This window comes from Salvia splendens, chromosome 22 (genome assembly GCF_004379255.2).
Source record: "Salvia splendens isolate huo1 chromosome 22, SspV2, whole genome shotgun sequence".
Taxonomy (NCBI): Eukaryota; Viridiplantae; Streptophyta; class Magnoliopsida; order Lamiales; family Lamiaceae; genus Salvia; species Salvia splendens.
The window spans coordinates 435369-682230 of NC_056053.1; the positions used below are offsets into that span (position 1 = coordinate 435369).

A 246862-nucleotide genomic window follows, 5' to 3' on the forward strand; every position below is an offset into this window, starting at 1 on the left:
GATGAACAGAGGGAGTATATCTATATTCTTTGTATTATTAGTAAAAAATCAATTTGCGTTCAAGAATTTGAATAGTAAATAAAAGGTTTTTAATCAATACTTTATGAACAAACATTGTTTCATCCGAATCCGAGTAATTAGTAAATGTCAACACACAACTTATTTGCTCACGAGCTTTTAGAACATGATTTAGTAACAATGGAGGCGAAAAGGTGGGGCATTACATAAGGGAAAAAGTAAAAGAGGAGTAGAGTATTGTCTTTTTACGATAAAAGAAATGCATCAAGTTAGTTGATTGCCCAAAGTGGAATAAGCCTCCATCCATTACCGTTCGACGGAGAGAGGTTTAACACAATGGACTAATGTAATGTCTAAGATATTGATAAGCTAAATGTTTTACAGTAATAACATTAAAAATAAAATTTTGTGATTTTTAAAAATTATTATTACCAAATTATTTGAATACAAACGTATTCAAATACTAGCCTATTAGTTTTAAAAATTAGATAAAAATCTCAGCATATTTATTCATTTTCTCTATAACTTCAAGTAGAAAAAAAATAAATCAATCTTGGATTTTTTTATGTAATTTTAAAAATTTATAAGATATAAGAATTATATTAACCTTATAAAAGAAAATTAATAATGCTGATATAATTAAATGAAATTCATGTAGAATAATGATAATATGCTAATATACATTCAATATATAGATGGTGGATATGTTAAATTTGTGATCCTTATCCACTCGTCAAGGTGTCAAGGAGCCACATTATCGATATTATTATGTTAGTTCTTGGAGTTCATTAAGTTATGTACTACTATTAGTCTCTTAGGTTAGCCGTCATAATTTGGGTTATGGGCCTAACTATGGGCTGAGAGAAGCAGGCCCATGTAGAGAGCACGGGTTAAGATGGATTACCAGCTAACAACGCGGGCCCAGATGAAGAGTAGTTGCGATTGTGCACTTACCAATTTACCATATATTCTTTTTTTAATAAAAAACGCCCCTTGTGGGCGGGAGGTTTAGGCAGACCTCCACACGTTGAGTCGTTGTCGGATTTACGCCATTAGAGTAAACACTATTTAATAAATGCCAATTACGCAATTAGAGTAAAACAGTATACGCAATTCACCATTAATCCTCCGCATGCTTTAGTTAACCTTGACGGCTTGACGTCGACTTTGGCCAATAAAGGCTAGCCGAGGTGGTAGGTTGGGTCACTTAGATTGACTAACCAATACTTAGTAGAGAAAAAAAAGAAACCTTATTTACTTGAATTCAAAATTCATTATTAACAATAAAAAAGTAGTACTAGCATCAATGGAACCTGATTTGCAAATCCTATGAACATAAAAAGAAATAAAATCACAAAAAATAACTACAAAGATTTCATCCCTTTCCGCCATACGATGTTTTCAATTTTTTTAATTAGAATAATTTTTTTTATTTGTACATACCTTTATTCTTCATATCATATGTTTCATTTTTTTCTCCCATATATAGTTTTAAATTTTAGTCCTATGTATTTATTCTATTTGTGGTTAGTTCACCCAATATACCCAGCGGAATTTCTCGACCTACTTTAAGATGAAAATACTGCAGCCAATAAGCAGTCACTGTCATATTTGGCTTCGTTCAAGGTTGGTAGGGTAATACCACCGAATTCGGGCTGACATTAGACACAAAAATTCGTAATAAACAATTATCTTTTTGTTCAATACTGCGTACTACAAATATTTATTATTCATAAACAATTTATTTAGTTTGAAGTTATAAAAAAGAAATAACTTATATATCGGTCAAATAGGTAAATAGGATAATGTTACTTCTAGTAGTAATAGATAGCGTGAAAGAACACGTGTGCGTGAAAAAAAAAACATGTGCTAATGTTACTTGTAGTAATATATAGCGTGAAAGAAGCTCAACCATTACTCTATGAATTGCATTATAATGTTAACTCTTCTTAAATTGCTAACATGCTAATTCATCAACATAATATATTAAAAATATCAACAAGATCACATTAAAATGTCAACATAAATTTGTGTTAACATTTTAATACACTGTGTTGATATTTTAAATATCAATATCAAACATAGTATTAAAATATGAATTAAGTTTATGTTGATATTTCAATGTCACCGTGTTAACATTTGTAATACACTACCTTGATGAGTTAACAGAGTTAAAAAAGTTAACAATAGATCACATCTCTACTCATCATGTCTATAAATTGGAGTCCCTTGAAATGAAACAATAGTCCACCATCCCAACTTACAAAATAGAGAAATTAAATGGCATCTCTACTACTGATTTTATCTTTCATCTTCCTTGTCCTTTTCTTGCTCAAGAAAAGCTCCACCCATTCCTCCGCCTCAACAAAGAGGCTGCCACCGTCTCCACTAAAGCTTCCGATAATCGGAAATATCCACCTCGCCGGAAGCCTTCCCCACCGCTCCTTCCACTCTTTATCTAAGCGTTACGGCGAGCTGATGCTACTCCAATTCGGCAGCAAGCCCGTCGTTGTCGCCTCATCTGCCAACGCAGCCAGGGAGATTATGAAAAACCAAGACCAAATCTTCGCAAGCAGGCCGCGGTTGAGCATCCCCTACAGGCTATGCTACAGCGGTAGAGACGTCGCTTTCTGTGCCTACGGCGACCAATGGCGGCAGAACCGGAGCATGTGCGTGCTGCAGATGCTCAACCACAAGAGGGTTCAGTCATTTCGTCCCATTCGAGAAGAAGAGACGTCGCTGATGATTGAGAAGATGAAGCGATCTTCGCCGGCAGTTGTGAACTTGAGCAAGATGTTCATGGATCTGGCGAACGATGTGGTCTGCAGGGCAGTGCTAGGGAGGAAGTACGACGGCGATGATGATGGAGAGAAACATTTCAATCAGATTTTGAAGAAGATTGTTGTGATTTTGCAAAGTTATAATGTGGGAGACTTCGTGCCGTGGTTGGGTTGGATTAACCGTGTGAATGGTGTTGAAGCAGAAGTTGAAAATGTTTTTAAAATGTTGGATGAATTTTTGGAGTGTGTGCTTCGAGAATATAGAATGAAGAAATTGAGTGATGATGCAGTCGTGAATTTTGTAGATGCATTGCTTCAGTTTCAAAGGGAGAGCAAGGATAGTGATCCCGTTGACGATGATCAAATCAAAGCCCTAATCCTAGTAAGTACCTCGTCTTTATTATATCTAGTAGGAGTATTCTGGTCATTTGCATGTAGATTTCTATATTTTCGTAGTATTGCTTGATAACTTAGTTACGTAGCGCTATTAGGGTATCAACTGAAATGATGAAACGATATCATATTATAGTATATTAAATAATTTCGTTTGTTGATTTGGTCTCTATATTAAAATTAAATGAATGAAATGGAAGGAAGAAACCGAGAAATAGATATAAGGAAATACAACAAGTGATATTATTAGAAGTTATGATATTGTTTTGACTGGAAAAAATATTAATTGCAAAGTCAAAATTTAGAATATGATGAACAAATGATGGTGACACAGGACATGCTTGCAGCCGGAATAGACACAACATTCACAGTATTAGAGTGGACGATGGCAGAGCTCATAAGAAATCCAAGAACTATGAAGCTTCTTCAAACGGAAGTGAGAAACAAGAATGAGATTAATATTAATGAGGATGACGTGGACAATATGCCATATTTGAAAGCCGTATCCAAAGAGAGTCTAAGGCTACACCCACCTTTACCATTAGCCGTCCCCCGAGAATTAACTCAAGACACTAATTTACTGGGCTACGACATCCCACGTGGCACAGTTGTGTTGGTCAATTGTTGGGCCATATCGAGGGATCCCTTGTTGTGGGAGAATCCCAATGAGTTTCTTCCTGAAAGGTTCTTTGACACAAGCATAGACTATAAAGGTTTGCATTTCGAGATGATTCCCTTTGGAGCTGGCCGAAGAGGTTGCCCGGGTATCGGGTTCGCAATGTCTCTATACGAGCTTGCAATATCAAGATTGGTGAACGAATTCAACTTTGAATTGCCTAATGGAGTTAGAGAGGAGGATTTGGACATGACTGAAGCCCCTGGATTTGCTGTTCATAGGAAACATCCTCTACTTGTGGTTACTACACCACGTGCCACTTAATAATTTCCATTTAAATTTGGACAAAATGTAGGAAATAATTATTGAATAAAGTTCTTCGACACAATAAAATGATTTCATAAGTATATTATGTGTAAAAGAGGGTTCACATTAGCCTCATTGTTAATTTTTGACCCCACGTGATGCGGGGCATGCGTGGGATCGGCGATATTAACGTCGAACCCCACCAGCCCACATCTTCGGCACCAGCCAATGTGGCCCGAAGAGAGATACTGATACAAATCCGATAGAATAGGATCTCCCAATATTTGTTTATATATTTGTTTTTTGTTCGGTGAATTAAGGGTACTAGTATTCTAGTATTATAAATAGGAGAGCTTATATCATTTTAATCAATCAATGAATAAATATTTTTTCTAAACCTAGCTTGAGCAACAAGCATAATTTTAGTTCTCTCTTTAGATGTCATTGGAACACGTCCGTGAAACAGCAAATTGTGACCTTTCCTTCAAGCTTGTCGAATGTTCGATCACCTTATCACTCCGAGAAGTTAGTTAACCGGCAAATTGTGACCTTTCCTTCAAGCTTGTCGAATGTTCGATCACCTTATCACTCCGAGAAGTTAGTTAACCGGCCTCGTTACGAGAACGTCCGTAACAGATACAGACCGAGTTCTAGACTACCACGTCTGAGATCCAAGCCAGCTGAGTTTGACGAAAGATTTGAGCTGTTTAATATAGCCCATCATGAATCCTTCGTATGTTTTGGGCTATACCTTACGTATTTACTTTCCTTATATAAACTCTAATCCCAAATCATTAATATTGTCATGGGTTAATCATTCTTGAAAATGCAATAAAAATGACATGCTATATGGCAATAGAGGATCCGGATTGCGTGTATAATTTATCGGAGAATATTGTTTGATACCATGGAGTTGCGTGTTTGAATTTGAAATCGGAGTCTTTAATTTCAAATTTACTGTTTGTTATCACAGAAAGTACGGATTGTAATTGAATCCAAATTTAAAACCCTCCCACCTATATAATTTTAGTTTTTTTTAACTAAAGTAAATATTTAAAATTTCAAATAGTTATAAATTTAGATAACTCAAAACATCTCACACCGCACCAAGCGTTTGAATTTATAATATAGACTAATCAACTAATTAATACGTTATTTAAAACAAATGGGGCATGGACAAATTGAGAAAGAAAGATAGACAAGTTGAATGCGGAGGAGAAGCAACAATGTTACTGACAGGGACTCAACATTACAATGGTACTGTTACGATACAACAACAACAACAGCCAGCTAGTCAAGAAGCCGAAGTGCAAGATGCAGCCGAGGAACAGCCGGAAGTCGATCGTGGGTCGCCGCTGGTTCAGCCATCCATCGCAACCACGAAGCCGAAGAGGAACGCCCTCCCGCCCGCCCGATAGGCTTGGCGATTACGTTCCCAAGTAGTAGCATATTTTGTAATCTTTTTATTGTGTTTATTATTTCTTTTTAGATATTAGTATTTTATTATTTATTTTGCTTTAAGTGTCTAGAGTAATTATAAGCTCCGTTTGGGTTTTCTTTGTTGGTTCTTTCCCGAGATGAATTAGGAGTTGAACCAACCCTAGGGTCCTTAGTCTTATAAATAGGGCGCTTGTTCACAAACTCAAGACATGAATAAGAATTATCTTTTGCCCAAATATCTTGATTCTCAAGTTACAAACCCAAGGAACCAACTGCTCGACGGGAAACTGCCCGCGCACAGTTCGAGCCTACTTTCCGTCGACCCTATGTTGGGCGCGGGAGTTGATCTAGGCCGCCGAGCACCGCCGCCGGCCTCGTTCCCCCTTAATATCTGGTGCTTTCATCATTGTGTACTCATCCCGCGCTACAACAACAACGGTAAAGGGGTTTGGGGTGCTTCCCGCCCTAATACTTTTCCGAATGGATCGTCGCGTTGCAACCACACCATGGGACGCCGCGAGAATATAATTCTCCAACGACCGCACACGGACAAAGGAGACTTGGAGGATACGACTCACGTTGATCCCGTTATTGACAAATTGGATCGTTTTGATAAGTTTGATTCTTGGCGTGAAGAAACGGACAACAGATTCGAAAATCTTGATCCGCTGGTCTCGAGAGGGACCGATGAATTTTATGACGACGACGAGGTTGATGAACCGGAATATGACGATCAGCGTCGTCGAAGGTCTGGGGAGAGAGATTACCGGGGTAGGAACCTGATACGAGTAGTCCTTTAGTTTAGATATATTTTATCTTCCATATCTTTTGTTTAGTTATCTTTTGATTCCTAGTATCTTTTCGTATCTTGTGTTCTTGTTCCCTAAGCTAGTATTCTAGTATTATAAATAGGGCTAGGTTGTTATCATTTTAATCATTCAATGAATATATTATTTTCCACAAACTTGTCTTGAGTAACAAGAATATCATATTTCGTTTCCCAATTGTTGTTCGTCGGAGAACGTCCGAAAATCAGCAATTCGTGGTCTATCTTTCGAGAACGTCGAAGGTTCGATCACCTTATCTCTCCGAGAAGTTAGCCATCCGGCCTCGTTACGGAGGACGTCCGTAACAACTGGTGCTTTCATCTCGTGCTCATCCTCCGTCTTCATTCATCCGTATCCCCCAAATTATTTCCCACCCCCCGTCGAAAAAAAAAGAGAAAGAAAAAAAATCAGCCGCAGCTCCACCACCACGGTCACGCCTAATCCTCCACCTTCTTCATCCATAACCCATATTTCACCAGCCAAAAAAAAAAAAAAAAAACCACCGAACCCTCCACTCCAACTTCATTTTTTTCCCTTATTAGTTATGGCTACTTACCACCAATATCAGCCCCCTCCTTCTAGCGCCAGCGGCGACGATCAGCCGCGATATCCGCAACGCAATTTCCAGGCGGCCGCCGAGGCGCCGCACGATGTGGCAGGAACAGCCGCGATTTTCTCCACCGGGTTGGAGAAGATCTTGGCGCGATTTGACAGAATGGAACTCAGGCTGGAGAAGTTGGAAGCGCCGCCCGATCCCGAAACTGATCCCCCCTATTTCTCGGACGAACTTGATGACGAGGCGTATCACTCCCCGCGCGACGCTTGGGCGGCAGAGGACGATGTCAACCGGCCTTTCATCCACGGTCGCCGAGATCTTGGTGGGGATATCCGTCGTCAACGTGGAGCTGCCCGCGATATACGCAGCCGAGGGGGCCGTTTTCTGCAGTTCGGCACGACGGCTGCCCCCTATTGCTCGCGCCAGGACACTCTGCAGTGTTCTAGTTGGGATAGGCAACCTGATCGGTACACTCAGGAGTTTGATAGGGGCTTTCGGGGGTACCGACAACCTACATCGTGGGACCTCCCCATCAACCGCCCCTCCTGTTGGGATCCTCCCAGTAACCAATCAGTGCCGAGCTTCCAGCCCTACGACCCACCACGGTCATGGCAGCCCTCTTGTTGGGAACCACCACCTCACCGTGCATCGCAAGGATACTCGGATTATGATCAGCCATCACCGTGTCTGCCATATATTTTATCTTCCATATCTTTTGTTTAGTTATCTTTTGATTCCTAGTATCTTTTCGTATCTTGTGTTCTTGTTCCCTAAGCTAGTATTCTAGTATTATAAATAGGGCTAGGTTGTTATCATTTTAATCATTCAATGAATATATTATTTTCCACAAACTTGTCTTGAGTAACAAGAATATCATATTTCGTTTCCCAATTGTTGTTCGTCGGAGAACGTCCGAAAATCAACAATTCGTGGTCTATCTTTCGAGAACGTCGAAGGTTCGATCACCTTATCTCTCCGAGAAGTTAGCCATCCGGCCTCGTTACGGAGGACGTCCGTAACAGAACCCTAATTCCGGTGCCCGAAACAACGCCCACGATGACAGGGGTCGCCGGGAGCCTGCCAATCTCGTCACCATACGGGTGGTTTTGATAATCAGCAGTTTAACCGCCCCGCTTCGTGTTGGGACCCTCCCCAACGTTTTCAACCGCAGGGATCCGGGTATGATGAGCCCCAGCATGTGAAGATGCACCCGCTGTTTCGATGGCTCGGATGCCACCAATTGGATTTCCATGGTTGAATATTATTTCAATCACCTCATGATGATGGGTCTGTATTAGTCTGTTATGTGGATGAAGAGGATGAGTTCGAAGAGGGGAGTTTGGAGGATGAGAATATGGTGACTGAGATTTCCCACATTCACTCCATGGATGGAGGTCATCCTTAAAGTTGTGGGATTAATTCAGAATCTGGAAGTTTGCATTCTTATTGACACCGGTAGTGATAGGGATTTCTTGCACGCAGCTGTGGCCGAGAAATTGCACCTACCATTATCGCCGATTCGTCCATTCTGTAGGAAATGGCGAGACGCTGCTTTGCATGCACATTTCGAAGCAAACCATGCTGGAGGTTCAGGGGACGACATTTTTGGTTTACCTTTTCCATATGTCGCGGTAGAACTATTATGATTGAATTGATACATTTATCATTTTCATCATGTTTCTTTTAATAATACGCAATTCATTTTATTTTTTCTTTCCATATCTTTTTGGATTAGTATAAGCTTATTTATTTTATTTTGGACGATACTGCTTTTATTAATTAATTTCAGTCTCTTTCCATATCTTTATGGATTAGGATAAGCCAAACCCGACCCCGTTACACGATACTGTTTCTAAATGACAGTCACTTATATAAATTACTAGCTTTTTGTAGTAATTGTTACTTTTATCTGAATTTCTAAAACACTTTTATTAAATGATTATAATTAACTAGTTAAAACCAACTGTCACGCCAATTATCTTTGGCGAATTTTCTATTCTTAATTAGAAATTCCTACTTAACTGTTGGGCCCATGTTCGCTTTTCCAAAGTTAATGTGTGATATTATCCCAATTTGTATATAGTACGTATCTGAACTTTAAATACTAAATGGAGTATTTTTTGGCCAACAAATTTTCTATTTAAGTTCAACATTTAATTGATTATCATTTATCGACGACCTTTTCTAGGGGTGGGAATATGGGTATCCGTGCATACCCGACCCGAAAAAATCGGGTACCCAAACTCGAAAATCATCTAAATGTCTATTCAAAACCCGACCCGATATATTTTCGGGTACTCCAATACCCACCCCAGGTATCCATACCCGACGTATCGGGTACCCAATTACACGACTCTTTACATGTGTTAATAAGTAATAAAAAAAAATCAAATTTCATATATTAATATAAATATAGATATATTTAAATTGCCTAATATCTTTAATGTTGCATTTATTTTGTAGAATAAAACTATAAAAAAAATGGGTCACTTTTATTTTCAAGTATATGATTATATTTATGGGGATTGGTTATGCAATATGTAAGTAAAATAATAAAAGTTACGCATTTATTTAAACTGTAGAAGCAACCAATAATACAATTCAAAAGTCGAAATAATTAACTAAAATATAAAAACCACATGAGTTGGTAATGCAATACGTAAAACTTGAGAGTTTGGAGAAGCCGTGACCTAGAGTAAGAGAGAGTGATTTATTTATATAAGTTTAGATAAAGTTAATCTAGTAAGTTGTAATTAGTAAATAAATTAGCCCAACTCTAGAAGCCTAAAATGGCTAAACCTAATTTAAAAAATACTTTAAATAATAAATTGGATATTCGGGGTTACCCAATACCCAATTAATCTTAAATTTCAATACCCAATCCCATAAAATTGGATACTGGATATACAATACCCAACGAATATCGGGTCAGGTACGGGTAAACCCAATACCCGATATCCCACCCCTAACCTTTTCCATTAGTTTGGAGTTGGAACCCAAGCCTGGCCACATCGTCTACAACACTAGCCAGTAGCCACATCCAAAAGCAGCCCAGTCGTGTCCTCATCAAGGCCAGACGACCCATCAACGACATATGTGCTCCAGCACGAGTCAAAAAGAACAAAATTGAAAATTGAACTATTGGTAGTGTTGAGATATTATTAATGGAAAATAAGGCTCACTTCATTAAATAGATATTACTAAAAATAAAAATGAACTATATATTTTTATGGAACGGATCAAAATAAAAAAAATATCTATTTTTATGGGACAAACAAAATGTAACTTTTTGAAACTCAAATCGGCATATAGCAAGCGCGCTGTAATGATTCTTTTGTACTCCATATATTTCTTATCTTGATTTGAATTCATTTTATTGTTTAAGTTATCCTTTTAATTTAAAAAATCATTATATTAGCCGTTGTAGATTAATTATTTCAATTTAAAAATCCGCATACAGTCGTTTGGACAACCTTTCTTAATTTTCAAAAAACACATCTTTTACTACGTAATTTTTAGATTTAATGAAAATAGTATTCTTAATTAATTAAAATATAAAATTTAGATTATATAAAATAAAATGAAATTAAAATTTATAAAATAAAATTGGTGTATGCATTAAGTATGAAAATGTCCTATCCCTACGCATCGATAATAACGAAATTTCCTAGGATTTGAGGAATCACCCTATAGATGCACAATTTAATTCAAGGGTTTCTCTATCATGTACTATTAGTAAGAGAATTTAATTTGGGGATTTCATATCTGAAATTTAAAAATAGTCACGAGTACATACAAAAATATTCAAATGATAGAAAACTTCCTCCGTATATAAATAAAAAAGGTTTAGGGATCAATCCTACTGTTGCTCTTCCCCAAGTCAAAAATAAAAGTTACTCCTATGAAAAATATATTTATTTGTGTTATTCAATAATTTCTAGCTCGTCTCTCCGGGACGGGACGCGAGACGCCGGCGAGACCCGTAGTGGATGGTCTTAAATTGCCGGCTACTAGCTGTACTACAGATAAAGCTACGATTTTCAGAATTAATGAGAAGTGAAATTATTATTAGGAACAAATATAAATTGACTTTGTTAATCACGTCATATGTTTGTTGGAATGAATTTTTTTTATTTTCGTTGGAATTAATGGAACGAGTAATTATGATACACTCACCCTTATAGAAAAAATATGAGAGAAAAATATATGAAAAATGTTTTGGAATAGAAAATTTAAAACAAATAACTAAAGGACAAAATGTTACAACTGGATTTTAAATAATAAAAGTGGTCCAACAAATTAGGTTCTTTGTACGGAAGTAGTCAATTTAATACACTCATAATTGCCTTTACAGAAAAATGCTGCGATTAAGAGCACCAGGTGCCTATGCCGTTCCGGAGAAACGGTTCCGCGGCGGCACGCGTTGCAGCCTCCGTGTCGTCGCGGTTCCGTGCCTATGCCGTTCCGGGTGTCGTTGCGTCGGCACGCGGCACGACACGTTCCGCCACGCCGCCTCGACGCGGCACGACACGTTCCGCCACGCGCCGAGGCGACGTGGCGGGCTCTCAGCGCACGCGTGACGCCCACTCGCTGCCCCGTGAGTGGGCTTCGTCACGGTGACGCAATAATTCATTTTTTAAAAAAAAAATTCGAATTTAATAAAAAAAAATTGCAACGGTAATATGACCGTTTATTTTTATCCGTTTTGTAATTTTTTTTAAAATTTATTTACTCTATAAATACTCCTATTTCATATTAATTTCACTCACAAACACACATCTATTCCTCTCAAATCTTCTCTATTTCCACCCTAATTTTCATCTCATATCAACTCTGTTTTTCTTCTCTCAAATTTAATCAAACTAATGGATCCTTTTGAACAAATGCGTCAAATATTGGAACAATCACTTGAAGAAGATCGACGACGGGAGGCGGAAGAAGTCGCGCCGCCCCAACGACGCTCCCGTACGTACATCCATCGTAACCGGGAGGAAGCCGCCGCAAGGTTAGTACGCGACTACTTCTGCGATAACCCGGTTTGGGGAGATACAAACTTCCGTCGCCATTTCCGCATGGGGAAACCGTTATTTCTCCACATCGCGAACACTTTGGCAGCCCGGGAAGAGTTCTTCCAGGAAGGGTTCGACGCGGTCGGCCGTCCCAGCCACACGACGCTGCAGAAATGTACTGCAGCAATCCGCCAGCTTGCGACTGGACAAACGGTCGACATGTTCGACGAATACCACCACATCGGAGACAGCACTGGGCGAATGTGCTTGCTCAAATTCTGCAAATGCGTCCGGGCAGCCTTCACCGACGAATTTCTCCAGCTGCCAAGCACGACCGATTGTCAGTTCCTGCTTGACCTTCACGAAACAGTGCACGGATTCCCCGGGATGCTCGGCAGCGTCGATTGCATGCACTGGCAATGGAAGAATTGCCCGGTGGCGTGGAAGGGGTCCTACACGAGTGGCCACAAAGGCACCCACCCAACCGTTATACTCGAAGCCGTTGCCGACTACCGCCTTTGGATCTGGCACGCGTACTTGGGGGTCCCCGGGTCGAACAACGACGTAAACGTGCTCCACCAGTCCGACCTCTTGACCGAAGTTTTGGATGGTAAAGCGCCGGCCATCAACTTCGTCGCCAACAACCGGCTTTATAAAATGGGGTACTATCTCGCCGATGGCATCTACCCGAAGTGGCCTACCTTCGTGAAGACGTGCAATGGGTCTGCGAACCCAAAGCATGCTCTTTTTGCGCAGAAGCAGGAGGCTGCTCGCAAGGATGTGGAGAGGGCGTTCGAGGTTCTCCAAGCGCGCTTCAACATCATCAAAGCCCCGGCTCGTACGTGGTTCATGGAGAATATGGTCGACATCATGTATACGTGCATAATCTTGCACAACATGATTGTCCAAGACGAAGGACCCGAGGCGGGAAATTGGTTCGACCCCGAATCCCCCGGAAGCTCAACCGCAAGTAGTCCGCCTCGAAGTGGAGCGCATCCGTCTATACAAGAACGGTTATCTATTCGTGCAAGGACACGCGACTCTAGCGCCCACACCCAATTCCAACATGATCTAATTGAGCACATTTGGGCAAACTTTGGCGGATGAAATTATTAAAATTGTGTACTTTTATTTTTTTAGGATTTTAAGTGTGTGCTTTTTATTTTTTTAAGTTTAAGTTGTAACTTTGTTTTAATGTTGTGTGTTTTTTAATAAAGTGTGTTTGTTTTTTTATTAAAGTGTGTTTTTTAATTGAATTGAGTTGGAAATAAAAAAAATGAAATTGAATGAATAGTAATTTATGGAACGGTTAAGGAACGGAGGGTTGCAGGTTCCGTTCCTTAGTCAAGGAATGGAGTAAAAAAGTACAATGAGGCCCGCAAATAGTAGTTTAAAGAACGGTTTAGGAACGGTATAGGAACAGCGTTGTGGATGGCCTAAGAATGATCGCAATTTAAAAAAAATTACAAAAAATGGGGAAGTTAGGGGCGAATTTTGGTTCGTTCTGCAGTTTTAAAAATCAGCTAGAAATCATGAACTTTTAATTTGCTCACAAAAAGTTTAGAAATACGTTGACGTCAGTGTCGATGAGTTAAATGATATTGTCAATCCATAAAGAAAATGATATTGTTTCATTAGAAAACATCGATATTATATGCGTTACATGTAATGTAACCAATCTGTTTTTTTTACAAAGTGTTATAATTGAAAACAAATCTAAACTTCATAATTTTCCACCTAAATATTATAACTAAAAGAAAAATCAGAATTTGACTAAAGTTAAAAATATTTCCACCATTAAGCCTATAAAAAATTTATAAATAGAGTATCTTACAAACAATATCTATCTTAAAAGTTGAAACCCTCTCACAAAAGCTCTAAGATAAAATGGAGGATTTCAATTTCTACACAATCTCCCTCTCCCTTCTTGCTCTAATCTACGCATGGTTCTTCATCAGAAGGCTTTGCTCAAGCAACTCCCCATCGCCGCCGTCTCCGTCCTCGCTCCCGATCATCGGAAACATCCACCAGCTCGGCAAGCTCCCTCACCGCTCCCTCTGGAAACTATCCCAAAAACACGGCCCGCTCATGCTTCTCCGCTTCGGCCCGAAGCCCGTGCTCGTGGTCTCGTCGGCCGACGTGGCGAGGCAGATCATCAAAACCCACGATCTCGCATTCGCCGACAAGCCCGTGATGGAATATCTCAACAGAATCTTCTACGATGGGAACGACGTCATCAGCTTGCCGTACGGCGACAGGTGGCGGAAGCTGAGAAACATCATACTCCACGAGCTGCTCAACAGCTCGAGAGTGAGGTCGTTCGGGTCCATCAGAGAAGAAGAGACGTCGCTTTTGATGGCAAGGATCGAAGAGCTAAGTGCTGCTTCTGAGCCTGTGAACCTGACGAGGATGTTGGCGGCGGCGTCGAATGCTTTGATCACTCGCGCCGCCTTTGGGAAGAAGTACAGTGAGACTGAGCATGGGAAGATGTTTCTGGAATTTGTGGAGGAAGCTTCTGGAATGTTCGAATTCTCGCTACGGGATTCTTTTCCGTGGCTTGGATGGATTGATCGGTTGAATGGCCGTGACGCTGCCGTTGATAGGCTTGTGGAGAAAAGGGATGCGAGTCTTGATTCAATTATTCAAGATCACTTGCAAAGTTCGGATGCAAGTAGAGATAATATTATGGGGATTTTGCTTGGGAATTACAAGGGTGACATTCCTGGTGTGTCGATTGACCTCATGTCCATCAAAGGTGTGATTTTGGTGAGTCAACTTCAATTTTATTTATTTCAAATTAAATACAGGCAGTACTAGTACTATAATTTTACCAATAAAAATGAAGTAGACAGAAATAAGATCCCAGCAAAGTCACTCAATAAATCTTGAAATGAGATTTTGACTAGCTGTGGAAGGTAAGATATACCGTGCTGAAAATGTCAAACTGTTTATCGTATCAAACACATCGGTACACCAAATTACGGTATACCGAGATTTCGGTATAGAGTATTTCCAATACAGATAAAGTACCAAAATTTTGGTAAACCGTACTTTACGATATACCAAAATTCAGTACATAGACCGAATAGCGTCATATGGTTCCATTTTAGTTATCTATATGCCGAAGAATACCATCTATACCATATTTATATGTATATTGGAAATACCACCGTGTAAAATTTCATTTGAAGTATTAATCAGCATATAATGTATGTACGGTATATACCACGGTATAACAAAAGTTTTTATGTGTGTATACTATATGTTTGGAATATGTACATTCATACCGTTACTCTACATACATTTTATGGTAAGGTGTATTGTAAATTCAATATTTTTTATAATTTTTTCGATATGATAAGTAAGAAATATCGGTATATGTTCCCACTCACAATTGGGACATAAAAAAGTCCCTTATTTCATTTCATTGTAACATGAAAGTCAGACAATCTGATATCTATTGTTTCGTCTTGTACTGACGTATTTCATGACTTTTTTAGATACATTGTTGTAAATTAACAGGATATATTCACTGGTGGAACTGAAACTACAACAACTGCAGTAATATGGCTAATGACGGAGCTGATTAGGCACCCAACGGTGATGAAGAAGCTGCAAGATGAGATACGAGGTACGATGAAAGGAAAACATCATGTAACTGATGACGACTTGCAAGAAATGCCCTATATGAAAGCCGTCATCAAGGAATTGATACGTTTGCACCCTCCACTTCCAATTTTCTCACGTGTTGCAAGGGACCACGTAAATCTAATGGGGTATGAAGTCGCTCCCTCGACGTTGGTTTTGATCAACGCGTGGGCTATTGGGCAGGACCCTGCCTATTGGGAAGAGCCGGAGAAGTTTATGCCCGAGAGATTCTTGGATTCATCCATTGACTTCAAGGGACATGATTTCCATTTGATTCCATTTGGTTCCGGGCGAAGAATCTGCCCAGGCTATGGATTTGCGACCGCTGCCATTGGACATATGGTCGCAAATCTCATGCTTAGGTTTGATTGGGCATTGCCCAATGGAGCCCAAGGAGAGGACTTGGATGTGACCGAGCGGCCAGGATTTGCAATTGGGAAGGATAGTGCACTCATAGTTGTTGCAACAATTAATCCCAACATCTAGCTAGTGCAAGTTGCATGCAACTTTTGTACTAAATAATTAAAATAAAATACAAAGACAATGAACCATATCTTCATATTAGCTTGAAATGAATAGTGTTTGCTTAATCAATTTCTTCACTTATAAAAGTTTTATGTAATACATGCAATACGTGTGCATGTCTATTGTAATACTTATGGAACTCATAAAATTCATTAATGTATATTGCATATTAACGTATGTTGCATACAATTGCAGCAAAAAAGGCGATTCCGCTGCCTCGGCAGCCCCCACACTCCGGCCCGACATCTTGTGAGAGGGTTCAATCAGGGTCGCAGTAGCCCATTAAGGGGGAGGTCTAACCCACTGGTTGCCAGAAGCCCATCTCCCAAGGCTTCATACTTGTGCCTAAGAGATGGAAGCAACTACACGACAATATGTTGCATACAATTAATCCCAACAACTAACCAGTGCAAGTTACATGCAACCAGTAATGACATAGGATTTTAGGAGATATTGTTTTGTACGTTACAGGTAGAAAATAATATATTTATGGGAAAGAGATAGTACTAAATAATGAAGTCAAGTATGAGACGATTAAATAAAATACAAAGATAATGAACTATATCTTCATATTAGCTTTAAAGGAACATTATATAGTATTTGCTTAAATCTGACTGCAAAAGCCACAATATTCAATTGATATGATTATGAGAGTTCTGATATTTTTGTGGACAATGCCTTAAATAATACCCGTGTTGAGAAGAGTAGTCAACTTTCGCTACACAAATTAATGAAGTTGGTGCCATGGACTGATCACTGATTCCACCGTCTTGATCTTTCTGGCCATGAAGCAACCAATCTTAATTCATAATTCTATCGTTATTTTTCTTAATTTTTGAAGTAGTATAATAAAATCAACAAGCCACCCATCATCTCCACATTACCTTCTCAACAATTCACACCTCTCAAATATTTATTTTGTATGCACATAATCAAAATAGCTAACATTAACCCTCTCAAGAGCACCATCAAAATGGAGGATTTCAACTTCTACACTCGCTCACTCTATAATAATCTCTCTATTTATTCTACACTTGTTCCTTCATCAAAACAGTCTTTTCATAAAGAAAAGCAACAACGACAATTTCTCCTAATCAAAACACCTCATATAAACAGTCCAGAGCCTTTGTCCTAGCGGCAACGGGTTTAGACATTATTGCATGAGGTGCCGAGTTAGAATACAGTCTGTCAAGTTTACAATTAAAATTTAAATATTAAAATAATAACCAATATATTTTTATCAAAATATTGTAAATATAATAATAAATGTTCACAGAGTTGTTAAGGCACCCAACAGTAATATAGAAACTGCAAGATGAAATATCAAATAAGAGATAGTACTATAAATGGAAAACATCATATAACAGAGGATGAATTGCTAAGAATGCTATGTTTGAGAGGCGTCATCAAGGAAGCGTTTCGTTTGCACCCTCCACTCCCTGTTTTTGCCATCTTCTTTGGAACTCAGTGCATCTGATTCAAGGATTATTACCTCTTACCCAACAAAGAAGGAAGATAAAAAGTGGATGAAACACATTATTTTTTTCCCTATTGGAATTACAATCTCACAAAAACTCACATCAAATTGAAAACTTATTCCACACATAGTAATAATATAGACGATTCAAGTCACACTAGGGTTTACACGAGCATAATTACGAATCAGATCATTTTTCTCAAACCCTGCAACGTATTTTTGATCAAGAACAGCCAACGCTTCAATTCCTCCGTCTCTACCATCCATCAACATCACAACATTACCGATAACCACAGTTTCCGAGTGTTGCACAAAATAGCTAGACAGCCACACAGGTTTCCCCCACCCAAAGTCAACCTCATAAAGACCCATATTAACCCAACTACTAAAACATAGCCAATTAGCTTGTTGAGGCATCTCATTCCTCAACTCCTCCAAATATTCATTCAAACCATCATCCCCCAAACGTCTCACAAACTCACCATCGATATTTGCTATCCCTCTTTTCACCTCCCACGCCAAATCTTCCAACCCCTTTTCTTCAGGGCTGCTGCAAACAATCTTTGGCACCCACACCATATTACCAAAATTATCATCAGGAAACTGGGGCGCAGCCCGTTTCCGGAGGTTGACTGCTTGAGTCATCAAAAAGGGCTTCCCATCCTTCCCGGAGGTCTCTTCCACCACAGCTGCCATGAAGCATTTCCATACCAAGGCCGTCACCACGTTCACACGCGATGCGGCCGAGCTACTCAGTTGGGTCTTAAGAAAGGACAGAGCAGAGGCATCAAATACGTATCTTCTCGTCACAAACTTCCCACCTATCGAGTATTTAAGAAAATTGTTGAAAGGGATTAAGTTGCTTGGGAGTGTGGGATTCTGTGGAAAGGAAGATTGTGCAGTACAAAGTAACGGTGAAACATGAGAACTAAGCCCTAATCCCCGTGCATTGGTAGCCCAACATCGGAGAAATGTGGAGACTGAAGCTATGTCTGCAATTAAATGAGCAAAGGTAATAGACATGGCAATGCCTCCGCAGTCGAAACAGTTCAACTGAATCAGCATTACGTTGTCACCGGGACCTGTCTGTTTCTCTTGGTTGTACTCACGAGGGAAGAACTTGTTGATGAATTCAAAATTAGGGTTTTGTAGAAAATCTTTCATTTGGGATTTCACCTTAGTGACGTAGAATGGAAGGCCTTGATCGCTGCAATCGACAGAGAGGGCATCTCTAATAACTCCAGCAAAGGGATAGAATGAGGCCAGAGTTTGAGAAAGTGATTCCTTTAAATGTTGTATTTTGTCATCATCGTTGTTGTTGCTGCTGCCGGCGCCGCGAAAGTATAAAACTAAGGGGATGTAGACAAAAGGAATCATCTGATCTAGCAGAGAAATGTTGTAAATTCGAAGGTGATGGGGTGTTGGTGAAGATGGCTTTATTTTCTCAACGCTAATTTCCATTTTGAGTTTTGGTTTTTTCTACTTTGTTTTTACAGATCAACTTGATTTTTGATGCCCCTTTTTATAGAGTAATGTATAATAGGGAAATTGATTAAGTATTCATAGATAGAGTATGTATGTAAGAATAGGGCAATTAATTAATTATTCATATTTGCATGCGCTATTCATGAAGATAAGTCACGGCTATGTACGTACTTGAGTCGGCTGATAATGTGCTTATTAGGTTCATTACAAATCATGTAGAGTTTTAATTAGATCTTTTTCCAACGCCGAAAAAAAAATAATAGTGAGGCATGAATTTAAATAAAAAGTTAACTATATATATATATATATATGGGCTAATAAAAGCGTGAAAAAACACTACTTAGTAAATGGTACTACCAATTACTTCAACCGAGCTACTTGCACTTCACATATAGCTGCCGATTACGCACGTACCATTTCCACCTTGACGGCTTATGCAGTTAGAAAAAACACTAACTGATAAATGTCAATTACGCAATTAAACATTAATTAATAAATGCTAATAACGTTATTCACAACTAATCCTCCTCCTCCACAAGCTTTAGCCAAGCTTGACGGCATGATAGGGCCCTCGACTTTCAGCCCAACGAGCCCATTCTCATCTGGTCTAGACTGCAATCGGCTCATCACAAGTCACAGCCCAAGCCTTGGAAAAATAGATATCATGAAGATGCAGCATATATTTTATTTTATTTCCATATCTTTATGTAATCTTTATATTTATTTAGTCACTAGTTAGCATTCATATAAATAGGAATACTACACACGTCATTATTCAATTGAGAAATAAAGTATAAACTTATTCTCATTCCCGATTCTGGCAGAAATCGCCCCCTAGCACTTCAAATAGGGTTTATCTTGTTGTTCTATTTGTTCGTTCAATCCGTGGTGCTCAGCTCGATAGGTCAATATCCTATCAACTGGTGCTTTCATTGAGATACTCTTCCTCCATTACCTCAAAATCTCTCACAAAGCCTCATGCTCCACAATCCACATCAGCCAGGTCTAGCCGTCTTGATAGGGACCTGGTATTCTATTTTATTCCGAAAGGGAGCTGATATTCTCTTCGTATATTTATTTAGTTTATTTATGTTTTATTATTATTTAGTTATTATGATTTTATTTACTCTCCCTAATAGTTAGGATTTGATTTGATTTGCTTTCGATTATAGGAGATCTTTTTGTACCACACATATTATAAATATGTGTGGAGTCTTTCATTATTATTAAGAAGAATGAACTAAATTTGTTGGGTTCCCGGTGGTGCACACCCGAACTCCACATTAGTATGATATTGTCCTCTTTGGGAAAAACGGACAATATCATACTAATGTGGAGTTCGGGTGTGCACCACCGATACCCAACAGTGGTATCAGAGCCCTGGTTCAGTGGCTTGGCCTGTGTGGCTCAAGGTTAGGTGGGTTGCGCTTGCAAGTTCTCCGATGTCTCTGCGTGAGCTCGACCAAGACCTGTGGTGACCTGTAACATGGGGGCACAGACATGTGGTCTTGGTTTGAGGGGAGGATTGTGGTGAATTGTGGTGAAGCAAACCATATCCCACATCGGAGAATGAACAAGAGTTGCAAGCATATAAATGAGCTACCCCAACTCCATTAGTATGAGGCCTTTTGGGGAGTACTCCAAGAACAAAACCGTGAGGGTTTTGCCCAAAGCGGACAATATCATACTAATGTGGAGTTCGGGTGTGCACCACCGGGAACCCAACACTTACAAATGTCAAAAAGTCTTATGTTTGGATTTTCCCACAAGTATTCGAACTACCCTAAACTTTGATTGTTTGCCTATTCTATTTTCTAATATCAAAATTTTATTGTTGTTTACTTTGTCATTGGTCCAACTTTCATTTTATAACTTAATTTTTAGATTTAAATGTGAAATTTGAGTTTGCTATTGAAAATATATCAACATTACATTTTTAATGATATGGAGTATAATACTTAATACAAATTCAAATTCTAACTAAAACATCTGTGAGTTTTGTGATGGCGATCGAAATGAACACGAACAAGAAAACAAGAACAATATCAACACGGCGATTTTACGTGGTTCGGCCTTAGCTTACATCCACGAGACCTTTTTATTCACAGTGATGAGGATGGAGATTACAAACAAAACACTCAAATGGAATGAAGAGCAATATACACTCTCTATCTAATCGTCAAGATATGAGTAACTTCTACTTCTCTCTTCTTCTCTCTTTGAATTCGCATTTTTCTTCTCTCTTTCTTCTGCCCTTTTATACTCTACATGAACCGCTCCAGCTCTCTCTCCTTCATGCTGTTATACAACGGTTAAATCATAACAACCTCCTTTAACTGCATGCACGAGCAAGCTACGTTCGGTTTCATCCGAGCCTTCAGCTTCAGCTATGAGATAATGCACCGAGTCATTGTTGATCCATTTCACATGGACAAAATCCTACCAATCTCCACCTTGGACATGTGAAAACTTCACTCATACTACGTTTCCAATCTGAAACTCCACCTTAACGAGCAACCACGTTCACCAGCTTCAAGCAGTGCATCAGTTTCGAAACTGGTAACGCCTTAGTCAGAGCATCCGCCGCATTATCCTCTGTGCCCACTTTTGACACCTCCACTTCACCCTTTTCAATTCGATCTCTGATGAAGTGCAATCGGATATCTATATGTTTACACCTTTCATGAAATACTTGGTGCCTCGCTAAGCATATCGCCCCATTATTATCGCAGTACACTCTGACTCTCTCTTGTGTTATACCAAAATCAGCCAAGATTCCTACCAGCCATATCCCTTCTTTCACTGCCTCCGTAAGTGCAACATACTCAGCTTCTGTGGTTGACAACGCAACAACCGATTGAAGTGAAGACTTCCAACTAATGGCTGCACCATGAAGCTTGAAAATGTACCCGGTCTGAGACTTTATACTGTCTAGGTTCGCAGCATAATCCGAGTCGCAATATCCAACTAATGGATCATCTTCACCATAATCACTCTTCTGAAAAAGTATCCCAAGATTCTTGCTTCCCACTAAATACCTGAGAATCCATTTCAAAGCACACCAATGCTCCCTTCCATGCTCTTTCATGTATCTGCTGGTAACACTGATGCTGTGCGCCAGATCGGGTCTGGTACATATCATGCAATACATGATGCTTCCTATGATGTTCGCATAAGGGATCAATGACATCTCTTGTTTTTCCTTGTCATTACTTGGGATCTGCTGTAATGACAGCTTGAAGTGTTGTGCCAGAGGAACTGAAACACTCTTTGAACTCTGCATCTGGAACCTCTTCAAGACTTTCTCTATGTAGTCTGTCTGCACCAGAAAAATCTCCCCTTTTGCTCTATCTCTTCTGATGTCCATGCCAAGGATTCTTCTTGCCTCTCCCAGATCTTTCATCCGAAATTCTCTACTCAATTCAGCTTTCACAGCCTTTATCTGCTCCATAGTAGCTGCTGCCACTAACATGTCATCGACATACAACACAAGATAGGCTATAATTCTTTCTCCATCAGTCTTCACATGCACACAATTATCATAAGCTGACTTTGAAAAACCAATCTTACTCAGATGGGAATCAAACCTCAGATACCATTGCCTACTACTTTGCTTTAACCCGTACAAACTCTTCTTTAGTAGACAAACCTTATCTTCTTGTCCTTTAACAACAAATCCTTTTGGTTGCTCCATATATATGGTCTCAACCAAATTTCCATGTAGAAAAGTTGTCTTGACATCTAATTGGTGTAGTTCCCAATCCTTTTGTGTAACCACTGACATGAGAATTCTTATTGATGAATGCTTCACAACTGGTGAAAATACCTCGTTGAAATCCACTCCCTCTTGCTGCAAGTATCCTTTGGCTACCAATCTAGCCTTATACCTGATCTTATTCCCCTCAGAGACCTCCACCTTCTTTTTGAAAATCCATTTGCACCCCACTGGTTTCTGAGATGTTGGTCTGTCTGTGAGTATCCAAGTCTGATTCTGCATCAGATAGTCAAATTCTTCCTTCATGGCTTCAAACCATTCTTTCCACTCATTTCCATTCATTGCATCCTCATAGGTAGCAGGCTCATCAAACTCTATACACTCACCCACACTTAATGCAAAGTAGGCCATCTCATAATCTGAAAATCTAGCTGGTAACCTTGGTGCTCTCTTTGGTCTATTCCTTGCTAATCCTGGACCTTCTGGAGTGATGTTCGTGGCTTCATCTTGTCCTGTATCCTCTGAGTTTCCTGGAGAATCTCCAATGTCTTCATTCTGACTACTACTGACAGGCTCCACCTCAACTAGAGCTGTCCCTTTGTCCTTAGCAAGATAAGGCATCACATCCTCATTGAATGTGACATCTCTGCTCACAATGAGCTTCCCTTGCTTAGGTTCTGTACACCAAAGTCTGTAGGCCTTCGAGCCACTCTGATATCCAAGGAATATGCATCTAACTGCCCTTGACTCCAGCTTACTCTGTCTTATGTGAGCATAGGATCTGCAGCCAAATGATCTCAGTTTGTTGAAGTTAGGCATCTCACCATACCACCTTGCATCAGGGATGTCAAAATTAATGGCTGATGAAGGTGACTTGTTTATCACCACTGCTGCAGTGGCTACAGCTTCACCCCAAAACCTTTTATCAACACCTGAAGACAGCATCATACACCTTACCCTCTCCATAATGGTTTGGTTCATCCTCTCAGCCACCCCATTTTGCTGCGGATTCCTTGGTGCTGTTCTGTGTCTCTGTATTCCTTTGTCCTTGCAATACTGACTGAACTCTGAAGATAGATACTCTAATCCGTTATCCGTCCTTAAGCACTTGAGGCTGAGACCTTTGTCCCTCTCCACCATCACATGCCATTCCTTAAAGAATTTAATGGCATCTGCTTTCTCCTTAAGGACTTGCACCCAGAGCTTTCTTGAATAATCATCAATAATAGTCATGAAGTATCTTCCTCCACTCATGGTTGCAGGTTGTGCAGGACCCCATATGTCACTGTGGGCATACTCAAGGATGGATGTTGATGTGTGCTTGCCTTTAGGGAATGGTAATTTTTTGCTCTTCCCCATCATACATTCTTCACACTTCTTGAGATCCTGATTCTTCTCCATTCTGAATACTCCATCCTTGGCCAGCTTAAGCATTCCTTTTGTGCCTAGGTGGCTCATTCTAACATGCCAAGTCCTCAGACTGATCTCACTTTGTGCAGAGTAGGCCTTCCCAGTGACAACATCTGCATCAAGGTAGTACAGAGTCTGTTTCTTCACTGCAGTCATTGCGATCTTGGATCCCTTGCAGATCAATAACTTGCCATTTTCTGATCTGAAATTATACCCTCTAGATTCAAGAAGTCCCAGGGAGATGAGATTCCTCTTGATCTCTGGTATAAACCTGACATCAGTTAGCAAAATCACAGAACCATCGACCATCTTCAGCCTAATGTTGCCAACTCCTCTTATCATACAAGTTTGGTTGTTTCCTAGGATTACTGAGCCACTTGATGCCACAAAGTCTTCAAACCATTGTTTGTGTGAGCTTACATGAAAGCTACACCCAGAATCTATTATCCAGGATTCCCCCATTTCCTCAGCTACTACATTCATGATCTGATGCACATCCTCTTCCTGAACCACATCTGTAGTCCCCTGATCAATGCCTTCTGCTGCTAGTCTCCTCTTCCATGAGAAGCAATTTTTCTTAATGTGTCCGGGTTTGTTGCAGTAGTAGCAACTCCTGGTCTCTTTCTTATCTCCTTTCTTCTTATCTGGGAAGTTCTTGGTGAAGGATGCCTTCTGTTTTCCCTTGAACTTCTGTTTCTTGACATTCAGAATCTCAGCAGGTGCATCACCTTTGTTGCTCTCTGATCTCTGCAGTATCTTGGACTTCAATGCGGTTTGAACTTCTATGAGAGTGATGGATTTTTCTCTCCCATACAGCATAGTATCTTTAAAATGCTCAAAGGACTTTGGAAGAGCATTTAACAACGCGATCGCCTTGTCTTCTTCTTCCATCTAGGCATCAACGCTCTCCAAATCGTCTAGGATCTTACTGAACTGATCCAATTGGTCTCCTATCTCCTTATCATCACAGAATCTGAAAGAGTACAATCTTTGCTTGAGGAATAACCTGTTTGCGAGGGACTTTGTCATGTATAGATCTTCCAGCTTTTTCCAGATTGCAGCCGCAGATTGTTCTCGAGCAACTTCTCTCAAGACCTTATCATCCAAACTTAGGATGATCACGCTTTTGGCTTTCTTCAAGATCTCAATCTTCTTCTCTTCAGATTTCCCATCATCCTTGCTGGGCTCCAAAGCTTCATCCAAACCCTGATGAGTCAGCAGAGCTCTCATCTTGAGTTGCCATAATCCGAAGTCATTCAAGCCGTTGAACTTCTCGGTATCGAATCTTGCTACCGCCATCTTCGAGCAGCCTTCCCACAGACGGCGCCAATTGTGAGTTTTGTGATGGTGATCGAAATGAACACGAACAAGAAAACAAGAACAATATCAACACGGCGATTTTACGTGGTTCGGCCTTAGCTTACATCCACGAGAAACTATATGAGACCTTTTTATTCACAGTGATGAGGATGGAGATTACAAACAAAACACTCAAATGGAATGAAGAGCAATATACACTCTCTATCTAATCGTCAAGATATGAGTAACTTCTACTTCTCTCTTCTTCTCTCTTTGAATTCGCATTTTTCTTCTCTCTTTCTTCTGCCCTTTTATACTCTACATGAACCGCTCCAGCTCTCTCTCCTTCATGCTGTTATACAACGGTTAAATCATAACAACCTCCTTTAACTGCATGCACGAGCAAGCTACGTTCGGTTTCATCCGAGCCTTCAGCTTCAGCTATGAGATAATGCACCGAGTCATTGTTGATCCATTTCACATGGACAAAATCCTAACAACATCCATGGAATTGCAGAACAAATTTTTTAAACTTTTTTAACTATATTCACCAACTAACATTATGGATGATATTAAAAAAATTACTCAATCCGTTCCATAAAAATAGCATATATTGAAATGACACAGATTTTAATACATAATTGATAAATTAGAAGAAAAAATAATTAAATTATTGTTAGTAGATAATGAAGACCACCTTAATAAAAAAACAAAAAAAATACTTCCTGCTAAAAGTATTAGTGTCTATTTTATTAGATGGACCAAAAATCTTGAGACGAGATTATAATATTACTCATATTTTATACTGGGCAATGCCCAGACCCCTACATGTATAGAAACTAGGGTGGCCACTACTATCCCCAAGATAAGACAATAGCCCAGGCGGTAACGGTGGTAGTTATCTAGATCAAATTAAAAATTAAATTAGTCTATAAAATTTACATTTATTGCATATGGTCCAATCAAATAAAATAGAGATGTTAATGAAATTTGAATTTTTTATATATACAGAGTACCCCGATTTTGGGGCTCTCGCAGCTCTATATTTATTTACCTCTTTAAGAGCATTTATACTGCTTGACTCATAGACTTGTTTGAACCAAGGGTTAACGTAGAGCAATAACTTGTAGTATATTAAGTTAAACTAACGATGTAATTAAATTAATTAACATGCTAGCTATGTACACAGGAGAAAATACATATCCAAATTAACACTATAAAAAGGGCCACAGACGCAATTAAAGACTGTAATTACCATGTGCTTTAAATTTTTTTATCATTATTAGTGTTTTAACTGAAATTAGGGAATATATACCAATAGAAATGTCTTATAAAAATAAAATATTAAGATAACTCGTCCTCTCAACTTAGATATACTCTCTTTTGATTCTAAGTTGCAGTAGTAGTTATTGTTCAAAATAAGCATTTTCATCTAGATTTTTGTGTATAAAATTTGATAGGCTATATAGAGAGATCTTTAGGTATCTGAATTTTTCCGTATAAGCTATGCCCCATTGGCTAATTGCTTGTTATTTATTACGATAATCATTTACAATTAACAATTTTTTATATTTATTTTATTTTCATAAAATCTTGCACGTATCAATTTGGTTTTTCTTGTTTTACTTAATATCGATTTTGGTTACATCTTTATCTATTAGTAATAGAGACATATGAGAACTGAATTGTTCTAGAGAAATGAAAATTAAACACCGTATAAAAGTGCATGCATGCATAGAGATTAGATATAAATTTATAAAAAGAATGAAAGTCATCGATTTATTTCCAACGTTATTTATGTGCCAAAATTGAAAAGAAATTTTTTACTAAGTTTTGGACTTTTGGTCATTTTTGGGAGAAAATTATGATATTCATTGGATCAGAATAGAAGTTTAACCACCACAAAATAAACAGTTTTACCGAGCACTACCAAAGTGCTCGGTATAAGGCCAAAAGTGCTCGGAAAATTGGGAAATACTGAGCACTTTCCGAGCAATTCAATTGCTCGGTATTTGCCTAGTCAGAATATTTATCCGAGCAACGATAGTGCTCGCCAAACAGGTCAACACAACCTTGTGCGATCATTCCAAGCACCTTGTTGTGCTCAGAACTCTTGTTTCGTGTGGTCGGAAATTTGCGAATACCTCCATGTGCTCGGAAATTTGCGAGTACATGCGTTTGCTCAGAATTTTCGAGATGATAGTTCTTAAATTTTTCCAAGCACATTTAAGTGCCCGGAACAAGTTAATTTTGTTTTTTTAAAATTTATTATTTATTAATATTATTTTAAAATTAATAAAAAATCAAAATTATTTAATGAATAAATAAAGAAAACAAATTTCAAATAACATTAAATTAAATAAAATAGTTTTACAATTGCTTTATTATACTAATCCTCACCATTACAATTGCTTTATTATAATTACTAATAAAAAATGGGACAGTGGTAGTAGCCAGTACGAATGACCAAGATCCAAGAATATTATAATGTTTATGTTAAGCATTCAAATGATGTGCTTGAAACTTGAAAGTGCTATAAATATCAAATTTGTTTTGGCACATGAGGTTTGGCCATTTAAATTCTAATGGTCTAAAAACAACGAGCAAAAGAAGAATTAATGGTGAATGACTTGCCTATCATAAATTATCCAAATCAAGTACAATAGAGTTCCGTAAAGAGGTCTTTGACAAGAACTCATCATCCGTCAGAGTTGATCCATTCAGATGTGTGTGCGTGGACCAATTGAATCACCATCCACGTCTCGGAGAAATAAATGGCATCCTCATCAAAATTATGATAAACAGCATCTAGAAATTCTTGCCATGAGCAATCAGGATTCGAGCGTCGATACTCGTAGAGCCATACAAATGTTGGATGGTCAAAAAATAACCTCACAAAAAACAGACGGTCAGCATCAGAGAACAAGTGATAATCAAAATATTGCTGAATATCCAAAATCCATCTCACAAGGTTAACACCATAAAACCGAGGAGGAGTGTCTAAAGGAGAGTTTGACAGCAAGACGGACATAGTGGTAGAAAGTGAATCAACAGGAGGATGAGAACCTAATGAAAGCACCAATTTGATAGGCTTTAATTACCTATCTTGAAGAAAAGTGGTGATTGGAGTGTAATTAGAGAGAGATTAGGAGAAATATCGGTTTCTCCGCATATCTGGCAAGTTTATCTTCTGTTTTCATTTCAATATAGTAATTTTTTTCGATAAAGCTATTAAATGTCTTTTTTTGTACTCGGGCCTAAAATATTTGGAATCATATGCTCCTATATCAACACATTCAACGTTGCTCTTCTTCCTAGCTAACAAGATAAGATAATGGTGCCTCTCTCACACTTATTCATAGCGCTTCTCACCACACCTCTCTTCCTCTTCTTCCTCCGCATATGGCGCCGCCGTCACGCTCCAACATCCCGGAGAAATCCGCCGCCATCACCGCCAAAGCTACCGGTGCTCGGAAACCTCCACCAAATGGGCTCATTCCCACACAGAGCACTCCACTCATTCTCCCACCGCTACGGCCCGCTCATGCTCCTCCGCTTGGGGCAGGTGCCCGTCCTCGTAGCCTCCTCAGCCGAGGCAGCGCGCGAGATCATGAAAACACAGGACCTGACCTTCTCGAACCGGCCCAGGTTAAGCATCCCGGGAAGGCTCCTCTACAACTATAAAGACGTGGTGTTTTCGCCCTACAGCAACTACTGGCGGCGGATTCGCAGCATCTGCGTGCTTCATCTGCTCAGCACCAGAAGGGTTCAGTCCTACCGCCGCCTCAGAAAGGAGGAGATGTCGATAATGGTCGAGAAGATCACGCGGCTCGGATCTTCATCGGCGGTTGTCAACTTGAGCGACGCGTTGATGTCAATGACTAATGATATAATTTGCATGCATGCAGGGCCGATGCAGAAGTTAAATATAGTATTAGTAGGGGCTATGTCTTCTAAACATTTTTTCCAAATAACATAATTTTATACATATTTCTTTCCTTCTAAGGACTTAAGCTCTATTGATTAACACATGTTTTGCTCCATAGAAATAGATCATTTTTTTTCGTCCGTCCATAGAAATAGATTCTTTTATAGCAATTTTTTCCTCTTTTACTTTTACTTTTTCATTTATGGGCTCCATAATTTCAACTATTTTTTCTCATTTTTTCTTACTTTACCAATTATGCATTAAAACTCGTGCTAACCCTAAATGGCCTATTTCTATGAGACGGAGGGACTATATTTCTATTTTAAAACTTGTATAAATGGTTGAGCCGCTAGTAATATTTTTTTTCTGCGTTTGTCACTATTTACAGGGCAGCGTTGGGGAAGAAGCACGGCGGAGGAAGAAATTTTAGTGAACTTTTAATGGAGTTTGAGGAATTGTTAGGTGTGTTTCCTCTGTGGGAGTACATACCATGGTTGAATTGGACTAGACGGTTCGCTAGTTTGGATCGCAGAATCGACAGAGTTGCTAAAGTGTTTGATGAGTTTATGGAGATTGTGATTCAAGAACACAGAGATAGAGAGGAGAGAGAAGACATCGATGATGGAGGGTTTGATTTTGTGGACATATTGCTGCAATTTCAAAGAGACAATCGAAATAGCTCTCCTGTTGAAGATGATACTATCAAAGCTATTATTATGGTAGGAATTTTCCACCTTTCTATTTATGTGTATATATTTGGAACCAAGCTTATTGTGAGTTATACACTTTTTTTGCTTTTCATTCTTAATTGTCGCACAACATGTTTGTTGCGGGAACCGATACATCAGCAACAACTATAGAGTGGACAATGGTGGACCTCATTCGGAATCCAAGAACCATGAAAACTCTGCAAAACGAAGTAAGAAAGGTTGTTGGAAGCAAGGGCATAATAGAAGAGGATGACAGAGAAAAAATGTCCTATCTAAAAGCAGTGATCAAGGAGAGTTTAAGGCTGCATTCACCCGTCCCATTACTAGTCCCTCGAGAATCAACTCACGACACAAAAGTGCTAGGTTACGACGTTGCATCTGGCACACGCGTCCTGATCAAAGCTTAGGCAATTGCTAGGGATCCGTGTCTATGGGAAAAACCTGAAGAATTTTATCCAGAGAGGTTCCTTGATACGAGCATAGACTACAAAGGTCTGCATTTCGAGTAGATCCCATTTGGAGCTGGCCGGAGGGGCTGCCCCGGGCTTACATTTGCAGTAGCCATTGTGGAGCCTACTATTGCCAAGTTGGTGCACAAGTTTGACTTTGGATTGCCCCATGGATTGAATGAAAAGTTGTTGGATATGAATGAAACTACTGGGTTCACAATCCGTAAAAAAAAATCCTTTGCTCGTAATTGCCTCTCCAGCGTGCTAGTTAGTAATGTGGCGGACGCATTATTTCAATTCTGGGGGGTTCAATTTACTATTACCAGTTATAGTTATAGAGTATTTTTCGATATTTATCTTTATTATAAGTAGTTGTATACGAGAGGCATGAAGTTACAACATATATAGATGAATAATGAGTACGAATAATAAAGGGTTGGTGACAATAACTCCCTCTGTGCTACTATATGTGAAACACTTGTTTTTCTGCACGAAAATTTATATGATGTTATTGGAGTATTTTTTTAGCTAATTAAAAAAATTATAAAGAGAGAAAAAAATATGGAGATGATTATACTTCCATTTTAATGGGGAGTAATAACTAAGTAGATTTTTTTATTACAAATTAGGTGCGAAATAAAAAATATATATAAAGTGAGCGTAAGTTATTACTAAAAGCTTGTGTATATTTGAAAAATGAGAATTATATTCATAAAACTAATAACATTTGTATAGTAATGGTTACGATTTACGAAAGTTGGGGGTTCCATGGGACCCCAGGCCCCATTGTAGGTCCGCCACTAGTTAGTATCATCAACAAGTTGAGCTGATAACGAGAAGGTGTACAATTAATGTTTCACAATTTTTATTTAGCATAATATAATTATTATGTATTTATTGTATATCTAATTATGTACTTACAAAACTAATAAAACAGAGCTCAATTTGTTAAAAAATTTATTTTGGTATTGGGAGTTTTAACATTTCAAGCTAATTAAGTCAATAACTAATTAACCATATGAAACTCGAAAAAAATAAGAGAGAGCTCTTAATTGAGAACATAACAAAATAGAAGAAAAGAAAAAATAAAATCGATAGTTTAGACTGTATTTCCTACTTTTTCCTACCAGCAACTGCTCGAATTCGAGTATTTTTTAAGTCATTGTATTTCTCTGTCAAGATAACCAAACCAAACCCACCATACACTAGTTATTATAGTTTCTATTTTTGATTAATTGTGTCGCCAATTGTAGCGAATTAATGTAGATGTAACTATTGACTCAAATCATCAATTTCATTCAACCAAATTACATTTGTAAGAGTTTAGCTAAACAGGCTCAATCGTATAATTTACCCAAACTTTCAATTTATATCATACGGTGAATCGAAAATAAGTATATAGGTGTATAGTACTTACTTGGCTACTAGTATTTCATTTCATCGAAAAAATATATACCTAATAAATTAAATTCAAGGGAAAAGACCGAAAGTATTAAAAAAAAGTGTTTATTTATTTGTTTTGACAATATTATTGTAACAATCAAGTCATATTATTTTGACAATATTATTGTACGTAATCGACTCAAAATAGAAGACCCTAGCAAGCATGTGGAGTAGCTATTACAAGTAAAGGAAACTTTTTATGCATTGTGAGTCCACTAGTTTCACTTATATCCAGCTCCTCCATTTTTTCCCCATTAGGCAATTTGAAGTCTGAACTTGTGCACCAACTTAGCCAAAGCCAGCTCCTAGACCGCCAACCCAAATGTAACACCAGGGCACCCCCTCCGACCAACCTGCCCCAAACGGAGAGTACTCAAAATCCGGTCCTCTATAATCTATGGTCGTGTTAAGGAACCTTTCTGGATAAAATTCTTCTGGTTTTTCCCATAACAATGGATCCCTTGCTATAGCCCAAACGTTGACCAAAAGGCGTGTGCCAGATGCGACGTCGTATTCTAGTACTTTTGTGTCTTGAGTTAATTCACGAGGGACTAGGAATGGGATTGGTGAGTGAAGCCTCAAACTCTCTGAAGTCACTCCTTTTAAATAGGTCATTTTCTCTAAGTCTTTCTCTTCTATTTCACCCTTGCTTCCTACTACTTCTCTGATTTCATTTTGTAGTGTTTTCATGATAGTTGGATTTCTTATAAGCTCTGCCATCGCCCACTCAAGTGCCGTGGATGTAGTATCGGTTCCACCAGCATACATGTCCTGTCGTAAAAATTCATCATCATATATATATATATACACATAAGTATAAGAGAATATGTATAGCCAAAAGAAAGGAATATGTTGTTACCAAGATGATAGCTTTGATAGTGTCATCATCAACAGGAGTGCCATTCTCATTCTCCCTCTGGAAATCAAGCAATATGTCAACAAAATCCAACTCATCACCGTCACACTCTCTCCTTTCTCGAACCCTATGTCCTTCAATCACATCCTCCAAAAACTGATCTAATGCTTTAGCCACTATCTCAATTCTCCCATCCACGCCATCAAACCTTCTCATCCAACTCAGCCATGGAATGTAATCCCACAAAGGTACAACCCCCAACAGCACCCCGAACTCCGCTATAATTTTAAGGAAATTCTTCTCTCCGGCGCCGGACTTCTTCCCCAACGCCGCCCTGCTGATCACATCATTCGTCAGCGACATGACGAATTCGGTCAAGTTCGCGGGCTTCGAAGAAGCACCCAACCGCTTGATCTCCTCGACCATAAGGGAGGTCTCTTCATCCCTCACGCGGCGGTAGGACTGAACCCTTTTGCTGCTCAGAAGATGAAGCACGCATATGCTGCGGATCTGCCACGTCTCTGTTGTTGTAGAGGAGTCGGGTGGGGATGCTCATTTTGGGCCTGCTTGAGAAGATTTGGTCCTGGTTTTTCAGGACCTCGCGCGCCGCCTCGGCTGAGGAGGCGACGAGGACGGGGACGCTGCCGAAGTGGAGGAGCATGAGGGGGCCGTGGCGGCGGGAGAGTGACTGGATGGACCTGTGGTGAGGTGAGCCCAGCTGGTGGAGGTTCCCCACCCAGGGGAGCTTTGGAGGAGACGGCGGTGGCCTTTTCTGGGATTTGGGAGCGTGGCTGCGGCGCCATTTGTGGAGGAAGAGAGGAGCAAAAACATGAAATGTGAGAGGAGAACCATTTTTGGTTTGTGGAGAAAGATGCATTTAAAAGTAGAAATCAGATCGGATTTATAATTGGGTTAGTTAGACATAGTAATAAATGCTGAATCGTGATGGATTTCATCTGAGCACCCAAATTAATAAAATGACACGCTACAATATTTATTAAATTAAGTGAAAAAAAATAAAATAAATAACATAAATTGTTTTATTTTAATCTTATTTTATTGTAATAGTATATTGTTTCTCAATTTCTCACTTTAATCTTATTCTATCGTAATATTATATTGTTTCGTTGCCTACAATAGAGTCATGTAAGCAAACATCATATCATGTGAGCAAGATATCATAATCCTGATTGATTCTAAAATAAAAAAACAAATCAGCAATTTAGTAATTTAAATACAACTTTTAAAATTTGTACGTAACACTAGAATTTTATCAATGGTAATTTGCATTTTGAAATACTACTAATTGAGTTAGTTAATGAGTTTACAGAGCTGCCCGACAATAGCTAACTCTAATCTAAGAGCCAATAATTAATTACTCCTACTTGTTTTATTTTTGGCGATTAGCACACGCTTTTGACCTCGATACATTTTTGGGTGGCTAAACGCCTATTAACACTGAGAAAAATTAATGTTATCGTATTTTTGTATATTTTAAATTCTGTACAATGAAATTTTATACTCACTATCTTAAATTATTACAATTTTACGAAAATAATATGAATAAATAGTACTCCGTAGTATTTTAATATTAACTAGAACTATTAATTTATGTGCATTTACTAAAATAGATTTATGTGGTTAGTCACAATGTGGTTGTATATGAATTGAATTATTATATGTATAGCACCCATCTTCCACTATATATTTATTTAAAGAAATATAATTATTAAAGTGTAGTCTATTTCACTCTATAGCCTAGTCTTAAATTTTTAATAAGACATTATATGAAAGTTAAAAAAATAAGTGAAATAGAGTGTAAAATATTGATTAATTCGTGTGTATTTAATTCAAGTTAAATCTATAGAATGACAGACTCTTGGAGTCACCTTCCCTCTCTTTTTTATTGAATTTTGATTTCTTGAATCATGACTCTCGACTAACTAAAACTAGCCAAATCTTTAGAAAATTTTAAATGATTTGTTAGCCGACCTAATATAATGAGGACTTTAAGTTGCCCCATCATAAGACTTTCTAGTTTCTATCTTTGTGCCACACTCAATGTATCATCTTTATGTTTTAACATATTTTTAGTTTTTTAATTTCAATTTTATATACTAAAGTAAAAAATAGAACGATAAATTAAGTTGTATCCATATATTCTTTTTATGGAATGGCCGATATATTTTGGATATACTGTAAAGGATATATGCATTAATCTAAGTGCATATATATATATGTAATACATGCAACATTCAAAAGAAGCATGTTTACATAGTATAGTTCTGCATTATACACAAAATGCATGGATATTATGGTATAATTTCATACGCAATATAACTGCAATTCCACTTTTTTCGGAACAAGATGGTACAATTATTAGGCAGTCTTTATATCTAAATCAGACGGGGCAACACATCAATTCATAGTTGAACCGATTGATCTAGTCTAACTTTTAAAATACTAGCACTGCATTACCTAACAAACATGAGGAGTAGCTACAACAAGTAAAGGAGACTTTTTATGGACTATGATTGCATTAGATTCACTCATATCTAACTCCTCCATTTTTGCTCCATTAGGCAATGTGAAGTCAAACTTGTGTACCAACTTGGCTAATGCAAGCTCAATCACCGCCACTGCGAACGTAGTACCAGGGCAGCCCCTCCTGCCTGCCCCAAACGGAATAAACTCAAAATGCAGACCTCTGAAGTCTCTGCTTGTCTCAAGGAACCTCTCCGGACGAAATTCCTCAGGATTTTCCCACAGTGACGGGTCCTTTAAAATTGCCCCAACATTAATCATCACACGCGTACCAGATGCAACGTCATAGCCCAATACTTTGGTGTCTTTAATTAATTCACGAGGGCTAAGCACTGGAACAGGTGGATGCATCCTTAGATTCTCCTTCAACACTGCTTTTAGATAAGGCATTTTATCCAAGTCTTGCTCATTAATTTCTTCCTTGCTTCCCGCTACTTCTCTCACTTCGTTTTGCAAGGTGTTCATAGTTTTTGGATTTCGTATCAGCTCCGACATCGCCCACTCAAGAGTTGTGAATGAAGTATCAGTTCCAGCAGCAAACATATCCTTCAATAGAAAAATTAATCTCATATATATATAAGAAAGTAAGAAAATCATTTTTATAAAGATTAAACATATCCTCACATTCCACCAACTTCTTCCATCCACTTTCCATAAAATTTTTATAACTCAGTGTTAATAAGCAAGTAAGAAAACTAAAAATTAGTGAAACTCGTAACGTTATTTTGTTCATGCGTTCGCCACTTATCAACACAACAAAGTATTTATGTCTCTATAAGAAAGCATAGAAATGTAAAAGAAAAGTACTCATACCAAGACGATGCCTTTGATAGAGTCATCTTCAATGGGGCTGCGGGTTGCATTCTCCCTCTGAAAATCCAGTAATATGTCCACAAAATCCAGATCACCACCATCACCATCTCTCCTCTCTCTAACCCTATGTTCCTGAAGTACAGATTCCAGAAACTTATCCATCTCCTTAGCCACTCTCTCTACTCTCTTATCCAAACCATCAAACCTTCTAGTCCAACTCAAGCATGGAATGTACTCCCACAAAGGTACAATCGACAACAGCAGCCCAAACTCGGCATAAATCTCCCTGGTATCGCTCCCCAAACCATACTTCTTCCCCATCGCCACCCTACTAATCACATCATTCGTCAGAGACTGAATGAGGGCGTTCATGTTCACGGGCTTTGAAGAAGCACCCAATTCTCTGATCTTCTCCACCATGAGGGAAGTCTCTTCCTCCCTCACGTGGCGATAGGATTGAACCCTTTTGCTGCTCAGCAGATGAAGCACGCATATGCTGCGGTTCTGCCGCCAATACTCTCCATACGGCGCGAACGCCACGTCCCGGTTGTTGTAGAACAGCCGGCTCGCGATGCTGAGCTGGGGTCTGTTTGAGAAGATCAGGTCCTGGTGTTTCATGATCTCTCTCGCCGCATCAGCCGAGGAGGCGATGAGGACGGGAACCTTGCCGAAGTGGAGCAGCATGAGGGGGCCGTAGCGGAGGGAGAGTGACTGGATGGATTTGTGGAACGCTGAGCCCAGCTGGTGGAGGTTTCCGAGGAGCGGGAGCGTTGGGGGAGAAGGCGGAAGCTTTCCCCGGGGCATCGGGGAGTTGCTGCGGCGCCATTTGTGGAGGAAGAAGAGGAAGATGGAAGCGGAGAGTAGCACAGCCAAGAAATGTGAGAAAGAAACCATTTTTGGTTTTTAGAGACTGATTTGTAAGGAGAAAGGGTTTCCGAAATGGTTTAAATAATAATTTGATGAGAGAGAATAATAATTTCGTTAGAAAGTCCACTGTAAATATCGTGTCATTTTTAGAAAGAGTTTTGATTGGCCTTGTAATTAACATGTGGATAGGCTTAAAATGATGATTAGATGGGAAAGACAAATCATTTGATTAGGAAGTCCACTGTATTTTGCTAATTTTAGAAATAGCATTATTCTTGTAATCAATGCTCCCTTCGTCCGCATTGGTTGACATCGAATTTTAGAAGACAAGTAATGCTAAACAATCATAATACGGCTGTAAACATAAAATATTAATAAAAACTTAGGACATTTATTAGTGATTCACTTTATTTATTTTATCTTAAAATTTTCAATTTTTTTTGGACTATACTCCCTACCTCTCTTAAAAATAAAAATATTTGAAACTATACCAGTTTTAATATAAATTAGTAAAGTAAAAAAGAGATGCAAAGAAAATTGTGTTAATGTAAAATGGATCTAAGCTCATTAGAGATAAAGAAAATTTTCTAAAAAGGAAAGTATCTATTTCTAGAGGGCGGGGAAAAAAGAATTTCTATTTTTAGAGGACATAGAGAATATTATCCTTGAGCATTGATATTAACTAATGAATAAAATTAGATATATATTTGGAAATTGGAAAATGTGACAACTTTTAAATTATTTTTATTTTAAAAAAAGGATTAAAAATGGTTCCCCATCTACCCGTAATGACTCCAACCGCAGACATTGTTTCCCTGCTTTCACTTTCTTTTTTAATATTGTAATTAAATTTTTTGATAGGTAAAATTAATTTTAAAGTTATTATATAAATATCTTGATGATATTAAAATTCTACTATTGCTAATTAATTGTACTCATTAAATTTGACTTATTTAAAATAAGTAAAATTGTAGTCTATATTAAATAATCCCTCCGTTTGCTAAAGATATTAACTTTAGAAACGATATGAGTTGTAATAGAAAAAAGTAAGAAATAGAAAAAGTGGGTAAAATAAAAGAGAGAATGAGAAAAAGTAGTGGAATTAGTATTAGAGGATTATGGTATCCATTTTTTAAAATGAAAAAAAAATTTAGGAAACGGATAAAAAAGGAAAATAAATTTTATTTTTGGAAACGAAGGGAGTATTTGTTGTTTAATGTAGTCATGTGGTTCGTATAATTGCGTCGATTTTCTTTTCAAACGGTCACAACAGTTTGAATTTGTAAATTTATATAAATAATAACAAAAATATATTTAGTCAATTCAATAAATGTGTCTTTTTAGATTCTCACAATTATCTATATGGGCCAGACTTATACTATTGAATAGCTGAGAAAAGGGTTGTCTTCTGTCAAACTCGATTATCTGATACAAAATGAAAATTTTCATATGGGCTCGTGAAAAGGAGTGTGGCCCGACTATGTGTATGTGTATATTCATGTGTACACCAATTAACTTTTCAGGCCCATCACCCCTAGAATCTCTTTTCAGCATTGCAAAAAATAAATGCATCTAATAGTTCAACATTGGAAAGGGGGGAGAGTAAGAAGAATCATTTTCTCAAGCAAGCTAATAGTTCAAATATTCAAGTTCAACTCTTCTCAACATCAAGCTTGGAACACGTCTGTTCATGGTTGAACCGATTGATCCAGTCCGATTTTTAAAATATCAACATTGCGTTATCTAAAAAACATGTGAAGTAGCTACAACAAACAAAGGAAACTTTTTATGGATTATGACTCCACTAGATTCACTCACATCTAACTCCTTCATTTTCGCTCCATTAGGCAATCCAAAATCGAACTTCTGTACCAACTTGGCTAATGTGAGCTCATCCACCGCCATCGCGAAGGTAATACCAGGGCAACCCCTCCTGCCTGCCCCAAACGGAGTCAACTCAAAATGCAGACCTCTAAAGTCTATGCTCATTTCAAGGAATCTCTCTGGACGAAATTCCTCAGGATTTTTCCACAATGACGGGTCCCTAGAAATCGCCCAAACATTAATCATCACACGCGTACCAGATGCGACCTCATAGCCCAATACTCTTGTGTCTTGAGTTAATTCACGAGGGAGCAACAATGGTCCCGGCGAATGCAACCTTAGACTCTCCTTTATCACTGCTTTCAGATAAGGCATTTTATCCAAGTCTTGCTCATCAATTTCATCCTTATTTCCAGCTACTCTTACTTCATTCTGCAAAGTTTTCATTGTTTCTGGATTTCGTATCAGCTCTGTCATCGCCCACTCAAGAGTTGTATATGTAGTATCAGTTCCCGCAGCAAACATATCCTGCAAAAGAAAAATATATATCGGTGAAACTCCTAATAAATTTTTTTCGCATTTGCCACTGTACAACAGATCAAATTATTTCTATAAGAAAATAAAAAACATACATATGGTAAAAGAAAAGTATCCATACCAAAACGATAGCTTTGATAGTGTCATCTTCAATAGGGCTGCGACTTGCATTCTCTCTCTGAAAATCAAGCAATAGGTCCACAAAATCCAGCTCACCCTCATCTCCCTCTCTCCTCTCCCTAACCCTATGTTCTTGAATCACAACCTCCAAAAACCTATCCATCTTCTTAGCAGCTCTGTCTACTCTCTTATCCAAACCATCAAACCTTCTCATCCATCTCAGCCATGGAATGTACTCCCACAAAGGTAAAATCCCCACTAGCTCCCCAAACTCACCAAAAATCTCCTTGAAATCACTCTCCAAGCTATACTTCTTCCCAAGCGCCACCCTACAAATCACATCGATCGTCAAAGACTGAATGACGTCGCTCAAGTTCACGGGCTTTGAAGAAGCACCCAACCTTCTGATCTTCTCCACCATGAGGGAAGTTTCTTCCTCCCTCACGCCGCGGTAGGACTGAACCCTTTTGTTGCTCAGAAGATGAAGCACGCATATGCTGCGGATCTGCCGCCAGTGTTCTCCATACGGTGCGAACGCCATATCTCGGTTGTTGTAGAACAGCCGGCTCGCAATGCTGAGTTGGGGCCTGTTTGAGAAGATCAGGTCCTGGTTTTTCATGATCTCACGTGCCGCCTCAGCCGAGGAGGCGATGAGAACGGGAACTTTGCCGAAGTGGAGCAGCATGAGAGGGCCGTAGCGGCGGGAGAGTGACTGAAAGGATCTGTGGGGGGCTGAGCTCAGCTGGTGGAGGTTTCCGATGACAGGGAGCTTTGGTGGAGAAGGTGGCAGCCTTTCTCGGGGCTTCGGAGGGTTGCTGCGGCGCCATTTTAGGAGGAAGAAGAGGAAGATGGATGCGGAGAGTAGCAAAGCCAAGAAATGTGAGAGACAAACCATTTTTGGTTTGGAGAAACTAATGGGTAAAGAGAAAGGGTTTCCTAGATACTTTTAAATAATAATTTGATGAGAAGTCAACTGTGAATAATAATTTCTTTAGAGATATCTTGTTATTTTCAGAAATAGGATTGGCCTTGTAATTAATTTCTTTCTAGATATATTGTTATTTTTAGAAGAGTAAATGTCAAAATTGGTCCTGAATATATGTCCATTTTACGATTTTTGTGCTAAACTTTATCTTTTGAATTTCTGCATCCTGAATATTTCAAATCGGATCACAATTGGTCATGGACTAACTGTTCCGTTAGTTTTTAAAGGTCAACGGGTCTAATCCCGATTTTGACCAGATTAGACTGTTAATTATGATTTTTACTCCTTAATTATTTTCTTAATTATTTTAATAAATATTCATTTATTAAAAGATGAGAGTAATTATTTGACTAATATTCATTTAATAGGAAGGACAAATCCATGAAGCAACTGTACCTTCAGCAGTGGAACGAAGCAGCATTCTCCATTCCTTTTTCTGCAACATTCAAATTGTAATTCTGCGATCCGATATTGTTGTTGTTGAATTCCGGCAGGTTTTGTTGAATCGGATCGTTATTCCTCACCGTCTCGCCGCTTTTCCACATGCTCAGATCGTCTCAAATTCGAGAAATTCATTTGTGGGGTGTTAATGCCGTGGTGTTGGTAGGGCTGGAAATTGTTCGGATTGTCGTTCGATGTGGACGCGGTGTTGTTGTTGTTTGCGATCGTCGTCGGAACTATGGCGTCGATCATTGTGGAGTTCAGGAACTGCGGCGGTGGCGTGGAGGAGGTGGAGGAGGAAAACTTATTTATTAAAATATGTATTGTAATTGAATGGGTAGCCCACAAACATTCAAAAGATAAAATTTATGACCAAAATCATAAAATGAGCATATATTCAGGACCAATTTTGGCCTTTATTCTTTTTAGAAATAGGATTGGCTTTGTAATTAATGAGAGATTTCAGGAAAATTGATTAAATTTGCTGATTTTTTAAAATTTTGGATTAAATTTGTTGTCTCTTTAGAATATGGGATCAAAATATGCTAATTTTTCATAATAAGAGACTTTTTGAATTTTTTTCTATTTATTTTTTTTTTCTCCTACAATTATGAATTAACCCAACTATATATCCCTAATATTTTCACCGTATTTTAATATTTTTCACCCTATCTTTTTTTCATTTTCACCCCAATACTGATACATTGTATATCTCAAGTCACCGCCTTCACCCTTCTCTTATCTGAAAGATCCCATTTCGTAATATTGTTGTCTTCGTCCTTGCATTCCAAAGGGGCGTGGAACTGTGGCAACTGAACATATGGAACCGGCTAATAAAGAGGGTGTAAGGATATGATTAAGCATTGGAAGAGAGATCATGATTATATCTATTTCTTATTTTGTGTGATTATGAAAATAAAAAAAAATTAAAATTCGGTCTAGTTCCTCCTCTAATTTACCTTAGTTTATTTAGGCAGCAATATATTTGGTTTTATTTAAGCACCAATTTTCATTTTGTTAAATAAAAATCATTGTATTACATGAATATATTTTCAATCCAAAGCAGAATTTTAGTGGCGAAAAACTGAGTAATAAATTTAAACTTTTCCTACTTGAGTTAAGTCACTAATACAGCGTCATCAATGGGATAGCACCCGATGCTCTGATTTTGGGATAGTAGTATTAGTAGAGGATCTTATCTCATTATTAAATGATATTCCATTTCTTATTTTGTGAGTTTATTAGTTTAGGAATATATAAATATTGATTCATCTATCTTTAAAAATGTTTAAGGAACTAAATACTATTTCAAAATTTATTATTTTAATTTGTATGATAATATATTGTATAAATAAAATTATTTATTAATTTTTTGTCCGAATTATTCGTCTCATAATTTACTTTTGATATGTCTGCAAATACATATTCATCTACCTTATACTAATTTGATAAATACACCCCACATTCCACTTATATTTTATTTAAAAATTAATATTCCATATAAATGACGTACATTCCACTAACTATTTTCAATACATTTTTAATATTCAAAACGAGACAAAGTGGGACAAGTAATCGCGCATTGATGAAATACGATATTTATATTAAATTAATATTTTAGTAGTTAAATTTGCGGACTCTTATATTTTCTTCGGATTCTCAAATCGAAAATCCTAGATACATCGACCACTTGTACTACTAGAGAAGACTATTTGCTACCAGAGATCCTAGGGGCATCGTGCGTCCTACCGTATTTATTGTTAAATTTCAGTACCGGCTTATACCAATTTCTAGTTGTGTCCCTGATCACACCTAAGGAAGAAGTTGAAATTTAAAGTCTGTTGTAGGTGAGTATTCAGATTTGTTTGGAAGCTCTCTTTCTCTATATAATAATTAGTTCCACTATTTTTTATCACCCATATTTCTTGTTCACAAAGTCAAATAATTTCTTAAACTCACAAACTCACCTGGATCAGTAATTTTAAATTAAAATGTTGAATAATTAAAACAATAATTTGGATTGAGAGAAAAAAGTTTTCCTAAATTCCTTTAAATAATAATTTGATGAGAAAGTCAACTGAAAATAATAATTTTGGAGAACCCACATCAAATATGTTGTTATTTTTATGCATAGGATTGGCCTCGTAATTAGTATACGGATGAGTTTAAAATAATGATTTGATGCACGAGTCAATTAAATACAGGATTATTCCTTCTCTCGCCTCTCGCCGTCAGCATTACTCCATCGTTACTCCATAAAAATATTCTCATTTTGTAATTTTGTGATATCTAAAAAAATTGTCTCATTTCTAAAAATATAAAGTTACTCTGTCATATTTTATCCACTCTTTTCCTATTTCTCATACTTTATCTACTTTTTCTGAGATAATTACGTCTTTCATACAAAATGTTTTACCTTTGTTTCAATTTAGTACAAAAAGTATTAAGATTACATATTTCATACAAAAAATTTACTTAGTGTTCCAAAATAATACATTCCGTTAAATATTTTAAACACCGTTAGTTAATTTATAATTTATCCAACTTATCATCACAATAAAAGAATAATTAGAGATTTAATACAATTAATCACTCTAAAAAAATAACAATTAATATCAGTTCTTCCGACAATTGATCTTGATTTTAAAAAATTCTATTTTTTTATTGTATGCTTTATAGAACACGTTATAAAATAAGTCCATATTTCATCTTTACAAAATGGCTAATTTAAGCTTCAAACAGCCAATAAGTCAATATTTAATTTTTGCAAAAAGATTCAATATGTTTTTAGTTGTATTCTCCATTGTTACATGAGAAAGCTTCGACAATAAAATGTAATTCGCTAATTTGATGGTGAAGCGTGGTGATTTTTTTTCTCTGTGTTTTTCATTTTTGTGAGGAATAAAAATAATTGTATTTGAAATAATTAATGGAAAGTTTTAATTTAAAACTTTTTGTACAAATTTGAATCATTGATGAAACTTTTTGTATGTATGATGTAATTGGAAGTAACGGTGTTAGTGGAGACTTAACGGAATGTGTTATTATGGAACACTAAGTAAACTTTTTGTATGAAATATGTAAACTTAGTACTTTTTGTACTAAATTGAAATAAAGGTAAAACATTTTGTATGAAATATGTAATTACCCCACTTTTTCTCCATATTTATCTTACTTGCCTACTTTCTCATTCTTTGTCCCTCCCTCCGTCCCAAGGAAGATGGGAAGATGGTCCGTTCCTTGGGCGGCACGAGATTTTATGCAACTTTATTTTGTGTGTTAAGTGGAGAGACTAAAGTAAGAGAGAGAGAATAAAATAGAGATAAATATATTTCCATTTTTAGTAATGAGTCATCTTAATTGGTACAAATCAAAAAGGAAAGTGAGTCATCTTCAATATGATGGAGGGAGTACTTTACTAATTTATTATTAAAACTCGTGTCTTCTACAAAAAGAGATTTTTAGACGAAAGGAGTAATTGAAATCGGAATTTTAAAAAAAAATAATGCAAAACAAATATAATATGAATATTATTTTGGGGTGAACAATGGAATTTCGGACGGGCTTAGACAGGTTTGTAAATAAAGCGGGCTTTGAGTTAAATCTTCGTTGGTATCAAACATTAGATAAGCCAGAAAATATTAACTTGGACATTTAATAGAGATTCACTTTAATATTAACAAAAACTTGACATTTATTAGTGATTCACTTCAATTAATTTTATATTAAAAATATCAATTTTGATTAGACTATTTTTCCTCAGTTCTTTAAAAAATTGAAACATTTAAAGATATATGGATTTTAATATAAATTATTAATGTAAAAGAGAGATAGAAAGAAGTGTGTTAGTGAAAAATGGGTCTTACCTCATTAGAGAGAAATAAATTTTGTAAAAAAAGTTTATATTTTAAAGGACGACCAAATAAAAAAGAATCTCTATTGTTATTTAAATTTTAATAGATTAAATTAATTTAAAAGTTATTATACAAATATCTTGATGATATTAAAATTCTATTATTGCTAATTAATTGTATTAAATTTCACTTATCTACAATAAGTAAAGTTATAGTACTATATTAAATAATCCCTCTTTTTTCTAAAAATATTAACTTTGGAAACAATACGAGTTTTAATACAAAATTTGTAAAGTACGAGAGAGAGGAAAAAAAAAGGATAAAGTAAAAGAGAACAGGAGAAAAAGTAATGGAATTAGTGTTAGTGGCCATTTCCTAAAATGCAAAAGTTTCTAATTTTAGAAAACGGGGAAAGTATTTTAGTATTTAAATAATTTATAAACAAATATACTCCCTCCGTACCATAAAATATGTGCACTTTCCATTTTTGTCCGTCCCGTAAAAATATATGCATTCCATTTTTTGGAAAGTTATATCAATTTAATAATGTAGGTTCTAGTATCCACTAACTCTACTTTAACTATCATTCCCCTACTCTCTCTTACGTTACCATACCATTCTCCCATCTATCTTACTTTACCAATTTTGTCTTAATTCACGTGTCATCTCATCCGCCCATATTTTTATGGGACGGAGGGAGTATGTAATTATCGTAGAATACAATACTGTATATAAAAGTAATTTAATTTTTAGAGGAACAATTGTTTCAATTTAAAAAATATACATAGAAAATATTAATTTTTTTTAAGGAAGCATAAATCAGAAAATTGGAAATTAGTTTAAATTCATTAGATAAATTAAAATCCTAGATAATTTATAAAACTAAGTTATGACATAAGACTTCCTTCCTATATGGAGCTGTTTATAATCAGTTATAATATTGTATATATTCCGATTGTTATATTATAATTGCTACTATTAATCATACATTTATAACCGTATAGTAAATGAAATCATAGTTCAATTTGAATTTAGATCACTGATTAACTAAGTATATCAATAATTATCTTATAAGTTGTTTATTAATATACAATTTCAATTTAATTATAAACATCACCATTTATTTTATTAAAAAGTAGATTACACGGTATTTTAATTTAGTATCACATCACACACACGAGGTACTTTAAATTATTGCAGGTCAATTATAAAGTGTTGGAGAATAAAGTATGAGGGAGAATAAAATAAAAATAAAAATATTTTCATTTTTATACTGGGTCATTGGTTGAACAAATTAAAAAAAAGAGAAAATTGAGTTATCTTCAATGAAACGAGGGAATATTTAATATTTAATATATTGAGTAAACTCTTGAGTTCAATTGTGTCATTTAATTTATCCTTGTAATTAAACGTGGAACAGACCTCCAAGTATAGGGAACCAATGTTTAATACGTAATATTACTGCATTGCATATATACATAAAAATGCATGGATATTATTGAATATTGCATATGCAATATAATTGTAATACCAGTTATTCTGGTATATAAGCTGTTGAAATTATTTATTAGGCAGTCTTCACGTCTAAATCGGACTGAGCACACATCAGTTCACAGTTGATCTAGTCCGATTTTTAAAAATACTGATATTCGTTACTTATAAAACATGTGAAGTAGCTACAACAAGCAAAGGACACTTTTTAATGGATCGAGAGTCAAGTGGATTCACTCACATCTAACTCCTTCACTTATCGCTCCATCAGGCAATCTAAAATCGAACTTGTGTACCAACTTGGCTAATCAATCTCATCCACCGCCAACGCGAACATATTACCAGGCAACCCCTCCTGCCTGCCCAAATGGAGTCAACTCAAAATGCAGACCTCTAATGTCTATGTTCATTTCAAGGAATCTCTCTGGACAAAATTCCTCTCGGGATTTTCCACAATGAACGGATCCCTAGAAATCGCCCAAACATTTATCATCACACGCGTACCAGATGCGACGTCATAACCAAGTACTCTTGTGTCTTGAGATAATTCACGAGGGACCAACAATGGGATCGGCGAATGCAACCATTAACTCTCCTTTAGTACTCGGCTTTCAGATAAGGCATTTTCTCTCCAAGTCTTGCTCATCAATTTCATCCTTACTTCCAGCTACTTTCTCATCACTTCATTTTGTAAAGTTTTTCATGGTTTCTGGATTTCGTATCAGCTCCGTCATCGTCCACTCAAGAACTGTATATGTAGTATCAGTTCCAGCACCTATCATATCCTGGAAAAGAAATATTCAATCAAAATGGGGGCAGGCATAATATGAAGATAACGGGGTTTGTCATTGTACAACAGTAAAGACTGTAGACTTTGTGGATAGACAAAACAACCGAGAGTGCATGAGAACAATGGAATGTAGCAGCTGCAGCGGATCAAGAGATCAAGAAGTAAAAGTTAGTTAGGAACTAGCTGCTAGAGGCTGAGTTCTTGAAACGGTTAAAGCTAGTGTGAACTACTCATTCATTTAGCATTTGATGAGTATAAATAGTGTAATAGTTCTTTGCTTTGTATGCGAGTTAGTTGTAGCTTTCGATCATCTTCAATAAGATTCATCTTTTTACTTTCGGTAAACAAGAGTGTTAATCTTTCTCCTCAAAAACTCTCAATACTCAACTTGATTCTTGATAGCTAGTTCAAGCCGTATCTTCAACAAAAACACATGAATATTTCTATTGAAACAAAAACATGCATATGTAAATTAAAGAAAAGTATTCTACCAAGACTATAGCTTTGATGGTGTCATCTTCAATTGGGGTACGACTTGCAATTCTCCTCTCTGAAAATCAGCAATATGTCCACAAAATCCAGCTCACCACCATCTCCTTCTCTCCTCTCCCTAACCCTATGTTCTTGAATCACACAGCCTCCAAAAACCTATCCATCTTCTTAACAGCTCTGTCTACTCTCTTATCCAAACCATCAAACCTTCTCATCCATCTCAGCCATGGAATGTATTCCCACAAAGGTAAAATCGCCAGCAGAACCCCAAACTCAGCAAACGTCTCCTTGAAAATCACTCCTCCAATCATACTTCTTTCCCATCGCCACCCTGGAAATCACGTCGTTCGTCATAGTCTGAATGACGTCGCTCAAGTTCACTGGCTCTGAGGAAGCACCCAACCTTCTGATCTGGTCGACCATGAGGGAAGTCTCTTCCTCCCTCACAGCCGCGATAGGGACTGAACCCCTTTTGTTGCTTAGGCAGATGAAGCACGCATATGCTGCGGATCTGCCGCCAGTACTCTCCATACGGTGCGAAAACGCCACGTCCCGGTTGTTGTACACCAGCCGGCCCGCGATGCTGAGTTGGGGCCTGTTTGAGAAGATCAGGGTCCTGGTTTTCATGATCTCACGCGCCGCCTCGGCCGAGGAGGCGATGAGAACGGGAACCTTGCCGAAGTGGAGCAGCATGAGGGGGGCCGTAGCGGCGGGAGAATGACTGGAGGGATCTGTGGGTGGCCTGAGCCCAGCTGGTGGAGGTTTCCGATTAGCGGGAGCTTTTGGTGGAGACGGAGGCAGGCGTTTCCGGGACTCTGGAGAATGACTTCGGCGCCATTTGTGGAGGAAGAAGAGAAGAGATATGTGGAGAGTAGCACAACAAAGAAATGCGAGAGAGAAACCATTTTTGGTTTGGAGAAACTGATGTGTATGATGAAATGGTTTCCTAGATGCCTTTAAATAATAATTTTATGAAAAAGTCAACTGAGATAATAATTACGTTAGAGATATCTTGTTATTTTCAGAAATAGGATTGGCCTTGTAATTATTGTGAGATTTCATAAAGAACGGACTAAATTCGCTGGTTATTTAAAATCTGAGATTAAATTCGTTGACTTTCATAATATAAATCAGGATATGCAAATTTTTTAAAATAATAAAATTTTCAGTTTTTCTCTCTTTTTTTATTTCTCCTACAATATTTATAAATTGGCCAAACTATAGCTAATATTAGGGGTAGTTTGGTTAATTTTTAATTGTTGTAGGAGAAACAATAAGAAAAAAAATATGGAAAAGGAAGAGAATAATTAAAAAATTTCCTTGTTCTACAAAATTTTGCATGCCTCAATCCTATGATTGCATTAGATTCACTCATATCTAACTCCTCCATTTTTGCTCCATTAGGCAATGTGAAGTCAAACTTGTGTACCAACTTGGCTAATGCAAGCTCAATCACCGCCACTGCGAACGTAGTACCAGGGCAGCCCCTCCTGCCTGCCCCAAACGGAATAAACTCAAAATGCAGACCTCTGAAGTCTCTGCTTGTCTCAAGGAACCTCTCCGGACGAAATTCCTCAGGATTTTCCCACAGTGACGGGTCCTTTAAAATTGCCCCAACATTAATCATCACACGCGTACCAGATGCAACGTCATAGCCCAATACTTTGGTGTCTTTAATTAATTCACGAGGGCTAAGCACTGGAACAGGTGGATGCATCCTTAGATTCTCCTTCAACACTGCTTTTAGATAAGGCATTTTATCCAAGTCTTGCTCATTAATTTCTTCCTTGCTTCCCGCTACTTCTCTCACTTCGTTTTGCAAGGTGTTCATAGTTTTTGGATTTCGTATCAGCTCCGACATCGCCCACTCAAGAGTTGTGAATGAAGTATCAGTTCCAGCAGCAAACATATCCTTCAATAGAAAAATTAATCTCATATATATATAAGAAAGTAAGAAAATCATTTTTATAAAGATTAAACATATCCTCACATTCCACCAACTTCTTCCATCCACTTTCCATAAAATTTTTATAACTCAGTGTTAATAAGCAAGTAAGAAAACTAAAAATTAGTGAAACTCGTAACGTTATTTTGTTCATGCGTTCGCCACTTATCAACACAACAAAGTATTTATGTCTCTATAAGAAAGCATAGAAATGTAAAAGAAAAGTACTCATACCAAGACGATGCCTTTGATAGAGTCATCTTCAATGGGGCTGCGGGTTGCATTCTCCCTCTGAAAATCCAGTAATATGTCCACAAAATCCAGATCACCACCATCACCATCTCTCCTCTCTCTAACCCTATGTTCCTGAAGTACAGATTCCAGAAACTTATCCATCTCCTTAGCCACTCTCTCTACTCTCTTATCCAAACCATCAAACCTTCTAGTCCAACTCAAGCATGGAATGTACTCCCACAAAGGTACAATCGACAACAGCAGCCCAAACTCGGCATAAATCTCCCTGGTATCGCTCCCCAAACCATACTTCTTCCCCATCGCCACCCTACTAATCACATCATTCGTCAGAGACTGAATGAGGGCGTTCATGTTCACGGGCTTTGAAGAAGCACCCAATTCTCTGATCTTCTCCACCATGAGGGAAGTCTCTTCCTCCCTCACGTGGCGATAGGATTGAACCCTTTTGCTGCTCAGCAGATGAAGCACGCATATGCTGCGGTTCTGCCGCCAATACTCTCCATACGGCGCGAACGCCACGTCCCGGTTGTTGTAGAACAGCCGGCTCGCGATGCTGAGCTGGGGTCTGTTTGAGAAGATCAGGTCCTGGTGTTTCATGATCTCTCTCGCCGCATCAGCCGAGGAGGCGATGAGGACGGGAACCTTGCCGAAGTGGAGCAGCATGAGGGGGCCGTAGCGGAGGGAGAGTGACTGGATGGATTTGTGGAACGCTGAGCCCAGCTGGTGGAGGTTTCCGAGGAGCGGGAGCGTTGGGGGAGAAGGCGGAAGCTTTCCCGGGGCATCGGGGAGTTGCTGCGGCGCCATTTGTGGAGGAATAAGAGGGAAGATGGAAGCGGAGAGTAGCACAGCCAAGAATGTGAGAAAGAAACCATTTTTGGTGTTTTAGAGGACTGATTTGGTAAGGAGAAAGGGTTTCCGAAATGGTTTAAATAATAATTTGATGAGAGAGAATAATAATTCGTTAGAAGTTCCACTGTAATATCGTTGGTCATTTTTAGAAAGAAGTTTTGATTGCCTTGTAATATAACATGTGGATAGGCTTAAAATGATGATTAGATGGGAAAGACAAATCATTGATTAGGAAGTCCACTGTATTTTGCTAATTTTAGAAATAGCATTATTCTTGTAATCAATGCTCCTTCGTCCGCATTGGTTGACATCGAATTTAGAAGACAAGTAATGCTAAACACTCATAATACGGCTGTAAACATAAATATTAATAAAAAACTTAGGACAGTTATTAGTGATTCACTTATTATTTTATCTTAAAATTTCCAATTTTTTTTGGACTATACTCCCTACCTCTCTTAAAATAAAAATATTTTGATGAAACTATACCAGTTTAATATAAATTAGTAAAGTAAAAAAGAGATGCAAAGAAAATTGTGTTAATGTAAAATGGATCTAAGCTCATTAGAGATAAAGAAAATTTTCAAAAAGGAAAGTATCTATTTCTAGAGGGCGGGGAAAAAAGAATTTCTATTTTTAGAGGACATAGAATATTATCCTTGAGCATTGATATTAACTAATGAATAAAATTAGATATATATTTGGAATTGGAAAATGTGACAACTTTTAAATTATTTTTATTTTAAAAAAAAGGATTAAAAATGGTTCCCCATCTACCCGTAATGACTCCAACCGCAGACATTGTTTCCCCTGCTTTCACTTTCTTTTTAATATTGTAATTAAATTTTTTGATAGGTAAAATTAATTTTAAAGTTATTATATAAATATCTTGATGATATTAAAATTCTACTATGCTAATTAATTGTACTCATTAAATTTGACTTATTTAAAATAAGTAAAATTGTAGTCTATATTAAATAATCCCTCGTTTGCTAAAGATATTAACTTTAGAAACGATATGAGTTGTAATAGAAAAAAGTAAGAAATAGAAAAAGTGGGTAAAATAAAAGAGAGAATGAGAAAAAGTAGTGGAATTAGTATTAGAGGATTATGGTATCCATTTTTTAAAATGAAAAAAAAATTTAGGAACGGATAAAAAGGAAAATAAATTTTATTTTTGGAAACGAAGGGAGTATTTGTTGTTTAATGTAGTCATGTGGTTCGTATAATTGCGTCGATTTTCTTTTCAACGGTCACAAAACAGTTTGAATTTGTAAATTTATATAAATAATAACAAAAAATATATTTAGTCAATTCAATAAATTGGTCTTTTTAGATTCTCACAATTATCTATATGGGCCAGACTTATACTATTGAATAGCTGAGAAAAGGGTTGTCTTCTGTCAAACTCGATTATCTGATACAAAATGAAAATTTTCATATGGGCTCGTGAAAAGGAGTGTGGCCCGACTATGTGTATGTGTATATTCCATGTGTACACCAATTAACTTTTCAGGCCCCATCACCCCTAGAATCTCTTTTCAGCATTGCAAAAAATAAATGCATCTAATAGTTCAAACAATTGGAAAGGGGGGAGAGTAAGAAGAATCATTTTCTCAAGCAAGCTAATAGTTCAATATTCAAGTTCAACTCTTCTCAACATCAAGCTTGGAACACGTCTGTTCATGGTTGAACCGATTGATCCAGTCCGATTTTTAAAATATCAACATTGCGTTATCTAAAAACATGTGAAGTAGCTACAAACAAACAAAGGAAACTTTTTATGATTATGACTCCACTAGATTCACTCACATCTAACTCCTTCATTTTCGCTCCATTAGGCAATCCAAAATCGAACTTCTGTACCAACTTGGCTAATGTGAGCTCATCCACCGCCATCGCGAAGGTAATACCAGGGCAACCCCTCCTGCCTGCCCCAAACGGAGTCAACTCAAAATGCAGACCTCTAAAGTCTATGCTCATTTCAAGGAATCTCTCTGGACGAAAATTCCTCAGGATTTTTCCACAATGACGGGTCCCTAGAAATCGCCCAAACATTAATCATCACACGCGTACCAGATGCGACCTCATAGCCCAATACTCTTGTGTCTTGAGTTAATTCACGAGGGAGCAACAATGGTCCCGGCGAATGCAACCTTAGACTCTCCTTTATCACTGCTTTCAGATAAGGCATTTTATCCAAGTCTTGCTCATCAATTTCATCCTTATTTCCAGCTACTCTTACTTCATTCTGCAAAGTTTTCATTGTTTCTGGATTTCGTATCAGCTCTGTCATCGCCCACTCAAGAGTTGTATATGTAGTATCAGTTCCCGCAGCAAACATATCCTGCAAAAGAAAAATATATATCGGTGAAACTCCTAATAAATTTTTTTCGCATTTGCCACTGTACAACAGATCAAATTATTTCTATAAGAAAATAAAAACATACATATGGTAAAAGAAAAGTATCCATACCAAAACGATAGCTTTGATAGTGTCATCTTCAATAGGGCTGCGACTTGCATTCTCTCTCTGAAAAATCAAGCAATAGGTCCACAAAATCCAGCTCACCCTCATCTCCCTCTCTCCTCTCCCTAACCCTATGTTCTTGAATCACAACCTCCCAAAAACCTATCCATCTTCTTAGCAGCTCTGTCTACTCTCTTATCCAAACCATCAAACCTTCTCATCCATCTCAGCCATGGAATGTACTCCCACAAAGGTAAAATCCCCACTAGCTCCCCAAACTCACCAAAAATCTCCTTGAAATCACTCTCCAAGCTATACTTCTTCCCAAGCGCCACCCTACAAATCACATCGATCGTCAAAGACTGAATGACGTCGCTCAAGTTCACGGGCTTGAAGAAGCACCCAACCTTCTGATCTTCTCCACCATGAGGGAAGTTTCTTCCTCCCTCACGCCGCGGTAGGACTGAACCCTTTTGTTGCTCAGAAGATGAAGCACGCATATGCTGCGGATCTGCCGCCAGTGTTCTCCATACGGTGCGAACGCCATATCTCGGTTGTTGTAGAACAGCCGGCCTCGCAATGCTGAGTTGGGGCCTGTTTGAGAAGATCAGGTCCTGGTTTTTCATGATCTCACGTGCCGCCTCAGCCGAGGAGGCGATGAGAACGGGAACTTTGGCCGAAGTGGAGCAGCATGAGAGGGCCGTAGCGGCGGGAGAGTGACTGAAAGGATCTGTGGGGGGCTGAGCTCAGCTGGTGGAGGTTTCCGATGACAGGGAGCTTTGGTGGAGAAGGTGGCAGCCTTTCTCGGGGCTTCGGAGGGTTGCTGCGGCGCCATTTTAGGAGGAAGAAGAGGAAGATGGATGCGGAGAGTAGCAAAGCCAAGAAATGTGAGAGACAAACCATTTTTGGTTTGGAGAAACTAATGGGTAAAGAGAAAGGGTTTCCTAGATACTTTTAAATAATAATTTGATGAGAAGTCAACTGTGAATAATAATTTCTTTAGAGATATCTTGTTATTTTCAGAAATAGGATTGGCCTTGTAATTAATTTCTTTCTAGATATATTGTTATTTTTAGAAGAGTAAATGTCAAAATTGGTCCTGAATATATGTCCATTTTACGATTTTTGTGCTAAACTTATCTTTTGAATTTTCTGCATCCTGAATATTTCAAATCGGATCACAATTGGTCATGGACTAACTGTTCCGTTAGTTTTTAAAGGTCAACGGGTCTAATCCCGATTTTGACCAGATTAGACTGTTAATTATGATTTTTACTCCTTAATTATTTTCTTAATTATTTAATAAATATTCATTTATTAAAAGATGAGAGTAATTATTTGACTAATATTCATTTAATAGGAAGGACAAATCCATGAAGCAACTGTACCTTCAGCAGTGGAACGAAGCAGCATTCTCCATTCCTTTTCTGCAACATTCAAATTGTAATTCTGCGATCCGATATTGTTGTTGTTGAATTCCGGCAGGTTTTGTTGAATCGGATCGTTATTCCTCACCGTCTCGCCGCTTTTCCACATGCTCAGATCGTCTCAAATTCGAGAAATTCATTTGTGGGGTGTTAATGCCGTGGTGTTGGTAGGGCTGGAAATTGTTCGGATTGTCGTTCGATGTGGACGCGGTGTTGTTGTTGTTTGCGATCGTCGTCGGAACTATGGCGTCGATCATTGTGGAGTTCAGGAACTGCGGCGGTGGCGTGGAGGAGGTGGAGGAGGAAAACTTATTTATTAAAATATGTATTGTAATTGAATGGGTAGCCCACAAACATTCAAAAGATAAAATTTATGACCAAAATCATAAAATGAGCATATATTCAGGACCAATTTTGGCCTTTATTCTTTTTAGAAATAGGATTGGCTTTGTAATTAATGAGAGATTTCAGGAAAATTGATTAAATTTGCTGATTTTTTAAAATTTTGGATTAAATTTGTTGTCTCTTTAGAATATGGGATCAAAATATGCTAATTTTTCATAATAAGAGACTTTTTGAATTTTTTTCTATTTATTTTTTTTTTCTCCTACAATTATGAATTAACCCAACTATATATCCCTAATATTTTCACCGTATTTTAATATTTTTCACCCTATCTTTTTTTCATTTTCACCCCAATACTGATACATTGTATATCTCAAGTCACCGCCTTCACCCTTCTCTTATCTGAAAGATCCCATTTCGTAATATTGTTGTCTTCGTCCTTGCATTCCAAAGGGGCGTGGAACTGTGGCAACTGAACATATGGAACCGGCTAATAAAGAGGGTGTAAGGATATGATTAAGCATTGGAAGAGAGATCATGATTATATCTATTTCTTATTTTGTGTGATTATGAAAATAAAAAAAAATTAAAATTCGGTCTAGTTCCTCCTCTAATTTACCTTAGTTTATTTAGGCAGCAATATATTTGGTTTTATTTAAGCACCAATTTTCATTTTGTTAAATAAAAATCATTGTATTACATGAATATATTTTCAATCCAAAGCAGAATTTTAGTGGCGAAAAACTGAGTAATAAATTTAAACTTTTCCTACTTGAGTTAAGTCACTAATACAGCGTCATCAATGGGATAGCACCCGATGCTCTGATTTTGGGATAGTAATATTAGTAGAGGATCTTACCTCATTATTAAATGATATTCCATTTCTTATTTTGTGAGTTTATTAGTTTAGGAATATATAAATATTGATTCATCTATCTTTAAAAATGTTTAAGGAACTAAATACTATTTCAAAATTTATTATTTTTAATTTGTATGATAATATATTGTATAAATAAAATTATTTATTAATTTTTTGTCCGAATTATTCGTCTCATAATTTACTTTTGATATGTCTGCAAATACATATTCATCTACCTTATACTAATTTGATAAATACACCCCACATTCCACTTATATTTTATTTAAAAATTAATATTCCATATAAATGACGTACATTCCACTAACTATTTTCAATACATTTTTAATATTCAAAACGAGACAAAGTGGGACAAGTAATCGCTCATTGATGAAGTACGATATTTATATTAAATTAATATTTTAGTAGCTCAATTTGCGGACTCTTATATTTTCTTCGGATTCTCAAATCGAAAATCCTAGATACATCGACCACTTGTACTACTAGAGAAGACTATTTGCTACCAGAGATCCTAGGGGCATCGTGCGTCCTACCGTATTTATTGTTAAATTTCAGTACCGGCTTATACCAATTTCTAGTTGTGTCCCTGATCACACCTAAGGAAGAAGTTGAAATTTAAAGTCTGTTGTAGGTGAGTATTCAGATTTGTTTGGAAGCTCTCTTTCTCTATATAATAATTAGTTCCACTATTTTTTATCACCCATATTTCTTGTTCACAAAGTCAAATAATTTCTTAAACTCACAAACTCACCTGGATCAGTAATTTTAAATTAAAATGTTGAATAATTAAAACAATAATTTGGATTGAGAGAAAAAGTTTTCCTAAATTCCTTTAAATAATAATTTGATGAGAAAGTCAACTGAAAATAATAATTTTGGAGAACCCACATCAAATATGTTGTTATTTTTATGCATAGGATTGGCCTCGTAATTAGTATACGGATGAGTTTAAAATAATGATTTGATGCACGAGTCAATTAAATACAGGATTATTCCTTCTCTCGCCTCTCGCCGTCAGCATTACTCCATCGTTACTCCATAAAAATATTCTCATTTTGTAATTTTGTGATATCTAAAAAAATTGTCTCATTTCTAAAAATATAAAGTTACTCTGTCATATTTTATCCACTCTTTTCCTATTTCTCATACTTTATCTACTTTTTCTGAGATAATTACGTCTTTCATACAAAATGTTTTACCTTTGTTTCAATTTAGTACAAAAAGTATTAAGATTACATATTTCATACAAAAAATTTACTTAGTGTTCCAAAATAATACATTCCGTTAAATATTTTAAACACCGTTAGTTAATTTATAATTTATCCAACTTATCATCACAATAAAAGAATAATTAGAGATTTAATACAATTAATCACTCTAAAAAAATAACAATTAATATCAGTTCTTCCGACAATTGATCTTGATTTTAAAAAATTCTATTTTTTTATTGTATGCTTTATAGAACACGTTATAAAATAAGTCCATATTTCATCTTTACAAAATGGCTAATTTAAGCTTCAAACAGCCAATAAGTCAATATTTAATTTTTGCAAAAAGATTCAATATGTTTTTAGTTGTATTCTCCATTGTTACATGAGAAAGCTTCGACAATAAAATGTAATTCGCTAATTTGATGGTGAAGCGTGGTGATTTTTTTTCTCTGTGTTTTTCATTTTTGTGAGGAATAAAAATAATTGTATTTGAAATAATTAATGGAAAGTTTTAATTTAAAACTTTTTGTACAAATTTGAATCATTGATGAAACTTTTTGTATGTATGATGTAATTGGAAGTAACGGTGTTAGTGGAGACTTAACGGAATGTGTTATTATGGAACACTAAGTAAACTTTTTGTATGAAATATGTAAACTTAGTACTTTTTGTACTAAATTGAAATAAAGGTAAAACATTTTGTATGAAATATGTAATTACCCCCACTTTTTCTCCATATTTATCTTACTTGCCTACTTTCTCATTCTTTGTCCCTCCCTCCGTCCCAAGGAAGATGGGAAGATGGTCCGTTCCTTGGGCGGCACGAGATTTTATGCAACTTTATTTGTGTGTTAAGTGGAGAGACTAAAGTAAGAGAGAGAGAATAAAATAGAGATAAATATATTTCCATTTTTAGTAATGAGTCATCTTAATTGGTACAAATCAAAAAGGAAAGTGAGTCATCTTCAATATGATGGAGGGAGTACTTTACTAATTTATTATTAAAACTCGTGTCTTCTACAAAAAGAGATTTTTAGACGAAAGGAGTAATTGAAATCGGAATTTTAAAAAAAAATAATGCAAAACAAATATAATATGAATATTATTTTGGGGTGAACAATGGAATTTCGGACGGGCTTAGACAGGTTTGTAAATAAAGCGGGCTTTGAGTTAAATCTTCGTTGGTATCAAACATTAGATAAGCCAGAAAATATTAACTTGGACATTTAATAGAGATTCACTTTAATATTAACAAAAACTTTGACATTTATTAGTGATTCACTTCAATTAATTTTATATTAAAAATATCAATTTTGATTAGACTATTTTTCCTCAGTTCTTTAAAAATTGAAACATTTAAAGATATATGGATTTTAATATAAATTATTAATGTAAAAGAGAGATAGAAAGAAGTGTGTTAGTGAAAAATGGGTCTTACCTCATTAGAGAGAAATAAATTTTGTAAAAAAAGTTTATATTTTTAAAGGACGACCAAATAAAAAAGAATCTCTATTGTTATTTAAATTTTTAATAGATTAAATTAATTTAAAAGTTATTATACAAATATCTTGATGATATTAAATTCTATTATTGCTAATTAATTGTATTAAATTTCACTTATCTACAATAAGTAAAGTTATAGTACTATATTAAATAATCCCTCTTTTTTCTAAAAATATTAACTTTGGAAACAATACGAGTTTTAATACAAAATTTGTAAAGTACGAGAGAGAGGAAAAAAAAAGGATAAAGTAAAAGAGAACAGGAGAAAAAGTAATGGAATTAGTGTTAGTGGCCATTTCCTAAAATGCAAAAGTTTCTAATTTTAGAAAACGGGGAAAGTATTTTAGTATTTAAATAATTTATAAACAAAATATACTCCCTCCGTACCATAAAAATATGTGCACTTTCCATTTTTGTCCGTCCCGTAAAAATATATGCATTCCATTTTTGGAAAGTTATATCAATTTAATAATGTAGGTTCTAGTATCCACTAACTCTACTTTAACTATCATTCCCCTACTCTCTCTTACGTTACCATACCATTCTCCCATCTATCTTACTTTACCAATTTTGTCTTAATTCACGTGTCATCTCATCCGCCCATATTTTTATGGGACGGAGGGAGTATGTAATTATCGTAGAATACAATACTTGTATATAAAAGTAATTTAATTTTTAGAGGAACAATGTTTCAATTTAAAAAATATACATAGAAAATATATAATTTTTTTAAGGAAGCATAAATCAGAAAATTGGAAATTAGTTTAAATTCATTAGATAAATTAAAATCCTAGATAATTTATAAAACTAAGTTATGACATAAGACTCCTTCCTATATGGAGCTGTTTATAATCAGTTATAATATTGTATATATTCCGATTGTTAATATTATAATTGCTACTATTAATCATACATTTATAACCGTATAAGTAAATGAATCATAGTTCAATTTGAATTTAGATCACTGATTAACTAAGTATATCAATAATTATCTTATAAGTTGTTTATTAATATACAATTTCAATTTAATTATAAACATCACCATTTATATTTATAAAAAGTAGATTAACGGTATTTTAATTTAGTATCACACGAGGTACTTTAAATTAGCAGGTCAATTATAAAGTGTGGAGAATAAAGTATGAGGGAGAATAAAATAAAAATAAAAATATTTTCATTTTTATACGGGGTCATCTTGGTTGGAACAAATTAAAAAAGGAAAAATGAGTTATCTTCAATGAAACGAGGGAATATTTAATATTTATATATTGATTAAACTCTTGAGTTCATGTGTCATTTAATTTATCCTTTGTAATTAAACGTGGAACAGACCTCCAAGTATAGGGAACCAATGTTTAATACGTAATATTACTGCATTGCATATATACATAAAAATGCATGGATATTATTGAATAATTGCATATGCAATATAATTGTAATACCAGTTATTCTGGTATATAAGCTGTTGAAATTATTTATTAGGCAGTCTTCACGTCTAAATCGGACTGAGCAACACATCAGTTCACAGTTGATCTAGTCCGATTTTTAAAATACTGATATTGCGTTACTTATAAAACATGTGAAGTAGCTACAACAAGCAAAGGACACTTTTTATGGATCGAGAGTCCACTGGATTCACTCACATCTAACTCCTTCACTTTCGCTCCATCAGGCAATCTAAAATCGAACTTGTGTACCAACTTGGCTAATGCAATCTCATCCACCGCCAACGCGAACATATTACCAGGGCAACCCCTCCTGCCTGCCCCAAATGGAGTCAACTCAAAATGCAGACCTCTAATGTCTATGTTCATTTCAAGGAATCTCTCTGGACAAAATTCCTCGGGATTTTTCCACAATGACGGATCCCTAGAAATCGCCCAAACATTTATCATCACACGCGTACCAGATGCGACGTCATAACCAAGTACTCTTGTGTCTTGAGATAATTCACGAGGGACCAACAATGGGATCGGCGAATGCAACCTTAAACTCTCCTTTAGTACTGCTTTCAGATAAGGCATTTTCTCCAAGTCTTGCTCATCAATTTCATCCTTACTTCCAGCTACTTCTCTCACTTCATTTTGTAAAGTTTTCATGGTTTCTGGATTTCGTATCAGCTCCGTCATCGTCCACTCAAGAACTGTATATGTAGTATCAGTTCCAGCACCTATCATATCCTGGAAAAGAAATATTCAATCAAAATGGGGCAGGCATAATATGAAGATAACGGGGTTTGTCATTGTACAACAGTAGAAGACTGTAGACTTTGTGGATGAACAAAACAACCGAGAGTGCATGAGAACAATGGAATGTAGCAGCTGCAGCGGATCAAGATCAAGAAGTAAAAGTTAGTTAGGAACTAGCTGCTAGAGGCTGAGTTCTTGAAACGGTTAAAGCTAGTGTGAACTACTCATTCATTTAGCATTTGATGAGTATAAATAGTGTAATATAGTTCTTTGCTTTGTATGCGAGTTAGTTGTAGCTTTCGATCATCTTCAATAAGATTCATCTTTTACTTTCGGTAAACAAGAGTGTTAATCTTTCTCCTCAAAAACTCTCAATACTCAACTTGATTCTTGATAGCTAGTTCAAGCCTTATCTTCAACAAAAACACATGAATATTTCTATTGGAAAACAAAAACATGCATATGGTAAATTAAAGAAAAGTATTCATACCAAGACTATAGCTTTGATGGTGTCATCTTCAATTGGGGTACGACTTGCATTCTCTCTCTGAAAATCAAGCAATATGTCCACAAAATCCAGCTCACCACCATCTCCTTCTCTCCTCTCCCTAACCCTATGTTCTTGAATCACAGCCTCCAAAAACCTATCCATCTTCTTAACAGCTCTGTCTACTCTCTTATCCAAACCATCAAACCTTCTCATCCATCTCAGCCATGGAATGTATTCCCACAAAGGTAAAATCGCCAGCAGAACCCCAAACTCAGCAAACGTCTCCTTGAAATCACTCTCCAATCCATACTTCTTTCCCATCGCCACCCTGGAAATCACGTCGTTCGTCATAGTCTGAATGACGTCGCTCAAGTTCACTGGCTCTGAAGAAGCACCCAACCTTCTGATCTGGTCGACCATGAGGGAAGTCTCTTCCTCCCTCACGCCGCGATAGGACTGAACCCTTTTGTTGCTTAGCAGATGAAGCACGCATATGCTGCGGATCTGCCGCCAGTACTCTCCATACGGTGCGAACGCCACGTCCCGGTTGTTGTACACCAGCCGGCCCGCGATGCTGAGTTGGGGCCTGTTTGAGAAGATCAGGTCCTGGTTTTTCATGATCTCACGCGCCGCCTCGGCCGAGGAGGCGATGAGAACGGGAACCTTGCCGAAGTGGAGCAGCATGAGGGGGCCGTAGCGGCGGGAGAATGACTGGAGGGATCTGTGGGTGGCTGAGCCCAGCTGGTGGAGGTTTCCGATTAGCGGGAGCTTTGGTGGAGACGGAGGCAGGCGTTTCCGGGACTCTGGAGAATGACTTCGGCGCCATTTGTGGAGGAAGAAGAGAAAGAGATATGTGGAGAGTAGCACAACAAAGAAATGCGAGAGAGAAACCATTTTTGGTTTGGAGAAACTGATGTGTATGATGAAATGGTTTCCTAGATGCCTTTAAATAATAATTTTATGAAAAAGTCAACTGAGATAATAATTACGTTAGAGATATCTTGTTATTTTCAGAAATAGGATTGGCCTTGTAATTATTGTGAGATTTCATAAAGAACGGACTAAATTCGCTGGTTATTTAAAATCTGAGATTAAATTCGTTGACTTTCATAATATAAATCAGGATATGCAAATTTTTTAAAATAATAAAATTTTCAGTTTTTCTCTCTTTTTTTATTTCTCCTACAATATTTATAAATTGGCCAAACTATAGCTAATATTAGGGGTAGTTTGGTTAATTTTTAATTGTTGTAGGAGAAACAATAAGAAAAAAAATATGGAAAAGGAAGAGAATAATTAAAAAATTTCCTTGTTCTACAAAATTTTGCATGCCTCAATCCTATGATTGCATTAGATTCACTCATATCTAACTCCTCCATTTTTGCTCCATTAGGCAATGTGAAGTCAAACTTGTGTACCAACTTGGCTAATGCAAGCTCAATCACCGCCACTGCGAACGTAGTACCAGGGCAGCCCCTCCTGCCTGCCCCAAACGGAATAAACTCAAAATGCAGACCTCTGAAGTCTCTGCTTGTCTCAAGGAACCTCTCCGGACGAAATTCCTCAGGATTTTCCCACAGTGACGGGTCCTTTAAAATTGCCCCAACATTAATCATCACACGCGTACCAGATGCAACGTCATAGCCCAATACTTTGGTGTCTTTAATTAATTCACGAGGGCTAAGCACTGGAACAGGTGGATGCATCCTTAGATTCTCCTTCAACACTGCTTTTAGATAAGGCATTTTATCCAAGTCTTGCTCATTAATTTCTTCCTTGCTTCCCGCTACTTCTCTCACTTCGTTTTGCAAGGTGTTCATAGTTTTTGGATTTCGTATCAGCTCCGACATCGCCCACTCAAGAGTTGTGAATGAAGTATCAGTTCCAGCAGCAAACATATCCTTCAATAGAAAAATTAATCTCATATATATATAAGAAAGTAAGAAAATCATTTTTATAAAGATTAAACATATCCTCACATTCCACCAACTTCTTCCATCCACTTTCCATAAAATTTTTATAACTCAGTGTTAATAAGCAAGTAAGAAAACTAAAAATTAGTGAAACTCGTAACGTTATTTTGTTCATGCGTTCGCCACTTATCAACACAACAAAGTATTTATGTCTCTATAAGAAAGCATAGAAATGTAAAAGAAAAGTACTCATACCAAGACGATGCCTTTGATAGAGTCATCTTCAATGGGGCTGCGGGTTGCATTCTCCCTCTGAAAATCCAGTAATATGTCCACAAAATCCAGATCACCACCATCACCATCTCTCCTCTCTCTAACCCTATGTTCCTGAAGTACAGATTCCAGAAACTTATCCATCTCCTTAGCCACTCTCTCTACTCTCTTATCCAAACCATCAAACCTTCTAGTCCAACTCAAGCATGGAATGTACTCCCACAAAGGTACAATCGACAACAGCAGCCCAAACTCGGCATAAATCTCCCTGGTATCGCTCCCCAAACCATACTTCTTCCCCATCGCCACCCTACTAATCACATCATTCGTCAGAGACTGAATGAGGGCGTTCATGTTCACGGGCTTTGAAGAAGCACCCAATTCTCTGATCTTCTCCACCATGAGGGAAGTCTCTTCCTCCCTCACGTGGCGATAGGATTGAACCCTTTTGCTGCTCAGCAGATGAAGCACGCATATGCTGCGGTTCTGCCGCCAATACTCTCCATACGGCGCGAACGCCACGTCCCGGTTGTTGTAGAACAGCCGGCTCGCGATGCTGAGCTGGGGTCTGTTTGAGAAGATCAGGTCCTGGTGTTTCATGATCTCTCTCGCCGCATCAGCCGAGGAGGCGATGAGGACGGGAACCTTGCCGAAGTGGAGCAGCATGAGGGGGCCGTAGCGGAGGGAGAGTGACTGGATGGATTTGTGGAACGCTGAGCCCAGCTGGTGGAGGTTTCCGAGGAGCGGGAGCGTTGGGGGAGAAGGCGGAAGCTTTCCCCGGGGCATCGGGGAGTTGCTGCGGCGCCATTTGTGGAGGAAGAAGAGGAAGATGGAAGCGGAGAGTAGCACAGCCAAGAAATGTGAGAAAGAAACCATTTTTGGTTTTTAGAGACTGATTTGTAAGGAGAAAGGGTTTCCGAAATGGTTTAAATAATAATTTGATGAGAGAGAATAATAATTTCGTTAGAAAGTCCACTGTAAATATCGTGTCATTTTTAGAAAGAGTTTTGATTGGCCTTGTAATTAACATGTGGATAGGCTTAAAATGATGATTAGATGGGAAAGACAAATCATTTGATTAGGAAGTCCACTGTATTTTGCTAATTTTAGAAATAGCATTATTCTTGTAATCAATGCTCCCTTCGTCCGCATTGGTTGACATCGAATTTTAGAAGACAAGTAATGCTAAACAATCATAATACGGCTGTAAACATAAAATATTAATAAAAACTTAGGACATTTATTAGTGATTCACTTTATTTATTTTATCTTAAAATTTTCAATTTTTTTTGGACTATACTCCCTACCTCTCTTAAAAATAAAAATATTTGAAACTATACCAGTTTTAATATAAATTAGTAAAGTAAAAAAGAGATGCAAAGAAAATTGTGTTAATGTAAAATGGATCTAAGCTCATTAGAGATAAAGAAAATTTTCTAAAAAGGAAAGTATCTATTTCTAGAGGGCGGGGAAAAAAGAATTTCTATTTTTAGAGGACATAGAGAATATTATCCTTGAGCATTGATATTAACTAATGAATAAAATTAGATATATATTTGGAAATTGGAAAATGTGACAACTTTTAAATTATTTTTATTTTAAAAAAAGGATTAAAAATGGTTCCCCATCTACCCGTAATGACTCCAACCGCAGACATTGTTTCCCTGCTTTCACTTTCTTTTTTAATATTGTAATTAAATTTTTTGATAGGTAAAATTAATTTTAAAGTTATTATATAAATATCTTGATGATATTAAAATTCTACTATTGCTAATTAATTGTACTCATTAAATTTGACTTATTTAAAATAAGTAAAATTGTAGTCTATATTAAATAATCCCTCCGTTTGCTAAAGATATTAACTTTAGAAACGATATGAGTTGTAATAGAAAAAAGTAAGAAATAGAAAAAGTGGGTAAAATAAAAGAGAGAATGAGAAAAAGTAGTGGAATTAGTATTAGAGGATTATGGTATCCATTTTTTAAAATGAAAAAAAAATTTAGGAAACGGATAAAAAAGGAAAATAAATTTTATTTTTGGAAACGAAGGGAGTATTTGTTGTTTAATGTAGTCATGTGGTTCGTATAATTGCGTCGATTTTCTTTTCAAACGGTCACAACAGTTTGAATTTGTAAATTTATATAAATAATAACAAAAATATATTTAGTCAATTCAATAAATGTGTCTTTTTAGATTCTCACAATTATCTATATGGGCCAGACTTATACTATTGAATAGCTGAGAAAAGGGTTGTCTTCTGTCAAACTCGATTATCTGATACAAAATGAAAATTTTCATATGGGCTCGTGAAAAGGAGTGTGGCCCGACTATGTGTATGTGTATATTCATGTGTACACCAATTAACTTTTCAGGCCCATCACCCCTAGAATCTCTTTTCAGCATTGCAAAAAATAAATGCATCTAATAGTTCAACATTGGAAAGGGGGGAGAGTAAGAAGAATCATTTTCTCAAGCAAGCTAATAGTTCAAATATTCAAGTTCAACTCTTCTCAACATCAAGCTTGGAACACGTCTGTTCATGGTTGAACCGATTGATCCAGTCCGATTTTTAAAATATCAACATTGCGTTATCTAAAAAACATGTGAAGTAGCTACAACAAACAAAGGAAACTTTTTATGGATTATGACTCCACTAGATTCACTCACATCTAACTCCTTCATTTTCGCTCCATTAGGCAATCCAAAATCGAACTTCTGTACCAACTTGGCTAATGTGAGCTCATCCACCGCCATCGCGAAGGTAATACCAGGGCAACCCCTCCTGCCTGCCCCAAACGGAGTCAACTCAAAATGCAGACCTCTAAAGTCTATGCTCATTTCAAGGAATCTCTCTGGACGAAATTCCTCAGGATTTTTCCACAATGACGGGTCCCTAGAAATCGCCCAAACATTAATCATCACACGCGTACCAGATGCGACCTCATAGCCCAATACTCTTGTGTCTTGAGTTAATTCACGAGGGAGCAACAATGGTCCCGGCGAATGCAACCTTAGACTCTCCTTTATCACTGCTTTCAGATAAGGCATTTTATCCAAGTCTTGCTCATCAATTTCATCCTTATTTCCAGCTACTCTTACTTCATTCTGCAAAGTTTTCATTGTTTCTGGATTTCGTATCAGCTCTGTCATCGCCCACTCAAGAGTTGTATATGTAGTATCAGTTCCCGCAGCAAACATATCCTGCAAAAGAAAAATATATATCGGTGAAACTCCTAATAAATTTTTTTCGCATTTGCCACTGTACAACAGATCAAATTATTTCTATAAGAAAATAAAAAACATACATATGGTAAAAGAAAAGTATCCATACCAAAACGATAGCTTTGATAGTGTCATCTTCAATAGGGCTGCGACTTGCATTCTCTCTCTGAAAATCAAGCAATAGGTCCACAAAATCCAGCTCACCCTCATCTCCCTCTCTCCTCTCCCTAACCCTATGTTCTTGAATCACAACCTCCAAAAACCTATCCATCTTCTTAGCAGCTCTGTCTACTCTCTTATCCAAACCATCAAACCTTCTCATCCATCTCAGCCATGGAATGTACTCCCACAAAGGTAAAATCCCCACTAGCTCCCCAAACTCACCAAAAATCTCCTTGAAATCACTCTCCAAGCTATACTTCTTCCCAAGCGCCACCCTACAAATCACATCGATCGTCAAAGACTGAATGACGTCGCTCAAGTTCACGGGCTTTGAAGAAGCACCCAACCTTCTGATCTTCTCCACCATGAGGGAAGTTTCTTCCTCCCTCACGCCGCGGTAGGACTGAACCCTTTTGTTGCTCAGAAGATGAAGCACGCATATGCTGCGGATCTGCCGCCAGTGTTCTCCATACGGTGCGAACGCCATATCTCGGTTGTTGTAGAACAGCCGGCTCGCAATGCTGAGTTGGGGCCTGTTTGAGAAGATCAGGTCCTGGTTTTTCATGATCTCACGTGCCGCCTCAGCCGAGGAGGCGATGAGAACGGGAACTTTGCCGAAGTGGAGCAGCATGAGAGGGCCGTAGCGGCGGGAGAGTGACTGAAAGGATCTGTGGGGGGCTGAGCTCAGCTGGTGGAGGTTTCCGATGACAGGGAGCTTTGGTGGAGAAGGTGGCAGCCTTTCTCGGGGCTTCGGAGGGTTGCTGCGGCGCCATTTTAGGAGGAAGAAGAGGAAGATGGATGCGGAGAGTAGCAAAGCCAAGAAATGTGAGAGACAAACCATTTTTGGTTTGGAGAAACTAATGGGTAAAGAGAAAGGGTTTCCTAGATACTTTTAAATAATAATTTGATGAGAAGTCAACTGTGAATAATAATTTCTTTAGAGATATCTTGTTATTTTCAGAAATAGGATTGGCCTTGTAATTAATTTCTTTCTAGATATATTGTTATTTTTAGAAGAGTAAATGTCAAAATTGGTCCTGAATATATGTCCATTTTACGATTTTTGTGCTAAACTTTATCTTTTGAATTTCTGCATCCTGAATATTTCAAATCGGATCACAATTGGTCATGGACTAACTGTTCCGTTAGTTTTTAAAGGTCAACGGGTCTAATCCCGATTTTGACCAGATTAGACTGTTAATTATGATTTTTACTCCTTAATTATTTTCTTAATTATTTTAATAAATATTCATTTATTAAAAGATGAGAGTAATTATTTGACTAATATTCATTTAATAGGAAGGACAAATCCATGAAGCAACTGTACCTTCAGCAGTGGAACGAAGCAGCATTCTCCATTCCTTTTTCTGCAACATTCAAATTGTAATTCTGCGATCCGATATTGTTGTTGTTGAATTCCGGCAGGTTTTGTTGAATCGGATCGTTATTCCTCACCGTCTCGCCGCTTTTCCACATGCTCAGATCGTCTCAAATTCGAGAAATTCATTTGTGGGGTGTTAATGCCGTGGTGTTGGTAGGGCTGGAAATTGTTCGGATTGTCGTTCGATGTGGACGCGGTGTTGTTGTTGTTTGCGATCGTCGTCGGAACTATGGCGTCGATCATTGTGGAGTTCAGGAACTGCGGCGGTGGCGTGGAGGAGGTGGAGGAGGAAAACTTATTTATTAAAATATGTATTGTAATTGAATGGGTAGCCCACAAACATTCAAAAGATAAAATTTATGACCAAAATCATAAAATGAGCATATATTCAGGACCAATTTTGGCCTTTATTCTTTTTAGAAATAGGATTGGCTTTGTAATTAATGAGAGATTTCAGGAAAATTGATTAAATTTGCTGATTTTTTAAAATTTTGGATTAAATTTGTTGTCTCTTTAGAATATGGGATCAAAATATGCTAATTTTTCATAATAAGAGACTTTTTGAATTTTTTTCTATTTATTTTTTTTTTCTCCTACAATTATGAATTAACCCAACTATATATCCCTAATATTTTCACCGTATTTTAATATTTTTCACCCTATCTTTTTTTCATTTTCACCCCAATACTGATACATTGTATATCTCAAGTCACCGCCTTCACCCTTCTCTTATCTGAAAGATCCCATTTCGTAATATTGTTGTCTTCGTCCTTGCATTCCAAAGGGGCGTGGAACTGTGGCAACTGAACATATGGAACCGGCTAATAAAGAGGGTGTAAGGATATGATTAAGCATTGGAAGAGAGATCATGATTATATCTATTTCTTATTTTGTGTGATTATGAAAATAAAAAAAAATTAAAATTCGGTCTAGTTCCTCCTCTAATTTACCTTAGTTTATTTAGGCAGCAATATATTTGGTTTTATTTAAGCACCAATTTTCATTTTGTTAAATAAAAATCATTGTATTACATGAATATATTTTCAATCCAAAGCAGAATTTTAGTGGCGAAAAACTGAGTAATAAATTTAAACTTTTCCTACTTGAGTTAAGTCACTAATACAGCGTCATCAATGGGATAGCACCCGATGCTCTGATTTTGGGATAGTAATATTAGTAGAGGATCTTACCTCATTATTAAATGATATTCCATTTCTTATTTTGTGAGTTTATTAGTTTAGGAATATATAAATATTGATTCATCTATCTTTAAAAATGTTTAAGGAACTAAATACTATTTCAAAATTTATTATTTTTAATTTGTATGATAATATATTGTATAAATAAAATTATTTATTAATTTTTTGTCCGAATTATTCGTCTCATAATTTACTTTTGATATGTCTGCAAATACATATTCATCTACCTTATACTAATTTGATAAATACACCCCACATTCCACTTATATTTTATTTAAAAATTAATATTCCATATAAATGACGTACATTCCACTAACTATTTTCAATACATTTTTAATATTCAAAACGAGACAAAGTGGGACAAGTAATCGCTCATTGATGAAGTACGATATTTATATTAAATTAATATTTTAGTAGCTCAATTTGCGGACTCTTATATTTTCTTCGGATTCTCAAATCGAAAATCCTAGATACATCGACCACTTGTACTACTAGAGAAGACTATTTGCTACCAGAGATCCTAGGGGCATCGTGCGTCCTACCGTATTTATTGTTAAATTTCAGTACCGGCTTATACCAATTTCTAGTTGTGTCCCTGATCACACCTAAGGAAGAAGTTGAAATTTAAAGTCTGTTGTAGGTGAGTATTCAGATTTGTTTGGAAGCTCTCTTTCTCTATATAATAATTAGTTCCACTATTTTTTATCACCCATATTTCTTGTTCACAAAGTCAAATAATTTCTTAAACTCACAAACTCACCTGGATCAGTAATTTTAAATTAAAATGTTGAATAATTAAAACAATAATTTGGATTGAGAGAAAAAAGTTTTCCTAAATTCCTTTAAATAATAATTTGATGAGAAAGTCAACTGAAAATAATAATTTTGGAGAACCCACATCAAATATGTTGTTATTTTTATGCATAGGATTGGCCTCGTAATTAGTATACGGATGAGTTTAAAATAATGATTTGATGCACGAGTCAATTAAATACAGGATTATTCCTTCTCTCGCCTCTCGCCGTCAGCATTACTCCATCGTTACTCCATAAAAATATTCTCATTTTGTAATTTTGTGATATCTAAAAAAATTGTCTCATTTCTAAAAATATAAAGTTACTCTGTCATATTTTATCCACTCTTTTCCTATTTCTCATACTTTATCTACTTTTTCTGAGATAATTACGTCTTTCATACAAAATGTTTTACCTTTGTTTCAATTTAGTACAAAAAGTATTAAGATTACATATTTCATACAAAAAATTTACTTAGTGTTCCAAAATAATACATTCCGTTAAATATTTTAAACACCGTTAGTTAATTTATAATTTATCCAACTTATCATCACAATAAAAGAATAATTAGAGATTTAATACAATTAATCACTCTAAAAAAATAACAATTAATATCAGTTCTTCCGACAATTGATCGTGATTTTAAAAAATTCTATTTTTTTATTGTATGCTTTATAGAACACGTTATAAAATAAGTCCATATTTCATCTTTACAAAATGGCTAATTTAAGCTTCAAACAGCCAATAAGTCAATATTTAATTTTTGCAAAAAAGATTCAATATGTTTTTAGTTGTATTCTCCATTGTTACATGAGAAAGCTTCGACAATAAAATGTAATTCGCTAATTTGATGGTGAAGCGTGGTGATTTTTTTTCTCTGTGTTTTTCATTTTTGTGAGGAATAAAAATAATTGTATTTGAAATAATTAATGGAAAGTTTTAATTTAAAACTTTTTGTACAAATTTGAATCATTGATGAAACTTTTTGTATGTATGATGTAATTGGAAGTAACGGTGTTAGTGGAGACTTAACGGAATGTGTTATTATGGAACACTAAGTAAACTTTTTGTATGAAATATGTAAACTTAGTACTTTTTGTACTAAATTGAAATAAAGGTAAAACATTTTGTATGAAATATGTAATTACCCCACTTTTTCTCCATATTTATCTTACTTGCCTACTTTCTCATTCTTTGTCCCTCCCTCCGTCCCAAGGAAGATGGGAAGATGGTCCGTTCCTTGGGCGGCACGAGATTTTATGCAACTTTATTTTGTGTGTTAAGTGGAGAGACTAAAGTAAGAGAGAGAGAATAAAATAGAGATAAATATATTTCCATTTTTAGTAATGAGTCATCTTAATTGGTACAAATCAAAAAGGAAAGTGAGTCATCTTCAATATGATGGAGGGAGTACTTTACTAATTTATTATTAAAACTCGTGTCTTCTACAAAAAGAGATTTTTAGACGAAAGGAGTAATTGAAATCGGAATTTTAAAAAAAAATAATGCAAAACAAATATAATATGAATATTATTTTGGGGTGAACAATGGAATTTCGGACGGGCTTAGACAGGTTTGTAAATAAAGCGGGCTTTGAGTTAAATCTTCGTTGGTATCAAACATTAGATAAGCCAGAAAATATTAACTTGGACATTTAATAGAGATTCACTTTAATATTAACAAAAACTTTGACATTTATTAGTGATTCACTTCAATTAATTTTATATTAAAAATATCAATTTTGATTAGACTATTTTTCCTCAGTTCTTTAAAAATTGAAACATTTAAAGATATATGGATTTTAATATAAATTATTAATGTAAAAGAGAGATAGAAAGAAGTGTGTTAGTGAAAAATGGGTCTTACCTCATTAGAGAGAAATAAATTTTGTAAAAAAAGTTTATATTTTTAAAGGACGACCAAATAAAAAAGAATCTCTATTGTTATTTAAATTTTTAATAGATTAAATTAATTTAAAAGTTATTATACAAATATCTTGATGATATTAAAATTCTATTATTGCTAATTAATTGTATTAAATTTCACTTATCTACAATAAGTAAAGTTATAGTACTATATTAAATAATCCCTCTTTTTTCTAAAAATATTAACTTTGGAAACAATACGAGTTTTAATACAAAATTTGTAAAGTACGAGAGAGAGGAAAAAAAAAGGATAAAGTAAAAGAGAACAGGAGAAAAAGTAATGGAATTAGTGTTAGTGGCCATTTCCTAAAATGCAAAAGTTTCTAATTTTAGAAAACGGGGAAAGTATTTTAGTATTTAAATAATTTATAAACAAAATATACTCCCTCCGTACCATAAAAATATGTGCACTTTCCATTTTTGTCCGTCCCGTAAAAATATATGCATTCCATTTTTGGAAAGTTATATCAATTTAATAATGTAGGTTCTAGTATCCACTAACTCTACTTTAACTATCATTCCCCTACTCTCTCTTACGTTACCATACCATTCTCCCATCTATCTTACTTTACCAATTTTGTCTTAATTCACGTGTCATCTCATCCGCCCATATTTTTATGGGACGGAGGGAGTATGTAATTATCGTAGAATACAATACTTGTATATAAAAGTAATTTAATTTTTAGAGGAACAATGTTTCAATTTAAAAAATATACATAGAAAATATATAATTTTTTTTAAGGAAGCATAAATCAGAAAATTGGAAATTAGTTTAAATTCATTAGATAAATTAAAATCCTAGATAATTTATAAAACTAAGTTATGACATAAGACTCCTTCCTATATGGAGCTGTTTATAATCAGTTATAATATTGTATATATTCCGATTGTTAATATTATAATTGCTACTATTAATCATACATTTATAACCGTATAAGTAAATGAATCATAGTTCAATTTGAATTTAGATCACTGACTAACTAAGTATATCAATAATTATCTTATAAGTTGTTTATTAATATACAATTTCAATTTAATTATAAACATCACCATTTATATTTATAAAAAGTAGATTAACGGTATTTTAATTTAGTATCACACGAGGTACTTTAAATTAGCAGGTCAATTATAAAGTGTGGAGAATAAAGTATGAGGGAGAATAAAATAAAAATAAAAATATTTTCATTTTTATACGGGGTCATCTTGGTTGGAACAAATTAAAAAAGGAAAAATGAGTTATCTTCAATGAAACGAGGGAATATTTAATATTTATATATTGATTAAACTCTTGAGTTCATGTGTCATTTAATTTATCCTTTGTAATTAAACGTGGAACAGACCTCCAAGTATAGGGAACCAATGTTTAATACGTAATATTACTGCATTGCATATATACATAAAAATGCATGGATATTATTGAATAATTGCATATGCAATATAATTGTAATACCAGTTATTCTGGTATATAAGCTGTTGAAATTATTTATTAGGCAGTCTTCACGTCTAAATCGGACTGAGCAACACATCAGTTCACAGTTGATCTAGTCCGATTTTTAAAATACTGATATTGCGTTACTTATAAAACATGTGAAGTAGCTACAACAAGCAAAGGACACTTTTTATGGATCGAGAGTCCACTGGATTCACTCACATCTAACTCCTTCACTTTCGCTCCATCAGGCAATCTAAAATCGAACTTGTGTACCAACTTGGCTAATGCAATCTCATCCACCGCCAACGCGAACATATTACCAGGGCAACCCCTCCTGCCTGCCCCAAATGGAGTCAACTCAAAATGCAGACCTCTAATGTCTATGTTCATTTCAAGGAATCTCTCTGGACAAAATTCCTCGGGATTTTTCCACAATGACGGATCCCTAGAAATCGCCCAAACATTTATCATCACACGCGTACCAGATGCGACGTCATAACCAAGTACTCTTGTGTCTTGAGATAATTCACGAGGGACCAACAATGGGATCGGCGAATGCAACCTTAAACTCTCCTTTAGTACTGCTTTCAGATAAGGCATTTTCTCCAAGTCTTGCTCATCAATTTCATCCTTACTTCCAGCTACTTCTCTCACTTCATTTTGTAAAGTTTTCATGGTTTCTGGATTTCGTATCAGCTCCGTCATCGTCCACTCAAGAACTGTATATGTAGTATCAGTTCCAGCACCTATCATATCCTGGAAAAGAAATATTCAATCAAAATGGGGCAGGCATAATATGAAGATAACGGGGTTTGTCATTGTACAACAGTAGAAGACTGTAGACTTTGTGGATGAACAAAACAACCGAGAGTGCATGAGAACAATGGAATGTAGCAGCTGCAGCGGATCAAGATCAAGAAGTAAAAGTTAGTTAGGAACTAGCTGCTAGAGGCTGAGTTCTTGAAACGGTTAAAGCTAGTGTGAACTACTCATTCATTTAGCATTTGATGAGTATAAATAGTGTAATATAGTTCTTTGCTTTGTATGCGAGTTAGTTGTAGCTTTCGATCATCTTCAATAAGATTCATCTTTTACTTTCGGTAAACAAGAGTGTTAATCTTTCTCCTCAAAAACTCTCAATACTCAACTTGATTCTTGATAGCTAGTTCAAGCCTTATCTTCAACAAAAACACATGAATATTTCTATTGGAAAACAAAAACATGCATATGGTAAATTAAAGAAAAGTATTCATACCAAGACTATAGCTTTGATGGTGTCATCTTCAATTGGGGTACGACTTGCATTCTCTCTCTGAAAATCAAGCAATATGTCCACAAAATCCAGCTCACCACCATCTCCTTCTCTCCTCTCCCTAACCCTATGTTCTTGAATCACAGCCTCCAAAAACCTATCCATCTTCTTAACAGCTCTGTCTACTCTCTTATCCAAACCATCAAACCTTCTCATCCATCTCAGCCATGGAATGTATTCCCACAAAGGTAAAATCGCCAGCAGAACCCCAAACTCAGCAAACGTCTCCTTGAAATCACTCTCCAATCCATACTTCTTTCCCATCGCCACCCTGGAAATCACGTCGTTCGTCATAGTCTGAATGACGTCGCTCAAGTTCACTGGCTCTGAAGAAGCACCCAACCTTCTGATCTGGTCGACCATGAGGGAAGTCTCTTCCTCCCTCACGCCGCGATAGGACTGAACCCTTTTGTTGCTTAGCAGATGAAGCACGCATATGCTGCGGATCTGCCGCCAGTACTCTCCATACGGTGCGAACGCCACGTCCCGGTTGTTGTACACCAGCCGGCCCGCGATGCTGAGTTGGGGCCTGTTTGAGAAGATCAGGTCCTGGTTTTTCATGATCTCACGCGCCGCCTCGGCCGAGGAGGCGATGAGAACGGGAACCTTGCCGAAGTGGAGCAGCATGAGGGGGCCGTAGCGGCGGGAGAATGACTGGAGGGATCTGTGGGTGGCTGAGCCCAGCTGGTGGAGGTTTCCGATTAGCGGGAGCTTTGGTGGAGACGGAGGCAGGCGTTTCCGGGACTCTGGAGAATGACTTCGGCGCCATTTGTGGAGGAAGAAGAGAAAGAGATATGTGGAGAGTAGCACAACAAAGAAATGCGAGAGAGAAACCATTTTTGGTTTGGAGAAACTGATGTGTATGATGAAATGGTTTCCTAGATGCCTTTAAATAATAATTTTATGAAAAAGTCAACTGAGATAATAATTACGTTAGAGATATCTTGTTATTTTCAGAAATAGGATTGGCCTTGTAATTATTGTGAGATTTCATAAAGAACGGACTAAATTCGCTGGTTATTTAAAATCTGAGATTAAATTCGTTGACTTTCATAATATAAATCAGGATATGCAAATTTTTTAAAATAATAAAATTTTCAGTTTTTCTCTCTTTTTTTATTTCTCCTACAATATTTATAAATTGGCCAAACTATAGCTAATATTAGGGGTAGTTTGGTTAATTTTTAATTGTTGTAGGAGAAACAATAAGAAAAAAAATATGGAAAAGGAAGAGAATAATTAAAAAATTTCCTTGTTCTACAAAATTTTGCATGCCTCAATCCTATATTTTGAAAGGTAAGTAAATTTAATCTCAAATTTCAAAAGATAAATGAATTTAACCTTTTTTAAAATCTCTCATAATTAATATACTGATGGTTTTAGATAATGATTTCATGAAAAAGTCAATTGAGAATACTATTAATTTGATTATAAAGTCCACTCATAATTAATATACTGATGGTTTTAGATAATGATTTCATGAGAAAGTCAACTGAGAATACTATTAATTTGATTATAAAGTCTACTGTATTTTGCTATTTCAAATAGGAATGTTCTTGCAATCAATACTCTCTCTATTTGTCACTGATTGACATATTTTGACTTGATACAAATTTTAAGAAATGTAATAAAAAATGAGTTGAAATAGTTAATAAAATGCGAAACATACTTTTATATATTCTCCCCGTCCCTGAAATTTTGTCATATTTATCCATTTCCGTCCATCCCGCAAAATTTGTCACATTTCATTTTTTACCACTTTTGGTAATGGACCTCACATTCCACTAATATATTCCAACTCACATTTTATTATAAAACTAATACTTTAAAAATAGGACCCACATCCTATCAATTTTTTCAACTCACTTTCCATTATATTTCTTAAAACTCGTGCTCAGTCAAACTGTGACAAAATTTGGGTGATGGAGGGAGTATTTCCACCATTTAAAGAACCCTTTTGTCATTTTGGTTTGTCTACGATTTATAGAACCATTTACTTTATTCCACTTTTAGTATGTGGATCTCACACCCCACCAGCTTTTTATACTTACAATCTAATATAAAACTAATACTTTAAATGAGTCACACATTCCACTCACTTTCTCCCTTTACTTTTCTTCATAAATTAAAACAATTTCTTAAAACTCGTGCCGAGTCAAAATGGCTCTTTAAATGATGGACGGAGTGAGTATTAAAATATGAGTGAAAAAAAAGTGAGCGGAAAGTATGGACATTATCAAAACTAGTAAAAAATCAAAGTGACACGTTATGGCGAACAGACCAAACAGGACACTAGTAACAAGTTATGGTGGACATATGGAGTATATGGATGAGATTATGTGTTCAATAATATATGTTTCATTTACCATGCCCCAATAGAAATTAATCCTCCCCTTGATCCTCATTAAATGTGTCATATTTTCTTATTTAGATGTTACAAATATATGGATCTCATATTGTTTTAGTTAGTGGATCCCATATTCTTCTTTCTTATTCTATTCTATTCACGGATACTTTAAAATTATAATAAGTGGAACTCAAATTTTTTTCCATCCGCTTTTGTTCACAAGGTCAAACAATTTCTTATAACTCGCACCGATAAAATATGAGACATTTAGCAAGGACCGGGAGAAATAATTTTAAATTAAAATATTAAATCATTCAAATTAAAAACTATGTAACAGAAAACTACTATTACAAATATACAATACGCAGCATTAAAATTGAAAAAGAAAAAGTATGCACGAATTTCTTTCGATGAGACATGTTGGAGTTAGCAGTAAACTCAGTATGTTATGAGTATAACAGTGATTTTTTGATATTCAAGGAATTCATAATATATGTCAACAACGATTTTTTTTATGAACATAAAAAAACAATAATTACACTTGAAGCTAAAAAGATATAAGGTCATTATTAATTAATTTTAGATTATTTTATGAAATTCAGATTTAAGGTTTTAAATCATTTTAGGTCAATCTTAATTAAAATGACCTAAAAATAAACTAACAATGATATTTGATTTGTATATTCGGTTCCGTGTTTTTTTATTAAGATTGAATTTTGCATACAACAAAAACCTTGCAAGGATATTATGTTATAATTGCATATGCAATATAATTGCAATACCTTCCTAGTACAAGCTGGTTATTAGACAATCTTCAAATCGATCTAGGCAACATGTCAGTTCACGGTTGAACCGATTGGTCCAGTCCGATTTTTTAAATATAAAAATTGCATACCTAAAATACATATGAAGTAGCTTCAAGTCCAAATCGATCTAAGCAATGGACATTTTTTTTGGATTGTAATTCCACTAGATTAACTCAAGTCTAAATCCTTCATTTTCGCTCCATTTGGCAATCTAAAATCAAACTTGTGTACCAACTTGCCTAAGGCAAGCTCATCCACCGCCACCGCAAATGTAATACCAGGGCAACCCCTCCTGTCTGCCCCAAACGAAGTCAACTCAAGATGCAGACCTCTAAAGTCTATGTCCATTCCAAGGAATCTCTCTGAGCGAAATTCCTCAGGGTATTTCCACAATGAATTATCCCTAGAAATCGCCCAAACATTATTCATCGCACGTGTACCAGATGTGACGTCATAGCCCAATACTCTTGTGTCTTGAGTTAATTAAAGAGGGACCAACAATGGGACCGGAGGATGCAACCTTAGACTCTCCTTCATCGCTGCTTTCAAATAAGGCATTTTCTCCAAGTCATGCTCATCAATTTCATCCTTACTTCCAGCTACTTCTCTCACTTCATTTTGCAAAGTTATCATGGTGTCTGGATTTGGTACGAGCTCTGTCATTGCCCACTCAAGAGCTGTGAATGTAGTATCAGTTCCAGCACCAAATATATTCTGCAAGAGAAATATTCAATCAGACAGGGGCAGCCATAATAAGAACATGCCGAGGTTTAGGAAACTATATAAGACAACAGATCAATGTATTTTTATAAGAAAACACGCGAGTATTTCTATAGGAAAACAAAAAAATATACATATTGTAAAAGAAAAGTATTCATACCAAGACTATAGCTTTGATAGTGTCATCTTCAATAGGGGTGCGACTTGCATTCTCTCTCTGAAAATCCAGGAATATGTCCACAAAATCCAGCTCAACACCATCTCCCTCTCTCCTCTCCCTAACCCTATGTTCTTGGATCGCAGCTTCCAAAAACCTGTCCATCTTCTTAGCAGCTCTGTCTACTCTCTAATCCAAACCATCAAACCTTCTCATCCATCTCAGCCATGGAATGTATTCCCAGAAAGGTACAACCCCCAACAGCTCCACAATCTCAGCAAACGTCTCCTTGAAATCACTCCCTGAACCATACTTCTTCCCCAGCGCCACTCTGCAAATCACGTCGTTCGTCAGCGACGCCATGACATTGCTCAAGTTCACGGGATTTGAAGAAGCACCCAACTCTCTGATCTTCTCCACCATGAGGGAAGTCTCTTCCTCCCTCACGCCGCGATAGGACTGAACCCTTTTGCTGCTCAGCAGATGAAGCACGCATATGCTGCGGTTCTGCCGCCAGTGCTCTCCATACGGCGCAAGCGCCACATCCCGTTTGTTGTAGAACAGCCGGCTCGCGATGCTGAGTTGGGGCCTGTTTGAGAAGATCAGGTCCTGGTTTTTCATGATCTCACGCGCAGCCTCGGCCGAGGAGGCGATGAGAACGGGAATTTGCCGAAGTGGAGCAGCATGAGGGGGCCGTAGCGGCGGGAGAGTGACTGAAGGGATCTGTGGGGGGCTGAGCTCAGCTGGTGGAGGTTTCCGATGATAGGGAGCTTTGGTGGAGAAGGAGGCAGCCTTCCCCGGGCCTTGGGAGAGTTTCTGTGGCTCCATTTGTAATACCCCGACTTTTTCTACCGTTTTATTTATTTTTGAAAGGACGTCGTTTGTACACCTGAAAATTTTTCGTCTTTGTTTCCTTATTGAAAAAAAAAATACATATTTGGATCTATAAAATTTATTCTTTTACAAGTCCAATTGATTTTCTTGAGGAAGCCCATTTATTCTTTTGAGCCCTAATTCAACTTCATTATTTCCTGCAAATCAACCCAATTAATTCCCTATTTTTTTTATGTGTTTGTTTCACAAATCTGTTCCACAAAATCCGGAAGAAGAGAACAAATCGGTCTTACTCCCCCAATCCATGAAATCGGTTCCCATGATCCCACGTTCATCACTCCCAACAATCTTGCTATCACATACTCTACTCCTTTCACTCTTCTTAATTTCATCAATGGCGGCCGATTCATCATCTTCCGAAGCCAAAGTCCACATAATTTACACCGAGAGACCCGAAGGCGTGGAGCCGGAGCAGTATCACATCAGAACCCTCACTTCTGTTCTTGGAAGTGAGCATGTTGCGAGTGGTTTTTCAGCCAAGCTTACTCCTCAGCAGGTTGCTGAGCTCTCAAACGGAAAAGATGGAGATTAACGGCGGTTTAGAACTGCGACTTCTCTGCGGCGGTGAACACCGAACAACAATGAAAAAAAAAGATACAGAGACGACGATGCATCTACCGGACAGCCGCGGCAGCGCTGGATGATCAGCGACTTCGGTGGATGGCGATGGCGGCGTGGTTTCGAGCGGATCAGAGCAGCGACGGAGATGCAGAGGCATCGTGCTGATTTTGGGAAAGATAGAGGGATAGAGAGAAAGAAATTTGGAATTCGCAATTTGGATTTTTTTCTGATTCTGAGATGAGAGGGAGACATTGTTGTTCCATAACTTGAGAAGAAAGAGACATGAAGATGGAAGATTCAGAAAGGGACGAGAGCGTTGGTGGAGGAGAAAAGAAGAATGCCTTTTGCTGTTTTGATCTTTTAAAATGAGTTACTCTCATTTTTCAATGAGTTTAGTTATTTGAAGGAGCTGCTCGACGACGAGCTCACTGGCGAGCAACCTGGGGTTGACGGATCGAACAGGGACGGAGAGCGAGGGCCGGGCTGGATAGCTACGAGCATGAACCGATGGGAGAGATGCGAACTGAGGAAGAGCAGAGAGGGAGTTTGTTGCCAAAATTGGGAGAGAATTAGATGGCGAGGCAAATCGCGTGAGAGAAACGAGGGGGAATTGGAGTTCTCTATTGATTTTGAGGATTTTCAGCTTCTGGGAGTATAGAGGGAGACGACTTGTTGTTGTGCTTGTGAATTGAGAGAAGATGGGGATTGGACTCTGAATTGGAAATTTCAAATGGGCAGAAATTGAGGGGAGAGAGATGAGCGTGAGTTTTGGAGAAGAAAGCATTTGGGAATTTTAGCTCCTTTTATTTCTTGTTGGGCCAACTTTAAAATATTAGGAATTAGGCCAAAGAAATAAATGAGATAGAGTATGGAATTTGGGCCAGTAGCTAGGAGCTTCACAGATTGAATTAAAGAATCACATTGTGGTGATCGAGTCGGCTGACCTTATGAATTAACGTACGAGGATTTCAGAAATTTCTAAGTAATGTCGAAGGGTAAGATTTAATATCACAAGGATACATGCATTATTTTTAATTAAATGTTTTGTTCTCTAAAGTCTAATTTTTGCATATTATGCTCTTCCATAAAAAGGGTGAATTCTTTGGCAAGCTATTTGAAAACAAAACGGCAGAAAGACGAGTTGAGGATTTAAGAGAACGAGGTGAGCTTTCTTTTTAAATAAGGACTATGTCCTAAGTATATTTATTTTTGTGAAATATGTTTCTCATGCCATATTTTTGTGTTGCTATGGGACCTATCTGAAGTGGCTTTTGTCATGTATGGTTAATCGAATTCGGGTCTGACTAGGGAGTGAGTCCCTACTCAGGCTAGTGTACACCCCGTAGATCGTGCGCTATCTCTCTGAGTTGGCCGGTCTAGTGGCTTGGAATGTGGCCACATTCCTTGTCATGTATGTTCAGATATGGTATAGTGATGTTGATGATGTTGAGGTTGATGTTGATGATGATGTTGGTGAAATGTTTTAGTGACTCGGGCCCTTTCAAAGTTAAAACCCCGAGGTCACTCGTTAATGGCATGATAAATATTTTTATTGAAAATGTTTTCGGCATTAGTCCACTGAGTGCATCAAGTACTCAGCCCTGCATGCGTTTTCCCTATATGCAGGTTGAGCGGTGACGAGCGCGGTGGGTGTTGAGCATAAAAGTGAAGAATGTCTATCAAATGTCTAGAATATGTTGTGTCTTCATACATAACATTATTCTACTCTCGAAATGCTTCAGCTAAATGTTGTTCTTTTGAGTTCGTGTATTGTTGAGATTTTTTTTCATTTGGTGTTGTTGATTGTTGAAATGATACTCTGATTTTATTCGAGCTATTCCCATTTGTTTCAAGCTATTGTCGATTTGTGTTGATTTTCCCCTTTCTTCCCCGCTTCTTTAATCCCCCTAGTCGCGATCAACCGTGTTTTCTATCCTTAGAAAATGCGGGCGTGACACCATTCGTGGAGGTAGAAGATGAAGAAGATGGATGCGGAGAGTAGCAAAGCCAATAAATGTGAGAGGGAAACCATCTTTGGTTTGGAGAGATTAATGTGTAAGGAGAAACAAATGGTAAAGGGTGTTTTGTAGACACCTTTGATCAGAAAGTCAACTGAAATTAATAATTTGATTAGAAAGTCCACTGAAAATATCTTGATATTTTTATTAGCCCTGTAATTATATATGGATGAGATTCAGTGTTCCATAATGGACGTTTCATTTTCCATGCTACGAAACTAATAATTTCTAATTAATATGTTAAATAATTCAGATAAAAATATAAAATTAGAAGAGAAAGAAGTGTGCCCTAATTTCTTCAATGAGACCTTGGAGATAGCCGTAAACTCATTCTTCAATTCTCGGAATTAATCCAGTCATGTTACTAACGACTCTTTTAGAAATAATAGAAATATTAAATCCAAAAGTATAAAAATCACAAAGTAAAAACGAAACAATTTAAAATTAATTGGATGTAAGTCCCACATGGCATGACCGGATTGGCTTTCATCGTGCGGTCAAGATCACTTTGCAGTCTACACAAGTGGTCGATGATCAGGTATGCACCTCATGCCCTTTGATGGCATTGTGAGTGAGTGATCTTAATTATCTTAGATTTCATTTTTCAGTTTCAAATTTCAATGTCAAATAAGATGGTGTAAACTATTTCTTATCTATCATCCACACTAAATAAAGTGCTATATTTATTGTTTAATTTTCATGACCCACATATGTACATGGAAAGGTAAGTCATGACATTCTAATGCATGGACTATAAGGCCATCCACAACGCTGTTCCTATACCGTTCCTTAAACCACTATTTGAGGGCCCCACTGTACTTTTTTACTCCATTCCTTAACTAAGGAACGGAACCTGCAACCCTCCGTTCCTTAACCGTTCCTTAACCGTTCCTTAAATTACTATTCATTCTATTTCAATTTTTATTTTTATTTCCAACTAAATTAAATTAAATAAACACACTTTATTAAAAAACAAACATACTTTATTAAAAAACAAACATACTTTATTAAAAAACACACAATATTAAAAAAAATTACAACTTAAACTTAAAAAAATTAAAAAAAACACACAATTCAAATCCTAAAAAAATAAAAAACACACAATAAAAAACACACAATTAAACGTGGGAAAATAAAAAAACTACTCCGCCGGCGAATCATCCTCCGGAGGCGGTCGAGGTTTAGGGGGAGGGGGAAGACCAAGTAGTCCTGCCATATGCACAATTCCGTTCCACCAGGCCGTGTATTGGGCGTACGAGAAGCGGGAAGTGTCCGCCATTGTGGCGGTTATGTACGCCACCATAAGTGTGTTCGAGCCTCCTTGTGAGCCCGATCCCGAGGCCGACTGGCTTGATTCTCCTCGGCCCTTCCTCGCTCTAGCCGCTTTCGCCGCCTTCGTCCCTTGCGGACGACGGCGCCCACGGCTAGATCCCTCGTACTCGGCGGCCGTAACCCCAACCTCCTGCGTGCCACGATCACTGGGCGCATCGGTGTCACCAGACGAGTACTGGCCGCTCGTCGTGTGCTTCGTCCGCTTTGAGGTTGATCCCGAGCTGGAGCGGACACCACCGGCCCACCTTTCCTCGTCCTTGACGAGCTGCCAAATATCAACATATTTGAACTGTACACCGGTGTCCTGGTGGAAGGCGCGCATAGCCGCCCTCAGTATGTCGGCGCCCGAAGCTCCGCTTTGGTAGTGCGCCGCTTCGGTGGAGTAGATCCCGCAGAATTTTTTGACCTGTAAATCGACTCGGCCAAAGTGAGCACGAAGCATTGTATATTTGCGCTTCCGGGCCCCTTTCGGCTTAGTCTCGTGGTAGACATCACGGACCTTTTCCCAGAAGCACTTGGCGGCTTGTTGGTTGCCGACGATGGGATCATATGAGACGGTGAGCCAGGCGGTGTACACCGCCTTTGTTTCTTCGTTGGTGTAGGGATGCCGGCCCAGATCCTCCGGCTCCTCCTCCTCATCCTCCTCGGGTGCCTCAGACGCAGCCCTGTAGCTTCCACCGCCTCGGCCTCCTCCCTGAGTGGGTTCAACGGGGATATCCTCCCGAATCTGGGACAAACCCTGGGAAAGCCGCGAGCCGGAGCCTCGAGCGTAGGCATCCACATCGAAAGTGGGTGGTTGGTACCCACCCGGCGTCGCCGACCCCTGCGTGCCCGGCGTCGATGACCCAGAACCACCAAGTGTGTTGTACATGGTCTCCCAATCGCCGAACGCGTTGAGATCCCACCCTCCGGCGCCGCCACCACCGTAATTGCCGTCGCCGGACATTTTTTGAAGAGATAGAATATGAAAATTGGAGAGAAATTGATGTTGATGTAGGAAGAATAGATGTGTAGTTGTGTATAAAATGAATGAATTAGGTGTATTTATAGAATAAGAAAATAAAAATAAAAATTAAAAAAATTAAGAAAAAGTTAAAAAAAACGGTAATGTTACCGTTTAAAAAAAAAAATTTTTTTTTAAAAATTCGATTTTTATAAAAAAAAATAATTATTGCGTCATTGCTGACGTGTCCCACTCGCGGGCCGGCGAGTGGGAAGCACGCACGCACGGGGATCGGCCACGTCGCCCAGGCGCGTGGCGGCTTGTTCCGTGCCGCGTTACGTGCCGTCGGCACCCGGCACGGAATGGGAACGGGACGGGAGCGGAATGCAGCGCCGCAACGCGTTCCGCGGCGAAACCGTTCCGGCGGAACGGCACGCGGAACGGTTTCGGCACGCGTTGCGGGTGCTCTAAGGTGCACTAGCCCGATTCGTTCATACAATTGAACCTGATTTTCTTTTCCTACATTCACAACCATTTAAATTTGTGAATTTACCATAAATAAATAAATGAATAAGAAAAAAAAATGTCTATTCACTAAATGTCCCTTTTAGATTCTCACAATTTTTCTATATGGAGTGTATTTTCTTCCAAGATAATTTTCGAGCTCGGCAACTTATTCGTGAGGTGATTGAAGCCGTCACTTCAGGTCCTTTAAATAATTGAGACCCCAAATATATATCCTACGTATTTATATAAACGAGCTATAAGTCATATAGTATCCAAGCCTTAAGATAAATATATTTACAATTGCAAGTGTTAAACACACAGTTACATAATATTGAATACAAACAACATTTGAATTCAAAACTTCATTAATACATTAATCTTACTGATGGCTCAATTATTAGATGGTTTTCATTTTTAAATTGGATCATACATGTTGATCCGTAGTTGAACTCCATTCTGATTTTTAAGACATTAGTACTGCATAATCCTATACTTTGCTATTCAGTTTGTTAGATAAAATAATAATAAAATATAGTCTAAAACTGAGTTGGAGATTATTTTAGTTAGAAGGGGTGACTATGATTATCACATGATTATCCGTCTAGGATTAAGTTGTGAGATTTAATCTCATAAACCAAATAAATGGAATGTATATTCAAGGAATTCATCATGTGTCAACAACGAATCTTTTGTGAAACACAAAAAAATAATAGTTTCACTTGGAACTAAAAAAATCATACAAAGGTGATTATTTATCGATTTTAGATCATTGTATAAAATTCAGATTTGAGATTATGTTTAAATCATTTTAGGTCATCCTAACTAAAATGACCTAAAAATAAATTAATAATTACATTTGTATTTTTGGTTCTGCGTTGTTTATTAAAATTGAATTTTGCATATATCAAAACCCTTACAGTTTATACATAAATATACAAGGAATTGCAATACCAGTTTTTTTGGTACAAGATGGTTATTAAGCAATCTCCATGTCCAAATCGGACTAGGCAACATGTTAGTTCTCGGGTGAACCGAATGATCCAGTCTGATTTTTAAAATATACACATCGTGTTACCTAAAATACATGTGAAGTAGCTACAACAAGCAAAGGACACTTTTTATGGATTGTGATTCCATTAGATTCACTCACATTTAACTCCTCCATTTTCGCTCCATTAGGCAATCTAAAATTGAACTTGTGTACCAACTTGGCTAAGGCAAGCTCATCCACCGCCACCGCAAATGTAATACCGGGGCAACCCCTCCTGCCTGCCCCAAAGGGAGTCAACTCAAAATGCAAACCTCTAAAGTCTATGTCCATTCCAAGGAATCTCTCTGGGCGAAATTCCTCAGGATATTTCCACAATGAAGGATCCCTAGAAATCGCCCAAACATTAGTCATCACACGCGTACGTGATGCGATATCATAGCCCAATACTGTTGTGTCTTGAGTTAATTCACGAGGGACCAACAATGGGACCGGCGGATGCAACCTTAGACTCTCCTTCATCACTGCTTTCAGATAAGACATTTTCTCCAAGTCTTGCTCATCAATTTCGTCCTTATTTCCAGCGACTTCTCTCACTTCATTTTGCAAAGTTTTCATTATTTCTGGATTTCGTATCAGCTCCGTCATCGCCCACTCAAGAGCTGTATATGTAGTATCAGTTCCTGCAGCAAACATATCCTGCAAAAGAAATATTCAATCAAATAGGGGCAGCCATAATAAGAACATACCGGGGTTTAAGAAACTATATAAGACAACAGATCAATGTATTTTTATAAGAAAACACATATCATATTGTAAAAGAAAAGTATTCATACCAAGACTATAGCTTTGATAGTTTCATCTTCAACAGGGGTGCGACTTCCATTCTCTCTCTGAAAATCAAGCAATATGTCCACAAAATCCAGCTCGCCACCATCTCCTTCTCTCCTCTCCCTAACCCTATGTTCTTGAATCACAGTCTCCAAAAACCCATCCATCTTCGTAGCAGCTCTGTCTGCTCTCTTATCCAAACCATCAAACCTTCTCATCCATCTCAGCCATGGAATGTACTCCCACAAAGGTAAAATCCCCAACAGCACCCCAAACTCAGCAAACGCCTCCTTGAAATCACTCCCCAAACCATACTTCTTCCCCAGCGCCACTCTGCAAATCACGTCGTTTGTCAGCGATGTCATGACGTCGCTCAAGTTCACAGTCTTTGAAGAAGCACACAACCTTCTGATCTTGTCGACCATGAGGGAAGTCTCTTCCTCCCTCACGCCGCGATAGGACTGAACCCTTTTGTTGCTCAGAAGATGAAGCACGCATATGCTGCGGATCTGCCGCCAGTACTCTCCATATGGCGCAAACGACACGTCCCGGTTGTTGTAGAACAGCCGGCTCGCGATGCTGAGTTGTGGCCTGTTTGAGAAGATCAGGTCCTGGTTTTTCATGATTTCACGCGCAGCCTCGGCCGAGGAGGCGATGAGGACGGGGACCTCGCCGAAGTGGAGCAGCATGAGGGGGCCGTAGCGGAGGGAGAGTGACTGGAGGGATCTGTGGGGGACTGAGCTCAGCTGGTGGAGGTTTCCGATTAGCGGAAACTTTGGTGGAGACGGAGGCAGGCGTGTCCGGGGCTTTGGAGAATGACTGCGGCGCCATTTGTGGAGGAAGAAGAGGAAGAAACATGTGGAGATTAGCATAACCAAGAAATGCGAGAGGGAAACCATTTTTGGTTTGGAGAGACTAATGTGTGAGGAGAAGCAAATGGCAAAGGGTTTTTTGTAGATGCCATCGATTACAAAGTCAACTGAAATTAATAATTTGATTAGTAAGTCCACTGAAAATATGTTATATTTTTCGAAATCGAATTAGCCTTGTAATATATATGGTTGAGATTCAGATGTTTCACTTTCCACGCTATGAAATTAATAATTTCAAATGAATATCTTAAATAATTCAAATAAAAAATATTAAATAATAAAATTCGAAAATTTCTTTGATGAAACCTTGGAGTTATCCGCAAACTCATTTTTTAGTGTCTCCTTTAATATTCTCAGAATTAATCCGGTCATGTTACTAACGACTCTTTTAGAAATAATAGAAAATATTAAATCCAAAACTCTAAAAATCACAAAGAAAAAATGAAACAATTCAAAATTAAGTGGATGTAAGTCTAGACAAATGGTCGATGACCAGGTATGCACCTCAGGCCCTTTGATGGCGTTGTGAGTGATCTTAATTATCTTAGATTTCATTATCAATTTCAAATTTCAATGTCAAATAAGATGGTGTAAACTATTTCTTATCTATCATCCACACTAAATAAAGTGCTATATTTATTGCTTAATTTTCATGACCCATGTACATGGAAAGGTAAGTCATAACATTCTAATGCATGGACTATATAAGGCGCACTAGCCCGATTCGCTCGTACAATCAGTGGCGGACGCAGAATTTTTATAGTGGGGTTCCAAATTCAGATTCGAACCTGACCTCCAACTTGCTAGTCACGTTGGAAAACCAAATCCACTAAATTCTATGTTGACATTTCTTCTGTTTATATTTTATACATAGTAATAACGAAAAATGTTTGGGGTTACCAAGGGCCCCATGTCTCCACTTAGGTCCGCCACTGCATACATTCACAACCATTTAAATTTTTAAATTTACCATAAATAAATAAATGAATAAGAAAAAAAATTAGTATGTTCACTAAATGTCCCTTTTAGATTCTCACAATTTTTCTATATGGAGTGTATTTTCTTCAAAGATAATTTTCGAGCTCGGCAACTCACTTCTTAACTAAGGGCACAACTTATTCGTGAGGTGATTGAAGCCGTTACTTCAGGTCCTTTAAATAATTGAGACCCCAAATATATATCCTACGTATTTATATAAACGAGCTATAAGTCATATAGTATCTAAGCCTTAAGATAAATATATTTACAATTGCAAGTGTTAAACACACAGTTACATAATATTGAACTCAAAACAACATTTGAATTCAAAACTTCATTAATACATTAATTTTACTGATGGCTCAATTATTAGATGGTTTTCGTGTTCAAGTTGGATCATACATGTTGATTCGTAGTTGAACTCCAATCTAATTTTTTAGACATTAGTACTACATAATCCTATACTTGGCTATTCAGTTTGTTGTTTGGTTGTGCGTTGTTTATTAAAATTGAATTTTGCATATATCAAAACCCTTGTAGTTTATGCATAAATATACAAGAATACGGGCGCACTATGGTCAATAAATGAAATTCTGTCAAAAATCAAAGCAAATCTCAGCCATTGGATCCTTAGATTGGATGGTTGTGATAAGTTGCATTTTTACATTATTAGATAAGCTACATTATTAGACTAAAATGCTACATTATTAGACTAAAATAGTATATTATTAGCTAAGTTACAATATTAGACTAATAATCTATATTATTAGATGACACGTGACATTAATATGACCATTAGATCACAATATCCAATGGACTACAAGTGTTTTGATTTTGAACACCATTTAACTTATGAATCTGAATACATCCCTACAAGGATATTATGGTAGAGTTGCAATACCATTTTTTTGGTACAAGATGGTTATTTGGCAACCTTCATGTCTAAATCGGACTAGGCAACTTGTTAGTTCACAGTTGAACAGAATGATCCAGTCCGATTTTTAAAATATTCACATTGTGTTACCTAAAATACATGTGAAGTAACTACAACAAGCAAGTGACACTTTTTATGGATTGTGATTCTACTAGATTCACTCACATTTATTTAACTCCATTTTCGCTCCATTAGGCAATCTAAAATCGAAATTGTGTACCAGCTTGGCTAAGGCAAGCTCATCCACCACCACCGTGAATGTAATACCAGGGCAACCCCTCCTGCCTGCCCCAAACGAAGTCAAGTCAAAATGCTGACCTCTGAAGTCTATTCTCATTCTCAGGAATCTTTCTGGACGAAATTCCTCAGGATATTTCCACAATGAAAGATCCCTAGAAATCGCCCAAACATTAATCATCACACGCGTACCAGATGCGACGTCATATCCCAATACTCTTGTGTCTTGAATTAATTCACGACGGACCAACAATGGGACCGGCGAATGCAACCTTAGACTCTCCTTCAACACTGCTTTTAACTAAGGCATTTTCTCTAAGTCTTGCTCTTCAATTTCATCCTTACATCCAGCTATTTCCCTCACTTCATTTTGTAAAGTTTTCATTGTTTTTGGATTTCGTATCAGCTCCGTCATCGCCCACTCAAGAGCTGTATATGTAGTATTAGTTCCTGCAGCAAACGATATCCTGTAAAAGAAATATTCAATCAAAATGGGGCAGTCATAGTAAGAAGATATCAGGGTTTAAGACACTATATAAAAATATTTGTGTGAGAAAAATATAAATCGTTGAAACTCCTAATTAAAGTATTTCTATAAGAAAAACAAAAACATTCATATGGTAAAAGAAAAGTATTCATACCAAAACGACAGCTTTGATAGTGTCATCTTCAATAGGGCTGCGACTTGCATTCTCTCTCTGAAAATCAAGCAATATGTCCACAAAATCCAGCTCAACACCATCTCCCTCTCTCCTTTCCCTAACCCTATGTTCTTCAATCACAACCTCCAAAAACCTATCCATCTTCTTAGCAGCTCTTTCTACTCTCTCATCCAAACCATCAAACCTTCTCATTCATCTCAGCCATGGAATGTACTCCCACAAAGGTAAAATCCACAGCAGCACCCCAAACTCAGCAAACGTCTCCTTGAAATCACTCCCTGAACCATACTTCTTCCCCAGCACCACTCTGTGAATCACGTCGTTCGTCAGCGATGCCATGACGTCGCTCAAGTTCACGGGCTTTGAAGATGCACCCAATTTTCTGATCTTGTCGACCATGAGGGAAGTCTCTTCCTCCCTCACGCGGCAATAGGACTGAACCCTTTTGCTGCTCAGCAGATGAAGCATGCATATGCTGCGGATCTGCCGTCAGTACTCTCCATACGGCGCAAACGCCACGTCCTGGTGTTGTAGAACAGCCGGCTCGCGATGCTGAGTTGGGGCCTGTTTGAGAAGATCAGGTCATGGTTTTTCATGATCTCACGCGCCGCCTCAGCCGAGGAGGCGATGAGAACGAGAACCTTGCCAAAGTGGAGAAGCATGAGGGGGCCGTAGCGGTGGGAGAGTGACTGGAGGGATCTGTGTTGGGCTGAGCTCAGCTGGTGGAGGTTTCCAATTAGCGGGAGCTTTGGTGGAGACAGAGGCAGCCTTCTCCGGGGCTCTGGAGAATTACTGCGGCGCCATTTGTGGAGGAAGAAGAGGAAGAGAGATGTGGAGAGTAGCACAGCCCACAAATGTGAGAGGGAAACCATTTTTGGTTTGGAGAGACTAATGTGTAAGGAGAAGCAAATGGCAATAGGTGTTTTGTAGATGCCTTCGATTAGAAAGTCAACTAAAATTACTAATTTGAATAGAAAGTCCACTGAACAGTGTTCCATAATTGATGTTTAATTTTCTATGTTATGAAATTAATAATTATAAATTAATACATTAAATAATTCAAATAACAAAAATTTAAATAATAAAATTGTAACATTTCTTTGATGAGACCTTGGAGTTAACAGTAAACTAATTTTTTACATAGTATAAAACTGAATTGTGAGATTATTTTAGTTAGAGGGGTGGCTATGATTATCACGTGATTATCCGTGTAGGACTAAGCTATGAGATTCAATCTCAAACCAAACATAATGCATATTTAATTATGAAATATAATCTTACAAACCGAGCAGTCACTGTATGTATATTAGATCATGTTTGCAATAAACGGAATGACCTAACAAGCACTTGGAGTAGCTACAACAAGCAAAGGACTCTTTCTATGGATTGTGAGTCCATTAGATTCATTCACATCTAACTCCTCCATTTTCGTTCCATTTGGCAATCCAAAATCGAATTTGTGGACTAGCTTGGCTAGTGCTAGCTCATCCACTGCCATCGCGAACGTAACACCGGGGCATCCCCTTCGGCCAGCCCCAAACGGGATCAACTCAAAATGCATACCTCTAAAGTCTATGCTCGTCTCAAGGAACCTCTCTGGAAGAAATTCCTCGGGTTTTTCCCACATTGATGGGTCCTGAGAAATCGCCCAAACGTTGATCATCACACGCGTACCAGATGCGACATCGTAGCCCAATACTTTTGTGTCTTGAGTTAATTCACGAGGGACTAGCAATGGGATTGGTGTATGCAATCTTAGACTCTCCTTCAACACAGCCTTTAGATAAGGCATTTTCACCAAGTCTTGCTCTTCAATTTCGTCTTTGCTTCCAACTACTTCTCTCACTTCATTTTGCAAAGTTTTTATGGTTGATGGATTTCTTATCAGCTCTGTGACAGCCCATTCAAGAGCAGTAAATGTAGTATCAGTTCCAGCCGCAAACATATCCTGTAAATATAGTATCAGTTTCTCGCGTCAAAAATAGTTCAGGAAAATGAAGAAGTAGATCTGCAAAGCCAAAAAAATTAGTACTCCACTAATAATATATTGATATATTACTTTTTACTCCAATATATAAACCATAAAAATGTTCCATTATCGCCACAAATGAATGCTAACAATACACTGTCGTTTTCACTATTTTTGACATTAGTTAATTCAACTTGTAACTTGTTGGTTTTCTAGAATACAAGAGATAAACACTAGCCGGGCGTAATACAACCCAATGAAGAATGGAGAAATTAAACGGAAATAAATTGAATTGAAATTACAAAACATAATTCGAAACAATAAACCGTAAAGATGTAAGCCGAGTCGAGGAGTCCTCTTTCCGCAAGACGAGATACGCCCCGGTAGTGCTCTCGGATTGGCGTGTCGTCCCCAAAGATAAAACGGCTTCGTCTTGTTCGTTGCAGCACCGCAAACAGAACAAGCTCCGGCGAACGGGATGATGGCGAGGGCAGAGCTTCGACGGAAGACTATGCAAAGAGAGAGGGAGAGCTATGCAACAATATGCTTGTGTTGTGTCTAATGTATAGAATGCAAATGATGCATGCCTATTTATAGGCCAAGTCCAATGCATATGGAGGTGGAATCAATGCAGGCATTAAGCATGCAATTATGGGTTGACTGTAACCGTCGGGGGTTACAACCCGTTACGGGAGCTGGAGAGACTGATGCATTTGGACACGTTACTCGACGGGGTTCATCGTGAACCTTTTGGCACATGATGCGTCGGGGTCCATCGGGGACCTTTTGTCACCCGCTATGCGTCGGGGTCCATCGTGGACCGTTTGGGACCCGCTGTACGTCGGGGTCCGTCGTGGACCTTTTGGCACCCGCTATGCGTCGGGTCCATCGTGAACCTTTTGACACATGGCACCCGGCAGACGGGGCACGGGTCACGGTGCACTGAGCACGGCTCGCGGCTCGCGACGGGGCAGCGTGCACGCATGGGCTCTACTGCCCATCTTAGTCCACTATAATTATTGCACGTAATAATTCATCTTATTGAACACATGTTTAATAAGGTTCTCTCCACCAATATGGGATAACTGGCTCTTTTAATTAATCCATTGGTTTTATCTCATAGCTCATTTATAGCTCACAAGTGTGACAAACTTTAATTCATAATTTCTCACTCACCGGGAATCGGTTTAGAGAAAATGAATATACCACGATCATCTACTCCGAAAGTAGATCGTCGCTATTGCATTTAATTTTACAAAATTAAATGTCTTGTCACATTTATTATTGGTCAAAGTCCATCGACCAAACACGATTCCAACAATCCCCCACATGAGTGGAAATTGCCAAATGCATATGTATGCAGACACAAGCTCAACCCTCAAGAGGTATGTAAGCATAAGGATTGGTAGTTTTTTGCTTTGAACCATCCATAGTCAACACCATCGGATACACAGGCGGCTTAGTAGCGCGATGCTTTGAACTATTCCCCCACAGCGTGCACCGAGACAATGGTGTCAACACTTAAACACCTCAACCTCATCCGTTCTCACGTTTTGTGTCCATTGCGGTCTTGGACACCACTTTGGATTCATAAGTGTGTTTTATGAAGCGACCACACTTCGCACTTACATAGGTGATTCTTAGTCAAGTACCTTGCCATACTTGGTCTCTTTGAGAACTCCATCTCTTTGAGATCCTTAAGAACCATTAAAAGTCATAGACTTAGCCTTTACCACTAGGCAAGTTCTCCAACACTCTATTGCTCTCTAGGGAATAGATATAGTTGAGTGTTTCTCATGAACTCTCATAGCTTAGTTGTCCATTTGAACCAAGTTCTTGGGATCTCCAGTCATCATGGTTGGGTTACCACTATGATAATTCTTTAGTTTGTGGATTTCAAACCCATTCCCTCTAGCAACTTATTCATTTGATCACGGTTTAACCCTTTGGTTAGCGGATCCGCTAGATTATCTATTGACTTCACATAGTCAATTGTAATCACCCCTGTTGTGATCAAATGTCTCACGGTGTTATGTCGTCGACGTATATGTCGTCGACGTATATGTCGAGACTTACCATTATAGAAGCCATTGTTTGCCCTTCCAATAGCCGTTTGGCTATCGCAGTGGATCAACACTGGTGGCACTGGCTTAGACCAACATGGAATGTCTTCAAGGAAGTTCTTAAGCCACTCGGCTTCCTCACCCGCCTTATCTAAGGCAATGAACTCCGATTTCATTGTTGATCGGGCTATACATGTTTGTTTTGTGGATTTCCACGATACAGCACCACCCCCAATAGTAAAGACGTATCCACTTGTTGAAAGTGAGTCTCTATTATCGGATATCCAGTTCGCATCACAGTACCCTTCAAGTACCGGGGGGTATCTCGAGAAGTGTAGCCCAAGATTTTGAGTATGTTTTAAATATCTCAAAACCCTCACAAGAGCTCTCCAATGCTCTTGCTTGGATTGCTCGTGTAACGACTCAACTTGTTCACGGCACAAGCAATGTCAGGTCGAGTGCAATTAGTCAAGTACATAATGCACCCGATGACCCATGCATACTCTTCTTGTGCAACGGGCTCGCCTTTGTTTTTGCTCAAGTGAACGTCGAGTTCAATTGGAGTCTTAACCTGCGCGCCATCATAGGCTTTGAATTTATTCAATATCTTCTCAACATAATGTGATTGTGTTAAGATGATTCCATCAGAAGTTCTTAGAATCTTCATTCCAAGAATTACATCGGCTAGACCCATGTCTTTCATGTCAACATTTCTCTTTAACATGGCCTTTGTATCGTTAATTACTTGAGTGTTGCTACCCAAGATTAACATATCGTCAACGTATAGACACACTATAACATGGCCGTTATTAGTGCTCTTGATGTAGACACATTTGTCGCACTCGTTGATTTTAAACCCATTTGATAACATCACATTATCAAACTTCAAGTGCCATTGCAATGGCGCTTGTTTTAATCCATATAAGGACTTTACGAGCTTGCATACCTTTTTCTCTTGTCCAGGTACTACAAACCCTTCGAGTTGTTCCATATATATTTCATCTTCTAGTTCACCATTTAGAAACGCGGCCTTTACATCCATTTGATGAATCTCAAGATTGTGCAATGCAGCAATAGCGAGAAGCACTCGGATTGATGTAATCCTTGTTACAGGTGAATAGGTATCGAAGAAGTCATGTCCTTCCTTTTGTTTAAAACCCTTTACTACTAATCGGGCTTTATACTTATCCACTGTTCCATCGGCCTTAAATTTCCTTTTAAGTACCCATTTGCAACCTAGAGGTTTCGCACCTTCAGGTAGATCTACCAACACCCAAGTGTGGTTTAGCAAAATTGAATCAATTTCGCTTAGAACAGCTTCTCTCCAATGCAGCCCGTCTGGGCCAGCAAAGGCTACTTTTATCGATGTTGGTTCTTCATCCAACATGAAAGCAATGTAGTCAGGACCAAATGTTTTTGGTTCTGACTCTATTACCACGTCTTAGTACTGTATCTTTTGGATCGGGCCTTGCACGCTTGCGCGATTCAGGTTCCGCATCTGCTGATTTAGAACTTGTGGCTTCTTCTTCCACTTGTTTAGAACTAGTGGTTTTTTCAATTCTTGTCTCAGAATTGGTTGAGACTTTTTCCTTGTCTTTGCAAGGAAATGTATTTTCGAGAAATACAGCATTCCTCGACTCAATTGTTGTTCCTACTGTGATAGTCGATATTTCAGACTTGTGAACAACAAATCGATATGCACTACTGTTAAGTGCATATCCAATGAAGATGCAATCAACCGTCTTAGGTCCGATTGTAACTTCTTTGGGCGGAGGAACCATCACCTTTGCCAAACACCCCCACACTTTGAGATATTTGTAGGATGGCTTCCTTTCCTTCCACAACTCATAAGGAGTGACATCTTTTCCTTTGAGAGGGATCTTATTCAAGATATAGTTGGCTGTCAAAACAGCTTCCCCCCACATGTTATGTGGTAATCCTGAAGTTAGAAGCAGTGCATTCATCATCTCTTTTAGAGTTCGATTTTTGCGTTCTGCAACACCATTAGATTGTGGTGAATATGGAGCAGTTGTTTGATGAATTATACCACTTGCGTTGCATAACTCCTCAAACGGGGCTACATATTCGCCTCCTCTATCGCTTCGAATCATTTTGATTTTACAACCAAGTTGATTCTCAACCTCGTTCTTATAATTTTTGAACGCTTCTATTGCTTCATCTTTACTTCTTAAAAGATAAATGTAGCAATACCTTGTGCAATCATCTATGAAAGTGATAAAGTACTTTTTACCACCTCTTGTTTGCACCATCTTTAAATCACATACGTCCGTGTGAATTAATTCAAGGGGTTTTGTGTTTCGTTCAACCGAATGAAACGGCAACTTAGTCATTTTTGCTTCAAGACAAATTTCACATTTATCTTGATTATCTACTTCATTAGCCTTTAGTAAATCTAAATTTACTAATCTTTTAATGGCTTTTGAATTTACATGTCCCAATCTACAATGCCACAAATTTGAAGACTCGGTCAAATAAGAGGAAGTAGATGCTTTATTATTATTAGCCAATGGCTTTGCAACACTGCGAGTTGCTACACTAAGCTTGAAAAGCCCATCGGTTACATAACCTTTTCCGAGGGATTTTCCAAACTTATACAAGACAAACCTATCAGACTCAAATACAAGTTTAAACCCCTTATTAACTAGTATTGATCCTGACACTAGGTTCTTGCGGATGTCCGGACATGTAGCACTTCCTTCGGAGTGATTGTCATTTCGGACGTCATCTTGAGGACCATACCTCCAACGCCGACATCTTCCGACGAGGCTTGGTACCCAGGTTGAGCTTCCTCTCCTCAACAGTCTTGTAAGTATAAAACTTACTTCTACCGGCACACACGTGGGCAGTGACGCCCGTGTCGATATACCAACCACATTTTTTTTTTCTCGACGTGGTTGACTTCCTCGACTACCACGGCGGCTATGTCGCCGTCGTCATGTTTGATGAAGTTAGCTCCACCAAACTTCTTGGTTGGTAGCTTCATTCTTGGAGTCATCTTTCTCCCGACATTTGGACGGGTGCCAAATGTCTCCCGGCATTTCCTAAGAACAGACGGGTGCAAAACGTCTTCCGATATTTGCTAAGGGACGTACGGGAGCCAAATGTCTCCCAATGTCTCCCGACGAACGGGAGACCGACGGGTGCAAAGTTTTCTCCCGACATTTCCCAAGGCACCGACGGGAGACCGTTTCTCCCGACGAACGGGAGACCAACGGGTGAAAAATTTTCTCCTGACATATACCAGGGCACCGACGGGAGCCCATGTCTCCCGACGAACGGGAGACCGACGGGTGCAAAATTTGCTCCCGACATTTCCCACGACACTAATGTGTGTCATACGTCTCCCGACATTTTCTCAGGGACTAGCGTGTGACAAATGTCTCCTGACACATTCTAAGGCACTAACGGGAGCAAAATGTCTCCCCATGTCTCCCGGCGATGGACGGGTGAGAAATGTCTCCCGACGTTTCCCATGCCACGGACGGGAGTTGAATGTCACTCATGTCTCCCGAAGAACGGGAGACGTCCCTTGGGACCAACGTGTGCCAAATATCTTCCAATATTTTCTAAGGCACGAACGGGAGTAAACTGTCACCCATGTCTCCCGACGAACGGGAGACGTCCCTTGAGACCAATGGGACACGCCCAACGACCCCATCCGTGGGGACGACGGGAGACGTCCCATAGGACTTCCCTATCATTGACCATTCACGAGGTCTCTCCCCCACATTGGAGTCAGTCGTGTTGATCCCAAAGGCATCAACTCTCGTGTTGGACCGACGGTCCCAACACTCAATCCATTAAAGGATTCTATGGAGCCACTTAACGTGGAACCACTAGTTCTCGTGTTGGCCCCTAAGGCCCCAACACACGTGTTGACCCCGAAGGCCTCAACACTTGATCCGTTGGAGGATCTCATGGTACCACTAACAGTGGAACCGTCATTTACGTGTTGGCCCCGGAGGCTCCAACACCGTGTTGACCCCGAAGGGCCCAACACCCGATCCAATCAAGGATCCTCGGAACCACATAGGTGGAACCATCGGTGCCACTCAAGGTGGACGCACCAGTCGACCCAAATGGGTTAGTAAGCGCTCAAGGCGCTTGGGTAATCAAGGGTAATGATGTGGACTCGACGGGAGTCTTGGTCATGGCGGGGACCCGACGGGAGTCGCTGTCACAGCGGGGACCCAGCGGAGGAACAATGGGCATGGAGGGGAACGCAGCGACGGGATCCATCTCCACGCTAAGGTATTAGTTTCGAAAGTTTTAGATTCAATTTAAAGTCCAATCTCCTTCTTCAACGGCAAGTATATCTCGTCTTGCGATTGTTGGTTTTCTAGAATACAAGAGATAAACACTAGCCGGGCGTAATACAACCCAATGAAGAATGGAGAAATTAAACGGAAATAAATTGAATTGAAATTACAAAACATAATTCGAAACAATAAACCGTAAAGATGTAAGCCGAGTCGAGGAGTCCTCTTTCCGCAAGACGAGATACGCCCCGGTAGTGCTCTCGGATTGGCGTGTCGTCCCCAAAGATAAAACGGCTTCGTCTTGTTCGTTGCAGCACCGCAAACAGAACAAGCTCCGGCGAACGGGATGATGGCGAGGGCAGAGCTTCGACGGAAGACTATGCAAAGAGAGAGGGAGAGCTATGCAACAATATGCTTGTGTTGTGTCTAATGTATAGAATGCAAATGATGCATGCCTATTTATAGGCCAAGTCCAATGCATATGGAGGTGGAATCAATGCAGGCATTAAGCATGCAATTATGGGTTGACTGTAACCGTCGGGGGTTACAACCCGTTACGGGAGCTGGAGAGACTGATGCATTTGGACACGTTACTCGACGGGGTTCATCGTGAACCTTTTGGCACATGATGCGTCGGGGTCCATCGGGGACCTTTTGTCACCCGCTATGCGTCGGGGTCCATCGTGGACCGTTTGGGACCCGCTGTACGTCGGGGTCCGTCGTGGACCTTTTGGCACCCGCTATGCGTCGGGTCCATCGTGAACCTTTTGACACATGGCACCCGGCAGACGGGGCACGGGTCACGGTGCACTGAGCACGGCTCGCGGCTCGCGACGGGGCAGCGTGCACGCATGGGCTCTACTGCCCATCTTAGTCCACTATAATTATTACACGTAATAATTCATCTTATTGAACACATGTTTAATAAGGTTCTCTCCACCAATATGGGATAACTGGCTCTTTTAATTAATCCATTGGTTTTATCTCATAGCTCATTTATAGCTCACAAGTGTGACAAACTTTAATTCATAATTTCTCACTCACCGGGAATCGGTTTAGAGAAAATGAATATACCACGATCATCTACTCCGAAAGTAGATCGTCGCTATTGCATTTAATTTTACAAAATTAAATGTCTCGTCACATTTATTATTGGTCAAAGTCCATCGACCAAACACGATTCCAACATAACTTGTAAATTTACTTTAACTCTAAACTCATACTAATTGATTTACATATATCACGTCAAATATTTTTTCTCTTTATCAAGTTATAAGAGAAGTATTTTTACCAGGACAATAGCTTTGATAGTGTCATCTTCAACAGGGGAGCGACTGGCATTGTCTCTCTGGAAATCAAGCAATATATCAACAAAATCCAAGTCACCACCATCACCCTCTCTCCTCTCTCTAACCCTATGCTCTTTAATCACAGCCTCTAGAAACTCATCAAAGGCTTTAGCCACCCTCGCAATGCTCTCATCCACACCATCAAACTTTCTAGTCCAACTCAGCCATGGAATGTACTCCCACAGAGGTACAACCCCCAACAGCACCCCAAACTCAGCAAACGTCTCCTTGAATGCACTCCCCAAACCAAACTTCTTCCCCAACGCTACCCTACAAATCACATCATTCGTCATAGACGTCAGCACGTCCGTCAAGTTCACGGCCTTTGAAGAAGCACCCAATTTTCTGATCTTCTCCACCATGAGGGAAGTCTCTTCCTCCCTCACGCGGCGATAGGACTGAACCCTTTTGTTGCTCAGCAGATGAAGCACGCATACGCTGCGGATCTGCCGCCAGTACTCTCCATACTGCGCGAACGCCACGTCCCGGTTGTTGTAAAATAGCCGGCCAGGGATGCTGAGTTGGGGTCGGTTTGCGAAGATCAGGTCCTGGTTTTTCATGATCTCGCACGCAGCCTCGGTCGAGGAGGCGATGAGGGCAGGGACCTTGCCGAAGTGGAGAAGCATGAGGGGGCCGTAGCGGCGGGAGAGTGACTGGAGGGATCTGTGGGGGCTTGAGCCCAGCTGGTGGAGGTTTCCGATTAACGGGAGCTTTGGTGGAGACGGAGGCAGGCGTTTCCGGGATGGTGGAGAATGGCTGCGGCGCCATTTGTGGAGGAAGAAGAGGAAGAGGGATGTGGAGATTAGCACAACCAACAAATGTGAGATGGAAACCATACTTTTTTGCTTGTGTGGATGCTATGGACGCCCTGCAATAATAATATGATTACAAAGTGCATGAAAATATTTATTTCATGAAATAGGGGTAGGCTTGTATTATATGGATGAAATTCAGTGTTCCATAATTGATATTTAATTTACCATGGCCCAATCTAAAATTAATAATTTTGAATTAAAATAAAATACTACATAATTGGAAAAAAAACCATCATATAAATGTGTTTTTCTAATATTCTCGGAATTCATTTTTTGCCACTAACAATTAAATAGGAAAACATTAAAAATCACAAAGTACAAGGAAACAAATTAAAATTCAGCAACCATAAGTGCCACATGGCACGACTAGATTGGCCTTCATCATATGGTCAGGTAAGGATGGAGCCAAAAATTTATACCGAGACAAACAAAAATATTACTACATGGGACATTCTGTAAAAAATAAATTAAATTTTATAATAAATGATTTATTCATATGTGAGGATATTGAATGACCGCTACATCCTAGATCCGTCCATGCAGTTAGGATCGCTCTATAGTTTGCATAGGTGGGCGATTGCCTCACTCTTCTACAACGGCATTGTTTGGTGCCGTTGTAATTACTCTCATCTTAGATATCATTATCTTGTGCAAATATGATGATTGATGACCCATATGTTTGGCTGGCTCTAAATTTTTGGGTATATGAACATAGGTAGTCAAATTCGTTAGTAGAATTAAGCTAATTTTATTTTCCAACTTTCACACCATTTAAATTGAAATATTTCAATTTTTGAGATACTAAAATATTTTAAAGATGTATTTGCAAATTATCATAAAATATAAACCGATAAGGAAATATATTTAGTCTATTCAATAAATGTCCCTATTTAAAATATAATAATTTTCTATGTCTTTTAATTTTTGTCCAAGATAATTTTTTTCTGTGTTTTTCTTGTCCACAATAATATTCTAGCTCGGCATCTGCTTCATATTCCGGTGCTACAAATCACTCCTTAATTGAGACCCCAAAAATATATTCTACGACTTCATGAACTATTTATATAAAAGAGTTCGAAGTCATAGTATCCAAGCCTTATATAATATCGTAATATATTTACAATTGCAAATTTTAAGCTAAAAATTACAGTAATATGAACACTAAACAACACATTATTTCAAAACTACATCAATGCAGCATATTGATGGCTCAATTATTAAACGGTTTTTATGTTCAAATTAGATCAGACATGTTGGTTCGTAGTCGAAATCCAGTCTTATTTTTAAATACCGGTACCATATAATCTTATATATATAGGGGGTGTTCGGTTGGCAAGATTAAATCCCATGATTAAATATGTATCATGTTTAGTTCATAAGATTGAACCCTTCAACTTAATCTTAGATGGATAGTCTCATGATAATTAGTCATATTCTCCCCCTCCAACTAAAATAATCTCACAACTTAATCCTAGATGGATAGTCTTATGATATTAGTCATGGCAACCAAACGACATCATAGTACATAAAAGGTTATACTCCCTCACATTCTCTAAGTCAATTTATTAAAAAAAAACATGTCAAAATTAATAAATTTATAGATGAAGTGGGACACCAAATCTGGACCACTGTAACCTCGGGTCGCATGGCTATAAGAACTAATGCCAATCCGTCCAAAAAAATTACCACGAATTTCTTTTTGGCCTATTTATAAAAGAAAAAAAATGTCGAATTTATTATTGGAATTCGTGAAAGCAAAGCAGGCGGATATTAAAATTTATTTCGTAGACATTATATATTCTAAATTTTGAATTTGAAATTTTGAGAAAATAATTTGCATATGTATTTTTTTGATGGCGTACATTTTTGCACAAAATAATCTCTTAAAATCTAAAAAAACTTGATAATTTGTATAAATAATAAAAGAAAAGTTTAGAATTTTGTTTTTTGCTGTGGTATAATGTGATAGAGAGATTAAGGTTTGTTTTTCCTTTTTTGCCTTAATGGTTGTTTTCTAGTAAAATAACCTCCATTAGTGGGAGAGTGTATTTACTATATTTGGGCTTAGTAATTTTTATTTCTGCCATAAAAAAATTGACATCATGAAGTAATTACATCTCTATTTAGTTGTGCATACAATATACTTCATTCGTTCCTTGTTAATTGAAGCGTTTCTTTTGGGCACGGAGGTTAAAAATAGTGTGTTAAGGTGATGGTGAATAAAGTCAAAGAGAATAAAATAAGAGAGATGAAGAGAGAATAAAGTAAGAGTGATGGTTACATTTTGCCAAAAATAGAAATGAATCAATTAACTTGAAAATTTTATAAATTAGAAAACGACTCAAGTAACATGGAACGTGGCAAAATAGAAATAACTCAATTAACTTGAAAATTTCATAAATTAGAAAATGACTCAAGTAACTTGGAACGAAGGGATTACTTTACATTGCTTATAGGCAGTTAAATAGCCCATATAAATGTCAACATAGGCCGGTCTCATTTGGACCAGACCTACATTACAGAAGTTAGCAGTCAAGGATGGAAATGAATTTCTTGAATGTTAGGATCTTTGTGAATATTGAAGAACAATTGAGAAACCGAGAAAACTCTTATTGAAATTTTAAGAATACACTTTGAGCTTCATAACAAACTCAACAACTAAAACTGACTTCTTATACTAACTTTGAACACAACGGCTAGTTAAGATCAATGGCTCAGATTTGATCTTCTTTAACTAACTCTAATCCTACGGCTCCTGAACGTTCCTATGCTCATGAGCTTGATTAAGCTCTCGGGCCGCAGCTAAGCTATCCATGCTCTTTACCACAGATGATCCATCAACTCCTCACAAACTCCACCTTGATGGTTCAACTGTCATGCAGGCTTGAGTCCTCTTTGCAGATTCACCAGCTTCATGCAAATGTCTAAGTTCGATCTTGGCAAATGTTTTGTTAACATATCTGTTGTATTCTCAGCAGTAGCAACCTTAAAAACTTTCACCTCCTCTTCCTCAATCTTCTCCCTTATGAAGTGTAGCCGCACATCAATGTGCTTACTCCTTTCATGGTATACTTAGTGCTTTGCCAAACATAATGCACTGTTGTTGTCACAACCAATGCTTATAGTCTTCTGATTTATGCCGAAGTCCTTGAGAATTCCCTTGAGCCAACATCATTCTTTCACAACAGCTGTCAAAGACATGAACTCAGCTTCTGTGGTTGACAAGGCAACTACTCCTTGAAGGCTGCTTTTCCAGCTTATCACAGAACCGAATAGAGTGAACAAATATCCTGATTGAGATCTCCTAGTATCCAGGTTCCTGCAAAATCAGAGTCACTCCAGCCTACTAGTGCATCATTCTCAGTCACCCTTTCTCCATCAAACAGAATTCCAACATTAGTAGCCCCTTTAAGATATCTGATCAGCCATTTCAGAGCAGACCAGTGCTCCTTCCCATAATTGGACATGTATCTGCTGGTTAAAGAAATTGCTTGTGCTATATCTGGTCGAGTACTGATCATTGCATACATTGCACTTCCAATAATATTTGCATATGGGATATTCTGCATTTCTCTCTTCTCTTCTTCAGACTTTGGCACTTGCTCCACTGTCAACTTATAATGTTGTCCCATTGGCACTGAAACTTCCTTCACATTATTCATCTTAAACTTGCTGATCAATTTTGATACATAGTCAGCTTGTGTCAGCTAGATCTTCTTGCTCTCCCTCTTTCTTATTATGGACATGCCAAGAATTCTTCTTGCTGGTCCTAGATCCTTCATTTCGAATGCAGATTGAAGATCAACTTTCACTTTCTGAATTTCTTGTAAGTCAGCCCCAGCCAACAACATATCATCTACATATAAGAGTAGATAAGCAACCATAGCTCCACCTGCTTCCTTTATGTAGACACAGTCATCATATGCTGATCTGAAGAAACCACTCTTGACCATGTGATCATTGAATTTCATATGCCACTGACGGCTAGCTTGCTTCAAACCATATATGCTTCTTCTCAATAGGCAAACCTTCTTCTCATCTCCAGATTTCACAAATCCCTTAGGTTGAGCCATGTATATGGTTTCCTTTAAATCACCATGTAGAAAGGCTGTCTTGACATCAAGTTGTTCAAGCTCCTAATCCTTTTTAGCTACAATGGCCAACAATATCCTTATAGATGTATGCTTCACCATCGGAGAAAACACTTTATCATAGTCAATACCATGCTCTTGTGTGAAGCCTCTAGCAACAAGCCTGGCCTTGTATCTGATCCTTTCACCATCAGCAGCCTCTATCTTATTCTTGAAGACCAATTTACAGCGTATTACTCTCCTTCTATCTGGTCTCCCCACCAGCACCCAAGTACCATTCTTAAGTAGTGAATCAATCTCATCCACCATTGCTTGCATCCAACTCTCCCAGTCCTTACTCTGTACAGCCTCCTCATATGTGCTAGGCTCAGAATACTCTATGTCCTCTGCCACTATCAGACAAAAGAACAAGAACTCAGCATCAGAGTATCTAGTTGAAGGTTTGTAATTCCTCTTGACTCTGTCTCTGGCTAGTCTCCAACTGCCTGGTGCAATTGGACTGGAAGTTTGTGTCTGTTGTGAAGATTGCTCAGCATCAGTAACTTCAGATTCCTTACTCTGCTGAATTCCCCCATGCTCCATTTCAACCTCAGAAACTCTTTCATGTTCAATCTCAGAAACAACAATCTTTTTCTTGAAAGGCAGCTCATGCTCCCAGAAAATGACATCTCTACTTATAACAATTCTGCCATTTCCAGGTTCCACACACCATAGCCGTAACTCCTGGCTGATATCCCACCATGATGCACTTGAGAGCCCGATCCTCTAGCTTGCCTTGCTTAATATGTGCAAAGACCAAGCAACCAAAAGTTCTCAGATTTTCATAATTCCCAAGTCTCCCAAACCATCTATTATCTGGATTATCTCCACCTATGCTTGATGAGGGACACATATTGATGAGTTTTACTGCAGTAGAAGCTGCCTCAGCCCAGAACCTCTTCTCCAATCCGGCTGCAAGCAACATACATCTAACCCTTTCAAGAATGGTTCGGTTGACTCTCTCAGCCACACCATTTTGTTGGGGATTCATGGGGACTGTCCTGTGCCTTTTGATGCCCTTGGCTTTACAGAATTCATCAAACTCCCTTGATAAGTATTCCAAGCCATTATCAGTCCTTAGACATCCAAGCTTCAGCCCCTTCTCAGCCTCTACTCTAATACACCAATCTTTGAATCTGGAGAAGGCCTCTGATTTCTTCTTTAATATGTAGATCCAGATTTTCTTGGAGAAATCATCAATGATACTCATATAATACCTGCCTCCACCAATGGATTTTTCTTGAGTCGGCCCCCACAAGTCACTGTGGGCATAATCCAAGATCCTTGATGAAGTATGCACTGCCTTTGGATAAGGCAATTTCTTATCCTTTCCTAAAACACATTCCTCACAGTCTGCTGGATCAATATCAGAATCCTTGCATTTCACCACACCCTTCTTGATCAACTCCTTCACTGTACCCATGGCAGGATGACCAAGTCTTGTATGCCAGAGATTCAAATTATTTGATATTGCCACATGAGATTCATCCAGGCTATTCATCAAAATTGTAGCTGACATGTAGTACAAGCTTCCTTTTCTCTTTGCCTTCATGAGCATCTTCCCATCCTTGCTCACAATCATCTCTCCATTCTGAGACACTACTCTGCATCCTCTACTCTCAAGAGATCCCAGAGACACCAAATTCCTCTTGACCTCATGAATATATCTGACAGAATTTAGGATGATCAAGCGGCCATTGTCAGCCTTTAGCTTTATTGTTCCTATCCCCTTTACTTCACAGATCTGATTGTTTCCTAGAACCACAGATCCAGAAATCTCCTTCAAATCATCAAACCAATGCAGATTGGGGCTCATGTAGAAGATGCACCCGGAATCCATGATCCAAGAACCATTCTCCACATGCTCCATAACATTCAGAGCCACTGGAGCTTCATCATCTTCCACTGCCTGAGTGGTATTCACAGCTTTTCCACCCAATTTTGCCTGTTTCTTTTTCCAACCGTAGCAATCTTTCTTCAAGTGACCCGGTTTCTTGCACCAATGGCAAGAACGAGTCTCCTTTTGATCAGTTGGTGGTGCTTGCTTGTAGGCCTCATTGAATTTCTTGAATGGCTTCTTCCCCTTGAACCCTTTGACATTTAGGCTCTCCGAGATAGAATCAGTAGATCTTCCTTCTCCTTTCTGTAATTCTTTAGACCTCAAGGTCGATTGCACTTCAAGAAGTGTGATGGTCTTCTCTCGGCCATAAAGAATTGTATCGCGTAGCTGATCATAACTCTGAGGAAGTGCATTCAATAATAATATGGCCTTGTCTTCATCACCAATAGAAACATCAATATTTTCAAGATCGTCTACAGTCTTATTGAAATCCTCTAACTGCTACAAAATCGATTTTCCATCCACAAACTTGTATGAATATAGGCGCTGCTTCATAAGCATTCTATTGGCTAGAGATTTGGTAAGATATAGGCTTTCAAGTTTATCCATATACCCACGGTTGTAGTTTCTCTCGATATCTCCCTCAGAACCTTGTCTCTGAGGCGTAGAACAATCGTGATGAACGCTTTCACTTCAATCTCCTCATCTTTCTGAGTAGACTTCTCATCCGAGGCCTCTGCCTCCTTTTCATCCGTCGTCTCCTTCGCCCCTTTCGTCAGAGCCGAAGATAGACCCTGCTGAGTAAGCATAGCACGCACTTTCATCCTCCACAAGCAAAATCATTCTTGCCTGTGAACTTTTCGGCTTCAAATGTTGATGCCATCTCTGCGTCGCGGATTCGATTCCAACCGGAATAGTATCTGAGAAAATTTCAGCTTCCTTTCTTCCCACCGGACGGCGCCAATTGTTAGGATCTTTGTGAAAATATTGAAGAACAATTGAGAAACCGAGAAAACTCTTATTGAAATTTTAAGAATACACTTTGAGCTTCATAACAAACTCAACAACTAAAACTGACTTCTTATACTAACTTTGAACACAACGGCTAGTTAAGATCAATGGCTCATATTTGATCTTCTTTAACTAACTCTAATCCTACGGCTCCTGAACTTTCCTATGCTAATGAGCTTGATTAAGCTCTCTGGCCGCAGCTAAGCTATCCATGCTCTTTACCACAGATGATCCATCAACTCCTCACATTGAATAGCTCCATTCAAGAATAAAAGCTCCATAATTTTTCTCTAATTAGTGAATGTGAAGTTAGAAATCGTGCTGCAGATGGTGTGTTTTGCTCATTGGAAGCAAATTCGTCCTCATGAATAAATTTATCCATATTTTTCGATCTGGATGGGCCTAGTTTTGTAAACCCAATAAAATTTTTGGGTTGTCCCGTTTTTTTTATCTTGATGGACTTCATTTTGTAAGACCAATATAATTTCGGATAGGCCCAGTTTGATTGTCTGTATTTGGTTTGTGGTCTCTGACTAGAAAATATTAATACAAGCATGAGCTAACTGGTAAGTCTAAATCATTCCAATAAAAGAAAATGAATGGCTACTGCAAGTATTATTTGGATAGCAAAAAGGAAAAACATTAAATCACTCAACGAACATAGCAAAAAGATGAAAAAAGAGATATTGCTCGAGCACAATTTAAAGTGATTATTAGGATAATGTCCGTAGAGAATGTTGCAGCGAAAGAAAACTTCGAGAACAATGAAAGATAATACTTAAGAGAATTAGAAAGTCCATGTCAAACAAACGGGTCCTAAATGCTTGTATGGATGCTATGGCGGCCTCTAAGAGGACTTAATTCAAAAAATCATCAATAGAAGTAATAATTTGATTACAAAGTCCATGAAACTATATTGACATTTTAAGAAATAGGGTTAGGCTTGTATTTTATATGGATGGGATTCAATGTTCCATTATTAATGTTTAATTCACCATGGCCTAATCTGAAATAAATTATTTTAAATTAAAATGAAAAACTACATAATGAAAAAAAATCACATAATTAAAATTACTCCATCCATCTCACCGAACTCACTTTCCTTTTTGGTTTATCCCAACCAAGATGACACATTACTAAAAATAGAAAACTTCTTTATTTTTACTTTATTCTCTTTCTCTTATATTTTATGCTCTCCACTTAACCCACAAATAAAATTATATAAATCCCGTGTCGTTCAGAGAAATGGGTAATTTTCTGACATGGGGGGTACAAAAGAGGAGAAGTACGCTAAATTTTTTCAAGAGACCTGATGGAGTTAGCCTTAAACTCAATTATGTATAAGGATAAATGTGTTTCCTTTGATATTCTCAGAATTCATTTTTTACCACTAACGACTCTTATGGAAGGGCCTAACAATCATGTGGAGTAGCTATAACAAGCAAAAGGACACTTTTTATGGGTTGTCATTCCACGAGATTCATTCATATCTAACTCCTCCATGTTTACTCCATTAGGTAATCCAAAATCGAATTTGTGCACCAACTTGGCTAACGCTAGCTCGTCCACTGCGACCGCAAACGTAACACCGGGGCAGCCCCTTCGGCCTGCCCCAAACGGAGTAAACTCAAAATGCACACCTCTAAAGTCTACGCCCGTCTCAAGAAACCTATCCGGACGAAATTCTTCTGGATTTTCCCACAGTAACGGATCCCTAGAAATCGCCCAAGCATTGACGATCACACGTGTACCAGATGCGATGTCGTAACCTAATACATTTGTGTCTTGAGTTGATTCACGAGGGAGTAGCAATGGGACCGGTGTATGCAGCCTTAGACTCTCTTTCAGAACTGCTTTCAGATAAGGCATTTTGTCCAAGTCTTGCTCGCCGATTTCGTCCTTGCTTCCGGCCACTTCTCTCACTTCATCTTGCAATGTTTTCATGGTTGTCGGGTTTCTTATCAGCTCTGACATTGCCCACTCAAGAGCTTTAAGTGTTGTATTAGTTCCAGCACCAAACATATCCTATCATACATAAAGTGTTAAAATATATACTCCTCCATATAAGTACACATACACATTTTGTGAAAGAGAGATCTAAGTCATACCATGATTATAGCTTTGATAGTGTCATCTTCAATGGGTGAGTGACTTGCATTCTCTCTCTGAAAATCCAGCAATATGTCCATAAAATCCAACCCACCAGCATCGCTCTCTCTCCTCTCCCTAACCCTATGTTCTTGAATCACAACCTCAAAAAACTCATTAATCTTCTTAACCACTCTCATAATCCTCTCATCCACACCATCGAACCTTCTAGTCCAACTCAGCCATGGAATGTACTCCCACAGAGGTACAACCCCCATCAGCACCGCCATCTCCGTAAGCCACTCCTTGAAATCACTCCCCACGCCATACTTCTTCCCCAACGCCACCCTACAAATCACATCATTCGTCATAGACGTTATGAGGTCGCTCAAGTTCACGGGCATTGAAGAAGCACCCAATTATTTGATCTTCTCCACCATGAGGGAAGTCTCTTCCTCCCTCACGCTGCAATAGGACTGAACCCTTTTGTTGCTCAGCAGATGAAGCACGCATACGCTGCGGATCTGCCGCCAGTACTCTCCATACGGCGCAAACGCCACGTTCCGGTTGTTGTAGAACAGCCTTCCTGGGATGCTCAATTGGGGTCTGTTTGAGAAGATTAGGTCCTTGGTTTTCATGATCTCACGCGCCGCCTCAGCTGAGGAGGCGATGAGGATGGGGACCTTGCCGAAGTGGAGCAGCATGAGAGGGCCGTAGCGGCGGGAGAGTGACTGGAGGGATCTGTGGGGGTGTGAGCCTAGCTGGTGGAGGTTTCCGATGATAGGGAGCTTTGGTGGAGAAGGTGGCAGCTTTCCCCAGGGCTTCTGGCGCCATTTGTTGAGGAAGAAGAAGATGATGGAATGTGGAGAGTAGCACGGCCAACAAATGCGAGAGGGAAACCATATTTTTGTTTGTGGATACCAATAATTGCGAGGGTGTTCTTTTATACTACTCCCTCCGTTCCATAAGATGTCACATTTTTCTTTTTTGTTTGTCCCATAAAAATATCAAACTTCTTTTATTTTTTTTTAAAGTTCTCTCTCACATTAAAATAAATATACTATTTTCTCTCTCTACTTAACACACAAAATAACATCTCCTAAAATCTTGTGTCAATACCCCCAAGTGTGTCATTTGTTATGGGACGGAGAGAGTACTACTCTTTCCCATTCATAAAAAATAGGCTCATTTGTCGACGGCATGAATTTTAATTAAAAATGGCAAAATGGGACTATTTTTCGTGAACGAAGGGAGTAGTAAAGTACTATCTTCGTTCTAAGGAAGATGACATCTTCCTTGGGTGGCACAGGATTTTATATAGCTTTATTTTATATGTTAAGTGGAGAGAATAAAGTAAGAAAGATGGATAACGTAGAGATAAAAGTATTTTTATTTTAATAATGAGTCATCTTAATTGAGACAAATAAAAAAGAAAATATTATGTTGGGACGGAGGAAGTAACATAAGAGCATCTGCAATGGCGGACGTCCGGTCGGACATCCGGTCGGACGTCGCGACGGGCGACCCGGACGTCCGCCACTGTGGCGTTTAGGGTCGGATACGGACGTCCCGTGAGGACGTCGGGTGTCCTCGGACGTCCCTGCGACGGGCGGGCGGACGTCCGCCACTGTGGCAAGGGTCGGACGTCCCGCTCGGACGTCCGAATTTTTTTTATTTTTTTTAAACCCTATATATACGGCTCGTTGAACTTCATTTCATTTGCACCACTTGTTGTTAACAAGTTTCTCTCTTCTTTTACTACAAATTTCATTTCTACTTTTAATGGAGAACGATAGGAACTCCCCGGCCACGAGCGAGTCACAGACTCCGGCGTTTCCCATCGACCTGGAGGGAAACGTAAGCGAAAATGCGACAACGGTACCGGGAATGGGACAGATGGGGGCCATGGGTGGGATGATGTCCCCTTATATGTACAATTGGATGGGACAGATGGGTGGTATGGGTGGTATGATGCCCAGGGCAGCCGGGATGGGGGGCATGACCCCAAATATGATGATGTCGGGGATGGGGATGGGGGGCATGACCCCAAATATGATGGGGGGCATGACCCCAAATATGATGATGCCGGGGATGATGCATGTGGGAGGGGGTGGCAGGGGTCCTGAACCACTAGCGGACGATGTCTATCGACCGATTGTGGATATGCAGTCTACTGATACCCCTTCCACTTATGTTCCGGATACTCAGTTCACCGGCATAGACACTTTCTCTTTTGAGGAGTTGGGGATATCTCCAGTCAGGCAGACGCCCGATGATATGAGCGGGGGCAGGGGGAAGGGACGTGGCAAGGGCAAGGGGAAAGCCCCAGGGTCTTCCTCACGAACGGTGGCAGATGAGGAGACGGGAAAGAGGACGATCTGGAGCCAGTGGAAAAACGTCGCGCTTGCGAAGGCTTGGATTGCAATTGTCTAGGATCCCTATGTCGGTGCCAACCAGCATATTGACAGACTGTGGCATCGGATCGCTGAAGCCTACCACACACACAAATCGGCTGGGGCGAAGCGTCGCCTTTCCGAACAGTGCCGGAAACAGTGGGAGCGGTTGAGGCCTAAGCTTAGTCGATTTGCTGGCCTCTACCAAAACAACCTCCGCCAGGCAAGCAGCGGTATGTCCGAGGAGGATGTCCGGAACCGTGCCTTTGCTCAGTACCCTGACAAAGCCTTGAAATTCAAACAATTCGACCAGTGGGAGGCCTTTCTCGTGGTGAAGGATTCCCCAAAGTTTTGTGGGGGAGTCGAATCGGGCTGGGCGAAGCGGACGAAGATCAACGCTTCCGGTGAATACAGCAGCAGTTCTGGTTCCCACGAGCTCCCGGAAGCCGACGAAGTGTCCCCGCTACCGCAATCAGACTCTCGCCGTCGTCGTCGCCCGGTTGGGCAAAAGGCTGCGCAGCGGAGGGCTAGGGGAACCAGCGGCGGTAGCGGGTCGTTCGAGGTCGAATCGGAGGCCCCTGCTCCCCAAGAAGATATCGACCGCCTCGCCCGCGCGCAGTTAATGACAAGCTTGGTCCGAACCATGCATAGCACGACCGATCCGCTGTACAAGAGGATGCTGAAGGATGTCATCGATGGATGTCGGCGCGATTTGGGGATGCCCCCCATTGGAGATGATGGCGCCGAGATTAGCGGAGGGGACGATGGGGGCGGCACGGGCGACGGGGGCAGCACGGGCGACGAGGACAGCGCGGAGTGAGCCGGGGATGTTGGATTATGTATTTTTCTTTTTTTTGAATGACTATGTATTTTGCTTTTTTCTAACTATGTGTTTTTTATGTTTTATGAATATGTATTTTTGCCCGTATTTTACTTTCCCGTATTCCGTGTCCAATTATATTTCCGTTTTTACGTAATTAAATTATTGTGATTTTTTTTATTGCGGGATGTCCTAGTGGGAAGGGCGGACATAGGAGGGGATGTCCTAGTGACGTGGCAGTGGGATGGGAAGTCCTAGTGACGTGGCAGGAGGTGTTTTTGGGATGTCCTAGTGGGATGTCCGCCCACTGGAGATGCTCTAATAAGAATGATTTGCTAGAGATTGCACAAAGTCATTAAATGGCCTATTACAACATCGTAGTAATGACACGTTGAAAACAATGTCATTATACATAGTCAGTCAATGCACTATCCTTTCACCGCATTTATATCACTGCATTTTAGTATAAATGCTAATATAGTAGTCTTTGGAATTGAGTTAGACTGATTGAGAGGATGAGATTGAGTGTCCCATAATTATGTATAATTCATGTTCATGCACCATGTCTCAATCCAAATTAGTACATTCAATACCATTTATTGTAAAAAATATTTTATCATCATAAGTATTAATTTCAAAATTTTAAATTTTAAATTTTAAATTTTAATCAACTTTAATAATCAAATTTATCAAATAAAAGTTATAAAAAAATGTGAAAAATAATCATATATCATAATTCGGTGCAAACGTAAAAAAACTCAACTAATGTAGGTATACAAAATTTAAATTAAAAGAAAAAATCAGAACTAATTAATAAATTTGGCCACCTTATAAATTAACTGGATCACTGTACCTAGGCTCGGGGCCCTAAGCTATAAGCCTACAAGAACTAATGCCAATCCCTCCAAAAAAAACTTGCCACCATTTTCCTTTTAGCCTATTTATAAAAAAAAATAAAAATTTGTCGCTCTCTATTTATTATTGGAATTCAAAAAAGCAAAGCAGGCGGATGATGAAAATTAATTTGTAGAAATTAGATTATATTTTATATTATGAATTTAAAATTCGAGAAAATAATTTGCATTTTTTTTGTGATGGCGGACATTTTTGTATAAAATAATCACTTAAATTCTAAAAATGGAAAAAGATACCACGCATTCTCAAATACATTTCCCCTGGGAAAATGATTTTTCATGAAAAAAAGGTAAATAAGGTACTTATAAGATTTTACCTCTCAATTTACCTCTTCTCTGGGAGACGCTCTAGCTATTAAAATATTTACACTGCCTTCTTTCCACTATAAACGATTTGTATTCTTTTATAGGATATCCCACCTAAACTGTCGTTTCATTTTTAGATAAATATAACAAAATTATTTTATCTTACTTTATTTTATCTTATAATAGTTATTCTCTATTTATTTATCTATTTTATTCTCTCTATTTAAACATTTTTTTTAAATCATACTCCCTCCGTCCCGGACTACTTGCACTTATTTCCTTTCTGGGCGTCCCAAGTTATTTGCACTATTTCTATTTTTAGTAAAAAATTTCACCTATAGCCGTAATATTTGACTTTGCTATACACTATTGCCTTAATCTCCGTGCCGAAAATGAAACGTGCGGGACGGAGGGAGTATGTCCCAAAGAAAATGCATTGCATTAATTATAATGAGACAGAGGGAGAATGTAATCTGGCTGAAAGTAGGCCTTCTTAGCCGTCAAATAGCCCATATACATGTCAACATAGGCCCATCTCACTTGGACCCAGACCTATATTACAGAATTTAGCAGTCAGTGGAAAATGAATTTTGACATACATTCTTGTAGAAAAAGGTTGAAACCCCGACCCTAAAGGCCCCTGCATCATTGGCGGACACACGTGTAATTAGGGAGGGGCTTAAGCCCTTCCCAAACTAAATTTTTTTATTATTTTAGTTGTATTATATTATTATTTTGTTAGTATTCTGTGTAAAATAATGTGCAAAAGCCCCTATCAAAACAATAAAATATAAGAAATTTATTATTTCATCTAAAAGTTAGAATATATAGTCCCTACTATATCAATTTTCTGCATCCGCCACTGCCCCACATTGCAGCCCGACAGTATTGTGAGGGGTGTTCAATTAGGGTACGCAGTGGCCTGTTAAGGGGGAGGCCGTAACCCACTGTCCTACCAGAAGCCCACCTCACAAGGCCTCACACTTGTGCCTGAGAGGTGTTGCAACTACACGGCAGTAGTGGGATTCGATCTTTGGCCATTCTTGCAAATCTGCCCCTCCGAAACCAACTGCGTGAGAGGTATTGCAACTGCACGGCAGTAGTGGGATTCGATCCTTGGCCATTGTTCCAAATCTGCCCCTACGGAACCAACTGCGCTGCCCCTGTGGCAAGAATTTCAGACATACATAGATCCTAGTTTTATTGCTTTATGAAAGGGTCTTGTTAATATTTCTTGTTTTGTTTGCGTCCATTACAACTGTTAATTAAATTAGTGTTTTGATTGTTCTTGTTGTATTTTGTAACTCTACATTGTTAGAATTGTTGTGATACAAGGAACGAGTTGCTAGGTTATGATGGTGGAAAGTACAGCTCCATTGAAGAATAAAGCTCCATTATTTTTCTGTGAAGTTAGAAATCTGGCTGCAGATGTTGCATTTAGGTCATTGGAATCAAATTCGTTCTTCATGACTAAATTTGTCAATATTGGGCTGGCCCATTTTTGATCTAGATGAGCCTTATTTTGTAAACCCAGTAAAAGTTTTGGGTTGACCCGGTTTAGACGCTCACAATCGCGCATATTTTTTAATCCATCATGTTTAACTAATTAATTAATAAGTATTTGATTTTCAAATAAAAGTAAATAATTAATTTGAAGTATTTGAGATTATCTGTAATTCGATTACATAGTTCACCATCTAAATATAAAAAGTTAAGTTAATGTTCAATAAAATTTAGAATACTGTTAAAATACAACAAATTTAAATTTATAGAAGTTTGAGTATATATACTTTATATGTGTAAAATCAATTAACTCTTGAAATAAACTTTCTCTATAGTTCCAAAAAATAGGAAAAGAATACGCAAGTAATGTTAAAATGAATATATTTATTATTACAATCAAAGAATAATTTTTTTATTCATATGAACAAGGTCCCATGAGAAATAGGACTTAACAAGTACGAGGAGAAACTACTACAAGTAAAGGAAACTTTTTATGCATTGTGAGTCCACTAGATTCACTCACATCCAACTCCTCTATCTTTACTCCATTAGGCAATTCGAAATCGAAGTTATACACTAACTTTGCTAAAGCAAGCTCATAGACTGTTGTAGCGAATGTAACACCAGGACAACCCCTCCTACCTGACCCAAACGGGGTCAGCTCGAAATGCAAGCCTTTGTAGTCTATGTTCGTCTCAAGGAATCTCTCCGGATAAAATTGTTCGGGTTTTTCCCATAACAATGAATCCCTAGCAATTGCCCAAGCATTGATCAAAACGCGTGTGCCTGATACGATGTCGTAGCCTAGTACTTTTGTGTCTTGAGTTAATTCACGAGGAACTAGTAATGGGAGCGGTGGATGCAACCTCAAACTCTCCTTTGTCACTGCTTTTAAATAGAGCATTTTCTCCAAGTCCCTCTCTTCTATTTTGATCTTGCTTCCCACTACTTCTCTCACTTCATTTTGGAGTATTTTCATGGTTGTCGGATTTCTTACAAGCTCTGTCATCGTCCATTCAAGAGTTGTGGATGTAGTATCGGTTCCACCAGCATACATATCCTTATGTAAAGATTCATTATACATACTCCATTATTTATGACACATTCAAAATAAATGAAAGATATAGAGAAAAAAGGGTGATACCAGGATGATAGCTTTGATAGTGTCATCATCAACGGAAGAGCCGCTCCCATTCTCATTCTCCCTCTGGAAATCAAGTAATATGTCAACAAAATCCAACTCATCACCATCACACTCACTCCTTTCTCTAACCCTATGCTCTTCAATCACACTCTCCAAAAACTGATCTAATGCTTTAGCCACTCTCTCAATTCTCCCATCCACACCATCAAACCTTCTCATCCAACTCAGCCATGGAATGTACTCCCACAAAGGTACAACCCCCAACAGCTCCTCCAACTCCGCTATAATTCGATGAAAATTCCTCTCTCCGCCACCGGACTTCTTCCCCAGCGACACCAAGCTGATCACATCATTCGTCATCGACGCCACCGCGTCCCTCAAGTTAATCACACCCGTCGATGAAGACCTGATCTTCTCCACCATGAGGGACGTCTCTTCCTCCATGACGCGGCGGAAGGATTGGACCCTTTTGCTGCTCAGCAGGTGAAGCACGCATACGCTGCGGATCCGGCGCCAGTACTCTCCGTAGGGCGCGAACGCCACGTCTCTGCAGTTGTAGAGGAGTCTCGCGGGGATGCTCATTTTGGGCCTGCTTGCGAAGATCAGGTCCTGGTTTTTCATGATCTCTCGCGCCGCCTCGGATGAGGAGGCCACGAGGACGGGGACCTTGCCGAAGTGGAGAAGCATGAGGGGGCCGTGGCGGCGGGAGAGTGACTGGATGGATCTGTGGGGGAGTTGCCCCATCTGGTGGAGGTTCCCCAACCCCGGGAGCTTTGGAGGAGACGGCGGTGGCCTTTTTCGGGATGGTGAAGAGTGGCTGCGGCGCCATTTGTGGAGGAAGAAGAGGATGAGAGGAGTGGAGAGGAGCAGAATCAAGAAATGTGAGAGAGAACCCATTTGCATTGTAGGAGTAGTATTTTGTAGAAAGAGATGGAATAACATCCGATTTAAATAGAGAGTTTAGTTCAAAATATCTTCATATATGTGGTTAAAAAATATACACGTTTATTATATGGATGAATGGAGCTTAAGTCGTTGAATTGACGGTACGTGAAGTGGCAAGCAATTAAACATGGCTTTCATCCCAGCATTAGTGATATGGGAATGATGTTATGCCATTAAGAACTCAACGTCCCACATCAGTCGTAAGAGCAACTGGTGTAGGGTGTACAGACTAAATGAGTTTTCTCTGCCAACTGACTGGTCTTCCGGTTATATAGACTAAATGAGTTTTCTATGCTAACAGGCTAGGCTGGTCTTTTAAAATGGGTTCTCCTAGTATGTAAAAAATGACCCACTAGATAGTCTTTTGAAGTTGTTGAGGGACAGTTTCAAATAGTGAAACCATACACCCCAATTTTTGATGGATTCTTCGCCTCTTATGTACTGCTTCAATGTATAATTTCAGCTGCATAACTTTCGATATATATGGAGTATCTTTTTCTGTTTCATTGTTCTGGAATTTAGGATGTTAGAATTAGTGTCGATATATATGGAGTATCTTTTTCTGTTTCATTGTTCTGGAATTTAGGATGTTAGAATTAGTGGAGTATCTTGATTGATCTAGTTTTATCTTTGTAACTCTAATCTATAGAATTGTTTTATGTAGAGGAATGTGTTGTTAGGTGAAAATTTTGTCTTGCCCAATCTAGCTAACTGTATGCATTTGTTTGTGGGCTCAAATAATAATGCAAGCTAAACTTAAATTAATTGCGAAGGTATAGTAATAAAACGGTTAATACCTAAAGCAAAAGGTATCAAGTTCAAGTCTACCGTATTATAGCCTTTAAAATTTTTTATTTGTTACCAATAAAAAAGGAATCGACGAAGAAATTTTATGTTACCTTTGGTAATCCAGTTAGTATTTAAATGAAATTTGAAACTATCTTCTTATTTAAGAAAAAGACAGGGGGTGAAAACGTTTTGTCCATATTCGGTGGGAACGTTAAGAATGAACATTAAACTATTGTGGAAATTATTGAAAGTAAAACTTAAATGTAAAGTAAAATTTTTATTGCGGGTTGCGTGCATAAGTTTTGATCTTATTTGTTTTAATTAAATTTTATAATCCACGCGAGTCCCCGTGATTACAATTAATCAAGTCATTATTTATATGTTCACGGGATTCAATAAATTAAAGCTCTAGCTTGGTTGGTGGCCGTTCAAATCTTGCATTATTTTATGTTAACGCGATTCATGAAAGAAGGTTTAATAATACAAAAAAATATACTCTAGTAGTAACTACTCCAGATAAATATGTATTGAGATACATATATAATAATAATAATAATAATAATATTTCATATTTAAACTTTTATATTTTTTATTAAAATTTAGTACTGTGTACTGTTTATTTTGGCAAGTGTTCTAGGTGCAAAAGGGTCCGTTGTACTTAGCTAAGATTTTTTTATCAACAGCTAAAACCCAAGCTACCAATAAAATATTATCTGTATATAAAAGGTTAAATTCAAATGAGAACACTTCTTATATTGTGAAATGAACTTGAGAATCATTTTTTACCTTTGAGCATAGATCTACACGTACACACATCTAATATCTAAACTGATTTGAATCATTTATTTATGAGTACCAAACAGTACCATAGCGTATATCAATGTAAGGGACATATAGGTGGTAAAATAGTTGTTAGATGCTCACATATTTTTTAACTTAGCTAGATTTTATAATTATGAAGTATGGCTGAGACCATCGGTAACGCCGTCTCTTATCCATCTCTTAACCATCTCATCTCTTAACTATTCATGGGTCCCACTGTATTTTTCATCTCATCTCTTAACTAAGAGACAGCACCTGCAACCCTCCATCTCTTAACCGTCTTTTAACCATCTCATCCCTTAACTATTCATTCAATTTCATTTTTTTATTTTATTTCCAACAAATTCAATTAATAAAAACACACTTCATTAAATAAAATAAAATTACAACTTAAAATTCTAAAAAAATTTAAAAAAACATAATTAAAAATCCTTTAAAAATGAAAAATACATAATTTAATTTCTTCCGCTCACTCTCTCTAAATTCAAAATCTCAAAGCTCAAAGAAGCAGAAGAAAGATCATGTGCGTCTACCGGTTGCCAAATTTTGCTCAAATGTGCTCCATTAGATCCTCTTGGATTTGGGCGTGGGCGTTAGAATCACGTGACCTTGCCCGAACAGACAACTGCTCTTGCAAAGACGGATGCACTCCACTGCGAGGTGGACTACTAGCGGTAGAGCTTCCCGGGGTTTCAGGGTCGAACCAATTTCCCGCCTCAGGTCCTTCGTCGGCGACAATCATGTTGTGCAAGATTATGCACATATACATGATGTCGACCATATTCTCCATAAACCACGTACGAGACAGGGCTTTGATAATGTTGAAGTGCGCTTGGAGAACCCCGAACGCCCTCTCCACATCCTTGCGAGCAGCCTCTTGCTTTTGCCCAAAAAGAGCATGTTTTTCGTTCACCGACCTGTTGAACGTCTTCACGAAGGTTGGCCACTTCGGGTAGATGTCGTCGGCAAGATAGTACCCCATTTTATACCGCCGGTTGTTAGCGATGAAGTTGATGGCCGGCACTTTACCATCCAAAACTTCGGCGAAGAGGTCGGATTGGTTGAGCACGTTGACATAGTTGTTCGATCCGGGGACTCCGAAGTACGCATGTCAAATCCATAGCCAGTAGTCGGCAACGACCTCGAGTATAACGGTGGGGTGGGTGCCTTTGTGGCCGCTCGTGTATGACCCCCTCCACGCCACAGGACAATTCTTCCATTGCCAATGCATGCAATCGACGCTGCCAAGCATCTCGGGGAATCTGTGTACTTCTTCGTGAAGGTGGAGCAGAAACTGACAATCTGCCGTGCTTGGCTTCCGGAGAAATTCGTCTGTGAAGGCTGCCCGGACGCCTTTGCAGAAGTTCATCAAGCACATTCTCCCAGTGCTTTCTCTAATATGGAGGTATTCGTCGAACAAATCCACCGTTTGTCCAGTAGCAAGCTGACGAATTGCTGCAGTACATTTCTGCAGCGTCGTGTGGCTGGGACGGCCAACGGCGTCGAGCCCTTCTTGGAAAAACTCTTCCCGGGATGCCAATGTATTTGCGATGTGCAGAAATAGCCGTTTCCGCATGTGGAAACGGCGACGGAAGTAGTCGCGTACTAACCTTGCGGCGGCTTCCTCCCGGTTACGATGGATGTAAGTCCGAGATCATCTTTGGGGCGACGCGGCTTCCTCCGCCTCTCTACGTCAATCTTCTTCAAGCGATTCTTCCATTATTCGACGCATTTGCTCAAATGGATCCATGAATGGATTAAATTGGGGAGAAGAATAAAAGAGATGATTTGAGATGAAAATTGGAGAAGAAAGAGAGATGATTTGAGAAGAATAGATGGGTGTTTGTGTGTGTGAAAGAAGAGTATTTATAGAATAAAAAAAAGAAAATTAAAATTAAAAAAATAACCGTTGAACGGTCATATTACCGTTTTCTAATTTTTTATTATTTTTTTATTAAATTCGATTTTTTTTAAAAAAATGATTTATTGCGTCAGCGTGACGAAGCCCACTCGCGGGCCAGCGAGTGGGCGTCACGCCTAGCGCCAGCCCGAGCCACGTCGCGTGGGTGCGTGGCGAGCTGGCGCGCCAGACGTCTCGGTGAGACGGGCGTCTCGGGCCAAACAAGGATGAGACTGGACGCTGCAACGCGTCTCGCGTCCGTCTCGTCTCGGAGGGACGAGATAAGAGACACCCGCGGGATGCGTTGTGGGTGCACGTTGCACGTTCTGTCTTTCGAGACGAGATAAGAGACACTCGCGGGATGCGTTGCGGGTGCTTTGATGATTATATATCTGGTTATCCTGCTGGTGTCTATATCAAAAAAATGTATATTTATAAACAACATGCATCTTTCATCATGTCGTGTCCAAATTAATTCACAAACTATTATTAAGGGTGGTGATCAATTGAGATTTGTTAGCCTAATTGAGAATTGAGATACATTATCAGTCAATTATTTTTATAATATAAGTGGTCTAGAATTTGTCACATGGAAAATATTTTTAGATTAATTAATTATGAAAGGGAAGAATGGTAATTTCATGGTACATTTTATTCAATAAATATTTTTTTTATTTTTTTTATTTTTTTCAACTACATATACAGTTTATGTCAACTACACAACTACATATACAATTCATGTCAACTATGTGTACAATCCATGTAAACTACATATACAATTCATGTCAACTATACACATATAATGTCAACTATGTATAAAATCCATGTCAATTACATATATAATACATGTCTACTACATAGATATAATAATGTCAACTACATATATCTATATATATTATATGTAGAATGTTGTTGTTGATATAAATAATATAGGTCGTTGACATGAAAATATTTATTATTGACATTAATTATTTGTAAAATGTAGTTGTTGACATAATAGTTGATATAAATAACGTTTGATGTTGACATTGTAGTTGACATAATGTCTCTGTAGTTGATATCGCGAAAATGACAATTATGCCACCTAGTTGACATAATATCTCCGTAATTGACATCGCGCAAAAATTGTGAATGAGTGACTGAAAATACATATTAATTCTTAATTAGATCCAAAAATTTCCACCTAACAAAATCCTATTAGAAATTTGTAAATGTTCGAAAAAACAAGACAGCCCATGTGGACCAATGACTATATTAATATCACATGACCCTATTAGAAATTTGTAAATGTTCGAAAAAAACAAGACTGCCCATGTGGACCAATGACTATATTAATATCATGGGATCTGTTGACCAACGATAACTCATGCTCTACTACACTTTCTTTTCATAATTGGTAGTATACTTTATGTTGTAAATAATATGCATACATAGGACTAAATCAAAAATTAATAATAGTAACAATCAATCCTTAGAACTACACAAAATAAAATTAATCCAGGTATAAATTGGTGTTCCTAAAATAAGTTTTTTTTTTATCTCTATAAATTGGGATACCATGTCTGACTAAATAGTCCATCAAAAAGAGAGAAAATGACAGCTCTACTACTTTTCTCTTTCTTCATCCTAGTCTTCTTCCTCAAAAAAAACTCCACCCATTCATTCGCCTTAAAAAAGAAGCCACCACCGTCACCACTAAAGCTTCCGGTAATCGGAAATTTCTACCCCGCCGGAAGCCTACCCCACCGCTCCTTCCAGGGTTTTTTCTTTTTTTGTTCTAGGATGCAATTATCATTCCTCGGTTGTACTGAACTTTTTTTTTATTCCGCGTTCGGGAGAGACACATGACCATCATGCTTCTCCTTTTAATGAAACGCATGACAATTATGCGTCTTTAAGGGAGGCGCATGAGGGACATGCGTCTCTCAATTTTTTCGAATTTTTTTTAACGACGCATAAGCTTCATGCGTCGTATAAAGTGACGCATCTCCCTCATGCGTCTTTTATTTTTTAAAATTTCACGGACGACGCATGAGCGTCATGCGTCGTAAAAGGAGACTAATTTGCTTAAATCAGTACCGAGAAAGGCAGAATAGGCAGAATACGCGAGAGAAAGAGAGGCAAACAAAACTCGGCGATTTCCTTGGAGATTTCTTGGCGATATTCCGTCATATTCCGTTAAGTTTCCTTCAATCTTTCAACATTTCTCCATTATTTGTAGTTTATTTGCATATTATTAGGGTTTTTGATAAATTTATTTTAAACTTACTAAATTAGGGTTTATAGAAAAAAATTGTCTCTAATTGTTGTTGGTTTATATATATATTTGCAGAAATCATGCTAGTATTCGTGAGTTTATATTGGGGTGGTAGAATAGTTCAACTTCCTCAAGTGGGCATTGGTTATGATCCACCTCGTGCGAGAGCCTCCGTCGTATTGAATTCGTGTATTTCATTTTCTGAATTAGTTGCAATGATATATGATAAGATAAAGATAGATTCAAATCTACACTCCATCGATATGTCATGGAGGCATTGTTTCTTGGGTACCGCGAGTTATATATGCACTAGGGTTGACAGTGTGATGTTTATGTTCAATGAGACTTTAAATTCTACTCGTCATATTGAATTATTTGTTGAGTATGTGTCTGTTGGAAATGCCTTAATCCCACCGGTTGTTGATTATGGTGTTGGATCATCTACGAGGGTTGAACCTATGAGCATTGATTGCGGTATGAATGAGCAAACAGATGTTGCAGATGCTGTTGATGTTGGATTGAATACTGAAGAGAATGTTCAAGAGCATATTGATGTTCATGTGATGTTCAAGAGCATATTGGGGTTGACAGTGATGACAGTGTGATGTTTCTGCAAATATATATATATATAAACCAACAACAATTAGAGACAATTTTTTTCTATAAACCCTAATTTAGTAAGTTTAAAATAAATTTATCAAAAACCCTAATAATATGCAAATAAACTACAAATAATGAAGGAATGTTGAAAGATTGAAGGAAACTTACCGGAATATGACAGAATATCGCCAAGAAATCGCCAAGGAAATCGCCGAGTTTTGTCTGCCTCTCTTTCTCTCGCGTATTCTGCTTATTCTGCCTTTCTCGGTACTGATTTAAGCAAATTAGAGACGCATGATGCTCATGCGTCTCCTTTTACGACGCATGACGCTCATGCGTCGTCCGTGAAATTTAAAAAAAATAAAAGACGCATAAGGGAGATGCGTCACTTTATACGACGCATGACGCTTATGCGTCGTTAAAAAAAATTCGAAAAAATTAAGAGACACATGTCCCTCATGCGTCTCCCTTAAAGACGCATAATTGTCATGTGTTTTATTAAAAGGAGACGCATGATGGTCATGTGTCTCTCCCAAACGCGGAATAGAAAAAAGTCCAGTACAACCGAGGAATGATAATTGCATCCTATAACAAAAAAAGAAAGAAAAAACCCCTCCTTCCACTCTTTATCTAAGCGTTACGGCGAGGTGATGCTACTCCAATTCGGCAGCAAGCCCGTCGTTGTCGCCTCCTCGGCCAGGGCAGCCCGAGAGATAATGAAAAACCAAGACCTAATCTTTGCAAGCAGGCCCAAGTTTAGCATCGCCGACAGGCTATTGTACGGCGGCAGAGACGTCGCTTTCTCTGCCTACGGCGACCACTGGCGGCAGGTCATGAGGATATCTATTTCATCTCCATAAATCTAGAATATACTATTATTTAATCTTTGTCATTAATTTAGCATAAGATATCTCTTTGTATACACACGTATTTTATCATAGGGCAAATAACCAAAAAATAACATGAAATTTGATCAAATTATGGTTCATCTTGCATCTTTACAAATTAGCGAGAAAATCTGAAATTTGGATTTGTTATCATAATGAAAAATTTTAATTGCCTAAGTGTAATATATTGCTCAACCAAATAATGTCGTTTTCTTTATTAATAGACAACATTATTTAATTCATCGATGACTATGGCTACATATGATTTCTTGACTGTCACATTGGATAAATCCAAATTTTCCGATTTTAAAATTTTGGATTAACCAAAACCTGATCAAACTTTATAGTTTTTCTGACAATTTGCCCTTATAAATATTTGATAAGAATTAATAAATAAAAACTACTCCCTCCGTCCCACAAAAATATGCACTCTTTCATTTTTAGTCCGTCCCACAAGAATATGCACTTTTCAATTTTAGAAACTCTTTTATCTCTTATGAGGTGGGACCCATTTCCAAGTAACAATACTTTAATTATTGTTTCTCTCTACCTCTCTCTTATTTTACTAATTTTGCATTAAAACTTGTGTCGTCCCCAAAGTGTATATTCTTTGTGGACGAAGGGAGTATTAACTATTAAATGACAATTCTTCCTTCTCTCATGCTATTTCTCCGTTTCTTCTCTATTTATATTTTATTTGATTTATTAGGCTCGGAGCATGTGCGTGCTACAGCTCCTCAGCAACAAGAGGGTTCAATCCTTCGGCGAAATTCCATGAAAGTACCTCATGGGAGCTCTTATCCGCCATTTGTACCCGCAAAAGAAAAATTTCCAATGAAGGGAAAGACGCGAGCGCCTCTCGCGTGTTTAACAAATAAAACACGCGTCTCTCTCTCGCGTGTATAAAGAAAGACGCATCACCGTGTCGCGTCTTTTAGGAACACGCATGAGTCTCATGCGTGTTTTATTATCTAACCATCTTACTGCTCATATATATATATCAATGATCACACAAGTTAGTTTCGCTGAAAATAGAAACGAAGAAAAGAAAAAATCTCTTCCTCTGTAACCTTCTCTTGTGTTTCTATATTTGAGATCACATACATATATGCAAGTGTCTGCATATCATGTCGTGGGCACACTCATAACCAATTCAGATCTAACAAATGCAAAAACGATATAGCAGAATAACAAGGCTGCCACCACTTAGCTCCCTTCTCAAATCTTATTAACATCTTCATCAAGACAATCACCACCATCGATCCTTCAATAGCTGCATTCATTTAATCAAGTATCTAAACACGCATGAGACTCATGCGTGTTTCCTAAAAGACGCGAAACCGTGATGCGTCTTTCTTTATACACGCTCCCTTCATTGGAAATTTTTTTTTTGCGGGTACAAATGGCGGATAAGAGCTCCCATGACGTACATTCGTGGAATTTACCCTCAATCCTTCCGACGCATTCGAGAAGAAGAGACGTCGCTGATGATTGAGAAGATCAAGCGATCTTCACCGGGGGTTGTGAACTTGAGCAAGGTGTTCATGGATCTGACAAACGATGTCGTATGCAGGGCAGTTCTAGGGAGGACGTACAGCGGCAAGGATGGAGAGAGGGATTTTAATAAGATATTGGGGAAGTTCATTGAGATGTTGGGGAAATATGATGTGGGAGACTTCGTGCCATGGTTAGGTTGGATTAACCGTGTGAATGGTGTTGAAGCACAAGTTGAAAATGTTTTTAAAATGTTGGATGAAATTCTGGAGGGTGTGCTTCGAGAATATAGGATGAAGAAATTAAGTGATGATGCAGTCATGAATTTTGTAGATGTATTGCTTGAGTTTCAAAGAGAGAGTAAGGATAGTGATCCTGTTGACGATGATCAAATCAAAGCCCTTATCCTAGTAAGTACCTCGTCTTTATTATATCTAGTAATTTAGTCATTTGCATATCAACTTAAAAATTTGTCTGCCTGTAAACTGTCGAACTCAAATCATTAACATTTTGCGACAATAGCAATGTATACGTACCGACTATTAAATCAAGAACATTTATTATCTCAAAATTTCATACTCGAATTATGATGAACGAATGTTGGTTGCAGGACATGTTTGCGGCCGGAACTGACACGATGTTCATAGCATTAGAGTGGACCATGGCCGAGCTTATAAGAAATCCAAGATCCATGAAGCTACTTCAAAACGAAGTGAGACATGTAGCTAGAAATAAGAATGGGATTGATATTAATGAGGATAACTTAGACAAAATGCCGTATCTAAAAGCAGTATCCAAAGAGAGTCTAAGGATTCATCCACCATTTCCATTAGCCCTCCCTCGTGAATTAACTCAAGACACTAATTTACTTGGCTACGACATCCCACATGGCGCACTCGTGTTGGTCAATTGTTGGGGCATCTCAAGGGACCCGTCGTTGTAGGAGAATCCAAATGAATTTTGCCCTGAAAGGTTCCTTGATACGAGCATTGACTATAAAGGTTTAGACTTTGAGATGATTCCCTTTGGTTCTGGAAGAAGAGGTTGTCCCGGCATCGCATTTGCAATGTCGGTATACGAGCTTGCACTATCGCGACTGGTTAACGAATTCGACTTTGGATTGCCTAATGGAGGTAGAGGGGAGGATTTGGACATGACTGAAGCCCCTGGCGAGGTAGAGGGGAGGATCTGAACATGACTGAAGCCCCGGGCATTATTGTCCATAAGAAATCTCCTTTAGTTGTGGTTCCTACTTCTTGTTGTTAATTCGTCATGTCTAGGTTGCTGAATCTCCTATGTAAAATTGCATCCGGTGTGTAATTTATTGAAATAAAAATAAGGATTTATTCGGTACAGGAATTAGAATTAGAATTGAAATTTGAAATTAAAATAAAATTGGAATTAGCAGTAGCACGACTTGCTGCAATGAAAAGACAAGCATGTGACTGAGAGTCAACAGAGGGAAATGAAATGGCTCCATTCTAGATAGAGAAAATCTAGAGCGAGAGAGGGTGAGTGATATCCAAATCAACAGTAGAGTTCCTGCTGAGCAACCTGAACGAAGGGCCAAGTGGTGGAGCTGGAGAAGGACCTCAGCATCTTCCGCGCCTTTCTCAAGAGCGAGGGCATCCAGTCGCTCGTCCGCAGCATCCGCGACGTCGTTTACGTGGTCGAAGACATCATCGACGCCTTCGTCACTCAGGCCACCTATGACAAGTCTCGCAATTACTTCTTTCAAGTCCACCATCAGCCTCCACGCCATCGGCAAACAGGTCGAGAGCGTGCGCCAGAAGGGCAGATCCGAATTCGCCCTCCTCATCGTCTCCGACGAAGACCGATACGGGAAACCTGAGGTCAACTCGACTCTTTATATTAAATTTTTCCTTTTGCAGAAAAAATAATCTCAAAATATGACTAAAACTAGCCTAATTTAGCTTGAAATCTTTTGAAACAGGTTCGGCCTCCAAGGCTGAAGGATGTGGTTGGTTTCGTAGATGTGAGCACAGAACTGATACAATGTGGTTCGGCCTCAACATTACCAGTTGCCTGCTACTCTCAGGAGCCTCACGCTGTTGGAGTTACATGTCTACCCTCGGGTTGCTGGAGAATCTCGAGGCGCTTAAGCTGAAAGATAAGGCGTTTGTGGGGAGGGGGTTGGAGAGCGTTTCCATCGCCTCGAGTTCTTGCACCATTTCCCGCGTCTTAAAGGCCTTGTGAGCATCTTCTTGAGATCCCATCTGAGTTGGCTGAGATACCGAGCTTCCAAAAACTGGAGTTGCATATTTGTCGAAGTGCTGCTGCTTCTGCCAAGCTCATCAAAGATAAAAAGGCAGTGTTCAATTCAACCTCTCTATATTTCCAGCTACTGATGATCTTCCTTGACAGGTAACTGATAGAAGTCCTAAGCTTAGTATTTCAACTTAAAATTAATTGGTGATAAGATTTATGTATACTGATTGATGTATGTGAAACTTGGTAGTGCAGAACGTGATTCTAGTTTGTTTGTTTGTGTTTCATTTGCTAATGCTCTCCTTCAAACCTTTTAAGGTGAACATTGGATGGATTTGACTTGATTCAGTCTATAGTCCACAAATCCGCTCTAATAATAACATGATAGAAGTTAATGTGTTTTCAACTTCAAACTTGTTAAACTAGTGTATTAACACTCACTCCATATGATTGCACTTTGCTGTCAAGAAATTCAAGATGTTTGCATAGGTCTTGCTATCTTGATCGTGTGGAATAAAGAAGATGTATTCCCCAATTATTTACTATTAATATGAGCCCAACAATTTTCAATACCGATCCTCCTAACTAATTAGCATCATAATTGTCCTTTATAAGTTGTAAAAATATTTCAAAGATATACTCCTATATAAGTATAATATTTCTAAATACATCTACGAAGCTATACATTAGCCAACTTTCATGTCTTTGAAGAGTAAAATTCTGTTACGTTTTATACTTTATACTAAGTATTACAGTTATTTGTGTGTTGAATGGTGATAGAGTATAAACTTCAATCTTTTTTCTAGAAAAAGGAGAAACTATGGTGAGTTTTCTCATCGAATAAGTCCTAATTTCCTACGCTATGAAGAAAATACATGAGTTTGTACGAGTTAAATTTGATCCAACGACTCCATGAAACTCAACAAAATGAACTAAGTAATCCTCATTTATAAATATCCAATTTAGTAAACAATTGTAATTAAAATGCCAATAGCTCCACAAGAGTTGGTGCACACACTAAAAGACAATCCTCAAGGCCGGCATTTATAACAATATATAGTCATGTTCATCAACTTTCAACAATAACACAAATATGCCAAATTTTCCTTGAAATCTCAGCCCCTCTCCATATGATCAAAATGGAAGCCACAGATCGGATGTTCAACCGCCGCCCTATGCACGAAGGCCGGCCACTGATCGGGCTTCAGAAAAAATCAACAGAAACGAAGCATGCTACGAATCAAATACCCGATTTAACCAATTTAATGAACGACATGTTCTTTGGTACAACAAACGGCAAAGATGAGAAGAAAGTAGGATTAGCGGTCCGCGACCGCTGTGGCGATGATTTTGATTCGAGCACAAGGAGCGTGAGCAGCAGGCAGACTCAGGAGTGGTTGGAGGAGGCCAAGAGGATGGTGGCCTCCTCCCCCTCCAGAGGAGGTGATTCTCCCTCGCGACTCGTCTCCTCACCGAGATTTGCCTCGTCGCAAGGCCGGCTTTCCTCGTCATCTATTATTGATAGAAGAGATCCTTTCTCCAGATCCGCTAGAAGGTAATCAAATAAATTTTAATTCAAAATTTTTAATCGAATACATTGAAATGCTGCAAGATAGTTCAGTTTACATTTTCTAGGTTATATCATTGAACGCATAGTATTTTGACCAATAATTCAAAATATTTCCCAGATGACATTTGTAATATTGTGAATATTGATTGTATTTTTAATCTGAATAATATCTCATTTTTACGACCGAATCAAACCTAATTAATTAATGCTTTAAAATTGTGTCACACGTAGGAATTGAATTTCATTGTTTCTCTAGTTTCTAACAAATATTACCACTTTTGACCATTTGCATATCATGCTCAAGATCAAAATCTATACCTTACGAATGACATTCGTGACTTTGTTTACAACTTACCATATTTTGAATCTTAATCTTACCTCATTTTAAAATCTCACATTAAACTCTCCCAATATAAAAATTAAAATTGATTGAACCTATTTGATTAATCTTTTGTCACACAAAATTAATAGGCACAGAGCAGGCCAAGGAATAAGTGGGGAGATTCTTTCCAGAACAGCAGCAAATCATACCCGAAACAGATCCGAATCCAATTTGGATCCTCCGCAACCCGATTCGGAGCCATCATCCCCTGCAGCCGACCTCAACAGCCCAAACAACAACCTAGGGGCCCCACCCCTCCCTCCCCGCCAATCATTCCACCGCAGAACCCGGTTCCAAACCGAACCAAGATCACCGCTGTCACACCCAATCACAACCAACCCTCCCGCCAATTCCATTTCCATTTCCAAACGAACTTTCAAAAACACCTCTCCAAATACCAATCAACAACTGCTCTCCCCGCCAAAGAACCTCGTCGAGTCGGCCCACCGGAGGTCACTGTCGTCGAGCACGTGCTCCGTGCCAGGCTCTGGCCTCCTCTCCCCGCCTCGGAACTTGGTGGAGTCGGCCCACCGGAGATCCATATCCTCATCCACCTGCAGAAACGACAAGATCTTTCAAGAGGACAATGTAGACAATGGGCTAGCCAAAACAAAAGTTTCAATGGATCAAGAACCGAACACCTCCTCGAAGGATCATGATTTCAATAGCTTCTTGAAAGATCAAAGACTCAAAATTGAGATGCTTATGAATGGAGAGATCAATGGAAAGGCCAAGATTGTGCTTTCTGGCCCCTCAAATAGTTGAGTGTTTTTATAATGCTATAATAAGCGTTTAAATCATTATATTTGGTCAAATTCTGATTAGTTTAGTTAACTTTTACAATTGAATATTAAATCATGAATTTTTTTCAACTATATATCCAATATGTGTATAGAACTACATTGTTTCATTTATATTAGTATTTGTTTTCATTATCTTTTTTCTTGTTTTATTTTAATCAGACAATGTGGTTTTGATCTATTTTTGAAATATTTATTGCTTTTTTTCTTCAATTTGTTGCTAAAGTATTAGTACAATTTTATTTTTCATTGATCTTTAGGTACAAGTTCAATGGTTGCAGCCACATGCTACGCGTGGCTGCTGGAGAACAAAAACGTCGCTAGCAGGAAGGAGGCAGCGCGAAACGACAATTTTGTCGAGTTTGTTGTGCCTGTTATGAACATGAGGAGAGGGAAAATGTGGAAGCAGCGCCAAGCAGCTTGGCTTTTCAATCATGCTGGACTTGATGCTTCTTCTCTGCTCTTTTCCAATGAGGTAGATCAAAATTCGATTTTTTGTTTTTGTATCAATGCTTCGTTTGGTTCACATCTGTGTGAACCAGGTCGACTTGGAGACGCTGATGATGGAAATGCAGCTGAGCATTCTAGTAATTGGAGAAGACATCCTCAAGACAAATGGCGAGGTTAGAATATGAGCTTCTTCGATACAATTAGCAGATATTTAGGATATGATAGTAGAGAACTGAAGGTAGGAAATGAATGACAAACCTTGGATGATTCATTTGATTAATAGGCATGTTATGATTGGCACACACAAGGCTTTCACACACTCAATAAGATCACACACACACTCACTGTTGTATGAGATCACACAATGCAGAAAACACACACACTCACACTTTGAGTATTGAAGATGATAATCTTGGAGAGAAAACTGGAAAACTCTTTATTGATTAAACTCTACTCTAAACTACATACACGGTGAGCTATTTAAAGCTCTATAATCAAGTAGCAACTGCTACTAACTAACTACAAGAAGAATCAAGAAAGCAAGAAGAATAACCGCTACATCTCAGCTAACTAACTGCTGCTCCAACGGCTAGTTCGGCTAGGTTGCTTCTACCTTCTCGGTTCAAGACCGAACTCCTTCCTCGGTTCAAGACCGAACTCCTTCTCGGCTTACAACCGAACTCTTCCTTCTCGGCCCATTCCAGCTCAACGCCGAGCTTCCTTACCGAGCTTCCATACCGAGCTTCCATACCGAGCTTCCTTACCGAGCTTCCTTACCGCTGAGCTTACCGACTTCTGCCTTCTTCTTCTTCTCGGCTAGTTCCAGGCTAGTTCCAGCTCGGTAAGCCGAGCTTACCGAACTCCTTTCTAGCCGAGCTTCTTCCAACTGAAATGAGCACTCCTTTATTACAATTCTCCACCTGAGGGCTCATCTCAGTTCTTGCACAAACATTGATCAATTTCTTGCAATGATCAAACTTGTCTCTACCTAGAGACTTTGTTAGCATGTCAGCCGGATTGTGCAAGGTGTTAATCTTAATCACCTTCACTCTCCCCTTTTCAATCTCATCTCTAATGAAATGCAACTTTATGTCTATGTGCTTGCTCCTTTCATGAAAACCCGGATGTTTAGCCAAGCACATAGCTGAGCTGCTGTCACAATGAATCACCATTGTCTTTTGGTCAAAACCAAAATCAGAAATCACTCCCTGAATCCAAAAACTCTCCTGTACGGCTGCAGTGAGAGCTATATACTCTGATTCTGTTGTTGAGAGAGCAACAACACTTTGCAACCCTGACTTCCAGCTGATTACAGTTCCAAACATGGTGAAAAGATAACCTGTTTGGGACTTTCTGTTGTCCAGGTTTGCAGCATAGTCTGCATCACAATAGCCCTGCACAACCTCCTCAGATTCACCTTCCCAGCTATTGAACACAATCCCCCAGTCCTTAGTTGACTTCATGTACCTCAATATCCACTTAAGAGCATTCCAATGCTCCTTCCCCGGGTCTGCCATGTATCTGCTAGTCACTGAGATAGCATGAGCCAAATCTGGTCTTGTACAAATCATAGTGTACATAACACTTCCAACCACACTAGCATAAGGGATAGCCTCCATCTCATCAGCCTCTTGCTTAGTTTTAGGGGCTTGTTCCTTTGATAGCTTAAAACTCTGGGACAGAGGAGTTGATGCAGCTTTTGCATTTTCCATTTTGAATCTCTGCAAAACCTTTTCAATATAGTCAGTTTGCAGCATCCACAGCTTCTTGCAGCCTCTATCTCTCTGAATATGTATGCCTAGGATCTTCCTTGACTCTCCTAGATCCTTCATTTCAAAGCTTGACTTCAGATCTTGTTTAACTTTCTGAATTTCTGTCATAGAAGGCCCTGCAAGTAGCATATCATCCACATAGAGTAATAGGTAGGCAACGAGAGTCCTGCCTGCCTTCTTGATGTAGATGCAATCATCATATTCTGACTTGGAGAAGCCAATCTTCTTCATCTGTGCATCAAACTTCTTATTCCACTGTCTAGGACTTTGCTTAAGTCCATAAAGACTTTTCTGTAACAGGCACACCTTGCCTTCTTCTCCAATCTTCACATAGCCCTCTGGCTGTTCCATGAAGATAGTTTCCTCTAGATCTCCATTGAGGAAGACTGTCTTCACATCAAGCTGTTGTAGCTCCCAGTCAAGCTGATTCACCACAGCCAATAGAATCCTAATCGAAGTGTGCTTCACAACAGGTGCAAACACTTCATTGAAATCGATTCCCTCCTGCTGTGTAAAGCCTCTAGCCACCAGCCTTGCCTTGAACCTGATTCTGTCTTTATCAGTGGTTTCTACCTTCTTTTTAAACAACCACTTGCAACTGATCAGCTTCCTCTCCTTTCCATCTGTATTCAGCTTGGATTTGTCCACCAAAATCCATGTTTTGTTCTTGAGTAAAGACTCTATTTCCTCATTCATGGCTTCAATCCATCTTTCTCTATCTTTACTCTGCATAGCTTCTTTATATGTGAGTGGATCTGCACCATCAATACCTTCAGCTGCACACAGAGCATAATACACAACATCAGAGAACTTTGTTGGTGGCCTTGTTTCTCTTCTAACTCTGTCCCTTGCAAGCTGATAGTCTCTGATTGAGTCTGATATAGACTCACCAGCCTGGTTGCCCTGAGTTGGAGCCTCTTCTTTATCTGAATCAGACTCACTCCCTGAGTCAATAACTCCACCTGCTCCTAGGCCAACCCCCACAGGCTCCACCTTGAAGAAATCACCCTCATCTTCATTGGAGTCCGGCTTATCTTTCAGGAATGGCATCTGATCCTCCAAGAACACCACATCCCTACTCACCAAGACCTTCTGCTTACCGGGCTCAATACACCAGAGCCTATACCCCTTAACACCTTTCTGATACCCCAGCAAGATACATTTCAGAGCCCTAGCTTCAAGCTTACTTTGCCTAGCATGAGCATAGGCTGCACACCCAAACACCTTGTATTTTGAGTAGTCACTGTGAGCTCCATACCACATGTAATCAGGAGTTTCAGATTTCAGGGCAGTAGATGGGCATTTATTGATGAGATAGGCTGCTGTATACACAGCCTCACCCCAGAATCTGCTGCTCAAACCAGACCCAAGAAGTAGGCACCTCACCCTCTCTAGGATTGTCCTATTCATCCTCTCCACAACACCATTTTGCTGAGGATTACCAGGAACAGTCCGGTGCCTCTTCATACCCTTCTCTTTACAAAACAGATCAAACTCAGCAGACAAGAACTCTAGGCCATTGTCTGTCCTTAAGCATTTAACACTTCTACCCTTCTCTAGCTCAACCTCCTTACACCATATCTTGAACTTTGTGAGTGTTTCAGATTTTTCTTTAAGAATATATACCCACAACTTCCTTGTATAGTCATCAATGATAGCTAGATAATACTTTCCTCCACCAATTGAACACACCGGTGAAGGCCCCCAAAGATCACTATGTATGTAGTCTAAAGGGGCTGTAGAAGAGTGAATACCTGTAGGATAGGGTGCCTTCTTAGCCTTTCCAAGTATACATTGCTCACAGGGGTCCATCTTGTTGAAATCTCCAGAGATCAGACCCTTCTTGATGAGTTCTTTCAAGCTTCCTTCGGCTGGGTGGCCCAATCTCTTGTGCCATAGCATTATGGAATCATCTGACACTGCATTGCTTTCTCCATCAACAGCCTTAGCCTTCAGATAATAGAGAATATGCTCTCTGTCAGCCTCCATCATCACTGCATCTCCAGATTTCACAAACAATTTTCCTTGACTCATCAATATGGTGAACCCTTTCTGTTCCAGCATTCCCAATGAAATGAGGTTCCTCTTCACTTCTGGAATATACCTCACCCCAGTTAGGATCTTTATAGAGCCATCTTGTAGGCTTAGCTTTACCTTCCCTATTCCTTTGATCTGACAGATGTGGTTATTACCAAGAACAACCGTACCCGATGCTTCTTGAAGATCATGAAACCAGCTTCTATTGGGGCACATATGGAAGCTGCACCCCGAGTCCATTATCCACCTATGGCTGACCCCACTATCACTGATATTCATGAGTTGAGCAGGGGGATCAGCACTCTCCACACAATCAGATTGATTGTGTCCCTCAGAGGCCATCTTTCTCTTCCATGCATGACAATCTTTCTTCAAATGTCCAGGTTTCTTGCACCAATAGCAGGCTCTGGTTTCCTTCTGAGCATCAGAACTTGAGGGTTTAGGGCCCTCAAACTTCTTCTTGAAGTTCTGCTTCTTGAACTTCTTCACATTCAAGGCCTCTGCAGCTTGAACATTGGAGCTTGCAGAGCCTCTGTTGGCTGTCTTCTGGAGTTCTTTGGCCATCAAGGCTGAATAGACTTCTGCATAGGTGATAGGTTTATCTCTTCCATAGATAATTGCATCACTTAGCTGGTCATACGAGCTAGGCAAGGCATTCAATGTGAGAATGGCCTTATCCTCATCTGAGATCTTGACATCAACAGATCCCAGGTCATCAATGATCTTGTTGAACTCCTCTAGCTGCTCAATGATGGACCTATCTCCAGAAAAACTATAGGCATACAGCCTCTTCTTGAGATACAGCCGGTTAGCCAAGGATTTGGCCAAGTAAACTTCATCTAACTTGTCCAAGATCTCCACCGCAGTCTTGGCTTCTTGAACTTCCCTCAAGACCTTATCTCCAAGGCACAGAATCACTGCAGAATGTGCCTTGAGCTGCATCTCCTCCATCTTTGCCTGAGCTTTTTCATCAAGCACTGGAGCCTTTCCTTTCTCCTCTGGTTTTGCAAGAACTGCCGCCAAGCCTTGTTGAATTAAAACCGCCTTCATCTTCATCTTCCACAGGCCATAATCATTCTTGCCTGTGAACTTTTCTGCATCAAGCCTTGCTGCCATCTCTGAAACCGTTTGATCCTCTGCAAATCAGTTTCAATATCCCTTTCCCACAGACGGCGCCACTTGTTATGATTGGCACACACAAGGCTTTCACACACTCAATAAGATCACACACACACTCACTGTTGTATGAGATCACACAATGCAGAAAACACACACACTCACACTTTGAGTATTGAAGATGATAATCTTGGAGAGAAAACTGGAAAACTCTTTATTGATTAAACTCTACTCTAAACTACATACACGGTGAGCTATTTAAAGCTCTATAATCAAGTAGCAACTGCTACTAACTAACTACAAGAAGAATCAAGAAAGCAAGAAGAATAACCGCTACATCTCAGCTAACTAACTGCTGCTCCAACGGCTAGTTCGGCTAGGTTGCTTCTACCTTCTCGGTTCAAGACCGAACTCCTTCCTCGGTTCAAGACCGAACTCCTTCTCGGCTTACAACCGAACTCTTCCTTCTCGGCCCATTCCAGCTCAACGCCGAGCTTCCTTACCGAGCTTCCATACCGAGCTTCCATACCGAGCTTCCTTACCGCTGAGCTTACCGACTTCTGCCTTCTTCTTCTTCTCGGCTAGTTCCAGGCTAGTTCCAGCTCGGTAAGCCGAGCTTACCGAACTCCTTTCTAGCCGAGCTTCTTCCAACTGAAATGAGCACTCCTTTATTACAAGGCACAATGAATAAAAAGGAAATGAAAGCAAAAATTCATAGAGCAATAGAGACTTGGAGTAGTACTAAATTTGAAATCATTGAGTACACAAGAGTAATTTTGTCAATGAAAAATATATAGAAGACCTATGACTTGTTTTAAAGATGTGGGCTTTTGCACAATTATTTACACAAAATAACTAATAGTACTACTACTATTTGACAATAATAGAAGAGTAAAACTAAAGTATCAAGCAAAAGAATGGAACTGATGTAGGAATGATCATTCTATTCGCACCTCCATTCCATCATACAAAGCATGTCGTTTAGGTTTTAATGCGTACTTTTGTGTCTCTAGGTGGGCTCGGCGTGTACTGTTCTAACTGATAACTACTGTGAGGATGCATATGACCTCCTTCAGACACCAATGTTGAAGAAGCTACTGGTGAGAAAGTTCTTGCAATTTTACCAAGATTAGCCTCTTTTGATAGGATTATTTTGCAAGAAAATGATGGGAATTATGCTATCAGATGGCAGGTATTCTGTTGGACACACAAAACTTGAGCCCTTCTCCCAAACTGTCAATGACTAGAGATGCTGAGGCAGTTCAGCTTCTATCAGTTTCCTCTACACCCAACTATAGGAATACTCTTTTTGATCACTGTAATTCTTTAAATTACCTTTTCATCATTTTCATTCTAAGTAATTCTTGATGAGGAATAATAACCAATGTTGAGTTACTTCTTGTTGCAGTGTTTCAAGATCACAGAGAAGCAGATTTCTATGAAGTTATGTGTAGGGTTTATGGTAAACCACCCAATGAAAGTAAGTCATATAGCCTTAACAATATTACTAGCATTTTCTTGATAAATAAATAGAACTTTTAGTACAAACAACCTCTAATGATGTCTTGCTTTCTTTTTTTGCAGTTGATTGGAAAAATGAATCACCAAGGGAGCGTAAAACAACCTCGGAGAAGATCTCCCCTAACAAATTGATTGGACAAAGTGATGATCATAAGAACAGGGATGCAACAAATGACACAAGAATGAAGAAAGTCTCACCTGTTTCAGGTGAATCAAGTCATAGTTTGTAACTAACTTTGTTACTAAGATAGTTTGTTGTATCGAAAAAGTTGGCTGATTTTACTTCTTTCATTACAGGCAAACCGACAGTGTCGCCTCCGGTCCAGAATCCAATCAATGAACAAACAAAATCGAACGAGGCCAATCGTGGCAAGAACAGAAACTTTTTTGCTAGACTATTTGGCTTCGGTTCAAAGTAGTTCAAGAATGTGGATTTTGTCTAGTGCATTGAGGCTCTATAATTGGACCCTCCATACTTATTTGGAGTGTTCTAAGTTTTTTCTTGAATATTTTTTTGTTTTTGGAATCAGACAATAACCTAAGAAATGAGTTTTCCAAATGTATTGTTATATGTTCATCAGTCACAAAATGAAGAGACAGATATATTCACACCTTCATCACTACCCTCTCTCAGCTGTCCAAGTCATTGCAAATCTTTAGATAACCTATAACATCAACAATTAGTATGTTAAATTACATCACAATAGTCCATTTATTAGCTCAGTCCAACTATAATAATCATTTCTATAAACCGGCCATATGCCGGTTTCAAAATATCGATTATTTTAGTAGAGACTATATATTTTAAAATATCGATTTCAAAATTTTGAGACAATATGCAATAACTTGGAAATTCATTAATATATATCCATTTCTTTAAATTGAATACTACATGTATACTTTTTTGCTCAATTATCAAGGCCAGATCAAGACACAGGCTTCAAAAAATTTATGAAAAAAAAATCAAACATGGGATGCCTCTAGATGGGAGATTATGGGGTATGTCTGTTATCCAATCTGTCTACTTCAATCATGCCACTAATTTTCAAGAAACCAGCTGTAAAACTATCTTCCAAACTCCAATCTCAATAGGTGGAAGAGGCCCCCCTTCTCCCCCATGTGCTCACTTCACCCAATCTTGCTCCAAACAATATGGCACATCAACATCATTGTCACACAACTCTTGACCCTTTTCCTTTTGACATCTCCTTTTCTCACTCCACTTTCCATGCATAAAGAAACAGGCAAAAATCCGGCGAACCACTAGCCGGATCAGACGACAACGGCGACGACGAAGAAGAAGAAGACAAGAAAGTGGGCTTGAATATAAACAGAGCATGCCTTAGGCCAGGACAAAACAACCAATCATGGACATCCCAATAAACCTCAATCCTTCCTTTATTGAAATGAATGGATTCATTCCCTCTAAACTTCCACTGCAGATGCTTCACTTGCATCACCAAATGCCCATCAATCCCAATCTCCATCTCCGGCTCCGGCGCCACTCCTCCGCCGCCGCTGCAAGATGCTCTGTTTTTGCACTCGATTGAAACCTCGTGAAGACTCCCCTTTTCATGAAATTTGAGCCTTGTTACGAACTTCCTCTTCCCAAAAATGTGTTCTTTTCTCGAAACCAAAACCGGGTCGATCAGGGAGGGCCTGCAGCCGGTCTTCCGGAAAGCATCATTCCTCAAATCCCCGACCAGCAGCGTGACTTCGCCGCCGCAGACGACGGCGACGTAGTAGTCGGAGACAGGCTCTGTTTCGCCGTTGAATCGGGCGGCCTTGAGGTCCCAGAAGACGTCGACGGCAAACCCGTCGACGGCGAAGCGTTTGGAGCCGTGCTTTCGCCAGAAATACCATGGCTTGAGCTCGATTTTGCAGGCGTCTGCCTCTCCGTCCCCGTCGCCTTCGACGGAGATGGAGAGGCCGTGGAGGAGGAGATTCTTGCACCATGTGAAGGTGATCAGGCGGCATTGGTCGGCCAATTTGGTGCGGTAAACCGACATGGAAACATTCTGGCCTGATCTCGTGATGGATGGAGAGAGGTTGCTGGTTTTCTCCATCGATGAGAAGCAAGCTGGGATTCCGATTTGATCGTGCATTGTTTCTCAAAAAGATTGGATTTTTAATGGTGTTTGGGGATGAAATGCGAAGTGTGTGTCCAAATCTCACACACCCAGGAAAAAAAGATTGGATTGTTAGTGGTTTTTTGGGATGAAATGTGAAGTGTGTGCGTAACTCTTTACACACCCAGAAAAAAAGATTGGATTTTTAGTGGTTTCTTAGGGAAGAATCAGTTTGTCGGTGGGAGTGTGAATTAGATTGGAATGGATACATGAGATGATGAGAGGTAGAGGGAGGGGAGAGAGAGACTGAATGGGGAAAGAGTTGCCAGAAGTTTTTCTTGGCAGCATTGATGAAAAACTTGAGAAAATAATGGTATTGAGTTTTGAAGTGGCAGAGCATAGAGTCAAGAATCAAGATTCAATCAATCCTTATAATATAATGCAATAATGGGTATGCTTTTGTTACCTGGCATTTACTCATATTTATAATCTTTTTTGTTTCTTGTTATTTTTTTTAAATGTCTATATACGTGGCATAGTAAGCTGGGTGTTTTCTTGCAGCAAAAGGTCGCCTAGGCAGCTCCCACACTTCAACCCGACATCATGTGAGGGGTTGAATTAGGGTACGCAGTAACTCGTTATGAGGATGCTTTAACCCACCGACTGTCAGAAGCCCATCTCCCAAGGCATTATACTTGTGTCTGAGAAATGAAAGCAACTACACGACAGTAGTAGGATTCGAACTCAAGCTCGTTGCATAAGCTTGGGTGTTTTCTTTTTGGCATAGTAGGTAGTGAATTAAATAAATGAAATAGAATAAAATAGTAGCTTACTGTTATTAATGTTTCTCTGGTTTCATGGCAAAATTTTATGGTAATTTTGAACCTGACCAGCTTTACTAAATCCAACGTTGGCTTGATTCTGTTGATAGTTAAAAAGAAGTGCAAATCTCATCTTCATCACCAGATTTGAGGCATTGTTTTCATCAATTTTACTGATTTGACTCCTAGAAAAAAATCACTCTGAGAGTTAGCATTTCAATATGTGGGGTTTACTTTTTTTTTCTTAGTACTTGATGGTTTTGATATAAGATAAGATCAAATGTAGGGTCACTACTTATTGTTTAGTGCAAATAATCAATCTTACACCCATTATATCCATATTAGTTTATCTAAAGAGTCTCAGCTTTCTTGATTGGATAAAATGATAGCCTTATTTTAAGGATAAATCATATACTACTAAGTTGCTCTATCCTTATTAGCATGTTTGCTTTCTACCTATTCCAGTGTTGAAAATAGCAAAAGATTGTTGATTGGCTGTGCAAAATCTTTAAATTTCTCTTCAAGAATATGGAGATGGAGGATGGCAATCTAATTTGTAGCATAATTCTTTGACTAAGAGCTGGCATGTAATAGATCTGGTCTGTAGAGAAATTCAATCTTGTCCGAAAATAATCTGGATTTTATGTTAGATTTATAATATTAGGTGCATTGTATCACAATATAACATGTGTATTATATTTGGTGGTGTTCTCCATACAAAAAATATTTAGTGATATTTTTGTACTATTAATTTCTGCCCAATGCATCTACAATTTTTGAAACTAGAACATAAAATTATTAACTTTTAATTATTTTCAATTATCACAACAGTCAAAATTAAAACTAATACGATAGAAACTTACAAAATGATGTGATTTTTTATAAAACGGCATTATTATATTGTGAGCGTTACAGCTTAAAAGACGTGATTTGCTGTCATGTCATATTTAATTTTATCAATTTAATTTCAATTTTAATCATTATAGACAAATGAAAATTTAAAAATTTAGGAAATTGAGCAGAAAAGTCCACTAAAAATTACTACTCGTACAATTTAAATTACAACTATCCCTAATATTAATAATGATCAATAACTATTAATTACCTCCATCATATTACAAAGATTAATTATGCTCCAGTTCCTTTTACTTGATAGTAGAATATAGTGTATCTTGTTTTTTTTCTCAACACGTATACTCTTAGTCCGAAAATTTTGGGTGACGCATATTTTTTATTCATATTCATCAAATACATTATACACATACTAGCTACATGGAGTATTTTTTTTTTCTTGATATGAAGAATAGTTTGATTTTAATAGGTCAAATTTGGTAATTAAATACTACAACTCGGCGGAAAAATGGCCGGTCATGACAGTTAGCAACAAATTCAAAAAATAAAATTCAAGCTATGCTAATTATATTACACACCCATCCATGAAAAATAATCTTATAGTAGAGTGTACAAATTTTAAAGCAAAACTAAAGAGATAGAAGAAAATGATTAAAGTATTTTTAATGTAAATTAGATGACCACCTTGTATAGAGACTAGTTTTATTGGCACGAAAATGGAAAAAATGAGAATAAATATTGTAGACAGGGCAGGGCTTATTATTAAAAGTGCAAATTGACGCAAATATTACTCCCTACAACCGAATGAATTCAACACTAATCAAGTGGGTCTGCCCAGCCCAGCCCAGCCCAACACAAGTACAGCTTGGGGCCTCATCAATTAAATAAATAAATTTAACATTAATTTATAATAATTTTTATAACCCTTTAGTATATTAAAATTATCATATGCAATATAAAATAAATTTATTATTTATTTTTAATATTTATGTTAGTATACATAATTTTATTTGAGTTGATTTTATTTTATCTATTATAAATAATATACTATATATTTAGTCTTTGGCCTAACATGCATGCACGCTATAGTACATATGATACTTACTATTGTAATATTTGTTGCAATTTAAGTATTTTTTTTATTGAGACATTTGTTTTTTTATAGGTTATTATTAAGATAGTATTGTATACTTTTATTATAATTTTATTTTGGAGGAAAGAAAAACAAATTCTCTAAACTTGCATTGTGGAGTACATATATTCAAGAAATGTAAAATTTTAATCAAGTAAAATGATAGTGTTTGGGTGATGCAAATGTTAAAGATGAAACTCTACAACCATTCAATAAGAAGCAATACCTTCTCTAATTTGTTTTCATTTTTTTTATTTTCTAATTATCTCTACAAGTTTATTGGTAGTAAGGCTATTTTATGTAAAAAAAGTTGAATTGGCCCATCGGATATTTAATTAAAGAAAGAAAAAGGGAAAAAAGGAATGAGAGAAATATAATTAGAGTACCACGTGTTTAAAATTCTACCATCATACTGCTTTTCATATGATAGTGGTTGCGTTTAATCACGACAACCCCCGCTATGTAACAATATAACACAAGCAGAGGATTCTCCCCATCTTACACATGTGTTTTTATTGAATGTGTCTTTGTTAGTATCTCATAAAATGTCTATTAAATTTAGATGTTAGTGTAGTGTTTTTTTTATTTGTCACTTTGTGTTTATTTGTGCAATTTGTATATGCATTTTATTTTCGTGCGTACTAATGTAATAGTAGGATGAAAGATATAGCTATACATGGTTTATGGTTCTATTTATTCATTATATTTTGTATTTATAATTTGAAACTCTTATCACACATGCATAGCACGGGTGTTAATACTAGTTGTACTAATCCAAATAGCTTGACAACTTGAGTGAGTTGACTCGAACTCAATGATGCACTGATGTTAATACTAGTTAGGCTATCTACAATGGCGCCTAGCGCACCGCCTAGCCGAGCGCCGGCGCTAGGCGGTCGCTAGGCGAACCATTGCAGCTTCCGAAAACCGCCGAGCGGTTTTTCGGAATTAAAAATCGCCTAGCGCTAGGCGGTCGACGGGCGCTGGGCGATGCGCTGGGCGATCTGCTCGGCGCCATTGCAGCGTCGGGATCGCCCAGCGGTTTTTTTGTTTTTTTTTTAAAAATTTTCGAGACACTATATATACGCGATTTGCACTTCATTTTCATTCGCACCACTTGTATTAACGAGTACTCTCTCTATCTTAATTTTGTAAAATGTACTTTTTTTAATGTAATTTTTATTATTAATGTACTTTTTTAAAATTTTAGTACTTTTTTAATTTATTGTACTTTTTTTAAAATTAAAATAGTATTATTAATGTTTCCCGTATATGTCTCGTAAATTAAATTCCGTATATTGTGTTATTAGTGATGTAGCTATTGATGTGGCTGGGCTATTTATGATATGGCTAGGCTATGGCTGAGCTATTTCTGATGTGGCAGGAGGATTTTTAGTATTGATGATGTGGCAGGAGGAGTTTGTGGCTGGGCTATTGCTGGGCTATCACCACTGTGGATACCCTTATACTAATCCAAATAGCTTGACAACTCGAGTGAGTTGACTCGAACTCAATGAGTTGGCCCGATTGACCACATGGACAGTTTAGAAAGTTCAGAAAACCTCAAGGGCCATTATGTTAAATCTCTATTCTGATATCAAAACCTCCTTGCTGTCTAACTAGGGTTTTGCAATCACGTCTTGATTCCATCCTCATTCCACAGGTTACTAATTTAGCTATAATTCCCCCCAATTTGTGTATTAATTGTTTTTACAGATTTCAAAATGGACTCTAATTTACCCCTTTTCCTCTTTAACTCCAGGTTTTTTTATCAGAGGGTTCGAAATGCAATCGCTGTATGGCAAATTTCGGCTGGTTACGAAGCAAACCATTAATTCGCTGAAAAATGTTAAGCTGAGCAAAGTCGCATCTACTGAATCGAGATATTTGGGATGCTCGATTAATCGGTGCTCGGGGTTCAGTTCTGAGCGTGCTTGTTCAAGCGCAGCATTTCTTTTGGTATAGTAATTTTGTTTCTCTTTTTTTTTCTGATGTTTGCTGATACATTGGATTGGAAATGTCGATAATTTTCTGAAACGTGTGTTTAGGGATGTCAATTTAGCCCGCAACCCGTGGGTTGGCCCGAATAGCCCGCCAAATTTATAGGGTTAGGGTTGAAAATTTCTAGCCCGATAAAATTACAGCCCGATTAGCCCGCACCCGATTAACCCGCAACCCGTTAGGGCCAGACCCGAAAACCCGATGGGCTGACCCGGAAACCCGATAAAATTTATATGGTTCTATTTGTTTTACTCTAATTCGACACTTCATTGATTATTTTATAATATAGATTACTGAAAAAATAACTTTCCATTTTATATATTAAATATATAAATTATATATTAAGTTTTTATTAATATAATAATAGATAAATGAATTAGAAACTTCAAATTCACTCAAAATATATTTAAATTTCTAAACATGCTTTAAAATTTCTTGTTTATGTTTTATTTTGCATAAATCTCAAATATTAGTATTTGATCATGTTTATGTTTGAGTTTAAGCATATATCTCAAATTTATAATAATTAAATATTTTACATTTTATAAATATAACTAATTTTCACCATTATTTATTAGATTGATCGCATGTTAATTTTATCGATAGCAACCCGATTAACCTGATGGGCTAGCCCGAAACCCGAGCTTTTAGGGTTAGGGTTGAACTTTTATAACCCGGAAAAATAAGAGCCCGATTAGCCCGCACCCGATTGACCCGCAACCCGAATAGGGTTGGCCCGAAACCCGGTGGGCTGGCCCGATTGACATCCCTACGTGTGTTTGTAGCAATTCAAGCAGCATACTCTGTTTTTTTTAGGGTATTATCTTTATTGATTTTTTTTTGCTGAAACCTTCAGTTATGAAGTTAGATTTGAAGCTCAGCTGAATCACTGTGATTTATCTAATTCTACTAGTGTAGATTGGTTTTGTGCTTGCTTCTTTTAGCTTGTCTCATTGTTTGAGTTAAGAATTAGAATTTTCTCTTCTTAACACAATATATTAGTTTCATTTTTCTTCTCTGTCTCATTGTGGATGGGTTTTTCTCTTTTAGTCCTTGCTAAGGCACTATTTTTCTGGTCCAGATTAAAGAATTTGGCACTAAAGTTGTCTCACCGGCATCCTCTGAAAGTTGTAGTCTAGCTTCAATGTTTCCATCCTACAAAGGCCTAAGCTTTGGAAACAAGTCAGCTTCTGCGGTATTCAATTCGCCATCTAGGAAATTTTCAACTTCAGGATCTACTCCTGAGAATGTTCCCACTGCATCTGAACTGCCTCCACGCATAAAATTTAAGAGGCTTGACAAAACTGCAAGGCATATAATGCAGGCACGTTTTTTCCGTTCTCATTTCACCTACTTTTCTTCATCATATAGTTGGGTATTATCATTGAATTCTGAGTTTGTTGCTTGCTTCAAGCCAACTACAGATAATTGATAAAGAAGCAGTTGAGGAAGTAAAATCAAACAGAGAGATACCAGAGATCAAGCCTGGTTACATCATCCAGCTGAAAGTGGTAATGATTCTTTTCCTGGAAAAGTCAAAATAAATTGGTTGTTTTAATTCTGTTGCTTCTTGGTGCAAACTTTGTTGCATGTTAATTTCCAAGATTCTTACTTATTTGAACTCACATGGGCTTGTTTTGACAGGTAGTACCAGAGAATAAGAGGCGCGTTTCAGTTATAAAAGGCATTGTTATAGCTATGCGTAATGCTGGTTTAAATACTACTTTCAGGATTAGAAGGCTTGTTGGAGGTGTTGGTATTGAAAATCTCTTCCCTCTGTGAGTAAACTATTCTTTCTGGCTTGAGTACTTCAATGAGTGCAATCTATACTGTATTATGAAAGCCACACCTCTTTTATGTGTGTCTTGGCATGTTGTACTGCATTTTAGCTCATATTTAGTATTGGTTTATTGAATTGTCAGTCATTGTGTTTCCCGATGTGCCCATCATTCCTAATACTAGGTCATATATTATAGCCAAAGTCCACTGTGTTTTCACTAAACCTTGAGTTTTACATGGTCATGGACTGTTTTCCTTTTTTTGAAGGACATTGTCCAGATGATATGAACTCCACTCTATTTATTCAAAATATTGAAGCCATATTGGCTCAAATGCCATTGACTTTTGTAATATATGTAGGACTAGGTACTCAAATAAGCTAACCACCTCTGATCTCTGTTTGCACCTCCTTCACATTGTTTCCTGCTCATTTCCCTTATATGAGTTTGTAGCTTTCTTTGAAATTCATTTAATGTTAGAAAATGTGGTGCATCAATGCTCAGAAACATCTCAAATGCATATAACACACTTTTGCCTCAAGCATATGTGATTGTTACTGAATCCATTTCTTCTTGTGACTTGTAAAAGTTTGTTACTAATTGGGTTGTAAAATGACAGGTATTCTCCAAACATAAAGGAGATAACAGTGTTGGACAAGAAGAGAGTGAGGAGGGCCAAGCTTTATTTTCTTAGAGATAAAATGAATCCACTTAGGAAGCATTAAATTCCTGCTCTGGCTAGTGGATAGGGGAAAAGTGATGACTATGTGCTGGTGGTGGCCACACTTTTGATCAGAATGATTTTAAAAACTAATAAAAAGTTATGTATACATTTGGTTCCTGGTAGCCAACAATGGGGAACCAATGTTTATGGAGAGAGAGAGAGAGAGAGAGGGAAAAGGAAGTGGAACGCTTAGCTAGCAACATGTTCAACAGTTGTTCTGATACCAGACTCAGAAAGATGAAGTTTATGGAATCATCTACAACATAAGTGCCACACTTGTGTAGTTGTCATTCATCTAATATGCTTCAATCATGCATGAGCTGTCATGTTTTCTTCTTCTTGTTCTTCTATTTATGGAAATGTTCCCATATCGTTGTTGATGAGTGCTAGAAGTAGAATTGAATCTGTTCTACATTTTTGAGATTTGTCGATTGACGATATTCTGTTTGCAACTAATATTGTGTTCATGTTATTTTTTCTTTGATGATGTGGAAATTACTGAGACATGGTTTTTAGGAGATTTGTCTTTAGTATGTGAATTCGGTGATGGCTTCATGAATTCTTGAAAAATAAAAAAGATTGTTCACGAGTTTGAAGATATGTTTGAACACGCAATTCTTGATGTTGCTAGGTTGTTTTTTGACTGCCTTGTCTAAAGTTATATACCATGTACCTAGAGATTTATGCCAATACATTTGTAACCATGTATCATCACCGCATTTGCCTTTTTAGCAAAACACACAAGAAAAAACATCTTTTTATCCCAGTGTCGTTGTCCCCTATTTAGGATCGTTTGGTAGTTAATTGGAATTAACTAAATTAGTTAAAATATGTTCAATTATTTAGCTTCAGATTATAATATAAATTATAATAGTAAAGGATATTAACCTTCAAAGTCCAATACGAATTCGAATAATTACTCAAAAAAAAAGAGGTAATCAAGTTTTGTGTTTTCAAATTTAATAATTTTTTTAAAAAATGTCCTTTATATATATTTTCTTATAAAAGTTTCCAACTTCTTAGTATTCAAGTTGTCGATCTAGTTGAACATAATTTTTTCCCTCAAATTTGTTTTCTATAAAAAGCATAAGAAGTTGAATACAGTACTCTGCATTGCTAGTTACCGAACATTTATCATGAACACGATGCTCAAAGAAATATCTTATCAATGCTCTTAGTCTATCCGCAACGCTGTCTCTTAACCGTCTCTTAACCGTCTCATCTCTTAACTATTCATGGACCTCTTTGTACTTTTCACTCCATCTCTTAACTAAGAGACAGAACCTGCAACCTTCCATCTCTCATCCGTCTCTTAACCATCTCATCCCTTAACTATTCATTCAATTTCATTTTTTATTTTTATTTCCAACAAATTCAATTAATAAAAACACACTTCATTAAATAAAAATACCAAGTTGTCCCGCCAGATACACAATGCCGGCATGATGGGCTTGAAATTGGGCAGGCGTCATGCGGGAAGTGTCCACCATCTTGGCGGTGAAGTACATGGACATTAAGGAGGAGGACGGCCCTTGGGAGCCCGCCTGGCTTGATTCGCCTTGGCCCCTCCTCCCTCTAGCCGCCTTCGCTGCCTTGGTCCCTTGCAGCCGACGGCGCCCACGGGAGGACCCCTTCATCGTCCGCCGTGCCCTCAACCTCCTGCGAGGTAACCTCTTGTGCGGTGCTGCCTGAACCGCCCCCACTAGACGAGTATTGGCCACCCGTTGTGTGCTTCATGCGCTTCGAGGTCGAGCCCGTGCTGGACTGGACACCGCCGGCCCACCTTGCCTCGTCTTTGACGACCTCTCAAACATTGATATGTTTGAATTCTTTGCCGGTGTCGTCGAAATAGATTCGCAAAGCCGATCTCAGAATGTCGGCTCCCGTGGCTCCGCTTTGGTAATGAACCGCTTCAGTCTTGTAGATGCCGCAAAATTTTTTGACCTCTCTGTCGACTCGGTCAAAGTGAGCGCGGAGCATCTTCAATGTGCTGCGGCGGGACCCCTTCGGCTTAATCTCGTTGTAGGCCTCAGTGACCTTTTCCCAGAAGCACTTCCGGGTTTGTTGATTCCCGACGATGAGATCGTACGAGACGCTGATCCAGGCGTTGTACACAGCCATCGTGTCCTTGCGGCTGTATGGATGCCGGCCTACATCCTCCTCCTCCTCGGCCGCCTCCGCCTCTTCCTCCACGGCGTCGAATGCCCTGGAGCTTCCACCGCCTCGTCCTCCTTCCAGACGTAGAATCGAAACTACTAAACCAGTATGATTAGCCGAGTCGAGGAGGCCTCTTCCCGCAAGACGAGATACGCCCCGGTAGTGCTCTTCGGTTTGGCGTGTCGTCCCCAAAGGTAAAACGGCTACGTCTCTATTGATGCAGCACCGCAATCAGTAGAGCTCCGGCGAATGGGATGGAGGAGAGAGCAGAGCTTCGACAGAAGGACAATGCAGAGAGAGAGAGAGAGCTTATGCAGAGAATGCTTGTATGTGTGTCCTAATGCAGTGGTATGGCTAGCCTATTTATAGGCCAAGCCACCATGCAGGGTCAACCGAGCCATGAAGGCTCATCATGGCAGATTCGTAACCGACGTCGGTTACGAGCGTGTGGCAGGCGTGTGCCTTTCGCATGTGGAGCGTGTGGATTTCTCACGTGGCAGTCGTGAATGTGCCTCGCTTGACGACGTGTCAAGCCACTTGGATTGCTGACTCGGCGGTGGTCCAAAAAGAATAGTTTGGGCCAAGCCCCAAGCCCAAAGACCACCCAAAGACCAATTGCCAAGATCCAAGTCCAAGCCCAAGCCCAAGATCAAGATCGAGATCGAGATCGGGATCGGGATCGGGCCCGGGCCCGGGCTCGGGCGGCGGCGGCGGCGCGCGCGTGTGCGCGCATGTGGGCTTTTTCACCCATCTTGATCCACTATAATTATTAAGTAACATAAAAACACATTAAAGATGTATTAATCTTCCAATGTGGGATAATTAACACTAGTTAATTATTCCCTAAGCACATGCTCCAAGCTTTAATTAAAAGCTAATTATGCTCAACTTTAATCCACTATTTCTCACTCACCGGAAATCGGATTTGAGAAAGTGAATATACTACATTTATCTACGTAAAATGTAGATCGACGCTATATCCTTTAATTTCACAAAATTAAATGTCTCGTCACATTTATTCTTTGGTCAAAACCATTGACCGGGCATATTTAATCCATGATTTTTACAATCCCCCACATGAGTGGAAATAGCCATATGCATATGCATGCAGACATAAGCTCAACCCTCGAGAGGTATATAAGCATAAGGATAGGTAGTTGTTGACTTTGAACCCTCCATAGTCGACACCATCGGATACACAGGCGGCTTAGTAGCGCGATGCTTTGAACTAATCCCCCACGGCGTGCACCGAGACAATGGTGTTAACGCTTAAACACCTCAACCTCATCCGTTCTCACGTTTTGTGTCCATTGCGGTCTTGGACACCAGTTTGGATTCATAAGTACGTTTTATGAAGCGACCACACTTCGCACTTACATAGGTGATTCTTAGTCAAGTACCTTGCCATACTTGGTCTCTTTGAGAACTCCATCTCTTTGAGATCTTTAAGAACCATTAAAAGTCATAGACTTAGCCTTTACCACTAGGCAAGTTCTCCAACACTCTATTGCTCTTAGGGAATAGATATGGTTTGAGTGTTTTCCATGAACTCTCATAGCTTAGTTGTCCCTTTGAACCAAGTTCTTGGGATCTCCAGTCATCATGGTTGGGTTACCACTGTGATAGTTCTTTAGTTTGTGGATTTCAAACCCATTCCCTCTAGCAACTTATTCATTTGATCACGGTTTAACCCTTTGGTTAGCGGATCCGCTAGATTATCTATTGACTTCACATAGTCAATTGTAATCACCCCTGTTGTGATCAAATGTCTCACGGTGTTATGTCGTCGACGTATATGTCGAGACTTACCGTTATAGAAGCCATTGTTTGCCCTTCCAATAGCTGCTTGGCTATCGCAGTGGATCAGCACTGGTGGCACTGACTTAGACCAACATGGAATGTCTTCAAGGAAGTTCTTAAGCCACTCGGCTTCCTCACCAGCCTTATCCAAGGCAATGAACTCCGATTCCATTGTTGATCGGGCTATACAGGTCTGTTTTGTGGATTTCCACGATACAGCACCACCCCCAATAGTAAAGACATATCCACTTGTTGAAAGTAAGTCTCTATTATCGGATATCCAATTGGCATCACAGTACCCTTCAAGTACCGGGGGGTATCTCGAGAAGTGTAGCCCAAGATTTTGAGTGTGTTTTAAATATCTCAAAACCCTCACAAGAGCTCTCCAATGCTCTTTGCTTGGATTGCTCGTATAACGACTCAACTTGTTCACGGCACAAGCAATGTCAGGTCGAGTGTAATTAGTCAAGTACATAATGCACCCGATGACCCGTGCATACTCTGCTTGTGCAACGGGCTCGCCTTTGTTTTTGCTCAAGTGAACGTCGAGTTCAATTGGAGTCTTAACCGGCGCGCCATCATAGGCTTTGAATTTATTCAATATCTTCTCAACATAATGTGATTGTGTTAAGATGATTCAATCATTCGTTCTTAGAATCTTCATTCCAAGAATTACATCGGCTAGACCCATGTCTTTCATGTCAAAGTTTCTCTTTAACATGGCCTTTGTATCGTTAATTACTTGAGTGTTACTACCCAAGATTAACATATCATCAACGTAGAGACACACTATAACATGACCGTTATTAGTGCTCTTGATGTAGACACATTTGTCGCACTCGTTGATTTTAAACCCATTTGATAACATCACATTATCAAACTTCAAGTGCCATTGCAATGGCGCTTGTTTCAATCCATATAGGGACTTTACGAGCTTGCATACCTTTTTCTCTTGTCCAGGTACTACAAACCCTTCGGGTTGTTCCATATAGATTTCATCTTCTAGTTCACCATTTAGAAACGCGGTCTTTACATCCATTTGATGAATCTCAAGATTGTGCAATGCAGCAATAGCGAGAAGCACTCGTATAGATGTAATCCTTGTTACAGGTGAATAGGTATCGAAGAAGTCATGTCCTTCCTTTTGTTTAAAACCCTTTACTACTAATCGGGTTTTATACTTATCAACTGTTCCATCGGCCTTAAACTTTCTTTTAAGAACCCATTTGCATCCTAAAGGTTTAGCACCTTCGGGCAAATCAACCAACACCCATGTGTGGTTTAGCAAAATTGAATCAATTTCGCTTTGAACAGCTTCTCTCCAATGCAGCCCGTCTGGGCCAGCAAAGGCTACTTTTATCGATGTTGGTTCTTCATCCAACATGAAAGCAATGTAGTCAGGACCAAAAGTTTTTGGTGTTCTGACTCTATTACCACGTCTTAGTACTGTATCTTTTGGATCGGGCCTTGCACGCTTGCGCGATTCAAGTTCCGCATCTGCTGATTTAGAACTAGTGGCTTCTTCTTCCAATTGTTTAGAACTAGTGGCTTCTTCAATTCTTGTCTCAGAATTGGTTGAGACTTTTTCCTTGTCTTTGCAAGGAAATGTATTTTCGAGAAATACAGCATTCCTCGACTCAATTGTTGTTCCTACTGTGATAGTCGATATTTCAGACTTGTGAACAACAAATCGATATGCACTACTGTTAAGTGCATATCCAATGAAGATGCAATCAACCGTCTTAGGTCCAATTGTAACTTCTTTGGGCGGAGGAACCATCACCTTTGCCAAACACCCCCACACTTTGAGGTATTTGTAGGATGGCTTCCTTCCCTTCCACAAATCATAAGGAGTGACATCTTTTCCTTTGAGAGGGATCTTATTCAAGATATAGTTGGCTGTCAAAACAGCTTCCCCCCACATGTTATGTGGTAATCCTGAAGTTAGAAGCAGTGCATTCATCATCTCTTTTAGAGTTCGATTTTTGCGTTCTGCAACACCATTAGATTGTGGTGAATATGGAGCAGTTGTTTGATGGATTATACCACTTTCGTTGCATAATTCCTCAAACGGGGCTACGTATTCGCCTTCTCTATCACTTCGAATCGATTTGATTTTACAACCAAGTTGATTCTCAACTTCGTTCTTATAATTTTTGAACGCTTCTATTGCTTCATCTTTACTTCTTAAAAGATAAATGTAGCAATACCTTGTGCAATCATCTATGAAAGTGATAAAGTACTTTTTACCACCTCTTGTCTGCACCATCTTTAAACCACATACATCCGTGTGAATTAATTCAAGGGGTTTTGTGCTTCGTTCAACCGAATGAAACGGCAACTTAGTCATTTTTGCTTCAAGACAAATTTCACATTTATCTTGATTATCCACTTCATTAGTCTTTAGTAAATCTAAATTTACTAATCTTTTAATGGCTTTTGAATTTACATGTCCCAATCTACAATGCCACAAATTTGAAGACTCGGTCAAATAAGAGGAAGTAGATGCTTTATTATTATTAGCCAATGGCTTTGCAACACTGCGAGTTGCTACGCTAAGCTTGAAAAGCCCATCGGTTACATAACCTTTTCCGAGGGATTTTCCAAACTTATACAAGACAAACCTATCAGACTCAAATACAAGTTTAAACCCCTTATTAACTAGTATTGATCCTGACACTAGGTTCTTGCGGATATCCGGGACATGCAGCACATCCTTCAAAGTGATTGTGACGCCAGACGTCATCATGAGAATCACGTTGCCAACGCCGAGGATTTCGGACGATGCTTGATTCCCCATGTTAATTTTCCTTCCTTCAACAGCCGTGTAGGAGGCAAACTTGCTCCTATATGCGCAAACATGTGCAGTAGCGCCGGTATCAATATACCAGCCACCCTTGTTGTTGTTAACAAGGTTGACCTCTTCAGTGACCACAGCAATGAGGTCGTTCTCATCCCAGTCCTTGAACTCCTTCTCAACGACGTGGGCGGCCGGCTTCTTCTTCTTGTTGCGGCAGTATTTAGCAAAGTGGCCTAGTTTGCCACACTTGTAGCAGTCGCCTTCAAACTTCTTTGAAGGCTGCTTTCCCTTCCATTTGTCATTTGGACGGTTTGGGCGAGGGCGTTTGTTGGAGGGTCCGCCCCGCTCCAACAGATTGTCCTTGGCTTCATTTGGGGCGAATCCCTTAGCCTTTTGATCACTTTTGCGCACGTCGGCCTCGATGCGCAACTTCACGATCAAGTCTTCAAGGGTCATCTGATTTCGCTTGTGCTTGAGATAACTCTTGAAGTCCTTCCAACTTGGAGGGAGCTTGTCAATGATCGTGCACCTTAGGAATTTATCGGGCAAGGTCATCCCTTTAGCCACTAATGAGTGGATGATCATTTGGAGCTCTTGGACTTGCTCCATGACGGGTCGAGAGTCGACCATTTTGTAGTCCATAAACTTGGATGCTACAACTTGTTCCGTCCCTGCAGCATTATCTATGCTATACTTCTTTTCTAGGTTTTCCCACATTTGTTTAGATGTGGTTACATTGGAGTATACATTATAGAGGCTATCATCTAATGCACTTAAAATAAAATTTTTACATAGATAATCCCCTTTTCTCCAAGCTTCATAGTCCGCCATGACTTCGAGCCTAGTCTCTTGGTCGCTTGGCGCGGGCAGCTCGTTCTCCGTGAGGAAGTTGGCGACGCCCAATGTTGTCAAATAGAACAACATCTTTTGATACCACCGCTTGAAGTCAGATCCTCCAAACTTTGGTGGCTTCTCGGCGGGTGGCATCATTCTTGGTGCCATAGGTGCCGCACTTGGTCCATTGAAGGAACCAATTCCGTTGCCCCCGAAGGAGCCAACAACTTGGTTGGGCATAGAGCCCCCCATGTTCGTGTTGGGCATAGTGCCCCCCACATTCGTGTTGGGAATAGTGCCCCCCACATTCATGTTGATCCCGGAAGATCCAACACCAGTATTGAGCCCAAAGGCACCAACACTCGATCCATTAAAGGATCCGAAGGAACCACTAAAAGTGGAACCAAAGGTGGAACCAGTGGACGCCCCGAAGGGGTTGTCCCAAACCCAAGGGACGGTGGATGAGGCAGCTGGGAAGCCGGGGGTTGGCATCATCGAGGGAATCGATGAGGTGTTGACCGGTCCAGTGGTCGCCATGGTTGAAGGAATGGCGGCGGTGGTGGCGGCAGCGGTGGTGTTGGATTCCGTCGACATCTCCAGCAAAGGTGTATTAAGTTTCGAAATTTTAAGTTCAGTTTAGAGGTCAAAAATCCCTTCAAAAGCAAGGTATCTCGTCTTGCGATTGTTGGTTCTACTGATTACAAGATAACAAGACCGAGCGTAATACAACCCAAAAGAAAAGAAAATGAGGAACTGAACTTAAAAATTACAACGTAGAATCGAAACTACTAAACCAGTATGATTAGCCGAGTCGAGGAGGCCTCTTCCCGCAAGACGAGATACGCCCCGGTAGTGCTCTTCGGTTTGGCGTGTCGTCTCCAAAGGTAAAACGGCTACGTCTCTATTGATGCAGCACCGCAATCAGTAGAGCTCCGGCGAACGGGATGGAGGAGAGAGCAGAGCTTCGACAGAAGGACAATGCAGAGAATGCTTGTATGTGTATCCTAATGCAGTGGTATGGCTAGCCTATTTATAGGCCAAGCCACCATGCAGGGTCAACCGAGCCATGAAGGCTCATCATGGCAGATTCGTAACCGACGTCGGTTACGAGCGTGTGGCAGGCGTGTGCCTTTCGCATGTGGAGCGTGTGGATTTCTCACGTGGCAGCCGTGACTGTGCCTCGCTTGACGACGTGTCAAGCCACTTGGATTGCTGACTCGGCGGTGGTCCAAAAAGAATAGTTTGGGCCAAGCCCCAAGCCCAAAGACCACCCAAAGACCAATTGCCAAGATCCAAGTCCAAGTCCAAGTCCAAGCCCAAGATCAAGATCGAGATCGGGATCAGGCCCGGGCCCGAGGCCCGCGGCCCGCGCCCACGCCCACGCCCACGCCCACGCCCACGGGCACGAGCACGGGCTCGGGCTCAGGCGGCGGCGGCGGCGCGCGCGTGTGCGCGCGTGTGGGCTTTTTCACCCATCTTGATCCACTATAATTATTAAGTAACATAAAAACACATTAAAGATGTATTAATCTTCCAATGTGGGATAATTAACACTAGTTAATTATTCCCTAAGCACATGCTCCAAGCTTTAATTAAAAGCTAATTATGCCCAACTTTAATCCACTATTTCTCACTCACCGGAAATCGGATTTGAGAAAGTGAATATACTACATTTATCTACGTAAAATGTAGATCGACGCTATATCATTTAATTTCACAAAATTAAATGTCTCGTCACATTTATTCTTTGGTCAAAACCATTGACCGGGCATATTTAATCCATGATTTTTACAAATTGGAGAGAAAATGGAGATGATTTGGGTAGAATAGATGTGTGTAATGAGGATGAAATATGATTATTTATAAAGTAAAAAAATAAAAAATAATTAAAAAAGAAAAAAAACGGTCTAAAAACGGTAATATTACCGTTTGATTTTTTTTATTAAATTCAAATTAAAAAAAATAATTTATTGCATCAGCGTGACGAAGGCCACTCGCGGCCGGCGAGTGGGCATCACGTGTGGCCCCAGCGAGCGCCACGTCGCGCGGGTGACATACTTGGATTTTACATGATTTTAGAGGGTGGTTTTGTATGAATGTGATCATATTTCGTCTATTATTAGGCGTGTTTATATCTACTTCTCTATTATGTTGGTATGTTGACCTTTTTGTTAAGAATGTGTAGAAAAAGGTGTAAAATAGGTGGATATGCAGCAGCCTAGGTTTGAGACAATTCTTCTAGAGATTTTGAAGTCCAATCAACACCCACTGCATATCATTCTCTTCGTCTTCGAAAGAGCTTCGCGTGGGTATCTCAAACGCCCTAATCGGAGTTCGGATGAGAGAGATATGGCCGATCTACGAAAGCCGCGCACAGGTAACCCGGCCGGGTTAATTTACAGTGCAAAATTACAACCCGGCCGGGTTGAGCCAGAATCCAGCAACTGTCCTAAAATGGTGACCCGGCCGGGTTGAATTTCCAGTTCAAAAATACAACCCGGCCGGGTCGGATTGTCTGACGCGTCTGAAAGCTGAAAACGCGATTTTTGAAGGGAAATAAGAGGAGAAGAAGCCTAGGGTTCATTCTATTCCACACCTACCGCCCCTACACACACACATACCCTCAAGAACACCTTTGAGAGAGAGAATTGAAGATTGAAGAGTCCACATCGGAAGATTGAAGCTTCACTCCATAGATCGATCTCACAGGAGTACTTAGTATCTTTATTTCATGTTTTTGTTGGATTACTTTGTGTTGAACATGAGTAGCTAAACTTTTCTTGTAGAATTCTTGGTGATGATGCACTAATTTCATAGTTTTTATCCGATTGATTTTGTTCTTGCCTTGCTCTTGTAGTTATTTGATTGTTCTTGAGTTTATTCCTTTCAATTGCTTGATCACCACTTGATTGTGTAGGATTAATTAGATTAATCGGAAGATGAAATAATTAATCCGGAAATAAGAATAATTCACACCTTAATACAATATAACTCGGGAGAGTTGAGGTTTTGAGTGAGGTCATTGACCTAATCGAGCTTTTGGGAGTTAGGAGTTTAGGATTAGAAGGGGACTTCGATCCTAGCACCTAATCTACAGGTTTTTCACCTCGGGAGGGGGTTTAATCTATAATTGTGGTCGGCTTAGTAACTCTAGAGACACCAAAAGGTAAGGCGAATCAATTGGATAAGAGCTTGGAATTGTGCATCGGATCCTTGAGTTCTACAATTTCTCCATATTATCTTTCATTATCACACCGTGTTTTCTAGTCCTTAATTGATACTTGCTTATTATATGATTTTATTAGTTGTTAGAACAAACCAAACTGCACTTGATTGTCTAGATAGTAGTTGATCTTTGTTCGTGGTAGTTAAGTTGATACAAAATTGTCTCTGTGGGATACGATACTCTTGCTTACTGATTGCTACACTAGCCCCGTACACTTGCGGGTATAACTTGTGTTAAAATAAGTTGAGTCAAGTTTTTGGCGCCGTTGCCGGGGACAATTGTGTGTCATTATAGCTTAATATCGTGATAATAATTGAGATTACTAATCTAGATTTTACTTGCTTTATTTTTACTTTTTATTTTGAGTTCTCTAATAGATGTGTTTCCTTGTTCAGGGTGTATGCACACGCGTTCTAAAGGTCCACCTCTAGAGCCTATCGATCTCGAGATCGAAGCATCCAACAGAAAGAGGAACGCGCAGAGAAGGTTAAACCAAAGGATTCGGGTTTCTTCACCCGCGCACAGGTGTCTACCTTCTCCTATCCAGAGAACTCCATCACCCAGTCCATCTCCACCTCCATCACCTATCCAGTACGAGCCTCATTCTCCAATTCTAATGGATAACGGGGAGGAGAACAACAATGAGGATCCTGTCATCCGCCAACTCCGTCTACAGCTGGTTGCCATGCAGAGGTAATTGGATGAACAGAATGTGAGGCAGTGCCCGTGCAAAATCAATTTGCCTACAGACAGGTTGCTAATCCACCAGTCAACAATGCGGGGATAGCGGCCAACAGCTTCGAATTGAGACCGGGGTTGATAGACAGAGCAGAAGCAAACGCATTTGGTGGGACAGGTTCAGAAGATGCCAACAAGCACCTCACCAAGTTCATACAGATCAGCAACACAGTGAAGGCGAATGGGGTCACAGATGAGCAAGTCCGCCTCCGATTATTCCCATTCTCTTTGAAAGATGAGGCAAGGGACTGGTATGACAGCATGGGTCCTAACTCTGTGCCTACATGGGATGCAATGGTGGAGCTGTTCTTGGAGAAATATTATCCACCTAGCGAGGCACTCAAACGCCAAGCTGAGGTCATTCAATACAAGATGCACCCTCAGGAGAATATCATGGAGGCTTGGAAAAGGTTCAAGCAGCTGATGAGAAGATGCCCCAATCACGGGCTAACTCCGGGACAACAGATCTTAACCTTCTACAGGGGAGGCACGCTGGAAGCAATGCGTGAACTGAACATGAGCGCCGGAGGATCTCTCTTGAAATTGGGGGAAGCTGAAGCACTTGAAGTGATCGAGAGGGTAGCTTCAAATGATGATGGATGGAGAAACGACAGAGGAAAATCATATAGGGTGGCATCCACCTCCGATAATGATAGGATTGATGCAATATCCAAGCAGCTGGAATTTCTAACTGACAAGCTTGGGTATATGGGAACAAGTCAGTTTGGGACTGAGATGCAACAAGGAGTCGAAGATGTAAACTACGTTCATCAAGGTGGCAACAACAGAAATTTCAACAATTACCACCCCAACCAAGGAGGAGGCAATTACAATCACTATGGGAACAAGGTGCATCCCAACTTGTCATACGGGAACCCAAATAATGCCCTGCAACCACCACCCGGATTCCAGGTATCAAATGGCCAAATCATAGAACCGAGGAAGGATGAGCTGAAAGATGTGTTAATGGCCTTTATGAAGCAAACGGGAGAGTGCATGAAGGACTCCAACAAACGGCTAGTGCAGGTTGAAGCTAATGTGAATGACCTTAATATTCACATGAAGAGCATCGATAACCAGATGAGCCAGATTTCACAGGCAGTGGGTATTCAACATCAACCGGGCCAATTTCCGTCACAAACAATTGTCAATCCTAAAGACTGTAAGGATTGCAAAGCCATTAATCTTAGGAGTGGAAAGAGCTATGATGGCCCAACCTTGCCTGCAGAGAAGGAGAAAATCTCTCAAGAAGAGGTGGTGGAAGAAGAAGAACCAGTGGAAGAGGTGCCGCCTCCCAAGGCAAGCATCGTGATACCTGCACCCCCTGCTGAGGTTAAGATCCCATTTCCACAGCGCGTGCAGAAGAAGAAGCTAGATGATCACTTCTCTAGGTTTCTTGACATATTTAGAAAAGTGCACATCAACATCCCGTTGGTAGAGGCGTTACAACAAATGCCTACATATGCAAAGTTTCTAAAAGATGTGCTCTCCAAGAAGAAGAAGTGGACTGACTATGAGACGGTGAACATATCTGAAAATTGTAGTGCCATAATTCAGAAAAAGCTACCGGCCAAGCTTAAAGATCCTGGGAGTTTCAACATCTCATGCGTTATTGGAAATGACAGACAGACAAAGGCACTTTGTGATCTGGGGGCGAGCATAAATTTGATGCCATTATCATTTTTCAGAAAGATGAAGATCGACACTCTCAAGCCGACAACAATAACACTACAGGTGGCAGATAGAACCGTCACCTATCCTAAAGGAATTGTTGAGGACGTTCTTGTGAGGGTACATGGCTTCATTTTTCCCGTCGATTTTGTAGTATTGGATATGGAAGAAGACGTGAATATACCGCTTATCCTGGGGCGCCCATTCCTTGCAACGGGAAAAGCATTGATAGATGTGGCAAAGGGAGAGCTCACTCTTCATATGGGTAACAAACGTCACATCCTATCTATCTACAATGCTATGAAGAGTCGTGAGGAAGAAGAACTTGTTATGAAGAAAGAGTGCAAAGCTGTGCACGTTGTAGAGGTCCAAAAGGCACAAGAAATTGAGTCCACATTTGGGGATTTTTCTTTACCGCAATGGATGTTTGGTTCATGTGGTGGATCAACTTCTAAAGAAGAGACTACATCAAATCCTAAAGTGAAGGTGAAGAAAACAAAAGCTGAAAATTTATCCAAAGTGGAAACTGAAATTTCTGATTGAGCTCTGAAAAATACTTGGTGGAAGAAGAGATTGGCTATATCATATGCTTCCAAGATTGACAGAAAATCCAACGCCACCATTTATGGCGTGACATGATGCAGCTCATGGACGACGTCGAGCCAACGACGATAACCAAAGGCACTGTAGGGGAGGTAACCCCTAGTAGGTATCTTTTAATTCTTTTGTTTCAGTTTGTTTTTGGTGTGTTTTATGTTGCTTGCATACCATGTTAGTCTCCCTTCTCCACCAACTTTTCAAACTTATTCTTTGCATAGCTTTGAATAAGTTTGGGGGGATGATATGGTGGATACGGACACTAACGAGGTACTTATCTTTTTGCTTTAGATTGATTAGTTGTGTTTTGTTGTTTTTATTTTGTTTTAGGATAGAATTGCTTTGTTTAAGAAATTCATGAAGTTTTGTGTTGTTTGGTTGTGATTGATTGCAAATTTTGGGCTTGAATTAAAAAAAAAAATTTGGTATAATTGGGGTGAAGACTAGTCTTCTATGATAAAAGAACCATCCATTTTGAGCTATCACTTGACCATTGACTTGAGAGTTTGAGTAATTGGGTGCATAAGTAGCGAATCGCTTGTTTGCCTTGATTCATGCTATTTACCCAAGTGAGATTTTGAGCCTTCAATTCTTTCATGTGTGTTTTATCATCAATTGTGCATGTGTTTCTAGAACTTGCTCCTGGTCTTCTTGAGTCTACAAAGTGACCTTAAATATAGGGGAAGATGTTAGGCCATCGTTGTTAGCCTCATTTTTACCTAAACACTAACCTTAGTATATAACACCCTTGTTAGCCAAGTTTGAGCCTTAAGCCTTTTCTTTTGTCAAGCTAATCAAGTGGATTGGGAATCCTAGACTCTAAATTTGTTGAGATTTGAAAAAGAAGAGTTGGGAAAGTATAATTGAAAAAGGTCGGTTGAGTTTGTACTTAGAAAAAAAAAGTGAATGAAAAAGAAAAAAAAAAGTGAGAAAAAAAAAGAAAAAAGAAGAAAGAAAAAAAAATTTGTATATAGAGAATAATTTGAGGTCTTTGGAAGTTGGGAAGAAATTAGACAAAGTCTAGTTATTATCTAGAAGTGTTTTGAGAATGGTTGAAGTTAAAAGTTGATTGTTGTGATTTCTTGGGATTTTACGTTTTGGGAATTTCAGTCACTTTAGCCAAATATTTCCTCATCTTACCAAAGAGCCTACATTATAACCTAAATAAAAGACCTTTCGGACTCTTGATTTATTGTCACACGAGGTAGAGGAGAGGTCAGACATTGAGCAAGCTTATGGTAAACCATGCATTTGTGCTTGATTTGAGTGACTACTTGATACGTTATACACTTTTTAGTGAGGTGAATATACACACATATATACATCCCGAGTGAAGTACGAATCCAAGGTGATATACGAGTTAGTAGCAAAGGTGCATCACGTGTGGCCCCAGCGAGCGCCACGTCGCGCGGGCGCGTGGCGAGACGGCTCGCCATCCGTCTCGGTGGGACGAGCGTCTCGGCGGGATGGTGAAGCGTCCCACGTCCATCTCGTTTCGGAGGGACGAGATAAGAGACAGACACCCACGAGATGCATTGGGGTGGTCACCCCGCCAAATATGGATGTTTTCAACTTGTATATGATTCCTCCAAAAAAATAGGCTTAAATATTCACAACATGCCAAACTGTATTTTGTCCTCTCCTAAAGCAGCATCATTGACTTTCTAGCTTCTACATACATCCAGATATTGACATTTCATTTATTCAGTAATAATAATAAACAAAGAAAACTTCAAAATGATGAGTAAGAGGAAATTGAACTTTTCGTTTTAGCTTAGAGCATCCACAATGACGAGTAAGAGGAAATTGAACTTTTCGTTTTAGCTTAGAGCATCTACAGTGGTTATAGCCCAGCAATAGCTCAGTCATAGCCTAACCACAAACTACTCCTGCCACATCATCAATACTAAAAATCCTCCTGCCACATCAGAAATAGCCCAGCCACATCAATAGCCACATCACTAATAACACAATATACGGAATTTAATTTACGAGACATATACGGGAAACATTAATAATACTATTTTAATTTTATAAAAAAAGTACAATAAATTAAAAAAAGTACAAAATTTTTAAAAAAGTACATTAATAAAAAAAATTACATTCAAAATCGTAAAAAGTACATTACTTAAAAAAAATCACTCGTCGGCTCCCTCGCGTATGAAAATGAAGTGCAAATCGCGTATATATAGTGTTTCGAAAATAAAAAATAAAAATAAAAAATCCGCTGGGCTATGCGCTGGGCGATCCGGGCGCTGCAATGGAGCCGAGCGGATCGCCCAGCGGATTTTGACCGCCTAGCTCTAGGCGAAATTAATTTCCGGAAAATCGCTCGGCGGTTTTCGGCTCCTCCAATGGTTCGCCTAGCGACCGCCTAGCGCCGGCGCTCGGCTTGGCGGTGCGCTAGGCTCCATTGTGGATGCTCTTAGATATCTACCTTTAAATTTTCAAAATATAATTCCAGCCTTTTCTTACGCATATAAACAAACTTTTAATTTTTATAATAAAACAATGCAATCACAAGATTTATGAACAAATCTTTTTTTCTCCGCATTCCTAATATATTAAATAATAATGATATACTCCTAATTTGATGCTTGGATATGCATGCCAAGAGTCGGCATTACAAATTTTAATTTTAGAATATATTCGCAAGTCAAATAAAAAAAAAGAATTAACTTTGAACATGAAATAAAAAAAAATATATATAAAGGAGAGGAAACAGTCTGCAGCTCGAACCAGTACCTAATTAAGCTTACCTCTCTCCGACCGATTCCCAAATCATTGTATAACCTTGCGACGAAAGCAACGACGACGTTTGCGTAATCTGTGGAGCCATTTATATGTATTCGATTGAATTCTCATCAAATTGAAATTCATACACGATACTATTGCTATAGTTTCCCTTTTTGGGAAAAAAATAATCCACAGCCGCAATTAAGGCTTCCTGTGTTGTTTTTATTTGATTAGGATTAGTTGAATTCCGCCGCAACCTCGCTTATTTTTATCTGTAGATCTGAAATCTGAGTAGGTTTTGTTTCTGAATTTATTTGAATCGTGTTATTTGATTGAGTGAGAGAATGGTAGATTCGCCGTCGGAGGCTGAACCTGACGAATGTGATACCGAACCGGAATTCGTTGAGGTTGATCCATCCGGTCGCTATGGTCGGGTTCGTACAATTCTACAGTTTTTTTCTGATTTTTTTTGTTGTTGATTGTTTTGAGTTATTGTTGTTGTTAAAAATTCACGAAGGAGTTTTGGTTTGTGTGATGTGTGCTTGATTTCGCAAGTGTTTGGATAACTAATCCTTGGTTATCATTTGTGGTACATATTTTTGCAGTATAAGGAGGTGCTTGGTAAAGGAGCTTTCAAAAAAGTGTATCCTATTCTGATTAATATAGTTCTAAATTTTCAGTTTTGGCTACAATTTTATGCATTTGCAGTATTTGAGTACAGATAGTGGTCTGTGTTAATCCTTAATTCGATGCTTGCAATATAGCTATAGAGCATTTGATGAATTGGAAGGAATTGAGGTGGCATGGAATCAGGTTAAAGTCTCTGATCTCTTGCGAAACTCGGTGGATTTGGAGCGGCTGTATTCTGAAGTGCACTTGCTTAAGACACTTAAGCATAAAAACATTATCAAATTCTACAACTCATGGATTGATACCGTGAACGAGCATATCAACTTCATTACTGAAATATTCACATCCGGGAATCTACGACAGTATGTCAATATCTTTACTGGTTTTGTTTGTTTATTTTTTTATTTGTTTTGTGGTTATGAATGTAGAGATTTTCGAAGGAATATGCTTATGTGCCTGGCTGTTTGTGTAGGTATAGGAAGAAACATAAGCATGTTGATGTAAGGGCGTTGAAGAAATGGTCCAGACAAATCCTAGAGGGGCTTCTGTATCTTCATAGTCATGATCCTCCTGTTATTCATCGTGACCTGAAATGTGATAACATTTTTGTGAATGGAAATCAAGGAGAGGTTAAAATTGGCGATCTGGGGTTGGCTGCTATTCTTGAGCAGGCTCGTGCTGCTCACAGTGTAATTGGTAAGGTTCGATATTGTTATTTCTCTTTTCATGAATCACTTTTCTTATTCAATTTTGATGTTATTCTAGGAACACCTGAATTCATGGCACCAGAGCTTTATGAGGAGAATTATAACGAGCTTGTTGATATATATGCCTTTGGTATGTGCTTGCTGGAGCTAGTGACCCTTGAGTATCCATATGTTGAATGTACCAATGCTGCACAGATATATAAGAAAGTGACCTCTGTAAGTTATTCATTAATTCTTTCTTTTCTATATCAGCTTTCTCTAGGACCTGTTTAGAATGAGAAATTGAGAATGACATAGTTATCTCCCAAAAAAGTTACTGGTGACTTTGGATAACTCACCATGACAAAGAAAGAGATGAGAATCATATAAAGCTGGTGGTGATGAAACAGATGGACTTAATATGCACTTCAATTTATAACATATTATCCAGTGTGCTTGTATTCTCTGGAATGATGCTTTATTGGTAGGATTTCTTTGAGTTTGTTTGGCTGTGAGATCTACCTATGTGTGTATAATACTATGTTCTTATGTACACAATTTGTCCATCTCATTCTGGCAACTCTTAGAAGAATAGAAGTAATATCCTTTACTGATGATCATTTTTGTTTTTATCCGGTACATATTTCTTTTAATAATATTATTGCATGAACTTTGACAATTGAAGGAGCAGATTAACTCTTTCTAAATATATAATTGAATATCGCAGTTTCATAGTTGATTAATAATATATGTTCTAGCCTCATATAACTGACCTTTTTATCACTTTTCTGCTTGTTAAAGGGGATCAAGCCAGCATCACTTGTTAAAGTAAAGGATCCTGATGTCCGGATGTTCATAGAGAAATGCATTGCAAAAGTCTCTGATCGAATGTCAGCCAAACAACTAATGATGGACCCATTTCTACTATCGGATGAGGATTATGGGATATCTCGCTCTTTACACAATTCTTCAGGTAAAGTTTGCATTTCTTTGTTCATTGTTTGCATTGAAATCGCCTTCCTTCGTTACTGACTATATGTACAGGTGATAATGCCAACCATTTCGATGCTGAAAATCACCACGAAGACACCCTGTTTGAGGGCAGTCTCGATTTCGTGGTGCAGGGGCAAAGAAAAGACCAAAACACAATATTCTTGAAACTTCGCATAGTGGATTCGTCAGGTTCTTTTTTCTTATTTCTTTGTCCAATACTTGTTTAGAGCAACAAAGTGTTCTGGCATGGATATAATCAATCTTATTTTCTTTATTAGCTCAGGTCATATTCGGAACATTCACTTCCCATTTGATATTGAGATAGATACCTCGACTGACGTTGCTAGTGAAATGGTTGAAGAGCTGGCTTTAACCGATCATGATGTCTCAGTTGTTGCTGCAATGATTGATTCTGAAATTCAGTCCCATATTCCTGATTGGTCACCAAGAGAAGTATCTGGCAGAAATAAAGCAACTGTAGAAGAAAGTGCTTCTAGGCCCGCTTCTCCAGCAACCACTGATTCATCCAATGCAATTGTTATGGAAAGACTTCCATCTGGACGCAAGTATTGGCACGACTCACCAAAAGATAGTGCTGAAAACTCTCCACATTTACCTGGCCCTTCTAACTTGTTGCTGCCAGAATCAATTCTCTCTAGAGACAGTTGGTCTGACGAAAATAATCAATCTCCTGTTGGTCATAGGGATAACATTAGTTCGTACGAAGGTTCCCCTCTCATGCATGTGACTAATTTACGATCTGGTGATGTTAACCATGGTCATCATGATGATGGATCAGATGACGAGTCACCATCTTTGGGAGATAATACAATTTCAACTGGAAATGAATCGGATGACATAAAGGACATTATCGAGAAGCTTGAGCATATGCTGGATGATCAGCAGAAGGAGCTACAAGAACTTAAGAAGAAGCATGAAGTAGCAATTACTGATATTCTAAATGAACTTCCCGAGGAGATCCGTATGAGAATTCTCAGAATATGCAACCAGAACAGATCAGAACATAACTTTCATTACAGAGGGACACCACTTGAAGACTGAATTGTTGGATTGGTCATCCTTGATGAAAACTTCAAGTCTTACTCTTCTAACACCAGCGTCGAAACAAAAGGTCAGTTGCTTGTTGAAGGGCATTTTCACGTTCCCTTTTCCAGATGCTACTTCAACAGTGAAAGATATCTGATCATACATCATATTGATTCTGAGACACTCCATGATTTAACAGTATCATAACCGCATGTATGTTTGTTTGACTTGCAGCAGGGAGCTCGTTGAAAGTGAGGATGTCAAAATGCCTAGTGATCAAGCTGTCTAATCTGGTAAAATGTTTGAAACTCTTTCACGCATTTTCTTCAGTCAATAGGCCCTTCTAGTTTTCCTATAAGGTATACCTGTACAGATTGATGGGTTTTTATATCCAACACGAGGGCTTCGATATTAGAAAGCCTGTGTTTTTTTGGTTTTGTGAGCTATGTTTATTTTATGCCTCATAGTGCATGGAGGCTGTTAGTGTGGTATATTGTACAACTTAATATGTTTGATTGCTGATGGATTTTAGACATGGAATCATTTGTACACGAATAAGTATTTGATTATTACGTGTTTTTAACATCTCAGCTTTGTTTCTGAGTGTTTCATATCTAATGGAAATAAGTAATTACTTAATTGACTGTTTCTTTGAGAAAATTATATCTAATTATTAACTTTGAGTAGCTCATAAGCAGAATTTTGCCATTAAATAATTGGTTGGTCATAGCTTATAGCCTGAATTTTCGGTATTTTCAGTTTAGTCTCAGTTTTGATTGATTTATTGTACAACCTTAAATTTCTAAAAAAAAAATTTAGTTTATTGGCTTAGATTTGATATTTTTTTTGCATAGGCGTAACTTTCAATTTCAACCTCTTATAGTTCTTAGAAAAATTTCAATTATAGCCTGGCAAAAAGACTCGTGGGTATTCTTTGTATGATGATTTGAGCATTTCAAGTGTAGAATTCTAGGATGTTCTCCATGACTAATGGTTTTTCATTAAGATGTGATCATGTGAGTGATAATTAATTTTACTTTCATTCCAGTCACATTTTAAATAAATTACAATTTAAATAAAATATACCTCAATTTTTAATGTATAAAAAAATTATTTTGAATAAAAGAGTGTGTACCCAATTTGTTAACGTGGCCCAAATACGAACTCAATTTTCTTGACCTCACTCTGAATCAGTTGCCCCTTTCAATCCAATCCCTTTTCTTAACGCACACCACAATATTTTTTATCAAATCCAAGCTTATTCTTCGATAGTTTTCGATAATTATCTAAATAAATCCACTCAACTCTAAATACTCGCTTACATTCGATTAATCCAAATTAACTAATTCTTCATGAAACAACCTGGATTAAAGTTATGGAACGTTTGATAAGCATATTACAAGTTAAAGTTCAAAATACGAGCAACATTTATTTCATATTATTAAATGTATTTTAATTCACACAAAATTTAAAAATTTAGTACTACTACTACTACTACTATCTTACTACACCATATTTCATATATGGAATTGAGACATTAATATTACATTATACTCTCCGTATCAGCATGAACGATGAATAAGATAAGCCAGCATCGCATCCGTACACGTGTCATGATGTGAGGGCAGCTGGATTTTATAGTGTTTGTGTTATGAATAACAATTCACAAAATTGAGAGTAGAGAGACGGATAGAGTTAGACGAACGGCCCTCTTTTCTTCTCCACTCTCCAATACCACATCCTCTCCTCCCTCTGAAATCTAAATCCCTATCCTCTCCCACAATTCCTCCCTCTCTAATCCCTAAATCCCTTCCTCCACCCCAAGAGATGGCCTCCCTCACCGCCTCCACCGCCGCCGCCACCGCCTCAAAGCTCTCCTACCTCCCCTCCCTCACCTCGCCAAACCCTACCAAAATTCCCCTCTCCTCCTCCTTCACCCCCTCCACCGCCACCCTCTTCCTCCACCCCACCCCCTCCCCCCTCCCCCTCCGCCGCCGCCTCCCCGCCATCCGCGCCGCCCGCGGCAAATTCGAGCGCAAAAAGCCCCACGTCAACATCGGCACCATCGGCCACGTCGACCACGGCAAGACCACCCTCACCGCCGCCCTCACCATGGCCCTCGCCTCCGTCGGCGGCTCCGCCCCCAAGAAATACGACGAAATCGACGCCGCCCCCGAGGAGCGCGCCCGCGGCATCACCATCAACACCGCCACCGTCGAGTACGAGACCGAGAACCGCCACTACGCCCACGTCGACTGCCCCGGCCACGCCGACTACGTCAAGAACATGATCACCGGTGCCGCTCAGATGGACGGCGCCATCCTCGTCGTCTCCGGCGCCGACGGCCCCATGCCTCAGACAAAGGAACACATCCTTCTAGCTAAACAAGTCGGCGTTCCATCCGTCGTCGTCTTCCTCAACAAACAAGACCAAGTCGACGACGAGGAGCTCCTCCAGCTCGTCGAATTGGAGGTCCGTGACCTCCTCTCGTCGCACGAATTCCCCGGAGATGACATCCCCATCGTCTCCGGCTCCGCCCTCCTCGCCCTCGAAGCCCTAACCTCCACCCCCGGCCTCAAAAAGGGGGATAACGAATGGGTCGACAAAATCTACCAATTGATGGAAGAAGTCGACAATTACATCCCAATCCCACAGCGCCAGGTCGATCTCCCCTTCCTAATGGCGGTGGAGGACGTCTTCTCCATCACCGGAAGAGGCACCGTCGCCACCGGGAGAGTCGAGAGAGGCACAGTTAAAACCGGAGACACCGTTGACCTCGTCGGATTGAGAGAAACCCGCTCCACAACCGTTACCGGAGTCGAAATGTTCCAGAAAACCCTCGACGACGCCATGGCCGGAGACAATGTGGGGCTTCTGCTCAGAGGAATCCAGAAGATCGACATCCAGAGGGGGATGGTGTTGGCGAAGCCGGGGACGATCACTCCCCACAATAAGTTCCTCGCGGTTGTGTACGTGCTGAAGAAGGAGGAAGGCGGGAGGCATTCGCCGTTCTTTGCAGGATACCGGCCTCAGTTCTACATGAGGACCACGGATGTGACCGGGAAGGTGAACACGATCATGAACGACAAGGATGAGGAGTCGAAGATGGTGATGCCTGGTGACCGGGTGAAGATGGAGGTGGAGCTGATCACCCCCATTGCCTGTGAGCAGGGGATGAGATTCGCAATCAGGGAAGGCGGGAAGACTGTGGGAGCTGGCGTCATTCAGACCATCCTTGAGTGAAGGTGAGGTTTTGGTGAGGAGAGGAATGTATGAAGATTTGATTTTGGTGAATTCTTGGTGATGGAACTTGATTTGATCAGTTGTGGTATATGGATATGGGGTGTTTTGGCCTAATTTTGGTTGTGTTTTTAGTGTATTGATGTTAGTTTTTTAGCTCAAGAGAACATTGCTTGGTGATGACAGCTTGATCAAATGTTTCTATTCTTGTTTTTTTGCCATTAAGCTAAGGTTATAAGATTACTTGATTAAATTTGATTTTTGTGGATTCTTGGATTATTGTTATGACGTCTCTGGTGATAAAATTGCTTTGATCAATTGTTGTATATGGATATGGAGGGGTTTTGGACTACTTTTGGTTGTGTTTTTTTAGTGTATTGGTGTTGGTTTTTTGCTCAAAAGTTCATTGTTTGGTGATGATGGCTTAATCAAATGTTTCTATTCTTGTTTCAGACATTAAACTAAGGTTATAAGAAACTTCTTTTGATCAATCTTTGTTTGATTGCTACTTGAATTCTTGAATGCATTTGGGCTACTTTTGGTTGTGTTTTTAGTGTATTGTGGTTAGATTAGCTTAGAGAACATTGTTTGGTGATGACAGTTTGATCAAAATTTTCTTTTCTTGTTTTCATACATTAAACAAAGGTTATAAGAAACTTATTTTGATCAATCTTGTTTGATTGCTACTTGAATTCTTGAATTGCGTTTGCTGTTTCTCTAAGGAGTTACATTGGTATTTAAACTATTTTATTGGAACTGGTCGTGTTCTTTGTCTTCCTCAATCGAGATGGTCAAGAAAGTAAGGTGTTGAACGAATGCAACGTGTTGCCTTGTCTCCTCCTGGCTGTGTTCTTCGCCTTCATCCAGTGAGGCGCTCTGCTGCTGCAAGAACATCACATCATTCATTCATCAAAATGCAGAAAAGCATCTGCCTGTGAGAGATGAAATGGGTGCCGAGATTTGGCTAATTTACACAAATTTTACCCCAAAGCATCATCAAACTTAATATAATGCTGATAAGCAGAACCAAGATACTTGCAATATTCAGTTAATTTGCCAGAAAGTTCAGTTGACAGTCGAGAATATACATTTCGGCAATACATAATGTTGAGAAGAAGAGCAAGTCCTACTCTTTTACCACTCCACCAAACTAATTGAAGTGTCAAAATAATAACTTTATTTACTCTTATACTACCTCCGTCCACAAAAAATAGACAATATTGTAAATAACACGATTTTAATGCACAATAAGTAAATTAAGAGAGATGGAAGGAAAATGTGGTGGAATAGTGTTAGTGGATAATAAGGTCCATATTTAGAATGATATGTAGGTTAGCATTTGTTTAGATCTTTCCATATTTAAAATTAGTCTAATTTTGGTCGACTGGGCTTAGGGCTCGAAGTCCTTACCATACGTTGGAGGGGAAGGTGGCGATTTCTTCTGAACCTTTTTTTTAAAATTTTATTTTATCTTATTAAAATTAATTATTGGCTAATATTCTAATGAGGTCAAAATTTGGTTAATGTTAGTTTTTTTACAACCCCGTTAGAAAATGATGATTCCGATGATATTTTCATTTGTTTGGAACTCGATTTTCAAAAGGTGAATATTGTTGACCAACTTTGTAAAAAGACAATACGTTTAGAAACAAAAAAGGACTTTAGTTTTTAAGTATAAGGACCACAAATATGCATTATTGAAAACATATGACCTTAGCATATTTAAAAAGAAGAGACGGTTCATGAATTAGGGAACTGTCTCAGGGAATCTTCATCTCGTATGACTTATCTGGTTGTATTAGATGGCTTAAGGGATATGCGAGCATAGGAACAACTCCGACCATACTTTCCAGATGTGGGAAATGGTAGTCGAATCATGATTACAACTAGGATGACGAATATGGATTGCGTTAGAAAATATATTCACCAAAAGCGATTCTTGAAGCGTGAGGCAAGTTGGTGGTCGTTTCGTAAGATAGCATTCTCTAACATGGAGATGGATGTGTATGGATTGCGTTAGAAAACATGGAAGGACTTCCCTTGGCACTAGATAGTCGAGATTGGTGAAGTCGTATCTAAGCTACCAAAAACGGTGGAGTGTTGGAGGAAAGTTGCTCAAAATATGAATTTACATATTCAGGAATTAAACAAGCATCCCAAAGGCTGTGAATGCTGGATTGCCTCTGCATTTAAAGGCATGCTTTCTCTATTTGTGCCTATTCCAACGTCACTATGATATCCCAACTTCGGGTTGCTGAGAGATGTTGGTTTCTCGGATTACAAAGATAACTACCGGGCGTAATACAACCCAAAAGAAAGGAAAGGAAGAACTGAACTTAAAAATACAACGTATAATCGAAACTACTAAACCAGTGTGATTAGCCGAGTCGAGGAGGCCTCTTCCCGCAAGACGAGATACGCCCCGGTAGTGCTCTTCGGTTTGGCGTGTCGTCCCCAAAGGTAAAACGGCTACGTCTCTATTGATGCAGCACCGCAATCAACAGAGCTCCGGCGAACTGGATGGAGGAGAGGGCAGAGCTTCGACAGAAAAAACTATGCAGGGAGAGGGAGAGAGCTTATGATGCAGAATGCTTTTTGAATTGTGTAGTGATGCATGGAATGGCTGGCCTATTTATAGGCTCAGTCCACTGCAGGGGGTCAACAGCCATGATGGCTGTCATCATGGCAATTCGTAACCGACGTCGGTTACAGACGTGTGGCAGGAGTGTGCCATCCGTGTGTGGAGCGTGTTGTGTGGAGCGTGTGGATTTCTCACGTGGCAACCGTGACTGTGCCTCGCTTGACGACGTGTCAAGCCACTTGGATTGCTGACTCGGCGGTGGTCCAAAAAGAATAGTTTGGGCCAAGCACCAAGCCCAAAGACCACCCAAAGACCAATTGCCAAGATCCAAGTCCAAGTCCAAGTCCAAGTCCAAGTCCAAGATCGAGATCGAGATCGAGATCGGGATCGGGATCGGGCTCGGGCTCGGGCCCGGGCCCGAGGCCCGAGGCCCGCGGCCCGCGCCCGCGACCACGAGCACGGGCACGGGCACGGGCTCGGGCTCGGGCGGGCGGGCGGCGGCGGCGGCGCGCGCGTGTGCGCGCGTGTGGGCTCTTTCACCCATCTTGGTCCACTATAATTATTAAGTAACATAAAGTCACTTAATTTATACACATTAAAGATGTGTTAATCCTCCAATGTGGGATAATTAACACTAGTTAATTATTCCCTAAGCTCCATCTCCAAGCTTTAATTAAAAGCTAATTATGCCCAACTTTAATCCACTATTTCTCACTCACCGGAAATCGGATTTGAGAAAGTGAATATACTACATTTACCTATGTAAAATGTAGATCGACGCTATGTCATTTAATTTCACAAAATTAAATGTCTCGTCACATTTATTATTTGGTCAAAATCCATTGACCGGGCATATTTAATCCATGATTTTTACAATCCCCCACATGAGTGGAAATAGCCGAATGCATATGCATGCAGACACAAGCTCAACCCTCGCGAGGTATATAAGCATAAGGATAGGTAGTTGTTGACTTTGAACCCTCCATAGTCGACACCATCGGATACACAGGCGGCTTAGTAGCGCGATGCTTTGAACTAATCCCCCACGGCGTGCACCGAGACAATGGTGTTAACACTTAAACACCTCAACCTCATCCGTTCTCACGTTTTGTGTCCATTGCGGTCTTGGACACCACTTTGGATTCATAAGTGCGTTTTTTTTTTTTTTTATGAAGCGACCACACTTCGCACTTACGTAGGTGATTCTTAGTCAAGTACCTTGCCATACTTGGTCTCTTTGAGAATTCCATCTCTTTGAGATCCTTAAGAACCATTAAAAGTCATAGACTTAGCCTTTACCACGAGGCAAGCTCTCCAACACTCTATTGCTCTCTAGGGAATAGATATAGTTTGAGTGTTTTTCCATGAACTCTCATAGCTTAGTTGTCCCTTTGAACCAAGTTCTTGGGATCTCCAGTCATCATGGTTGGGTTACCACTATGACAATTCTTTAGTTTGTGGATTTCAAACCCATTCCCTCTAGCAACTTATTCATTTGATCACGGTTTAACCCTTTGGTTAGCGGATCCGCTAGATTATCTATTGACTTCACATAGTCAATTGTAATCACCCCTGTTGTGATCAAATGTCTCACGGTGTTATGTCGTCGACGTATATGTCGAGACTTACCGTTATAGAAACCATTGTTTGCCCTTCCAATAGCCGCTTGGCTATCGCAGTGAATCAGCACTGGTGGCACTGGCTTAGACCAACATGGAATGTCTTCAAGGAAGTTCTTAAGCCACTCGGCTTCCTCACCAGCCTTATCCAAGGCAATGAACTCCGATTCCATTGTTGATCGGGCTATACAGGTCTGTTTTGTGGATTTCCACGATACAGCACCACCCCCAATAGTAAAGACATATCCACTTGTTGAAAGTGAGTCTCTATTATCGGATATCCAATTGGCATCACAGTACCCTTCAAGCACCGGGGGGTATCTCGAGAAGTGTAGCCCAAGATTTTGAGTGTGTTTTAAATATCTCAAAACCCTCACAAGAGCTCTCCAATGCTCTTTGCTTGGATTGCTCGTGTAACGACTTAACTTGTTCACGGCACAAGCAATGTCAGGTCGAGTGCAATTAGTCAAGTACATAATGCACCCGATGACCCGTGCATACTCTTCTTGTGCAACGGGCTCGCCTTTGTTTTTGCTCAAGTGAACGTCGAGTTCAATTGGAGTCTTAACCGGCGCGCCATCATAGGCTTTGAATTTATTCAATATCTTCTCAACATAATGTGATTGTGTTAAGATGATTCCATCATTCGTTCTTAGAATCTTCATTCCAAGAATTACATCGGCTAGACCCATGTCTTTCATGTCAAAGTTTCTCTTTAACATGGCCTTTGTATCGTTAATTACTTGAGTGTTGCTACCCAAGATTAACATATCATCAACGTAGAGACACACTATAACATGACCGTTATTAGTGCTCTTGATGTAGACACATTTGTCGCACTCGTTGATTTTAAACCCATTTGATAACATCACATTATCAAACTTCAAGTGCCATTGCAATGGCGCTTGTTTCAATCCATATAGGGATTTCACGAGCTTGCATACCTTTTTCTCTTGTCCAGGTACTACAAACCCTTCGGGTTGTTCCATGTAGATTTCGTCTTCTAGTTCACCATTCAGAAACGCGGTCTTTACATCCATTTGATGAATCTCGAGATTGTGCAATGCAGCAATAGCGAGAAGCACCCGGATAGATGTAATCCTTGTTACAGGTGAATAGGTATCGAAGAAGTCATGTCCTTCTTTTTGTTTAAAACCCTTTACTACTAATCGGGCTTTATACTTATCAACTGTTCCATCGGCCTTAAACTTTCTTTTAAGAACCCATTTGCATCCTAAAGGTTTAGCACCTTCGGGCAAATCAACCAACACCCATGTGTGGTTTAGCAAAATTGAATCAATTTCGCTTTGAACAGCTTCTCTCCAATGCAGCCCGTCTGGGCCAGCAAAGGCTACTTTTATCGATGTTGGTTCTTCATCCAACATGAAAGCAATGTAGTCAGGACCAAAAGTTTTTGGTGTTCTGACTCTATTACCACGTCTTAGTACTGTATCTTTTGGATCGGGCCTTGCACGCTTGCGCGATTCAGGTTCCGCATCTGTTGATTTAGAACTAGTGGCTTCTTCTTCCACTTGTTTAGAACTAGTGGCTTCTTCAATTCTTGTCTCAGAATTGGTTGATACCTTTTCCTTATCTTTGCAAGGAAAGGTATTTTCGAGAAATACAGCATTCCTCGACTCAATTGTTGTTCCTACTGTGATAGTCGATATTTCAGACTTGTGAACAACAAATCGATATGCACTACTGTTAAGTGCATATCCAATGAAGATGCAATCAACCGTCTTAGGTCCGATTGTAACTTCTTTGGGCGGAGGAACCATCACCTTTGCCAAACACCCCCACACTTTGAGGTATTTGTAGGATGGCTTCCTTCCCTTCCACAACTCATAAGGAGTAACATCTTTTCCTTTGAGAGGGATTTTATTCAAGATATAGTTTGCTGTCAAAACAGCTTCCCCCCACATGTTATGTGGTAATCCTGAACTGAGTAGCAGTGCATTCATCATCTCTTTTAGAGTTCGATTCTTGCGTTCTGCAACACCATTAGATTGTGGTGAATATGGAGCAGTTGTTTGATGAATTATACCACTTGCGTTGCATAACTCCTCAAACGGGGCTACATATTCGCCTCCTCTATCGCTTCGAATCATTTTGATTTTACAACCAAGTTGATTCTCAACTTCGTTCTTATAATTTTTGAACGCCTCTATTGCTTCATCTTTGCTTCTTAAAAGATAAATGTAGCAATATCTTGTGCAATCATCTATGAAAGTGATAAAGTACTTTTTACCACCTCTAGTTTGCAACATCTTTAAATCACATACATCCGTGTGAATTAATTCAAGGGGTTTTGTGCTTCGTTCAACCGAGTGAAACGGCAACTTAGTCATTTTTGCTTCAAGACAAATTTCACATTTATCTTGGATATCCAATTCATTAGCCTTTAGTAAATCTAAATTTACTAATCTTTTAATGGCTTTTGAATTTACATGTCCCAATCTACAATGCCACAAATTTGAAGACTCAATCAAATAAGAGGAAGTAGATGCTTTATTCTTATTGGCCAATGGCTTCGCAACACTTCGAGTTGCTACACTAAGCTTGAAAAGCCCATCGGTTACATAACCTTTTCCGATGGATTTTCCAAACTTATACAAGACAAACCTATCGGACTCAAATACAAGTTTAAACCCTTTATTAACTAGTATTGATCCTGACACTAGGTTCTTGCGGATGTCCGGGACATGCAGCACATCCTTCAAAGTGATAGTTAGGCCAGACGTCATCATGAGAATCACGTTGCCAACGCCGAGGACTTCGGACGATGCTTGATTCCCCATGTTGATCTTCCTCCCTTCAACAGCAGTGTAGGAGGCAAACTTGCTCCTGTCGGAGCAAACATGAGCAGTAGCGCCGGTGTCGATGTACCAGCCTCCCTTGTTATCAACAAGGTTAACCTCTTCAGTGACCACTGCAATGAGGTCGTTCTCATCCCAGTCCTTGAACTCCTTCTCAACGACGTGGGCTGCCGGCTTCTTCTTCTTGCTGCGGCAGTCTTTGGCAAAGTGGCCCGGTTTGCCACATTTGTAGCAGTCGCCTTCAAACTTCTTTGAAGGCTGCTTTCCCTTCCCTTTGTCGTTTGGACGGTTTGGGCGAGGGCGTTTGTTGGAGGGACCGCCCCGCTCCAACAGGTTGGCTTTGGCTTCATTTGGGGTGAAGCCTTTAGCCTTCTGATCACTTTTGCGCACGTCGGCCTCAATGCGCAACTTCACGATCAAGTCTTCAAGGGTCATCTGCTTTCGCTTGTGCTTGAGATAACTCTTGAAGTCCTTCCAACTTGGAGGGAGCTTGTCAATGATCGTGCACCTTAGGAATTTATCGGGCAAGGTCATCCCTTCAGCCACTAATGAGTGGATGATCATTTGGAGCTCTTGGACTTGCTCCATGACGGGTCGAGAGTCGACCATTTTGTAGTCCATAAACTTGGATGCTACAACTTGTTCCGTCCCTGCAGCATTATCTATGCTATACTTCTTTTCTAGGTTTTCCCACATTTGTTTAGATGTGGTTACATTGGAGTATACATTGTACAAACTATCATCTAAAGCACTTAGAATGAAATTTTTACAAAGGTAATCTCCTTTCCTCCAAGCTTCATAATCTGCCATGACTTCGAGCCTAGTCTCTTGGTCGCTTGGTGTGGGCGGCTCGTTCTCCGTGAGGAAGTTGGCGACGCCCAATGTTGTCAAGTAGAACAACATCTTCTGGTACCACCGCTTGAAGTCAGATCCTCCAAACTTTGGTGGCTTCTCGGCAGGTGGCATCATTCTTGGTGCCAAAGGTGCCGCAGTTGGTCCTTGGAAGGAACCAATTCCGTTGCCCCCGAAGGAGCCAACAACTTGGTTGGGCATAGAGCCCCCACCATTCATGTTGGGCATAGAGCCCGCCATGGTCGTACCAGCCCCGAAGGGACTAGCACCCGCATGAGACCCGAAGGCCCCAGCATTCGTGTTGATCCCGAAAGATCCAACACTAGTATTGAGCCCGAAGGCACCAACACTCGATCCATTAAAGGATCCGAAGGAACCACTAAAAGTGGAACCAACCGAACCACCAAAGGTGGAACCAGTGGACGCCCCGAAGGGGTTGTCCCAAACCCAAGGGACGGTGGATGAAGCGGCTGGGAAGCCAGGAGTTGGCATCATCGAGGGAATCGATGAAGTGTTGACCGGTCCAGTGGTCGCCATGGTGGAGGGAATGGCGGCGGCGGTGGTGGCAGCGGCGGTGTTGGAGTCGGTAGACATCTCCAGCAAAGGTGTTTAATATTTCGAAAGTTTTAGTTCAGTTTAGAAGTCCAAATTCCTTCAAAGGCAAGTTATCTCGTCTTGCGATTGTTGGTTTCTCGGATTACAAAGATAACTACCGGGCGTAATACAACCCAAAAGAAAGGAAAGGAAGAACTGAACTTAAAAATACAACGTATAATCGAAACTACTAAACCAGTGTGATTAGCCGAGTCGAGGAGGCCTCTTCCCGCAAGACGAGATACGCCCCGGTAGTGCTCTTCGGTTTGGCGTGTCGTCCCCAAAGGTAAAACGGCTACGTCTCTATTGATGCAGCACCGCAATCAACAGAGCTCCGGCGAACTGGATGGAGGAGAGGGCAGAGCTTCGACAGAAAAAACTATGCAGGGAGAGGGAGAGAGCTTATGATGCAGAATGCTTTTTGAATTGTGTAGTGATGCATGGAATGGCTGGCCTATTTATAGGCTCAGTCCACTGCAGGGGGTCAACAGCCATGATGGCTGTCATCATGGCAATTCGTAACCGACGTCGGTTACAGACGTGTGGCAGGAGTGTGCCATCCGTGTGTGGAGCGTGTGGATTTCTCACGTGGCAACCGTGACTGTGCCTCGCTTGACGACGTGTCAAGCCACTTGGATTGCTGACTCGGCGGTGGTCCAAAAAGAATAGTTTGGGCCAAGCACCAAGCCCAAAGACCACCCAAAGACCAATTGCCAAGATCCAAGTCCAAGTCCAAGTCCAAGTCCAAGTCCAAGATCGAGATCGAGATCGAGATCGGGATCGGGATCGGGCTCGGGCTCGGGCCCGGGCCCGAGGCCCGAGGCCCGCGGCCCGCGCCCGCGACCACGAGCACGAGCACGAGCACGAGCACGAGCACGGGCACGGGCACGGGCACGGGCTCGGGCTCGGGCGGGCGGGCGGCGGCGGCGGCGCGCGCGTGTGCGCGCGTGTGGGCTCTTTCACCCATCTTGGTCCACTATAATTATTAAGTAACATAAAGTCACTTAATTTATACACATTAAAGATGTGTTAATCCTCCAATGTGGGATAATTAACACTAGTTAATTATTCCCTAAGCTCCATCTCCAAGCTTTAATTAAAAGCTAATTATGCCCAACTTTAATCCACTATTTCTCACTCACCGGAAATCGGATTTGAGAAAGTGAATATACTACATTTACCTATGTAAAATGTAGATCGACGCTATGTCATTTAATTTCACAAAATTAAATGTCTCGTCACATTTATTATTTGGTCAAAATCCATTGACCGGGCATATTTAATCCATGATTTTTACAAGAGATTCATCGAGCCTGAAGCAGATCAAACCTTGGAACGGATAGCTGAGGCATATTTGGACCACCTTGTTTCTAGAGGTCTTGTTATAGTTCAAGGGCGGAGCTACACTGGTAGAATCAAAACCTGTGGAATGATCCGTAAGCTCGTTTTGGATGTATGTGTCAATTAGGGATGTCAATCGGGCCTGCTCACCGGGTTTCGGGCCAACCCTATTCGGGTTGCGGGTCAATCGGATGCGGGCTAATCGGGTTGTTATTTTTCCAGGTTATATAAGTTCAACCATGACCCTAAAAGCTTGGGTTTCTGGCTAGCCCATCGGGTTAATCGGGTTGCTACCGATAAAATTAACATGCGATCAATCCAATAAATAATGGTGAAAATTAGTTATATTTATAAAATGTAAAATATTTAATTTAACTATGATAAATTTGAGATACATGCTTAAATTCAAACATAAACATTTTATGATCAAATACTAATATTTGAGATTTATGCAAAATAAAACATAAACAACAAGAAATTTTAAAGCATGTTTAGAAATTTAAATATATTTTTTTAGTGAATTTGAAGTTTGGAATTCATTTATTTATTATTATATTAATAAAAACTTAATATATAATTTATATATTTAATATATAAAATGGAAAGTTATTTTTTCAGTAATCTATATTATAAAATAATCAATGAAGTGTCGAATTAGAGTTAAACAAATAGAATAATATAAATTTTATCGGGTTTCCGGGCCAGCCATCGGGTTTTCGGGTCTGGCCCTAACGGGTTGCGGGTTAATCGGGTGCGGGCTAATCGGGCTGTAATTTTCAGCCCTAACCCTATAAATTTGGCAGGTTATTCGGGCCAGCCCACAGGTTGCGGGCTAAATTGACATCCCTAGTGTCAATGAAGCTCGGAAACAAAAATTATTCCACGTTGTAAGCGAAGACACTTCAAGTTCTGGAGTAGGCATAAAAAAACAAAGGCGGGTGAGCATCCAGAGTGATGTTACACTTGGAGTGATGGGGTTAGGTCGGATGCGCTCTCTTGTTTTGCATAGGGTGGTGAATTGTTGGTTTTTATTGGTGAATTTCCTCCTGTTCTTAGCTGCTTATATGTTGCAATCATGTTCATAGTATTGTGATGCTATTATTACTTCCATAAATTGCAACACATGTGTAGTCATAGAGATTGTTGATTTGTATTGATTATGATGATACGTCTCTGCATGGGGGATGAATTCACGTTGGAGGATGGATTTTAGTTGTTTTAAATTATTGGTTTTGTTTTACATGATTATATGCTACAATTTAGGATGCTTACTTGATACAAACTTCCACATCTTTGTTGATTTTTGATGTATGCTTAGTTGAGTGCAAGTTTGGGGGAACCCTTGTTTGTCTATTGTTTAGTGCTCTTTTTAGAGTTTGGTTTTCTTTTGTAGGAAAATGACAACCAGAGGTAGGGCCGAGAATGCGAAGAGCTACGGAGTTAGCCTTCCAACGGATGAGCATAAGGCAATGTGGAAGAGAGCACCCTCACGACACCCCCACGAGTTGCCCCTCGGTACTTTGGGGATCTTAGAGGATTTCTGGGCGTTGTGCAATATTGGGGAAGGGAATGGCCTCATCCACATGTTTCAAGGAAGGTGGCCATCATATAGGAGACTCACTCTCGAGTTCCTAAGCACACTCAAGGTGCACAAGAATTGCCGTTCCCGCACCCTCGAGAGCATCGACTTCCGTCTTGGCAACCGCAACTTTTCTCTTTCCATGGAGGACATTTGTGAGGTGTTCCATTGCTTCGACCCCAATCCCGATGAAGAGGTCGACTATGAGTACTCCGATGTTTGGGGTGCAATGACCACGGAAGGGGAAGATCATGAGCCGGGCTATGCCAAGTCCTCGTCCATCCGCAACCCCGTTTTGAGGTACCTCCACAGAGCCATTACTCAATTGATGTTCGCAAGAATTGACGGTGGGAGTGTGTCCCAAACCGAGATCAATGTCATGTGGTGTCTTCTCACCAAGAGGGGGTTCAACTATGGGATCCTCTTCACTCTCTACGTTGACCGGATTTCTAAAAAAGACGGGAGTGTTATTTGTTGCAGGAGATTGATCATGACGCTTGCAGAACATCTTGGCGTCTCGACCACGGGATTCGCCGAGGATATGGGGGACCGACTTATCACCTATGAGGTGCTCTTCTCGGTGAGGCTTTTGAAGACCGATTCTAGCAGTCAAGCATTTTTCATGCAAGTAGATCGGGACCACTTTCCCGTTCCCATCCTTCATTTGACCAAGGTCGACACGTGGGAGAACCAAGTCAATTGGAAGCTCAACACGCCCATCCACCGGAGAGCCATTGAGGACAACCCCGTTCATGGGGAGTTTAGGAGGAGGAACATTCCTTCTCGCATCCCCGCCTTCGACCCGGAAGATGACTCTGCCTTCGAAGCCATTGAAAATTATCAAGAGGAGGCAGAGAATTCACATGCTCAAGGGAGTGGGGTGCCGCCACAAGAAGAAGAAGAAGAGTTTCAAGCCAACACCTCCGCCCAATTAGGAGATATGTTCTAGCCAACACTTGGGACAATCGATGGACGGAGCAACACCAGGAGAATGCCTTCAACCGCCAAGGATGGGGCGACACAAGGTGATTGGCGTACAGCGGAGCAAGTCTTTTGGGAGCGTCTACGGCTAGATGATGTTCATCAACATCAACAAATCACCGAGCTCCAAAGGATGGTCGTCGAGGCTTGCGAGGAGCGCTAAACCATGAGTGGTGTCATCACCTATCTCATTGGCGCTTTCGACGACCTCAACGCTCCAAAGGATGGCCGTCGAGGCTTGCGAGGAGCGCCAAACCATGAGTTATTTTCCCGTCGGGAGATAACTCGGCGGTTGATAGAATACTCCGTCGTCCAATTAGGATCGGCAGAGGGAATTTTGGGTGTCTATTATGTGTGCGGATTCTTCCGTCAGGCAGAGAGCCAAAATTAAGATTGGAAAACACACGTTGATCTTTGATGAGGAAAATATTTCATTAATTGATTGTATGATTAAAATGATAACAAACTCTTTTATTTATAATACTAGAATACTATTGCCCTAACTTATTGAATAAGAAAACAAAGATATGGAAAATATATGGTGAAACAAAAGATAACTAAATACTAAGATATAGGGATCGTATCATTTGTCCTAACTAAGATGACTCATTACTAAAAATAGAAACATTTTTTTCTCTAATTTATTCATTCTCTCTTACTTTACTTTCTCCACTTCACTTACAAAATAAAGTTGTATAAATTCCCGTGCCGCCCAAGGGAAGGGGTCATCTTCCTTTGAATGGAGGGAGTAAGCGAGAAGAAATGTGTTGACTTTTACTGAAAAGGTAAATGACTACACTACCATGGAACATACTAAAATGACAAAATAACTCAACTATTATGAAACAAGAGAATATATTTTATACTCCTTCCGTCCCATGTTACTTGAGGCGTTTCTTTTCAGCACATGATTTAAGAAAGTTGTGTTTAGTGATTTAAATAACGTAGAGGAGAGAATAAAGTAAGAGGTAGAAGAGAGAAGAAAGTAAAAGAAAGAATAAAGTAAGTAAGATTGGATGTTTTATTTTTAGCTAAAAAGAGAAATGACTCAAATAACGGGAGACAATCTATTTTTTTTATACTAAAATATATTCAAAAAACAATTCTTTTTATATTTTTGTATAATAGAGAATTCTATTTTTAAATTTGAGTATAAATATAACATAAATATATAATATATATGTTTATAGGGGTGTATTATATTGCTAATTCACCGTTAAGTTGCTAACTATAACTCAATGATAGACATTAGATTTTCAAATTAAGGGCCAAGATCATTCAACCCAAGTATCAATACAATATACAAAAAAATATCAATAAGGGTATTAATGTCAATTAATAATAAATTAGTTATAACTAACTTTTAAAAATATCTCAAAACTTTAAATGCATATAACTATTTCAATTTAAATTATTTTTTCGCATAACATATATCAAATTATAGATAATTGGGTAAGGATTCCAACGAGATCTACATGCATATGTTTCAATATCAAAATTCAAAAAAAAATTCATGAATTTTTGTATTTTATTAAGAAGCATGTAATATCAATACAAATTACATAATATGTCAATATAATGCTTGCACAATGTCAATACGAAATTGTGTTGACATTATCATATCTTCATGTTGATATATTTTATACACTGTATTGATATTGAGCTCATACATCCTAAATTTGATAGTTGTTATTATCTTTTTAATAATAAAAAATAAAATTACACATGACAATTTATAGACCGTTAGATCTCTAAAATCCTAAGGTCTTAAATTAATTGTAGTTAGCAATTGATCACATCCTTATGCTTATATATAATAATCAATCGGTATACAGGTATACTACGGTATACCAAAGCGTCGGTATATACCGACGATTCGGTATGTCGGTATACTGAAGATTCAGTATACCATGGTATACCGCGGTATAAGAAATCTAATACCGTTACCGTACCGAAAACTACGGTATACCGAAAAATCAGTAATTTTGGTATTTTTTCTGTACGATACGTCCGGTATTTCGGTATAATTCCCCACTCCTAAATATAAGAATATACACTTTACTGAAGAAAGGCTAAAAATATACCTCACGCACGTATTTTTTAAATAATCAATGATATCACAGGCAATGTAAGAATACACACTTTACTAATATTTACTTACAAAAGAATAATTATGAGAGCTGAACCATTTGAAATAATAATTATAAGTATAACATATTTTTTGGAACGTTTGATTTGTGCATTTGGATCCCTCGTGTTCTTAAAAAATAGTGTAAGAAAATAAAAATAAGATGTGAATTTTCTTAAATATATCCTGTCTTTCGTGTAGAAAGGTTTGTGTAGTTAAATATAGGCGGATTATTTGGGTGATTAATACGTTTTGTATGATTGGTAATGAAGAACATTTTGGAGGTATGATCTATACGAGTTAATTCCTATTTAATACGCACCATACCAAGAGATGACACATGTGGAGAGAGGGTAGGGCTTTAGCCCCTAATGAATTTATATTTTTAATTTTTTCTTTTATAAAGTTTTATAATTTTTTTGTAATTTATACATATAATTATACTAAAGCCCTTGTTAGTAATTTAAATCACATAGAAAATTGTATTCAAATAATATTTTGAAAATATAACCCTTATTAATGCTCATTTCTGCGTCCGCCCCTGACCATACCTATGAAGTGTTTGTGCTTGGGACCATGAAGGAATAGGTATAGGTATCCCACAGATGAAACTCAGCTAATTACGGCTTCAGTGCCTCATATCCTATTTGACTTGAAATTGAAGCCGCATATGCTATTGAAAATTCACATTGAATTAATTATGATGAGCTTTAAGATAAGAATTAAAACTAAATCTAAGATAATTAATTTAGTATTCTTGTTTGGTAACAAATCCAAATATCAGGATAAAGACATAAAATGACTAATCGAACCCTATGAAATTACGAATCGGATGTGCTTCTCAATTCTTTTATGAAACAGGTGAAAGAATAAGGTACTTTGGTAATTTTATATTTTATCTAGGTGATGGATATAGGCACGATATGTTAACGCCCCTGTTTTGGGCTGATAACATAAATGAGGAAATGAACTAATTTGTTTAGGACCTAGACTGGCCAAGATGGACCTAAGTCTTAAACATGGGCAATATAGATAAATTATCTTATTTACCAAACACTCAAATAAATCTAGATAACTCATCTATATTGATCCAAGCAGGGGTGGCGTTTAGTTTAATGTTGACGGTGACCACAAGATCGACTGTGATGAGGAAAATCTCAACTGTAGGAAATAATCAGTTCGGTTCGGGATGGAGTAACTTTTAGGCTATAACAACTACAAGTTCTGGATGATATATATGGAGGCATACCTTCAAGGTCAGGTTCTATGGGGACTGGGTCGCCGCTAAGTTACCTAAGATGTTCCTGAAAATGCCAAAATACGAAGATCAAGTGCGATAAGACGCTCTGAGTCCTCAAACTCCCCACTAAGAGATTATACTTCTCTTTTCCAGAAAGCGATAAGTTTAAAACAATGACCACCATTACATCTATTTATGCATAATCAATTCTCACAAATACTTATTCCATGAGTCTTCAAAGACTATAATTAGCAAACGAATACAATAGCCATTAACAACGATAATGCATAGTCATAGTGTGTGCAGTAAAATGTGAAACAGAAGTAGAAAGACAGTGATCTGTAGATTCTGTATCTGCTTCCCGCGAAACAGATCGTCTCTTTCTTGTCAGCAGAACAATCCTCCATTTGATTGCATTTTGGTCACACTCACACATCACATTGACTCATTATCACTCTATAAAAAAACATTAAACCATGCATGGAAAAGACTAGTAAGCATGTTGCTTATTAAATTCAGCAGAACACAAGCACAGAAATTAGACATTCATTGAATCCAAGAGACGAGGGCTCTTACTACTATCATCAGATGAAGAATGGATCGTAACTTGTAGATCATCATTTCTTCGGTCCGCTTGCTCCTCCTGTATGAGTCTTGCTGATTTAACAAGGGAGTTGCCGCAATCATCCACCTCGATAACTTTGAGTGTTAGGATATCTATCATATCACTTGGGATCTCTTTCAGATAGTAGCAACGCCTGATAACTAATTTTTGCAAAACTGGCAAGTTTTTCGGCTCTGCTTTCAACTGCTCTATACTCAAGTCTTCCAAAACCAGTAATTTCAGAGAATGATATACAGCATCGCCGAATTCCCATCTGGGGCCACAGAAGGCGTTCCATCGCAACTTTAGTACTTGAAGATCTGGTAACTGATCAATAATGATGGCGGAATGCTCATCCCACAGAAATCCACATCTTCCCAAGGTTAGCTTTGTAAGACCAGATGGGAAACCTTCAAGGGAGAATGCAACTCCGGATGGGTTTGTGACTGCGCATTTGAATGACTCCAGTCGATGTAGATGGCTAGAAACATCACCAGTAGATGAAATTTCAACAGCGTGGACTGCAGGATCAAACTGGATCCTTAACTTGGTTAGGTTGGGAATTCTTGCAAGAACTCCATCAACACAAGTACGAAAACTCACACCTGAAAGCGTGAGAAGCTTCATTAGGTGCAGATCAGCTGAAGGAAGTGGCAGGTCGAATCCCATGCAATGTAGGTGCCTCAGTTTTTGTAATTCCCATATCTCCAACGGCAAGAAGACAGGGGAACTGATGGCCCGACTTGAAACAATAATCAAGACTTGAAGGTCCCAGAGTGTGGATATCGATGATGGCAGCTCCCCATCAAATGTTATGGCCAGGTACCTCAACCGGACCAGCTTCAGTATTTGGTCCGGGAACTTGCTAAATCTTATAGGAAGTGCATGCAGTACTCTTAGCCATTTAACGCACTTAAACACCGGCAATGGATCTTGATGCTCTGCGCACATAAAAACAAGAGAGCGTACAGGTGAAACAGCCATCATTCCCAGTAAAGCATCACTCTGGATGCTCACCCGCCTTTGTTTTTTTGTGCTAGTGTCTTTGTTTACAATACAGAATATTTTTTGTTGTTGAGCTTCAGTGACACAGACATCCCGAATGAGCTTATGGATCATTCCGCAGGTTTTGATTCTACCAGTGTAGCTCCGCTCATGAACTATAACAAGACCTCTGGAAACAAGGTCCTCCAGATATTCCTCAGCTATGCTGTCCAAGTTTTGATCGGCGTCAGGCTCGATGAATCCCTCAGCCACCCATAATTTAATGAGTTGAGAAGCAGGGATGTTATAGTTTGGAAGGAGTAGGCCCAAGTAGAGAAGGCACGCCTTTAAATGGTGAGGCAATTCAGCATTCACAACCTTTGGAATGGTTGTTTTCCAAATTATATTTTGAGCATATTCCATCCAAGATTCGACCGTTTTTGGTAACTCAGATACGCATTTACCAATCTCGACTAGTGCAGAGGGATGTCCTCCCATGTTTAAGACAATTTCCTTGCCGATTCCCTCAAGTTCCGAAGGACACTCCATGCCAGAGAATGCCATATTACAGAACAACTCCCAGCTTTCGTGATCGTCTAGTAAACGCTTTTGGAAAATAGATTTTCTGTAAGCAACACGATCGACGTTAGTCATCCTAGTTGTGATCACGATCCTACTACCATTTCCGTCATCTGGAAAGTAGGGTCGGAGATGATCCCAGACTCGCATATTCCATAACTCATCTAATACAACCAGATAAGTCCCACCAGATAAAGATGCCTTGAGACGGTTCCCCAATTCATGAACCGTCGGTTTTTCCTTTACCTCGGAACCCATTAGTACTTCACAAAGCTCACGCAGTAGTTCTTCCAACTTATATTCTACACCAATTCTTACAATTCCGCGAGTTGTGAACTTGTCACGAATGTATTCATCGTTACATACCTCCTTGGCAAGAGTAGTCTTACCAATGCCAAACATCCCAACAATATAGACTAGCTGGAGCCTGGAATCTGGATCCAAAAGCCGTTGTCGCAGCATCCGTACTTCATCTTCCAATCCCACAATCTCCTGGTGGATTTCTGATACAACAGCAACATCAACACCAACGGCAACATCAGTGGGCAGTTGCTGTTTTCCTATGAGATCATTTTCCTTGGCTTTTAACATATTGCTCAAGCGACGGAGATTATCTTTGAGTTCCACCAATTCTCGAGAAAACCAACTCCCATCTCCTGATCTCTCAGATCCAGAACGAACTAAATCTGATAAATGGGATTCCATCAGATTTCGACTATTCTGTAATACATCCTTGATATCTTTTTCCACTTCCTCAACGCTGATGCTGTCTTCCAAAGATTTCACTTTATCAAAAAATGACTTTAGGTAACAGAGGTCTTCGTAAAAGGGTTGAAGCTCTGAGCTGGATACTTGAATTCTTGATCGACCAGGATCAAGAAGGAGCTCTAAAGAATGCTTCAGAGAAATGAGTAATGCATAAGCCATTTCTGCTCTCTATCTCCAACCTGCACTGCACTTATTAAACAGACAATACGCGCGATAAGTCAATACCCAAATATTGTGTTTCAAACACATCAAGTTTCAAGAAAAAAAAAAAAAACTAACCAAGGTGTCAATTAAGGGGGTCGACCTCTAAGAACTAATCCGTGATCAGATTGTCGATTATCTCATGTATAGTATAGCAAATTCTGGATATGAACTAAGATTTGATTTGCAAGAAAGGGGGCATGGCGCTTTCCTAAAGTCAACGATGATGAATACAAAGGTACTAGCACATTGAAAAGGGTTGAAGCTGAACTGAAACACACAATTACGATAACTCAATACCCAAATATTCGTGTTTCAAAATACAACAAGTCTCAATATTTTTTCTAAATCTGTAATAGAAAAAATACCGAAAACTAAACCAAGTGTGATTTAAGGGGGTCGACCTCGACGATCAGAGGTTCGTGTATATATATATATATTATTCATACAAATATTGGCATGTGATCCATAGCTCAGTTGGTCAAATCCTTGTGGCGGTGAATATATGTTGTGTTTTGGGATTTTCTCAAAGCTAGAAAACTTGTATAATTAAATTTGTTGTTAATTTCATTAAACTAAATTATTTTAGTATTTATTACACTAGAATAAATTTCAATATGTTAGAATTATCATACAATAGAAGTTCAATTTTAAGTACTCCAAGGAGATATAATCGACCTCATCTTTGTTACATGTATGTTAGGTGATTCCACTTGAGGTTTTTTAGATTCAAGATTATAAGCCCCTCTATTTTAATTGATTAGTCTTATTAGGCCGAAAAAAGGTAAATTGAGAAGGTATATTTCTCATTTTATCGCTTTAAAAAGGTAAATATATATGCTAAAATAAAATCCAACATAGGATAGCTACTGCATTGGGCTTCTATGAAATGTGTATAAAGTGTCTGAAATGCAATCACACAATATAATAAGATAAGAGTCTCAATTTGGTTCAAAGACTACAATATGGGAAAGATACAAACAAAGAAAAACTCATGAAGGAGCTATAAGCCCACTTCCAACACAATCACAAAACACAACTAAAAACACAAAGGACTCGACGCCTAAAGAAGGGTACAAAGCGAGCCCGATCACGTCTTCATCGTCTCTTGGCCATCGTGGACGTGTAACAAAGCAGCAGCAGCTGAAAATGGCTAGCAGTTCGCTATCAAATTAAGGGAAATTAAATACTTCACTACATACTAGTAACACACTATACTACACCTTCAATTACACTACATATATACACGTTTATCTCAAACCAAGACATACAGTTTAATAGCCAGAAGTTGTAATCAAGAAATTTATACCATTATTGTAATTAAGGGCAAAAAGAACATTATATGAACAAATATAGCATGTTTTTGATTGCTTGGAGTTTAGCATTTTTACCTTTTTTGCTTCTAATATGTTATAGAAACTTTGAGGCCGTAGTTGTTGTGCTCCTCTTGCTGCACCTTCCGAATTTGTTTGGCTGAGGCCACTACAGAATCTCCACATTCATATATGCTAATTTCTTTAAGTGTTGGGATTTCACCAATGGCACTGGGGATTTCCTCTAGCTCATAACATCTGTCTACAATCAGCTCTCTGAGTCTAGGAAAGTTCGCTTTATCGGCTTTCCAGCATACCAAATTTAAGGATTTGAGACATAGATACTGCAGTGAGCTGAATTCATCCACTTCTGTCAACTCCCACACTTTCTCTGCCTCACTTTCAAAGACACAAAACATTATTTTGAGCACTTTGAGATTCGGTAGTGCACATAGAGTGGTCAACAAACTCTGAAATACTACACAACCAACTAGAGTTAATTTCCCAAGATTACATGGAACTCTGATTTTGTGCAGAAAACGGCTACCTTCGCATTTTAATTTTTCGAGTTTGTGAAGATGGCTAAGATCAACCTCAATCTCTGGTGAGCCTTCACAGTAGATTCCCAACTTTCTGATATTTGGAATTGTTTCGAAAAAACCACTCCTAATTAGTGAAGGAACTACAAGCACGCAGGAGAGAGTTTGCAGCTTCTTGTGGATAAACTTTGCCTCCTTGATTTTGAACTTTGCAGAGAACTTGACATGTCTTAACTCAGATAACTCCCAAAGATCAGATGGCACATAGGGCACATATAGGGGGAAAATCAAGGTTTGCAGATACCATAACCTTGATAACTCGATTGGTAAACCTGAAGTGCAGGAGAAAGCTAAGTAGCGAAGGTTCGCAAGTTGTAATATTTCTCCTGGGAACTCCTTGAATACCACTCTCAATACATCAAGCACCCTAAGCAATCTTAATCTGGAAAACATAGGAGTTTTAAAAGTCTTCCAAGTGTGTATGAAAGATCGAGCAATTGGCAACAATTGCTCAGCTTCACTTTCATATGATGAATCAAAGCTTACACAACGGAACTTGTCCTCATCAGCTTTCTTTTCGCATACATCCCTCAAAAGATCATGGATTGAATAACTCAATGGTTTGCCATTGGACTTTTTTCGTGAAACAGAAAGTAGATTCCTGTCCACAAGAGCATTTAAGTAATCCTCGGCCTTTTCCTCTAACCTCTTATCTCCATTAGATTCCACAAATCCTTGAGCTATCAATAGACTCACAAGTCTAGATCCTTTAACCTCATTAGCCTGTGGTAAATCTCCCATATACAAGAAACATGGTTTCAAGTAAATTGGTATGTAGTTATAGCTCAAGGTAAGTGCACTGAGGAGCGGGGAGAGGTTGTCTGACCTAACAACTGAAGCTTTGAACTCTGTCAAAAACTGCTCCCAGACCTCTCTTGATCTTTCGAACTGTGACAAGAGCCCTCCAGTCACCTTAATGGCAAGAGGAATCCCCCGGCAATGTTTCGCAGTCTTAGTTCCTATCTCTTCTAATTCAAGAGGGCAGTCCTCTTCTCCAAACACAACTTGGCGAAGTAGATCCCAACTTTCAGATTGCGAAAGTAATTTAACCTCGAAATGCATATAGTTTGGTTCACGCCTCCCTATATCAGCAAGCCTGGTGGTGATCACAATCCGACTCCCCTTATTGTTGTCTGGGAAGCACATCATTATATTATCCAAGAATTCGGTGCTCCATACATCATCTAACACAATCATGTATCGTCGATGAAGCAATCTCCTATACAATTTTTCTGCCAACTCTTGTTCACTGCATTCAATTACTTCATCACTGAGGTTTTCATTTGGGACACCAATAAGACTTAATAAGATTTCTCGCATATTGAAAACGTGAGAAACTAAGACCCAACCACGGCAATCAAAGTGACTAATAATGTCTGGATCATCGTAAAGCTTTCGAGCAAGTGCGGACTTACCTATTCCACCCATGCCTATGATGGAGATGATCTCCATCTTTCCCTCCATATTTGTAAGAAGATCCTTCAACTTGAGCAGATGTTCATTGACTCCCACCAAATGGTTCTTGGCGCTCGATAAACGACCACGAGCTAGCATCTTCTTTTCCTCCAGCTCCACGAGCTTCACAGATTGCTGCAAATGATCTGGTGTTGGACCACTGCCACCTAACATCATCGTCCCCTCCATGAGCTCCACCACTTGCTGCGTTGCAATATCCAGCTCTTGAGTTACTCGCTCCAGATCTTGCTGCAGATCAAGTTGTTGCTTCACTTGTTGAAGATATGGTGTGAAGAAAGTAAACAATAGGAGAGATCGATCCGCGCCTTGAGGTGCTGAAAGCATTTGATGAACCATGCGAGATTCAATAACATCTTCTGCTCTATATGCTGCATCTCTGATTCGCCTCTCCAGATTACTTCGTGCTACTTTGGTGAGCGGACACTTGTGAAGAAGCTGCTGCAGAGATTCAGTCTTTTCAAGTATGGATTCGAGTTGTGGTTTGTTTTGATTAACAATCCACCGTGTTTGTTCAGGATCAAGGATTTGTTTTAGGATTGTGATGAGGGATTGGAGATTGTATGCCATTTTTCTGATCTCTTCTCAATTGCAAATAGTAGTATATTGGATTGATGACCATAAATTGCATCTATTTTCTTTAGTCAATAAGCTCATTAACTATTTTAGATTTTAATTAAGGCTTTTCCTCCTTTTTCTTCGTACATAGTAGTCTGACACATGTTTTTTTACTGCAAACTAAAAAGTGTCAGTGGAGTTAGAAGTATAAATTTTTTAAAGTTTCTTTTATCTCGCACTGCAAAAATTTTAAGTTTGTTTTGTAAATATAACCTAGTTCAAATATACCAAAAATACTATACTAACATCTGAAATTTAATGCAAATAACAATGCAACTTGACAGTATATTATTCACGGATAATTAATAACATTGCAACTTGAAAATATATTATTCATGTGTCGGTGACGTAAAATTTGAAACGGATAGTTACTAACAATGCAACTTGACAGTATATTATTCACGGATAATTAATAACATTGCAACTTGACAGTATATTAATAACATTGCGACTTCACTATATATTATTCATGTATCGATCGGTAATTGAATACTTATACTCCATCCATATCTAGTTAAAATTAAAAGACGGTTTTTTCACGAAAGTGGAATTTTGTTAGTTAAATATATAGAGAAAAGAGTAAAATGGAATAAAGCAGAGGGAATTAAAACATAGTACTAATTTTTTATAACATATTGTAGGCCGTATACGTTCTTTATAGAGCTGTACATACATTTCATAAGGGAAGTATATCAATGTATTATTGGGCTAAATCACTCTATATCAATCATTCACTCTACTCTTCTTGTTTCCTTCTTTCTGTTTTCTTTTCTTCTTGGCATATACTAACATGGATCAATTCTTTTTTTGGTAAAGGATTTTAATGGAATTCCATTTTAATGAAGAGCATTAGTCGTATTCCGCCTCAGGGAGTGACGCATAACTCTTATGCGTCACTAACAAAAAGACGCATAATCCTTATGCGTCGCTATTAAACGACGCATAATCATTGTGCGTCGTTAGTTAATGACGCATAACCATTGTGCGTCGTTTATTAGAGACGCATAATACTTATGCGTCGTTTAATAGCGACGCATAACTCTTATGCGTCTTTAGTTATCGACGCATAATACTTATGCGTCGTTAGTTGAGTTTTAAAACGGGCAGAAGGCAGAATCAGGCAGAAACGCGACGAAAGAGGCGAAGCAGGCGAGGCAGGCGATTTCCGACGAATCCGAGCAAAATCCGGCGAATTACCACCATTTTGCAACCATTTTCCGGTAATTGTTCTTCAATTTGGCTAAATACATCCTTTAATGTTTAATTTGGGCAGGTTTTCCGTTATTTAGTAAAAGTAGGGTTTTTGATTAAATTGATGGATTTTTGGTATTTTTGTGTTGTTTTGTTGCATATAAGTAGCGATTATGATGAAATTATGGGTTATGATGAAATTGATGGAATTTTTGGACGACTTTCCGTAATTTGTGTATTTCATATGGATTTAATTTAGCAAAATTAGCGTTTATGATGAAATTGTTGGATTTGTTGGTCGATTTTCCGTAATTTGGGTATTTCATATGCATATAATTGAATGGGTAGAAGCAATTGATTAAGTTTTTGTAATTGTGCCCCTTTTGGTGGGCGATTTTATGCATATATTGTGCCCCTAAGTTGCAATTTAGTTAGCTTGTTGATTGTTGAGTTGTTATGAAAAAAATTTGAAGCATGGGTGAATGTTTTGAAGTAGATGGCATCTGCAAGTTCCGAACAACAGTTATGCTATGGACCTGAGGATCCATCACTACTGTTTCATCAGAGCGAACACATTTCAAGCTCGTTGTTGGCGAATGGCACAACAAATGTGTTGAGAAGTCGTAGGACGGAGAGTAAGGTGTGGGCATTGCCTATACATGAAAATGTGATGTATTGGCTAGGTGTATGGGGGTTCAGAGGCGTGGTTGAATGTGGAAGACCGATGAGGATGGACAATGAGCTAATAACTGCCTTGATCGAGCGCTGGAGGCCTGAGACACACTGTTTCCACCTTCCAGTTGGGGAAGTTACTGTTACCTTACAGGATGTGCAAAGCCTGTGGGGTTTGAGAGCAGACGGTCGTGCTTTCACTGGCCGTGACTACCCTGTTGGATTTGAAGATTGGTCCAGCAAGTGTAGAGATTTGTTGGGATGGATACCTGACTCAGAAACCGAAACGAAGCACGGTGGTTTGTTGATGACGTCTCTGATCCACCAAGCGACGATGCCGTTGGGTGATGGGCTGCCTGTGTATGCATACATTCAAAGAGCACGCATACATGCTCTGATCCTGTTAGGGGGGCTTATTTTACCGGACACCACAGGGTGCAAGGTCCCCTTTATGTGGTTAAATGCCTTAGACGATCCGGAAGATGTGGCTAATATCAGTTGGGGTAGTGCTGCGTTAGCATACCTGTATCATTATTTGTGCGAGGCTTCTGTAGGCAGACAGAGAAGAGATGTCGGTGGACCTATGGTTCTCTTGCAGCTGTGGGCCTGGGAAAGAATGCCTACATTGAGGCCAGCCTTCTTGATATCGCCTATGCACACGCCGTATACCCCGTGCGGAGCCAAGTAATGTTTTTGTTTAAATTAACTCACATAATTATGTGTTTTGTTGATAACTTTTGACATTAATATTATGTATAGGTGGCACGGAGTTACTGAAATTGGAAATGCGCCCCGACATTCAGTAGCTCATTATCGTGATCAGTTATCACTGATCCGTCCTGGCCAGGTGAAATTTATTTGTGTTGTCTTAATTAATGAATTTACTTACTATAGTATGAACCAACGCTCTAATCGGCAACTCTCTCACACCCCTCAAGACGTTATTGTAGCACTCCGACATGTTTGTGGTGGCCACCCCCACCTAAGTCCACCATCGTAGCACAGTGACCAACATTCTTTTGTAATCCTATTCAGCATTCGAACCGCACCACTGTTGACATCATATAGTGCTCGACGTCTTCTGGCAAATTTACGTTCCTGAGAACTGACCCCCAACTTCCATATAATGGCCTTCACATTGGGGCCCTTGTGCTTCTTCAACACATTTGCCCTCACATGAAGCAAACAAAATTTGTGGTGTATCTGCGGGGCCCTAGTCATGATTTCAGACTCCATTGCATTCAAGAGTCCTTTATGCCTATCTGATATAATGCACACCTCCCTCTCGTATTTCACTACATGAGTTCTGACATGATCCAAAAACCACGACCAACTGTCATTGGTTTCTTCATCCACCACAGCATATGCAATAGGCAAGCATGTCTTGTTAGCATCAAAACCACAAGCAACAAGCAACTTACCTTTAAATCTTCCTCGAAGGTGAGTCCCGTCCACTGTTAACACCGGTGCGGCCTTCTGGAACGCATGTATTGCAGGCCCAAATGCCCAGAAAACATAGTTGAACACCATTGTACGCCTCTGACTCAACAGATCGTTATGCTTCCACTCAACAATTGTGCCCATATTCTGTGACTGGAGTTCAAACATGTAGCTTGGCAACTGCCTAAACGACTCCTCCCATCCACCGTATACAAACTCTATAGCCTTTCTCTTTGCATACCACGCCTTCTTATAACTGATTAACACACCAAATCTGTCTTGAATATCAGCTATTATTGAGAAGACCTTGAAATCGGCACATTGTCGCACATGATGTCGAATCAACAGAGCTATCATTGGGGCTGAAAAGTTAGCATGATCTCTATTAGCACGATGGCCTATACAGGTATGTCGATTCTTCCACTTCCTAACTTCCCACATATCGTCATGCGACCTTTGTGTAACTGAAACCTCCCACTTACATTCCCTCGCATTTTCAGCATCGGTGGTGCTGATGATGCCTGCCCCTGTGACTGTCGTTCCTGCTGGAAATTTGCATACAGCATGCCACCTTCTTAATTTGCTCTCGACAACCTTAAACTGTTTTTCATTCCATAAACTCCACATAGTTATAGCAGTTTTCACGTGTAGCTTGGAATCAAATTTTGTTCCCAACACAATCCGATGCGGCTCATTCTCATTCCAATACAAAAGGCTGTGTTCATTACCTCCCACATCATCCGATACTCCAGAAGGACGACTTGGTAATTCACGAAAGAATCTAAATCCATTAGGATTGTATTCCGGAAGTGGTTGTTCACCTTGCATAACAGGTTTACATGGTACTATCTCATCATCAGAACTAGCACCGACATCATCAGCACCATCACCATCACTGAGATCGGGGTCTGGCTCTGTCTCGGATAGTGGCCTTGGCTCATCAAGATCATCTGCATCATCTACCTCATCATTCAATCCAACACCAACATCAGCAACATCTACAACATCTACAACATCTCTCTGCTCATTCATTTGGTCCACCCTCGCAGATGATCCAATACCACACTCAAAACTCATTTGTTCAAACCTCGCAGATGCTCCAATACCATAATCAACAACTGGTGGGATTTCTTCACTCCTCACAGGTGAATACTCAACAAATAATTCAATACACCCACTTGAATTTTGAGCATTGTTGAACATAAACATTACACTATCATCATTGCGAATCACAGAACATGTATAACTCATACCGGAACCATAGACTATACATTGTCTCCATAATAATTCAATTGTGTGTTGGTTCATATCTATTCCCATCGCATCACAAATCATTGCTACCAACTCATAATAGGAAACACATGAATTTAATATAATGGAGCTCCTCGCACGAGGTGGGTCATAACCAATACCCATATGTGGTAGTTGAACTACTCTACCACCCCAATACAAACTCACAAATACTTGCATGATTTCTGCATCAAAAACATATAAACCAACGACAATTATGGACATTTTCCTACAAGCCCTAATTTGTATAAATTGGGTAAAACTAACAAATGAAAGCACAATAAACATGAATAATGATGAATGTAGCTAAATTGATGAACAAATTACCGGATCTTATGGAGAAATCGCCGGAAATTGCCAGAAAACGCCGGAAATCGCCGGAAATCGCCGAGATAGAGGAATTGAAAGTGTATGAAGGTGCGTTCTGTGATCTGCGTGTGACTGGAGGCAGATAAAAGCCGCCTTAACGACGCATAACCAATGTGCGTCGTTCATGAGCGACGTACAACCCTTATGCGTCGTTAAGCGACGCATAATCCTTATGCGTCATTACTTAACGACGCATAATGGTTATGCGTTTCATTAAGAACGACGCACAATCATTATGCGTCACTCCCTCAATTAGAATGAATCTATTCTCCTTCATTAAATTGGAATTCCATTACTCTCTTAGCACAAAAGAAGAAAGACCTCATACTAACATAGTAGTAGTAATTAAACAGAGACGTTAGCCATAGTGACACAATTTAGGTACTTCAATATAGATGGTGTAAACTAAATTACTGATAGTGATAATAAAATTTGAGGTTGGGACCATATATCAGCAGTATCATGTTCAACTTTTGCGAAACAAACAACATCAAATTGTGCAGCAAATTAGACAATAGTGGGAACCAAAATAGTGTAATGCAAACATGTTGAAAATTTTCAAAAGAGATAAAAGGTTTAGTAGGATTAATTAACATCCAGCACCTATGGTGAGCTTGAACATGGTTGATTTGCATTTTTCATCTCATCTATTTTCTTGGCAGTTTCAACACCAGATGCTGATAGGTGCTCTATGTTCAACTTCTCCAGGCTTCCCACCACACCGTCGGGGATTTCTTTCAAGTTCCTTGCACTTTCTAAGCACAAGAGACCTAAGTTTAGGAAAACTATCATTTCCAGATTAAATAGCTTTGTATCTTCAATGAGCAAGAAATGGAGAGAGTGGAAGCCTCCACCATCCCCTTCGGCAATTTCTGTAATTACAGCATTTGTTTTCAGATGCCTCAGCTGCACCATCTTCCATATATTTGCTTTCATTGGTAGGGATTTATTCTTAGTGTAGACTACAAGAGCTGGAGAAGGCTTCATAAAGTATTTTCAGAGTATCAACAGATATAGTAAGGTACCTCAAGTGAAATAGTCTGGTAACACCTCTAGGTACCTCACCCTATCTGATGAACTCAGATTCCATAACTCTGAGCATATCTAATTCATCAACCATAGTCGGTGCATATTTTGCAGGGAAATTCATTGGAGTCTTGTAGAAGCATAAAAGAGAACGGATGCAACCAAATTTTATTCTTTCTAGCGCCAGCAAAGAAGACCTCAAGATCAGAATGGATACAAAGTCGGCGGGGTTTGCCAATCTCAGAGAGTGGTGGGACAAGATCTCCATTCACACATTTCATTTCAAGGAAGAACCTTTGCTGCTCTTGTAAAACTTTTAAGCCACAGAATGCATGTACGGCGTCATGAACGCGACATGTTTTGACCTCGCCTTTGGAAGTCCTTTTAACAATCATCACTAAGTTCCTGCTTATTAAATCTTTCACATACTCTTCTACCGTTTCCTCCGGGTTCTTCCCTTGTATGAGTCCTTCTGCAATCCACAAGCGGATCAATTTCCAAACAGAGATCTCATAGTCTTCTGGAAACACCGCAAAATATAGCAAACAATCTTTCAATTCATCAGGTAGTTTGTTGTAGCTTAGTTCCACAATATCCGACACCTGCTTCTTCTTGTCATTTTTCAAGAATTTCGACACCTTAAGCCACTCTTCTTTTATCGCACTTATATTCTCATCATCTTGTCCCGCAAGAATTCCTCCTATAAGCATAACCGAAAGTGGAAATCCATGACAATTACGGGCTATACATTCCCCAACAGCTTTCAAATCACGGTGAGACTTGCCGAGTTCACCAAAGACATGGTACTGCAGAAGTTCCCAACTTTGTGGACCCGTCAAGAGAGGTAGCTCGTAGGATCTCGTAGCTTTTTCTCCAACACTCTTCTCGCAGCTGGTGATGAGGACATTACTCATGTTGTTGCTCTCGGGCAAAACGTTTCTGATATCATTCCAAGCATCCGTAGTCCACACATCATCTAAGACTAAAAAGAACTTCCTCTCCTTTAGGTAATACTCAACCGTCTCCATTAGTGTAGGATCCGATAGACCCGAAACGTCGTCGCTCGTGAATTCCTTGAGAATGTTGAGCAGCACATTCCTGATATTCGGTTTCTGAGAAACATTAACCCAGATGCGATTAGGGAATTCATGCTTCACAAAATCGCTCTTGAATATCTTTCGTGCCAGCGTTGTCTTCCCCAAACCTGGCATACCGATGGTAGAGATAACATCCAATTCCTCTTTTGGTTCCCGTAGATATCCAACGATTATACTTCCATGATCTTGGAAACCTAGCAAGTTTTCTTCGCTGAATATCTTAGGTTTGGTAGCCGAATGTGATTGGGGAATGTCGGCCATTGCAGTGGCCTCAAAGCTTTGAACCTTTTTCCACCATCTCGATAACCTCTCTCTCTCTCTCTAGGGACTTGACTTCTTCGGCGAGGCTGAGGCGGTTTGACCTGACACTTCGGTGTAAGGGTTGCCTGTGACGTGCAGATGCAGCTTGGGTTATGCAAGAGTCCGATGGTGTCTTCGGCCTCATAAACCACATCTCGGATCCGCCTCTCTAGCTCTCGGAACCCTTCCGGCTTGTTCGGCATCTTTGCAACCTTGCGGAGGAAGGTATGCAACGACTCGAGATCCTTTTTCAACAGATCGAGCTCTTGGCCAGCGTCGCCGATGAGACTCGCATGGTGCTTCAGCAGATTGCCCAGGTTTTCCACAAGAAAGAGATCGAAACTGATTTAGGGATGTTCAGTTGTAGTAGTAGTATTTTGTTTTATTGACATGCAACTAATATATATAGAGAGAGTTGTGATCATTGAAATGTTTACTATATATAAAAATCTTTCCTTTTGTGCTCCGTTTTATAGAATAGAAACTTTCCTTAATATTTCATACGTTATATCTTTACATATATAAAATAAGAGTTTTAGGAATATTTACAATAATAAGAGAAAATTTGTAGGAGTAATTTAATTAAGGATAGAGTATAATGTAATTAAGGTAGTGATTTTGTTAACAATATGACTATCATGATGTTTATAGTATTTTTTTCCTCTACTATATTTGAATGATTTTTTAAGGGAATTAAAATAAATGCGTTGACCCATATAAAAGCGTAAACTGGTGCGGGTCTGGACTAACCCGCAGACCCGTTTATTCAAACTTCCCTAATTTCAAAAACCCTTGCAAAACCTCAGAAATCCAATTGCACAGAGGCAGGGCAGCCATGAATAAAGCTAAGAGAATCCTAACTCACCACCTACTCGCTAACGCGCTCTACTCAACTCAGCCTTTCCCACCTCGTTCCATTCGAAAACAGGTGACCCATGTGCCTCATTTCTCTACTTCCTTACTGGTAAAAAACCGATCTTTAATCAATTTCAGCTCCTACAATAAAGGCCTCTTCTTTTCATCAAAACCCGAATCCTTTATCGAGATACTGTCCTCTGATGATTGGCCTATGAAATTGGAAAAGGAGCTAAAGGATTCGAATTTATCGTTAACCCATGAAACTGTAGTCTATGTGCTGAAGAAACTGAGCAAAGCCCCCAAAAATGCATCGAGGTTCTTGAAATGGGCAGTGGGGGAGAAAGGGTTCGAGCCGAATTCGTCAATTTATAGTTTGGTTTTAAGAATTTATGCGAATAAGGAACTGATGAAGGAGTTTTGGGTGACTATTAAGGAAATGAAAGAGAAGGGGTATTACCTTGATGAGGAGACTTACAGGACTATTTGCTCGACGTTTCGTGGCTTGAGGATGGAGAATGAGGCCACTGCTTTGAGGCATTTTTATGAGAGGTTGATTCAAGAGAATGTGACGGAGGATAGGGTGAAGGAGGTGGTTGATGTGATCAAGAGCTGTGAATGGGGAGAAGAGGTTGAGACGAAATTGGAGGAGATGGAGATTAAGGTTTCGGATAATTTTATGTTGAGGATGTTTAAGGAGCTTAGAGGAAAGGGTCACCCTTTGAGAGCTCATAGGTTTTTCAAGTGGGCTGAGGGGAGTTTGGGTTTCAAGCATAATGGTGTGACTTATAATGGAATGTTGAGGGTGCTTTGTTGGGAGGAGTCGATTTCTGAGTTCTGGGGCGTACTTGAGGAGATGAAGGGTGTGGGTTTTGAGTTGGATATTGATACGTATATAAAGGTTTCGAGGCAGCTACAGAAGAACAAAATGGTTGGGGATGGTGTGAAGCTCTATGAACACATGATGGATAGTTCCTTCAAGCCCTTGGATACTGAATGCAGCTTGCTTCTGCGGGCAATTGCAACGTCTAATACTCCAAATATTGATTTGGTGTATAGGGTTGTGAACAAATACGAGGCATCAGGGCATTCTTTCTCTAAACATATATATGATGGGATTCATAGGTCTCTTACTAGTCTTGGGAAGTTTGATGAAGCTGAGGAAATCGTGGAGAAGATGAGGGATGCTGGTTTTGAGCCTGATAACATCACCTACAGTCAATTAGTATTTGGTCTTTGTAAAGCAAGAAGATTTGATGAAGCTGCTGAGGTTCTTGATACGATGGAGGAACGAGGCTGTCCTCCTGATATCAAGACATGGACAATTCTAATCAAAGGGCATTGTGCAGCTAACGAGATTAGCGACGCGTTGGCTTGTTTCACAAAGATGACAGAGAAGGGATTTGATGTCGATGCTGACCTCTTGGATGTCTTAATAGGCGGGTTCATGAGCCAGTCACGTGCAGTGGGTGCCTACGAACTGCTGATGGAGTTGGTGCAGAGAGCTCGTTTGAGGCCTTGGCAGACAACCTTCAAGAATCTGATTCAGAAGCTTCTAGCTGAGAGTAAACTCGAAGAAGCCATGGAGCTTCTCCGTCTGATGAAGAAACATAACTACCCTCCTTTCCCAGAGCCATTTGTGCAGCATATTTCCAAATTCGGGTCAGCCGAGGATGCTTGGGAGTTCTTGACCGCGCTGAGTGTGAAGGAGCATCCGACTGTTTCGGCTTACCAGCATGTCTTCAAATCCTTCTTTAATGAAGGTAGACATTCTGAGGCCAAAGATTTGCTGTTTAAGTGCCCTCATCATATTCGTAAACATCCTGCAATTTGTAGCCTTTTTGGTTCTGCTATTTAGTGGCATTATTCTTGTTGTTTTCCCCCTTATTCTGATGAGAGTTGTTACACTTTATTTAACTCTTATTTTAAACATTTAGTACTATAGTTTTTGTGATGCTTCTTGAGATGTGCATGCTTAAAAGTAGAGTGACAAAAGAACATTTTTTATCATAAGCTGCGGCTAAGGTTATACACTGAAGTAAATCCATCCCTAAAACTAGTACTAATACATTTCTAATACTCATGGCACCGGGTGTCATTGAAGAAAGACGAAGATCAGTTCACTCAAGCATCTCGGAGCGTTCTCTTCTCGATGTTTCAATCATCTTGTGCAAGAATTTTCCAGCTTCACAACCGAATGGATTTGCAAGAGCTGCGTGTGCCAAAAACGGAAGCTTCCTGAGCGAGCGGCCGCTCAGTCCCTGAAGATGAAAGAGGAGAGTATAGTAAAGCAGAGTTCTCAGACTTCTATTTTTGGTTATGCAGTAGTGAGAATGTACAAAGCTAAACGCATAAAAAATTACCTCACATGCTTCAGCAGCTGCAAGCAGTTGCTTAGCAAGATAGAATGGAGATGCTGTGTCTGGGCTAACAGCTGAATCCAGTTGCTCTCTCAGATTGGTATAACTTGGAATTAAGAAGTTACTGCCGTCCTGTAAAGATTCCATGTTAGGCGCATGTTCGGGTAATGTATTCAGTTATTTAACTCTTGAATGAAGACCTGAAACTCAGAATTTGATAGTATTCCAGCCCTTAGAAGCTCTTCCAAGCAAGATCTTAGAATTTCATAGCGTGCTTGGAGAGTTGGAGGCCCGACATATGCCTTTATATCAGCTCGATCAACAAATGCAATGTCTGCATATAGGATTGATCTTAAGACAATGATTCATATAAAGCAGCCAAAGAGGGCACTACGGATAGAATTATGTTTTGGGACAGACATCAAACATTAGAAGTCGTATCTTACCAATAGCAGCGGTTATGTTCGATGTAGTAAGGATTATTACATTAGGTGACGATTTCAACTTGTCCATCTGGGTCAGCAGGGCATTCACAACCTGGAAGACACAATTGATTTCTATCAAGGGAGATACAAATGTATTCAATAAACTTAGTTAATTTGTTTAGAGCGAGAAAGCTACCCTTATAGAATCTGAAGGCTCAGACCCAGATAAAGCAGCCTTCCTGGCAGCAGCTAGGCTTTCAACTTCATCTACATAATTTGTTTGAGAAGTATTCTGTGTGAATGTATCTAATTTGATTGCTAAATGAAAATATCTGTTATCAAAATACTCACCAATCAACACGAAAACGAGATTGTTTTCTTCCTCTACCATTTCTTGTATTTTGGAGAAAAGCTTTGCAACCTGATATTCAAGGACAAATAAAAACCACATTGATTTGGGTCAAAGAATACAGAAAATAAGTGATCAGCATAGAATGTGAACTTAAAGAAAGTTTAGCATACAACTAGTTGCAAAGAAAGCAAAGAAAATAATTTGAGAAATTAAGTGAGGGAAAATGGAAATATTTCTCTTTGCTTAGCAAGGATTTCGAAAACTTACCAGTTTTCCACTTTCAGAAAACCATTTACTGAACAAGGAATGGGCATTAACCTCGATCAACTGGCACTGAGGGTATCTGGTTTGGTTACAACAAATGTCATGCAAATGATACATATATACATAAAGAAACAGGAGCAGTTCGACTGAACCTCGCTCTAAAGCGTATTGAGAGTTTTTGAGCCAATGCTTTGCATAAAGACGTCTTGCCAGTGCCCGGGGGTCCATGAAGAAGAACAATGCTGCAAAACAGTCATAGATGGATCAGCAAGTCATTGAGATGCAATATGGAACTCCCCGAGTAAACCATGGATGATATCATTGAATGGTTTTAACATTTCTTGAAAGAATATATATTGAGATAAAGTAAACTTAGATTTAGTATACTTAATACTCCATATCATCAAGTTAGTGATCCTGTAATCAGAAACCTCATGTAATGTAGGCACTCAGAAAAGGATGAGAAAGTCAAGCTTTCTGGGTTCAGCAAAACTCACCGGTTCCAAGAAACAAGGACATGATTGACACCCTTCTCAGTGAAGAGCAATGCACTTGCTGCATATCGTAGTAATCTCTGTTTGAGACCAGAATCATATATTAAGCTGCAGAGAGTAATAAACAGCATGATTTGGAGTTTCTACTTTCATCCATGGTGAAACTGAGAATTGTTAAACAAACCTTTCCCACATTCCATCAAATTCTTTTGCAGGAAGAATCCATTCATGAAAACTCGCAAGTTGACCATCATTGCTTAATTCTTCGCATGGTCCTTCCTCACTGAGCTGGAAAATTAAATATCTTACATCAGAAACAAAGATTTGATTTGTCACCTTCAACTATTCCCATCGCCAAACTTCCGACAAATTTATGTCATCTCTCATCCGATAAGGATGTAATGTAACATGTGAGAAAACGGACAACAGTAATCACAGCTACTAGGGAAAAAACCTGACCTGGAAAACATGCACAACAGGCTTGACTTGCCAAAATAAAAGAATATCCTGCTTTTCCACCCAAACATCTGTAGAGTTCATTAAACATACAGTACATTAGGAACTGAATTGTACAAAAAGACTTCAGATTTGACAAAATGATAGTACTTTTCAAGGACTTGCATATGCATATGCATAACATAAAACACCTGAATCGCATATACATATTCGTTGCACATTGTCCACTAGAAATGTATCATCCAGTGGGACTGGGATCGGACCATCTGCATAGCTCATGCTTCTCTTTTCCAGCATTCTATGTTGGAATCACAAACCATAACATACTAATCAATCGGCAAAAAACGCAAAATGCAGAAGTAAAAACTACTCCTATGATACTGCAATAAACACTATCCTAATTTTACCTCTCAACTGCCAAACGCACATCTTCAGTCTGAGCTGTGCTGGATGGCTTCAGTAAAACCTCAACTGCGGAAACAATTTTGGATCATGTTACACAAGATACAACATTGCACCCGATTCAGGAACAAATTAGGCTTGCATAAAGCAGTATCTACTCAGAGAAAGAAGCTAAGAAATTTCACATTTCGTAACTGACTAGCCACGCATTACCTGAAACAAGGACTTTCTCTTGGTTGATTAAAGGCGGCGGAGATGGCGGAGCAGCAGGTGGCTCGGAAATGGTAGCTTCCTTCTCGGGGCCATTGCATTCAGTGATGTGAGGGATCGAAATATCCATGGGAACACTCGTTTCGGTAGCCGACATCACTAAATCGGCAAATTTGATAGGAGAAAAATCAATTGGCCTAACCCTAGGTTGATTGGGGATTTTCAATTTGAAATTGTGCGCGGGAAGAAGGAAACCATGTAGTCAAATTGCAGTCGGATTAAAGAATTCGCCTTTATATACCTAAGATTAAGCGTTACTATTTATTTTTTTTATTTATAGTAGGAGTAGTTTTTTTATGATTTAGAGAGACTTACTATTTCATAGTTTAGTGAGTGTATTAGTAGTTTTTTTTTTATTTCATAGATTAAATATGGAGCCAATAGAAATTTGGCTTATACGAATATTGAAAATGAAAGGGACATATACTATTTAATTGGTGCAATGAATGAAATTAATGAACAAGAAATGGAGTGCCTAAATATGTGGTGGTAAAATAGGAAATTTATTTTTAGTTTTAAATAATAGTAAAATTTATGATTTGATACATTATTAACGTGGAAGGTTCTCATCGGATCATTCTGGCGACTTCCTGTATTGTATTATTGTATACTAGTACTAATTGTTCATCATTAATATTTTTTCGGATTTTTAGTACAGTGCAATAAATAAAATTTTTGTCATTAGTTTAATACACTACATAATTAGGAAAAAGACAAAAAAAAGCCATCCATGCCTTCACATTCCTCCTCCTATCCCATTAGCCACTCATCTTAAATCACAACACTTACCTACAAAAACACAAAAAATTTGAATCAAGATAAACAGCTCCCAAAATCTTAGAATTCCATCATCACAAACTCAACATGAGGCTCAAATTCACCCCAACAAAATAAAACATGGCCCCATAAACAATCCTCAAAATAAAATAAAATAAAATAAAATATGAAGAGGAATCAGAAGCAAGAAGAAGAAGAAGACGACACCGAGCTCCTCAAGGCCGTGGCGCAGGCATGGAACGCCCACTCCGCCTCCTCCAAGGCCGCGGCCGAGTTCGACGCGCATAGGCTCTACTTCAAGAGGAGGCCGAGTCGGTTCAAGCTCGAAGCAATGCGCAAACCAACTAAAAGAGGAGATGATGATAGTCAAAAGAGTTGGGATTTCGGGCAGTCGCTGTGGGACTCTTACGAGATTCTATCGGTCTCGAAGAAGCTCGAGACCGGGCTGGTGTCGGACGATCCCTTCTCGGACGAGCAGCTCCGCCGGTCGAGGCGGAGAGAGAGCAACAACAGCTTGAGGAATTTGTTCAATAAGATGTCGTCGAGAAGGTTTAGTTAAGTTGATTAGTTGACTATTAAAACAACATCGTTTTGGTTATTATTTAAAAATTCGGAATTTAGTCTTAGTTCGTGGATTTTTATTCAAGGCCATTTGGCATTTATTGAATTTCTTGTTTTTTTTTATACTTTTTAGTTTCATAGTGAAATCAATTGGGGATTTCTCTGGAAATGAAGCTAGATTTTGATCTTTAAAGTATATATTATTGGAGGAATGTTTGTGGTTATAAGATATGCCTACTTTTGAGAATTGGTCTAGATAATTGAAAATGGATTATGGCTTAGATTAATCGTTTATTAAAATAGATTGAGATTTAGGGATTAATTTTTTAATTAAGTTCATCTTAATTCATATTATTTGAATTAATTTTGCTTGATTCGTAAGTATTATAGGATAGTATTAGGGCAATCCTGATAATTATGATAAAATATTCAATAATTCATTTTAATAATCATTAATATAAATGTCCTTGAAATATATAATGATTTTATTAGTATTCTACAATCTACATATATCACGTGATTCACATGAAGACCAAGCAATTTTGTGGGTTTTTGGCATATTAATCAGCATATACTGCTCAAAAATATGCTAAAAAAAATTATTCCTAGCACTTTTTTATTTGTATTGATCTAAAAGAGACCAGATTCTACAAGGAATCTCGTGTGTTTTAGAACAAGGTATGTGTCTTTATTCTTGGATAATTTCAAGAGTGTTTCATGAGATGGGAAATGCTAAGTAGTTGGACCTAGCTAGCAATGATATCAAAGTAAAGTTGTATACCATAATGAAAGGAGCATGGGAATTGTTGCTAAGTATTTGGCCTAGATTAATGAGCTTAGAAGAAGAGGCAAATTTGGAACAGAAATATCATTTGATTCATTGATTCTCCAAAATAGAAATATGTCTGAGTTCCTAAATAACAAATAAGAAATTTATGAAAAGTTACAATCCCATTACGTTAGTAGGGATATAAGCCGAAACATCTCCCGATTGAGTTTCAACTATTGGCAAGGCGGTCATACTCCCTTCACCTAAACAAGAATTTAATTTAGGGGCACTTTCTAAAAGGTAAGAATTTTTAAACCATGCCCAAATTGATTTTTCTAAAGTTGCAATTACATTAAGTATACTAAAGCCTTGGCAAAGAGTGATTCTCTTTGAATGTGAGAGAGAATGTGTGGAAAGACTCTAGAACTTAGAAACTGACTTATGGCATTAATTAGAAGAAGCCCTTTCGGGAAGAAATTACATTACACACCTAAATAAGCAAGAAACAAATACTAGCACTGCTAGAAATGGTAGGGATGTTTTTATTTTAAGCATAGATTCAAATAAATATCACACAAGACACATCCCAAATCTTCAAACTTAGTAGCCCTTGTAGGTATTGCAAGACTCAAAATTCTTGTGCCTTTTCTTGATAAATCCATCAGCTTCCATATCAATGGTCCTCTCCTCACACACTTGATGTTTGCCGCCGTTCCCATCAACTTCAACGCGCTCTTCACTCTCCGTGAAGTGCACTTTCTTGTGCACCACGGGAGCCTGTTGTTGTTGCTGTTGATGATGAAAGATCATGGTGGTGGGAGCTTTGTGCATCTTGTTGATGTCATCAAAGTACTCATCAATGGAGGACATGGAGTTCCCTCCATAGTAGTAGAGACTAGTCATATGATTTTTTGGCTTTTTTTTTTTGAGGAGATGTGATCAAACATATTTGGGTTTTATAGCTAAGGAGGGAGAGATTTTTATTCCATTTCGAGATATATGGTTTAGGTTTGTGATGAATCAGATGCTTCCCTTTAAGTCAGTTTCAAATATTTGCTTTTTTTTTTAATAGTGGGTTATCTTGAAAAATTAGTCCTGTTGTGATATTGATATGGAAAACGGAGTGAATCTTGCTTTGTTATTTATGGATGGAAATAAAGATGAGTTGACAGGTTATATAAATGCATACTCGTATATTTGAAAGAAATCAATTTAAAGTGGGGCAGCTAGAATTTCATAAATAGATGGACAAAATTACATTTTAACATTAAAAACAAGTTTGGAAAAATGAAGTTACATTTTTGTCATAATCCTCCCTTTTCATTCTATTCAAGTTGAGTCATCAATTTTAGGCTAATTTGATTGACATACCTACTCATCATTATTTGTTACTTGTTAGATCGATATATCAATTATTTATTGACTAGAATAACCTATTTGGACCGAAATCGACTGGCGATTCCAATATTCGAAATGTAACCACCTCTCGCGGAATGAACAAATTTTTTTTTTAAAGGTCGATAAGTAACATGCAAAAAAACGTCCAAACCCAAAATTGAAATTGAAATTGTAATTTCCTTTGTCGGGGTCGATTATGGATTGGAACTGGAATCGAAGGTGTTCTTGAACCGACGACACAATATCGAGTTAGTTCAAGAGAGGGTATAAAGGTAATTTGGCATTTTCTCCTTATCAAAATAGCTTTAGGTGGACCAAACTCATCTAAGAAAAAAAATGGTCTTCGACATTTCAATTTTTCCCTCCCATTTTCCAACGACAAAAACCGCCATTCCCAAATTCCCAGCAAACCCGAAAACCTTCATTCTTGAAAAATGCAAAACAACCAAAGACCTCAACCAAGTCCACGCCAGCCTCATCAAAACCCGCCTCCTCCACCACCCGGCGGCGGCGGAGCCCCTCCTCGAGGCGGCGGCCCTCCTCCTCCCCGACTCCACCATCGACTACGCTTTCTCGATCTTCCGCAAACTCGAACACCCCGACGCCTCAGCTTACAATATCATGATAAGGGGTTTCACCAAAGAGCAATCTCCTCAAAAGTCCATTCTTTTATTTAGGCAAATGATAGAACAGTTGGTGCGCCCTGATCCGTTCACTTACTCCGGCATTCTGAAAGCAATTTCGAAGCTCGGGGCTTTGAAGGAAGGCGAGCAAATTCACGCCCACGTTTTGAAATCAATGGAGAAGTTTGACCGTTCGGAATTTGTGGAGAATTCATTGGTTTACATGTATGCGAGCTGCGGTCAGCTCCAATCAGCTCGGAAGGTGTTCGATGAAATGTCAGAGAGAAGCCCCGTTGCGTGGAGCTCGATGTTTTCCGGTTATGTTCGGTGCGGGTACTGGTTAGAAGTTGTGGGATTGTTTAGAAAAATGAGAGGAATGGGTATTTATTTCAATGAAACGACTTTGATTAGTGTATTCAAAGCTTGTGGGAGGCTTGGCGATTTGGAGTTGGGAGAGTGGATTCATGAGCATGCTGTTGCTAATGGGCTCATGAAAAATGATAACTTGATCACTTCTCTTGTTGATATGTATGCAAAGTGTGGTCGTTTGGAAACGGCGAGGCGCTTGTTCGATAGTATGCCTAGTAAAGATGTCATTGCTTGGAGCGCCATGATCTCCGGCTATAGTCACTCGGACCAACGAAGGGAGGCTCTGGCCATATTCCACGAGATGCAGAGAGCGAATGTGAAACCGAACGAGGTGACAATGATTAGTGTGCTTTCTTGTTGTGGGGTTCTAGGAGCTCTGGAGACTGGAAAATGGGTGCATTCTTACATAAAAAGGAAAAAATTGAAACTCACTGTCAATCTCTCAACTGCTCTAGTTGATTTCTACGCGAAATGTGGTTGTGTGGATATAGCCCTGGAGCTGTTCCACGCAGCGCCTTCTAAAAGTGTGTGGACATGGACAGCGTTGATCCAAGGCCTTGCTAGTAACGGGAGGGGCGAGACCGCTCTCGAATACTTCAACCTGATGGTTGAGGAGAATGTCGAGCCAAATGAGGTGACATTCATCGGCGTGCTCAGTGCTTGCAACCACGCAGGCTTGGTTGCTCAAGGGTGCACCTACTTGGCTAGGATGAGCCGAGACTTTGGGATCGAGCCAAAAGTCGAGCATTTTGGCTGCGTGGTGGATATGCTCGGCCGGGCAGGGCTAATCGAGGACGCGTACAGCCTCATCACGAAGATGCCCTTAAAGCCGAATGCAGTGATATGGAGAACTCTGCTCGCTTCATGCAGGCTGCACAAGAAGCCCGAGATTGCAGAGGAGGCGCTGAAGCAGGTCGCGAGACTGGAGCCCACACACAGTGGGGACTACATACTCCTGGCAGACGCGTACGCGTCCGCAGGGAGGCTGGGGGACGCCGCGAAGGTGAGGGATGAGATGAAGAAGATGGGAGTCGAGAAGAAGAAGAGCCCGGGGTGCAGCTACATCGAGGTTGGTGGCGTGGTGCACGAGTTTCTGGCGGAGGACAAGGGGCACCCGGAGGTGTATGAGGCGGTGCACGAAGTGATGGAGCGGATCAAGAGGGGCGGGTACGAGCCCGACACGATGCGGGGGAGGGCGGAGGCAGTGGGAGAGGGTGATAAGGAGGCCTCTGTTGCTCATCATAGTGAGAAGTTGGCTATGGCGTTTGGGATTATAAGGACGGGTGAGGGCACTACGGTTAGGGTGTACAAGAATCTTAGGATGTGTAGTGACTGTCACAATGCTGCCAAGGTTATCTCTAGTGTTTATAGGAGAGAGATTGTTGTTAGAGATAGAAGTAGATTCCACCACTTCAAAGATGGATCTTGTTCTTGTCATGATTTTTGGTGATGTATGAAAGTTTTGATCTTGATTTGTAACGATTAATTTGGCACATCGGTGCCATATTAACCTAAATAGACAAAACCAATGTAGATCAATATCATTTTTGCTTTGAAGGATTGGAGTTGGGCTATCCCAATGATCCACCAGTCACAGATCAGAGTCTAAAACAAAGCTAGCACAGCAAATGTATCATCAATGTCTTCAAAGTAGATAAACAAAAAGAAAGAAAATAGGCAAAAGATCAGTTTCTCTGGTTTTCTGTCTTTATGCCTCGATCATGTGTTAATGGAAAGTAGATGCTTACGGTGTATCCGGGAGAGAAAGTTACAGCTGCTGGTTCAGGTAAGGATCCTCGTTCGATTTCCCTGTGCTTCCAAAGTATCCCGAAACAGCACCACTCAGCCAGGCAGTGCTTCGAGTAAACAAACTTGCCTGTGGTTGCTCTTGCACTTGGGTCATGTTCTTATGTTGTTCCTCCAGCAATATATCAGCCCAATGTTTCGCCATGTAAGCCTTGATCGCTACAACTCCTCCAGCCACAATCTCCTTTGGAGGTATCGTGAGAGGGTTGTGCTCTACGTTGAGCTTAGCCAGATTCATGAGCCGGCCAAAGTTGTCGGGCAATGCATGAATCTGGTTGTTGCTCAGATCAAGTTCTTTGAGGTTGATAAGGTCAGAAATTGTCTCAGGGAGCTCAGTCAGGTCACTGAAGTTGCTACTGAGATTCAGAATCTCGAGATTTGTCAGTTTCCTGATCGTAGGTGGAAGCCCACCTAGCTCATTGAAATGCAAGTCCAGATGCTGCAAGGACTTCATCTCGCCTATAGACGTCGGCAGAGAGCGGATCTTGTTCAGATTCACCGAGAGACGTCTAAGATTCACGAGTTCGAAGCCAATATTGGTCGGTAGGTAGGTGAGTTTGTTGAAACTTGCATCCAACTCCTCTAATGACCTGGCAAAAGTAAGGAAACTCAGCAGCATGCTATGGTAAGTTAAATATTTCACCTTCTACGCTAAATAAGCAAACCTGCAGTGAGAAATGCTGTCGGGCAGAGCGTGAAGCTTGTTTCTAGAAACATTCAAGATTCGCAACTTAAACAACAGACCAATGGAATCAGGCAACGACGCCAAAAGGTTTTCTGAAAGATTGAGAGTGTCGAGATTTTCCAGTCCGGCAATTGAATCAGGAAGTGCCTGTTTTGTTAGAATATAGAGCCAAATGTTAACATCTAAACTCATAAAGTTGTTTTCCTTTTCAGATCAAACACTCACTGTTAAAATAGAATAAATGCACAAGATGATATTTATACTTCGATATTGGATCTTTAAATAGAAAGCACATAAACTCCACTCACATCTAATCTTTTCACAGATTTGTTGTAAAAAATCCCTTGTGACATAGTAGCATATTGCAAAGCATACTCACAAAAGTTACAAACTAGAAAGCAGAGCATACAAGATCAATAGATAATCAAATCTTCAAATCTCAAGTCAGAGTTTATTGAATTAGACAAAATCTAGAGCATAATAAGTATCCACAATCTTGACTTATCATTATCTGCAAATGTTTCTAAACTATTAAAGTATGATAAATTAATACTCCATTGATGTATCTCCAGTTTAAGTCAAACTTAATGGATATTGATGCAACAGTCCATTCATATCACAGTTAAGTAAACCACATTCAGAAAATGAAAATGCATCAACCAGGAATCAAATTCAAACCCAATTTTCAATAGCAATCACAAAATCAAACAATTCAAATATGCAATCTCAGTATTCATAATATCCAAGATAGAACAGTATCCCTATTTACTGTAGGCTATCATCTCTCGCCACCACATTCATAAAATGAAAATGCATCAATCAGGAACGAAATTTAAACACATTCTCAATAGCAATCACAAAATCAAACATGTAATCTCAAAATTCAAACGATCCAAGGTAGGATAGAATCCCTAACCTCGAGCTGGTTATTCGAGAGATCAATCGAAACCAATGAATTCAACCTCCCAAACGCCTCCGGCAAAATCCTCAACTTCCTCCCCGACAATTCAACACTCTCAATCACTTTCCCCGATTCCGCATCCTTCAAAATCCCCACCACTTCCTCATCCAATTCACCCTTCTCCAAACCCTTCCCCTCGCCGCTTTCCTCCTCATTCAGTTCCTCCCCAGCCACCGCTGCCTCGTAAATCCTCTCCAGCCTCCGCTCCGCATCACTCAGCATCTTTTCATACTTCTCATGCATCTCCTCCAGATCGATCACCGCCTTATAAATCTCGTAATCCTCGGCTCTCTTCTCCGGCGTCAACGAGGTGTCGGCCTCGATCTCCGCCAGCCTCAGCCGCGCCCGGTCAACGGCCTCGTGATCGGGTCGGGTCCCCAGGATCCGCAGCGCGGATCGGGTATGCGCGACGCCGGTGACGGCTTCGCCCATGGCGGCGATGAGCTTGCGGTTTTTCAGGTACGGCATACTCGCGGAGGCCTCGAATTGTGGCTCGTCGGGGGAGAAGTTCGGCACCGGCTGATTCTCGATGTCGAAATCTTCGCCGGTGGAGGCGCCGGCTGTGGATGGGGTGCGATTGAAGGTGGGGAGCTTGGTCATGACATAGGAGAGGATCGGGAATTTGTTAGGGTTTGGATCCATGGCTGAATTTGGAAGAAGCTCAGATTTTTTGTGGATCTGTTGCGAAGCTGAAATGATAGAGTGCGCGAGTCAGTGGAGTTAAATACTACTCTTCTTAATTAATGATTAATGGTAATTTGCAGTAACTGAAATCACAATTTTTTACCAAAATTTACTATAACTAACTACAAGTGCAATTTTAAGTTTATTCGCAAAAATCTTAGATTTTGTAGTAGACTGTAGACCAATTAACATTATTGAGTTACTACTACTATTTAAAATATTTAGTACACACTAAATGAGTATTTAGCAAGTAGTAATATTAACTAGATGAAATAATAGATGTGCATTTATCTTTATTCATAATAGAATAACTTAGAATCTGAAATATTATAACAAATCACATGTATATTGCCTTCTTTACAGAAAAAATCAGTACGAATTAGGTAACGGAATAATAAAATTTTGACCAAGTATATAAAATCTTTATAGATACACCAAACGATACAACACACATAAACTTGGGTTTTTTTAAGCCCATCAATCATCAGTCCATTGTAAAATATCAGCAAATGTTTATTTTTGTACTCATAAGAAAAGGTATTAAGTTTTACCTAATTATGCCTTGTTCAATCAAATTCTCTAATTTGTCGTCTCAAAAACAAAGTTCTCTCGTTTATATATTTTGCTGTTTTCTTTCCAAAACATCCCAGGAGTGGGTTAAGCAAACGGTAACATAGCAAACCATCGACCTATTATATGCATATCTAACACAAATATCATCACTTTTGTAAAATATCTAAACCCAAAAATAACTAACTAAACAATAAAAACAAAGCTCAATAAGATAAGCCACAATCCCAACGCTGACTAGAGATTTACGGCTATGACAAAAAAAAAAAGAAAAAAAAAAGGCATTGCAACCAACTAAAGGAAAGAATTAGAGTATAAGCTAAAAGAGGACACTGAAATCTTAAATTAAGATAGTCAAATTGGTTCATCCTAACAAAAGCTTCCAAATGACAATGAAATAAATTGCATCAAAAAGGAGTAAAAATTCTATGACCCTTTCATACCAAGTTGGCATGGTGATTTGGTATACTTCATCAATAATTTATTGATAAATGGAAATAAAAAAGCCCCTCGTGCCATATCAATTCAATAAAACTTAACTGCACAAAATAAACGTTCACTAATCATGGAAAGTAGCATTATATCACTATTAACTATGGAAATTGCCAAATAGAATAGGCGTGGAATATTACTAGACATATATATGTATATTGACCTCTTAATATAATAGGAGTAATATTTACACATAAAAAAGTAATCATATTATACTATTTTTTTATGTAAAGAAAGAAAGAAATTACTCCTTGATAGTACTAGTTTGAGATTTTATGAGTGAGACCTTTTTTTCTTATTTTATATTTAAATATATATTCGAAAATTTTTATACAAATAACAACTATGACTATAATATTATATTTTCTTATCATAATCTAAGTCTTAAGTAACTAATTAAGTATAATTTTTTATATTTTCTTATATATTTTCAATAACTTTCAATATATTTCTTGATATTTTTTGCATGGTAATAAGAAAATATTGAAAATCATAATTGATTACTTAATGTGCAAACAAAATATATTAGTTATAGTCATAAATTTTGTTTGTGTAAAATTTTTGAATATACATAAATATAAAATAAGAAAAAAAAGGTCTCATTAATAAAATATTAAAATAGTACTATCAAAGAGTTGTAATGTGATTTTTTTTTCTTGACATGTAATATGATTACTTTTTTACGTTAAATATTATTACATTAAGAAGTCAATATACATACATAATTACATATTGTAGGACCTATTATATGAATGTCTCAATATTTAATAGTAGTAAATGTTACTTTCCTTGATTAGTGGACGTTTATTTTGTGCAGTTAAGTTTATTGAATTGGTGTGTAATTGATGTCGCATGAAAGGCCTTTTTATTTCCATTTGTTAATAAATTATTGGTGAGGTATACCAAATCACCATGCCAATTTGGTATGGAAGGATCATGGAATTTTTACTCGTGAATCTCTGTACATGCCAGAAAGTCAACTAGTATATACTACCTCCATCCCACATTAAGTGTCCATATTTGTCATTTTAGTATGCCCCACAATAAGAGTTCACTTTTATTTTTACTACAAATGGTAAGTAGACTACACATTCCACTAACTCATTCCACACACATTTCATTATAAAACTAATATATAAAGTGGGATCATTTACTTCACTAACTTTTTCAACACACTTTCCTTCATTTTTCTTAAAATCCGTGCCGAGTCAAATGTTGACACTTAATATGGGACGGAGGTAGTAGTTTTCTTCTTTTTATGAGAGAAGTGAACTTACATCTATGAAAACATTATGCAAATGTGCACCATTTGATGTCTCACATCCTCTACTTCCTGGCGTCCGAATGAAAGCAAGGCAACTGTAACTAACTGTTGTTTCCAACTTGAATCAAATATGTGAAGAAAACTCCATAGCTAGTGACAAGCATTAAAGAAGTACTATAAGCTCTGCTTCAAAGCTTGAGGCTGTCGTGAGTGGAGTGCATGAGGGACTTAGAAGACCCCATCTGGTCCACGGACAACCCCACTGCTACCGGACTCTTATGTCTCAATGAAGAGGCACTCTTGTGTTCAGCCTCACCAATGAGGGTTATGGGAATTCTAAAAACTTCGAGAGATCTCATAACTTATTGATGAGAATGAAAATCAATAGGTTGGAACTATCACACTTGTGAAAGGGGACCAAATAACATAAGAGAGATCAACAAAAAAAATATCGCAATTATTAATTGTTTACGTATAAATCAAAAAGACTAGACAAAGATAATGAAAATAATGGTGATTCTCTTGGAGAATATTTAATGAAAAATCATTTGTGATTCTATTAAAAAAATTCAAAATAAATAAAATTATTATCTAATTCAATAAAGGAAAGCATTCAAACCTCTTTTCATTCCCCAATTTCAAATTTTGAGACTAAAGCATTGGACAAAGATACCAAAGAGCAAAGATAGAAAAAATGCTGCAATACCCTGCGTTCATGACTCAGTTCCCATCGTCGACGAGGGTTATTCCGACGTCGTATCTTTTGCCGGCGCAGTGGCCGCATCCCCACAACGACGAGCTCCTTCTCGCTATGGAAGAGTCCGAATACGAAGATAAGGTCCATCTCTCATCTGCTCATCTACACTACATACATAATTAGTACTTAATTGTTAGTTACGAGCTCAGATTTTTAAAATTTTGGGCAATTTATGAACCCTGATTTGTGTATACGAACAGTTTATTCTTCATTTTTTGTTACTGGAGAGAGTGATTGTTCCTTTTCTGCGGTTCCGAATGTCGATTTTTTTAATAAAATATTAGGGTATTTGAATTAGATTGTTGAAAATTGGTAACTGGATCGACATTTTTTTGTCACTCTGTGGTTTTGGCTCAGAGATGATTGATTTTGTTAATTGTAGAATTTAATTTTTAGTATTGGCAATCATACCAGTACAATTAATTCAAATAGATTGGAAAAATGTGGCTTTGATTCATAGTGGATGAGTGATGAACTCTGTACTAAAAAAGTTGAAACATTTTATATAGTTTTATAATAGCTTATGGCACCTAGTTAGGCAGTAGCTATTCAATATGCAGCTGTAAAAATGAGATATTTGTAGTTGGCTCTACACTCAGCATCAATGTGATGGATTAATATGCCTGGCACTTTATGATCTTTATCGTCGTTTTGAATATATGCTCGAAATAGTTGCAGAATAGATTGTAACAATCATAGAAGCAGCAGCATCGCTTAGCAGCTCTACGACGAAAAGCTTGATGTTAGAAGACCTTAAGATTTTTATAGTAGATGGTAGCATTTTTTACCTTAAGATCTTAATCGTAGTTTGTAAGCCTTGAACATACACTCTCCTCCTACTGGTTGCAGAATCAGTTGTAACATTTGTAGAAGAAGCATTATATAGCAGCTCTAGGACTAAATGGTAGATGAATGAGTATTCTTGACCTTAAGAGTTTTATAAGTTTGGAAGCCTTCGACATGTACTCCCCTGTAATGGCGGCAGAATTAGTTGTAACATTAGTAGAAGAAGCATCATGTAGCAACTTTGGGAATAAATGGTAGTAGATGTTTGAGTATTCTTGACCTTAATACTTGAGTTGTATAGTAGTTTGAATTTGAAAGCCTCCACTTACCCCCTAGTGGTTTCAGAATCAGTTGTAACAATTGTACAAGAAGCATTATATAGTAGCTCTAGGACTAAATTGTAGATATTTGAGTTTTCTTGACCTTCAGAATTTACAGTAGTTCGGAAGCCTTCGACACCTCCAAATGGCGCAAATGCAGTTGTCACACTCATAGAAGAAATGCAACACAATGGTAGATGTTACTAGTATTCTTGACCTTAAGAGTTTTATCGTGTTTTGGAAGACTTGGACATTCTCCCTCCTCGTAATGGCTGCAGAATCGTTGTAACATTCGTAGAAGAAGCATTATAAAATGGTGGATGTTAGCTAGAGTATTCCTGGAGCTGGGGCTAGAGAAGATTTGGCTGCTTGATTGATTGCCATACTTGTGATATTGTTTTAGGATTCATGCTTAATTCAGTTGTGGGTATATATGCTGTATAAAGCTTGAAGTGTAACCATTTCTGCATCTTGATCTCATTTTCTCTTTTCCAAGTGAACTATATATTGGGAGATAAGTAACCGTTGTTCCTTCTAATTTTGCAGTGCAATGAAATCAGAAAGACAAATAGCAACTTAACCATAATTGGGAAAACAACAGTTGACCACGATAAAGAAGATTTTGACAATGATGCTGATGATGATGATGCTGACAATGCAGAAGAGTCTGAAGGTGATGAATTTGAGCAGGAGACTGGTTGAAGGTGTGTGTGTGTGAGAGAGAGTGAGAGTTTGTATGTTACAATGAACCACTAGACTTGTATGTTGCAGTGAACCATGAAGAGTTTGAAGACTCAATTTATTGATAGTTTCTGAATTTCAGTCACTCACACTCACACTGAAAAGTTGATAGGTGACACACATCTGCGGTCTCTATACAAAATTTTGCATGTTTGAAGTTCTTGTATTAAGGTCAAATATGGTACGTGGATGTATTTCACTTTTTGTTTTATTTTAGACGAAAATGCTATTTGTGTCTTTACTTTGAATGAATATACCATTTTTGTCTTCTTTCTTCTCATATCTTTCATGCGCTTCTATCTCTTATTTCATCTCGTAACAGTGTCTTGTCTTCCTTTATCTTTTGCGAGTTTTTCTCTTCTTCCATGACAGGATCTGGGTGATAATCACAATGCTTCTCCTGATGCTTCAATATTTTAGTTATCACCTAGATCTTGTCGTTGAAGACAAAAACACGCTGAAGGGATGGGATATAATTGTGGAAAAGAGGGAAGAAAAATATAAAACAAAAGGGGTAAGTCAAAAAATTGAGAAAGAACTTTGGAACATCACATGTGTGACCACCGAAATTCATGAACTAAATTTATAGTTTGCCTTACTAATTAATACCATGATACATTGTAGGTAGCCATTGATAGGAAAATGCAACTATTATATTGTTAAGAGCACAATTCTCTTAACGAAGAAATCCTGCGATTACACTCGCAACACACCAATCCGGCGCCCCGAACGTTGGGGTCGGCGGCTCAATTCGTGGCTGGCGCGGAGAACTTCCTCCGTCGGCAGTCTTCAAGGTTTCATAAGGAGTATTGCACAAGTAATGTGGGCAAATTATTTCTTCATTCAATGAATAAAAAGATAACAACCTAGCCCTATTTATAATACTAGAATACTAGCTTAGGGAACAAGAAAACAAGATATGAAAATATACTCTGAATCAAAAGATATGGGGAATAAAAGATAACTAAATATTTGGGGAATCCTAAGATATAGGGGGATCGTAACAACTCCCCCACGGTTAAAATCCACCTTGTCCTCAAGGTGGAAACCACGGCACCACGAAGCGTCCCTCCGGGATCAAACGCACAAGACTGCCCTCTCTTTTTCAATATTTTCTTTGTGTTGCTGATTGCAGTCTTCTTCGTAACCAATTTTACAGTCTTGACTCTAATCTCATCCTCAAATAACATTCTCTTCTCTTCCATTTCCTCTTCAAGGTTGTACTTTTGTATCTCAAAAGCAGCCTTGTCCTCCTCAACAAGGCTTAGACTCTCCATCCTCTCGATTTTGCTCTGCTTTTCAGGATGCATACTTAAAGTCTTTTCTTTCGACTCCAAACTAGAATCAAGAGCTTCACGTTTCATCTCTTTCTCGATCACCCTCAGAAAAGTGTTGTTGACCTCATCTTCTCTTTTGGTAATAGAGTCATTCTCTTTCCTTATCTCTTTTTGATTCCACACATTACTAAGTACTATCAACTTCTCTTCCCTCTTCTCTTCATCATCGTGCGAATCAATTTTCCACTCCTTTTTCCTTGAGCTTGAGACACCCGCTTGCGGTTGACGAGGAAAGGCGCATAATGGAGCTTTCACGGACATCGATAGCAAGGGCTGGCAAGGGCTCGGTGCGGCGTAGGGAGGAAGCTCAATAGTCGATATTGTACTTGGCTGCTGTAGCTGACGATCTGACGGAGTCAGCTGTGGCTGATGTTCTGGCAACGGGGGAGCGCGAATCTTTCCAACACGGCGACCGGACGTTTGGGAGGGCAGATCCCAGCAAGTCTGGTTTTTCACATGCAGAAACGGCTGCTGGTGCGATTCTAACGAAGACCAACCCGAGTTCGGGCTTTGGCGAGCGCAATGCGGCTGTCGGAGTGGCCGTTCCTGCTCCGCGAACTGATCCCCAGAGGTGAAGGCATTGTGCGGAGGCCGGTAGACATTCTGTCGGGCGGAATACCAGCTGGAAATAGAGCGTGCGTGCGGCGGCTCGTAGTAGTCGTTGAGCACTCCAGGTTGTTCCCAGTCTGAACACGAATACGGCTGCGGGCCGTACGTATCTGGGCTGAAATACGATGACGGCCTAGAGGTGTATGGAGGTGTTCTAGGCCGCGACTGACTGTGGGGTGGATAGCGGCGGGTTCGCTGCGAGTACATCGGGTCTGGAGTCTGATGAGGCGGTGGCTCCGGCAGGGGAGGCGCACGAAGTTTGCCAAAGCGTCGATTGGCTGCGTCCAACCGGGTCTCCAGTTTGTCAATCGCAGCATGTATGCGATCAAACAACTTGGTTGTATAGGAGTCTTCCAAATTTGGCATCTCAAAGTCTCTAATTAGGGTGAAAGCACCAGTTTGTTAAGAGGGTAACTCTCTTAACGAAGGATCTTTGACACGTAACCAATCCACACACAAATCCGGCGTCCCTGAGCTTGGGATCGGCGGTTGAAAACTAATGGCTAGCGCGGAATTCGGCTTCCGTCGGCAGCGGCTAGGTTTGAGGCGTATGGCTGTGGTGGATGATGATCGGCTGACTTCGACGCGGCACGCGGGAATCCTTCCCGTCGGGCGTTGCAGAAGTAGAGTTGTCCGGCAGCTAGAGCTCGGCGGACAGGCGGGACTCGACAACCAAAGCAGTTGCTGTGCGCGGAATGTTTCCGTCGGGCAGCTGTGTAGCTTCGGTTCGAGATGGTGGGAGGGTGAGATCACGATGAAAGCACCAGTTGTTAAGGACCTAAATCCCTAACGATCCGATAAAACGGACAATAACGAGATAAAGATAATCCGGCGCCCGTGAGGGTCGGCGGAGATAAAGATCTTGGCGGCTGTGCGCGGGTTCCAACCCGTCGGGCAACGGCTACAGATCAAATATACGTTCCGGCTGTGCGCGGAGACCTTCCGTCGGGCAGCAGGTAGCGTAAGGAATTAGGGATTCAAAGAATCACACGTGGACTTGGCCAAAATAATATTGTATTTCATTGAATCATTGTTGGATGCCTAAATATGATAACAAGCTCTCCTATTTATAATACTAGAATACTAGCTTAGGGAACAAGAAACAAATATAAGAAAGGATATGCAAATCTCTAATATATCTAAACTAATTAATACTTAATAGAAAAAAGGCTCGTATCAACTCCCCCACGGTTAAAATCCACCTTGTCCTCAAGGTGGGAACCACGAACCAAGGACGAGAGTTGAAAGCAAAAGCTTTAGCTAGACGTGTCTCCTCCTGGATCAAACACATATCGAACAGCTGAGTGTCTCCCTTTATCACCTCCATAAAAAATCAACAAAGGAGACCCAACTTTGTCGGAAAAATTCCTTGCCAAATCGAAAAGCTTGTCCACGCCTCAATCCGTCAACATGTCATATGACTATCACCGTCGTCAATACGACCCTCCTCAGGTCGTTCAGCAGTTACATCCTTACCAGCCGATCCGACCACGACGTGCAACCTGCTGGGACCACGACTCTCAATGAAAGCACCAGTTGTTAAGAGCACAATTCTCTTAACGAAGAAATCCTGCGGTTACACTCGCAACACACCAATCCGGCGCCCCGAACGTTGGGGTCGGCGGCTCAATTCGTGGCTGGCGCGGAGAACTTCCTCCGTCGGCAGTCTTCAAGGTTTCATAAGGAGTATTGCACAAGTAATGTGGGCAAATTATTTCTTCATTCAATGAATAAAAAGATAACAACCTAGCCCTATTTATAATACTAGAATACTAGCTTAGGGAACAAGAAAACAAGATATGAAAATATACTCTGAATCAAAAGATATGGGAAATAAAAGATAACTAAATATTTGGGGAATCCTAAGATATAGGGGGATCGTAACATATATCCTTCAATAATCCACTTGAATTTGGCTTCTTGCACTCATTATCATAGGCCCCACACGTTAATACTATTACTTTCAAGAAAAGCAATAGTGAAATATGAATTCACTATTCTTTTTGTTGATATTATGCGTTGAGCATTTATAAACTTGGAAAAGTTGTTCAACACCTGTCTCTATCCTTGGATTTTCAACCCCAATTTTTGGAGTAAACAAATTGTGAGGCACACTATGCTTTGAAGGTGCCTGTTGGGATTCGCACACACAAGGCTTTCACACACTCAAGAAGATCACACACACTCACTGTTGTATGAGATCACACAATGCAGAAACACACACACTCACACTTTGAGTATTGAAGATGATAATCTTGGAGAGAAACTGGAAAACTCTTTATTGATTAAACTCTTACTAAACTACATACACGGTTTATGAGCTATTTAAAGCTCTACAAACAAGTAGCAACTGCTACTAACTAACTACAACAAGAATCAAGAAAACAAGAAGAATAACCGCTACACCTCGGCTAACTAACTGCTTCTTCCTTCTCGGCTCAAGACCGAACTGGTTGCTTCTTCCTTCTCGGCTCAAGACCGAACTCACTTCTCGGCTCAAGAACCGAACTCCCTTCTCGGCTAGTTCCAGCTCAAAGCCGGGCTTCCTTCTCGGCTAGTTCCAGCTCAAAGCCGAGCTTCCTTCTTCTGCCTTCTTCTTCCAACTGAAATGAGCACTCCATTATTACAATTCTCCACCTGAGGGCTCATCTCAGTTTTTGCACAAACATTGATCAACTTCTTGCAATGATCAAACTTGTCTCTACCTAGAGACTTTGTTAGCATGTCAGCCGGATTGTGCAAGGTGTTAATCTTAATCACCTTCACTCTCCCCTTCTCAATCTCGTCTCTAATAAAATGCAACTTTATGTCTATGTGCTTGCTCCTTTCATGAAAACCTGGATGTTTAGCCAAGCACATAGCTGAGCTGCTGTCACAATGAATCACCATTGTCTTTTGGTCAAAACCAAAGTCAGAAATCACTCCCTGAATCCAAAAACTCTCCTGTACAGCTGCAGTGAGAGCTATATACTCTGATTCTGTTGTTGAGAGAGCAACAACACTTTGTAAACCTGATTTCCAGCTGATTACAGTTCCAAACATGGTGAAAAGATAACCTGTTTGGGACTTTCTGTTGTCCAGGTTTGCAGCATAGTCTGCATCACAATAGCCCTGCACAACCTCCTCAGATTCACCTTCCCAGCCATTGAAGACAATTCCCCAGCCACTGGTTGACTTCATGTACCTCAATATCCACTTAAGAGCATTCCAATGCTCCTTCCCCGGGTCAGCCATGTATCTGCTAGTCACTGAGATAGCATGTGCCAGATCTGGTCTGGTACAGATCATAGTATACATAACACTTCCAACCACACTAGCATAAGGAATAGACTCCATCTCCTCAGCCTCTTGCTTAGATTTAGGGGCCTGCTCCTTTGAAAGCTTAAAACTCTGGGACAGAGGAGTTGATGCAGCTTTTGCATTTTCCATTTTGAATCTCTGCAAAACTTTCTCAATATAGTCAGTTTGCAGCATCCACAGCTTCTTGCAGCCTCTATCTCTCTGAATATGTATGCCTAGGATCTTCCTTGACTCTCCTAGATCCTTCATTTCAAAGCTTGACTTCAGATCTTGTTTAACTTTCTGAATTTCTGTCATAGAAGGCCCTGCAAGTAGCATATCATCCACATAGAGTAATAGGTAGGCAATGGGAGTCCTGCCTGCCTTCTTGATGTAAATACAATCATCATATTCTGACTTGGAGAAGCCAATCTTCTTCATCTGTGCATCAAACTTCTTATTCCACTGTCTAGGACTTTGCTTAAGTCCATAAAGACTTTTCTGTAACAGGCACACCTTGCCTTCTTCTCCAATCTTCACATAGCCCTCTGGCTGTTCCATGAAGATAGTTTCCTCTAGATCTCCATTGAGGAAGGCTGTCTTCACATCAAGCTGTTGTAGCTCCTAGTCAAGCTGATTCACCACAGCCAATAGGATCCTAATTGAAGTGTGCTTCACAACAGGTGCAAACACTTCATTGAAATCGATTCCCTCCTGCTGTGTAAAGCCTCTAGCCACCAGCCTTGCCTTGAACCTGACTCTATCCTTATCAGTGGTCTCAATCTTTCTTTTAAACAACCACTTACAGCTTACCAGCCTCCTTTCCTTACCATCTGTACTCAGCTTGGATTTGTCCACCAAAATCCATGTTTTGTTCTTGAGTAAAGACTCTATTTCCTCATTCATGGCTTCAATCCATCTTTCTCTATCTTTACTCTGCATAGCTTCTTTATATGTGAGTGGATCTGTACCATCAATACTTTCAGCTGCACACAGAGCATAATACACAACATCAGAGAACTTTGTTGGTGGCCTTGTTTCTCTTCTAACTCTGTCCCTTGCAAGCTGATAGTCTCTGATAGAGTCTGATATAGACTCACCAGCCTGGTTGCCCTGAGTTGGAGCCTCTTCTTTATCTGAATCAGACTCACTCCCTGAGTCAGTGACTCCACCTGCTCCTAGGCCAACCCCCACAGGCTCCACCTTGAAGAAATCACCCTCATCTTCACTGGAGTCCAGCTTATCTTTCAGGTATGGCATCTGATCCTCCAAGAACACCACATCCCTACTCACCAAGACCTTCTGCTTACCGGGCTCAATACACCAGAGCCTATACCCCTTAACACCCCTCTGATACCCCAACATAATACATTTCAGAGCCCTAGCTTCAAGCTTGCTTTGCCTAGCATGAGCATAGGCCACACACCCAAACACCTTGTACTTTGAGTAGTCACTATGAGCTCCATACCACATGTAATCAGGAGTTTCAGATTTCAGGGCAGTAGATGGGCATTTATTGATAAGATAGGCTGCTGTATACACAGCCTCACCCCAGAACCTGCTGCTCAAACCAGAACCAAGAAGCAGGCACCTCACCCTCTCTAGGATAGTCCTATTCATCCTCTCCACAACACCATTTTGCTGGGGATTACCAGGAACAGTACGGTGCCTCTTCATACCCTTCTCTTTACAAAACAGATCAAACTCAGCAGACAAGAACTCTAGGCCATTGTCTGTTCTTAAGCATTTAACACTTCTACCCTTCTCTAGCTCAACCTCCGTACACCATATCTTGAACTTTGTGAGTGTTTCAGATTTTTCTTTAAGAATATATACCCACAACTTCCTTGTATAGTCATCAATGATAGCTAGATAATACTTTCCTCCACCAATTGAACACACCGGTGAAGGCCCCCAAAGATCACTATGTATGTAGTCTAAAGGGGCTGTAGAAGAGTGAATACCTGTAGGATAGGGTGCCTTCTTTGCTTTTCCAAGTATACACTGCTCACAGGGGTCCATCTTGTTGAAATCTCCAGAGATCAGGCCCTTCTTGATGAGTTCTTTCAAGCTTCCTTCTGCTGGATGGCCCAGCCTCTTGTGCCATAGCATTAGGGAATCATCTGACACAGCATTGCTTTCTCCATCAACAGCCTTAGCCTTCAGATAATAGAGAATATGCTCTCTGTCAGCCTCCATCATCACTGCATCTCCAGATTTCACAAACAATTTTCCTTGACTCATTAATATAGTGAATCCCCTCTGCTCCAGCATTCCCAATGAGATGAGGTTCCTCTTCACTTCTGGAATATACCTCACCCCAGTCAGGATCTTTATAGAGCCATCTTGTAGGCTTAGCTTTACCTTCCCTATTCCTCTGATCTGACAAATGTGATTATTTCCAAGAACAACCGTACCCGATGCTTCTTGAAGATCATGAAACCAGCTTCTATTGGGGCACATATGGAAGCTGCACCCCGAGTCCATTATCCACCTGTGACTGACCCCACTGTCACTAATATTCATAAGTTGAGCCGGGGGATCAGCACTCTCCACACAATCAGATTGGTTGTGTCCCTCAGAGGCCATCTTTCTCTTCCATGCATGACAATCTTTCTTCAAATGTCCAGGTTTCTTGCACCAATAGCAAGCTCTGGTTTCCTTCTGAGCATCAGAACTTGAGGGTTTAGGGCCCTCAAACTTCTTCTTGAAGTTCTGCTTCTTGAACTTCTTCACATTCAAGGCCTCTGCAGCTTGAACATTGGAGCTTGCAGAGCCTCTGTTGGCTGTCTTCTGGAGTTCTTTGGCCATCAAGGCTGAATAGACTTCTGCATAGGTGATAGGTTTATCTCTTCCATAGATAATTGCATCACTTAACTGGTCATACGAGCTAGGCAAGGCATTCAATGTGAGAATGGCCTTATCCTCATCTGAAATCTTGACATCAACAGATCTCAGGTCATCAATGATCTTGTTGAACTCCTCTAGCTGCTCAATGATGGACCTATCTCCAGAAAAACTATAGGCATACAGCCTCTTCTTGAGATACAGCCGGTTAGCCAAGGATTTGGCCAAGTAAACTTCATCCAACTTGTCCAAGATCTCCACCGCAGTCTTGGCTTCTTGAACATCCCTCAAGACCTTATCTCCAAGGCACAGAATCACTGCAGAATGTGCCTTGAGCTGCATCTCCTCCATCTTTGCCTGAGCTTTATCATCAAGCACTGGAGCCTTTCCTTTCTCCTCTGGTTTTGCAAGAACTGCGGCCAAGCCTTGTTGAATCAAAACCGCCTTCATCTTCATCTTCCACAGGCTATAATCATTCTTGCCTGTGAACTTTTCTGCATCAAGCCTTGCTGCCATCTCTGAAACCGTTTGATCCTCTGCAAATCAGCTTCAATATCCCTTCCCACAGACGGCGCCACTTGTTGGGATTCGCACACACAAGGCTTTCACACACTCAAGAAGATCACACACACACTCACTGTTGTATGAGATCACACAATGCAGAAACACACACACTCACACTTTGAGTATTGAAGATGATAATCTTGGAGAGAAACTGGAAAACTCTTTATTGATTAAACTCTTACTAAACTACATACACGGTTTATGAGCTATTTAAAGCTCTACAAACAAGTAGCAACTGCTACTAACTAACTACAACAAGAATCAAGAAAACAAGAAGAATAACCGCTACACCTCGGCTAACTAACTGCTTCTTCCTTCTCGGCTCAAGACCGAACTGGTTGCTTCTTCCTTCTCGGCTCAAGACCGAACTCACTTCTCGGCTCAAGAACCGAACTCCCTTCTCGGCTAGTTCCAGCTCAAAGCCGGGCTTCCTTCTCGGCTAGTTCCAGCTCAAAGCCGAGCTTCCTTCTTCTGCCTTCTTCTTCCAACTGAAATGAGCACTCCATTATTACAGTGCCAAATCATATTAGTTGAGATGCATTAATAATTTTAAATAAAGAAAATTTCAGTTCAACTTTAAGTTTACACAAAGGTCAGGATTTCGAGGGCAGTTGTGAGTCTTTCCATTAAAGAAAATAAATTGAGGACATAAAAGAAAAAAGAAAGGGGGAAAGGGCAATTGGTTAATTAGAAATTAGACCTATTGTCATTTTTCAGCAAGAAATTTAGGACACAACTTAATTTTTTGGAATTCAATATTTTTTGATAACCTACAATTTTATGTATATATTTAAATTGCTAAAATTTTCAACATATTTATTTGAACTTCAAATAAATATAATATACTATTATCAATTAAATGTATTAGAAATAATACAATAATATGAATTTCATTAAAATAATAAATGTATATTTTAATTGAAAAAATTATGAGTCAAATAAAAGAAATATTGTTTTGTAATTTGATAATTAAGCTTCAAAACTAAGAAAGGAAATAAAACTAAGAAAAAAAGGAAAAATGACAGAAAATTATTACTCCTTTACCCCAATTTTCTTATCACATCAAGCCACTTGTCTCATTTTCTCATTCATAACATGCAGGAGTACTATTTTATAATTTCATAAATGAAAATTCCTCCATTTAATAAAGAAGTGCCAAATTACCCTTAAAATGTCCTTTCACTCCCTCTCTTAGGCATCTTTTGATACACACGTAATTTACACTGAAACAATCCCAATTATGTTGTCCTTCAAATTATTAGCTGGCCATGTTGCCTTATTTCAAATCAAAACCCCATTAATTATAGTTGTATACGATTCTCCGACTTAACTCTATTATTAAATATTATTGGTGTAACATACCACTATCTGCTTCAAATTCTAAACATGGTCCCAAAATCACATCAAATCCGTTGCTTTTAAGGTAGAGTCATGAAACTCCTTCCCTAAAATAAACCTGCCAATATAAATAAATTAAATAAATCAGTCAATGAATTAAAAATCGTAAAAATAAATTAAATGGCATATTAACCGGTTATTTTGCCCTATCATGAACACACGCGCCTATCTGCACAACGAATTGCTCGCGTGTACACCACGCAACGCCGGAGAATACGAAGAAGCGGGGATGACGGAAAATTAGTTAGCGGCAGCTGGCTTTATTAAGAATAAATTACCAGATAAAAAAAATAAAATCGTTTGTACATTCATATGTTTTTTTATTTCTTCCCCGTTTATGTTCAATAAAGAGAAAAAAAAAGAAGCACGTCAAGAAAAAAATAGAAACAACTTCTTCTCTTTTCCCCTCTTTTCATTCCAACAACTATTGAGTGTAAATCCTTCTCGCCAAATTGTGAATATGCCTCGAATTCCTCGCATCGTGGCAGTAATTATTCACGGTGGCTGCGGCGGGGACGGGATATCCGATTACTGGAGACGAATACCGGTACGCCGCCGTATGTTTCTGATACCGCGGCGGCGGATTTCTCTGGAAGTGCTGGGCAACCGCCGCGACCGCGACATAGGGTTTCGAAACAGAGGGGAAATCGAAACAGGATACCGGAGACGGCGGCTGCGAGATTTTCTTCACTGATTTCAACGGAAACAAAACGGCTCTGATCTTCGATTCCGGCGAAACTCTTTCGTACTCTTCGATCACAATACGTAATTCTTCGTCCGATTTGATTGAAACTAACACGTCTAGATCCTCCGTCGGCAGCTTGCACTTCAAAATCATTGAAGATCCACACGATTCAACGAATTTCACCAACAGTTCTGTACGTATAAATTGGGGGAAAACACTCAATTTCTCGCGAATCAACAATAAATTAACAATGCGTGGTAAATCAGAATGCGAATCGTAAACAGAGGAAACGGAATCGGATTAAATACCTGCGTATGAAATGGAGCGATCGACGGCGAGGACGCGAGTGGATCCGCCGGTGTAGCGGAGTTTGCCGTCGGTAGAGCGGGGAACGATTTTTCCGCCGTAGCTGTAGAGGAATTTGAGTGTTTTGGTTGAGTTATCTGTTTGAGCCATGGTTGAGAGGAACGAGGAGGTTTTCGAGAGAGGAAAGCAGAAAACGTGTAGAGAGGAAAGCTGCGTAAGTGTAGTGTGTAGAGAGGACTTCGGTTGCTTCGTTCAAGAAAGGGTGAATGAGAGCGGTAGGGGTATTTATAGGGTTTGGGAGACCGAAATAATAGAATTATTCGTTACTTTGAATTCTTCCTTTGTTGAAATTCAACAAAAAGATTATTCGAATATTCGTATTTGAGTAGTTTTTTCCAAACTTTTATTAATCGATGGTCTCTTTAGGAAAAAGTAGTACTTCAACTATTAGAGGGAAATAATAGTTACGCGTAACAATAAAATTAGCTTTAAATAATACTCCTAAGTAGTACTCCATTTGTTATGGATCATACTTAATTATAATTATCTTTATATTTTCAATCAATAATTTATTCAGAGAAATTTTATTACATTTAAATTTTATAAATTAGAACCATATTTTAGTGTATAATTATTATTTTACCAGTCAATAATTAATACTGGTAAAAAAATATTAATTCTTTATTTAGTATATCAGTTAGTTGGATGTTGTTAATCAATAAAGTTCAAAATGGTAACATTCTTCGAATATTTCAAGCACAATAGTGTAATCTTTTCAACATCATAATCCTAATTCCTATATATAAATCTAATTTACTGGAGTATAATTATACTACTAATATTAGACTCTAAAAGTATCGGAATCAAAAATCTACTTTTGAAAATATTTTGTGGAAATAGTTAACATGAGATGCAAATTAAATTAAGACCATCTTTATTAATTTTGGAAATTTTTATTTTTATAAAAAATTAGGTTCCTCACCGTGCTCAATTTGTAAAACAACAAATATGGATAGTCATGTGAACATATGAGATAAAGTATATTCCTTATAATTAATGAAAATAGTGATAGCTTGACCAATAGTGAGATTATTCATCAAATTATTATTTGCATATAAATCAGTTAACTAAAGGTATGTATATAATTTAAGAAATTGGTTAACCTTGGTAACACTAGTCACACTATTATATGAAATCCCATTTGTTGAATGATTAAATTAAAAATATAATTGCAATATTTTCGATATTTAGTCGTAATTTTTTTTATAAAAAGAACATATTAGTATATTGAATTAAAATATTTTGGATCTTCAATCCACATCTTCAACATGTACAAGCATCACCATCCACTAAAATGTAATCCTAATGTATTAAACTAATGAAACATTGTTTTTAAGAAAAAAAATAATAGTACTACTATGCAATTTCTTAGAACTGACTCAAATTTAGGCTTCAACAACGGTGTCCCATACTCATCACTTAAATTGCACTATTTTATAAGCATAAATGGCACTATATAACTAAAACTTCAATCACTCAAAATCATATCATTAACTCATCGCTTCAGTATTTATAAGACTTCGACAAAGCTAAATATTTATGTAGTACTCCTGTTTATGTTCATATTATACTCCATCCATCTCATGTTAAAGTATCCCATGTTAAAGTATCCCATGTTAAAGTAAGAGAAAGAAGAGAGAGTAAAGTAAAAAAAGAATAAAGTATGTGTGATTAGATGTTTTATTTTTAACCAAAAAGAGAAATGACTCAATTAACTTGGGACAACCTAAAAAAAAATATGACTCAAGTAACTTGGGATGGGGGGAGTATGTAAAAAATAAAGTAGAAAATATAATAAAATAGAGAGTTTTTTCTTTTTTAGTTAAAAATGTGTTACTTTGGGTTTGATGAAAAAAGTAATTTATGCAATTAAATACCCCATTCGTTCGTGAATAGGAGTCTTGTTTTTTCTATTTTAGTCATTCCGCAAATAGGAGTCCGGTTTACTTGTACCATAAATGGTAATAGGGTCTCACATTTCATTTAAAACTAATAAATACAAGTATGATCATATTCCACTCATTTTTCTTAATATTTCTTAAAACTCGTGCAGCCAAGAAATGAGACTCCTAATGATGAACGAATAGAGTACTTAGTATAACCTAAAAAGATAAGGAAAAGATATCGGATTAGGGGTGTTAGGATTCAGACTTGAATATTTGCAAGTAAAAAAAAGAAACGTCTTTAACTAGCAGGATACGACAATTTCTTTCAAAATTTCAATACATTGTTCGAAAGAAACATTGCAGCAGTAAGCGGTCATGCACGTGCGTTTCAGCTATACTCGTTACAACACAAACCCGTCATATCATAAATAAAGTCTCCATATTCAGATAGGGTTGTGGGTGACCTTACTTAACGAATCATAACGAACCTCGAAATCTAGCCACAAATGAGACTGTGTGTGCGTGAGAGAGAATCATGTGTTGACTTGGCCCACTGAGAGTGAGATTAGTGGCATTAGAGAGGTGGAGTCAGTTACAAACATAGAAATTCGCGCTCATATGGAAGCGACACGTGGAGTTAGGTTGGGTATGATTGTCTGTTGCCGGTTCACGCCAAACCCATTCATATTTGGACACAACTATAACTGCCTCCGCCCTTTTCCATTTTTTTAAGGTGGGCGTATTTTGGGACTTTCCGCCCAACCTTCGTTTGTCGTTATTCCTCACTAACTAATTCTATTTTAACAAAAATAATTTAATAATATAGTAGTAACTCATTTTGATTTTCCATATATATTAATATGCAACATTATGTAGTAGGATTGTATTCAAATCCTTTTCTCCCCTTAGATTTAAGTTCCTTCTTAAATTGGATCGTTAGATTTGGAGGATGGACGATCCGGATTACATTCCTAGCTAATCATCCCGTAGTTCATTATTTAGTGTATTTCGTGCATTATGAGGGTGAATTAGTAATTTCGTGCATTATGAGGGCGAATTAGTTCATTATTTGGTATAATCTATTCATTATTAGCCGATGTGCTTACATTATTTGTCTATGTGCATGCATTATGTTCATTTCTTTTTTTAATTGTCGAATAACAAATGGAATAATTGTTTATTCAGAAGTAAACATAATTCATGGAGGTAGGAAAATAATGCAATAACATATGAACGTAATGCAGAGATTATACGAGGTAATGAATAAACAATTATTCCATTTGTTATTCGACAATTAAAAACAGAGATGAACATAATGCATGCACATAGGCAAATAATGTAAGCACATCGGCTAATAATGAATAGATTATACCAAATAATGAACTAATTCACCCTCATAATGCACGAAATTACTAATTCACCCTCGTAATGCACGAAATACACTAAATAATGAACTACGGGATGATTATTTGGAATGTAATCCGGATCGTCCATCCTCCAAATCCAACGGTCCAATTTAAGAAGGAACTTAAATCTAAGGGGAGAAAAGGAGTTTAACACTACCCTTATGTAGTATATTAAAATGAGAAATATTATGTTATTCATGTAACATTTTGTAAGGTTCAGTCTGGTTAGTTCTTATTAATATTAGTAAGATTTAAAACATTATTATTGACATATTATGAATTACATCAAATAATTGCTCGATTTTAATTTATACACACTAAAATAGGCAGGAGATTTACTAGACTTCGTGTGCTAACACGGCAACACCCATTAATTGTTTAAATTTATAAAACTTTAATTTCACGCTATGTATAACAATATGACATACCATCAAAAAGTTATTATAAAAAATATTATTAAAAATATTAATTACTCCTAACCGTCTTATTTAATACTCCGTATTCACATTTATTAACATAATTACTCATTTAGGAGACATTGACTACCATATGGCCCCGATGGAAGTATAATAATCATTGCAAAATTATGTTGTTTGGTGAATTAATTTTGTTACTAAACTACTGTATATAATTATGATTTGCATGATTTTGTAACTGCAACTCATAAAATATTTTTTATTGCTATTTATTATGTGGTTTTGGATTTAATAATTAAATGGAGTATTAAACTATATTTGATTCGACCAACAAAACCATTAACAGAGATTGATTTCCTTCCATTAAAAAACTCACTATGATGGAAAATGTTGAGTTCATGTGCAAAGAATCAATTAGAGGGAATAAATCTCACTAATTGAGATTAATTGAAATTAATCAATATTATTAGTGGTCCTCGAGCAACACTTACGTGGAATGTGAGCCAGATTTACGACATTATTCCCAATTTTATATGATGATATTATTCTTGTTGCTAATATATACTTTGATTATGCGCACAACATAATTAAGATTCTTGTCGTATTTTTTTTCTTTAAAAAAGGTGCTATATTATCAATCATAATTGTATTATCATGAAACAGACGAACAATGAGCCTTACGTGGCTCCAATAAAGTAAAGATTCTAGTGTTCTGTTCCCTACAAATTTTACAAATTGAAAAGAATTAATCACGATTAATAATTTTTTTCCAACATTTCGCTAGGGCATATTTGTTAACTTTAATAAAATTTTCAAAGTCATAGCAGTATGTATTTTTGATATCTCACTCAAAATGATATATTTTTATCTTTTAATTTATTACTTTTCACTTAACTTACTTAAACACCAACATAGATTCCCTATGAAAAAGACTTGAGTCACTTAATTTTACAATAGTATTTATTTTTATTTACTTTAGTGGTGATATGAAAAATTATATTTTAAAGTGAATTTAATGTTTTATGAAATCACTAACAACTAAATCAAATTATGGCAAATCATAATTGGATCAATTTGGGTTGGAACTTTGGGCTTTTCAGTTTTTAGTTTGGGCTTACCGTTTTATGAACTGGCCCATTTCATTATATCAAATACTCTTAAACTCTAATTTCATTTTCCAGCATATCCAATGTAGTTTGCAAAAGAATAGTGTGGTATACTGGTATATGATTTCATTTTTTAGATTAAACCTTAGGAAAACGAAAATGTGATTGGTTGGCTATTTAGCACTTTAATTTGTGGTTTAATGTTAAAATAACATATTAGTGCTCAGTAGGGAAGATGGACATTTTAAATTGTGGTTCTCGCTCTAACGACTTAGATAGTCAGATTTCAAATGAATTGAGTATTCACAGCCATACGAGTCTCGGCTCGAAAAAAACTCGTTCATACCTCTATTCGGTAGTAAACAAGTCAGGCTCGAGTTGATGGTGTTGTACACATGTCTAACCTGAGCCAATGACGGATCCAAATACTAAAGCTCGTTGGGTCGGGCAAAATATTTAATAGTATATAATATTTAAATAGTTATTTTTATCATTTTTACAGTCCCTTTTGTTAATTTCTTTTGTATAGGAGTATTATTTAACATTACTCCTATTTGTTATTACAAATTTTATTGATAATTTTAACAACAATTGAAAATAAAACTAAAAATTAAATTAAATCAAATCAATTAACCTAAATCAAGTGCACAAAATAAACAGCCGCATATTAAATAGTACTACTCCTCTATATTAGTAACAAGTTTATTGCATAAAAAATGCGTAAACACAAGTAATAAAAAAATAAAAATCACCAGTAAAAGAAATATCCCTAGATTTACTAAAAAGGCGCCTCTATCTTCTCCCAAAACTAATCTACAGTTTTCTTCTTTTCCAAAGTAGAGCAACGGAGTTCTCCTCTTGTCTCCTTAAATTCATTCTTCTCCATTACTAAATTTCCTCTCGATTTAAATTTTCTAATCCGTAACAATGATTTCTCTGTATTTTTATCCTCTCACCACAATTTTTCTCTAATTTTCCATGAAAACGAAGTTGCCGTGGGGTCGGGAGGCGGAGCTGCCATGGGTCTGCGGCCAATTACAGAGCTTTCCGGCGGCACTCACGGACCGACCCCACCTGGGTCCGTCGTTGGTCCTGAGCTTAGTAGATCTCCTCTTTGAAATTCAAACCTCATTAATGCATGCTTAGTCCAAGTTCTGGTTTGTCTGATTCGCAAATACTAGTATTAATATTAATTATAAAGGGTTGATTAAATGGTTTGAACGTTATTCCCAAAAACAACTAGTTAAGGTTTACAAAGTCTTAATAATAAAGGCATGCATTAGAATAATGCGACTTCCGTTCACATACAACCACTAGAACTTATCTACAAATAGTAGTTCTCTACGTGCCTGTTCAGTGTTTCGGATATAGTGAGAAATTGGCTTTTTTCCATACAAATATGGTAGTTTAGTGTTTAAGTAATATATATGGACAGCCCGATCTGAAATGGAAGGCCCGCACTATTCCTTACAGTTTTTTAAAGAAATCAATTCTGGCGAGGGAGACAAGAATTGAGACATCATTGGGTGTCCCACCCAGAAATGAGAGCACTTTTTCGGATTTGCCCCTCACATTTTCATTTCCCCCTTCTCTCTCTTGGTTTGAGGGGCATTTCCGTCTTTCAGCATACTATACTCTAAATTAATGCACACCAATTTCTAAAACATTGAACGGTGAGAGTGGTGTGTCATTTAGTGGCTGCAGGTGGGCCCAACCATCTCATTTCTAATCCATATCCATATCCATATCCATATCCATATCCAATTGAGTCAAAGATATAAATTTCGCAAGAAACTCAAAAGATAAAACCTAAATAATAGATAATGACATTTCGTTATTGATCAAGAATCTCACCATAGATAAAAAAATGGAAGAACCAAAACACAAATGCATGAGTAAAGCTATGTTAGAACTTAGAACACCAAGAGCAAAGCTTAGGCGGTGACTGTTGCAATTTGGAGCTCAAAACTCAGATGCATCTGTTTCTTGGCCCAACTTCATGCCATATAGTGAAACATTCTATATGTTTAGCATCGAAACAATTAGACTATTAGGAAAAAACCACAAATTTTGACTAAGGAAATATAGGCAGGGACTAAAGTAACAGAAAGTTTATTAATTAAGAAGCTATCTGTGTAGCAGCAAGACATGTTCCCTAAGTTAATTTCAACAAAAGAGCAAGAGAGATCAGATGGTAGCATAATGTTTTCATAACCAATACTTGGGCAGTCAAAAAAAATTAAAAGTGAGCATCAAAAGTAGTATATAATGCATTATAAAATGTTGTACATACCTCCTTTGGTTTCAATCGATTCAAAACCTAATGCAAAAGATATTATAGATACCATAAACATATAGCTCAAATTATCCTCAATTACCGCTCCATTTAGTTTCTGAATTTGAATATAGTATAAAGTAAAACATTTGAGAGTAAATACTAGTTTGATTTTAAACAGAAAAAAAATTGAATGTCCATTGTTTACCAGTGAGATATAAACGGCCGAATGGGGTGACGACGGTGGCCGGAGGCGATTAGCAGTAGATGCAAAGCTGCGCGTTTGACTTAATTATCTAGTAGTCTAGCTAAAAATATTCTACTCCTAATAGTTACTATATTTTAAATAGGTTTATTAGTACTATTATAAAAGAATTATAATTATTTCACATAAAATATTGATACATAGTACATAATACGCTTCTACAAGATGAATTAAATAAATTTTCCAACCACGATCCTCGAAGATCCGACATTCAAAGTAAGAAGCCTTAGTTATTGTTGGAACAAAAACATTTTTCAATTCTTTAATTATAAAAATTTATGATTGATTCATTTCATGGCTGGATGATCACCAACGTTCGAATCTCATACGATATTTCTACTTTTAGAAATTAGAACTAAATCATTTTTTCATTTCTTCGCATAAGTTAAGCCCTCAATGAAATAATTTTCATTTCTTGGAAGGGCTTCACGTTTACCAGTATCATTTTGATTGGAAACTGCTGATGCAAATGTTTATTATTAACTAAAAGAAACATTTGTTAGTACTCCATAATTTATAAAAACACCCAAAACAAAGTGTGAATTAGAAACCATAATTAATTAATTATACATTGTGCCCTACTCTCCTAAGGTTGCAGTGATGAGTTGAAGCTTCCTTGACTGCAAATGACTGAGATTTAATGGCTTGAGATACATGTTCAGCTTCACTACAAAAATAAACACACATTAACTAAGGCTTAGGCTTATGGTTATAAATCAATATGCAGATTTGAGATGACTTATATAAATTCACATCCAAACCAATTGCTATATGATCCTTTGGAGTTATCCATACCACATTTTGCAGCATCCCCACCTGCTACATGTACTATCATAACTTATTCATTAGTGCTATGTTAAACAAAGATTTAGTTATGCATTATTAAGAATATAGCAATAACCTTCTGCAATGCCCTGAAAGCACTAACCCTCAGCACAGGCTTGTGAGAACGAAGGATTCGGCGCATAGCATCTATTTTATCTCCAAGTCGAACTCTACTCATGCCTAACACCCCTTCCAGTGACCGGAATCCTTCTATTGCCACCATTTTATCTTTGCCTTCGACACTAGACATTAAGTATTCGTAGATATCATCATACCTCCATAAATCCTTCGCTCGTGCAGCCTACATATTGAGACAGCCATCACGACCATCAGCATTATTTTTAGACTACCAACGCTGCAATACCGCGAATCAGGATGCAAGCCCCCAACGATGAAGAACACCAGGAAAAAACCACAAGTTTTGACGAAGGAAATATAGGCAGGAATAAAGTAACAAAAAATTTATTAGTTAAGAAGCTATCTGTGTAGCAGCAAGACAAGATGTCCATAAACAAAATGATTCAAGACATTATACATAGATACATGTGAACAAAAGAGCAAGAGAGATCAGATGGTAGCATGATCCAAAAATCATCATCCACAATTCCACATATAGAATTGGTGTTTGGGAAAGTATCACTACACCTCTCCTTGCAATTTTCAATTACAAACTTCAAAAATACAGAGAAATTAAAAATAAAAAATATCGATGCAAACAAAGAAGAACCAGATCAAATATGAATCTCCACAGTACAATATGTAGATTAATAGGACTATAACCACATTACATCATCCCTATATGATCCATGCCACAGATCATGTATTTTTAATCCATAAGAAATAAAGTGATCAAGGAAAAAAATTTGTATTTATCATTTTATCTACATAATCTTTACATAAGCAATACTTGGGCAATCAAAAAAATCATAAGTGAGCATCAAAACTAGTAACTCTTCATTTCTTAGTGTCATCTGGTACAATTTGATCATAAAAAATACGGAGAATAAACAAATCAAAGATACCTGACCAAGAATAACTGGAGTGTCACTGCTTCTTCAGTCCGGATGCCCATTATACCACCAAACAAATTCTCTAGCAGAGTGTGTATCAGCCAAGTCCTGCATTACAAGAAAATACTCAAATTCTGAGAAAAAAATCCTATTATTCCGGCAGAGAATCAGTGTTGGTTCATCCACTCAGTTGCAATCATCCTGTTATTTTTGTAGAATTTATATTTGAATTTCTTAATTTTGTGTATTATTTTGCGGATCACTCCCCTGGAGACCTGCTTAGGCTCTATATCAAGCACGGCATCATCGTCGGTGTCCAAGATTTCACACCCCGCATCCGTGGCCAGACCTTCCCGGAGAGGGTTGCTCCTAGAGAGCCGTGACTACTCTGATGGTCGGTGTGCAGCGATTGCTCTGTCCATGATCAACTTGCTCCACGAAATGAGCCTTCCAGCGAACGTAGTTGTAGTAAAAATCATAGATTAAATATGTCCGGTCAATGGATTTTGACCAAATAATAAATGTGACAAGACATTTAATTTTGTGAAATTAAATGATATAGCGTCGATCTACATTTTAACTCATAAAACAATATTATAAAAAAATATCATACAAAATGGAAATTGTGTCTCTTAAAAACGAAGAGAGCAATTATCGAGCGTTATTGAATTATTGTGCAGATAACTGTGGATACAATGCTAGTAGAGAACAGTGCATCAGCCAAGGCCATTTTAGAACTCATTGGTGTTGCTAACATCACCCATCTTGTTATCGGAACTAAACAATCTCCCTTCTCAAGGTAAAATTTCCCATCACAAGATTAAAAATTTGCTTCTTGCCCGTTTCATCAATGCATGTCGTGTAATGTAGACGACCTACCTTATTGGTCGTTTCTTCTTGTTTTAGGATATCAAGAAAAGGGAAGGGAGAATATGTAAAGAAATATGCACCGGAATATTGTGAAGTTAGTGTGGTATATGATGATGGCAAAAAGATGAAAGACGAGCAATCACTACCACAAATTAGTGAGGTGTCCAAATCATCCAAGAATGCATCTAATCAAAGGCCACAAGTAGCCAAGAATTATGAAAGACACTTCCTTGAGTGTGTGTGCTTTTCTAGGAAATTCGATTGAGAAAAGTTTCATATTTGTAGTATTTTGAATATTTGTCCGTTTATTATTTGGATCTAGAGAAATAGGAAGGTACTATATACGAAATGTTGAATGTTGGTGCAGATATAATTTTTGGTTTGCACTGGCTGCATCGACGAATTTAAGGAGGCGAGACGGGGCGGTGTGGTCACTCTCGCCAATAGCCAAAAGAGCCTAATTTTTGAATAGGTCGGCTAGAAATGCCATGGCCGCCCTTATCTATTGACATGTCAAAACAATGTTTGAGATTTTAAAAAAATTTACGCAATGAGATTATAGTTGTTAAGAAAACTATGCCCCTCTCTCTTTTGTTTACTTCATGCTACAAACAATTTTCAGCCAATAGATCCAACGACCTCCATATTATATTTCAGAGCAAACCAGTGTGCTTCAAACTGCAAACTATTTCCCATCAATAGATTCAATGACACCAAAATTGGATTCTGAATCAGCAAGTGAGAATTTGTTACTAACACTGTTTAGAATTAATTTATTTTATTTTGTGATGTGATGGTTGGGCGAATTTTTGATGGTAACAAATGCGGGTGAAAAATATAGATCACGACACAAGGAATTACGTGGTTCGATTTACTGAGGTAAATCTACGTCCACGGGAAGAAAGGAGGGCAAGATTGTATTGCTTGATCTGGTTTTCAGCTTACAAATACAGACTTGCTATATGATATTTTGTGTCTAGAGCCTTTTCTATCTGATCTAAGTTCTATTTATACATTGAACTAAGATCGTGGCTTGCATCACCACTAACTAGGTCGTGGCTTGCATCACCCTTAACTAGGTAGTGGATGTCGTGGAGGTCATGAGATCCTGCATGGGTCCACTATCTCTTTGTTTGGTCCGCTATCCTGCATGAGATCCTGTATGAGTTGACACCACTAAATAGATCGTGTAGTGGAGGTCGTGGAGGTTCTGCATGAGTCCACTATCTCCCAGTTCGGTCGAATACTGAGACCGAACTTCTGAACTATGACCGAGCAGCTTTTGCCGATCTGAGAGTAGAGCTTGATTGGTCGGCTTTTACCGAGCTGTAGGCTGGGGCCGAACTCTTTGGTAATGCCGAACTGATACTCTTCCTTGGGCTTTGGGCTGATGGGCCGTCACTGCTATTGGGCTTGTTTAGTATGTACTCCATCACTACCCCCCCGAAAAGCGAAGTGAATCACTTCGGCGAAGCGAGTCACTTCGGCATTCTGGATAAAGGTACGGGGGAGGCTGACGTCAGGGGACGTGCCTTGCGCGTGACTGCATTAAATGCGACAGTAAAATCCGGCCGTTGAATCCTGAAAAGGTGGGATTCGAAACGGTGCGATGATTTTGAATTCTTCTCCGAATCTGATAAATACGTCCTTTCTTCATCATTTGATCACTTTTGCTATTGCTTCTTCTGCATTCTCTCTCTTTTGCGAAAAAATTTCCTTCCGCTTTCAAGAATTTCTTCAGAATTTTTTCAGACTTTCAAAGAGTAAGAACCATGTCTTCTTCTTCTTCTTCTTCTGAGTCAGGTAGCGGTAGGAAAGGGGGTAAGGGGTCTTCTAGCCGGAAAGAATCCGGGGAGAAGACCGTAGAGTATTTTCACAGCATCTTGAGTAAGGATACTGTGATATCCTTACACGAAAAATATTTTTTTCCTGGGGGGAAGGTTGCGATTCCCGACGACCTTCATAGGGCTGACTCGCCGCCGGAGGGTTACGCCACCGTTTATGAAGCCGGCTTGGAATGCAGGCTTCGTTTCCCTCTTCCCCCTGCCTTTGTAGAGCTGCTTGATTTTTTCCAACTCCCTTTAGGTCAGGTGACTCCGAATTCTTGGAGGCACTTATCGGCCTTTGCGGCCGAACTGCGTAGGCTAGATAAGGATCTGTCTCTGAGGGCAATCCTTAATTTTTTCCAGTTTAAAAGAAAAGGATCTTGGTTTTACTTGATCCCTTTACAGCCTTTTAGGGCCTTCTGCAAAACCAAGTGGCCAAAGTGGCAGCATCGCTTCTTTTTTTATAATAGGACAGCGGCTCCGGGCTTTCCCTGGAGAGGGCCGAAGTCCGTGATTCCTCATCCTCGGTTAGAACCGTTGGACGAGCTCGAGGGCGAGCTCAATAAGATTCCTATGATTAGGAAGCAGTACCTGGAGTCTGAGCTCGTCAAGGGCGACTTCGTGTTCGACTCCTCGTCTTCGGACGAAGAGACTGAGGGTGAGGAATTCTTTTTTATGCATTACTGCCTTGACGACGAAAACTAACCTTGTTTTCTTGCTTTTTGGCAGTGAACTTGCTGAACAAGATTAGCCGCAAATCCTCCGAATCTAAGGAACCGGAGAGGCCGAAAACCACCAGCTCGGCGTCTGATGCCGAGAAGAATCCGAAGAGGCAAAAGACCTCTTCGGATCTAAAAAAGCCGGAGTCCACTTCGGCAAAGGGGAAGGGGAAGACCCAGAAGCCCCCGAGAGCGCCAGAGAAAGACGTGGTCTTGGCGCCTCCTTCGGAACATATCTGTGAGCCATTTTTATGGCCCACGGATTTTGCCGAGGTGAATTCTCTTCTTGATTTTCTGGCCTTGCTTATTTCCTGTATTTTTTTGGTGGCCCCTGTTGACTCTTTCCTTTTTCCATTTTCAGAGGAACGATATGCTCTCCAAGCTCGTCGCCGTTGAACTCTCCAAAGCGTCCAACGATTATGCTGAGATGCAGAGGAAGTTGGCGGCTGCTCGTCACCAGGCCGAACAGGCTAAGGCAGACTTTGAGAAGGCCAGAGCTGCTAGGATCTCGGCCCAGGATGAAGCCCAGTTTGCCAAAAACCAGCTCGTCACCCAGCGAGAGCAGACGAAACGGAGGGATGCTGCCGCCGTGGTTGCCCAAGGGGAGGTTCTCCGTGCTTTCACGGAGAAACTCTTTCTGAGCAATCAATTTTCGGCCTTTGTCGGTGATCTGCTGAAACTGATGACCGATAATGCCGAGCAGGGGCCCGAAGTCGTTCTGCCGCTGTACGGCCGAGAGATAGCAGCTCGTCTCCAGAGTCTGCCGCTCCTTGAGGAGCTTGCTTCGTCCTCGGTCCTGCTTTCTGCTGACCGAGTTCGTAGTTGCCGAGCTGACCGGGACGAGAATATGGAGGCTATCTTTGCCTCCTTAGGGTCAGTTTCACCCGCTCCAATTTTCCACGGAGAGGGTGAGACCGAGCAGCCTGATCAGCAGACCGGAGACAGGCAGGCCGAGCAAGAGGTGCTGCTGATCGGTGATGGGGGCACCGAGCAGGCTGGGAGGAGCAGGGAGGCCGAGGCTGAAGCTGAGGCAGACAAGGAGAAGGAAGCTGAACCTCACCGAGGAGCCGGAGACGAAACTGGCGGAGTATGATTTCGTCTCCCTTCTCTTAGTTTAGTTTCTTCCTTGTTGTAAAATGGCTTTGAAGCCCTCCTTGTGTAAAAAAATTTTTTCTTATGAATGAAAAAATTCTTCTTTCTGCACTTGTGTCTTCGTATAGCTTTTCGTACTCTCTTTTACTCCTGTTGTGGTTTACTACCTGCTCAGTAAACTGAAATGCCGAACTGACATAGCTGCTTTGTATTCTTAACTCTTTAAGGAGCTGGAGGTACTTCACTGGAAGCGGCTGTACTCTTCCGCTTTAGACGAAGCTGAGAAAAAAGCCATAGCTGACCAGATGAAGAATGACGAACTCTTGGCTTGTTTAGTGAAGCTGGAGGCCGACAATAAGGACTTAGAGTCCGAAAAGAAAGATCTGGAGGCCGAGCTGAACACTGCCGTCGCTGAGAGGACTGCGTATGAGGATTTCATCTGCAGGCGCGGGGGAATGACCATCTCTGAAGTTCAGGAACGAGTTGACGAACTGTGGGAGGAATATCATGTACTCCGGAGGAACAATGCGCTGGAGAGCTCGGCTTGCCAACAAGTCGTGAAATCATTGCGGCGCTGGGCTTCTCGGTACGACATCATTCTTTCCCGGCGTCCCTCAATCGAGAGATTCCTTAGGCATTTCCCGCCAACAGATGGTCACACTCCAGCTCAAACCCCTGATTCACTTGCTCAAAACCCTACTCCAAGTAAGCAACGAACTCAGGAACAGCCGGAAACGTCAAGACGAGAACGGACTCAGGAGCAATCGGAAACGTCAAGACAAGGACGGACTGAAGTTCGTAGAGGAGCTGTGATTATGAGTGAGCAAGATCAACAAATGCTTCGTGAAGAGACTCTTCGCCGCCGAGGTGCTAGAGCTTCCCGGGCTCAGGGAAGAGGCGGTAGGTCGATTAGAGCATCTCGTCGACCTGCTTATTCTTCAGCTGCCGAGAACGCCCGAACTCGGCTTCACGAGGATTTTGTGAATAGATGGCTCAACTTTAGCAACCAGGGACAGTAGAATAGTCCTTTGTAATAGCGTAACGC

General features: G+C 39.0%; 30 protein-coding genes, 1 long non-coding RNA gene and 6 pseudogenes across 39 annotated transcripts; 15 read left to right on the forward strand and 22 right to left on the reverse strand.

Moving 5' to 3' along the window:
* The first annotated feature begins 2277 nt into the window (after positions 1-2277).
* Positions 2278-4195, forward strand: LOC121786107 ((+)-menthofuran synthase-like). The gene is made up of 2 exons (XM_042184643.1): positions 2278-3180; positions 3526-4195. The coding sequence occupies exons 1-2, from the start codon at positions 2299-2301 to the stop codon at positions 4129-4131; spliced, it is 1488 nt and encodes a 495-aa protein (XP_042040577.1). The 5' UTR covers positions 2278-2298; the 3' UTR covers positions 4132-4195.
* Positions 4196-13814: 9619 nt separating this feature from the next.
* Positions 13815-16252, forward strand: LOC121786216 (cytochrome P450 736A117-like). The gene is made up of 2 exons (XM_042184804.1): positions 13815-14711; positions 15468-16252. Exons 1-2 carry the CDS (start codon positions 13833-13835, stop codon positions 16077-16079), a joined length of 1491 nt encoding a protein of 496 aa, XP_042040738.1. The 5' UTR covers positions 13815-13832; the 3' UTR covers positions 16080-16252.
* A 1490-nt stretch (positions 16253-17742) lies between these two features.
* Positions 17743-19056, reverse strand: LOC121787778 (stemmadenine O-acetyltransferase-like). Its single transcript, XM_042186619.1, has one exon. It carries the CDS (start codon positions 19054-19056, stop codon positions 17743-17745), a length of 1314 nt encoding a protein of 437 aa, XP_042042553.1.
* Positions 19057-28838: 9782 nt separating this feature from the next.
* LOC121786576 lies at positions 28839-30968 on the forward strand (annotated as a pseudogene).
* Positions 30969-32188: 1220 nt separating this feature from the next.
* On the reverse strand, positions 32189-33767 carry LOC121787780 (annotated as a pseudogene).
* Positions 33768-35368: 1601 nt separating this feature from the next.
* Positions 35369-37141, reverse strand: LOC121786543 (cytochrome P450 71A6-like). Its single transcript, XM_042185183.1, has 2 exons — positions 36248-37141; positions 35369-35980 (listed from the first exon to the last, which is right to left on the reverse strand). Exons 1-2 carry the CDS (start codon positions 37139-37141, stop codon positions 35369-35371), a joined length of 1506 nt encoding a protein of 501 aa, XP_042041117.1.
* Positions 37142-38857: 1716 nt separating this feature from the next.
* LOC121786413 (cytochrome P450 71A6-like) lies at positions 38858-40490 on the reverse strand. Its single transcript, XM_042185041.1, has 2 exons — positions 39597-40490; positions 38858-39466 (listed from the first exon to the last, which is right to left on the reverse strand). The coding sequence occupies exons 1-2, from the start codon at positions 40488-40490 to the stop codon at positions 38858-38860; spliced, it is 1503 nt and encodes a 500-aa protein (XP_042040975.1).
* Positions 40491-47921: 7431 nt separating this feature from the next.
* Positions 47922-50720, reverse strand: LOC121787781 (annotated as a pseudogene).
* A 1961-nt stretch (positions 50721-52681) lies between these two features.
* Positions 52682-53793, reverse strand: LOC121787782 (cytochrome P450 71A6-like). Its single transcript, XM_042186621.1, has 3 exons — positions 53359-53793; positions 53174-53230; positions 52682-53044 (listed from the first exon to the last, which is right to left on the reverse strand). Exons 1-3 carry the CDS (start codon positions 53791-53793, stop codon positions 52682-52684), a joined length of 855 nt encoding a protein of 284 aa, XP_042042555.1.
* Positions 53794-60098: 6305 nt separating this feature from the next.
* Positions 60099-62103, reverse strand: LOC121787783 (cytochrome P450 71A6-like). Its single transcript, XM_042186623.1, has 2 exons — positions 61210-62103; positions 60099-60710 (listed from the first exon to the last, which is right to left on the reverse strand). The coding sequence occupies exons 1-2, from the start codon at positions 62101-62103 to the stop codon at positions 60099-60101; spliced, it is 1506 nt and encodes a 501-aa protein (XP_042042557.1).
* A 75-nt stretch (positions 62104-62178) lies between these two features.
* On the reverse strand, positions 62179-64271 carry LOC121787784 (cytochrome P450 71A6-like). Its single transcript, XM_042186624.1, has 3 exons — positions 63378-64271; positions 62542-63110; positions 62179-62182 (listed from the first exon to the last, which is right to left on the reverse strand). The coding sequence occupies exons 1-3, from the start codon at positions 64269-64271 to the stop codon at positions 62179-62181; spliced, it is 1467 nt and encodes a 488-aa protein (XP_042042558.1).
* Positions 64272-65987: 1716 nt separating this feature from the next.
* On the reverse strand, positions 65988-67620 carry LOC121786195 (cytochrome P450 71A6-like). Its single transcript, XM_042184774.1, has 2 exons — positions 66727-67620; positions 65988-66596 (listed from the first exon to the last, which is right to left on the reverse strand). Exons 1-2 carry the CDS (start codon positions 67618-67620, stop codon positions 65988-65990), a joined length of 1503 nt encoding a protein of 500 aa, XP_042040708.1.
* Positions 67621-73654: 6034 nt separating this feature from the next.
* On the reverse strand, positions 73655-75659 carry LOC121787785 (cytochrome P450 71A6-like). The gene is made up of 2 exons (XM_042186625.1): positions 74766-75659; positions 73655-74266 (listed from the first exon to the last, which is right to left on the reverse strand). Exons 1-2 carry the CDS (start codon positions 75657-75659, stop codon positions 73655-73657), a joined length of 1506 nt encoding a protein of 501 aa, XP_042042559.1.
* A 2427-nt stretch (positions 75660-78086) lies between these two features.
* Positions 78087-80121, reverse strand: LOC121787786 (annotated as a pseudogene).
* A 5864-nt stretch (positions 80122-85985) lies between these two features.
* LOC121785788 (cytochrome P450 71A6-like) lies at positions 85986-87991 on the reverse strand. 2 transcript variants are annotated; one of them, XM_042184229.1, is made up of 3 exons: positions 87332-87991; positions 86932-87259; positions 85986-86794 (listed from the first exon to the last, which is right to left on the reverse strand). In XM_042184229.1, the coding sequence occupies exons 1-3, from the start codon at positions 87823-87825 to the stop codon at positions 86183-86185; spliced, it is 1434 nt and encodes a 477-aa protein (XP_042040163.1). In that variant the 5' UTR covers positions 87826-87991; the 3' UTR covers positions 85986-86182. The 2 variants fall into 2 exon arrangements, with proteins under 2 accessions (XP_042040163.1, XP_042040162.1); XM_042184228.1 differs by having other exon boundaries at positions 86932-87988.
* Positions 87992-91867: 3876 nt separating this feature from the next.
* LOC121785970 (cytochrome P450 71A6-like) lies at positions 91868-101129 on the reverse strand. The gene is made up of 2 exons (XM_042184465.1): positions 100213-101129; positions 91868-92557 (listed from the first exon to the last, which is right to left on the reverse strand). The coding sequence occupies exons 1-2, from the start codon at positions 101104-101106 to the stop codon at positions 91946-91948; spliced, it is 1506 nt and encodes a 501-aa protein (XP_042040399.1). The 5' UTR covers positions 101107-101129; the 3' UTR covers positions 91868-91945.
* Positions 101130-109359: 8230 nt separating this feature from the next.
* On the reverse strand, positions 109360-111057 carry LOC121786412 (annotated as a pseudogene).
* Positions 111058-116454: 5397 nt separating this feature from the next.
* Positions 116455-118163, reverse strand: LOC121788060 (cytochrome P450 71A6-like). The gene is made up of 2 exons (XM_042186920.1): positions 117235-118163; positions 116455-117150 (listed from the first exon to the last, which is right to left on the reverse strand). Exons 1-2 carry the CDS (start codon positions 118135-118137, stop codon positions 116539-116541), a joined length of 1515 nt encoding a protein of 504 aa, XP_042042854.1. The 5' UTR covers positions 118138-118163; the 3' UTR covers positions 116455-116538.
* Positions 118164-123283: 5120 nt separating this feature from the next.
* Positions 123284-128234, forward strand: LOC121787012 (annotated as a pseudogene).
* Positions 128235-128334: 100 nt separating this feature from the next.
* LOC121786314 lies at positions 128335-129563 on the forward strand. Its single transcript, XM_042184924.1, has 2 exons — positions 128335-128781; positions 128883-129563. The coding sequence occupies exons 1-2, from the start codon at positions 128638-128640 to the stop codon at positions 129054-129056; spliced, it is 318 nt and encodes a 105-aa protein (XP_042040858.1). The 5' UTR covers positions 128335-128637; the 3' UTR covers positions 129057-129563.
* A 721-nt stretch (positions 129564-130284) lies between these two features.
* On the forward strand, positions 130285-139364 carry LOC121787788. Its single transcript, XM_042186628.1, has 9 exons — positions 130285-130712; positions 131199-131869; positions 132170-132384; positions 132452-132532; positions 138298-138384; positions 138470-138602; positions 138693-138764; positions 138869-139012; positions 139103-139364. The coding sequence occupies exons 1-9, from the start codon at positions 130288-130290 to the stop codon at positions 139222-139224; spliced, it is 1950 nt and encodes a 649-aa protein (XP_042042562.1). The 5' UTR covers positions 130285-130287; the 3' UTR covers positions 139225-139364.
* A 655-nt stretch (positions 139365-140019) lies between these two features.
* Positions 140020-140910, reverse strand: LOC121787790. The gene has a single exon (XM_042186630.1). The coding sequence runs from the start codon at positions 140908-140910 to the stop codon at positions 140020-140022; it is 891 nt and encodes a 296-aa protein (XP_042042564.1).
* Positions 140911-145207: 4297 nt separating this feature from the next.
* Positions 145208-148638, forward strand: LOC121785821 (50S ribosomal protein L19-1, chloroplastic-like). Its single transcript, XM_042184270.1, has 6 exons — positions 145208-145342; positions 145442-145638; positions 146762-147004; positions 147105-147191; positions 147325-147458; positions 148078-148638. Exons 2-6 carry the CDS (start codon positions 145465-145467, stop codon positions 148181-148183), a joined length of 744 nt encoding a protein of 247 aa, XP_042040204.1. The 5' UTR covers positions 145208-145342; positions 145442-145464; the 3' UTR covers positions 148184-148638.
* Positions 148639-159399: 10761 nt separating this feature from the next.
* Positions 159400-161951, forward strand: LOC121787791. The gene is made up of 2 exons (XM_042186631.1): positions 159400-159692; positions 159749-161951. The coding sequence occupies exons 1-2, from the start codon at positions 159400-159402 to the stop codon at positions 161949-161951; spliced, it is 2496 nt and encodes an 831-aa protein (XP_042042565.1).
* A 2784-nt stretch (positions 161952-164735) lies between these two features.
* Positions 164736-168666, forward strand: LOC121787559 (probable serine/threonine-protein kinase WNK3). 3 transcript variants are annotated; one of them, XM_042186333.1, is made up of 9 exons: positions 164736-165175; positions 165347-165384; positions 165506-165733; positions 165844-166067; positions 166137-166294; positions 166859-167030; positions 167102-167239; positions 167334-168182; positions 168332-168666. In XM_042186333.1, exons 1-8 carry the CDS (start codon positions 165086-165088, stop codon positions 168110-168112), a joined length of 1827 nt encoding a protein of 608 aa, XP_042042267.1. In that variant the 5' UTR covers positions 164736-165085; the 3' UTR covers positions 168113-168182; positions 168332-168666. The 3 variants fall into 3 exon arrangements, with proteins under 3 accessions (XP_042042267.1, XP_042042265.1, XP_042042266.1); XM_042186331.1 differs by having other exon boundaries at positions 165844-166294; XM_042186332.1 differs by having other exon boundaries at positions 165844-166294; positions 168335-168666.
* A 1104-nt stretch (positions 168667-169770) lies between these two features.
* On the forward strand, positions 169771-171595 carry LOC121788055 (elongation factor TuB, chloroplastic-like). Its single transcript, XM_042186913.1, has one exon. It carries the CDS (start codon positions 169925-169927, stop codon positions 171338-171340), a length of 1416 nt encoding a protein of 471 aa, XP_042042847.1. The 5' UTR covers positions 169771-169924; the 3' UTR covers positions 171341-171595.
* A 15596-nt stretch (positions 171596-187191) lies between these two features.
* LOC121786150 (putative late blight resistance protein homolog R1A-10) lies at positions 187192-190623 on the reverse strand. 4 transcript variants are annotated; one of them, XM_042184696.1, is made up of 3 exons: positions 190286-190622; positions 187648-190190; positions 187192-187527 (listed from the first exon to the last, which is right to left on the reverse strand). In XM_042184696.1, exons 2-3 carry the CDS (start codon positions 190163-190165, stop codon positions 187523-187525), a joined length of 2523 nt encoding a protein of 840 aa, XP_042040630.1. In that variant the 5' UTR covers positions 190166-190190; positions 190286-190622; the 3' UTR covers positions 187192-187522. The 4 variants fall into 4 exon arrangements, with proteins under 4 accessions (XP_042040630.1, XP_042040629.1, XP_042040628.1 ...); XM_042184695.1 differs by having other exon boundaries at positions 187192-190185; positions 190286-190623; XM_042184694.1 differs by having other exon boundaries at positions 187192-190195; positions 190286-190623.
* Positions 190624-191081: 458 nt separating this feature from the next.
* On the reverse strand, positions 191082-194222 carry LOC121786151 (putative late blight resistance protein homolog R1B-16). 3 transcript variants are annotated; one of them, XM_042184698.1, is made up of 2 exons: positions 191599-194222; positions 191082-191350 (listed from the first exon to the last, which is right to left on the reverse strand). In XM_042184698.1, the coding sequence occupies exon 1, from the start codon at positions 194160-194162 to the stop codon at positions 191610-191612; it is 2553 nt and encodes an 850-aa protein (XP_042040632.1). In that variant the 5' UTR covers positions 194163-194222; the 3' UTR covers positions 191082-191350; positions 191599-191609. The 3 variants fall into 3 exon arrangements, with proteins under 3 accessions (XP_042040632.1, XP_042040634.1, XP_042040633.1); XM_042184700.1 differs by having other exon boundaries at positions 191082-191360; XM_042184699.1 differs by having other exon boundaries at positions 191082-191371.
* A 3463-nt stretch (positions 194223-197685) lies between these two features.
* LOC121787234 lies at positions 197686-198070 on the forward strand. The gene is made up of 3 exons (XR_006047302.1): positions 197686-197720; positions 197804-197919; positions 198014-198070. It is a non-coding gene; the product is annotated as an uncharacterized LOC121787234 (long non-coding RNA).
* Positions 198071-199775: 1705 nt separating this feature from the next.
* Positions 199776-201556, reverse strand: LOC121787792 (toMV susceptible protein tm-2-like). The gene is made up of 2 exons (XM_042186632.1): positions 200396-201556; positions 199776-200153 (listed from the first exon to the last, which is right to left on the reverse strand). The coding sequence occupies exons 1-2, from the start codon at positions 201554-201556 to the stop codon at positions 199776-199778; spliced, it is 1539 nt and encodes a 512-aa protein (XP_042042566.1).
* An 829-nt stretch (positions 201557-202385) lies between these two features.
* Positions 202386-204408, forward strand: LOC121786257 (pentatricopeptide repeat-containing protein At3g48250, chloroplastic-like). The gene has a single exon (XM_042184856.1). It carries the CDS (start codon positions 202431-202433, stop codon positions 204306-204308), a length of 1878 nt encoding a protein of 625 aa, XP_042040790.1. The 5' UTR covers positions 202386-202430; the 3' UTR covers positions 204309-204408.
* A 29-nt stretch (positions 204409-204437) lies between these two features.
* Positions 204438-207745, reverse strand: LOC121786258 (pachytene checkpoint protein 2 homolog). Its single transcript, XM_042184857.1, has 14 exons — positions 207417-207745; positions 207209-207272; positions 206993-207099; positions 206805-206872; positions 206530-206633; positions 206349-206453; positions 206004-206093; positions 205855-205930; positions 205587-205656; positions 205432-205502; positions 205257-205347; positions 205011-205144; positions 204814-204942; positions 204438-204711 (listed from the first exon to the last, which is right to left on the reverse strand). Exons 1-14 carry the CDS (start codon positions 207568-207570, stop codon positions 204571-204573), a joined length of 1404 nt encoding a protein of 467 aa, XP_042040791.1. The 5' UTR covers positions 207571-207745; the 3' UTR covers positions 204438-204570.
* A 521-nt stretch (positions 207746-208266) lies between these two features.
* On the forward strand, positions 208267-209009 carry LOC121786540. Its single transcript, XM_042185181.1, has one exon. The coding sequence runs from the start codon at positions 208417-208419 to the stop codon at positions 208807-208809; it is 393 nt and encodes a 130-aa protein (XP_042041115.1). The 5' UTR covers positions 208267-208416; the 3' UTR covers positions 208810-209009.
* Positions 209010-211314: 2305 nt separating this feature from the next.
* Positions 211315-213429, forward strand: LOC121788092 (pentatricopeptide repeat-containing protein At1g08070, chloroplastic-like). The gene has a single exon (XM_042186966.1). It carries the CDS (start codon positions 211315-211317, stop codon positions 213418-213420), a length of 2106 nt encoding a protein of 701 aa, XP_042042900.1. The 3' UTR covers positions 213421-213429.
* A 72-nt stretch (positions 213430-213501) lies between these two features.
* Positions 213502-216109, reverse strand: LOC121788093 (plant intracellular Ras-group-related LRR protein 3-like). The gene is made up of 3 exons (XM_042186967.1): positions 215378-216109; positions 214442-214608; positions 213502-214366 (listed from the first exon to the last, which is right to left on the reverse strand). Exons 1-3 carry the CDS (start codon positions 216062-216064, stop codon positions 213739-213741), a joined length of 1482 nt encoding a protein of 493 aa, XP_042042901.1. The 5' UTR covers positions 216065-216109; the 3' UTR covers positions 213502-213738.
* Positions 216110-219046: 2937 nt separating this feature from the next.
* Positions 219047-221303, forward strand: LOC121786173. Its single transcript, XM_042184737.1, has 2 exons — positions 219047-219270; positions 220842-221303. The coding sequence occupies exons 1-2, from the start codon at positions 219127-219129 to the stop codon at positions 220995-220997; spliced, it is 300 nt and encodes a 99-aa protein (XP_042040671.1). The 5' UTR covers positions 219047-219126; the 3' UTR covers positions 220998-221303.
* A 9863-nt stretch (positions 221304-231166) lies between these two features.
* Positions 231167-232312, reverse strand: LOC121788099. The gene is made up of 2 exons (XM_042186974.1): positions 232064-232312; positions 231167-231946 (listed from the first exon to the last, which is right to left on the reverse strand). Exons 1-2 carry the CDS (start codon positions 232209-232211, stop codon positions 231495-231497), a joined length of 600 nt encoding a protein of 199 aa, XP_042042908.1. The 5' UTR covers positions 232212-232312; the 3' UTR covers positions 231167-231494.
* Between the last annotated feature and the right edge of the window lie 14550 nt (positions 232313-246862).

What these genes read in the sequence shown, in the direction of transcription:
- LOC121786107 (XM_042184643.1), top strand. Translation starts at nt 2,299, where the DNA reads ATGGCATCTCTACTACTGATTTTATCTTTCATCTTCCTTGTCCTTTTC. An exon ending in AAATCAAAGCCCTAATCCTA is followed by an intron (nt 3,181 to 3,525) that starts GTAAGTACCTCG and finishes ATGGTGACACAG; the next exon opens with GACATGCTTGCAGCCGGAAT.
- LOC121786216 (XM_042184804.1), top strand. Translation starts at nt 13,833, where the DNA reads ATGGAGGATTTCAATTTCTACACAATCTCCCTCTCCCTTCTTGCTCTA. An exon ending in CCATCAAAGGTGTGATTTTG is followed by an intron (nt 14,712 to 15,467) that starts GTGAGTCAACTT and finishes GTAAATTAACAG; the next exon opens with GATATATTCACTGGTGGAAC.
- LOC121787778 (XM_042186619.1), bottom strand. Translation starts at nt 19,056, where the DNA reads ATGGAAATTAGCGTTGAGAAAATAAAGCCATCTTCACCAACACCCCAT.
- LOC121786543 (XM_042185183.1), bottom strand. Translation starts at nt 37,141, where the DNA reads ATGGTTTCTTTCTCACATTTCTTGGCTGTGCTACTCTCCGCTTCCATC. An exon ending in CTATCAAAGGCATCGTCTTG is followed by an intron (nt 35,981 to 36,247) that starts GTATGAGTACTT and finishes TTTCTATTGAAG; the next exon opens with GATATGTTTGCTGCTGGAAC.
- LOC121786413 (XM_042185041.1), bottom strand. Translation starts at nt 40,490, where the DNA reads ATGGTTTGTCTCTCACATTTCTTGGCTTTGCTACTCTCCGCATCCATC. An exon ending in CTATCAAAGCTATCGTTTTG is followed by an intron (nt 39,467 to 39,596) that starts GTATGGATACTT and finishes TTTCTTTTGCAG; the next exon opens with GATATGTTTGCTGCGGGAAC.
- LOC121787782 (XM_042186621.1), bottom strand. Translation starts at nt 53,793, where the DNA reads ATGAAAAACCAGGACCTGATCTTCTCAAACAGGCCCCAACTCAGCATT. An exon ending in TTGATGGTTTGGATAAGAGA is followed by an intron (nt 53,231 to 53,358) that starts GTAGACAGAGCT and finishes TTGATTTTTCAG; the next exon opens with AGAGAGAATGCAAGTCGCAG. An exon ending in CTATCAAAGCTATCGTTTTG is followed by an intron (nt 53,045 to 53,173) that starts GTATGGATACTT and finishes TTTCTTTTGCAG; the next exon opens with GATATGTTTGCTGCGGGAAC.
- LOC121787783 (XM_042186623.1), bottom strand. Translation starts at nt 62,103, where the DNA reads ATGGTTTCTCTCTCGCATTTCTTTGTTGTGCTACTCTCCACATATCTC. An exon ending in CCATCAAAGCTATAGTCTTG is followed by an intron (nt 60,711 to 61,209) that starts GTATGAATACTT and finishes TTTCTTTTCCAG; the next exon opens with GATATGATAGGTGCTGGAAC.
- LOC121787784 (XM_042186624.1), bottom strand. Translation starts at nt 64,271, where the DNA reads ATGGTTTCTTTCTCACATTTCTTGGCTGTGCTACTCTCCGCTTCCATC. An exon ending in CTATCAAAGGCATCGTCTTG is followed by an intron (nt 63,111 to 63,377) that starts GTATGAGTACTT and finishes TTTCTATTGAAG; the next exon opens with GATATGTTTGCTGCTGGAAC.
- LOC121786195 (XM_042184774.1), bottom strand. Translation starts at nt 67,620, where the DNA reads ATGGTTTGTCTCTCACATTTCTTGGCTTTGCTACTCTCCGCATCCATC. An exon ending in CTATCAAAGCTATCGTTTTG is followed by an intron (nt 66,597 to 66,726) that starts GTATGGATACTT and finishes TTTCTTTTGCAG; the next exon opens with GATATGTTTGCTGCGGGAAC.
- LOC121787785 (XM_042186625.1), bottom strand. Translation starts at nt 75,659, where the DNA reads ATGGTTTCTCTCTCGCATTTCTTTGTTGTGCTACTCTCCACATATCTC. An exon ending in CCATCAAAGCTATAGTCTTG is followed by an intron (nt 74,267 to 74,765) that starts GTATGAATACTT and finishes TTTCTTTTCCAG; the next exon opens with GATATGATAGGTGCTGGAAC.
- LOC121785788 (XM_042184228.1), bottom strand. Translation starts at nt 87,825, where the DNA reads ATGGTTTCCCTCTCGCATTTCTTGGTTATGCTAATCTCCACATGTTTC. An exon ending in CTATCAAAGCTATAGTCTTG is followed by an intron (nt 86,795 to 86,931) that starts GTATGAATACTT and finishes TTTCTTTTGCAG; the next exon opens with GATATGTTTGCTGCAGGAAC.
- LOC121785970 (XM_042184465.1), bottom strand. Translation starts at nt 101,106, where the DNA reads ATGGTTTCCATCTCACATTTGTTGGTTGTGCTAATCTCCACATCCCTC. An exon ending in CTATCAAAGCTATTGTCCTG is followed by an intron (nt 92,558 to 100,212) that starts GTAAAAATACTT and finishes CTATATTTACAG; the next exon opens with GATATGTTTGCGGCTGGAAC.
- LOC121788060 (XM_042186920.1), bottom strand. Translation starts at nt 118,137, where the DNA reads ATGCAAATGGGTTCTCTCTCACATTTCTTGATTCTGCTCCTCTCCACT. An exon ending in CTATCAAAGCTATCATCCTG is followed by an intron (nt 117,151 to 117,234) that starts GTATCACCCTTT and finishes TCTTTACATAAG; the next exon opens with GATATGTATGCTGGTGGAAC.
- LOC121786314 (XM_042184924.1), top strand. Translation starts at nt 128,638, where the DNA reads ATGACAAGTCTCGCAATTACTTCTTTCAAGTCCACCATCAGCCTCCAC. An exon ending in ACCGATACGGGAAACCTGAG is followed by an intron (nt 128,782 to 128,882) that starts GTCAACTCGACT and finishes CTTTTGAAACAG; the next exon opens with GTTCGGCCTCCAAGGCTGAA.
- LOC121787788 (XM_042186628.1), top strand. Translation starts at nt 130,288, where the DNA reads ATGATCAAAATGGAAGCCACAGATCGGATGTTCAACCGCCGCCCTATG. An exon ending in GCTTTCTGGCCCCTCAAATA is followed by an intron (nt 131,870 to 132,169) that starts GTTGAGTGTTTT and finishes ATTGATCTTTAG; the next exon opens with GTACAAGTTCAATGGTTGCA. An exon ending in CAATGTTGAAGAAGCTACTG is followed by an intron (nt 138,385 to 138,469) that starts GTGAGAAAGTTC and finishes TTATGCTATCAG; the next exon opens with ATGGCAGGTATTCTGTTGGA.
- LOC121787790 (XM_042186630.1), bottom strand. Translation starts at nt 140,910, where the DNA reads ATGCACGATCAAATCGGAATCCCAGCTTGCTTCTCATCGATGGAGAAA.
- LOC121785821 (XM_042184270.1), top strand. Translation starts at nt 145,465, where the DNA reads ATGCAATCGCTGTATGGCAAATTTCGGCTGGTTACGAAGCAAACCATT. An exon ending in CTGCAAGGCATATAATGCAG is followed by an intron (nt 147,005 to 147,104) that starts GCACGTTTTTTC and finishes AGCCAACTACAG; the next exon opens with ATAATTGATAAAGAAGCAGT. An exon ending in ATTGAAAATCTCTTCCCTCT is followed by an intron (nt 147,459 to 148,077) that starts GTGAGTAAACTA and finishes GTAAAATGACAG; the next exon opens with GTATTCTCCAAACATAAAGG.
- LOC121787791 (XM_042186631.1), top strand. Translation starts at nt 159,400, where the DNA reads ATGCACACGCGTTCTAAAGGTCCACCTCTAGAGCCTATCGATCTCGAG. An exon ending in CAGCTGGTTGCCATGCAGAG is followed by an intron (nt 159,693 to 159,748) that starts GTAATTGGATGA and finishes ATTTGCCTACAG; the next exon opens with ACAGGTTGCTAATCCACCAG.
- LOC121787559 (XM_042186331.1), top strand. Translation starts at nt 165,086, where the DNA reads ATGGTAGATTCGCCGTCGGAGGCTGAACCTGACGAATGTGATACCGAA. An exon ending in CATCCGGTCGCTATGGTCGG is followed by an intron (nt 165,176 to 165,346) that starts GTTCGTACAATT and finishes ATATTTTTGCAG; the next exon opens with TATAAGGAGGTGCTTGGTAA. An exon ending in TCGCATAGTGGATTCGTCAG is followed by an intron (nt 167,240 to 167,333) that starts GTTCTTTTTTCT and finishes TTATTAGCTCAG; the next exon opens with GTCATATTCGGAACATTCAC.
- LOC121788055 (XM_042186913.1), top strand. Translation starts at nt 169,925, where the DNA reads ATGGCCTCCCTCACCGCCTCCACCGCCGCCGCCACCGCCTCAAAGCTC.
- LOC121786150 (XM_042184695.1), bottom strand. Translation starts at nt 190,165, where the DNA reads ATGGCTTATGCATTACTCATTTCTCTGAAGCATTCTTTAGAGCTCCTT.
- LOC121786151 (XM_042184698.1), bottom strand. Translation starts at nt 194,162, where the DNA reads ATGGCATACAATCTCCAATCCCTCATCACAATCCTAAAACAAATCCTT.
- LOC121787792 (XM_042186632.1), bottom strand. Translation starts at nt 201,556, where the DNA reads ATGGCCGACATTCCCCAATCACATTCGGCTACCAAACCTAAGATATTC. An exon ending in GTATCCATTCTGATCTTGAG is followed by an intron (nt 200,154 to 200,395) that starts GTCTTCTTTGCT and finishes TACTTTATGAAG; the next exon opens with CCTTCTCCAGCTCTTGTAGT.
- LOC121786257 (XM_042184856.1), top strand. Translation starts at nt 202,431, where the DNA reads ATGAATAAAGCTAAGAGAATCCTAACTCACCACCTACTCGCTAACGCG.
- LOC121786258 (XM_042184857.1), bottom strand. Translation starts at nt 207,570, where the DNA reads ATGTCGGCTACCGAAACGAGTGTTCCCATGGATATTTCGATCCCTCAC. An exon ending in TCTCGTTTTCGTGTTGATTG is followed by an intron (nt 205,503 to 205,586) that starts GTGAGTATTTTG and finishes CAAATTATGTAG; the next exon opens with ATGAAGTTGAAAGCCTAGCT. An exon ending in AGCCTTCAGATTCTATAAGG is followed by an intron (nt 205,348 to 205,431) that starts GTAGCTTTCTCG and finishes TGTGTCTTCCAG; the next exon opens with GTTGTGAATGCCCTGCTGAC.
- LOC121786540 (XM_042185181.1), top strand. Translation starts at nt 208,417, where the DNA reads ATGAAGAGGAATCAGAAGCAAGAAGAAGAAGAAGACGACACCGAGCTC.
- LOC121788092 (XM_042186966.1), top strand. Translation starts at nt 211,315, where the DNA reads ATGGTCTTCGACATTTCAATTTTTCCCTCCCATTTTCCAACGACAAAA.
- LOC121788093 (XM_042186967.1), bottom strand. Translation starts at nt 216,064, where the DNA reads ATGGATCCAAACCCTAACAAATTCCCGATCCTCTCCTATGTCATGACC. An exon ending in TCTCGAATAACCAGCTCGAG is followed by an intron (nt 214,609 to 215,377) that starts GTTAGGGATTCT and finishes CTAACAAAACAG; the next exon opens with GCACTTCCTGATTCAATTGC. An exon ending in GACAGCATTTCTCACTGCAG is followed by an intron (nt 214,367 to 214,441) that starts GTTTGCTTATTT and finishes TACTTTTGCCAG; the next exon opens with GTCATTAGAGGAGTTGGATG.
- LOC121786173 (XM_042184737.1), top strand. Translation starts at nt 219,127, where the DNA reads ATGCTGCAATACCCTGCGTTCATGACTCAGTTCCCATCGTCGACGAGG. An exon ending in AGTCCGAATACGAAGATAAG is followed by an intron (nt 219,271 to 220,841) that starts GTCCATCTCTCA and finishes CTAATTTTGCAG; the next exon opens with TGCAATGAAATCAGAAAGAC.
- LOC121788099 (XM_042186974.1), bottom strand. Translation starts at nt 232,211, where the DNA reads ATGGCTCAAACAGATAACTCAACCAAAACACTCAAATTCCTCTACAGC. An exon ending in TCGCTCCATTTCATACGCAG is followed by an intron (nt 231,947 to 232,063) that starts GTATTTAATCCG and finishes TTATACGTACAG; the next exon opens with AACTGTTGGTGAAATTCGTT.